At 47.6% G+C, this 288,358-nt stretch overlaps 1 protein-coding gene and 1 pseudogene across 1 annotated transcript; one reads left to right on the top strand and one right to left on the bottom strand.

Moving 5' to 3' along the window:
- Positions 1-89,726: 89,726 nt before the first annotated feature.
- Positions 89,727-264,136, top strand: PRKAR1A (protein kinase cAMP-dependent type I regulatory subunit alpha). The gene is made up of 11 exons (XM_063960728.1): positions 89,727-89,918; positions 155,131-155,314; positions 156,193-156,366; positions 156,710-156,801; positions 158,338-158,399; positions 165,029-165,075; positions 220,881-221,039; positions 221,122-221,182; positions 231,114-231,235; positions 233,208-233,289; positions 260,976-264,136. Exons 2-11 carry the CDS (start codon positions 155,141-155,143, stop codon positions 261,146-261,148), a joined length of 1,146 nt encoding a protein of 381 aa, XP_063816798.1. The 5' UTR covers positions 89,727-89,918; positions 155,131-155,140; the 3' UTR covers positions 261,149-264,136.
- On the bottom strand, positions 260,344-260,462 carry LOC134898350 (5S ribosomal RNA; annotated as a pseudogene).
- Positions 264,137-288,358: the final 24,222 nt, after the last annotated feature.

The following is a 288,358-nucleotide window of genomic DNA, read 5'->3' as shown; positions in this document are numbered from 1 at the left end:
CCTGAATGCCGAATCTGCGGCCCTCTAGGAGATGAGCACTCTGTAACCACCACAGGAGAGACACCCTTGTCCTTGGAGACAGGGTTATCCGCTGATGCATTTGAAGATGCGATCCGGACCATTTGTCTAGCAGATCCAACTGAAAAGTTCTTGCGTGGAATCTGCCGAATGGAATCGCTTCGTAAGAAGCCACCATCTTTCCCAGGACCCTTGTGCACTGATGCACTGACACCTGGCCTGGTCTTAGGAGTTTCCTGACTAGGTCGGATAACTCCCTGGCTTTCTCTTCCGGGAGAAACACCTTTTTCTGTACTGTGTCCAGAATCATCCCTAGGAACAGCAGACGTGTCGTCGGAATCAGCTGCGATTTTGGAATATTTAGAATCCATCCGTGCTGTCGTAGTACTATTTGAGATAGTGCTCCTCCGACCTCTAACTGTTCTCTGGACCGTGCCCTTATCAGGAGATCGTCCAAGTAAGGGATAATTAAGACGCCTTTTCTTCGAAGAAGAATCATCATTTCGGCCATTACCTTGGTAAAGACCCGGGGTGCCGTGGACAATCCAAACGGCAGCGTCTGAAACTGATAGTGACAGTTCTGTACCACAAACCTGAGGTACCCTTGGTGAGAAGGGCAAATTGGGACATGGAGGTAAGCATCCTTGATGTCCAGAGACACCATGTAGTCCCCTTCTTCTAGGTTCGTTATCACTGCTCTGAGTGACTCCATCTTGAACTTGAACCTTTTTATGTAAGTGTTCAAGGCTTTCAGATTTAAAATGGGTCTCACCGAGCCGTCCGGCTTCGGTACCACAAACAGCGTGGAGTAATACCCCTTTCCCTGTTGTAGGAGGGGTACCTTGATTATCACTTGCTGGGAATACAGCTTGTGAATGGCTTCCAATACCGCCTCCCTGTCGGGGGTAGACGTTGGTAAAGCAGACTTCAGGAACCGGCGAGGGGGAGACGTCTCGAATTCCAATTTGTACCCCTGAGATACTACCTGCAGGATCCAGGGGTCCACTTGCGAGTGAGCCCACTGCGCGCTGAAAATCTTGAGACGGGCCCCCACCGTGCCTGAGTCCGCTTTTAAGGCCCCAGCGTCATGCTGAGGACTTGGCAGAAGCGGGGGAGGGCTTCTGTTCGTGGGAAGAAGCTGTCTGTTGCAGTCTTTTTCCCCTTCCTCTGCCCCGGGGCAGATATGAGTGGCCTTTTGCCCGCTTGCCCTTATGGGGACGAAAGGACTGAGCCTGAAAAGACGGTATCTTTTTCTGCTGCGAGGTGACTTGGGGTAAAAAGGTGGATTTCCCAGCCATTGCCGTGGCCACCAGGTCCGATAGACCGCCCCCAAATAACTCCTCCCCTTTATACGGCAATACTTCCATATGCCGTTTGGAATCCGCATCCCCTGACCACTGTCGCGTCCATAATCCTCTTCTGGCAGAAATGGACATCGCACTTACTCTTGATGCCAGAGTGCAAATGTCTCTCTGTGCATCTCGCATATATAGGAATGCATCCTTTAAATGCTCTATAGTCAATAATATATTGTCCCTGTCCAGGGTATCAATATTTTCAGTCAGGGAATCCGACCAAGCCACCCCAGCACTGCACATCCAGGCTGAGGCGATTGCTGGTCGCAGTATAACACCAGTATGTGTGTATATACTTTTAAGGATATTTTCCAGCCTCCTATCTGCTGGCTCCTTAAGGGCGGCCGTTTCTGGAGACGGTAACGCCACTTGTTTTGATAAGCGTGTGAGCGCCTTATCTACCCTAGGGGGTGTTTCCCAACGAGCCCTAACCTCTGGTGGGAAGGGATATAGTGCCAATAATTTTTTAGAAATTAGCAGTTTTTTGTCGGGGGTAACCCACGCTTCATCACACACTTCATTCAATTCATCTGATTCAGGAAAAACTACGGGTAGTTTTTTCACACCCCACATAATACCCCTTTTTGTGGTACTTGCAGTATCAGAGATGTGCAAAACCTCCTTCATTGCCGTGATCATGTAACGTGTGGCCCTACTGGAAAATACGTTTGTTTCTTCACCGTCGACACTGGAGTCAGTGTCTGTGTCTGGGTCCGTGTCGACCCACTGAGGTAACGGGCGTTTAATAGCCCCTGACGGTGTTTGAGACGCCTGGACAGGCACTAACTGAGCTGCCGGCTGTCTCATGTCGTCAACAGTTTTCTGTAACGTGCCGACACTGTCACGTAATTCCTTAATTACGGCCATCCATTCAGGTGTCGACTCCCTAGGGGGTGACATCACCATTATAGGCAATTGCTCCGCCTCCACATCATTTTCCTCCTCATACATGTCGACACACACGTACCGACACCCAGCACACACACAGGGAATGCTCTGATAGAGGACAGGACCCACTTAGCCCCTTGGGGAGACAGAGGGAGAGTTTGCCAGCACACACCAGAGCGCTATATATGTATAGGGACAACCTTACAATAAGTGTCTATCCCTTATAGCTGCTTATATCTGTTATTTTGCCAAATAAGTGCCCCCCTCTCTTTTTTACCCTGTTTCTGTAGTGCAGGATGCAGGGGAGATTCTGGGAGCCTTCCTACCAGCGGAGCTGTGTGGGAAAAATGGCGCTGTGTGCTGAGGAGATAGGCCCCGCCCCCTTCACGGCGGGCTCTTCTCCCGCTTTTTTCTGGAAAACTGGCAGGGGTTAAATACATCCATATAGCCCAGGAGCTATATGTGATGTATTTTTTGCCAAATAAGGTAAATTCATTGCTTCCCAGGGCGCCCCCCCCCCAGCGCCCTGCACCCTCAGTGACCGAAGTGTGAAGTGTGCTGAGAGCAATGGCGCACAGCTGCAGTGCTGTGCGCTACCTTATGAAGACAGGAAAGTCTTCTGCCGCCGATTTATGGACCTCTTCTTGCTTCAGCATCTGTAAGGGGGCCGGCGGCGCGGCTCCGGGACCCATCCATGGCTGGGCCTGTGATCGTCCCTCTGGAGCTAATGTCCAGTAGCCTAAGAAGCCCAATCCACTCTGCACGCAGGTGAGTTCGCTTCTTCTCCCCTTAGTCCCTCGATGCAGTGAGCCTGTTGCCAGCAGGTCTCACTGAAAATAAAAAAACCTATTTAAACTTTTACTCTAAGCAGCTCAGGAGAGCCACCTAGATTGCACCCTTCTCGTTTGGGCACAAAATCTTAACTGAGGCTTGGAGGAGGGTCATAGGGGGAGGAGCCAGTGCACACCAGCTAGTCCTAAAGCTTTTACTTTGTGCCCAGTCTCCTGCGGAGCCGCTATTCCCCATGGTCCTTTCGGAGTCCCCAGCATCCACTAGGACGTTAGAGAAAAAGATTTACCGGTAGGTTTAAAATCTTATTTTCTCTTACGTCCTAGAGGATGCTGGGGACTCCGTAAGGACCATGGGGATTATACCAAAGCTCCAAACCGGGCGGGAGAGTGCGGATGACTCTGCAGCACCGATTGAGCAAACATGAGGTCCTCCTCAGCCAGGGTATCAAACTTGTAGAATTTTGCAAAAGTGTTTGAACCCGACCAAGTAGCTGCTCGGCAAAGCTGTAAGGCCGAGACGCCTCGGGAAGCCGCCCAAGAAGAGCCCACCTTCCTAGTGGAATGGGCCTTTAATGAATTTGGTAACGGCAATCCAGCCGTAGAATGAGCCTGCTGAATCGTGTTACAGATCCAGCGAGCAATAGTCTGCTTAGAAGCAGGAGTGCCAACCTTGGCCCTCATTCCGAGTCGTTCGCTCGTTCTTTTTTTTCGCATCGCAGTGAAAATCAGCTTAGAGCGCATGCGCAATGTTCGCACTGCGACTGCGCTAAGTAATTCTGCTATGAAGAAAGGATTTTTACTCACGGCTTTTTGTTCGCACCGGCGAACGTAGTGTGATTGACAGGAAATGGGTGTTACTGGGCGGAAACACGGCGTTTTATGGGCGTGTGGCTGAAAACGCTACCGTTTCCGGAAAAAACGCAGGAGTGGCCGGAGAAACGGGGGAGTGTCTGGGCGAACGCTGGGAGTGTTTGTGACGTCAAACCAGGAACGACAAGCACTGAACTGATCGCACAGGCAGAGTAAGTCTGGAGCTACTCTAAAACTGCTAAGTTTTTTTTGATCGCAATATTGCGTAAACTTCGTTCGCACTTTTAAGATGCTAAGATACACTCCCAGTAGGCGTAGACTAAGCGTGTGTAACTCTGCTAAATTCGCCTTGCGACCGATCAACTCGGAATGAGGGCCCTTGTTGGCTGCATACAGGACAAACAGTGCCTCTGTTTTCCTAACCCGAGCCGTCCTGGCTACGTACATTTTTAAGGCCCTGACTACATCAAGGGATTTGGAATCCTCCAAGTCTCCCGTAGCCACAGGCACCACAATAGGTTGGTTCATATGAAACGATGACACCACCTTAGGCAAAAATTGAGGACGAGTCCTCAACTCTGCTCTATCCTCATGGAAAATGAGATAGGGGCACTTATGAGATAAGGCCGCCAATTCGGACACCCGCCTTGCAGATGCCAAGGCCAACAACATGACCACCTTCCAAGTGAGAAACTTTAATTCAACTGTTTGAAGAGGTTCAAAGCAGTGAGATTTTAGGAACTGTAACACCACGTTAAGGTCCCATGGTGTCACTGGGGGCACAAAAGGAGGCTGGATGTGTAGCACTCCCTTTACAAAAGTTTGGACTTCTGGGAGAGAAGCCAATTCCTTCTGGAAGAATATAGATAGGGCCAAAATCTGTACCTTAATTGAGCCTAGCTTTAGGCCCATATCCACTCCTGTCTGTAGAAAGTGGAGAAAACGGTCCAAGTGGAAATCTTCCGTAGGAGCATTCTTGGCTTCACACCAAGATATATACTACCTCCAGATACGGTGATAATGTTTCGCTGTCACTTCCTTCCTAGTCTTTATCAGAGTAGGGATGACTTCTTCCGGAATACCCTTCCCCGCTAGGATTCGGTGTTCAACCGCCATGCCGTCAAACGTAACCGCGGTAAGTCTTGGAACACGCAGGGTCCCTGCTGCAACAGGTCCTCCCTGAGAGGAAGAGGCCACGGATCTTCTGTGAGCATCTCCTGAAGATCTGAATACCAGGCCCTTCGAGGCCAATCTGAAACAATGAGTATTGTCCGTACTCTTTTTCGTCTTATGATTCTCAATATTTTTGAGATGAGAGGAAGAGGAAGGAACACATAGACCGACTGAAACACCCATGGTGTCACCAGGGCGTCCACCGCTACTGCCTGAGGGTCCCTTGACCTGGCACAATACCTCCGAAGCTTCATTTTGAGGCGTGATGCCATCATGTCTATTTGAGGAAGTCAACAAAGACTTGTTATTTCTGCAAAGACTTCTTGATGAAGACCCCACTCTCCTGGATGGAGATCGTGTCTGCTGAGGAAGTCTGCTTCCCAGCAGACACGATAGAACCGGTAGGTCGCAAAGAAGATTCTCCGCTTCTCGTAGGCCGTTGTATATGGCCCTTAATTCCAGTATGTTGATGTGTAGACAAGCCTCCTGGCTTGACCACAGTCCCTGAAAATTCCTGCCTTGTGTGACTGCTCCCTATCCTCGGAGGTTCGCGTCCGTGGTCACCAGAACCCAGTCCTGAATGCCGAACCTGCGACCTTCTAGAAGGTGAGCACTCTGCAGCCACCACAGGAGAGACACCCTGGCCCTGGGGGACAGGGTTATTTTCTGATGTATTTGAAGGTGGGACCCGGACCACTTGTCCAGAAGGTCCCACTGAAAAGTCCTCGCATGAAACCTGCCGAAGGGGATGGCCTCGTAGGTCGCCACCATTTTCCCCAGTACTCGAGTGCATTGATGTACTGATACTCTTTTTGGTTTTAACAGGTCTCTGACCATGTTTTGGAGTTCCTGGGCTTTTTCTTTTTTTAATAAACTTTTTATTGAGACATCATTGATACCGTATTACAAAGTACAGATGTACAAATAATGTAGTATACAGTAACATACATGGATTATAGCCAGGGATCGTACAACGCAGTCCCATTTGTCAAACCATAAAAACTTTTGCATGATAATTGAGTAAACTGTCGATATACTGATGCTTCCTGGGCTTTTTCCATCGGGAGAAAAACCCTCTTTTGTTCTGTGTCCAGAATCATGCCTAAGAAAGACAACCGAGTCGTTGGAACCAACTGTGACTTTGGTAGATGTAGGATCCAGCCATGTTGCTGCAGCACTCTCAGGGAGAGCGACACGCTTTTCTGCAACTGTTCCTTTGATCTCGCTTTTATCAGGAGATCGTCCAAGTACGGGATAATTGTGACTCCTTGCCTGCGCAGGAGTACCATCATTTCCGCCATTACCTTGGTGAAAACCCTCGGGGCCGTGGAAAGCCCAAACGGCAACATCTGAAATTGGTAATGACAGTCCTGTACAGCGAATCTCAGGTACGCCTGATGAGGAGGATAAATGGGGACATGAAGGTATGCATCCTTTATGTCTAGTGACACCATAAAATCCCCCCCTTCCAGGCTGGAGACCACTGCCCTTAGCGATTCCATCTTGAACTTGAACCTTTTTAAGTACAGGTTCAGTGATTTTAAGTTTAGAATGGGTCTGACCGAGCCATCCGGTTTCGGGACCACAAATAGGGTTGAATAGTACCCTTTTCCCTGTTGTATTAAGGGGACCTTGATAATCACTTGCTGTAGAAACAGTTTTTGAATTGCAGCTAAAACTATCTCCCTCTCTGGGGGAGACGTTGGTAAAGCCGATTTGAAGAATCGGCGGGGAGGCACGTCTTCGAATTCCAGCTTGTAGCCTTGGGATACAATTTCCATCACCCAAGGATCCACGTCCGACTGAACCCAGACGTGGCTGAAGAGTCGAAGACGTGCCCCCACCGGAGCGGACTCTCCCAGTGGAGCCCCAGCGTCATGCGGTGGATTTAGTAGAAGCCGGGGAGGACTTCTGTTCCTGGGAACTGGCCGTAGCAGGCATTGTTTTCCCCTTACCCTTACCTCTGACGAGGAAGGAAGAGCCTCGACCTCTTCTGGACTTATGCGACCGAAAGGACTGCATCTGATACTGTGGCGTTTTCTTTTGCTGTGGGGGAACATAAGGCAAAAAAGTAGATTTACCCGCGGTAGCTTTGGAAACCAGGTCCGCGAGACCTTCCCCAAATAAAACCTCACCCTTGTAAGGTAAAACTTTCATATGCCTTTTTGAGTCGGCATCACCCGTCCACTGGCGGGTCCACAGTGCTCGCCTAGCAGAAATCGCCATGGCGTTGGCCCTTGAACCTAGTAGGCCGACGTCTCTCTAAGCGTCCATCATATATAAGACTGCGTCTTTGATGTGACCTAAGGTCAATAAAATGGTATCCCTATCTAGGGTATCCATATCAGCCGACAAGGTATCTGTCCAAGCTGCTACCGTGCTACAAACCCAAGCCGATGCTATTGCCAGTCTGAGCAAAGCACCCGTATGTGTATAAATTGAATTTAAAGTCGTTTCCTGTCTGCGGTCAGCAGGATCCTTGAGGGCTGCCGCGTCAGGAGACGGTAGCGCCACCTTCTTGGATAAGCGCGTCAAAGCCTTGTCTACCCTGGGCGAGGATTCCCACCGTACCATGTCCTGTGCCGGGAAAGTATACGCCATAAGAATTCTTTTGGGAATCTGCAGTTTTTTTGTCTGGAGTTTCCGAAGCTTTTTCAAATAATGCGTTCAGCTCATGAGATGGGGGAAATGTCACCTCAGGTTTCTTTTCCTTAAACATGTGTACCCTCGTGTCAGGGACAGAAGGGTCATCTGTGATATGCAAAACATCTTTTATTGCAATAATCATATAATGAATACTTTTTGCCACACTTGGGTGTAACCTTGCATCATCGTAGTCGACACTGGAGTCAGAATCCGTGTCGGTATCAGTGTCTGCCATTTGGGAAAGGGTACTTTTTTGAGACCCTGAAGGGCCCTTTGACACAGTCAAAGCCACGGATTGACTCCCTGATTTATCCCTGGACTCTGCTTTGTCCATCCTCTTATGTAATAATGCCACATTTGCATTTAAAACATTCCACATGTCCAACCAATCAGGTGTTGGCGTTGCCGACGGAGACACCACAATCATCTGCTCGACCTCCTCTTTAGAAGAGCCTTCCGCTTCAGACATGCCGACACACTCGTACCGACACCCCCACACACACAGGGATATTTATATGGAGACAGATCCCCATTAAGGCCCTTTGGAGAGACAGAGAGAGAGTATGCCAGCACACACCCAGCGCCAACTGACACTGGAAAAACCAATTCCCAGATAAATAGCGCTTTTATATAATTATGTGCATATACTACACCCACAGCGCCTTACAAGTGCCCCCCCCCCCCCCTCTTTTCAGCCCTGTGTCACCGTGTTCAGCAGAAGAGAGTCCGGGGAGCCAGCTTCTCTGCGGTGTCTGTGGAGAAAATGGCACTGGTTAGTGCTGAGGGATCAAGCTCCGCCCCCTCAGCGGCGGGCTTCGGTCCCGCTCGATTTTTAAAAATACTGGCGGGGGATTTACAATATACAGCCCACGGAGCCTATATATTCATTTTAGCCAGTCCTAGACGTTTAAAATTGCGCCCTGCACCCATCAGTGCCTGCCGTGTGTGTTGTGTGTGGGAGCAATGGCGCGTTACCTCAGAGAAGATCTGAACTCTTCTGCCGCCTTTGAAGTCTTCTTTCTTCTTATACTCACCCAGCTTCTATCTTCCGGCTCTGTGAGGAGGATGGCGGCGCGGCTCCGGGACGAACGGCGAGGGGAGACCTGCGTTCCGACTCCCTCTGGAGCTAATGGTGTCCAGTAGCCTAAGAAGCAGAGCCTATCATTTAGGTAGGTCTGCTTCTCTCTCCTCAGTCCCACGATGCAGGGAGCCTGTTGCCAGCAATGCTGCCTGAAAATAAAAAACCTAACAAAATTCTTTTTTCAGAGAAACTCAAGAGAGCTCCCCTGTAGTGCACCCAGTCTCCTCTGGGCACAGGATCTAACTGAGGTCTGGAGGAGGGGCATAGGGGGAGGAGCCAGTGCACACCCATTCTAAAGTTCTTTATAGTGCCCATGTCTCCTGCGGAGCCCATCTATACCCCATGGTCCTTACGGAGTCCCCAGAATCCTCTAGGACGTAAGAGAAATATATTTTATTTTAAATATTTTCCCCCCCAAACAACGACACATCGATCGGGAACATCGCGACCATCGGAATATCGGGAACATTGCGACCATCGCGGCTTTCATTTTGAAAGCCGGGTCAGCCTGCAGGTATGAGGGGGGGGGGGGGGGGAGTCTGGGGGTGGCTTGGGAGGGTTCATTTACTCTCCCCAGCGGCTGCCATTGTCTGCAGCTGCTGGAGGGGAAATCCTGCCATGCTGACCGATCAGCAGTGATCAGCAGCACGGCAGACACAGGGGGAGAGTGCAGGGAGGCAGAGGGACCTTCCGGTCCCTCTGACAGCAGCAGCGCAGGGAAGTTTCTCTTCCCTGCTGCTGATAACACTTTCTATCTGTCTGGTCGCATCCTGTGCGACCAGGTCAGATAGAGCACTTGCAGGCATGGTCACATCTGATGCGACCATGCCAGGCAAGTGGTTAATCTTTGTTCAGATGGCTTCCCATGCTTTGCATAGAGAAGATAATTTCAGCAAGGCTTGGCAAATATTATCGCTGGCAGTGACATGCACAGGCAGTGAATACACAGGGCAAAGCCATATCTCTGGTGAAAACACCAGCATTTACCATACATCTCTTTGTTTTGTTTTTTGCCCTATAATAAATAGACTGCTAAATACACACTATGGGGCTGATTTTGAGTCAGATGCAGCCTGGTCCATGTCTATTGGCAGTCACCCTGCAACTTTTTGCAAACGCTGCTACAAAGCCTTTCCCTGGTGTACATCTGTGTGTCGTGTGTATGAATGGGCAAGCAGTGAGGTGCCCATTCCAGTGCAGTTTCTATGCATGTCTATGGCCTCCTGCAGGCCCAGTGCTACCCGCTAAGCAAAGGGATGCAAAGCAGGGAGGCGTCAGGCTGGAGAGGCGCTCTCCCTGCACTGCAGCCCTGCTGCTGCACCTGTCTCCCCTGCTGCTGCTGCACCTTTGTCACTGACAGGCAGCGGTGCCAACAGCTTGAAGCCTCCCCTCCCCATGCCATCTGACAGCAGTTGTGTTCAGCTAAAAAGGGTTTGGAGCTACATGGCGCTGATCGGGCAGTGCTATACGGACCTAAGGGGGCAGGGCTAAACGGGACCAGCTGCTACAGATCCTGCCAGCCAAACAGATCGGTAAGTGGATGGCAAGAGTGAGTGAGAGAAAGAAAGTGTGTGTATGGGCATTATGCGTATAAGCAGCACTACTATTGGAGGCATTATGTATAAGCGGCGCCACTACTAGGGGCATTAGCGGCGCCACTACAGAGAGCATTATGTATAAGCGGCACCACTACTGGGGGAATTATTTGTATAAGCAGCGCTACTACTGGAGACATTATGTATAAGTGGCGCCACTACTGGAGGCATTATGTGTATAAGCGGCCCTACTACTGGGGGCAATATGTGTATAAGCAGCACTAGTATGTGCGGTGTAATGTGAATAAGATTGTGCTACTGTGTGGCGTAATTTGAAATGGGGGTACTATTTTTTGAGATGCGCACTGAAGACGAACACTGTCCCTTTGTAAAGTGTGGGAGGGCGCAAATTTAAAGTTTGCAGGGAGGAGCCAAACACCCTAGCACCGGCCCTGGCCTCCTGTGTGAGTGGTTGAGCATCTGTGTTACCAGCCACTTTCAGTGACACACCTGTGACACTAGCATAACATGCCCATAAGACGGGACAACTTCATGCGTGCGCTAAGCCACCTCCTTGTCACTGTCTAGGAACATCCACTACATTTTTTATACACTTCTTCAAGCGTGCATTTGAAATTGCAACTGCGACTCTATATGGACAAAATTGGGATGCATGCATGGTGCAACTTAGATGCATGCGCAGTAGCAAAATAGTGTTCCACTGTGACCACCTCCGAATTAGGCCCTAAGCCTTATGAAGGAATACACTGTAAATGTACAAATGTGTCCCTGCGTCCTTCAATAACAGTGCACAGCTACGAATTAATAGACATTGCCAAAACATTGAAACAAAAGTACAAGTGCCTCATACAACCATTAAAATTATACCGTACCTCCCAACATTATGAATCCCGAGCGGGACATCTCACACGCTGAAGGCGCGTGCTCCTGTAAAGGGTGTGTGACCTATGCAAAAGGGAGCGTGACTTCACAGCAATGCGTCTGTTCACTGCAGTGCTGCTAGTGGCAGGAGGTCTCCCAACGACATTGCGGCCCACGGGTGGGTCTAGCGGGACAGTCCCAAAAAAACTGGACTATGCCGCGAAAATCAGGACAGTTGGGAGGTATGATTATAATACATTTTATAATTATACATCATATCTGAAGCAGGTACATATCCATCATGCAATACCATCAAGGAGACATCTGATTGTCTCCAAATGTATTCTGCAGCAGGATAACGACCCCAAACATGCAGCCAATGTCATTAGAAACTATCTTCAGCTTAATGAAGAACAAGAAGTCCTGGAAGTGATGATATGGGCCCCACAGAGCCCTGATCGCAACTTTCATCGAGTTTGTCTGGGATTACATGTAGAGACAGATGGATTTATGCAAGCCTACATTCAAAGAAGACCTGTGGTTAGTTCTCCAAGATGTTTGAAACAACCTCCCTGCCGACTTCCTTCTAACTGTACAAGTGTACCTAGAAGGCAAAGAGTGATCACACCAAATATTGATTTAGATTTCTCTTCTGTTCTTTTTGCATTTTTTTAATTGATAAAATAATAGGATTTTAATTACCTACCAGTAAATCGTTTGCCTGTAGTCCATGGATGAAACTGGGGTCCATTTAGCACCATGGGGTATAGACGGGTCCACTAGGAGCCATGTGCACTTTAAGATAGTGTGTGCTGGCTCCTTTCTCTATGCCCCTCCTACCAAACTCAGTCTAGGAAACTGTGCCCGAGGAGATGGACATACTTCGAGAGAAGGATAGATAAGGATAGTGGTGAGATTACGAACTAGCACACACAACAAAAGGAAAGCCAAGCTAACCAAACTTGAAACAAGAATAGCAACAGCTGAACCAACAATACTTAACCAAGTAACAGTGCAGGAAGTACGAAGCGCTGGGCGAGTGCCCAGTATACTCGACGGACTACGAAAAAAGGATTTACCAGTAGGTAATTAAAATCCTATTTTCTCTTACGTCCTAGAGGATACTGGGGTCCATTTAGTACCATGGGGATGTACCAAAGCTCCCAAACCGGGTGGGAGAGTGCTGAGGTTCCTGCAGAGCTGACTGACCAAACTGAAGGTCCCTAAAGGCCAAAGTATCGAACTTGTAGAACTTAGCAAACGTGTTCGACCCTGACCAAGAAGCTGCTCGGCAGAGCTGTAAAGCCGAGACCCCCCCGGGCAGCTGCCCAGGAAGAACCCACCGACCTAGTAGAGTGGGCCTGTACAGATTTTGGACATGGCAAACTTGCAGTGAAATAAGCATGCTGGATAGTAAAGGGGGGTACACACGAAGAGATCCGTGCTTAAAATCTAAGCAATCTAAGCAATAAGCAATCATGCAGGCTCAATCTAGAGGGTCGCTCATTTCAGCACTGTGCGAAGTGAGCGCCCCCCGTCATGCCCCCACCTTGCTCAGCACATCGCGCTGTGCTGAGCGGGGGGGAGAGATGTGTGCTGAGCTGTCTGTGTTAAGATCGTTCAGCACACATCTCTCCCGTCAGTACTGGCCTTAAGTCTGATCCGGCATGCAATTGTCTGCTTTGAAGCAGGACATCCAATCTTATTGTTCATAAAGAACAAACAGCGAGTCCATCTTTCTGTGACGAGCTGTTCTTTTCACATACACCTTCAAAGCCCTCACAACATCCAAAGACTTTGAAGTAGCAGAGGTGTCGATGACAACCAGAACCACAATACAAAAAAAGATAGAAAGTCACAATTGCGCAAGCGTGCTGCCACTCTCAGTGAAAGAACGAAGTTCCACCAAACCTCCACAAGTTTAAACAGAAAAGAACCTCCACGAAAGTGGCGCACACAATAGATACTTATATGAATAAACTGGATCAATCTCCACACTTTTCAGTGAGCTTAAAGCTCACTGAAAAGTGTGGAGATTGGTCCAGAACCACAATAGGTTGGTTGATGTGAAACGCAGACACCACTTTAGGAAGAAATTGCTGACGAGTTCTGAGTTTAGCTCTGTCCTCATGGAAAATAAAATAGGGACCTTTGTGAGACAAAGTCCCCAGCTCCGACACACGTCTTGCTGAAGCCAAGGCCAACAGTGTGACGGTCTTCCACGTAAGATATTTTACGTCCACCTCCTGTAAAGGCTCAAACCGGTCCGACTGGGGGAACTGCAGCACCACATTGAGATCCCAAGGTGCCGTAGGAGGCACAAAGGGAGGCTGGATGTGCAGAAAACCTTTCAAGAACGTCTGGACCTCAGGGAGAGAAGCCAACTGTTTCTGAAAGAATATGGACAAGGCCGAAATCTGGACTTTTATGGAGCCCAGACACAGGCCCACATCCACGCTTGCCTGCAGAAAAAGCAGGAAACGTCGCAGATGAAATTGCACTGCAGAATAATTTCTGCTCACACACCAAGAGACGTATTTCTTCTAAATATGATGGTAATGCTTAGACATTACCCCCTTCCCGGCTTGGATCATAGTCGGGATAACCTTGTTAGGGATCCCTCTCCTGGCTAGAATCAGCCGTTCAACGTCCATGCCATCAAATGTAGCCATGGTAAGTCTTCATAGACGAACGGGCCCTGTTGCAGAAGATCCTCGCTAAGAGGTAGAGGCCACGGGTCTTCGAGGAGCTTCTCCAGAAGGTCCGCGTACAAGGCCCTTCTTGGCCAGTCCGGAGCAATGAGTATTGCTCGAACCTTTTCCCTTTTTATTCGTTTTAGAATTCTTGGGATCACAGGAAGTGGAGGAAACACGTACACCATCTGATAGACCCATGGAGTTGTCAGGGCTTCTATAGGTCTCTCGACCTGGAACAATACCGCCTGAGATTCTTGTTGAGACGAGAGGCCATCATGTCGATCTGTGGGTATCCCCATCGACTTTTCAAGCACCTGAACACTTCCGGGTGAAGGCCCCACTCCCCCGGGTGCAGGTTGTGTCTGCTGAGAAAGTCTGCTTCCCAGTTGTCTACTCCCAGAATGAAGACCGCTGACAATGCCACAGTGTTTCTTTCTGCCCGGAGGAGAATTCTTGACACCTCTGACATTGCTGCTCTGCTTTCTGTTCCACCCTGTTGGTTTATGTACGTTTCTGCCGTCACATTGTCCGACTGGACCTGAATTGCCCAATCTTGAAGAAGATGTGAGGCCTGCAGAAGGGCGTTGTATATGGCCCTGAGTTCCAGAATGTTGACTGGAAGGATGACTTCCTGACTTGACCATCTTCCCTGAAACTGCACCCCCTGAGTGACTGCTCCCCAACCTCTGAGGCTTGCGTCTGTGGTTAACAGAATCCAGTACTGAATTCCAAACCTCCGTCCTGCGAAGAGGTGAGAAGACTGTAGCCACCACAGAAGGGAGATCCTGGCCTTTGGCGACAGATGGATCCTCTGGTGCATGTGAAGATGCAATCCGGACCATTTGTCCAACAGATCGAGCTTGAAGGGTCTTGCGTGAAACCTTCCGTATTGAAGTGCCTCGTAAGAGGCCACCATTTTCCCCAGAAGGCGAATGCACAGATGCACCGACACCTGGGTTGACTTCAGGACATCCCGAACCATCGACTGGATTACCAATGCCTTTTCCAACGGAAGGAACATCTTTTTGTGACTCCGTGTCCAGTGTCATTCCTAGGAATGGGAGCCTCTGTGTTGGCTCTAGGTGAGTTTTCGGAAGGTTCAGAATCCACTCGTGATCCTGGAGGAGTCTGGTTGAGAGAGCAATGCTGACAAGCAGCCTTTCCCTGGACGGCGCTTTTATCAGGAGATTGTCCAGGTATGGAATTATGTTCACTCCCTGCTTGCGGAGTAGACACATCATCTCTGCCATCTCCTTGGTGAACACCCTCGGTGCTGTGAAGAGACCAAATGGCAGGCCCTGGAACTGGTAGTGACAGTCCTGCAGTGCAAGTAAGCCTGATGAGGCGGTCAGATCGGAATATGAAGGTACACATCCTTGATATCCAGAGACACTAGGAAATCCCCCTCCTCCAGACCTGAGATCACCGCTCTCAGAGACTCCATCTTGAATTTGAACACTCGTAAGTACGGGTTCAAAAACTTGAGGTTCAGAATTGGTCTTACCGAATCGTCCTGCTTCGGTACGATGAACAAGTTGGAGTAGTACCCCCTGTTTAGTAGATGAGGTGGAACTGGAACAATGACATGAGTCTGTACCAGTTTTTGGATGGCATGCTGTAAAGTTGTGAAACTGGCAAGCCTGATTTGAAGAATCTGTGAGGTGGGAGCTTTTGGAACTCCAGTCTGTAGCCCTGGGAAATAAGATCTATGACCCAGGGATCCTGGCACGAATTTGACCAGATCTGACTGAAGAACTGTAGTTAGGCTCCCACCTGACAGCCTTCCAGGCATTGCGGTCCACCGTCATGCTGAAGTCTTTGGGGAAGCCGAGCCTGAGCTCTGTTCCTAAGCACCTGCTGTTGCTGGTTTGCGGAGTTTACCTCTTGCGGCGCTGGAGGACGTAGAAGCACCTCTGAATTTGCCCTTGAACTTGGCCATCCAAAGGGACTGTAACTTAAAAGCCGAATAAGTATTCTTGGTACGGGGGGCTGCGGAAGGAAGATACGTAGACTTACCCGCAGTAGCTGTGGAGATCTAGTCCACTGGCGTAGCTACAAGCTCCTGCGTGCCGACACTACCATAGCGGTGGTGCGTGCGTTAAGCACACCTATTTCCTTTATGGCTTCCACCATAAAGTTTGCAGAGTTCTGTATATGCTGCAGGAGTAAGACAACATCCCCCCTAGATAAGGAATCTAACCCCTCAATTAGGTTACATGACCATTTAGCAATGGCTTTAGTGATCCACGCACATGCAATAGTGGGTCTTTGGGCCACCCCAGCAGCTGTATACAATGATTTCAGTGTAGTCTCAATTTTACGATCAGCCGTGTCTTTCAGGGAGGCTGCACAAGGAACCGGCAATACAATTTTCCGTGATAGCCTAGAGACTGATGCATCCACTATCAGTGGATTTTCCCATTTTCTCTAACGTCCTAGTGGATGCTGGGGACTCCGTAAGGACCATGGGGAATAGACGGGCTCCGCAGGAGACAGGGCACATTAAGAAAGAATTTGGAGGGGAGTGGCTTGCAGCCTGACTGAGCAGGAGTGTCCCTGGAGAGCTCCTGGAAAAAGCCTCCCATTTACTTTATTATAATCGAGCTACCTGCATTTGATCTGCCCCTGGAGCCATCTTATATTGTCCCTGAGACAGGGCAATCGGTGTGGAAGAGCTGCAGAGCCGGGGAACAGGTTTTTCCTGTTCCTGCAGGTTGCGGCCTTCCCCCTCTGTAGAAGCCGTGACCTACATTTTTGGAGCCCACTCCGGCCGGGCGACGTGGACCCGCGGGAGACGCGGATTAAAGTGACCCCAGCTGCCCACGCTCTCCCTCCCCCCGTGGACCCTTACCGACAGCCAGAGCCGGGAGCAGAGCACTAAACGGATCCCCTGGAGCCGGGAGCAGAGCACTAAATGGAGCCGCGAGGAGGCTGGGTGTGTCCGGTGCCGGCGGCCATCTTGGAGGGGGCAGAGTGAGCCGCACGGACGAAGTGCGCGTCTGAGCGGCTCGTACTAGCCGGGACTCTCCCAACACAGCTGCTGCTCGGTGGGGCTGGTGGAGTGCATCGGCCCAGGGGACTCCTGGGCTAGTTTATTCATCGCTGCAGACCTGCTGGAGCTCAATAACGGTGGCCATCTTGGAGGTGGCAGGCGAGACTCCTTTTAATACTGAATGACCATTCTATAGATGCTACATAGCCCCTGCTCTCCCCGGAGCCATAGTGCAGCCTCCAGCTTATATTACTGCACATCTGCCAGCCGCTTTGAGGGAGGAGGGTCTCTGGGGTCGTGCTGTACCCGCAGGTTCCCGACGTCGCACACTACCTGCCGACAGATCGGTCAGAGGACAAGCTCCGGTGCCACATTGCAATACACAGTTCCTGGAGACGCTCACATACAGACGACCAGGTAAGATTGTGGGACCACCTATCCTTGTCTCCCCCTCGGACGGTGCCAGGTCCTTACTCTCCCCGATTCTGGTGTCGCGCTGCTATCCATTGCTACAAGTGCCGCTCATCATTTGTCGGCTGCCCTACGAAGATAATGATGGGGTCGCTGGCCCTCATCTCCCCCTCTGTGCTGTCTGAGATGCTGGCCTAGCAACACAATTTGTCCCACCTGGACCGTGATAGTTTTCTTTATACCTTTCCCTTTTCTACTTAACATACCTCCGACAAACAACATCTGTGTCTCTTTTTACATTTGTGATACCCCGCCTACCCTCTTCACTTCCCCATGATGGCGCAGAGAAACAAGAAAAACGCGCAGGCCCCCACAAATTTCTTTGGACAAAAATCTAAGGGCCCCCCAACTCCTGCATTGATCACAGATTCTCCTTCCTCCCCCTGCTCATCGGAGACGGGTATTGACCCACAGATCCAAGCAGTTATGACCAGTTTACTTGAAGGGGTGCAGTCCGCCTTTAAGCAAGAACTTTCCACAGCTATCGCCGAGTTCAAATCTGATCTCACGGCCCTTGGTAATCGTACAGAAGCTCTTGAATCGAAGACAGACGACCTTTGCGCGCTCTCAGCAACGTCTTGATTCGGAGCTCTCCAGACTCCATGACGAGCTGGAGGACCTCAAAGAACGTCAAGAAGATCAAGAGAATCGCTCCCGTCGCAACAATCTACGCATCCGTAATGTGTCGGAATCAGTCCTTAGCTCTGCATTACCATCCTTCCTGAAAGACTTCTTTCAACACGTCGTACCTGGCCTTTCAGATGCTGATTGCCTTTGTGATAGAGCCCATAGAGCACTCAGAGCAAAACCAACCCCGACACAGCCACCTAGGGATGTTATAGTTCGGCTACACTATTTTCGCTCAAAGGAACGTATTCTGATGTCAATACGGGACTCTCCAGTGATCAACTTTAGGGATATGCAACTGCAAGTTTTTCAGGATCTGGCCCCCTCCACCATTCAAAAGAGACGGGACTTGCAGCCTGTTACTTGTATACTGCGCCAACAACAAATACGATATAGGTGGGGATTTCCTTTTATGTTGCAAGTTACAGTGAACAATTCTACTCACTCTGTCAAAACCTTAAATCAAGGTCAGGATCTGTTGGCTAAACTTGGTCTCCTCCCTGCACCATCATCTGATGGTGGGACTGCCTCTTCCTCTGGGCCACGACGCTCCCAGATCCCTACGCCTGAATGGACGAGGGTAACTCGTCACCGCAATGACACCGATGACCCTCCTTGATTTTGGCGAACTCTTCTCTGAATACATTTGAATAGCTCTCAACTCTATTGAAATGTGTCTCCTGATAAGAGGAGACTCGTGCTATCACCTTCCATCTTTTAATGTGTTTGCCATGAGCTTTGATATTGTACACCAAGGTTTAAAGTTTATCATGTGTTATGCCTAGCCTGATAATACTACGCAGGGCTTATCCCGTTTGCCTTGTCTCCCCTTGCTTCCCTTGTCTCCCCCCTACTCCTCCCCCCTTTATATTTTTCTTATTTTTTGGTAATGACACAGTACGTTTTTGTTTGTTTATTGTTTTTTATATTATGGGTTACATTATTGTATCTTCGGCTCCAGCCGACTCAACTGTTGCGGTCCAGAAGGACCAGGTTCTCCGGCATTAGTTTACTGTTCCCACTACCCCCGTGCTTCCTTTATTTGTTATTTCGAAATATGCTGTTTTATATCTGTGTAGCGGTCCTTGACTGGGACCCTATAATTCAGGGTTTTCTCCCGTATGGGCTCTCTATCTCTTTCTTTTCTTCTATATTTCTGATTCTTGTTCTTTGTTGTTCTTCTTTCCTTTTCTTTCTTCCCCGGGACGGGTTTCCACTGCTCCTCTTTTCTTCTTTGGTGTCACATGGCGCTTAAACTGTTTTCTATAAATGTTAACGGGCTTAATTCTCCCAGGAAACATACAGTGATGTTATCCGCCTGTCGGAAAGAGAAGGCTGATATAGTTTTCCTCCAAGAGACCCATTTCACCGGTACACACTCCCAACTTCATGGTAAGCAATTTACCAAGACCTTTTTTGCCTCTGCTGCCTGTAAAAAAAGGGGGGTAGCTATATTGATCCATCGCAATATCCCATTTGTCCACACTACAACCATAGCTGACCCTGACGGCCGGTACCTGATAGTGATTGGTACGATCCACACTGATATTCTAACACTTGTGTCTGTATACGCCCCTAATCAAGACCAATCCCGTTTTTTTCGCACGCTCTTTTTGCATCTCAATAGAGTAGCGCAAGGCCACATTATTCTAGGCGGGGACTTTAATACTGTGCTTGACCCCTTCTTAGATAAATCCACTCCTCCTAAAACTAAGAAGGAAGCGTCTCCGTCTGATGCGGCCCTTACATTGACATCCTCCCTCACACACCTTGATTTACAAGACACTTGGCGTCTTAAACACTCCAGTGCTAGAGACTACACCCACTTCTCTGCACCTCATCAGCACTACTCTCGAATAGATATGATACATGTCTCTCGCTCAATCTCGACGCTGATATCTGATTCAGGCATCACTCCCTGTTCCTGGACGGACCATGCAGGAGTGTATATCCTGATCGACCTCTATAGAACCCCTAATAAGTCCCGTAAATGGCGTCTTGATGATACTCTCCTTTCGCACCCCTCCACTCTTTCAGACACTAAATTGAACCTGAAATTTTTTTTTGAGGAAAACGCCTCCCCAGAAGTCTCTCCTAGCCTAGTTTGGGAAGCACACAAAGCCACTATTCGCGGCCAATTTATGTCTAAGGCCTCAGCCATACGTAAGAAAGCAGCACAGGAAGTTTCCTCATTGGAATCTCAAATTACTGCGCTTCTAGCCCAGCACAAAATTGCCCCGTGCGACTCCCTACTCTCCCAGATAAATAACCTTAGAGGTCAGTTGAACACCCTTTTATCGCGGAGAGCGGCAGCTATACTAGCGGCAGCTATACTACAGAAGCTCCGTCAAAAGTTTTATGATAAAGCGGATAAAATAGATAGCCTTTTAGCTAATAAGTTAAGAAGTAAGCGAGCTGTGGGATTGATAGATAAACTACATTCTTCTACGTTAGACGCTCTCACTTATGATCCTAAATTGATGGTGGAGGAATTTCGGAACTATTATAGCTCCTTATATAATCTCCCTGCCCCCCCTCTTCCCTCCGATGGTCCGGAGGGAGCATGTTCATATTTGTTGGGTGCCCCCTTGCCGGGTTTGACAGAGCAACAGATTTCTCTTCTTAATGCGGATATATCGCTGGAAGAGACGGTTGCCACTATCAAATCTATGCGGTCGTCAGCTGCCCCTGGTCCAGATGGCTTTACTGCTCAGTATTACAAAACATTCCATACGGAATTGGCTCCATACCTTACCTCGCTCAGTGTTTTAGAGGGAGCATCATTTGCGCCAGCGACTGTACAAGCTGACATTATTGTGATTCCGAAGCCAGAAAGGGATTCAACACATTGTTCCAACTATCGCCCAATTTCTTTGCTAAACGTAGATCTTAAGATATATGCTAAAATCTTAGCCAACCGCTTAGCTCCCCTACTTACACAACTGATACACCCGGACCAAGTGGGTTTTATTTCTGGCCGCCAGGCCTCCGATAATACCAGGAGAGCCATAGATTTGATCCACTCTATCCATAAACAGAAACTACCCTCGTTGTTGCTGGCATTGGATGCAGAGAAGGCTTTTGACAGAATTTCCTGGCCCTTTGCTTTCTCAGTACTCCGGAGCATGGGTTTTTCTGGCAGATTCCTAGAAGGTGTCTCGGCGCTTTACAGATCCCCTACTGCCACGGTTTCTGTTAATCGCCTCACCTCTTCCGCATTCAATATCAGTAACGGCACCGGACAAGGATGCCCGCTTTCCCCATTGCTATTTGCCTTGGTTATGGAACCGCTGGCAGCACGGATCCGAGCTAATATAGATATAGCTGGAGTGCGGGTCGGCCCTACTGAACATAAAATTGCGTTATACGCAGACGATGTTCTAATATCTCTGGGATCCCCATCCCATTCGTTACAGCCACTCCTTTCTGGGATAGACCTCTACTCTAAACATTCAGGTTATAAACTTAATACGAGCAAGACTGAAGTATTGAACTTTTATATCCCTGGCCCGATTAAGCTCTCTTTGGAAAACTCCTTTCCATTTCAATGGCACAAGCGAAAGATTAAATACATAGGTATTTTTCTAACGCATAGCCATCATCAACTTTACCAAGCCAATTTCCCTAGGCTTCTAGATCGAATCAAATCGGACTTGTCTTCTTGGTCTAGCCTCTTTATTTCCTGGATAGGTAGGGTAAACTCAGTGAAGATGAACGTGCTCCCTCGGATACTTTACCTGTTCCAGACCCTCCCGATATTTATCCCTCCATCTGTTTTTAAATTCCTGCAATTCCATACGTCACAATTCATATGGGCGAATAAGCGTCCCCGTGTCCGATTGAAACTTTTACAGCGCCCCACATTTAGTGGCGGACTAGGCATCCCAGATTTTAGAAGATATTATTTCGCCACACAGCTCTCACACTGTGTACAATGGTGCAACCCCGAATCTAGAAGGGTCTGGGTAGCTATAGAAGCCGCTGAGGTGGGTCTCTCTACTCTCTCTTCTCTTCTCTGGCTTTCGAAATCCTGCCGCCCCAGGACTATAGCATCCCATCCCGTAGTCTCCCGCTCACTAACGATTTGGGACTTTGCTAATAGGAAATATGGCTTAGCCCCAACCCCATCCCCTATCATCCCAATATTACACAACCCTGCATTCCCCCCTGGTACAAATAAATCACTGTTTGCTCCTTGGCAAGATAGAGGTATTTTATATCTGAACGATATTACCAGGGATACTAGTTTTCCACAGTTTTCTCAGATTCAAGAAACTATTGATATTCCCTCTAGATATTTTTATCAATTTTTACAACTCAGACATTTTCACTCCTCCATGGGCCGCGTCCTCTCTAGTAGACCCCTGACCACGTTTGAGACTATATGTTTCAGACGTCACTCGACCAAAGGCCTAATTTCCCTCTTATATACTACTCTCACTGGGGACGCACCCTCTCAGCGAAATCCTCATGAGAGAGCATGGGAAACGGACCTAGGCTCGGCTTTGGATGATAAGGAGTGGTCTGAGGCCTGGGGCAACGCGGCGTCTAGTTCCATCTGCGTTAGAATCAAAGAGAATGTCTATAAATTATTATATAGATGGTATTATGTACCATCTCGCTTGAGCAAAATGTACCCGTATACGTCGGATAGATGCTGGAGAGGATGTGGCGCAGAGGGCTCTTTCCTACACATATGGTGGTCATGTCCTAAAATAGTGCATATGTGGAGGGAAGTGATTAACTTTATATCTAGCTTGCTGCAGATTTCTATTCCTTCTGACCCCAAATACATTCTTCTCCCCCTAAACTTACCAGCACTAACTAAATTTCAAAATAAATTGTTACGTCATATAGTATCCGCAACAACATGTCAATTAGCTGCAAATTGGAAAAACCCTATCCCGCCTTCCATGCAATCTATAATTGCCCGTATTTGGTACGTTTACCGCATGGGCTACATGACTAGCATCATAAACTGCTCCCCTAAGTCATTCGAGAAAATTTGGAGTCCATGGCTGGCTACCCAGCATGCCCCTTCACCCTTTACTCTGTGATACCCTGCACCATATTTGATGAGACCCTCCCGGGGATTCTACTCTATTCTGTCCATTTCTCTTCTTTTTTCTCTTCTTCCCTGTCTTTTTTCTCTCTGACCTTCTTCTACTCTTACTTCTTAATGTTAGTCGGTTAGCTGCGCTACTGACTGGCCCTTTTTCTATTTTATACTACCCGCTTTCTGGGTAAAAATGGGTCACTGTTTTTTCCAATCATCTGTATAATCACCAAATGTTATGTTATACCTACAATGTAATTTGTTGAAACCACCATCTGTTGGTATCTGATTGTATTTGTGATCCCATGAATAAAAATTATTTAAAAAAAAGAAAGAAAGAAAGAATTTGGATACTGGTGTGCTCTGGCTCCTCCCTCTATGTCCCTCCTCCAGACCTCAGTTTGAATCTGTGCCCGGACGAGCTGGGTGCTACTTAGTGAGCTCTCCTGAGCTTGCTAAAAAGAAAGTATTTTGTTAGGTTTTTTTATTTTCAGAGAGATCTGCTGGCAACAGACTCTCTGCTACGTGGGACTGAGGGGAGAGAAGCAGCCCTACTCACTGAAGATAGGTCCTGCTTCTTAGGCTACTGGACACCATTAGCTCCAGAGGGATCGTACACAGGATCGCACCCTTGGTCGTCCGATCCCGGAGCCGCGCCGCCGTCCCCCTCGCAGAGCCGGAAGACAGAAGCCGGTGACAGAAGCAAGAAGACTTCGAAATCGGCGGCAGAAGACTCCAGTCTTCATATGAGGTAGCGCACAGCACTGCAGCTGTGCGCCATTGCTCCCACATTAAACCCACATACTCCGGTCACTGTAGGGTGCAGGGCACAGGGGAAGGGGGGGGGGGGGGGGCGCCCTGGGCAGCAATTAGAGACCTCTTGGCAAAAGTGGGCATATATACAGTTGGGCACTGTATATATGCATGGGCCCCCGCCATATTTTTACACAGAAACGCGGGACAGAAGCCCGCCGCTGAGGGGGCGGGGCTTCTTCCTCAGCACTCACCAGCGCCATTTTCTCTCAACAGCTCCGCTGAGAGGAAGCTCCCCAGGCTCTCCCCTGCAGAATCACGGTAGAAGAGGGTAAAAAGAGAGGGGGGGGGGCACATAAATTTGGCGCAAAAACAGTATATACAGCAGCTACTGGGTTAACACTAAGTTACTGTGTGATTCCTGGGACATATAGCACTGGGGTGTGTGCTGGCATACTCTCTCTCTGTCTCTCCAAAAGGCCTTGTGGGGGGAACTGTCTTCAAATAGAGCATCCCCTGTGTGTGTGGTGTGTCGGTACGCTTGTGTCGGCATGTTTGACGAGGAAGGCTATGTGGAAACAGAGCGGGAACAAATTAATGTGGGGTCGCCTCCGACGGCGCCGACAACCCCGATTGGATGGATATGTGGAAGGTTTTTAAATGATAATGTTACTTCCTTGCATAAAAGGTTGGATAATGCTGAAGCCTTGGGACAGCCGGGGTCTCAGCCCATGCCTGATCCTATGTCGCAGAGGCCGTCAGGGTCTCAGAAGCGCCCACTATCCCAAATTGTTGACACAGATATCGACACGGATTCTGACTCCAGTGTCGATGGCGATGATGCAAAGTTACAGCCTAAAATGGCTAAAGCCATCCGTTACATGATTATAGCAATGAAAGATGAGTTGCACATCACAGAGGAAACCCCAGTCCATGACAAGAGGGTTTATATGTATGGGGAAAAAAGGCAAGAGGTGACCTTTCCCCCTTCACATGAGTTAAATGAGTTATGTGAAAAGGCTTGGGAATCTCCAGATAGAAAACTGCAGATTTCCAAATGGATGCTTATGGCGTATCCTTTCCCGCCAACGAACAGGTTACGCTGGGAATCCTCCCCTAGGGTAGACAAAGCTTTAACACACTTATCCAAGAGGGTAGCCCTGCCGTCACAGGATACGGCCACTCTAAAAGGCAGCATGGACAGATACCTTATCTGAGGAACTTGATACCTTGGACAAGGATTCTATATTACTGACCCTGGGGCATATAAAAGACGCTGTCCTATATATGAGAGATGCTCAAAGAGACATTAGCCTACTGGGCTCTAGAATAAATGCAATGTCGATTTCTGCCAGAAGGGTCCTGTGGACTCGGCAATGGACAGGAGATGCCGACTCAAAAAGGCACATGGAGGTTTTACCTTACAAGGGTGAGGAGTTGTTTGGGGAGGGTCTCTCGGACCTGGTCTCCACAGCTACGGCTGGAAAGTCAAATTTTTTGCCATATGTTCCCTCACAACCTAAGAAAGCACCGTATTACCAAATGCAGTCCTTTCGATCACAAAAAGGCAAGAAAGTCCGAGGTGCATCCTTTCTTGCCAGAGGCAGGGGTAGAGGAGAGAAGTTGCACAATACAGCTAGTCCTCCCCGGCTTCCACTAAATCCACCGCATGACGCTGGGGCTCCACAGGCGGAGCTAGGCCCGGTGGGGGCGCGTCTCCGAAATTTCAGCCACAAGTGGGTTCACTCCCAGGTGGATCCCTGGGCTATAGAGATTGTGTCTCAGGGATACAAGATGGGATTCGAAGAGATGCCCCCTCACCATTACCTCAAATCGGCCCTGCCAGCTTCCCCCTTAGAGAGGGAAATAGTGTTAGCTGCAATTCACAAATTGTATCTTCAGCAGGTGGTGGTAAAGGTTCCCCTCCTTCAACAGGGAAGGGGTTACTATTCGACCATGTTTGTGGTACCGAAACCGTACGGTTCGGTCAGACCCATATTGAATTTAAAATCCCTGAACATATACCTGAAACGGTTCAAGTTCAAGATGGAATCGCTCAGAGCGGTCATCGCAAGCCTGGAAGGGGGGGATTTTATGGTGTCTCTGGACATAAAAGATACTTACCTTCATGTCCCCATTTATCCACCTCATCAGTAGTACCTCAGATTGTGGTACAAGATTGTCATTACCAATTCCAGACGTTGCCGTTTGGTCTCTCCATGGCACCGAGAATATTTACCAAGGTAATGGTGGAAATGATGGTGCTCCTGCGACGGCAAGGAGTCACAATTATCCCATACTTGGACGATCTCCTCATAAAGGCGAGGTCCAGAGAGCAGTTGCTGATCAGCGTGGCACGCTCTCGGGAAGTGTTACAACAGCACGGCTGGATTCTAAATATTCCAAAGTCGCAGTTGATTCCTACGACTCGTCTGCCCTTCCTGGGCATGATTCTGGACACAGGCCAGAAGAGGGTTTATCTCCCGATGGAGAAGGCTCAGGAGCTCATGACACTGGTCAGAGACCTATTAAAACCAAAACAGGTGCTGGGAAAGATGGTGGCATCATACGAGGCCATTCCCTTCGGCAGGTTCCATGCGAGGACCTTTCAATGGGATCTGTTTGACAAGTGGTCCGGATCACATCTACAAATGCATCGGCTGATCACCCTATCCCCCAGGGCCAGGGTGTCTCTCCTGTGGTGGCTGCAGAGTGCTCACCTTCTCGAGGGCCGCAGATTCGGCATTCAGGACTGGGTCCTGGTGACCACGAACGCAAGCCTCCGAGGGTGGGGAGCAGTCACACAGGGAAGAAATTTCCAAGGTCTGTGGTCAAGTCAGGAGACTTGCCTTCACATCAACATCCTGGAACTAAGGGCAATATACAACGCCCTACGTCAAGCGGAGACCCTGCTTCGCGACCGATCGGTGCTGATTCAGTCAGACAACATCACCGCAGTGGCTCATATAAACCGCCAAGGCGGCACAAGGAGCAGGGTAGCGATGGCGGAAGCCACCAGAATTCTTAGCTGGGCGGAGAATCACGTAAGTGCACTGTCAGCAGTGTTCATTCCTGGAGTGGACAACTGGGAAGCAGACTTCCTCAGCAGGCACGACCTCCACCCGGGAGAGTCGGGACTTCATCAAGAAGTCTTCACGCAGATTGCAAGTCGGTGGGAACTGCCACAAGTAGACATGATGGCATCCCGCCTCAACAAAAAGCTACAGAGGTATTGCGCCAGGTCAAGAGACCCTCAGGCGATAGATGTAGACGCACTAGTGACACCGTGGGTGTTCCAGTCGGTCTATGTATTTCCTCCCCTTCCTCTCATACCCAAGGTGCTGAGAATCATAAGAAGAAGAGGAGTGAGAACAATACTCATTGTTCCGGATTGGCCAAGAAGGACTTGGTATCCAGAGCTGCAAGAAATGCTCACAGATGACCCATGGCCTCTGCCTCTAAGACAGGACTTGTTGCAACAGGGGCCCTGTCTGTTCCAAGACTTACCGCGGCTGCGTTTGACGGCATGGCGGTTGAACGCCGGATCCTAGCAGAAAAAGGCATTCCGGATGAGGTTATTCTTACGCTGATAAAGGCTAGGAAGGACGTGACGGCTAAACATTATCACCGTATTTGGCGAAAATATGTTGCTTGGTGTGAGGCCAGGAATGCCCCTACGGAGGAATTCCAGCTGGGCCGTTTCCTTCACTTCCTACAGTCGGTAATGACTTTGGGCCTAAAATTGGGTTCCATTAAGGTCCAGATTTCGGCCCTATCCATTTTCTTTCAAAAAGAACTGGCTTCTCTTCCTGAAGTTCAGACGTTTGTAAAGGCAGTGCTGCATATTCAGCCCCCTTTTGTGCCTCCAGTGGCACCTTGGGATCTTAACGTGGTGTTGAGTTTCCTGAAGTCACACTGGTTTGAGCCACTTAAAACCGTGGAGTTAAAATTACTCACGTGGAAGGTGGTCATGCTATTAGCCTTGGCTTCAGCTAGGCGTGTGTCAGAATTAGCGGCTTTGTCACATAAAAGCCCCTATCTGGTTTTCCATATGGACAGGACGGAATTGCGGACCCGTCCGCAATTTCTGCCATAAGTGGTGTCATCTTTTCATATGAACCAACCTATTGTGGTGCCTGTGGCTACTCGTGACTTGGAGGATTCCAAGTTACTAGATGTGGTCAGGGCTTTGAAGGTTTATGTAGCCAGAACGGCTAGAGTCAGGAAAACTGAGTCGCTGTTTATCCTGTATGCACCCGACAAGCTGGGTACTCCTGCTTCAAAGCAAACTATTGCTATCTGTAACACGATTCAGCAGGCTCATTCTGCGGCTGGATTGCCGCTGCCAAAATCAGTAAAAGCCCATTCCACAAGGAAGGTGGGCTCTTCTTGGGCGGCTGCCCAAGGGGTCTCGGCATTACAGCTTTGCCGAGCAGCTACTTGGTCGGGTTCAAACACTTTTGCAAAGTTCTACAAGTTTGATACCCTGGCTGAGGAGGACCTTGTGTTTGCTCATTCGGTGCTGCAGAGTCATCCGCACTCTCCCGCCCGTTTGGGAGCTTTGGTATAATCCCCATGGTCCTTACGGAGTCCCCAGCATCCACTAGGACGTTAGAGAAAATAAGATTTTACTTACCGGTAAATCTATTTCTCGTAGTCCGTAGTGGATGCTGGGCGCCCGTCCCAAGTGCGGACTTCTTCTGCAATGCTTGTATATAGTTATTGCTTACATAAGGGTTATGTTATAGTTGCATCAGGGTTGATCTGATGCTCTATTGTTGTTCATACTGTTAACTGGGTAAGTTTATCACAAGTTATACGGTGTGATTGGTGTGGCTGGTATGAGTCTTGCCTTGGATTCCAAAATCCTTTCCTTGTACTGTCAGCTTTTCCGGGCACAGTTTCTTTAACTGAGGTCTGGAGGAGGGACATAGAGGGAGGAGCCAGAGCACACCAGTATCCAAATTCTTTCTTAAAGTGCCCTGTCTCCTGCGGAGCCCGTCTATTCCCCATGGTCCTTACGGAGTCCCCAGCATCCACTACGGACTACGAGAAATAGATTTACCGATATGTAAAATCTTATTTTCTCTTACGTCCTAGAGGATACTGGGATACACATTAGTACCATGGGGTATAGACGGGTCCACTAGGAGCCTTGGGCACTTTAAGAAATCAATAGTGTGCACTGGCTACTCCCTCTATGCCCCTCTTACCAGACTCAGTTTAGAAAATGTGCCCGGAGGAGCCAGTCACGCTTAGGGAAGCTCCTGAAGAGTTTTCTACATTTATTTTCTGTTGTTTTACAGGCATTGCTGGGTGGCACCAGCATGCCTGCTTAGTTGGACTTGGGGGGGGAGGGGGGACAATTCAACTTCCTAAAGAGTTAATGGTCCCATTTCTCCGCTGACAGGACACTTAGCTCATGAGGAAAACATTCGTAAGCCCCACCACGGCGAGCGTACCCTCCCACAGCACACCGCCATGCTTAACAGGCCAGAAGAAAGAAGAGTGGTGAGTAGAACGCCGGCGTCCCGGTTAGCGGGTCGCCAGCGGGAATGGCGGCAAAAGGGAAACTTGGGCTAATCCTGATAAAAAGTTTCAGATCCATAAAAGGTTAATTACATTCTTTCCCTTTGCTCTGGAGGATAGAAAGCATTGGGAAAACCTGCCGATTGTGAACGCATCGGTGTCTAGGTTGTCAAGTAAGATAGTCTTACCTGTTCCTGGGGCAGCATCCTTAAAGGACACCGCTGACCGCAAGATTGAGACCACTCTCAAGTCTTTATACACTGCTGCTGGGGTGGCCCAGAGACCCACTATTACTTGCGCATAGATCACTAAGGCCATTGATAAATGGTCAAGTAATCTAATTGACGGATTAGATTCCTTACCCAGGGGGGAGATAATTTTACTCCTACAACATATTCAGGACTCTGCTACCTTTATGGTAGAGGCCTTAAAAGAAACTGGTTTGCTTCACGCACGCACCACTGCCATGGCAGTGTCAGCACGCAGGGGCTTGGGCTACGCCAATGGACTGCGGACGCGGATTCCAGGAAAGGCGTGGAAAGCCTACCATTCACAGGTGAGGCCCTTTTTGGAGATGAACTGGATACGTGGATATCCACGGCTACGGCGAGTAAGTCTACGTACCTTCCTTCCGCAGCAACCCCAGCTAGGAAAACCCACTCTGCTCCAACTCTGCAGTCCTTTCGGACAGCGAAATTTAAAGGCAAATCCAAAGTTTCTTCTACAGCCTTCAAAGGTAATAGAGGTAAACCCAGAAAACCAGCAGCTGCAGGTTCTCAAGAACAGACCTCCGGTTCTGCTTCCTCTAAGCCTTCAGCATGACAGTGGACCGCACTGCCTGGAAGACAGGCAGGTGGGAGCCCGGTTATGTTATTTCAGTCACATTTGGGCAACAATGCACAAATATTGGAAAGCTGCTCAATCAGATGTAATATCAGTCAGGTGCTAAAAGGGAGGGGAAATTCTGTGTAAGAAAAAACAATTTGTGTTCCCTAATGCACACTGAGTGAGTAATAATACTACATAATAATCAGATAATAAGGAGATCTTAGTTGCGTATATCTGCAGATATAGGGTTAAGCTCCCAGGCCGATCAACAAGGCTTCTCCGTCACTGGTGTCCCTAATACTAGGTGTGGGTCCGGGGTGCAGGACCCCATCATGCCGGCACAGGCCGGCTACCCCAGGTCAGCACACAAGTGAAAATTAATAAGGGTTAATAAGAAGCACAGAAGTGCTATAGAAGTGAAGTGTGATTAAAATACAAAAAAAGCCAGGGGTGTCTCCAGGTAAGCTGGCTCTCAGATGCTGTAGGAGCCATTATTATGTGGCCTTACACTGGGCATTTAGACCCAGACATATATGTAATTATTTATGGGGTGGGTGTGGGGTGCGGTGGCCCCTGTGTCGGTATGGCTGGGCGGCTTCAGGTCGGCACACCCTAACACTTTATTAACACTCATGATTTTCCCTATCACTTTGTATATATTTTTGTATTTTAATCACACTTCACTTATATAGCACTTCTGTGCTTCTCATTAACCCTCATTAATTTTCACCTGTGTGCTGACCTGGGGTAGTCGGCCTGTGCCGGCATGATGGGGTCCTGCACCCCGAACCCACACCTAGTATTAGGGACCCCCAGTGACGGAGAAGCCTTGTCGATCGGACTGGGAGCTTAACCCTATATCTGCAGATATACGCAACTAAGATCTCCTTATTATCTGATTATTATGTAGTATTATTACTCACTCAGTGTGCATTAGGGAACACAAATTGTTTTTTCTTACATTTGGGCAACATCATGTCAGGATCCTTGGGTCAAAGACTTTATCGCCCAGGGATACAGACTGGGGTTTCAAGAACTCCCACCTCTCAGATTCTTCAAATTAGGCTTACCAGCTTCTCCAGAAGCAGTTAGTGAATTAAACGGTATATATACCCACTAAATTACCACAGCAGCTGGAAGAGGCTCGTCAGACCCCACAAAGAATAAACAATAATATAAAGGAGTTACCAGCGCTATGAGTTGTATCTCCAAATCAATAAAACAATTGGATCAGTTAAAAAAATAATTAATATATATATAAAAGGACCGCATAAATGGCTAAATGGGTCAATTGATACACATACAAATCTGATTAAAATAGATTAAAAACACTGGCTCTGAGATGATGGTATTTCAATCTGCTGATAGGAACCAAACCATTATTTAGTGATTCCGGACTCAAATGGATAGAAATTCCCTCCTCCTTGTAGATTGTTTGCACAGTCAGCTGGTAATAACCTGATAATACCTCACACACAGTTCCACGAGATGATAGCTAATTGCTCGTCTGCGTAGAGAGTTCAGGGGGTTTCCATATCTTGCTGGATGTGCTGAAGCCAGGAGAGGTTTATTTCCTATTTCTTGGAAATCCAAAGTATAGATGGAAAAGTCCATATCTGGATCAGGTATAGGGTTTAGGTTCCACAGCAGTGTTTTTAATCTATTTTAATCAGATTTGTATGTGTATCAATTGACCATTTAGCCATTTATGCAGTCCTTTTATATATACAGGTTGAGTATCCCATATCCAAATATTCCGAAATACGGAATATTCCGAAATACTGACTTTTTTGAGTGAGAGTGAGATAGTGAAACCTTTGTTTTTTGATGGCTCAATGTACACAAACTTTGTTTAATACACAAAGTTATTAAAAAATATTGTATTAAATGACCCCCAGGCTGTGTGTATAAGGTGTATATGAAACATAAATGAATTGTGTGAATGTACACACGCTTTGTTTAATGCACAAAGTTATAAAAAATATTGTCTAAAATGACCTTCAGGCTGTGTGTATAAGGTGTATATGTAACATAAATGCATTCTGTGCTTATATTTAGGTCCCATCACCATGATATCTCCTTATGGTATGCAATTATTCCAAAATACGGAAAAATCCGATATCCAAAATACCTCTGGTCCAAAGCATTTTGGATAAGGGATACTCAACCTGTATTAATTTTTTTTTTTAATTGATCCAATTGTTTTATTGATTTGGAGATACAACTCATAGCGCTGTTAACTCCTTTATATTATTCTCCAGAAGCAGGTCTGATTTTGCAGGCAGCCATCCAGAAGCTGGTACAATTCCACTTCAACTACAAATTAAAGGTTATTACTCCAACCTGTTTGTGGTGCCGAAACCGGACGATTCGGTAAGGCCCATTTTAAACCTCAACCTGTACCTAAGGGTGTTCAAGTTCAAGATGGAGTTTCTGAAAGCGGTGATCTCAGGTTTGGAGGAAGGAGAAATTCTGGTGTCGCTGGACTTCAAGGATTCCGAAAGTCCGCCTCATCAGGCTTACCTATGGTTTGCCCTACAGGACTGTCACTACCGGTTCCAGGCCTTGCCATTTGGCCTCTCCACGGCACCGAGGGTGTTCACCAAGGTAATGGCAGAGATGATGTTTCTCCTCCGCAGGCAGGGAGTTAACATAATACCGTACCTGGACGACCTGCTGATAAAAGCATCATCCAGGGAGAGAGAGGTTGTTGGACAGCATTGCCCTCTCAACCCGACTACTCCAAGATCACAGGTGGATTCTGAACCTGCCGAAGTCCCACCTGGAACCAACACAGAGGCTTCCGTTCCTGGGGATGATACTGGACATGGAGGCACAGTAGATATTCCTTCCGTTGGAAAAGGCTTTGGTAATCCAGTCGATGGTGTGGGATGTTCTAAAACCAGCCCGGATTTTGGTGAATCTATGCATTCGCCTTCTGGGGAAGATGGTAGCAGCTTACGAGGCTCTGCAATACGGAAGTTTTCACGCAAGGCCCTTTCAGCTGGATCTGTTGGACAAATGGTCCGGATCGCATCTTCACATGCACCAGAGGATACGTCTGTCGCCTAAAGCCAGGATTTCTCTTCTGTGGTGGCTTCAGTCTTCTCACCTGACCGAAGGTCGACGGTTCAGGATTCAAAATTGGATTCTGCTAACCACAGATGCAAGCCTCAGAGGTTGGGGAGAAGTCACCCAGGGGGAACAGTTTCAAGGAAAATGGTCAAGTCAGGAAACCACTCTTCCGATCAACGTTCTGGAGTTAAGGGCCATATACAACGCCCTTCTACAAGCTTCACATGTTCTTCAAGATCACGCCATTCACGTTCAGACGGACAATGTGACGGCAGTAACATACATAAACCGACAGGGCGGAACAAAGAGCAGAGCAGCAATGTCAGAGGTAACAAGGATTCTCCTCTGGGCAGAAAGACACGCGGTGGTGCTGTCGGCAATCTTCATTTCAGGAGTAGACAACTGGGAAGCAGACTTCCTCAGCAGACACAACCTCCACCCAGGAGAGTGGGGCCTTCACCCGCAGGTGTTCGAGTCCTTGACTCGTTGGTGGGGGATTCCACAAATAGACATGATGGCCTCTCGTCTCAACAAGAAGCTCACACGGTATTGTTCCAGGTCGAGGGACCTACAAGCAGCGGCAGTGGATGCTCTAGTGGCTCTATGGGTCTACCAGATGGTTTACGTGTTTCCACCTCTTCCATTGATCCCAAGAATTCTCAAAAGAATAAAAAGGGAAAAGGTTCAAGCAATTCTCATTGCTCTGGACTGGCCAAGAAGGGCCTGGTACGTGGATCTACTGGAGATGCTCCTAGAGGACCCGTAGCCTCTTCCTCTTCGCGAGGATCTTCTACATCAGGGGCCGTTCGTTTATCAAGACTTAACACAGCTACGTTTGACAACATGGAGGTTGAGCGCCTGATTCTATCCCGGAAGGGGATCCCAGACAAGGTTATTCCTACCCTGATCCAGGCCAGGAAAGGGGTAACGTCTAAACATTACCACCGTATTTGGGAAAAAAATGTCTTGTGGTGTGAAAACAGGAAATTTCCTACAGTGGTATTTCAACTGGGACGTTTCCTTCTTTTTCTACAGTCAGGTGTGGATGTGGGCCTACATTTGAGCTCCTTGAAAGTCCAGATTTCAGCCTTATCCATTTTATTCCAGAAACAACTGCCTTCCCTCCCTGAGGTTCAGACTTTCTTGAAGGGTGTTCTGCACATCCAACCGCCCTTTGTGCCTCCCACAGCACCTTGGGATCTCATGGTGTTGCAGTTCCTACATTCAGAATGGTTTGAGCCTTTACAGGAGGTTGACGTAAAGTTTCTTACGTGGAAGACTGTTACACTGTTGGCCTTGGCTTCCGCAAGACGTGTGTCGGAACTGGGGGCGATGTCTCACAAAAGCCCCTATTTGGTTTTTCATGAAGATAGAGCTGAACTCAGAACATGTCAGCAATTTCTTCCTAAGGTGGTGTCTGCGTTTCATATCAACCAACCTATTGTGGTTCCGGTGCTTACAGACACCTCTGCTTCCTCAAAGTCCTTGGATGTTGTGAGGGCTTTGAAGATCTATGTGAAGCGGACAGCCCATCACAGAAAGTCGGACTCGCTGTTTGTTCTCTATGATCCCAAGATAATTGGGTGTCCTGCTTGAAAGTAGTCTATTGCTCGCTGGATCAGGTGTACTATACAACAGGCTTATTCTACGGCAGGATTGCCGGTTCCTAAAGTACAGGTCCACTCTACTAGATCGGTGGGTTCTTCCTGGGCGTCTGCCAGGGAGGGTCTCGGCTATACAGCTTTGCCGAGCAGCTACTTGGTCAGGTTCGAACATGTTTGCTAAGTTCTACAAGTTCGACACTTTGGCCTCTGAGGACTTTCAGTTTGGTCAATCAGTTCTGCAGGAACCTCAGCACTCTCCCACCTGATTTGGGAGCTTTGGTATATCCCCATGGTACTAATGTGAACCCCAGTATCCTCTAGGACGTAAGAGAAAATAGGATTTTAATTACCTACTGGTAAATCCTTTTCTCGTAGTCCGTAGAGTATACTGGGCGCTTCATGTTTTCTGCACTGTTACTTTGTTAAGTATTGTGGTTGGTTCAGCTGTTGCTGTTCCTGTTCAAGTTTGGTTAGCATGGCTTTCCTCTTGTTTGTGTGTGCTGGTTCGAATCTCACCACTGTTCTGTTAAATCCTTCCTCAGGATATGTCCGTCTCCTCGGGCACAGTTTATAGACTGAGTCTGGTAGGAGGGGCATAGAGGGAGGAGCCAGTGCACACTATTGATTTCTTAAAGTGCCCAAGGCTCCTAGTGGACCTGTCTATACCCCGTGGTACTAATGTGGACCCCAGTATCCTCTACGGACTACGAGAAAAGGATTTACCGGTAGGTAAATAAAATCCTATTTTTTCCTATCCTCCAGAGGAAAAGGAAAGGATGAGAGTAACCTTTTAGGGATCTGAAACTTCTTATTAGGATTAACCCATGGTTCTTCAAACAGGGTATTCAATTCTTTTGACACATGAAAAGTAACTGAGGACTTCTTTTTTACATTAAAATAAGATTCCTCACACTCCTCTGACACCTTATCAGGAATACGCAGAACATCTCTGATAACCTCTATAAGAGCCTCTATTCCCTGTGACAAAACTGTATTCCCCCCCTGAGTCCACCTCCCCCTCCTCCATGGACCTGTCAGCATCAGAGTCAGACTGCAGGATATGGGCCAGAGATCGCTTTTGCGGACAAATGGGAGGAGATTGAGATGCTGTTTTGGGGATTGAGTCTCTGTTCAGAAACTCATCCACAGTCTGTTTTAAGTATTGCGTCTCTTTCTCATTGCGGGACAATTTTGTAGAAAGAGTTGAGAGCATTCCCTTAAGAGAATTAACCCATTCCGGTTCAACCCCGCTAGTCTGTGAACCCTGAGTACCCAGTAGTGAGCCCCCTGGTGAAGAGGAACACTCTGCGGTACAAGAGACACACTCTTTGCCTGACATAATGTAAATGTGACAGCACACACACACACACACACACGGTTAAGCACAAGTAACCCACAAAGAGCCCTTCAGGGAGACAGAGTTGTTTGGAGCCAACCCCCACAGCGCCCTTATCGCTAATGCCAAGCTTAGCCGGGTCGCAGACTAAGTACCCTGATAGGCGACCTAGTACACTAATAGTCGCTCCACCCCTACTATGCCCTGGTACCACTGAGGTAATCAGGAGTCACACTGGAGGAGCTGCGCGTCCCTGTCCTGTCAGCGTCTGTGTCCACTGCAGAGGGAAAATGGCGCTGGTGAGCTGCTGGATCCTCTCATAGTGAAGCCCCGCCCCTTCAATGGCGCGCAGTCTTCCCACTTTTTTTATACTGGCTGACGAATCTGATACTTAAAATGGAGAAAACCGTTTTAAGGCTGTTGTGCCAGTATGGGTACTGTGTACAGTGTACGGGGACGCAGTTGTGTACTGTGTCCGGAGACGTATTCTACCCCATGTAGAAGCCGTGCATTTCCATACCCTCATGCCACAATAATGGCCGGCACCCCGCTAGCTGGGACGCCGGCTCAGTATTCACCACTCTTCATTCTTCTGGCTCTGTTAGGGGTGGCGGCGTGCTGCGGGAATGTACGCTCGCCGTTGTGGGGCTTGCGAATAGTTCCCTCAGGAGATGTGTCCTGTTAGCGGGGAACCCTTCAAGAGGTTTGGCCGTTCCCGCCCCTAATTCCCACGAAGCAGGCAGGCTGATGCCAACCAGCCCTGCCTGAAAATAACAAAAATAGAAAATAAATGCAGAAAACTCTTCAGGAGCTTCCTTCAGCGTGACCGGCTCCTTCGGGCACATTTTCTAAACTGAGTCTGGTAGGAGGGGCATAGAGGGAGGAGCCAGCCCACACTATCAAATTCTTAAAGTGCCCATATCTCCTAGTGGACCAGTCTATACCCCATGGTACTAAATGGACCCTAGTATCCTCTAGGACGTAAGAGAAAAACTACTAACACTTCTATTTTTGAAAGAATTCTTACTTTGCAGCATTTTTTCCACACCTGCCTAAAACTTTTGCATATTACTGTAAGTCCCAGATGAGAAAGCGGATGGAGCTACAGCTCCAGGCCTCCACATAAAAATAGGTCCATCGTTATGCAGCATTATTATTATTATTACTACCAGTTATTTATATAGCGCACACATATACCGCAGCGCTTTACAGAGAGTATTTGGCCATTAATATCAGTCCCTGCCCCAGTGGAGCTTACAATCCATAGGCAAACGCAGGGGGGGGGGGGGTCCAGTTGCCCAGAAACCCCCCTCCTCTTGGCCAGCAGTTCAAATTATGACAGCAATAACAGTAGTATATAATACAATTATTTGAGATGCAGCCACATCATGCAGTTTAAGGGACAGAGCTGAGCTGCTGCACATGCCCAGTGGTAGCAGTTTCTTCTACCAAGTTTGCTATGTGTGTGGATCTCAGTGCTCCATCTATGCACTGGACCATAGAGTAGCTGCCAGGAAGAAGAGACAGGTGCCTTACCATGAGGTGGAAGAATGTGAGCTTAGGAGGTGCAGTTCCGTCTCCTACTGATCCTATTATGTTTGTGTATTTATTATGGGAGGTTTAACCTTTCCCTGACCACTTATTTATTTATATTAGTTAAATATGTTTGATACAACCTAAACTACAGACTATAGTGTTAAATATTAATACTGTATTACATACAGTATCCAATATATAAAAGACCAATGTGTACATTAATGTCCAGGGTCGGTACTAAGTTCCCCCACACTCCCACGCTTGCTCCAATGTTCCGCTGAGTGGGAGATTGCAGATTCAATTTGGAAACCCCTCTCTAAAAATCCTGAGTTTGCCACTGCAATCTATTTCCTACCACACTTACACGCACACACATTCACGCTAAGGTTAATTTGTAGGGAGCCAATTAACCTACCAGTATATTATGATGATGACAAGCTGCTAAGCTGGCCACACAGTAAGCTATAAATCATAAGTGTTACAATTGAATATCTAGTTTTCTCACAAAATAATGAAATGTTTTTATTTTTAGATATTGGGAGACAATGGGGCTGATAGCGTAGGGATGTAAAAGTGAGTAGTGCTTGTTGTGTAAATTAAATAAAATGCTGAAACACTAAAATTAAAAAATAAAAATTGTGAATAAAAATAAAAACACAGCTAAAGAAAACTTTTTTTAGTGTGTATATAGAATTATCCAATGTTTACAGCTCTTTTATAGAGATTGTGTGGTTTTTAATATTTTCTGGTTTTTAATATTTTTAACTACAGCCATCTTCCCCAGCAATGACGGGGAAGATCTATCCAATTTGAGGCTAGAATCCGTATCTTATGCAAAACTGTGCTATCATTGGCCTTATATAACTGAACCAATCAGGGCCTGCTTAAGTACCAGGGGGTCACAGGCCAAAAATGCTCAAGGGCCTATGGGGGTCATTCCGACTTGATCGCTCGCTAGCAGTTTTTAGCAGCCGTGCAAACGCTATGCCGCCGCCCACTGGGAGTGTATTTTACCTTAGCAGAAGTGTGAACGTTTTTATCGCAGTGCGCCTGCAAAAAATTTTTGTGTAGTTTCAGAGTAGCTCAAAACCTACTCAGTGCTTGCGATCACTTCAGACTATTCAGTTCCGGATTTGACGTCACAAACCCGCCCAGCGTTCGCCCAGCCACGCCTGCGTTTTCCCTGGCACGCCTGCATTTTTGCGAACACTCCCTGAAAACGGTCAGTTGCCACCCAGAAGCGCCCACTTCAAGTCAATCACTCTGCGGCAACCAGTGTGACTGAAATGCATCGCTAGACCCTATGCAAAACTGCATTGTTCGTTGTGCCCGTACGTCGCGGGTGCGCATTGCACCACATACGCATGCGCAGAACTGCCGGTTTTTAGCCTGAACGCTGCGCTGCGAACAAATGCAGCTAGCGATCAACTCGGAATGACCACCTATACTAAGAAGTGGAGGAACTGTGACCAATACTATATGGAAGGGAACAGTACCATGTGCGCATGTACATCCCTACGCTGGAAAGAGATGTGTATAGCTTTATGTTCTGAGCAGATCCATTATTAGCTGAAACTGTGAAAGTGGGTATTTAGAGCACTTGTGTAAATAAAATAAAATAATGAAACAATAAAAATGTAAAAGCTAAAGAAAACTTTTTTTAGTTTATATCTGGAATTATACAATGTTTACAGATTGTGTGGTTTGAATATAGTTCAAGGTGTTGGGGTACCGGTGGCATATGTCAAGGCTGAGAGTTCCACTTGCACGATTTTAAGGACCCGGGTAGGTTAACTAGCTGTCCCTAATCCTATCTTTGATCCTATGGCTGTGTGGGCGCTGTCCTCTCTTGTCTGTTTCAATCGCAGTCCGTCCCGCTCCCTGCTGGCATTTGCTGTCTGGCCGGAACTTAGGATGCCCTTTCGTGAGGTCACTTCCGGTGATTATTAGCTGCTAACCAACGCGTTTCATGCACTCATGCTCTTTGTCAAGGATGAAGGCTTGTTACATATAAAGAGTAAAAGGTTTGTGAAGAAGATGGCGCTACTGTGTCTATGAGGAAGGAAGATCGTGGGAGGAGGGACCCAAAAAAATACTTATCTTATTGAGTGAGGTCCTTTCTTCCAAAAGATACTTCTTCTCTGGATATGTTGATATACTCAGAGTTGCATGTGAAAAAATTAAATGAGAAAACATGTGTAGGAATGTTTCTAATGATATTATGCGATGAACATCCTATAATGGTGTCTTTGAGCTCACTCAATGCTATATATTAATCCAAAAACCACATTCAGTAATGTTTTTTACACGTGGCCTCTTATTTGCATACCTTACTTACTTAGTGAGGAACAAGTTGAAACACATCAAGGTATCTTTATGCGGTAAATCCTATCTTTTATAAGGAAATTTCTAGGTGATGGTATTCGACCATGGCGTACCTCACTTACTTAGTGAGAACGGGGTAAGTACATATAGCAGTTTCTTTCTCACACGTAGTAAAGGGTACCGTTACTCATGATGGAAAAGATGTGAATCCTCATGTAATGGTATCTTTACATCAACCACGCTGGCGTCATGATGTATATCCAGCAAAAGAATTTATTTACAAAAAAACACAGTAAAATTTAAAAGAAGATAAAAAGTTCCAGCATTGAGCAGGGGAGATGTACAGATCTGATAGTGGGACCCACAATTTAGAGAGCACAGTTCCGGTTCTGAGCTCTAAGTCAAATGTATAATTGTTACATATAGTTTAGACATGGGTGAAATTCTTTCGATTCATTACTTCTTTTTTTCAATTTTCCTTATTGATGAAGCTATGGGTTAGCTCCTGTTTAAGGGTTTTAGCTCTCCTATATATGATTTGAGGTTTGGATGGAATGATTGACTTCAAATCATCATCGAGTGTCAAGATGTGCCAGTGTTTCTTGATTCACTGACCAAAGTAGTGAATGATCTAGTCACTGCTAGATCAAAAGGCCATTACACACTACTTATTCTTCTAGATCTCTCTGCTGCTTTTGACACTGTTGACCACTCTCTTCTCATACAAACACTACAATCCCTAGGTCTTCAGGATACAGCCCTTTCTTGGTTCTCATCCTACCTATCTAATCGCTCTTTCAGTGTTCACTTCTCTGATTCTACCTCCTCTTTTCTACCTCTATCAGTTGGAGTACCGCAAGGCTCAGTCTTAGGTCCTCTGCTTTTCTCAATCTATACCTCCTCTCTTGGTAAACTAATCAGCTCCTTTGGATTTCAGTATCATTTGTATGCTGATGATACTCAAATCTACCTATCCTCCCCAGATTTGTCACCACCAGTATTGACTCGTGTCACTGGATGCCTGTCTGCCATTTCATCTTGGATGTCATCTCGCCACCTCAAACTCAACATTTCCAAAACCGAATTAATTATTTTCCCACCAGCTAAGAGTAGTTACCAATCTGATATCTCTATAACTGTTGACAATGCAACTATCCACCCCACCCCACAAGCTCGTTGCCTAGGTGTCACCCTTGACTCTGAACTGTCCTTTGTTCCACACATTCAATCTGTCTCTAAATCATGTTACATGCACCTTAAAAACATATCCAAAATACGCCCTTATCTTACACAAGACACTGCAAAAACTCTAATCCATGCACTCATCATCTCCCGCATTGATTATTGTAATAGTCTCCTTACTGGTCTTCCCAAACATAGGCTATCACCACTTCAATCCATTTTAAATGCAGCTGCGAGGCTAATCTTCCTCGCCAGACGTTCTTCATCTGCTGATCCGCTCTGTCAGTCCCTCCATTGGTTACCGGTATTCTACCGTGTCAAATATAAAATACTTTTACTTACATACGAGGCTATTAACCAAACTGCACCATCATACATCTCCTCACTCATCTCAAAATATCTCCCTACCAGACCTCTCCGCTCTGCACAAGATCTGCGTCTCTCATCCACATGTATTACCTGTTCCCACTCAAAATTACAGGACTTTACCCGGGCTTTACCCACTCTGTGGAATGCACTCCCACGCACAATAAGACTCTCCTCTAGTCTCCAAACCTTTAAACGTTCTCTGAAAACTCATCTCTTCAGACAAGCCTACCAAATTTCAGACCCACACACATAACTTTCACAGCTTCCCTATCAAGTTACATCCCCTCTGTACAGTCCACATAAACTCACATTTTGTCTTCCAACATTGCTGGGTGATCATATCATATACAACCCATTAAGAACCTAGCAACCTGGGGAACCATTATGTGACAAGTAGCATCTATCCTTGTGTATCAATGCCTATTTCCCTATAGATTGTAAGCTTGCGAGCAGGGCCTTCCTACCTCTGTCTGTCTGTCTGTCTTTGCCCAGTTTTGTTCTATAATTGTTGTTCTAATTGTAACGCGCAACGGAATATGCTGCGCTATATAAGAAACTGCTAATAAATAAATAAATAAATTATTGCTTCAACTTGACTATGATTGGTACTGAACTGTGTAAAGAAAGCAGGGCATGTTCTGTCAGTGTTTATTTCTTTCTTTTTGTATTGTAACATCTCGGTCCGATTTAATTTTTGGATTTTTTTTCTATATGTTTGTTGATGTTGCGTTCATTGTAGCCCTTTTTAGGAATGTTTCTTTTATTTCTTAACTTTGTTATTGGAAAGTTGTGTCACTAGTGCAATTTATTTTCATTCTTCTAATCTCTCCACCTGGGATATTGTGTATACACTGTCTGTGGTGGTTACTATTGTTTGGGGATGTAATTTCCATCAACTTCTTTCATGTGAGTTCTTGTTGTGATTTGGTTTTCTTTTATGTTAATCCCCAAGTCTAGAAAAAATATTCTTTCTTTGTTTATTGTGGTAGTAAATTCAAGGCCCATATCGTTCTTATTTATGTATTTTGTAAATTCATCCAGTTCTTCCTGTGGGCCCCTCCAAATAAAGAAAACATTGTCAATATACCTGTGCCAACAAATTATATTTTCAATGTACTTGTTGTTTTTCCAGATTCTCTCATCCTCCCACTTTGAGACAAAAAGGTTGGCATATGACGGGGCGAAAAGTGTTGCCCATCGCAGTACCTTTGGTTTGGAGATAAAATTCACCCTCATACCAGAAGTAGTTTTTATGAAGTACTGTATATACTCAATTTGTTCCATTATAAAATGTACTTGTGTGTTGGGGAGATCAGTTTGTTGTGATAGACAATGTCTTGTGTGGTCACATCCCAAATTGTGATCAATGAAGGTGTAAAGTGATCTAACATCACTAGTGCACAGTATATTGATATGGTCCCATGGTGTACACTCCAATGTGTAGAGTGTCCTTTAGATAGCTTCTTTGTTTTTGTATTAACTGTTGTAAGAAGTGATTGATGTAGCAAGAGAGATTTGAGCTTAATGATCCGAAACTTCGACAAAAAACTATTAATGGATACTGTAACCTATAAGAAACTTCCGTTTGATCCAACTAGAAAATTCCAAGAACAACTCAAAAGACAAATGAATGCGGTTTTTGCCATGGAAATTTTCTCAAAACAAGAGTATGACTACATAACACTAAATAATCAGAGAATTCTAACTTTTTAGCAGCTACCAAAGATCCATAAGAATCTGGAGGAATTACCTGACCACCCTATCATTTCGGGAATTGGATCATTAAGCTCAAATTTCTTGATCACTTCTTACTACCATTAGTAAAAAAATCTTGATATGAGGAGTCCAATATTCTGATACGTGAGTTGAGTATGCTTGAGTTTGAAAAGCAACCTATTGTAGCTGTGATTTGTGCTATTTTTGATTGAAAGATACCTTTATGTGTATTCCCAAGTCTTCTTTTATGTGAGTCTTTGATACACTCCTTTTTATACTTGGAGTGGTGGTGAGATCCTATCCCTCTAGCTATTAAGGAAAACATCACATCAGGGCTCTATTTATGGACACTCAATGGAGAACTTTTCAGTGTAAAGCAATATTACACATTGTACTTTATTTCTTTATTTTCATGTGATCTTGTAGACTTTCTGATATCGACCAGAGAATAGAAATTGGAGGACACCACACACACACACACACACACACACACACACACACACACACACACACACACACACACACACACACACACACAAGGAATCAGTCATATATTTATTTGTCCATGTTGTACATTTGTCTTTGAAAGAACTCAGTTGTTACACATGTACTGCTAACTTTAGGTGGTGCCTTTGATCAATCCCCTGTTTTCATTTGGTTTTGTGTATTATTGTACCTGTTTGGGCAGGTAATTAAGGGTATTAGATTGGGCTGACCCATTTTTTGCGCCAGAGTTCACCCATCACTTTAACTATTCATTAAAAACTCTAAAACCTTATGGATTAAACATCGACATAGAATTAAAAGTATTTTTATAACATTATAGCCATTACCTCATATACATATTCTTTCTATAATATATATAAAACATAATTTTATACAAATAGTCATTATAATACAAAATACCTTTACAGATTTTTTTTTCCAATGCTGAACACTAAAGGCAACACCATGGGCTTGCCACCTTTTTTATGTCATCAGTTCCTGGTAGGAACTTCCGTTTTAACAAGACAAACAAAGTTTTTTTTTAACTATCCCTATAAATATGGACACCCAGGAGCAAGCCTTCATCCTTGACAAAGAGAATGAGTGCAGGAAACGCATTGGTTAGTGGCTCATCATCACCGGAACTGACCTCATAAACGGGTGTGGATCATTAGATCAACAGTCACTAGGTCGACAGGGTTTCTAGGTCGACATGTTCTAGGTCGACATGAGTTTTTCATGTTGCTTTTTTGTCGTTTTCTCTGTACAGTGACCGGAAAGCCGAATTAGTGCACCGTGTCCCCTCGCATGGCTCGATTTGCTCTCCATGCTTCAGGCAAGGTGCCTCGCTCCGCTGTGCTCGGCACAGGTTACTATTCCCAATCGTAGTCCACGTGGATCGTCAAGTATGGAAAAGTTCAAAAAAAGAAAAAATAGGATTTTGATAACCTACCGGTAAATCCTTTTCTCCTAGTCCGTAGAGGATGCTGGGGACGTATAGACGGGATCCGCAGGAGACATGGGCACTCTAAAGACTTTTCATTGGGTGTGAACTGGCTCCTCCCTCTATGCCCCTCCTCCAGACCTCAGTTGTAGGAACTGTGCCCAGGGAGACTGACATTTCGAGGAAAGGAATTACTTAACTAGTGGTGAGATATCTACCAACTCACACCCTCAACCATGCCGCACACATGGCATTCAACATAACACACACACAGGCATGAACTAATTGCAGCAACATGCTGAAACCAATATAACACAACTTGTGTAACTAATAACTAAACTGCAGGTAAAGTACGCACTGAGACGGGCGCCCAGCATCCTCTACGGACTAGGAGAAAAGGATTTACCGGTAGGTTATCAAAATCCAATTTTCACATATGCCCTAGAGGATGCTGGGGACGACATCAAGACCATGGGGTCTATACCAAAGCTCCAGTACGGGCGGGAGAGTGCAGATGACCCTGCAGCACCGATTGACCGAGCTTGAGGTCCTCATCAGCCAAGGTGACAAACTTATAGAATTTTGCAAATGTGTTTGACACTGACCAAGTAGCTGCTCAGCAAAGTTGTAATGCCGAGACCCCCCGGGCAGCCGCCCAGGAGGAGCCCACCTTCCTAGTAGAATGGGCCTTCACCGATATCAGTAACGGCAATCCAGCCGTAGAATGAGCTTGCTGAATCGTACCTCTGATCCAGTGCGCAATAGTCTGCTTGGAAGCAGGACACCCAATCTTGTTGGGAGCATACAGGACAAACAAAACCTCTGTTTTCCGTATTCGAGCTGTTCTAGTGACATAAATCTTCAAAGCTCTAACCACATCTAGAGACTTTGACTCAGCGAACGTGTCAGTAGCAACTGGCACCACAATAGGCTGGTTTATGTGGAAAAAGGAAACCACCTTTGGAAGAAAATGTTGACGAGTTCTCAACTCTGCCCTATCTTCATGGAAGATCAGGTAAGGGCTCTTGTGGGACAAGGCCCCCAATTCAGACATCCACCTTGTGGATGCCAACGCCAAAAGCATCACCACTTTCCAAGTGAGAAACTTCAACTCTATTTCTTGTAGAGGCTCAAACCAACCCGATTGAAGGATGTGCAACATCACATTGAGGTCCCATGGTGCCACTGGAGGCACAAATGGAGGCTGGATGTGCAGAACCCCTTTCACGAACGTCTGAACTTCTGGAAAGGAGGCCAATTGTTTTTGATAGAAAACTGATAAGTCCGAAATCTGGACCTTGATTGACCCCAATCGGAGGCCCGCATCCACACCAGCCTGCAGAAAATGGAGAAAACGTCCCAACTCAAACTCTTCCGTAGGAGCCTTCTTGGATTCACACCAAGACACATATTTTCTCCAAATACGGTGGTAATATTTAGACGTTACTCCTTTCCTGGCCTGAATAAGAGTGGGGATGACTTCCTTGGGAATACCCTTTCGGGCTAGGATCCGACGCTCGACAGCCATGTCGTTAAATGTAGCCGCGATAAGTTTTGATACACATATGGCCCCTGCTGTAGTAGGTCCTCTCGAGGAGGAAGAGGCTGAGTTTCTTCTATGAGCAACTACTGAAGATCTGGATCCCAAGCCCTCCTTGGCCAGTCTGGGGCAATGAAGATTGCTCAAACTCTCGTTCTTCTTCTTATTTTGAGAACTTTTGGAATCAGTGGAAGTGGAGGGAAAACATATACCGACCGAAACACCCACTGGGTCACCAGTGCATCCACTGCTATTGCTTGAGGGTCTCTTGACCTGGAACAATATCTCTGAAGCTTCTTGTTTAGACGAGATGCCATCATGTCTACTTGAGGAACTCCCCAAGACTTGTCACCTCTGCGAAGACTTCTTGGTGGAGGCCTCACTCTCCTGGATGGAGATTGTGTCTGCTGAGGAAGTCTTCTTCCCAGTTGTCCACTCCCGAAATGAAAATTGCTGACAGAGCTCTAACATGTCTTTCTGCCCAGAGGAGAATCCTTGTCACCTCTGCCATTGCTGCTCTGCATTTCGTTCTGCCTTGCCTGTTTATGTACGCGACTGCTGTTACATTGTCCGACTGGATCTGCATGGGATCTTGAAGAAGATATACCGCTTGTAGAAGGCCGTTGTAAATGGCTCTCAATTCCAGAACGTTTATGTGAAGGCAGGCTTCCTGACTTGACCATTTTCCTTGGAAGCTTTCCCCCTGTGTGACAGCTCTCCAGCCTTGGAGACTTGCATCCGTGGTTATTATGACCCAGTCGTGAATCCCAAACCTGCGTGTAGCCACCACATGAGCGAAATCCTGGCTTTGGGTGACAGGATTATTTTCCGGTGTATGTGTAGGTGGGATCCGGACCACTTGTCCAACAGGTCCCACTGGAATACTCTGGCATGAAATCGGCCAAACTGTATGGCCTCGTAGGCCGCTACCATTTTCCCCAACAACCGAATGCATTGATGGATCGACACGCTTGTTGGTTTCAATATTTGTTTGACCATTTTCAGGATTTCCAGAGCCTTTTCCACTGGAAGAAATACTCTCCGTACCTCTGTGTCCAGAATCATCCCTAAAAAGGACAATCTTGTCGTCGGTTCCAACTGTGACTTTGGAAAATTCATAATCCAACCGTGTTGTTGGAGTATTGACAGGGAGAGTGCGATGTTCTGCACCAACTGTTCCCTGGATCTCGTTTTTATCAGGAGATCGTCCAGATAAGGAATTATATTCACTCCTTTTTAACGAAGGAGGACCATCATCTCCGCCATCACCTTGGTGAATACCCTCGGTGCCGTGGAGAGTCCGAATGGCAACGTCTGAAACTGGTAATGGCAATCCTGTACTACGAATCTCAGATAAGCTTGGTGAGGAGGATAAATGGGAACATGCAAGTAAGCATCTTTTATGTCTACTGACACCATGAAGTCCCCCTCTTCCAGACTGGAAATCACTACCCTCAGGGATTCCATCTTGAACTTGAACCTTTTCAGGTAGAGATTCAGATTTTTCAGGTTTAAAATCGGTCTCACCGAGCCCTCCGGCTTCGGAACTACGAAGAGGCTTGAATAAAAAACCTTCTCCTTACTGTGCCAAGGGTACCAGGACAATGACCTGATCCTGACATAATTTTTGAATTGCCGTTGTTACCGCCTCTCTTCCCGGAAGAGAAGCTGGCAAGGTCGATGGGAAAAATCGGCATGGGCGGACATCTTGAAACTGTAGTTTGTACCCATGGGACACTATTTGTAAGACCCATTGGTCCAGGCTAGATTGAATCCAGATTTGGCTGAAACGTTTCAGACATGCTCCCACCCGAGCGGACGTCCGCAAGGGAGCCCCAACGTTATGCTGCAGATTTGGCAGAAGCAGGGGTGGACTTCTTTTCTTTTCCCCTACCTGCAAAAAAAGGGGAGACCTTTGGCCTTTTTGTATTTGTTGGGCCGAAAGGACTGTATGTGAAAGTGATGTGTCTTTTTCGCCGGTGTAGGAGCATACGGCAAGAATGTCGACTTACCTGCGGTAGCTGCCGAGACTAACGCATCCAGCCCATCACCAAACAAGGCCTCACCTTTATACGGGAGAGCCTCCATATTTCTTTTGGAATCTGCATCAGCATTCCACTGGCGAATCCACAACGCCCTCCGAGCCGATACTGCCATGGTAGCGGTTCTTGATCCCAAGAAACCAATATATGTCATGGATTCTAGTACGTATGCAGCAGCGTCTTTGATATGACCTAACGTTAGGAGTATCTCGTCTCCATCTATTGTGTCGATGTCTAATGACAAGTTTTCTGACCACTTTTCAATAGCACTACTCACAGACAATGGTAGGCCTGAGTAGTGTCCCATTGGCCACATCAATAAATAACCTCACTCACTTGAGGTCTGTCGGCTCCTTTAGTGAAGCGATTCCAGGCGCAGGGAGAAACACCTTTTCTCTTTTATGACAGGGCCCTGTCTAAAATGTGGGGTGACTCCCACCTTTTTTGGAAAAAGGTAAGCTGCCTGATATCCTTTTGGGAATCAGAAATTTCTTTTCAGGTTAAATCAGACCTGAGGTGGAGGGAAAATTACATTACTTCTTTACTAAAGTAAACCCTCTCCTTGTGGTAAAAGAGGGGGCTTCGTAACTTCTAACACCTCCTTTATAGCTAAAACATATTTTGAATGCAGGAATCAGAGTCCGTGTCGGTATCAGTTTGTACTACTTGTGCCAATTTGTATGTGACCCAGAAAGGTCCCTGTGGATGAAAGGCAGAACTATTAAAAATCACATCTTCAACAGATTATTTTCATTTTCTGTATGAGATTCAGTCCAACCTCTTACTGATATGATTCACACCATCATGTAGCCTTTCACCCAGTCAGGCTCTTGGTGTCATATTACACCTCTGTGTCCCTAACATGTCTCCACAGAGTTCCCTGCCACAGACATGTCACACACATGCAGAACCACACCACAGAGACTCCGGGATTTATAGGGGACAGACCCACAGTAAAATCTGTCAGAGGGACACAGATAGGATTTTGCCAGTTTACAACCCAGCGCCAGTAACACAATGGGGTATATTTACTAAGCTCCCGATTTTGACCGAGATGCCGTTTTTTCTTCAAAGTGTCATCTCGGTTAATCTCGGTCATTTACTAAACACTAATCACGGCAGTGATGAGGGCATTCGTAATTTTTTGCTAGTTCAGGTAAAAAATTACGAATGAATACACCATCGGTCAAATTACGCCTGTTTAGATATGAATCTCGGTCATTTACTAAGAAGTGCAAAGCAAAAAAACACAAAACACTGCCGTGAAAAATTACAACTCGTAAAAAAGTCCTAAAAAAAAACAGACCTGCTTTTTTTTTCCGTGATTTGAGATGCATGCAGGGATCCATGAGATCCGTGCATGTATATCAGTGGGAAGGGGTGGGAAAGTGCTTATTTTTGCCAAAAAAATTGCGTGGGGTCCCCCCTCCTAAGCATAACCAGCCTCGGGCTCTTTGAGCCGATCCTGGTTGCAGAAATATGGGGGAAAAAATGACAGGGGTTCCCCCATATTTAAGCAACCAGCATCGGGCTCTGCGCCTGGTCCTGGTCCCAAAAATACGGGGGTCAAAAAGAGTAGGGGTCCCCCGTATTTTTAAAACCAGCACCGGGCTCCACTAGCTGGACAGATAATGCCACAGCCGGGGGTCACTTTTATACAGCGCCCTGCGGCCGTGGCATCAAAAATCCAACTAGTCACCCCTGGCCGGGGTACCCTGGGGGAGTGGGAACCCCTTCAATCAAGGGGTCCCCCCCCCCAGCCACCCAAGGGCCAGGGGTGAAGCCCGAGGCTGTCCCCCCCCATCCAATGGGCTGCGGATGGGAGGGCTGATAGCCTTTGTTGTAAAATAAAAGATATTGTTTTTAGTAGCAGTACTACTACAAGTCCCAGCAAGCCTCCCCCGCATGCTGGTACTTGGAGAACCACAAGTACCAGCATGCGGCGGAAAAACGGGCCCGCTGGTACCTGTAGTACTACCACTAAAAAAATACCCAAAAAAACACAAGACACACACACTGTGAAAGTATAATTTTATTACATACATACACACATACATACATACTTACCTTATGTTCTCACGCAGGTCGGTCCTCTTCTCCAGTAGAATCCAAGGGCTACCTGTTGAAGAAATTCTACTCACCAGATCCATGGGTCCAGGCTCCTCGGGAAATCCAGGGTTAATCCACGTACTTGAATAAATAAAAAAAACGGTGTCCCGACCACGAACTGAAAGGGGACCCATGTTTGCACATGGGTCACCTTCCCACGAATGCCAGAAACCCACTTTGACTTCTGTCTAAGTGGGTTTCTTCAGCCAATCAGGGAGTGCCACGTTGTAGCACTCTCCTGATCAGCTGTGTGCTGCTGTCCTCACTGACAGGCGGCACACGGCAGTGTTACAATGTAGCGCCTATGCGCTCCATTGTAACCAATGCTGGGAACTTTCTGCTCAGCGGTGACGTCACTTTAGGTCAACCGCAGGGCAGAAAGTTCCCATCATTGGTTACAATGTAGCGCATAGGTGCTACATTGTAACACTGCCGTGTGCTGCCTGTCAGTGAGGACAGGACCACACAGCTGATCAGGAGAGTGCTACAACGTGGCACTCCCTGATTGGCTGAAGAAACCCACTTAGACAGAAGTCAAAGTGGGTTTCTGGCATTCGTGGGAAGGTGACCCATGTGCAAACATGGGTCCCCTTTCAGTTCGTGGTCGGGACACCGTTTTTTTTTATTTATTCAAGTACGTGGATTAACCCTGGATTTGCCGAGGAGCCTGGACCCATGGATCTGGTGAGTAGAATTTCTTCAACAGGTAGCCCTTGGATTCTACTGGAGAAGAGGACCGACCTGCGTGAGAACATAAGGTAAGTATGTATGTATGTGTGTATGTATGTAATAAAATTATACTTTCACGGTGTGTGTGTCTTGTGTTTTTTTGGGTATTTTTTTAGTGGTAGTACTACAGGTACCAGCGGGCCCGTTTTTCAGCCGCATGCTGGTACTTGTGGTTCTCCAAGTACCAGCATGCGGGGGAGGCTTGCTGGGACTTGTAGTACTGCTACTAAAAACAATATCTTTTCATTATCACAAATGGCTATCAGCCTCCCCATCCGCAGCCCATTGGATGGGGGGGGACAGCCTCGGGCTTCACCCCTGGCCCTTGGGTGGCTGGGGGGGGGGGACCCCTTGATTGAAGGGGCCCCCACTCCCCCAGGGTACCCCGGCCAGGGGTGACTAGTTGGATTTTTGATGCCACGGCCGCAGGGCACTGTATAAAAGTGACCCCCGGCTGTGGCATTATCTGTCCAGCTAGTGGAGCCCGGTGCTGGTTTTAAAAATACGGGGGACCCCTACTCTTTTTGTCCCCCGTATTTTTGGAACCAGGACCAGGCGCAGAGCCCGATGCTGGTTGCTTAAATATGGGGGAACCCCTGTCAATTTTTTCCCCATATTTCTGCAACCAGGATCGGCTCAAAGAGCCCGAGGCTGGTTATGCTTAGGAGGGGGGACCCCACGCATTTTTTTTTGGGATTTTACATTGTTTAATTAAAAAAAAAAAAAATAAGAACCCCAGCACGGATCACACAGATCCGGCCGAGATTGATTGTAAAAAAAAACGGCAGTGTTTTGCTAATCACTGCCGTAAAAATAGGTAAAAAAAAACGAATGACATCGACATCGGAAGCAAAGAAAAATACGAATACGACAGCTTAGTAAATCCATCGTAATCAATTCAAAAAGTTGCAGTTTTACACTGTCGATGTCATTCGTGATTGAACTTTGACCTATTTTCGGAAATTACGAATCTTAGTAAATATACCCCAATGTCTGTGAACACAAAATGCCCACTGACATTCAGAACTTTTATAATGTTATTCACACAATTATATAGCACCAAATTCACTGTGGCCCCCCCTGTTTTGCACCCTGATACTTGTTCAGTAGTGGAGGAGGACCAGTGTTGTCTCTGCAGCCTGAGGAGAGAGAGAAAATGGCGCTGAGCAGTGTGCTGGCTGACTGAGGAGGAAGCTCCACTCTTCAATGGTGTGTTTCTCCTCAGCTTTTATGAGGTTATTTTTTATACTGGCAGGGGTAGGACTGTGCCTCAGCAACTTATGCCCCTTATTTATGCCAGTTTCCATAGGTTTCATGCTGCCCAGGGTGCCCCCCCGCGCCCTGCAGTGCCTGTGTATGTGTGGGCAACATGGCGCGCTGCGCTCCTGCCAGCCGCGCGGTACCTTTAGCCATCACTTTCTTGATTGAAGATCTGTCTTCTAACACTCACCTGTCTTCTGACTTCTGGCTCTGTGAGGGGGGTGACGGCATGCTGTGGGAGTGAGCATCTAGGTACGGCTAGCGTTCAGTTCCCTTCAGGAGCTAATGGTGTCCTGTCAGCCAGAAGCAGAGCCATGAAACTCTTTAGGAAGTTGGTTCCTACTTCTGCCCCCTCAGTCCCACGAAGCAGGGAGTCTGTTGCCAGCAGCTCTCCCTGAAAATAAAAAACCTAACATAAGTATTTTCAGAGAAGATCAGTAGAGCTCCTCAGAGTGCATCCAGTCGACCTGGGCACATTTCTAAAACTGATGTCTGGAGGAGGGGCATAGAGGGAGGAGCCAATTCACACCCAATGAAAAGTCTTTAGAGTGCCCATGTCTCCTGCGGATCCAGTCTATACCCCATGGTCTTGATGTCGTCCCCAGCATCCTCTAGGACGTATGAGAAAAATGTGAAAAACTCATGTCGACCTTTTGACTTGTCGACCTAGAACATGTCGACCTAGAAACCCTGTCAACCTTCAAACCCTGTCGACCTAGGGACTGTCGACCTATAGTGGTCGACCTAAACATTATCGACCTAGACACTGTCGATATTCAGACCGGATCCCTCATAAACAGCTTCCTGAACTCCCAGTCAGACAGCAGATGCTGGCGGGGAGTGGAACGGACCACAATTGAAACAGATAAGAGAGGACAGTGTCCACACAGCCAAAGGAACAAAGGTAGGATTAGGGACAGCTAGTTAGCCTACCCAGGTCCTTAAGATCATGCAAGTGGAACTCTCAGCCTGGACATATGCCACCGGTACCCCAACTCCCTGAACTATATTCAAAGCACACAATCTGTAAACACTGGATAATTCCAGATACAAACTAAAAAAAGCTTTCTTTAGCTTTTTAATTTTTATTGTTTCAGCATTTTATTTTATTTACACAAGTGCTCTATATACCCACTTTCACAGTTTCAGCTAATAATGGAGCTGCTCAGAAGAAGGAGATTTATGGTAAGAACTTACCTTTGTTAAATTTCTTTCTGCGAGGTACACTGGGTTCCACAGGGATAACATAGGGGTGTAGAGTAGGATCTTGATCCGAGGCACCAACAGGCTAAAAGCTTTGACTGTTCCCAGGATGCACAGCGCCGCTTCCTCTATAACCCCGCCTCCGTGCACAGGAGCTCAGTTTTGTTAACCAGTCCAATGCAATAGCAGGTAAAAGAGACGACAACCGTTAGTAGCCACATACACCACATTCTCATGACAGGAGAAAGTGTCAGCGGCTAATGCCGCACAAACCCAAAGAAGCTAAGTGCATCAGGGTGGAACCCAGTGTACCTCGCAGAAAGAGATTTAACAAAGGTAAGTTCTTACCATAAATCTCCTTTTCTGCAGCAGGGTACACTGGGGTTCCACAGAGCTAACATCGGGGATGTCCTAAAGCAGTTCCTCATGGGAGGGGACGCACTGTAGCGGGCACAAGAACCCGGCGTCCAAAGGAGGCATCCTGGGAGGCGGAAGTATCGAAGGCATAGAACCTTATGAAAGTGTTCACTGAGAACCACGTAGCCACCTTGCACAATTGTTCAAGGGTCGCAACACGGCGGGCCGCCCAAGAAGGTCCAACAGACCGAGTAGAATGGGCTTTGATGGTATCAGGAGCTGGAAGGCCAGCCTGTACATAAGCATGTGCAATCACCATTCTAATCCATCTGGCCAAGGTCTGCTTGTTTGCAGGCCAGCCACATTTGTGAAAACCAAAAAGGACAAAGAGAGAATCAGATCTCCTAAGCGAAGCCGTTCTCTTCACATAAATACGGAGAGCCCCGTACCACAGCCAAAGACCGCTCTTTGGAGGATAAACCTGGAGAGGTAAAGGCCGGAACCACAATCTCATGGTTAAGGTGAAAAGCAGACACCACCTTAGGCAAATAACCAGGATGAGTTCGGAGAACTGCCCGGTCACGGTGAAAATCAGAAAGGGTGACCGACAGGACAAGGCACCCAAGTCTGAAACCCGTCTAGCAGATGCAATAGCCAGCAGAAACAAGACCTTAAGAGTAAGCCACTTAAGGTCCACAGATTCAAGAGGTTCAAACAGAGACTCTTGTAAGGCCTCCAGAACAACCGACAAATCCCAAGGAGCCACAGGCGGGACATAGGGAGGTTGAATCCGTAAAATACCCTGAGTGAATGTATGAACATCAGGCAGAGTTGCAATTTTTCTCTGAAACCATACCAATAAGGCAGAAATATGAACCTTGAAGGAGGCCAGACGAAGGCCCAAGTCCAGGCCCTGCTGCAGAAAATCCAAAAGTTTGGGCGTTCTAGACTTGTATACGTCATGATTGTTAGACGCGCACCAAGCAAAGTAAGAATTCCAGACCCTATGATAAATCCGAGCAAAAGCCGGCTTACGGGCCTTCAACATAGTTTGAATGACTGCCTCAGAAAATCCTTTGGCATTCAGAACTGAAGCTTCAAGAGCCACGCCGTCAAAGCCAGCCGAGCCAAATCCTGGTAGACACAAGGGCCCTGAGATCTGGGCATTGCAGAACCAATGCCGTCTGGGCCACGTTGGAGCGATCAGAAGTAGGATTCCTCTTGCTTGAACTTCCTTATTACCCTGGGCAGGAGTGACACTGGAGGGAAAACGTACGGCAGCCGAAAGTTCCATGGAATAGCCAGTGCATCCACAAACGCTGCTGGAGGATCCCTTGTCCTTGCTCTCAAGACCAGAACCTTGTGATTGTGTCGAGATGCCATCAGGTCTGCGTCTGGTAGGCCCCATTTGTCCACTAGTAGTTGAAATACTTCTGGATGAAGGCTCCACTCTCCGGTGTGTATGTCCTGACGACTGAGGAAGTCCGCTTCCCAGTTGAGGACCCCCGAAATGAACACTGCCGATATGGCCGGTAGATGGCGTTCCGCCCATTGAAGAATCCTTGACACTTCCATCATTGCCATGCGGCTTCGAGTGCCGCCTTAATGATTTATGTACGCCATGGTGGCGTTGTCCGACTGTACTTGAACAGGCCTGTTCTGTATCAGATGCTGGGCCAGTTTCAGAGCATTGAAAACCGCCCACAATTCCAGAATGTTTATCGGGAGGAGAGACTCCTCCCTGGTCCACCGACCCTATAGAGAGTGTTGCTCCAACACTGCACCCCAACCCCTTAGACTGGCATCCATTGTCAGGCGGACCCAGTTGGAGATCCAGAAGGGACGTCCCCTGCTCAATCGTTGGTCCTGTAGCCACCAGCTCAGTGACAGACGAACCTCCGGAGACAAGGAGATCATGTGAAACCTGATCCGGTGAGGCAGGCCATCCCACTTGGCAAGAATCAGCTTCTGCAGAGGGCGGGAATGAAATTGAGCGTACTCTACCATGTCGAAAGCGGACACCATGAGGCCTAATACTTGCATCGCCGAGTGTATCGACACTTGCAGGCGAGAGAGGAAGCATTGTATCTTGTCCTGAAGGTTCAGGACCTTCTCCTGTGACAAGAACAACCACTGGTTGTGTGTGTCTAACAACGCCCCCAGGTGGACCATGCGCTGGGCAGGGACCAGGGATGATTTCTTCCAGTTGATGAGCCACCCGTGGGCTTGCAGAAACTGGACCGTCAGATCCATATGATGGAGGAGAACTTCTGGGGAATTCGCCAGGATCAGCAAGTTGTCCAGATACGGCAGGATACTGATAACCTGACAGCGGAGCAGGGCCATCATCACAGCCATGACCTTGGTGAAGATTTGCGGAGCCGTGTTCAGTCCAAAAGGTAAGGCCCGGAATTGATAATGGAGGTTGCCAATAGGATACCGCATGTATTGCTGATACGACATGGCAATAGGAACATGTAGGTAAGCATCCCGTTTGTCCAGGGATACCATATAGTCCCCTGGCTCCAAAGCCAGAACAATAGAGCGAAGAGTTTCCATATGAAACTTGGATACCCTCACAAACTTGTTCAAAGACTTGAGGTTGAGAATGGGCCGGGAGGAACCATTCGGTTTCGGGACTAGGAACAGCGTTGAATAGTACCCCCTGCCTTTCTGAGCCAGAGGCACTGGCACTACCACTCCTGTGTCTAGGAGGGATTGTACCACCAGACGGAGAGTTTTTGCCTTTACCTGATCTGAAGGGATGTTTGTCAGGCAAAACTTACGAGGGGGACATTTCTCAAAGGATATGGCGTATCCGTGAGTGACGACTTCCCTTACCCAGGCGTCCGAAGTGGTCCTCAACCATACCTAGGTAAACCATAGAAGTCGGCTTTCCACCCTGGGATCCCCCAGGGGAAGGCCCGCCCCGTCCTGCAGCAGGCTTGTCTGTTTTGGAAGCAGGCTGACGGGCAGACCAGGCACACTTAGGTTTGGGCTTATTGGTTTTGGAAGTGCGAGACTGTTTCGGGTACGTCTGACCCATTGCTTTATCTGAAGGTTGAAAGGAACGAAAGGAGGTACTCTTAACCTTTGGAGCCGAAGGAGCAGTACTAGGTAGACATGCAGCCTTAGTGGAAGCTAAGTCAGCAACAATCTTGTTGAGATCCTCTCCAACAGGATGTTCCCTTAAAAGGGAGCACCTCCAAGGTTTTCTTAGAGTCCAGATCTACAGACCAGGGCCGCAACCAGAGAATCCGGAGAGCCAGAATGGACTCCAGCAGCGAGGGGATAGCGAACTAGCATCTTCTTATGAGGTGTGAATTTCTTTCCTGGATTCTGCCAGGATACCTGACGTATGTTAAATAAGTGGTCAGAATGAGGCAAAACTAATTTAGTAACCTACTGATGTTTGAGCCTATCAGGTTTCTTAGAGGTATCTGCAGGTTCTGTTTCATCATCAATTTGAAGAATCAGCCTGTGTAATAGATTCCCCATCAGAAGCATCTGCATCAGTGTCTGAGGGGTCAGTATATACGCCATCTTCATTGGAAGAAGTATCCGAAACATGAGTGGATTGGGAGGAAGAAATGGCCCGCTTGGTCTTAGGCGGGCGAGGGTTAGGTTTCTGTTTAGCTAATAAATTATTCAAATGCTGTAACTGAATGGACAGGAGATCTGCCCACGGTGGATTAACTGCAGGGACGATATGTGGAGGTAAAGGCATGGGAGGTCCCATAGGGGGCACAAGTCTAGTTACCAGCGTAGTCAGTAAAGTAGAGAAGGCAGCCCAAGGCGGGTCTTGATGTGCCCCCGTTGCTGCAACCTGACTGGGGGGTAGAGAACCCCCAGAACCTGAACCCTCACCTGCTATGTTATCCTCCAATAAGTCCACGGCATCATCAACGCGTATTGCGGGATCAGCCATGGAACTATCGCCCCTTGCAGCTGACATGATATGAAAGTGTAAACCATGGGCGACACAATACAATATCAGCAGATAAAATACCTGACCAAGAACCCCCTGTGCAGTGAGACAGCGCAAACAGAGGATTCAAGAGGTATATGGTGACTGAAAATCACAGAGAAAAATACAAAATAAGTATATCCTGTGAACTACCTATATCAAACAAAAACCCTGATGCACTTAGCCCCCCTCAGGGTACAGAATATAGGGATAGCAGTATGAGTGAGACACACGGAGTAGATATCACACAGCAGCTATATGCACACACACAGTCACATGTACAATGCAGAAATTATGACAAACAATAAAACTGCACTGGACTAGCAATACTAAGTAACACCAAGTAAAGCTATATAGGCTTATAGATATATCAATGCACAGTAAGACTGGACGTATATCACAGGGTACTTGCACTAAATAACCCTGCAGTAATGCACTGTTTCTTAACTAACACTGTCTAAAGACATGTAGAATACTTAAGTGTCCTGTAAATGAACAGCGCTGATGATGCAGGCAGCTTTACAGAGGAGACATTGCCCATGCAGTCCCAGAATCAGCTCAGCATGTAGTGATGGCGCCAAACGCTGACAGGGAGTGAGGGAGAGAGAGAGAGATGCAGCTCCAGGGCGGGAACATTTCAGTAAATGGCGCCTGGGGCTGGGGGGAGAGGCTACAGGCCAGAGCCTTATCTCCTTGCTGGACTTCACCACCGGGTACTGTGGGCCTTGTAAAACGGATTAATAATGTAATCCGACCTGTGCCTTTGCCCTGGTGGTCTAGTGGGGTCCCTGTACAACCACAGTGTCCACGCCAGCGCGCGCGGCCCGTCTTCCAAAGGCCGCGCCGGATCGCGGTTTGCAGCGGGTCCCGCCTGGGGGACCCTCTTACCTTCTCTCTTGATGCGGCCACGTGATCCCGGAGAGCAGCAGCAGGTGGGCGTGGTATCTGTGAAATGGGCGTGGTCTCATCTGAAAAGACTATTTTACACCGACAGATTACGGCGAGCACAGGAAAAAAAAATAAGAATTTACTTACCGATAATTCTATTTCTCGGAGTCCGTAGTGGATGCTGGGGTTCCTGAAAGGACCATGGGGAATAGCGGCTCCGCAGGAGACAGGGCACAAAAAGTAAAGCTTTTCCAGATCAGGTGGTGTGCACTGGCTCCTCCCCCTATGACCCTCCTCCAGACTCCAGTTAGGTACTGTGCCCGGACGAGCGTACACAATAAGGGAGGATTTTGAATCCCGGGTAAGACTCATACCAGCCACACCAATCACACCGTACAACTTGTGATCTAAACCCAGTTAACAGTATGATAACAGAAGAGCCTCTGAAAGATGGCTCCCCAAACAATAACCCGAATTAGTTAACAATAACTATGTACAAGTATTGCAGATAATCCGCACTTGGGATGGGCGCCCAGCATCCACTACGGACTCCGAGAAATAGAATTATCGGTAAGTAAATTCTTATTTTCTCTATCGTCCTAGTGGATGCTGGGGTTCCTGAAAGGACCATGGGGATTATACCAAAGCTCCCAAACGGGCGGGAGAGTGCGGATGACTCTGCAGCACCGAATGAGAGAACTCCAGGTCCTCCTTTGCCAGGGTATCAAATTTGTAGAATTTTACAAACGTGTTCTCCCCTGACCACGTAGCTGCTCGGCAGAGTTGTAATGCCGAGACCCCTCGGGCAGCCGCCCAAGATGAGCCCACCTTCCTTGTGGAATGGGCCTTAACAGATTTAGGCTGTGGCAGGCCTGCCACAGAATGTGCAAGTTGAATTGTGTTACAAATCCAACGAGCAATCGACTGCTTAGAAGCAGGCGCACCCAACTTGTTGGGTGCATACAGTATAAACAGCGAGTCAGATTTTCTGACTCCAGCCGTCCTTGAAATGTATATTTTTAAAGCTCTGACAACGTCCAACAACTTGGAGTCCTCCAAGTCGCTTGTAGCCGCAGGCACTACAATAGGCTGGTTCAGGTGAAACGCTGATACCACCTTAGGGAGAAAATGCGGACGCGTCCGCAGCTCTGCCCTATCCGAATGGAAAATTAAATAAGGGCTTTTATAAGATAATGCCGCCAGTTCAGATACTCTCCTGGCGGACGCCAGGGCCAGTAACATAGTCACTTTCCATGTGAGATATTTCAAATCCACATTTTTTAGTGGTTCAAACCAATGGGATTTGAGGAAATCTAAAACTACATTTAGATCCCACGGTGCCACCGGAGGCACCACAGGAGGCTGTATATGCAGTACTCCTTTGACAAAAGTCTGGACCTCAGGAACTGAGGCCAATTCTTTTTGGAAGAATATTGACAGGGCCGAAATTTGAACCTTAATAGATCCCAATTTGAGACCCATAGACAATCCTGATTGCAGGAAATGTAGGAAACGACCCAGTTGAAATTCCTCCGTCGGAGCACTCCGATCCTCGCACCACGCAACATATTTCCGCCAAATGCGGTGATAATGCTTCGCGGTGACTTCCTTTCTTGCCTTAATCAAGGTAGGAATGACTTCTTCTGGAATGCCTTTTCCTTTTAGGATCTGGCGTTCAACCGCCATGCCGTCAAACGCAGCCGCGGTAAGTCTTGGAATAGACACGGTCCCTGCTGAAGCAGGTCCTGTCTTAGAGGTAGAGGCCACGGATCGTCCGTGACCATCTCTTGAAGTTCCGGGTACCAAGACCTTCTTGGCCAATCCGGAGCCACTAGTATCGTTCTTACTCCGCTTTGCCGTATGATTCTCAATACCTTTGGTATGAGAGGCAGAGGAGGAAACACATACACCGACTGGTACACCCAAGGTGTTACCAGCGCGTCCACAGCTATTGCCTGCGGATCTCTTGACCTGGCGCAATACCTGTCCATCATGTCCACCATTGGTCTTTCCCAACGGTTTATTAGCATGTGGAAAACTTCTGGATGAAGTCCCCACTCTCCCGGGTCCCGGGATGAACACTGCTGACAGTGCTATCACGTGATTCTCCGCCCAGCGAAGGATCCTGGCAGCTTCTGCCATTGCACTCCTGCTTCTTGTGCCGCCCTGTCTGTTTACATGGGCGACTGCCGTGATGTTGTCCGACTGGATCAACACCGGTCTTCCTTGAAGCAGAGGTTCCGCCTGGCTCAGAGCATTGTAGATTGCTCTTAGTTCCAGAATGTTTATGTGAAGAGACTTTTCCAGGCTCGACCACACTCCCTGGAAATTTCTTCCTTGTGTGACTGCTCCCCAGCCTCTCAGGCTGGCGTCCGTGGTCACCAGGATCCAATCCTGTATGCCGAATCTGCGGCCCTCCAATAGATGAGCCCTCTACAACCACCACAGAAGAGATACCCTTGTCCTTGGAGACAGGGTTATCCGCAGGTGCATCTGAAGATGCGTGCATTGATGTACAGACACCTTTCCTGGTTTTAGGAGATTCCTGACCAGGTCGGATAACTCCTTGGCTTTTTCCTCGGGAAGAAAAACCTTTTTCTGAACCGTGTCCAGAATCATCCCTAGGAACAGCAGACGAGATGTCGGCATTAATTGGGATTTTGGAATATTCAGAATCCATCCGTGCTGCTTTAGCACCTCTTGAGATATTGCTAATCCCATCTCTAGCTGTTCTCTGGACCTTGCCCTTCTTAGGAGATCGTCCAAGTATGGGATAATTAATACGCCTTTTCTTCGAAGAAGAATCATCATCTCGGCCATTACCTTTGTAAAGACCCGAGGTGCCGTGGACAAACCAAACGGCAGCGTCTGAAACTGATAGTGACAGTTTTGTACAACGAACCTGAGGTACCCCTGGTGTGAGGGGTAAATTGGAACGTGGAGATACGCATCCTTGATGTCCAAGGATACCATAAAGTCCCCTTCTTCCAGGTTCGCTATCACTGCTCTGAGTGACTCCATCTTGAACTTGAACTTCTTTATGTACAGGTTCAAGGACTTCAGATTTAGAATAGGCCTTACCGAGCCATCCGGCTTCGGTACCACAAATAGAGTGGAATAATACCCCTTCCCTTGTTGTAGAAGAGGTACCTTGACTATCACCTGCTGAGAGTACAGCTTGTGAATGGCTTCCAAAACCGTCTCCCTTTCGGAAGGGGACGTTGGTAAAGCAGACTTCAGGAAACGGCGAGGTGGATCTGTCTCTAATTCCAACCTGTACCCCTGAGATATTATCTGCAGGATCCAGGGATCTACCTGCGAGTGAGCCCACTGCGCGCTGTAATTTTTGAGACGACCTCCCACCGTCCCCGAGTCCGCTTGAGAAGCCCCAGCGTCATGCTGAGGCTTTTGTAGAAGCCGGGGAGGGCTTCTGTTCCTGGGAAGGAGCTGCCTGTTGCTGTTTCTTCCCTCGACCTCTGCCTCGTGGCAGATATGAATAGCCCTTTGCTCTCTTATTTTTAAAGGAACGAAAGGGCTGCGGTTGAAAAGTCGGTGCCTTTTTCTGTTGGGGAGTGACTTGAGGTAGAAAGGTGGATTTCCCGGCTGTAGCCGTGGCCACCAAATCTGATAGACCGACTCCAAATAACTCCTCCCCTTTATACGGCAAAACTTCCATATGCCGTTTTGAATCCGCATCGCCTGTCCACTGTCGCGTCCATAAAGCTCTTCTGGCCGAAATGGACATAGCACTTACCCGTGATGCCAGTGTGCAGATATCCCTCTGTGCATCACGCATATAAAGAAATGCATCCTTTATTTGTTCTAACGACAGTAAAATATTGTCCCTGTCCAGGGTATCAATATTTTCAATCAGGGACTCTGACCAAACTACCCCAGCACTGCACATCCAGGCAGTCGCTATAGCTGGTCGTAGTATAACACCTGCATGTGTGTATATACTTTTTTGGATATTTTCCATCCTCCTATCTGATGGATCTTTAAGTGCGGCCGTCTCAGGAGAAGGTAACGCCACTTGTTTTGATAAGCGTGTTAGCGCCTTGTCCACCCTAGGAGGTGTTTCCCAGCGCTCCCTAAGCTCTGGCGGGAAAGGGTATAATGCCAATAATTTCTTTGAAATTATCAGCTTTTTATCAGGGGCAACCCACGCTTCATCACACACGTCATTTAATTCTTCTGATTCAGGAAAAACTATAGGTAGTTTTTTCACACCCCACATAATACCCTGTTTAGTGGTACCTGTAGTATCAGCTAAATGTAACGCCTCCTTCATTGCCAAAATCATATAACGTGTGGCCCTACTGGAAAATACGGTTGATTCGTCACCGTCACCACTGGAATCAGTGCCTGTGTCTGGGTCTGTGTCGACCGACTGAGGCAAAGGGCGTTTTACAGCCCCTGACGGTGTTTGAGGCGCCTGGACAGGTACTAATTTATTGTCCGGCCGCCTCATGTCGTCAAACGACTGCTTTAGCGTGTTGACACTATCCCGTAATTCCATAAATAAAGGCATCCATTCTGGTGTCGACCCCCTAGGAGGTGACATCCCCATATTTGGCAATTGCTCCGCCTCCACACCAATATCGTCCTCATACATGTCGACACACACGTACCGACACACAGCAGACACACAGGGAATGCTCTAAACGAAGACAGGACCCACTAGCCCTTTGGGGAGACAGAGGGAGAGTCTGCCAGCACACACCAAAAAGCGCTATATATGACAGGGATAGCCTTATAATAAGTGCTCCCTTATAGCTGCTTTATATATATCAAGATATTGCCATTAAATTTGCCCCCCCTCTCTGTTTTACCCTGTTTCTGTAGTGCAGTGCAGGGGAGAGACCTGGGAGCCGTCCTGACCAGCGGAGCTCTGAGAGGAAATGGCGCCGTGTGCTGAGGAGATAGGCCCCGCCCCTTTTTCGGCGGGCTCGTCTCCCGCTATTTTGTGAATACAGGCAGGGGTTAAATATCTCCATATAGCCTCTGGGGGCTATATGTGAGGTATTTTTAGCCTTTATATAGGTTTACATTTGCCTCCCAGGGCGCCCCCCCCCCAGCGCCCTGCACCCTCAGTGACTGCGTGTGAAGTGTGCTGAGAGGAAAATGGCGCACAGCTGCAGTGCTGTGCGCTACCTTTAGAAGACTGCAGGAGTCTTCAGCCGCCGATTCTGGACCTCTTCTTACTTCAGCATCTGCAAGGGGGCCGGCGGCGCGGCTCCGGTGACCATCCAGGCTGTACCTGTGATCGTCCCTCTGGAGCTGATGTCCAGTAGCCAAGAAGCCAATCCATCCTGCACGCAGGTGAGTTCACTTCTTCTCCCCTCTGTCCCTCGTTGCAGTGATCCTGTTGCCAGCAGGAATCACTGTAAAATAAAAAACCTAAGCTAAACTTTCTCTAAGCAGCTCTTTATGAGAGCCACCTAGAATTGCACCCTTCTCGGCCGGGTACAAAAATCTAACTGGAGTCTGGAGGAGGGTCATAGGGGGAGGAGCCAGTGCACACCACCTGATCTGGAAAAGCTTTACTTTTTGTGCCCTGTCTCCTGCGGAGCCGCTATTCCCCATGGTCCTTTCAGGAACCCCAGCATCCACTAGGACGATAGAGAAATAAGATTTTACTCACCGGTAAATCTATTTCTCGTAGTCCGTAGTGGATGCTGGGACTCCGTAAGGACCATGGGGAATAGCGGCTCCGCAGGAGACTACCTGGTGTGCACTGGCTCCTCCCACTATGACCCTCCTCCAGACCTCAGTTAGGATACTGTGCCCGGAAGAGCTGACACAATAAGGAAGGATTTTGAATCCCGGGTAAGACTCATACCAGCCACACCAATCACACCGTATAACTCGTGATACTATACCCAGTTAACAGTATGAAATATAACTGAGCCTCTCAACAGATGGCTCAACAATAACCCTTTAGTTAAACAATAACTATATACAAGTATTGCAGACAATCCGCACTTGGGATGGGCGCCCAGCATCCACTACGGACTACGAGAAATAGATTTACCGGTGAGTAAAATCTTATTTTCTCTGACGTCCTAAGTGGATGCTGGGACTCCGTAAGGACCATGGGGATTATACCAAAGCTCCCAAACGGGCGGGAGAGTGTGGATGACTCTGCAGTCCCGAATGAGCAAACTCTAGGTCCTCCTCAGCCAGGGTATCAAACTTGTAGAATTTTGCAAATGTGTTTGACCCCGACCAAGTAGCTGCTCGGCAAAGTTGTAAAGCCGAGACCCCTCGGGCAGCCGCCCAAGAAGAGCCCACCTTCCTCGTGTAATGGGCTTTCACTGATCTAGGATGCGGCAGTCCAGCCGCAGAATGTGCAAGCTGAATCGTACTACAGATCCAGCGAGCAATAGTCTGCTTTGAAGCAGGAGCACCCAGCTTGTTGGGTGCATACAGGATAAATAGCGAGTCAGTTTTCCTGACACTAGCTGTCCTGGAAACATAAATTTTCAGGGCCCTGACTACGTCCAACAACTTGGAATCCTCCAAGTCTTTAGTAGCCGCAGGCACTACAATAGGTTGGTTCAAATGAAAAGCTGATACCACCTTAGGGAGAAACTGGGGACGAGTCCTCAATTCTGCCCTATCCATATGGAAAATCAGATAAGGGCTTTTACATGACAAAGCCGCCAATTCTGACACACGCCTGGCCGAAGCCAAGGCCAACAGCATGACCACTTTCCACGTGAGATATTTCAAATCCACGGTTTTAAGTGGCTCAAACCAATGCGACTTTAAGAAATCCAACACCACGTTGAGATCCCAAGGTGCCACTGGAGGCACAAAAGGGGGCTGAATATGCAGCACTCCCTTAACAAATGTCTGAACTTCAGGCAGTGAAGCCAGTTCTTTCTGGAAGAAAATCGACAGAGCCGAAATCTGGACCTTAATGGAACCCAATTTTAGGCCCATAGTCACCCCTGACTGTACGAAGTGCAGAAAACGGCCCAGCTGAAATTCCTCCGTTGGGGCCTTCCTGGCCTCACACCACGCAACATATTTTCGCCATATGCGGTGATAATGGTTTGCGGTCACTTCTTTCCTAGCTTTAATCAGCGTAGGGATGACTTCCTCCGGAATGCCCTTTTCCTTCAGGATCCGGCGTTCAACCGCCATGCCGTCAAACGCAGCCGCGGTAAGTCTTGGAACAGACAGGGCCCCTGTTGCAGCGGTCCTGTCTGAGCGGCAGAGGCCATGGGTCCTCTGAGATCAGTTCTTGAAGTTCCGGGTACCAAGCTCTTCTTGGCCAATCCGGAACAATGAGTATAGTTCTTACTCCTCTTTTTCTTATTATCCTCAGTACCTTGGGTATGAGAGGAAGAGGAGGGAACACATAAACCGACTGGTACACCCACGGTGTCACTAGAGCGTCCACAGCTATTGCCTGAGGGTCTCTCGACCTGGCGCAATATCTTTCTAGCTTTTTGTTTAGGCGGGACGCCATCATGTCCACCTGTGGCCGTTCCCAACGGTTTACAATCAGCTGGAAGACTTCTGGATGAAGTCCCCACTCTCCCGGGTGGAGGTCGTGCCTGCTGAGGAAGTCTGCTTCCCAGTTGTCCACTCCCGGAATGAACACTGCTGACAGTGCTAACACGTGATTTTCCGCCCATCGGAGAATCCTTGTGGCTTCTGCCATCGCCATTCTGCTTCTTGTGCCGCCCTGTCGGTTTACATGGGCGACTGCCGTGATGTTGTCTGACTGAATCAGTACCGGCTGGTTTTGAAGCAGGGGTCTTGCCTGACTTAGGGCATTGTAAATGGCCCTCAGTTCCAGAATATTTATGTGTAGGGAAGTCTCCTGACTTGACCATAGTCCCTGGAAGTTTCTTCCCTGTGTGACTGCCCTCCAGCCTCGAAGGCTGGCATCCGTGGTCACCAGGACCCAGTCCTGTATGCCGAATCTGCGGCCCTCTTGAAGATGAGCACTCTGCAGCCACCACAGCAGAGACACCCTGGTCCTTGGAGACAGGGTTATCAGCCAATGCATCTGAAGATGCGATCCGGACCACTTGTCCAACAGGTCCCACTGAAAGGTCCTTGCATGGAACCTGCCGAATGGAATTGCTTCGTAGGAAGCTACTATTTTTCCCAGGACTCGCATGCAGTGATGCACCGACACCTGTTTTGGTTTCAGGAGGCCTCTGACTAGAGATGACAGCTCCTTGGCTTTCTCCTCCGGGAGAAACACTTTTTTCTGTTCTGTGTCCAGAACCATCCCCAGGAACAGTAGACGTGTCGTAGGGACCAGCTGTGACTTTGGAATATTTAGAATCCAACCGTGCTGTTGTAGCACCTCCCGAGATAGTGCTACCCCGACCAACAACTGCTCCCTGGACCTCGCCTTTATCAGGAGATCGTCCAAGTACGGGATAATTAAAACTCCCTTTTTTCGAAGGAGTATCATCATTTCGGCCATTACCTTGGTAAATACCCTCGGTGCCGTGGACAGACCAAACGGCAACGTCTGGAATTGGTAATGACAATCCTGTACCACAAATCTGAGGTACTCCTGGTGAGGATGGTAAATGGGGACATGCAGGTAAGCATCCTTGATGTCCAGTGATACCATGTAATCCCCCTCGTCCAGGCTTGAAATAACCGCCCTGAGCGATTCCATCTTGAACTTGAATTTTTTTATATAAGTGTTCAAGGATTTCAAATTTAAAATGGGTCTCACCGAACCGTCCGGTTTCGGTACCACAAACATTGTGGAATAGTAACCCCGTCCTTGTTGAAGGAGGGGCACCTTGACTATCACCTGCTGGGAATACAGCTTGTGAATTGCCTCTAGCACGGCCTCCCTGTCTGAGGGAGTTGTTGGCAAGGCAGATTTGAGGAAACGGCGAGGGGGAGACGTCTCGAATTCCAGCTTGTACCCCTGAGATACCACTTGAAGAATCCAGGGATCTACCCGTGAGCGAGCCCACTGATTGCTGAAGTTCTTGAGACGGGCCCCCACCGTACCTGGCTCCGCCTGTGGAGCCCCAGCGTCATGCGGTGGACTTAGAGGAAATGGGGGAGGACTTTTGTTCCTGGGAACTGGCTGTATGCTGCAGCTTTTTCCCTCTACCTCTGCCTCTGGGCAGAAAGGACGCGCCTTTAACCCGCTTGCCTTTTTGGGGCCGAAAGGACTGTACCTGATAATACGGTGCTTTCTTTGGTTGTGAGGGAACATGGGGTAGAAAAGCTGACTTCCCAGCTGTCGCTGTGGAAACGAGGTCCGAGAGACCATCCCCAAACAACTCCTCACCTTTATAAGGCAAAACTTCCATATGCCTTTTAGAATCTGCATCCCCTGTCCACTGCCGAGTCCATAACCCTCTCCTGGCAGAAATGGACATTGCACTTATTTTAGATGCCAGCCGGCAAATATCCCTCTGTGCATCTCTCATGTATAAGACTGCGTCTTTTATATGCTCTATGGTTAGCAATACAGTGTCGCTGTCAAGGGTATCAATATTTTCCGACAGGGAATCTGACCACGCAGCTGCAGCACTGCACATCCATGCTGAAGCAATAGCCGGTCTTAAAATAATACCTGAGTGTGTATATACAGACTTCAGGATAGCCTCCTGCTTCCTATCAGCAGGCTCCTTCAGGGCGGCCGTATCCGGAGACGGTAGTGCCACCTTCTTTGACAGGCGTGTGAGCGCTTTAGCCACCCTAGGGGATGTTTCCCAACGTGACCTATCCTCTGGCGGGAAAGGGTACGCCATTAGTAACTTTTTAGAAATTACCAGTTTCTTATCGGGGGAAGCCCACGCTTCTTCACACACCTCATTTAATTCATCAGATGGGGGAAAAACCACTGGTAGTTTTTTTCTCCCCAAACATAATACCCTTTTTTGTGGTACCTGGGGTAACATCAGAAATGTGCAACACATTTTTCATTGCCTCAATCATGTAACGTGTGGCCCTATTGGAAGTTACATTAGTCTCATCGTCGTCGACACTGGATTCAGTATCCGTTTCGACATCTGTGTCTGCCATCTGAGGTAGCGGGCGTTTTAGAGCCCCTGGTGGCTTTTGAGACAGTTGGGCAGGCACGAGCTGAGAAGCCGGCTGTCCCACATCTGCTATGTCGTCAAACCTTTTATGTAAGGAGTTGACACTGTCGCGTAATTCCTTCCACATATCCATCCACTCAGGTGTCGGCCCCGCAGGGGGTGACATCACATTTATCGGCATCTGCTCCGCCTCCACATAAGCCTCCTCATCAATCATGTCGACACAACTGTACCGACACACCGCACACACACAGGGAATGCTCTGACTAAGGACAGGACCCCACAAAGCCCTTTGGGGAGACAGAGAGAGAGAGTATGCCAGCACACACCAGAGCGCTATATAACACAGGGATTAACACTATGGGCCATATTCAATTAGCAGTGATAACGGACTTTTCACGTGAAAAGTCCGGTTTTCGGGTGAAAAACCGGACTTTTCACGTGAAATGCAATTACAGCCTATTCAATTATCCTGGAAAATTTATCGGTGATCATGTTTTCACTAATTTCACTTCACCTTCTCTGAAGCAGGTGCAAAGTTGGGAAAAGTCACTATTTTAAGGTAAAAATGTTTGGATATGGTACAGAACTCCTGGGACACCCCCCCTTATGACTAATTAGGCACGTTGAAGTTTTTAATTATTTTTAATTGGCCAATAATGACATGTCATTTTTGGGGTGAAAAAGTAAAAAGTGATGGAAATTGGGGTTCAAGGTATGGGACAGGTATATTGGGGTGCTTTATGAGTGGGACAGGTGTTTTTTAGGCTTGCAGATGGGAGTAATCGGTCTGTTACCACTTTTTTTTTAAAGTACCCTAAAATGACCCAAATATATACTTATACCCATTTTCATGTACCCCAAATTTAGTGAGAGCATTTATTTTGCTCAAAAAAACTTGTTTTCTATCATTTTTTTGCATTAAAAAAAAAATGCATATAACCGCCATTTCACACAATTTAAGTCCCCAAAAACTCTCTAATGTGATCTCTAACACACTTCTCTTCTGTTTTCCTATGTTAGTTTAGCATTTTTTGGGGTACAGGCTGATTTCCCCATTTTCACCTGCACTTTTCACTGCAAGAATTTTCACGTGAAACCCGGTCGGAATTGAATAGGTCGAAAAATGGAGCGTTTTCGCGGCAATTTTCGGCCGATTGCCGCGAAAAATTTTCGGGCGAAAAATTGCAGCGAATTTGCGGATAATTGAATACCCTAGTATAACTGAGTGATTTTCCCTTATAGCTGCTTATATGTATACTACTGCGCCTAAATTTAGTGCCCCCCCTCTCTTTTTTACCCTTTGTAGTCTTGAAACTGCAGGGGAGAGCCTGGGAGCGATCCTTCCAGCGGAGCTGTGAGGGAAAAATGGCGCCAGTGTGCTGAGGGAGATAGCTCCGCCCCTTTTTTGGCGGACTTCTCCCACTTTTATATGGATATCTGGCAGGGGTATTTTTCACATATATAGCCTCTAAGACTATATTATGTGAGTTTTATGCCAGCAAGGTGTTTAATATTGCTGCTCAGGGCGCCCCCCCCCCCCCCCCCAGCGCCCTGCACCCATCAGTGACCGGAGTGTGAGGTGTGCATGAGGAGCAATGGCGCACAGCTGCAGTGCTGTGCGCTACCTTGTTGAAGACCGAAGTCTTCTGCCGCCGATTTCCAGGACCATCTTCTTGCTTCTGGCTCTGTAAGGGGGACGGTGGCGCGGCTCCGGGACCGGACGACCGAGGCTGGGCCTGTGTTCGATCCCTCTGGAGCTAATGGTGTCCAGTAGCCTAAGAAGCCCAAGCTAGCTGCAAGCAGGTAGGTTCGCTTCTTCTCCCCTTAGTCCCTCGTAGCAGTGAGTCTGTTGCCAGCAGATCTCACTGAAAATAAAAAACCTAAAAGTATACTTTCTTTTCTAGGAGCTCAGGAGAGCCCCTAGTGTGCATCCAGCTCAGCCGGGCACAAGATTCTAACTGAGGTCTGGAGGAGGGTCATAGTGGGAGGAGCCAGTGCACACCAGGTAGTCCTAAAGCTTTCTTTAGTTGTGCCCAGTCTCCTGCGGAGCTGCTATTCCCCATGGTCCTTACGGAGTCCCAGCATCCACTTAGGACGTCAGAGAAATAAAAAATATATATTATGCCATACACCGCAATGCCCTTGATACATTAAATCCCCATTTTCCACATTACGGCAGGCAAGAGTCCCCATTTTCCACATTACGGCAGTAAGAGTCCCCATTTTCCATATTACGGCAGGCAAGAGTCCCCATTTTCCACATTACGTCAGTCAAGTGTCCCCATTTTCCACATTACGTCAGTCAAGTGTCCCCATTTTCCTTATTACGTCAGTCAAGAGCCCCCATTTTCCACATTACGGCAGGCAAGAGTCCCCATTTTCCACAATATGGTGGGCAAGTGTCCCCATTTTACACAATACGGCAGGTACGTGTCCCCATTTTACACATTACGGCAGGCAAGAGTCCCCATTTTACACATTACGTCAGGCAAGAGTCCCCATTTTCCACATTACGTCAGTCAAGTGTCCCCATTTTACACATTACGGCAGGCAAGAGTCCCCATTTTCCACAATACGGCAGGCAAGTGTCCCCATTTTACACAATACAGCAGGCAAGAGACCCCATTTTCCACAATATGGCAGGCAAGAGTCCCCATTTTCCACAATACGGTAGGCTAGAGACCCCATTTTTCACAATACGGCAGGAAAGAGTCCCCAATTTACACAATACGGCAGGCAAGTGTCCCCATTTTACACAGTACGGCAGGCAAGTGTCCCCAATTTACACAGTACGGCAAGCAGGAGTCCCCATTTTACACAGTACTGCAGGCAAGTGTCCCCATTTTACACAGTACGGCAGGCAGGAGTCCCCATTTTACACAGTACGGCAGGCAAGTGTCCCCATTTTACACATTACGCAGGCAGCTGTCCCCGTTTTACACATTACGGCAGGTAAGAGTCCCCATTTTACACATTACGGCAGGCAAGAGTCCCCATTTTACACATTATGGCAGGCAAGTGTCCCCATTTTACACATTACGGCAGGCAAGTGTCCCCATTTTACACAATACGACAGGCATGAGTCCCCATTTTACACATTATGGCAGGCAAGTGTCCCCATTTTACACATTACGTCAGGAAAGAGTCCCCATTTTACACAATACGGCAGGCAAGTGTCCCCATTTTCCACATGATGGCAGGCAAGAGTCCCCATTGTACACATTCCGGCAGGTGGCGGGGGGGGGAGAGAGAGAGGGAGAGGCTGACTTATGCTTGAAGCGGTTCTTCCCGCTCTTCAGCCGCCTCTCCCTCGTCTTCGCGGCGCCAGCCGGCTTGGCTCCCCCTTCTCCCAAGTGCCCGGCTCGGGGAACGGAGTTTCGCGGAATGACGCGATTGCGTCGTGACATCACGACGCACCAGCGTCATTCCGCTAAAATCCGCCCCCCGAGCTGGGCACTCGGGAGGAGGGGGGATTCAAAAAGCTCAAGAAGTGCAGCGGCGGGGGGGTGGTCTTCAGTATGCCAGCTGTCCGGATCCCGGCGCACAGTATACCGGCGCCGGAATCCCGACAGCCGGCATACCGACACTTATTCTCCCTCGTGGGGGTCCACGACCCCCCTGGATGGAGAATAAAATAGCGTGGCTCGCCCGCAAGGGGCTCATTTGCGCTCGCCACACTGTCGGTAAGCCGGCGGTCGGGCTCCCGGCGCAGGTATGCTGGTCGCCGGGAGCCCGACCGCCGGCATACCATACCACACCCGCGGCGGGCGCCCCGTGCGGTTGCACGGTTCGCCTGCCGCAATAAACAAAAAAGATATTGCTCAGAAGGGCCCTTCTTCACATTTTTTTTTAACAGATGCAGGATTGAGAAAATTGCAATTTCTGTCTTAATAGTGATCCAAGTTAAATTAGGCCCTAAGTGCCAATTGAAGAGGCATAGGCTTCAATTGTGAAGCGATGAGTGATGTCTATTTTTCTTAAAATGGGAGTCTAGCTTTAGTCCTTTAGTTGATGGGATGTTTGAGATTTCTTGGATTTGCTGATCTCCTGGTTAAGGCCATGGGGTATATTTACTAAGGTCCCGATTTTGACCGAGATGCCGTTTATTCTTCAAAGTGTCATCTTGGTAATTTACTAAGCAAAAATCACGGCAGTGATGAGGGCATTCGTAATATTTTGGAAGACCTTGGAAAAAATCACGAATCAATACACCATCGGTCAAATACGCCTGCAATTTGGTAGAAATCGGTCATTTACTAAAAAGTGCAAAACACAAACACTGCCGACAATAGCCAAACACTGCCGTGCTAAAATACAAATCGTGAAAAAGTGCTAAAAAAAAAACAGACCTGCTTTTTTATCCCTTGTTTGTATAGGCATGCAGGGATCCATGAGATCCGTGCATGTTTATCAGTGGGAAGGGGTGGGAAATGTTATAATTTTTCAAAAAAAAAAATGCGTGGGGTCCCCCCTCCTAAACCAATCTAGCCTCGGGCTCTTTGAGCCGGCCCTGGTTGCAAAAATATGGGAAAAAAATTGACAGGGGTTCCCCCATATTTAAGCAACCAGCACCGGGCTCTGCGCCTGGTCCTGTTTCCAAAAATACGGGGGACAAAAAGCGTAGGGGTCCCCCGTATTTTTGAAACCAGCACCGGGCTCCACTAGCTGGACAGATAATGCCACAGCCGGGGGTCACTTTTATACAGTGCCTTGTGGCCGTGGCATCAAATATCCAACTAGTCACCCCTGGCCGGGGTACCCTGGGGGAGTGGGGACCCCTTCAATCAAGGGGTCCCCCCCCCCAGCCACCCAAGGGCCAGGGGTGAAGCCCGAGGCTGTCCCCCCCATCCAATGGGCTGCGGATGGGGGGCTGATAGCCTTTGTTCAAAGTAATGAATATTGTTTTTAGTATCAGTACTACAAGTCCCAGCAAGCTTCCCCCGCAAGCTGGTACTTGGAGAACCACAAGTACCAGCATGCGGCGGAAAACCGGGCCCGCTGGTACCTGTAGTACTACTACTAAAAAAATACCCCAATAAAGACAACACACACACACCTTGAAAGTATAACTTTAATACATACATACACACCACCATATACACATACTTACCTTATGTTCACACGAGGGTCGGTCCTCTTCTCCAGTAGAATCCATGGTGTACCTGTTGAAAAAATCCTACTCACCAAATCCAGTGTAGAGGGCTCCTCGGATAATCCTTTTGTAATCCACGTATTTGTAAAAATAAAAAAACGGGATACCCGACCACGAACTGAAAGGGGACCCATGTTTTCACATGGGACCCCTTTCCCCGAATGCCAGAAACCCCCTCTGACTGATGTCTAAGTGGGTTTCTTCAGCCAATCAGGGAGCGCCACGTTGTGGCACCCTCCTGATCGGCTGTGTGCTCCTGTACTGTCTGACAGGCGGCACACGGCAGTGTTACAATGTAGCGCCTATGCGCTCCATTGTAACTAATGGTGGGAACTTTCAGGTCAACGGTTGACCGAAAGTGACCTCACCGTTGACCTGAAAGTTCCCACCATTGGTTACAATGGAGCGCATAGGCACTACATTGTAACACTGCCGTGTGCCGCCTGTCAGACAGTACAGGAGCACACAGCCGATCAGGAGGGTGCCACAACGTGGCGCTCCCTGATTGGCTGAAGAAACCCACTTAGACATCAGTCAGAGGGGGTTTCTGGCATTCGGGGAAAGGGGTCCCATGTGAAAACATGGGTCCCCTTTCAGTTCGTGGTCGGGTATCCGTTTTTTTATTTTTACAAGTACGTGGATTACAAAAGGATTTACCGAGGAGCCTAACACACTGGATTATGTGAGTATAATTTTTTCTACAGGTACACCATGGATTCTACTGGAGAAGAGGACCGACCTGCGTGGGAACATAAGGTAAGTATGTGTATATGGAGGTGTGGATGGATGTATTAAAGTTATACTTTCAAGGTGTGTGTGTGTTGTCTTTATTGGGGTATTTTTTTAGTAGTAGTACTACAGGTACCAGCGGGCCCATTTTTCCGCCGCATGCTGGTACTTGTGGTACTCCAAGTACCAGCTTGCGGGGGAGGCTTGCTGGGCCTTGTAGTACTGCTACTAAAAACAATATCATTCACTTTGAACAAAGGCTATCAGCCCCCCATCCGCAGCCCATTGGATGGGGGGGACAGACTCGGGCTTCACCCCTGGCCCTTGGGTGGCTGGGGGGGACGGACCCCTTGATTGAAGGGGTCCCCACTCCCCCAGGGTACCCCGGCCAGGGGTGACTAGTTGGATATTTGATGCCACGGCCGCAAGGCACTGTATAAAAGTGACCCCCGGCTGTGGCATTATCTGTCCAGCTAGTGGAGCCCGGTGCTGGTTTCAGAAATACGGGGGACCCCTACGCTTTTTGTCCCCCGTATTTTTGGAACCAGGACCAGGCGCAGAGCCCGATGCTGGTTGTTTAAATATGGGGGAACCCCTGTCCATTTTTTCCCAATATTTCTGCAACCAGGATCGGCTCAAAGAGCCCGAGGCTGGTTTGCCTTAGGACGGGGGACCCCACGCAATTTTTTTTTTTACATTTAAACATTTTTTATTTTTTTTTACAAGGCGCACAATGAAGCCCAGCACGGATCTCTCAGATCCGGCCGAGATTCATTGTATTAAAGTCGGCAGTGTTTTACAAGTCACTCACGTAAAACACTGCCAAAAAAAAGAATGACATCGACATCGGAAAACCCGAGAATGCAGAATACGGCAGCTTAGTAAATTAGTCGTAATCAATTAAAAAAGTTGCATATTTACACTTTCGATGTCATTCGTGATTGAACTTTGACCTCAAACGGGAAAATACGATTCTAAGTAAATTTACCCCCATGATGGGTACCAGCCTTTAATGAACTGGTGGTAGTCACCATCAGATTGAGAACAATCTCGCTTTTGACCTTGTCTAGGACAATTTGAAAACCATGCCTAGAAATAATAACCATGGAAGTGAAGCTGAATTAGCAACTTACAGTAGAAGCCGTGTCTTCGATTCCTGAGGACCCCTTTGACCATCTTTCTTTTACTCTAAATGTCTTGGGAGAAAATCAGAATATTATCAAAAATGACATTGATAAGCCCCCTTTTTGGAGCCGCGTCCTGTGTTGAGCCGACCTGGCTGCTTCCTCCCTGGAGCAGCCAGGTTGAACGTAGGCAAGTATGCTCCAAAAGCACCCCCTACCCTGCAGCTATATATATATATATATATATCTATATATAGATCAATAGATGTATAGGCTTACCAAACTATCCCTTTAAACTGTGACAATAATGAATTACACAGGTTCTGTGGCTGGCTGACTTCAAGCCTGCATTTCACCTGAATTTAATCAGCCACAGAACCTGTGTAATCCATGAGCATCCAGGTATACAGGGACAGTATAATCTAATCTATCTATCTATCTATCTATCTATCTATCTATCTATCTATCTATCTATCTATCTATCTATCTATCGGGTGTGGTATGGAAGGTAGTAACTAGGTTGACAGTGTCTAGGTCGACCACTATTGGTCGACAGTAATTTGTTCGACAGGGTCTCTAAGCCGACAGGGTCTTTAGGTTGACATGGTCTAGGTCGACAGGTCAACGTGAGTTTTTTATGTTTTTTTGGTGTCGTTTCCTTCGTATAGTGACCGGGAACCCCAATTAGTGCACCGTGTCCCCTCGCATGGCGAGCGAAAGGTACCTTGCTTCGCTTGGCACAGATTACCGTTCCAATCGTAGTCCACGTGGATCGTTAAGTATGAAAACGTTCAAAAAAAGAAAAAAATTGCGAAAAACTCATGTCGACCTAGTTATTGTCGACCAATAGTGGTCGACCTAGAGACCGGATCCCCTATCTATCTGTATGTATGTATATATATCATTTTGGTTGCTTAGCATGTAATAATAAGATTTTACTTACCGATAAATCTATTTCTCGTAGTCCGTAGTGGATGATGGGGACTCCGTCAGGACCATGGGGATTAGCGGCTCCGCAGGAGACAGGGCACAAAACTAAAGCTTAAGGATCAGGTGGTGTGTACTGGCTCCTCCCCCCATGACCCTCCTCCAAGCCTCAGTTAGGATACTGTGCCCGGACGAGCGTACACAATAAGGAAGGATATTGAATCCCGGGTAAGACTCATACCAGCCACACCAATCAAACCGTATTGTCACGATCCGGGTATCTGGACGCCATTTCTTACCCATCAGATGCCTCCTAAGGCTGGCTCAGCGCTCCAGGACCGGATCCCATCTGTTATCCTGATGTGTACATTCCTGTATCCTCTCCTGTCACTCTGGGACGCTGTCACAGTAAACGCCATATTACACCTGGCATGGCGTCTCCCGTGGCCTCCGCCGCCGTCCCTGCTCTTCTGCATGCAGAGTGTCTGAGTGGCGATTACGTCAGCCGCGGCCTCCGCTGTGTCCGCGTGGTTGGATGTGCATCTGTCAGCCTGGCGCCTCCTGTCTCCGGTGGCCGGCGCCGCCATTACTGTTTTCATTACCACATGGATTACAAACCAAACTTCCCTCCAAGTGTCTGCATGGGCGCAGCCATCTTGGATTCTGTCAGCTGATCATTTCCACCAATCTGTTCTCAGTATTGATAATCTGCATAATTGCCTAGCCAATCCCTTCCTTGCTGCAGGTATAAATACACTGTGCCTGAGCAAGGAAGGCGTCAGTGCTTTGGTTGTCAAACCTAGTTCCTGTTTGTCTCTCTCCTGTGATTGTCTTCCAGGTTCCAGCTCCTGTCTCAAGACTTCCACCATAGAGACCCGCACCAGCATTCCACCTGCGGTGTAGCCTGACTCTCCAATCCATTGTGGATTCATCTGTTTCCAGCTACAACATTACCTGCTTCCAGCTCAGCTTCCAGCAGAGTACAGCTTCCCTTAAAGGGCCGGTGTCCTTTCTACACTTTACCACTCTCCACCGGTATTATTATTTCTCCGCTCTCAAGTTCTACATTTCAGTTCATATTTCATCGCTCCCAAGTTCATTTATTATTTAACTGGTTCCAGCCAGTATCCACTCCGTGCTAACAACAGTCTGGTTCCAGCCAGTATCCACAGCAGCTGTTTTATCTTCAGCAACCCAGCTTTTCCTGGAACACCAGCTGGCACAATCCTGGGTTATCTCCATTGCTACAGTCGGGCCTGGTAAGGACTTTCCATCTAGAAGATCATAAGAACTATCTCACACTACCAGTGCCCTGTGGCTCCTGCCATCCTGTAGTACCCAGGAACTGTATTTATTCTTTGCTGACTTTTACGTTTTCTTTTACTGCTGCTGTGTTGCGGAGTTGTCATAATAAACATCATTGACTTTTATCCAAGTTGTCGTGGTCACGCCTTCGGGCAGTTATTATTCATGTTACTTACATGTCCAGGGGTCTGATACAACCTCCCAGGTTCCGGTACATCTCAGCCCCTACAACTGAGGCTGCCTCCCGTCAGCTCAGGCCCTCAGTTGTGACAGTAAGCACTGACCTAATGAATCCAGCCGGAGACCAGGATCAAGCGGCCAGGCCGATGCAAGAACTGGCAGCCCGACTAGAGCATCAGGAGGCTGCACAGGGCCACATCATCCGCTGTCTCCAGGATCTCTCTACTCGGCTGGATGGGATTCAGACAACTCTCCGTGGATCAGGCGCATCTGGTGCGTCAACCACAGTGACTCCAGCTATAACCCCACCCACCTTACCCATTTCTGCTCCACGTCTTCATCTTCCAACGCCAGCAAAATTTGACGGATCTCCAAGATTCTGCAGGGGATTTCTCAACCAGTGTGAGATTCAGTTTGAGCTACAACCTGGCAATTTTCCCAGTGACCGTACAAAAATTGCCTACATTATTTCTCTTCTCAGTGGCTCAGCCCTTGATTGGGCATCACCGTTATGGGAGAGGTCCGACACCCTGCTATCTTCCTACACTGCCTTCGTGTCAACATTCAGGCGCATCTTCGACGAGCCAGGCCGGGTAACCTCAGCTTCATCCGAGATTCTCCGTTTACGCCAGGGGTCACGTACTGTAGGACAATATCTGATACAGTTCCAGATCCTGGCATCCGAACTGGCATGGAACGACGAGGCCCTGTATGCTGCATTCTGGCATGGCTTATCTGAGCGTATTAAAGATGAGTTAGCTACCAGAGACTTACCTTCTAAGTTAGATGAGCTAATCTCACTCTGCACGAAAGTTGATTTACGTTTCAGAGAGAGAGCAACTGAGCGTGGAAGATCATCTGCTCCAAAATCTTCTGCTCCTCCTCCTCGTCAACTGTCACCATTTAAAGATGAGCCCATGCAACTTGGCCGTTCCCGTTTAACTCCTGCTGAGCGCCGAAGACGTCTCTCCGAGTTTCTCTGTCTCTATTGTGCAGCTCCGTCTCACACCATTAATGCCTGTCCCAAACGTCCGGGAAACTCCAAATCCTAGCTCGCCAAGGAGAGGGCCGGCTAGGAGTAATGATCTCCTCTCCATCTCCTCAAGATTGTAATCTCCCAGTCTCGCTTCAAGTTGCTCAACGTTATCGGAACGTCATTGCCCTCCTTGATTCCGGAGCAGCTGGGAACTTTATTACCGAAGCCTATGTTAAACGGTGGTCCCTACCCACCGAGAGACTTCCTTCGTCCATTTCTTTAACTGCCGTGGATGGCAGCAAAATTTTTGATGCAGTTATTTCTTTAAGGACTCTACCAGTTCGTCTGAGAGTGGGAGTTCTTCATTCCGAACTTATTTCTTTTTTAGTGATTCCAAGAGCCACACATCCTGTGGTCCTGGGCCTTCCATGGCTCCGTCTTCACAATCCTACAATTGATTGGACGACTACGCAAATCCTGGCATGGGGTTCCTCCTGTGCTGAGACATGTTTGTTTAAAGTATTGCCTGTCTGTTCTTCCTCCCCCAGGTCGTCTGATGTTCCACCTCCTCCATATCAAGATTTCACGGATGTGTTCAGTAAAGCTTCTGCTGATATCCTTCCTCCTCATAGAGAATGGGACTGTCCGATTGATCTCGTTCCAGGGAAGGTTCCACCTCGAGGCCGAACTTATCCGTTGTCTCTGCCTGAGACGCATTCTATGGAGGAATATATTAAAGAGAACCTAGCAAAGGGGTTCATTCGACCTTCTTCTTCTCCAGCCGGCGCAGGCTTCTTTTTTGTAAAAAAGAAAGATGGTGGTCTGCGGCCGTGCATCGACTACAGAGGTTTGAACGACATTACCATCAAGAACCGTTACCCTTTACCCCTGATTACTGAGCTCTTTGACAGAGTTAGCGGAGCTACCATCTTTACAAAGCTGGACTTGCGAGGTGCATACAATCTCATCCGGATCCGTGAGGGTGACGAGTGGAAGACCGCCTTTAACACCCGTGACGGACATTATGAGTACCTCGTCATGCCCTTCGGATTGAGCAATGCCCCAGCTGTCTTCCAGCATTTTGTCAATGAGATCTTCAGAGACATTCTATACCGTCATGTCGTGGTCTATCTAGACCAGGCCTGGCCAACCTGTGGCTCTCCAGCTGTTGTAAAACTACAAGTCCCATCATGCTTTGCCACAGTTTTGCTATTAGGGAAGGCTAAAACTGTGGGAGGGCATGCTGGGATGTGTAGTTTCACAACATCTGGAGAGCCACAGGTTGGCCAGGCCTGATCTAGACGATATCCTCATTTTTGCCAACGATTTAGAGGAACATCGTTTTTGGGTTAAAGAGGTTCTGTCCCATCTCCGTGTCAATCATCTCTATTGCAAATTAGAAAAATGCGTCTTTGAAGTCAAGTCCATTCCGTTTCTAGGGTACATTGTGTCCGGTTCCGGACTAGAGATGGATCCTGAGAAACTACAAGCAATCCAAAATTGGCCGGTACCCTTAACCCTCAAAGGGGTCCAGAGGTTCTTAGGGTTCGCCAACTATTACCGAAAGTTTATACGAGACTTTTCCACCATTGTGGCGCCTATTACTGCTTTCACTAAGAAGGGTGCTAACCCGTCCAAGTGGTCTGAAGAAGCCATGCAAGCATTTCATCTTTTAAAACAAAGGTTCATCTCTGCGCCTGTTCTGAAACAGCCTGACATCGACTCTCCTTTCATCTTAGAGGTGGATGCCTCCTCCGTTGGAGTAGGAGCGGTGTTATCTCAGAGGGCTAAAGATGGCCATTTACACCCTTGCAGTTTCTTCTCCCGGAAGTTCTCCCCAGCTGAACGCAACTATGCCATTGGCGACCAGGAGTTGCTAGCCATCAAGCTCGCTCTAGAAGAGTGGAGGTATCTGTTGGAGGGAGCTTCTCATTCAATCACCATACTTACAGACCACAAGAACCTTTTATACCTGAAGGGCGCACAATGTCTCAACCCTCGTCAGGCCAGATGGGCACTTTTCTTTTCCAGGTTCGACTTTAAACTCCAGTTCTGTCCGGGCTCTCAGAATCGCAAGGCCGATGCCCTTTCCCGCTCATGGGAGCAAGAAAATGAGTCAGAGTCTTCAGACAAGCATCCTATTATAAATCCGTTGGCATTCTCCACGGTAGGGATGGACTCTACGCCCCCATCAGGGAAAAGTTTTGTGAAGCCGATGCTAAGGAAGAAGCTCATGCATTGGGCCCATGCTTCCCGTTTTGCCGGACATACAGGTATCCAAAAAACCCTGGAGTTTATCTCTAGGTCCTATTGGTGGCCAACTCTGAAAAAGGACGTCTTGGAGTTTATTGCATCTTGCCCAAAGTGTGCCCAACATAAAGTATCCCGCCAGTCGCCTGCGGGGCAACTGGTTCCACTATCCGTTCCCCGTCGACCATGGACCCACTTGTCGATGGATTTCATTACAGACTTACCCATGTGCAACAAGTTCAATACCATCTGGGTGGTAGTTGACCGGTTCACCAAGATGGCACACTTCATTCCTCTCACCGGTCTTCCGTCAGCTTCCAAGTTGGCTCAAGTATTCATACAAGAGATCTTCCGACTCCACGGTCTTCCTGAAGAAATTATCTCAGATCGAGGAGTTCAATTCACAGCCAAATTCTGGCGAAGTTTATGTCAAGTCCTCCAAGTCAAGCTAAAGTTTTCCACGGCTTACCATCCTCAGACCAATGGTCAAACCGAGAGGGTGAATCAGGACTTGGAGGCCTTCCTCCGCATCTATGTGTCCTCCTCTCAAGATGACTGGGTTCAATTACTTCCCTGGGCCGAGTTCTGTCATAACAACCAGTATCATTCTTCATCTGCTTCAACACCATTCTTCACTAACTTTGGATTCCACCCTAAAGTCCCTGAGTTCCAACCGCTTCCAGCAACTTCTGTTCCCGCAGTGGATATCACCTTGCATCAGTTTGCCAATATCTGGAAGAGCGTACGATCAGCTCTGCTCAAGGCATCGTTCAGGTACAAGAAGTTTGCGGATAAGAAGCGTCGAGCAGTTCCTGCTCTCAAGGTGGGTGATCGGGTATGGTTATCCACGAAGAATTTGAGGTTAAGAGTTCCCAGTATGAAGTTTGCACCTCGCTATATCGGTCCTTTCAAGATTGAACAAGTCATCAATCCTGTTGCTTACAGACTCCAGTTGCATCCCTTCTTAAAAATACCCAGGACATTCCATGTTTCCCTGTTGAAACCGCTGATCTTGAATCGGTTTCATTCCTCACTTCCTCCAACTCCGAAAGTCCAAACTCAACGAGGCGTTGAGTATGAAGTGGCCAAGATCCTGGACTCACGTCACCGTTACGGTCAACTACAATATCTTATTGACTGGAAGGGTTATGGTCCTGAGGAACGTTCATGGACCAATGCTTCTGATGTCCATGCTCCTGCCTTGGTCCGGAGATTCCATTCCAAGTTTCCTCAAAAGCCAAAGAAGTGTCCTGGGGCCACTCCTAAAGGGGGGGGTGCTGTCACGATCCGGGTATCTGGACGCCATTTCTTACCCATCAGATGCCTCCTAAGGCTGGCTCAGCGCTCCAGGACCGGATCCCATCTGTTATCCTGATGTGTACATTCCTGTATCCTCTCCTGTCACTCTGGGACGCTGTCACAGTAAACGCCATATTACACCTGGCATGGCGTCTCCCGCGGCCTCCGCCGCCGTCCCTGCTCTTCTGCATGCAGAGTGTCTGAGTGGCGATTACGTCAGCCGCGGCCTCCGCTGTGTCCGCGTGGTTGGATGTGCATCTGTCAGCCTGGCGCCTCCTGTCTCCGGTGGCCGGCGCCGCCATTACTGTTTTCATTACCACATGGATTACAAACCAAACTTCCCTCCAAGTGTCTGCATGGGCGCAGCCATCTTGGATTCTGTCAGCTGATCATTTCCACCAATCTGTTCTCAGTATTGATAATCTGCATAATTGCCTAGCCAATCCCTTCCTTGCTGCAGGTATAAATACACTGTGCCTGAGCAAGGAAGGCGTCAGTGCTTTGGTTGTCAAACCTAGTTCCTGTTTGTCTCTCTCCTTTGATTGTCTTCCAGGTTCCAGCTCCTGTCTCAAGACTTCCACCATAGAGACCCGCACCAGCATTCCACCTGCGGTGTAGCCTGACTCTCCAATCCATTGTGGATTCATCTGTTTCCAGCTACAACATTACCTGCTTCCAGCTCAGCTTCCAGCAGAGTACAGCTTCCCTTAAAGGGCCGGTGTCCTTTCTACACTTTACCACTCTCCACCGGTATTATTATTTCTCCGCTCTCAAGTTCTACATTTCAGTTCATATTTCATCGCTCCCAAGTTCATTTATTATTTAACTGGTTCCAGCCAGTATCCACTCCGTGCTAACAACAGTCTGGTTCCAGCCAGTATCCACAGCAGCTGTTTTATCTTCAGCAACCCAGCTTTTCCTGGAACACCAGCTGGCACAATCCTGGGTTATCTCCATTGCTACAGTCGGGCCTGGTAAGGACTTTCCATCTAGAAGATCATAAGAACTATCTCACACTACCAGTGCCCTGTGGCTCCTGCCATCCTGTAGTACCCAGGAACTGTATTTATTCTTTGCTGACTTTTACGTTTTCTTTTACTGCTGCTGTGTTGCGGAGTTGTCATAATAAACATCATTGACTTTTATCCAAGTTGTCGTGGTCACGCCTTCGGGCAGTTATTATTCATGTTACTTACATGTCCAGGGGTCTGATACAACCTCCCAGGTTCCGGTACATCTCAGCCCCTACAACTGAGGCTGCCTCCCGTCAGCTCAGGCCCTCAGTTGTGACACGTATAACTTGTGATCTGAACCCAGTTAACAGTATGACAAACGTAGGAGCCTCTGAACAGACGGCTCACAACAATAACAACCCGATTTTTTTGTAACAACAACTATGTACAAGTATTGCAGACAATCCGCACTTGGGATGGGCGCCCAGCATCCACTACGGACTACGAGAAATAGATTTATCGGTAAGTAAAATCTTATTTTCTCTGACGTCCTAAGTGGATGCTGGGGACTCCGTCAGGACCATGGGGATTATACCAAAGCTCCCAAACGGGCGGGAGAGTGCGGATGACTCTGCAGCACCGAGTGAGAGAACTCCAGGTCCTCCTCAGCCAGGGTATCAAATTTGTAGAATTTTACAAACGTATTTGCTCCTGACCAAGTAGCAGCTCGGCAAAGTTGTAAAGCCGAGACCCCTCGGGCAGTCGCCCAAGATGAGCCCACCTTCCTTGTGGAATGGGCATTTATATATTTTGGCTGTGGCAGTCCTGCCACAGAATGTGCAAGCTGAATTGTACTACACATTCAACTAGCAATCGTCTGCTTAGAAGCAAGAGCATCCAGTTTTTTGGGTGCATACAGGATAACAGCAAGTCCGTTTTCCTGACTCCAGCCGTCCTGGAAATCTATATTTTCAGGGCCCTGACAACATCTAGCAACTTGGAGTCCTCCAAGTCTCTAATAGCCGCAGGTACCACAATAAGCTGGTTCAGATGAAACGCTGACACCAACTTAGGGAGAAACTGGGGACGAGTCCGCAGCTCTGCCCTGTCCGAATGGACAATCAGATATGGGCTTTTGTGAGACAAAGCCGCCAATTCTGACACTCGCCTGGCCGAGGCCAGGGCCAACATCATGGTCACTTTCCATGTGAGATATTTCAAATCCACAGATTTGAGCGGTTTAAACCAACGTGATTTGAGGAATCCCAGGACTACGTTGAGATCCCACAGTGCCACTGGAGGCACAAAAGGGGGTTGTATATGCAGTACTCCCTTGTCAAATTTCTGGACTTCAGGAACTGAAGCCAATTCTTTCTGGAAGAAAATCGACAGGGCCGAAATTTGAACCTTAATGGACCCCAATTTGAGGCCCATAGACACTCCTGTTTTGCAGGAAATGCAGGAATCGACCGAGTTGAAATTTCTTCGTGGGGCCTTCCTGGCCTCACACCACGCAACATATTTTCGCCACATGTGGTGATAATGTTGTGCGGTCACCTCCTTCCTGGCTTTGACCAGGGTAGGAGTGACCTCTTCCGGAATGCCTTTTTCCCTTAGGATCCGGCGTTCAACCGCCATGCCGTCAAACGCAGCCGCGGTAAGTCTTGGAACAGACATGGTACTTGCTGAAACAAGTCCCTTCTTATCGGCAGAGGCCCTCAGTCCTCTGTGAGCATCTCTTGAAGTTCCGGGTACCAAGTCCTTCCTGGCCCATCCGGAGCCACGAGTATAGTTCTTACTCCTCTACGTCTTATAATTCTCAGTACCTTTGGTATGAGAAGCAGAGGAGGGAACACATACACCGACTGGTACACCCCTGGTGTTACCAGAACGTCCACAGCTATTGCCTGAGGGTCTCTTGACCTGGCGCAATACCTGTCCAGTTTTTTGTTCAGGCGGGACGCCATCATGTCCACCTTTGGTCTTTCCCAACGGTGCACAATCATGTGGAAAAAACTTCTCGATGAAGTCCCCACTCTCCCGGGTGGAGGTCGTGCTGAGGAAGTCTGCTTCCCAGTTGTCCACTCCCGGAATGAAAACTGCTGACAGTGCTATCACATGATTTTCCGCCCCGCGAAGAATCCTTGCAGTTTCTGCCATTGTCCTCCTGCTTCTTGTGCCGTCCTGTTTGTTTACGTGGGCGACAGCCGTGATGTTGTCCCACTGGATCAATACCGGCTGACCTTGAAGCAGAGGTCTTGCTAAGCTTAGAGCATTGTAAATTGCTCTTAGCTCCAGTATATTTATGCGGAGAGAAGTCCCCAGACTTGATCACACTCCCTGGAAATTTTTTCCCTGTGTGACTGTTCCCCAGCCTTTCAAGCTGGAATCCATGGTCACCAGGACCCAGTCCTGAATGCATAACTGTGGCCCTTTAGTAGATGAGCACTCTGCAGCCACCACAGAAGAGACACCCTTGTCCTTGGAGACAGGGTTATCCGCTGATGCATCTGAAGATGCGATCCGGACCATTTGTCCAGCAGATTCCACTGAAAAGTTCTTGCGTGAAATCTGCCGAATGGAATCGCTTCGTAAGAAGCCACCAATTTTCCCAGGACCCTTGTGCAATGATGCACTGACACTTTTCCTGGTTTTTTGGAGGTTCCTGACTAGCTCGGATAACTCCCTGGCTTTCTCCTCCGGGAGAAACACCTTTTTCTGGACTGTGTCCAGAATCATCCCTAGGGACAGCAGACGTGTCGTCGGAGACAGCTGCGATTTTGGAATATTTAGAATCCACCCGTGCTGTCGTAGAACTACTTGAGATAGTGCTACTCCGACCTCCAACTGTTCTCTGGACCTTGCCCTTATCAGGAGATCGTTCAAGTAAGGGATAATTAAGACGCCTTTTCTTTGAAGAAGAATCATCATTTCGGCCATTACCTTGGTAAAGACCCGGGGTGCCGTGGACAATCCAAACGGCAGCGTCTGAAACTGATAGCGACAGTTTTGTACCACGAACCTGAGGTACCCTTTGTGAGAAGGACAAATTTGGACATGGAGGTAAGCATCCTTGATGTCCAGGGACACCATATAGTCCCCTTCTTCCTGGTTCGCTATCACTGCTCTGAGTGACTCCATTTAGAATAGGTCTCACCGAGCCGTCTGGCTTCAGTACCACAATATAGTGTGGAATAATACCCCTTTACTTGTTGTAGGAGGGGTACTTTGATTATCACCTGCTGGGAATACAGCTTGTGAGTTGTTTCCAATACTGCCTCCCTGTCGGAGGTAGACGTTGGTAAAGCAAACTTCAGGAACGTGCGAGGGGGAGACGTCTCGAATTTCCAATCTGTACCCCTGGGATACTACTTGTAGGATCCAGGGGTCCACTTGCGAGTGAGCCCACTGCGTGCTGAAACTCTTGAGACGACCCCCCACCGCACCTGTTTTTACGGCCCCAGCGTCATGCTGAGGACTTGGCAGAAGCGGTGGAAGGCTTCTGTTCCTGGGAATGGGCTGCCTGCTGCAGTCTTCTTCCCTTACCTCTATCCCTGGGCAGATATTATGGGGACGAAAGGACTGAGGCTGAAAAGACTATGTCTTTTTCTGCTGAGATGTGACTTGGGGTAAAAAAGGTGGATTTTCTAGCTGTTGCCGTGGCCACCAGGTCCGATGGACCGACCCCAAATAACTCCTCCCCTTTATACGGCAATACTTCCATGTGCCGTTTGGAATCTGCATCACCTGACCACTGTCGTGTCCATAAACATCGTCTGGCAGATATGGACATCGCACTTACTCTTGATGCCAGAGTTTCGCATATATAGAAATGCATCTTTTAAATGCTCTATAGTCAATAAAATACTGTCCCTGTCAAGGGTATCAATATTTCCAGTCAGGGAATCCGACCAAGCCACCCCAGCGCTGCCCATCCAGGCTGAGGCGATCGCTGGTCGCAGTATAACACCAGTATGTGTGTATATACTTTTAGGATATTTTCCAACCTCCTATCAGTTGGCTCCTTGAGGGCGTCCGTATCTGGAGACGGTAACGCCACTTGTTTTTATAAGCGTGTGAGCGCCTTATCCACCCTAAGGTGTGTTTCCCAACGCGCCATAACTTCTGGCGGGAAAGGGTATACCGCCAATAATTTTCTATCGGGGGAAACCCACGCATCATCCCACACTTCATTTCATTTTTCTGATTCAGGAAAAACCACATGTAGTTTTTTCACACTCCACATAATACCCTTTTTTGTGGTACTTGTAGTATCAGAAATATGTAACATCTCCTTCATTGCCCTTAACAAGTAACGTGTGGCCCTAAAGGAAAATACGTTTGTTTCTTCACCGTCGACACTGGAGTCAGTGTCCGTGTCTGTGTCGACCGACTGAGGTAAAAAGGACGTTTTAACGCCCCTGACGGTGTTTTAGACGCCTGGACAGGTACTAATTGGTTTGCCGGCCGTCTCATGTCGTCAACCGACCTTGCAGCGTGTTGACATTATCACGTAATCCTTAAATAAGCCATCCATTCCGGTGTCGACTCCCTAGAGAATGACATCACCATTACCGGCAATTGCTCCGCCTCCTCACCAACATCGTCCTCATACATGTCGACACACAAGTACCGACACACAGCACACACACAGGGAATGCTCTGATAGAGGACAGGACCCCACTAGCCCTTTGGGGAGACAGAGGGAGAGTTTGCCAGCACACACCAAAAACGCTATATTATACAGGGACAACCTTTATATAAGTGTTTTTCCCTTATAGCATTTTAATATATATATACATATCGCCAAATAAGTGCCCCCCCTCTCTGTTTTAACCCTGTTTCTGTAGTGCAGTGCAGGGGAGAGCCTGGGAGCCTTCCCACCAGCATTTCTGTGAGGGAAAATGGCGCTGTGTGCTGAGGAGAATAGGCCCCGCCCCCTTTTCGGCAGGCTTCTTCTCCCGTTTTTCTGAGACCTGGCAGGGGTTAAATACATCCATATAGCCTCCAGGGGCTATATGTGATGTATTTTTAGCCAGAATAAGGTATTATACATTGCTGCCCAGGGCGCCCCCAGCAACGCCCTGCACCCTCCGTGACCGTTGGTGTGAAGTGTGTGACAACAATGGCGCACAGCTGCAGTGCTGTGCGCTACCTTCATGAAGACTGAAAAGCCTTCTGCCGCCGGTTTCTGGACCTTCAATCTTCAGCATCTGCAAGGGGGGTCGGCGGCGCGGCTCCGGGACGAACCCCAGGGTGAGACCTGTGTTCCGACTCCCTCTGGAGCTAATGGTGTCCAGTAGCCTAAGAAGCTAATCCATCCTGCACGCAGGTGAGTTGAACTTCTCTCCCCTAAGTCCCTCGATGCAGTGAGCCTGTTGCCAGCAGGACTCACTGAAAATAAGAAACCTAAAAACTTTTTCTAAGCAGCTCCTTAAGAGAGCCACCTAGATTGCACCCTGCTCGGACGGGCACAAAAACCTAACTGAGGCTTGGAGGAGGGTCATGGGGGGAGGAGCCAGTACACACCACCTGATCCTAAAGCTTTAGTTTTGTGCCGTCTCCTGCGGAGCCGCTAATCCCTATGGTCCTGACGGAGTCCCCAGCATCCACTTAGGACGTCAGAGAAAGAGGATAAAATACATCTTTTGGGCTTTCTTATACCTTCTTCTGTCATGTGTACAGTGCTTACATCCCAACATGACCCTCTCCAGGAGGGACACAATGCTCTGCTCCTGGACTTTCTCTTAATATATGATTGCCGGCACCTGTTTTGAACAGGTTAATGGATAAGAAACTTTGTTATAGCACAGGTGATGGCAATCATACATTAAGAGAAGTCCAGGAGCAGAGCATTCTGTCCCTCATGTTGGCAGGTATGCACTGTGTTATGTGGCCGCGGTGCATTCCGGGTAGTGGTGAAGTCGGACAAGGCAGCAGTGAGTGGAGAGGCGCGAGCAGGAGGGAGGAGGGATGGGGAAGGGGGGGTTGTTGCTAGGTAACCGTTTCCTGTCAGACCGAGGCCCATTGACGTCACTTGTGGGCTGTGATTGGCTGACGCGGCGGTTTCCGGTGAGTGCGAGGAATAGACACCCGGAGGTGGAGGCCCAGGACACCCGGATCACCGGGAGAGCGGTCTCCGAACACTCGAGCTACACCGAGCACAGCGCTTTCAGGTAACAATGGCTAGAGGCAACGTGGGTGACACTGGTGTGAGCGAGCTGAGGACCGTGGATGCCAGAGCGGAGGCCAGACTCTGATAGCTTTTATTATCGTGGGAACGCAAAGGGCCTGTATTATCTCACTGTCATGTGGGGATCACTTACTGAGGACGGGGAGGGCTGTTATTAGTGGGGGACAAAGGTTACTGACAGCAGACAGTAGCGGGGTCGTGTTATTGTTTGGGCGCATAGTGTTATTGACAGCAGGCAGTATTGGGGCTGTGTTATTGGGGAGACACAGTGTTACTGACAGCAGATAGTATTGGGGAGACACAGTGACAGCAGACAGTATTGGGGCTGTTATTATCGGGGAGACAGTGTTACTGACAGCAGATAGTATTGGGTTCTGTGTTATTGTTTGGGCGCATAGTGTTACTGACAGCAGGCAGTATTGGGGCTGTTATTGGGGAGACACAGTGTTACTGACAGACGGTATTGGGGCTGTGTTATCGTTAGGGCGCATAGTGTTACTGACTGCAGATGGTAGTGGGGTTTTGTTATTGTTTGGGTGTATAGTGTTACTGACAGTAGACAGTATTGGGGCTGTGTAATTATTATGTGGACACAGTATTGTGGACTGGCGTAATAATAATAATAATAATAATGTAATAATAATAGATTGTCCTTAAGGCTGGGTTACTGAGAAGAGATGATCTTTAAGGCTGTGCTATTACTGGTAACGGGAGAAAGTTTTGGAGCGCTTCACTTACAAATGTTATTAGTAGAACGACCGGTACTGCTGGTTCTTATTTGGGGATTGTAGAGCTGTAGTAGTGAGATGGGTCAGTACTATTTCTATTCTACTCTATTCTATTTCTCTTTTAAATTTCTATTTTTTAAAACATATTTTTATTAATGCATCATTTCACATAACAATACTTGGCATCAGAAGGAAAAAGGAGTTACATAAAATTAGTGTTCACTCTAGGCTGTTTTAGCAGGGCGCCGCGCCCTGCCCGTTTTTTAGCAGGCAAAACCCGCCCTGCCCCTTTTGCGGCGCCCTGCTAGAACAGCCGCCCGCTTCCTGCCCTCCCGGCGTGTATAGATGCCGTGCGCATGTGCGTGGCATCCATTCACGCATTGGGAGAGGGTTGGGGGAAGCCCAGCACCGACGGAGGTGCTGGGCACGCCCCCAACAGTGACGTCGCCGGCCACAGACGCTCTCTATAGTAGCGTCTGTGGGCCGCACCGCCCCCTAAAATGACGTAGGCGTGGTCACGCCCCCTAATTTGCGTGGCTGCACCCCCATTTTGGACGCGCACGCGGCTTCGCTGTCTAATTTTTCAATCCAACACATTTTTCTCTATCGTCCTAAGTGGATGCTGGGGTTCCTGAAAGGACCATGGGGAATAGCGGCTCCGCAGGAGACAGGGCACAAAAGTAAAGCTTTTACAGGTCAGGTGGTGTGTACTGGCTCCTCCCCCCATGACCCTCCTCCAGACTCCAGTTAGATTTTTGTGCCCGGCCGAGAAGGGTGCAATTCTAGGTGGCTCTCATAAAGAGCTGCTTAGAGAGTTTAGCTTAGGTTTTTATTTTACAGTGATTCCTGCTGGCAACAGGATCACTGCAACGAGGGACAGAGGGGAGAAGAAGTGAACTCACCTGCGTGCAGGATGGATTGGCTTCTTGGCTACTGGACATGAAGCTCCAGAGGGACGATCACAGGTACAGCCTGGATGGTCACCGGAGCCACGCCGCCGGCCCCCTCACAGATGCTGAAGCAAGAAGAGGTCCAGAATCGGCGGCTGAAGACTCCTGCAGTCTTCTTAAGGTAGCGCACAGCACTGCAGCTGTGCGCCATTTTCCTCTCAGCACACTTCACACGGCAGTCACTGAGGGTGCAGGGCGCTGGGAGGGGGGCGCCCTGGGAGGCAAATGAAAACCTTTAAAAAGGCTAAAAATACCTCACATATAGCCCCAGAGGCTATATGGAGATATTTACCCCTGCCTAAATGTACTAAATAGCGGGAGACGAGCCCGCCGGAAAAGGGGCGGGGCCTATCTCCTCAGCACACGGCGCCATTTTCTGTCACAGCTCCGCTGGTCAGGAAGGCTCCCAGGTCTCTCCCCTGCACTGCACTACAGAAACAGGGTATAACAGAGAGGGGGGGCAAAATAAATGGCAATATATCAATATAAAAGCAGCTATAAGGGAGCACTTAATCATAAGGCTATCCCTGTCATATATAGCGCTTTTTGGTGTGTGCTGGCAGACTCTCCCTCTGTCTCCCCAAAGGGCTAGTGGGTCCTGTCTTCGTATAGAGCATTCCCTGTGTGTCTGCTGTGTGTCGGTACGTGTGTGTCGACATGTATGAGGACGTTATTGGTGTGGAGGCGGAGCAATTGCCAAATATGAGGATGTCACCTCCTAGGGGGTCGACACCAGAATGGATGCCTTTATTTGTGGAATTACGGGATAGCGTCAACTCGCTTAAGCAGTCGTTTGCCGACATGAGGCGGCCGGACACTCAATTAGTGCCTGTCCAGGCGCCTCAAACACCGTCAGGGGCTGTAAAACGCCCCTTGCCTCAGTCGGTCGACACAGACCCAGACACAGGCACTGATTCCGGTGGTGAAGGTGACGAATCAACCGTATTTTCCAGTAGGGCCACACGTTATATGATTTTGGCAATAAAGGAGATGTTATATTTAGCTGATACTACAGGTACCACTAAACAGGGTATTATGTGGGGTGTGAAAAAACTACCAGTAGTTTTTACCGAATCAGAAGAATTAAATGACGTGTGTGATGAAGCGTGGGGTGCCCCGATAAAAAACTGCTAATTTCAAAGAAGTTATTGGCTTTATACCCTTTCCCGCCAGAGGTTAGGGAGCGCTGGGAAACACCTCCTAGGGTGGACAAAGCGCTAACACGCTTATCAAAACAAGTGGCGTTACCCTCTCCTGAGACGGCCGCACTTAAAGATCCATCAGATAGGAGGATGGAAAATATCCAAAAAGGTATATACACACATGCAGGTGTTATACTACGACCAGCTATTGCGACTGCCTGGATGTGCAGTGCTGGGGTAGTTTGGTCAGAGTCCCTGATCAAAAATATTGATACCCTGGACGGGGACAATATTTTACTGTCGTTAGAACAAATAAAGGATGCATTTCTTTATATGCGTGATGCACAGAGAGATATCTGCACACTGGCATCACGGGTAAGTGCTATGTCCATTTCGGCCAGAAGAGCTTTATGGACACGACAGTGGACAGGCGATGCGTAGAGGAGTTATTTGGGGTCGGTCTATCGGATTTGGTGGCCACGGCTACGGCCGGGAAATCCACCTTTCTACCTCAAGTCACTCCCCAACAGAAAAAGGCACCGACTTTTCAACCGCAGCCTTTTCGTTCCTTTAAAAATAAGAGAGCAAAGGGCTATTCATATCTGCCACGAGGCAGAGGACGAGGGAAGAGACAGCAACAGGCAGCTCCTTCCCAGGAACAGAAGCCCTCCCCGGCTTCTACAAAAGCCTCAGCATGACGCTGGGGCTTCGCAAGCGGACTTGGGGGCGGTAGGCGGTCGTCTCAAAAATTACAGCGCGCAGTGGGCTCACTCGCAGGTAAATCCCTGGATCCTGCAGATAATATCTCAGGGGTACAGGTTGAAATTAGAGACAGAGCCACCTCGCCGTTTCCTGAAGTCGGCTTTACCAACGTCCCCCTCAGAAAGGGAGACGGTTTTGGAAGCCATTCACAAGCTGTATTCTCAGCAGGTGATAGTCAAGGTACCTCTTCTACAACAAGGGAAGGGGTATTATTCCACTCTTTTTGTGGTACCGAAGCCGGATGGCTCGGTAAGGCCTATTCTAAATCTGAAGTCCTTGAACCTGTACATAAAGAAGTTCAAGTTCAAGATGGAGTCACTCAGAGCAGTGATAGCGAACCTGGAAGAAGGGGACTTTATGGTATCCTTGGACATCAAGGATGCGTATCTCCACGTTCCAATTACCCCTCACACCAGGGGTACCTCAGGTTCGTTGTACAAAACTGTCACTATCAGTTTCAGACGCTGCCGTTTGGTTTGTCCACGGCACCTCGGGTCTTTACAAAGGTAATGGCCGAGATAATATTTCTTCTTCGAAGAAAAGGCGTATTAATTATCCCATATTTGGACGATCTCCTAATAAGGACAAGGTCCAGAGAACAGCTAGAGATGGGTTTAGCACTATCTCAAGAGGTGCTAAAGCAGCACGGATGGATTCTGAATATTCCAAAATCCCAATTAATGCCGACAACTCGTCTGCTGTTCCTGGGGATGATTCTGGACACAGTTCAGAAAAAGGTTTTTCTTCCCGAAGAAAAAGCCAAGGAGTTATCTGACCTGGTCAGGAACCTCCTAAAACCAGGAAAGGTGTCTGTACATCAATGCACAAGAGTCCTGGGAAAAAATGGTAGCTTCTTACGAAGCAATCCCTTTCGGCAGATTCCATGCAAAAGGATCTGTTGGACAAATGGTCAGGGTCGCATCTTCAGATGCACCTGCGGATAACCCTGTCGCCGAGGACAAGGGTATCCCTTCTGTGGTGGTTGCAGGAGGCTCATCTATTGGAGGGCCGCAGATTCGGCATGCAGGATTGGATCCTGGTGACCACGGATGCCAGCCTGAGAGGCTGGGGAGCAGTCACACAGGGAAGAAATTTCCAGGGAGTGTGGTCGAGCCTGAAAAAGTCTCTTCACATAAGCATTCTGGAACTAAGAGCAATCTACAATGCTCTAAGCCAGGCGGAACCTCTGCTTCAAGGAAGACCGGTGTTGATCCAGTCGGACAACATCACGGCAGTCGCCCATGTAAACAGACAGGGCGGCACAAGAAACAGAATGGCAGAAGCTGCCAGGATCCTTCGCTGGGCGGAGAATCACGTGATAGCACTGTCAGCAGTATTCATCCCGGGCGTGGACAACTGGGAAGCAGACTTCCTCAGCAGACACGAACTTCACCCGGGAGAGTGGGTACTTCATCCAGAAGTTTTCCACATGCTATTAAACCGTTGGGTAAAACCAATGGTGGACATGATGGCGTCTCGCCTCAACAAGACACTGGACAGTTATTGCGCCAGGTCAAGAGATCCGCAGGCAATAGCTGTGGACGCGTTGGTAACACCTTGGGTGTACCAGTCCGTATATGTGTTTCCTCCTCTGCCTCTCATACCAAAGGTATTGAGGATTATACGGCAAAGAGGAGTAAGACTAGTGGCTCCGGATTGGCCAAGAAGGACTTGGTACCCGGAACTTCAAGAGATGGTCACGGACGATCCGTGGCCTCTACTTCTGAGAAGGGACCTGCTTCAGCAGGGTCCTTGTCTTTTTCAAGACTTACCGCGGCTGCGTTTGACGGCATGGCGTTTGAATGCCAGATCCTAAAAGGAAAAGGCATTCCAGAAGAAGTCATTCCTACCTTGATAAAGGCAAGGAAGGAAGTCACCGCGAAGCATTATCGCCGTATTTGGCGAAAATATGTTGCGTGGTGCGAGCAGCGGAGTGCTCCGATGGAGGAATTTCAACTGGGTCGTTTTCCTACATTTCCTGCAATCAGGATTGTCTATGGGTCTCAAATTGGGATCTATTAAGGTTCAAATTTCGGCCCTATCAATATTCTTCCAAAAAGAATTGGCCTCAGTCCCTGAGGTCCAGATTTTTATCAAAGGAGTACTGCATATACAGCCTCCTGTGGTGCCTAAGGTGGCACCGTGGGATCTAAATGTAGTTTTAGATTTCCTCAAATCCAATTGGTTTGAACCACTAAAGAATGTGGATTTGAAATATCTCACATGGAAAGTGACTATGTTACTGGCCCTGGCTTCGGCCGGGAGAGTATCTGAACTGGCGGCTTTGTTTTATAAAAGCCCTTATTTAATTTTCCATTCGACATAGGGCAGAGCTGCGGACGCGTCCGCATTTTCTCCCTAAGGTGGTATCAGCGTTTCACCTGAACCAGCCTATTGTAGTGCCTGCGGCTACAGACGACTTGAAGGACTCCAAGTTGTTGGACGTTGTCAGAGCCTTAAAAATATACATTTAAAGGACGGCTGGAGTCAGAAAATCTGACTCGCTGTTTATACTGTATGCACCCAACAAGTTGGGTGCACCTGCTTCTAAGCAGTCGATTGCTCGTTGGATTTGTAACAAAATTCAACTTGTACATTCTGTGGCAGGCCTGCCACAGCCTAAATCTGTTAAGGCCCATTCCGCAAGGAAGGTGGGCTCATCTTGGGCGGCTGCCCGAGGGGTCTCGGCATTACAACTCTGCCGAGCAGCTACGTGGTCAGGGGAGAACACGTTTGTAAATTTTTACAAATTTGATACCCTGGCAAAGGAGGACCTGGAGTTCTCTCATTCGGTGCTGCAGAGTCATCCGCACTCTCCCGCCCGTTTGGGAGCTTTGGTATAATCCCCATGGTCCTTTCAGGAACCCCAGCATCCACTTAGGACGATAGAGAAAATAAGAATTTACTTACCGATAATTCTATTTCTCGGAGTCCGTAGTGGATGCTGGGCGCCCATCCCAAGTGCGGATTATCTGCAATACTTGTACATAGTTATTGTTAACTAATTCGGGTTATTGTTTAGGAAGCCATCTTTCAGAGGCTCCTCTGTTATCATACTGTTAACTGGGTTTAGATCACAAGTTGTACGGTGTGATTGGTGTGGCTGGTATGAGTCTTACCCGGGATTCAAAATCCTCCCTTATTGTGTACGCTCGTCCGGGCACAGTACCTAACTGGAGTCTGGAGGAGGGTCATGGGGGGAGGAGCCAGTACACACCACCTGACCTGTAAAAGCTTTACTTTTGTGCCCTGTCTCCTGCGGAGCCGCTATTCCCCATGGTCCTTTCAGGAACCCCAGCATCCACTACGGACTCCGAGAAATAGAATTATCGGTAAGTAAATTCTTATTATATTCCCACTGGCTAGTTTAGCAAGTGGTTTGTCCCTCTCCCTTCTTGGTTGTTTCAGCTAACATATCTTGCTGCAATAGAGGATTTCATCTGAAGGAGGACAGCATGCACCTGACTAGAGTTTAAAGAGGACGCCAATCAAATCTTATCGTATAGTACATGATTACACAACTAGGACAGCGATGTGTTTTGTGCCGCAGTGCACCGCAAACAACATTGCAGCGGGGCAGTTATGTCAGAGAATGCTGGTTCTCCCTACAAAACGGCAGGTTGCGAGAACCGGCATTCTCTGATTTATGGAGCGCTAAATTGACTAGCTGCGGGAGCCCCCTACTTGCACTATTCAATCCGTGCTGAAACTGAATCTACCCCTTCAAAAAACATTTTACTTAATTTAATATTATTTTCAGAATTTTTAAATAAACTTTTGGACTTGCGGTGCTGTGAAAAAAATTCTGAGACTCAGGTGGTGATACAAAAAAGTTTGGAAAACCACTGCACTACACTACTAAATAAAATAAAAAAACACTTTACTACTGCTTCTACTCTACACCGCTCACCCTGCACACACTACAGTACTGCTGCTAATCTCTACTCCCGGCCCCACCTACAGTACACTACAGCCCCATACACACAGGGAGATTTCCCCAGAGATGTGTGCTGAGTGAGGAGGAGGGGGTCGCTCATGTCACCCAGCGATGAACTGAGTGATGTGCTAGATTGAGCCTGCATGCAGGCTCAATCTAGCACCAGCGATAGTGCAGCGCGGGGCCGCACATTGCTATCGCTGTGGGGGTACACACGGAGAGATCCGTGCTTAACTTCTAAGCAATCTAGTCAGATTGCTTAGAATTTAAGCACTGATCTCTGTGTGTACCCCCATTACCTCTCACCCAATACACTACTTCACTCCCTTCCCTGCATAATCCGTCACTACCCTGCACTGCACCCCCCTCCCCGCACACACTATCTTGCACCCCCATCCCCACAAACACTGTACTACAGCCACTACCCTGCACTCCACTCCCCACACCTAGTACACTAGGCCGGACAATCGGTTGATCGGCAGTTCATGCTACCATATTAGTAACCTACTCTTAGTGTACATAGACCCCTGAATATTTACTATACGAGAACATAAGACATTTGCACAGGGGCAATTGCCAAAGTGAAAATGGCAAACACATATGCATGGACAAATGTACTGCAGGTCAGTATTTTTGTAACTTTGGAAGTAATTTGGACTTGGGTACATACCCATTTGCATAGTGAAATATCCACATTTGACCTGTGCATGCCTACATCTCAACCAACACTCGGGTGTGGAATGACTGACCGGTGGTAAGCATACCGGCAGCGGAATCCCGGCGGGGGTGAGTGCAGCGAGCCCCTTGCGGGCTCTCAGCGCTGAGGGCTCGGTAGTGCCCTGCGCTCGCCACGGCTTCTATTCCCACTCTATGGGTGTCGTGGACACCCATGAATGGGAATAGTCCCTGTTGGTTGGCATGCTGACCGTCGGGATAGTGATGGTGCGGGATGTAGGGGGAGGTCATGTGATTGTCCGTCTCCTGACCGCCGGTCACATGAATACATATCCCCAACACTCCCTTCCCCACACACAGTACACTACCTATTACCCTGCATACCCCTCCCCGCAAACACTACTGCAGCTACCTTGCACCCTCTCAATGCACACACTACACTACTTCTCACTGTACACACCCTCCCCTGCATACTACCGCCGAACAAGTGGATACCTTTAAAATACCTGGGTTCAACTATCAACAGTTAACAGATAGCCGCTACAAGTGACATCACGAGTGCCACAGCTGCCTTTGCAACTCTGAAAAAAGGCCTCTGGGACCAAAAGGACATTACCATTGCCACAAAAATTAGGGTATTCAGCATATCCGTTAGAACAAATTTACTTTATGGTTCAGAATAATGGCAATACTTAAAAACGACCTAACAAAGCTGGAATGTTTCCAAATGAGGTGCTTTCGAAATATACTTAAAAAAAAAACGAATGGACCGGAGAAATTAAAACATCCAAAAACTATTCAAAGACCAACCCACAGTTGAATCCTATATTAAAAGACAGCGTTTAAAGTGGTTTGGACATGTCTGCAGAATGGAGCCAAAAAGAATACCATACCAGTGCCTAAATACTGTAACACATTCCGGAGGAATGGAAAATAGTAAGTGATACGCCAAAGAAAACATGGCTAAAGTCGATTGCCCAAGATCTTCAACCATTACACTTCCATATTGATGATGCCAAGCAAGCCGCCCTAAACCAATCCCAGTTACGTGTGATTATTAGAGATTCCCTGCCTTTGGCTGTCACAGTGCCAGCAAGATTACCCTACTGGTGCCAACGACAATTAAGTCACATTATAAAGCGATGATTGATGTTTTTCCACACTTCCACAGAACAATATACTGCTTCCCACTGCTGCTACCATTCCTTTCATGTCAGTACCAAAATGGTTGTGGCTTCTACTCCAAAGTCTTGCCTTAACATTACATTCCTGTGAGTAAAAGGAGGGAAAATAAGTCTTCTCCCTTTCCCTTCTCCCGACTTGCATATTTAAGTCAGACTAAATACAATATCCCTCCCTGAAGTGAATTTCAGACTAAAAAAAAACAAAAAAAAACCCAAAAACCACATTCCTGACAATTGAATTCCCGGGAGTTTGCAAATTCCCGACAATCTTATTTAAGTCAGACTAATTACAATATCTCTCTCTGAATTGAATTGCCGACTAAAAAACACATTCCTGACAATTACATTCCCGTGATGCACGGGAGTTTGTAAAGTCAGGAATTTGAAGACAAACTGTCACTGAATTGAATTGACCCCATAGAGATATTCATTTACATTGAAGGGTTGCGAAAATAGTATACAATGTTCATAGCAAGACCCCCCACTGTTCTGTATTACTGGGGAATTTTATTAGTAGGAGGCCCAGCACTTTTATCAGAAAGAGAGGAAAGCACTACTGGCTGTACTGTCTGGATAAAACTGACATTGTATTAGACAGTTGGCTGTAATGGCTACACTATTGTAAGCACAAAAATTGTATTAATGAGTGGGGACTATGGTTCCAGTATGAATGGTCGACGGTCATTAGGTTGACCACTATTGGTCGACATTGGCATGGTCGACACGTGAAAATTGTCGACACATATTTTTGAACCGGTTTTTGGTGTCATTTTTTCCGTAACATGACCAGGAACCCCAATTAGTGTACCGCGTCCCCTCCGCTACCGCTGCGCTCGGCACAGGTTACTATTCCCAATCGTAGTCCACATGGATGGTAAAGTATGAAAAAGTAAAAAAAGCTATATAAAAAAAAAAGCTGTGTGGACCTTAACATTGTCGACCATCTGAACCCTCTGTTATGGTGGGGTGGGGGTGCGTTGTACTGCTGTTAGTGATAGGGAAAAATCTAACAACAATCCTGTCAGAGACTGGTTTCATTGAGTAGAGCAGTGATTCCAAAACTTTCTTCAATCACGATGCCCTAGAGTATCAGCATTTGTGTCAAATACCCCTAGGATATAACAATTTTTTTTTTTTTTTTATTGATAAAGTTGGAAAAAATATTGATTTAAGTAAAAATTTTCTACTTGTCATTATTAGAGTCAGTTATGTGGTGGTGTACAGTTTTACTTCTGATTGTCCACATGTTTTATGATAGGCAAAACCAGTGCTGGTGACTGCCAATCACTGTGACCGTAAATAATTTGGTTTGGTCCTGGTCCACCAACTCGAGTCAAGACCTTTTTGGCACCCCGTGGTGTCTAGGCACATAGTGGGTGATTCAGACCTGATCGTAGCTGTGCTAAATTTAGCACAGCTACGATCATCCCCACTGACATGCGGGGGGACGCCCAGCACAGGGCTAGTCCGCCCCGCATGTCAGACCCGGCCCCACCACACAAGTACAAAAGCATCCCAAAGCCGTGATGCTTTTGTACTTGAGGAGTATTTCCCAGCCAGCGCAGCTCCTGCATGTTGGCCGGGAGTTACTCGTTGTTGTGATGATGGCAGCAGCTGCGTGTGATGTCACGGAGATGCTGCAGCCTGCCCCTCGCACTGTCCGGCCATGCCTGCATTGGCCAGACCGCACCCACAAAACGGCAGCCAAACGCTGCCATGCCGCCCCCTCCCGCCCAGCGGCCGCCTCTGCCTGTCAGTCAGGCAGAGGCCATCTCTGGGCTACGACAACTGTCGGCTGTCGGCCATGCGCCGGCGCATGTGTACTTCTAACCTGATTGCTGCGATGAGCGGCAGCGTGCGATCAGGTCAGAATGTCATAGTTTGAGAACTACTGAAGTAGAGGAAAGTACTGGGTGGCTTTGGTTTGCTCAGGGGACTCTACCTGCATTTATTTTTGGACAGTTATGAGTGCAGCACTGTTATTATAATTGGAATAACCTGAACATCTGTCATACCCTTTTCAGATAGAAAAGTCTGAAAGTCCCGGCAATTACCCGGCATTTCAGTGCAGGGTTGTTTTGCCGGGACCTACCTGACCCCCCTTTTCACACAGACATGCAAATTACCGGGTCGAAAATTTCGACCCGGTAATTTGCAGATCAACACGGGTATTTTGTCTGTGTGAACGGGTCAACCCGTGTCATAATTCCCGTGTCTCCGACCCTGGTAAATTCCTGGATCGAAGTCCCGGGAATTACAACGCGGGTTGACCCTTTCACACAGAAAAGGACCCGCGTGTTTCATGAAATGACCGGGTGGAACTGCTTCACCCGGTAATGTCATGTTCTGTCTGAAAGGGGTATCAATGAGAGTTTTGCACTGGGTGACCAGTATTTGTTAGTAGGAACTGTACTGATGCTATTGGTGACATGGGACAGTGCTGTTAACTCTGTATTGGTTACCATTGGGATATGGAGCTCTGCGTAGGAATACCCTGTCCATGTAAGGGTGAAGGAATTCTGACCTTGACCCTATGCATTTAGTGTATCGGATAAGACACAAACAGACCTGGTCACTGCTCTATGTAATATGATCTGGCAGTCTGTGGTTGGATAAACATTTCTGCAACACATTGGATGCATCCTGTTATTCAGTCACTTTGTTCTGTGTAACATATTTAGCTCTAATAGACACTTTTTTCTTTTGACTTTTGCCATAGACTGATATAGCTTAATTATTTTGATATTGACATTTTAAGAAGTAATATAAAAACAGAGCTACAGGAGGGGTGATATAAAGTACATTATTTGGACTATTTCCTCTGATCGCAGACTATATTAATTTGCTGGATTTCAGATTTTCTGCACACTGTTTGCTGGGAGATGGAACGTCCCCTAGATGAACATACTTAGAATATCCAAAAGTTTGAACTTGATGGACCTGTGTCTTCTCAGTCTCCCAAACTATGTAACTGAATACTTCCCCGAGTCTCTAATTACATGGATCCCTGACTAGCGGATATCCTTAGACTCCTTCAGGAAAAACATCCTTCCTGTTACTCCACGGTTTTCTAGAAATGTTTCAATACACTCAGTCCTAATACTACAGAGTATTGATACATATAACAGTCTTATATATTTATTAGCAGGCACAGCTATTCTCTTTGTAGCAGTCTAGGTATTCTGCATACTTTTGTTTAACTATTTTGCTAATGTTGACCCCTTAGCAGGGAAGGGGTTAACCACTTTGTTCCTAACGCTTAACAGATATCCTTTAAAGCCTGATACCATCTCTGCCTGGTAAGGTTTATTAAGTAAACAATTTACAGGTCAGCATTGCTTTTAAGACATTTCTGTGTTCCCTCATTAAACTGCTAACAGTTATTGTAGTGTGTTGGTCAGGGAGAATGCAGTTGAAATACCCACTGTCGTGATCCCGGTGTACAGGAGACTGATGCCGGAATCCCGACACTCTGTAATATACCGCCAAATGGAATCCCTACCACTGCAGGTTATTCCCACTGGGTTGATGGCTCCACACCACCAACACAGTGGGAATATAACCTGTGGTGAATGAAGCAAGCCACCGGACCCGAATTGTGGCAAGGGGACTCGCTGCCGGGATTCCCACAGACGGGTGGCCACTGTTTATACTGACAGCCGGCATCATTTGATCATCCGTAGACACAACAATATGTAGACAACATATCTGTGTGGTACGGGTGTAGTATGGTATGCCGGCGGTCGGGCTCCCAGCGACCAGCATACCGGCGCCAGGAGCCCGACCGCTGGCATACCGACAGTGTGGCGAGCGCAAATGAGCCCCTTGCGGGCTTGTTGCGCTCGCCACGCTGCGGGCATGGTGGCGCGCTATGTGCGCCACGCTATTTTATTCTCCCTCCAGGGGGGTCGTGGACCCCCAAGAGGGAGAATAAGTGTTGGTATGCCGGCTGTCGGGATCCCGGCGCCGGTATACTGTGCGCCGGGATCCCGACAGCCGGCATACTGAAGACCACCCGTGTGGTACATCGCATCTGACATGCCGTGGCGAGACTTGGTACCGGCGAGCATCTTTACGTGCAAATTTTTCCATTATAATGCATCTTATTCACACATAAATTCAAATAGAACGCACAAGCAGCTTATGGTGATTAAAATGGTATGCAGCATGTCTATATTCTGTGTGCGACCGTGGCTGTATCTGCATACGAAATGCACGCTACAGTGTCTGGCTGTTTTCCTAAAAAACACTGTAAACGTACCATTTTGTATGCAGTTCGGGCCGCAGGCGCATGCAGAATATAGGGATGCCGCATATAATTTTAATTAGCAGAGTCTGCATGTGTGTCTTATTCACACAGCGATGTGAATAAGACACATTTTCGTCAAAAAAACAAAACGCTAATGGAGTTGCACGGGACCTGTCAGCTGACTCACGCCATCTCCTGCTACATGGCATATTGAGGCAAGATTGGGCAGTATGGATGGTGTAATGGTTAGCATTACTGCCTCACAGCACTGAGGTCATGGATTAAATTCCCACCATTGCCCTAACTGTGCATAGTTTGTATATTCTCCCCGTACTTGCGTGGGTTTCCTCCCACAATCCAAAAATTTACTGGTAGGTTAATTGGCTCCCAACAAAATTAACCGTAGTGTGAATGTGTGTGCGTGTGCATGTGGTAGGGAATAAAGATTGTAAACTCCACTGGGGCAGGGACTGATGTGAATGGGCAAATATTCTCTGTACAGCGTTACAGAAATAACTGGTAATCTATAAATCTGTTGCGCACTAGTTGCAGAGAATTCAGATTGTATTTTATTTACAACTTCTGTGAAATGTAAATTTTCTTTTCTTTTTTTGGTTAGGAAAATAATTCCTGCCAAATACTCGGTCTCAGGAGTGAATGTTTAATTTTCTTTTTATAGTTTGAATATTTTCTCTTTTCCATTTTACTACAGATAGACCCTTAGGGGCCGACTCAATTGTGACGCATGCCACCTGCTGACCATCTAAAGGAATGGGCGTCTCAGAGCTATTTAGTTATTTCTCTGACAGATGCCCATTAGCTGCGGCAGTCACATTTTTGTGTTCAAAAGTCTGTAATTTGGGTGCCCAAACCTGGACTTTAGATGCCCATTAAAGCGTTTTAGACACCACAGGAGAGAGCAACACCCCAGGCAGGAAAGAGGAACTGCATGGATTTTGAAAGGTGCAGGATGCTAGAATGAACACTACAAATCTATTCACTAGCATGCGTGTAGTGTTCACGCTAGGCAGTTATAGCAGGGTGCCGCGCCCTGCACGATTTTTTTTCAGGGCAAAACCCGCCCTGCCTGCGACGCCCTGCTAAAACTGCTGCCCGCTTCCTGCCCTCACAGCATGTAAAGATGGCGCGCGCATGCCCCCTTATCTTACATCTGCGGGCTAAACCGCCCACTTTTATTACCCGGAATGACCCCGCCCCCCTATTTTGCATGGCTGTGTGCGCGCGCTAGTGCCCCTCTAGGTCCGGCGCCCTGCCCAGATTCTAGAGTGAACACTAGCATGTGTATGAAAGGGATGCGGTGAAGATGCCAGCTGTCGGGATCCCAGCAGCCAAAAGACGGCACTGGGATCCCGACACCCATCAGAATCTGGAGATAGGGTCAGGACCCCGACGCCGGAATCCCGACAGCCGACATCCCGGCCGTAAGTATACCCGCACTTTTAAGTCTAGTGCCGGGCTGGTTTTTTTCTTTCTTTCTCTGGTTAGGCATCAGGTAGGGAGGTTATGGTTAGGCTGTATGGTGGGCTGGTTAGGGTTTTGCATCCCTGTGGGGGGGTTAGGCTGCGGAAGCGGGAAGGTTGGGTTTAGGCAACGGGGACGGGGTTAGGGACTAAGGGGGTGGTTAGGCTATGGGAAGTGAGGGTTAGGGGGGTGGGGAGAGTGGAGAATACCCCTTACTAACCCCTGTCTTCTCATCAGCGGGAGCCCGGAGTCGGTATTACCCGACCGCCGGGATATTATACTGATTAACGTAGGCTACATAGTTACTAATACCACTTTTCCACCAAAATCCCGGGTCTGTCTTGGGATTTTTTACCTGCATTTTGCCGGGACATACCTTGCTCAGACCCTGTTTTCAGTACACCCTCATCACATGTTTTTCCCAGGTTGCCTCTGTTTCCACTGAACCCAGGTAAGCCCAGCAAAACCTGTGGTTGTTATTAAAAATGGCCTTTGATCAGGCTCAAAGTTGAGGTCTCAGTGAACAAAAGGGAGGAGTGGGGACTCAAGCAGAACAAGTGTAAAAAAATAAATAACCTGAAAATATGTTGTTATAAAGAAAATAAGAACAAAACACGTCTAAACTGCACCATGTTACTGTTTCTTTTAACAAATAGTAGCAGTTGTAAATTACCGGGTGAAGTTAACTTTTTAACTGCCTCGTTGTCGTTGATCTGAATCTAAAGTTATTTTGGATATATTTTTTATTATATATTAAATTCCAAGTGTAGACACTCCTAAATTCTCTGCCAGTCATTTCATTATAGCAGCATCATCTGTTTGAAAATGAAGCAATTCCCTCATGTAATTATTTGGAGGATTTTAGGTTCATTAACCTTGCCAAGGCAGAGAATCAGATGTACAAGTGCAGTACTGTGCTCCGTAGCCTGAAATTTCACTTTCCTTTTCTGCCCTGGAAGGACCAATCGGCAGCTTATGCAATTACTTGGGTCAAAAAACCCGGGTAAGAGTTGTTTCCACTGCAGTGTTCCTGGGTTTTACCCACTAAAAACCCTGCTCAATACCCGGGAAGAAATCCTGGGTCAGTAGTCCTGGGATTTTTTCATAGGAGCCATTTCCACTGTGCCGCATCCTTACCTGGGTTTTTTAGGCAGTGGAAAATGAGTATAATACCCCTTTTCCACTGATTTGAAAATCCCGGGATTTTGGTCAGTGTAAACGTAAAATACTCGGGACAAAGTCCAGGGTCCCCGACTCTGCTCCCGACCAGGGTCATGGAGCTCAGACCCGGAAAATTGTCAGGTTGATTAGACCTGGCAATTTCTCAGGTTACAGTGGAAAAGGAGTATAGATAGATGGACATGTAAAAAGTAACTGTAGTGTTTATAATTACAGTAATATAATAATAATCTTATGTTCATCATGCGTTTTTCTTTGGTTTTGTTTTTTAACCCTACACAGCAAGCTGCCATGTTAGGAGGGAAGTGCTTCGCAGTGCTGGCAGTGTTTGAGTTAGCATTTTACAAACTTTCCAGGATTGCAATGGTTAGGGGATTCATACTGTAGGTTAGGTACGAAACACTTATTAACAGAGCTGCTGTATAATGTTCGGGTAGAACTGAACAATATCTTTTTTATTTGCTTGATCTTTAATGTTTATTTTATCCTTATAGGTTATATTATGGATGTTTTATGTAGTCTACAGTTTTTGCACATCAATGATTACATCCCATCTTCTACAGCAGTGGTTCTCAAACACTGTCCTCAGGACCCCAAACAGACCACATTTTCCAGGTCACACAGCAGGTGCACAGGTGTATTCATAACTTACTGACCCATTTTAAGAGATCCACAGGTGGAGCTAATTATTTCACTTGTGTTTCTCTAACGTCCTAGTGGTTGCTGGGAACTCCGTAAGGACCCTGGGAACTCCGTAAGGACCATGGGGAATAGCGGGCTCCGAAGGAGGCTGGGCACTCTAGAAAGATTTATGACTACCTGGTGTGCACTGGCTCCTCCCACTATGACCCTCCTCCAAGCCTCAGTTAGATTTCGTGCCCGGCCGAGGTTGGATGCACACTAGGGGCTCTCCTGAGCCCTTAGAAAGAAAGTATAGTTTTAGGTTTTTTTATTTTCAGTGAGACCTGCTGGCAACAGGCTCACTGCAGCGAGGGACTAAGGGGAGAAGAAGCGAACTCGCCTGCTTGCAGCCGGATTGGGCTTCTTAGGCTACTGGACACCATTAGCTCCAGAGGGATCGACCGCAGGCCCAGTCCTTGGTGTTCGGTCCCGGAGCCGCGCCGCCGTCCCCCTTACAGAGCCAGAAGCAAGAAGAGGTCCGGAAAAACGGCGGCAGAAGACATCAGTCTTCACCAAGGTAGCGCACAGCACTGCAGTTGTGCGCCATTGCTCCTCATGCACACTTCACACTCCGGTCACTGAGGGTGCAGGGCGCTTGGGGGGGGCGCCCTGAGCAGCAATAAAAACACCTTGGCTGGCAAAAATACCACAATATATAGCCCCAGAGGCTATATATGTGGTAAATACCCCTGCCAGAATCCAGAAAAAAGCGGGAGAATAGGCCGCGGAAAAGGGGCGGAGCTATCTCCCTCAGACACACTGGCGCCATTTCTCCTTCACAGATCCGCTGGAAGGAAGCTCCCTGGCTCTCCCCTGCAGTCTACACTACAGAACAGGGTAAAAACAGAGAGGGGGGGCACTAAATTTGGGCGCAATATATATATAATATAAAAAGCAGCTATAGGGGACATAACTCAGTTAGTCCCTGCAATATATAGCGCTCTGGTGTGTGCTGGCATACTCTCACTCTGTCCCCCCAAAGGGCTTTTGTGGGTCCTGTCCTCATTCGGAGCATTCCTTGTGTGTGTGCGGTGTGTCGGTACGGCTGTGTCGACATGTTTGATGAGGATAATGATGTGGAGGCGGAGCAGATGCCTTTAGAAGGGATGTCACCCCCTGCGGGGCAGACACCTGAATGGATGGGCTTATGGAAAGTAATGAGTGCACGTATAGACTCCTTATATAAGAAAATCGATGACATGCCAAATGCGTCGCAGGGGTCGTCAGGGGCTCTAAAACGCCCGCTACCTCAAGCAGACCCAGATGTCGACACTGATACTGACACCAGTGTCGACGACGATGAGTCAAACCTGATGCCCACTAAGGCCATTCACTGCATGATTGAGGCAATGAAAGAGGTGTTACACATTTCTGATATAGCTACAGGTACCACTAAAAAGGGTATTCTGTTTGGAGAGAAAAAACTACCCGTAGTTTTTCCCCCATCAGATGAATTAAATGAAGTGTGTGAAGAAGCGTGGGCTTTCCCTGATAAAAAATTGGTAATTCCTAAGAAGGTATTAATGGCGTTCCCTTTCCCGCCAGAGGATAGGTCACGTTGGGAAACACCCCCTAGAGTGGATAAAGCGCTCACACGTTTGTCTAAAAAGGTGGCACTACCGTCTCCGGATACGGCCGCCCTCAAGGAACCTGCTGATAGAAAGCAGGAGGCGATCCTGAAGTCTGTATATACACACACAGGCATTATACTTAGGCCAGCTATTGCGTCAGCTTGGATGTGCAGTGCTGCCGCTGCATGGTCAGATAAACTGTCAGAAAATATTGACACATTAGACAGAGACACGATCCTGTTAACCATAGACCATATAAAAGACTCAGTCTTATATATGAGAGATGCACAGAGGGAAATCTGCCGACTGGCATCTAAAGTAAGTGCATTGTCCATTTCTGCTAGGAGAGGCTTATGGACTCGCCAGTGGACAGGAGATGCAGATTCAAAAAAGCACATGGAAGTGTTACCATATAAGGGTGAGGAATTATTTGGGGATGGTCTTTCGGACCTAGTTTCCACAGCAACGTCTGGGAAGTCAGCATTTTTACCCCATGTCCCCTCACAGCCTAAGAAGGCGCCGTTTTATCAGGTTCAGTCCTTTCGGACCCAGAAAAACAGGCGTGGAAAAGGCGGGTCTTTTCTGTCCAGAGGCAGAGGTAGGGGAAAAAGGCTGCAACAAACAGCAGGTTCCCAGGAGCAAAAGTCCTCCCCCGCTTCTTCTTCCAAGTCCGCCGCATGACGGTGGGGCTCCACAGGCGGAGCCAGGTACGGTGGGGGGTCGCCTGAAAAATTTCAGCGATCAGTGGGTTCGCTCACAGGTGGATCCCTGGATCCTGCAAATAGTATCTCAGGGGTACAAGCTGGAATTCGAGGCGTCCCCACCCCACCGGTTCCTAAAATCTGCCTTGCCGATTGCTCCCTCAGACAGGGAGGCGGTGCTAGCGGCAATTCACAAGCTGTATTCCCAGCAGGTGATAATCAAGGTACCCCTACTTCAACAAGGCCGGGGTTATTATTCCACACTATTTGTGGTACCGAAACCGGACGGTTCGGTGAGACCCATTCTAAATTTGAAATCCTTGAACACATACATAAAGAAATTCAAGTTCAAGATGGAATCGCTCAGGGCGGTTATTGCAAGCCTGGACGAGGGGGATTACATGGTATCCCTGGACATCAAGGATGCTTACTTGCATGTCCCCATTTACCATCCTCACCAGGAGTACCTCAGATTTGTGGTACAGGATTGCCATTACCAATTCCAGACGCTGCCGTTTGGACTGTCCACGGCACCGAGAGTATTTACCAAGGTTATGGCGGAAATGATGATACTCCTTCGAAGAAAGGGAGTTTTAATTATCCCGTACTTGGACGATCTCCTAATAAAAGCGAGGTCCAAGGAACAGTTGTTGGTGGGAGTAGCACTATCTCAGGAAGTGCTGCACCAGCACGGCTGGATTCTGAATATCCCAAAGTCACCGCTGGTTCCGACGACACTGCTACTGTTCCTGGGTATGATTCTGGATACAGTCCAGAGAAAAGTGTTTCTCCCGGAGGAGAAAGCCAGGGAGTTGTCATCTCTAGTCAGAGACCTCCTGAAACCAAAACAGGTATCAGTGCATCACTGCACGCGGGTCCTGGGAAAGATGGTGGCTTCTTACGAAGCAATTCCCTTCGGCAGGTTCCATGCCAGAATCTTTCAGTGGGACCTGTTGGACCAGTGGTCCGAATCGCATCTTCAGATGCATCGCTTAATAACCCTGTCTCCAAGAACCAGGGTGTCTCTACTGTGGTGGCTGCAGAATGCCCATCTTCTAGAGGGCCGCAGGTTCGGCATACAGGACTGGGTCCTGGTGACCACGGATGCCAGCCTTCGAGGCTGGGGGGCAGTCACACAGGGAAGAAACTTCCAAGGACTATGGTCGAGTCAGGAGACTTCCCTTCACATAAATATTCTGGAACTAAGGGCCATCTACAATGCCCTAAGTCAAGCAAAATCCCTGCTCCTACACCAGCCGGTGCTGATCCAGTCAGACAACATCACGGCAGTCGCCCATGTAAATCGACAGGGCGGCACAAGAAGCAGGATGGCGATGGCAGAAGCCACAAGAATTCTCCGATGGGCGGAGAATCATGTACTAGCACTGTCAGCAGTGTTCATTCCGGGAGTGGACAACTGGGAAGCAGACTTCCTCAGCAGACACGACCTCCACCCGGGAGAGTGGGGACTTCATCCAGAAGTCTTCCAGATGCTGGTAAACCGTTGGGAACGGCCACAGGTGGACATGATGGCGTCCCGCCTCAACAAAAAGTTAAAAAGATATTGCGCCAGGTCAAGGGACCCTCAGGCGATAGCTGTGGACGCTCTAGTGACACCGTGGGTGTACCAGTCTGTTTGTGTTCCCTCCTCTGCCTCTCATACCAAAGGTATTGAGAATAATAAGAAAGCGAGGAGTAAACACAATTCTCGTGGTTCCGGATTGGCCAAGACGAGCGTGGTACCCGGAACTTCAAGAGATGCTCTCAGAGGACCCGTGGCCTCTACCGCTCAGACAGGACCTGCTACAGCAGGGGCCCTGTCTGTTCCAAGACTTACCGCGGCTGCGTTTGACGGCATGGCGGTTGAACACCGGATCCTGAAGGAAAAGGGTATTCCGGAAGAAGTCATTCCTACGCTTATTAAGGCCAGGAAAGATGTTACGGCAACGCATTATCACCGTATATGGCGAAAATATGTTGCATGGTGCGAGGCCAATAAGGCCCCAACAGAGGAATTTCAACTAGGTCGATTTCTGCATTTCCTGCAAGCAGGAGTGGATATGGGCCTAAAACTTGGCTCCATTAAAGTACAGATCTCGGCTCTGTCGATTTTTCTTTCAAAAAGAACTAGCTTCAGTACCTGAAGTTCAGACTTTTGTGAAAGGAGTGCTGCATATTCAGCCCCCGTTTGTGCCTCCAGTGGCACCTTGGGATCTCAACGTGATGTTGAGTTTCTAAAAATCGCATTGGTTTGAGCCACTTAAAACCGTGGATCTGAAATATCTCACGTGGAAAGTGGTCATGTTATTAGCCTTGGCTTCAGCTAGGCGAGTGTCAGAATTGGCGGCTTTATCATGTGAAAAGCCCTTATCTGATTTTCCATATGGATAGGGCAGAGTTGAGGACTCGTCCCCAATTTCTCCCTAAGGTGGTGTCAGCGTTTCACCTGAACCAGCCTATTGTGGTGCCGGCGGCTACTAGTGAATTGGAGGACTCCAAGTTGCTAGACGTTGTCAGGGCCCTGAAAATATGTTTCCAGGACGGCTGGAGTCAGAAAATCTGACTCGCTGTTTATCCTGTATGCACCCAACAAACTGGGTGCTCCTGCTTCTAAGCAGTCTATTGCTCGCTGGATTTGTAGTACAATTCAGCTTGCACATTCTGTGGCAGGCATACCACAGCCAAAATCTGTAAAGGCCCATTCCACAAGGAAGGTGGGCTCATCTTGGGCGGCTGCCCGAGGGGTCTCGGCTTTACAACTTTGCCGAGCAGCTACTTGGTCAGGGGCAAATACGTTTGCAAAATTCTACAAATTTGATACCCTGGCTGAGGAGGACCTGGAGTTCTCTCATTCGGTGCTACAGAGTCATCCGCACTCTCCCGCCCGTTTGGGAGCTTTGGTATAATCCCCATGGTCCTTACGGAGTTCCCAGCATCCACTAGGACGTTAGAGAAAGTAAGAATTTACTCACCGGTAATTCTATTTCTCGTAGTCCGTAGTGGATGCTGGGCGCCCATCCCAAGTGCGGATTGTCTGCAATACTTGTAAATAGTTATTGTTAACTAAAGGGTTATTGTTGAGCCATCTGTTGAGAGGCTCAGTTGTTGTCATACTGTCAAACTGGATATAGTATCACGAGTTGTACGGTGTGATTGGTGTGGCTGGTAAGAGTCTTACCCGGGATTCTAAATCCTTCCTTATTATGTCTGCTCGTCCGGGCACGGTGTCCTAACTGAGGCTTGGAGGAGGGTCATAGTGGGAGGAGCCAGTGCACACCAGGTAGTCATAAATCTTTCTAGAGTGCCCAGCCTCCTTCGGAGCCCGCTATTCCCCCATGGTCCTTACGGAGTTCCCAGGGTCCTTACGGAGTTCCCAGCATCCACTACGGACTACGAGAAATAGAATTACCGGTGAGTAAATTCTTATTTTCTTTGAGGAGACCTGCAAAACATGAACCGTTTGGTGTCCTGTGGACCGACTTTGAGAACCTTTCTTCTAAAGACATGTTCAGTCCCCTTGATATGTGTGCTCCATCACTCTGTTTTTGTTTCTGTGTATTTTCGTCTTCTCTGGTCCCTATCCTCTACACAATTAGATGAAGTGAATCGTGTCGTGTGTCTGGTCTCTCCTTCTGCAAGCACCTTTATTCCTTTTTTTTTTTTGGAAGAGAAGTATTAAGATCAGATTACATGACGTGTACAGTAAAATGTGCTGTATGTAGCAATTAGGATATTATGTTGGGGATAAGACTGCTCCTACATTTGCGTTCAGATCAATAAATGGTGATTGTATAGGTATTGTCTCTACAATATCATACAAGGATTTCTCAAATGGGTATTGTTAGTGGATGGAAGAAATTGTCAGAAATGGTACTTTGTTTCTTGTTTGCAGAAGTGGCTTAATAATGTTCTTGAATTATAGTAGAGAGAGAGATGAATAACTTGCCACGTCAGCAGACTATTGTGTATTGTGGTGACGATAAAACAGCCACACAACTTGTTCGTAGTAGGACTTTGCATTTTGACTTGTTTGTGACTGACTGACTGAATGAATGCATCCATTGATAGTGTCTTAACTGGATTTAGTAATCTTCTGTTCTGTGCCACTGGCGCCCACTTCGGGTTACCACACACTTATATGGCATTGTGCCAGCTGACTTGTATTTCAGGTTCAGTGAGTCCAAAAAGCTATGAAATGTGTGTATGGAATATTAATGGGAATACATATGATATTCCGGTGTATGGGATACCAGCAGCCTCAACCTAACCCTATCCCTCCCTGGGGATGCCTGACCTTAACCCCCCCCCCCCCCCCCCTCCTCTACAGCCTAACCCTAACCCTCTAAAAGGCTGCCTATCCCAAACCCTGCAGCCTGTGTTTGAAAAATGACAGTTTGGAGCTCATTGGCTGGTCATTTATTACTCTTTATCCATCTCCACTTTATTACTTTCTAAGGCTTAATACATTTGGTCCCATGTTGGGATGCTGGGCGCCGGCATTCTCAGCAATGTCGGGATTCCGGCGTCAGCATTCCCGAATCCCCAGATACCGAACGCCAGTATCCTGAACGGATCATTCCTAATCAGCACAGTCCTGGGAAATACGAACTATGGAACCTGAAATGTTTTCCATAATGCTTGTACTTTTATTGGAGAGAAAAATCATATTGTGCCCTGTATGCTTATGTATTGTGTGCTGCATTGAGCCCAGGGTGCTAGGAAAGCAGTTCCTGGGGCTCAGTATAGTGCATAAAGCACACAGTCACTGCATTAGCACACACATTGATATTTTAGTTCACTTATACCCCTTTTCCACTAGTTCTAAAAACACGGGTAAATGCGCGGGGGCACGCATTTACCCGTGTTTTTTTTTTTTTTTTCTAGTGGAAACGGCCCCCCCTGCAAATTCCCGGATCAAGTGATCCGGGAATCCTACCCGGGTAGCTTGCCGGGTTGAACACGTGTTCAACCCGGTAAACTGTGTAGTGTAAATGGAAGCTGTGTCGATGCGACACGGCTCCTGTTCAGTGTATGGAAGGGCGGCGCTGGGAGATCATGTGATTTTCCAGCGCCGCCCCTGCCGCGTCGGCAGCCGCGTCACCAACCCGGCAATATGCCGGGTTGGTGAGCTCCGTGTAGAAGGGGGCTCTAGCACAGGTCGCAGCTGTGACCCGTGCTAGCAAGTGGAAAAGGGGTATTGTATAGAGCGTTACAGTCTATGTAAAACAGCTGTTAAGCTATACATGACAGGCTCCTTTTAAATATTTAAGAGTATGCAGAGTACAGGACAAAGTATATAGATAGGATAGAGCTGCATCACTGCTGTGCATATTTGATTGAGAGGTTCAAATGTAACCTAACGTCTTTATGTGAACATCCTGTATCACAAGCTGCTGACATCAGGCAGTTGCTAGAGAACAGGTTGGTGAGAAACACTAGGGTAAATTTCGTTAATATTTGCCAACATTCCCCACATTACACTGACCTATCATCAAACATAACCTCTTTTTGTTTTTGACTTTTTATTTTATTTTATTTTTAAACATATACAGTGTAGAAGTCCTAAAACTAAATTGAGATGTTCGGAGATAACTGGTTTGTCATAGAGGAAAGTGCGAACTTTACCATATTGTCAATTTGACCGCTGATTTGTTCCCACACTATTATCTGTTGAAAGCATCATGAACACCACTCGGTTTATCCTTAATGAAGGCTTGTTGAAATAAGAATAAGGGGGCATTGGGACTGTCTCTTTTCAATGTGGCACTGCAGTGCCTAATTATGCCTTCCACATGGGAATGTGCAATAAACCCAAGAGTTATCAGCACTTTTAACAAACAGAAACAAAAAAAATGATCACGCCTTACCTTCCTTTTTGTGTAACTGAGAGAACAAGAAGTAAAAAAAATAAATAAAAATGTTCCATTGGTGCTGGTGGCATTAACAGACTAATTGCAAATTTGTTTTTTGTTTTTTTAAATAAAAGATATGGGTAGTTCAACTATTTTGAAGTCAGTGGGCACGATTCAATTCGATGACCGTTAAATAGCGCCGGGAACTAGTTCCTGGGGCAGTTCAATACAGCGCACCCAACGATGGGATTTCTTTTCGCAACCCGGGAGGGATGCAAGCAGAAATCCGACAAAAGTGCCGGCGCAATGCTGATTTCTGCCCTTAGCGTGGCGGAAATAACGTTGCGCCATTCACTTAAGTCTGAGAATGCCCGTGTTTAGCCCGACAGAATGGGCATTCTCTGACTTACCACTGCACTGTATTGAATAGTGCCGGGAGCTAATTCCCAGAAGCTATTAAACGGTCATCTAATTAAAGCGCTATGTTTGCGAAGAAAATGTGGTATTGCGAATATAAAAGTACTTCTTTTGTAATATACTGCAACAAAAGACTGTAGTTATATGGCCATGACGAAGTTAGCTATTTTATAATGCTGTTTTTGTTCCTCTTTATCAGGATTGACCGTTTTAGAGCATACAATGTTAGACATTTTATGTTATAAATCTCTATGGTTTATGAGCAAAGTTATAAATCAGGAAAAGATTTCACAGACATAAATGCTGTTTTATATTTAATTTCTGCTGCGGGGTACACTGGGCTCCACAGGGAATGACATTGGGGTGTAGAGTAGGATCTTGATCCGAGGCACCAACAGGCTCAAAGCTTTGACTTCCCAAGATGCACAGCGCCGCCTCCTCTATAACCTGGCCTCCGTGCACAGGAGCTCAGTTTTGTAGTTGGTGCCATGCAGTGCAGGCATACAACAGGGGGGCTGCTCCAGCAGCCCTGACAAGAGCTTTTAAAGTGAAAAATGAAGACTTCAAGGGCTGCAGACATCTCCTGCTGCAGCTCCATCACCTCCCCCAGCGGCGCTGTACACTCCCGCGCCTTGGTTGCCGGTACCTGCAGCGGAGGCTCCGGTTTCTCCCAAGTTAGTCACACACACCACCGCTGCTCTCCAGGATCGCGTGGCCGCACTCAGGGAGGAGGTAAGTGGGTCCCTCAGGCGGGACCCGCTGCAAATCGCAATCCTGCGCGGCCGGTGGGAGGCGGGCCGTGCGCGCTGGTGTGTACAGTGTGGCAGTACAGGGACCCCACTAGACCACCAGGGCAAGGGCACAGGTCGGTTTTGATGGAAAAAATGTTTATTAGATAGCCCACAGTACCCGGTGGTGAAGTCCAGCAGGGGGATGAGGCTTTGACCTGTAGCCCCTCCCCCAGCCCCAGGGCGCCATTTAGAGTAAATGTTCCCGCCCTGGAGCTGCATCTCCCTCTCTCCCTCACTCCCTGTCAGCTTTTAGGCACCACTAGGTCAAGCTGTGCTGATCCTGGGACTGTTTGGGCAAATCCTCCTCTGTAAAGCCGCCTGCATGTCAGCACTGTGCATTTTACAGGACACTGCGATGCAAGTGCTAGGTCTCATGGTGTCGGCTTTCGACATGGTGGAGTACGCTCAATTCCATTCCCGCCCATTGCAGAAGCTGATTCTTGCCAAATGGGACGGCCTGCCTCACCGGATCAGGTCTCAAATGATCTCATAGTCTCCGGAGGTCCGTCTGTCACTGAGCTGGTGGCTTCAGGACCAACGATTGAGCAGTGGTCGTCCCTTCTGGATCTCCAACTGGGTCCTTCTGGCGACGGATGCCAGTCTGAGAGGTTGAGGTGCGGTGTTGGAGCAACACTCCCTTCATGGTCGGTGGACCAGGGAGGAGTCTCTCCTCCCGACAAACATTCTGCAATTGCGGGTGGTTTTCAACTCATTGAACTTGGCCCAGCATTTAATACAGAACAGACCTGTTCAAGTACAGTCGGACAACGCCACCACGGTGGCTTACATCAATCATCAAGGCGGCACTCGAAGCCGCATGGCGATGAGGGAAGTATCACGGATTCTTCAGTGGGCGGAACACCATCTGCCAGCCATATCGGCAGTATTCATTCCGGGGGTCCTAAACTGGGAAGCGGACTTTATCAGTCGTCAGGACGCACACGCCGGAGAGTGGAGCCTCCATCCAGAGGTGTTTCAACTCCTCGTGGACAGGTGGGGCCTTCCAGATGTGGACCTGATGGCGTCTCGACACAATCACAAGGTTCCGGTCTTCAGAGTAAGGACAAGGGATCCTCAAGCAGCGTTCTTGGACGCACTGGCAATTCCGTGGAACTTTCAGCTGCCATACGTGTTCCTTCCGGTGTCACTCCTGCCCAGAGTAAAAAGGAAGTTCAAGCAAGAAGGAGGAATCCTACTTCTGATCGCTCCTGCGTGGCCCAGACTGCATTGGTTCTCAGACCTTCAGGGTCTCTCTATAGAACGTCCCCTTCTACTTCCACAGCGCTCAGATCTTCTCGTTTAGGGCCCCTGTGTATATCGGGATTTAGCCCGGTTGGCTTTGAAGCCGTGGCTCTTGAAGCTTCCGTCTTGAGGGCCAAAGGATTTTCTGAGACGGTAATTCAAACCATGTTGAAGGCCCGGAAACCGGCTTCTGCTTGGATTTACCATAGGGTCTGGAATTCTTACTTTGCTTGGTGCGCATCTAACAATCATGACGCTTACAAGTTTAGTACGGCCAAACTTTTGGCCTTTCTACAACAGGGCCTGGACTTGGGCCTTCGTCTGGCCTCCATCAAGGTTCATATTTCTGCCTTGTCTGTTTGGTTCCAGAGAAAAATTTCGACTTTACCTGATGTACATACGTTTACTCAGGGTGTGTTGCGAATTCAACCTCCCTACATCCCGCCTGTGGCCCCTTGGGATTCGTCAGTGGTTTTGGAGGTGTTGCAAGAGTCTCTGTTTGAGCCTCTTGACTCTGCGGACCTTAAGTGGTTTCTGTTTAAGGTATTGTTTCTGCTGGCTATTGCCTCTGCTAGACGGGTGTCTGATTTGGGTGCCTTGTCTTGTAGGCCACCATATCTGATTTTTCACCGTGATCGGGCGGTTCTTAGAATACGTCCCGGGTATTTACCTAAGGTGGTCTCTTCTTTCCACCTTAATCAGGGGATTGTGGTTCTGGCCTTTGCCTCTCCTGATTTGTCTTCCAAAGAGTGGCCTTTGGATGTGGTACGGGCTCCGTATCTACGTGAAGATAACTGCCTCCATCAGGAAGTCTGATTCTCTTTGTTCTGTTTGGTTTTCACAAACGTGGCTAGCCTGCTCACAAGCAGACCCTGGCCATATGGATTAGAATGGTGATTGCACATGCTTATGTACAGGCTGGCCTTCCAGCTCCTGCTACCATCAAGGCCCATTCTACTCAGTCGGTTGGACCTTCTTGGGCGGCCCGCCGTGGTGCGACCCTTGAACAATTGTGCAAGGCGGCTACGTGGTCCTCGGTGAACACGTTAATAAGGTTCTATGCCTTCGATACTTCTGCCTCCCAGGATGCTTCCTTTGGACGCCGGGTTCTTGTGCCCGCGCTACAGTGCGTCCCCTCCCATAAGGAACTGCGTTAGGACCTCCCCAATGTCATTCCCTGTGGAGCCCAGTGTACCCCACAACAGAAAACAAGATTTATGGTAAGAACTTACCGTTGTTAAATCTTTCTGCGAGGTACACTGTGCTCCACAGCTTCTTTGGTTGGTATGGCAATAGCCGCTGACGCTTTCTTCTGTCGTGAGACTGTGGTGTATGTGGCTACTAACAGTTGTCGTCTCTCTTGCCTGCTACTGCATTGGACTGGTTAACAAAAACTGAGCTCCTGTGCACGGAGGCGGGGTTATAGAGGAGGCGGCGCTATGCATTCTGGGAACAGTCAAAGCTTTTAGCCTGTTGGTGCCTCGGATCAAGATCCTACTCTACACCCCAATGTCATTCCCTGTGGAGCCCAGTGTACCTCGCAGAAAGAGATTTAACAATGGTAAGTTCTGACCATAAATCTATTTTCTCTAACGTCCTAAGTGGATGCTGGGGACTCCGTAAGGACCATGGGGAATAGCGGCTCCGCAGGAGACTGGGCACAAAAGTAAAGCTTTAGAACTACCTGGTGTGCACTGGCTCCTCCCCCTATGACCCTCCTCCAAGCCTCAGTTAGATTTTTGTGCCCGAACGAGAAGGGTGCACACTAGGTGGCTCTCCTGAGCTGCTTAGTGAAAAGTTTAGTTTTAGGTTTTTTATGTTCAGTGAGACCTGCTGGCAACAGGCTCACTGCATCGAGGGACTAAGGGGAGAAGAAGCGAACTCACCTGCGTGCAGAGTGGATTGGGCTTCTTAGGCTACTGGACATTAGCTCCAGAGGGACCGATCACAGGCCCAGCCATGGATAGGTCCCAGAGCCGCGCCGCCGGCCCCCTTACAGAGCCAGAAGACAGAAGAGGTCCGGAAAATCGGCGGCAGAAGACGTCCGGTCTTCAACAAGGTAGCGCACAGCACTGCAGCTGTGCGCCATTGCTCTCGGCACACTTCACACTCCGGTCACTGAGGGTGCAGGGCGCTGGGGGGGGGCGCCCTGAGACGCAATAAAAACACCTTGGATGGCAAAAAAAAAATGCATCACATATAGCTCCTGGGCTATATGGATGAATTTAACCCCTGCCAGAATACACAGAAAAACGGGAGATAGGCTCCGCCCCCTTCTCGGCGGCCTTATCTCCTCAGCATACTGGCGCCATTTTCCCTCACAGCTCCGTTGGAGGGAAGCTCCCTGGCTCTCCCCTGCAGTCACTACATTACAGAAAGGGTTAAAAAAGAGAGGGGGGCACTAATTCCGCGCAGTATTAAAAATACAGCAGCTATAAGGGGAAAAACACTTATATAAGGTTATCCCTGTATATATATAGCGCTCTGGTGTGTGCTGGCAAACTCTCCCTCTGTCTCCCCAAAGGGCTAGTGGGGTCCTGTCCTCTATCAGAGCATTCCCTGTGTGTGTGCGGTGTGTCGGTACGTTTGTGTCGACATGTATGAGGAGAAAAATGATGTGGAGACGGAGCAGATTGCCTGTAATAGTGATGTCACCCCCTAGGGGGTCGACACCTGAGTGGATGAACTGTTGGAAGGAATTACGTGACAGTGTCAGCTCTGTATAAAAGACAGTGGTTGACATGAGACAGCCGGCTACTCAGCTTGTGCCTGTCCAGACGTCTCATAGGCCGTCAGGGGCTCTAAAGCGCCCGTTACCTCAGATGGCAGATATAGACGCCGACACGGATACTGACTCCAGTGTCGACGGTGAAGAGACAAATGTGACTTCCAGTAGGGCCACACGTTACATGATTGAGGCAATGAAAAATGTTTTTCACATTTCTGATAATACGAGTACCACCAAAAAGGGGTATTATGTTCGGTGAGGAAAAACTACCTGTAGTTTTCCTGAATCTGAGAAATTAAATGAGGTGTGTGATGATGCGTGGTTTTCCCCCGATAACAACTGATAATTTCTAAAATGTTATTGGCATTATATCCTTTCCCGCCAGAGGTTAGGGTGCGTTGGGAAACACCCCCTAGGGTGGATAAAGCGCTCACACGCTTGTAAGAACAAGGGCTCTACCCTCTCCTGAGATGGCCGCCCTTAAGGATCCTGCTGATAGAAAGCAGGAGGGTATCCTAAAATGTATTTACACACATACTGGTGTTACACTGCGACCAGCAATCGCCTCAGCCTGGATGTGCAGTGCTGGGTTGGCGTGGTCGGATTTACAAGCGGACTCAGGCACGGTGGGGGCCCGTCTCAATGAATTTCAGTGCGCAGTGGGCTCACTCGCAAGTAGACCCCTGGATCCTTCAGGTGATATCTCAGGGGTACAAATTGGAATTCGAGACGTCTCCCCCTCGCCGTTTCCTAAAGTCGGCTTTACCGATGTCTCCTTCTGACAGGGAGGCAGTTTTGGAAGCCATTCACAAGCTGTATTCCCAGCAGGTGATAATCAAGGTACCCCTCCAGGGAGATCCAGGGAGCAGTTGGAGGTCGGTGTAGCACTATCTCAGGTAGTGTTGCGGCAGCACGATTGGATTCTCAATATTCCAAAATCGCAGCTGATTCCGACGACTCGTCTTCTGTTCCTAGGGATGATCCTGGACACAGTCCAGAAAAAGGTGTTTCTCCCGGAGGAGAAAGTCAGGGAGTTATCCGAGCTAGTCGGGAACCTCCTATAACCGAGCCAAGTCTCAGTACATCAATGAAATGGTTCTGGGAAAAATGGTGGCTTCCTACGAAACAATCCCATTCGGCAGATTCCACGCGAGAACTTTCCAGTGGGACCTGCTGGACAAATGGTCCGGGTCGCATCTTCAGATGCATCAGCGGATAACCCTGTCACCAAGCACAAGGGTGTCTCTCCTGTGGTGGTTGCAGAGTGCTCATCTTCTAGAGGGCCGCACATTCAGGACTGGGTCCTGGTGACCACGGATGCCAGCCTGCGAGGCTGGGGAGCAGTCACACAGGGAAGGAATTTCCAGAGCTTATGGTCAAGCCTGGAGACATCACTTCACATAAATATCCTGAAGCTAAGGGCCATTTACAATGCTCTAAGCTCAGCAAGACCTCTGCTTCAAGGTCACCCGGAGTTTATCCATTCGGACAACATCACGGCAGTCACCCACGTAAATAGACAGGGTGACACAAGAAGCAGGAGGGCAATGGCAGAAGCTGCAAGGATTCTTCGCTGGGCGGAAAATCATGTGATAGCACTGTCAGCAGTATTCATTCCGGGAGTGGACAACTGGGAAGCAGACTTCCTCAGCAGACACGACCTCCACCCGGGAGAGTGGGGACTTCACCCAGAAGTCTTCCACATGTTTATAAAACTCGACAAGTATTGCGCCAGGTCAAGGGACCCTCAGGCAATAGCTGTGGACGCTCTGGTAACACAGTGGGTGTACCAGTCAGTGTATGTGTTCCCTCCTCTGCCTCTCATACCCAAGGTACTGAGAATTATAAGATGGAGAGGAGTAAGCACTATATTCGTGGCTCCGGATTGGCCAAGAAGGACTTGGTAACCGGAACTTCAAGAGATGCTCACGGAGGATCCGTGGCCTCTACCTCTAAGAAGGGACCTGCTCCAGCAAGGACCCTGTCTGTTCCAAGACTTACCGCGGCTGCGTTTGACGGCATGGCGGTTGAACGCCGGATCCTGAAGGAGAAAGGCATTCCGGATGAAGTCATTCCTATCCTGATCAAAGCCAGGAAAGAGATAACCGCAAAACATTATCACCGCATTTGGCGAAAATATGTTGCGTGGTGCGAGGCCAGTAAGGCCCCGACGGAGGAATTTTCAACTAGGTCGATTCCTACATTTCCTGCAAACAGGAGTGTCTATGGGCCTGAAATGGGGGTCCATTAAGGTTCAAATTTCGGCCCTGTCAATTTTCTTCCAAAAAGAACTAGCTTCAGTCTCTGAAGTTCAGACGTTTGTGAAAGGGGTACTGTATATACAGCCTCCTTTTGTGCCTCCAGTGGCACCTTGGGATCTAAATGTAGTTTTTGGGTTCCAAAAGTCACATTGGTTTGAACCACTTAAATATGTGGAGTTAAAATATCTCACATGGAAAGTGGTCATGCTGTTGGCCCTGGCCTGGGCCAGGTGCGTGTCAGAATTGGCGGCTTTATCCTGTAAAAGCCCTCATCTGATTTTCCATTCGGACAGGGCGGAATTGAGGACTTGTCCTCAGTTTCTCCCTAAGGTGTTTTTCAGCGTTTCACCTGAATCAACCTATTGTGGTGCCTGTGGCTACTAGGGACTTGGAGCACTCCAAGTTGCTAGACGTTGTCAGAGCCCTGGAAATATAGGTTTCCAGGACGGCTGGAGTCAGAAAATCTGACTCGTTGTTTATTCTGTATGCACCCAACAAGCTGGGTGCTCCTGCTTCTAAGCAGACTATTGCTCGTTGGATTTGTAGTACAATTCAGCTTGCACATTCTGTGGCAGGCCTGCCACAGCCAAAATCTGTAAAAGCCCATTCCACAAGGAAGGTGGGCTCATCTTGGGCGGCTGCCCGAGGGGTCTCGGCTTTACAACTTTGCCGAGCAGCTACTTGGTCAGGAGCAAATACGTTTGTAAAATTCTACAAATTTGATACCCTGGCTGAGGAGGACCTGGAGTTCTCTCATTTAGTGCTGCAGAGTCATCCGCACTCTCCCGCCCGTTTGGGAGCTTTGGTATAATCCCCATGGTCCTTACGGAGTCCCCAGCATCCACTTAGGACGTTAGAGAAAATAAGAATTTACTTACCGATAATTCTATTTCTCGTAGTCCGTAGTGGATGCTGGGCGCCCATCCCAAGTGCGGATTGTCTGCAATACTGGTACATAGTTATTGTTACCAAAAAATCGGGTTATTGCTGTAGTGAGCCATCTTTTCTAGAGGCTCCTCTGTTATCATGCTGTTAACTGGGTTTAGATCACAAGTTATATGGTGTGATTGGTGTGGCTGGTATGAGTCTTACCCGGGATTCAAAATCCTTCCTTATTGTGTACGCTCGTCCGGGCACAGTATCCTAACTGAGGCTTGGAGGAGGGTCATAGGGGGAGGAGCCAGTGCACACCAGGTAGTTCTAAAGCTTTACTTTTGTGCCCAGTCTCCTGCGGAGCCGCTATTCCCCATGGTCCTTACGGAGTCCCCAGCATCCACTACGGACTACGAGAAATAGAATTATCGGTAAGTAAATTCTTTTATTTTTTTTTTCTGACATTTGCTGGTGTTGTAATGACTGCTGTCTGACCCAAACCCCCACCATTAGGCCACTCCCCAGAGCTGGGAGGCATTTGATGTGCTGACTGTCGGCATCTCGGCGCTCACCATACTGATGCGCTAGTGTTCACTCTAGGATTTTTTTAGGGCAGGGTGCTGATCATTGAGGAGGGCACATTTTTATTTTGAAGGGCACATTTTTGATGTGACGCTTTGCGCACAAAGCATAGCGCAAATGTTTATAGTTTTTATACATACATACATACATACATACATACATGACACCAATGTAACACCCAACATCTGTACTGAGCAACATACTGTATATGTCCAGTCTTCTTGAAAGATTGGCTTTAGCATATACATAAGTAGATAATTATAAATGTCTCCTCCAGTGCTGAAGTGGTTATAATCCCTATGTGTTATAAAACAGAAAAGTTAACTAGATGGTTAAAATATATAGGTAAAAAAAAGTCTGTTCTACTGGGGAAATACTGTAAGCAGTACCTGCTTACTGCTTACCCTGTCCTTTCCCTCTTTATCAGAGTGCAGTGTTTTGCAGGCAGCCACATCAGTGATGTCATTTACAGTCCCTCATCTGCCATCCAGTTTGCTAAGGATAGAAATTGTGCTCCAATTTCAGAGATGGGCAAGGAACAGACAATGACATTGTAATATACACTCTGACTGTTGCATTCTGTATACAAGTGGTGATTTATGGTCCTGCAGGGTGCACTGAAAAAGGGCAGGGTGCTTTTTCACATTTCAAAAATGGGCAGGGTGCAGCACCCTGCTGAAACAGCCTTGAAGGAACACTGGATGCCGGCATCCCGACAGCCGGCATACCGACAACTATTCTCCCTCTTGGGGTGTCCACGACACCCCTGGATGGAGAATAAATAGCGTGGCGTGCCACCGTACCGTGCCGCAGCGTGGCAAGCGCAGCGAGCCCGCAAGGTGCGCTCTTGCACTCACCCCGTTGCCTGCATGTCACTGGTCGGGATCCCAAGTGTCGGCATAACATAATACACCCATATGTATCACCGGTATTCTCGTACCCCAGTTACACCAACAGAAGGAATAGAATGGGCAAGAGGAGATGATAATGTAACTTTTAAGTGAAGGCCACTTCAATAAAAGTTCCTTCAATCACAGAACTGCTGTAAAGAGTAGTTTTTTTTTTCTTTACATAGAATGCAGTGTATTCCCCTTTTTGCAATTGTCTATTAGAAAATCTTTCACTTGATTAAACAATCTACTATATAAAAGCGAAACTTTGTCCTACTGTCTTTCTATACAAACCCACATTTCTCTAACGTCCTAGTGGATGCTGGGAACTCCGTAAGGACCATGGGGAATAGCGGGCTCCGAAGGAGGCTGGGCACTCTAGAAAGATCTTAGACTACCTGGTGTGCACTGGCTCCTCCCACTATGACCCTCCTCCAAGCCTCAGTTAGATTTCGTGCCCGGCCGAGGTTGGATGCACACTAGGGGCTCTCCTGAGCTCTTAGAAAGTTATAGTCTTAGAATTTATTTTCAGTGAGACCTGCTGGCAACAGGCTCACTGCAGCGAGGGACTAAGGGGAGAAGAAGCGAACTCGCCTGCTTGCAGCCGGATTGGGCTTCTTAGGCTACTGGACACCATTAGCTCTAGAGGGATCGACCGCAGGCCCAGCCTTGATGTTCGGTCCCGGAGCCGCGCCGCTGTCCCCCTTACAGAGCCAGAAGCAAGAAGATGGTCCGGAAAATCGGCGGCATGAAGACTCTGTCTTCACCAAGGTAGCGCACAGCACTGCAGCTGTGCGCCATTGCTCCTCTCACACACTTCACACTCCGGTCACTGAGGGTGCAGGGCGCTGGGGGGGGCGCCCTGAGGCAGCAATAAAAACACCTTGGCTGGCTAAAATACCTCAATATATGGCCCCAGGGGCTATATATGAGGTAAATACCCCTGCCAGAATTCCATAAAAAACGGGAGAATAGGCCGCGAAAAAGGGGCGGAGCCTATCTCCTCAGCACACTGGCGCCATGTTTCCCTCACAGCTCGGCTGGAGGGAAGCTCCCTGGCTCTTCCCTGCACAGTAAGAGGGAAAAGAGAGGGGGGGGCATTAAAATTGGCACTGTATACAGTATATTATATAAAAGCTATTAGGGACATAACTCAGTTAGTCCCTGTATATATATATATATATAGCGCTCTGGTGTGTGCTGGCATACTCTTACTCTGTCCCCCCAAAGGGCTTTTGTGGGTCCTGTCCTCGTTTAGAGCATTCCCTGTGTGTCTGCGGTGTGTCGGTACGGCTGTGTCGACATGTTGAATGAGGAGGCTTATATGGTGACAGAACAGAGGCAGATATATGTGATGTCGCCCCCTGTGGGGCCGACACCAAAGTGGATGGATAGGTGAAAGGTATTAACCGACAGTGTCAACTCCTTACATAAAAGGGTGGATGACGTAACAGCTGTGGGACAGCCGGCTTCGCAGCCCGCGCCTGCCCAGGCGTCTCAAAGGCCATCAGGGGCTCAAAAACGCCCGCTCTCTCAGATGGCAGACACAGATGTCGACACGGAGTCTGACTCCAGTGTCGACAAGGTGGAGACATATACTCAATCCACTAGGAACATCCGTGACGTGATCCCGGCAATAAAAAATGTGTTATACATTTCTGACTTTAACCCAAGCACCTCTAAAAATGGGTTTTAGGTCTGGGGAGAAAAAACAGGCAGTGTTTTGTTCCCCCATCAGATGAATAAATGAAGTGTGTGAAAGCGTGGGTTCCCCCGTTAAGAAACTGGTAATTTATAAAAAGTTACTGATGGCGTACCCTTTCCCGCCAGGTGGATAAGTTACGCTGGGAGATATCCCCTAGGGTGGATAAGGCGCTCACACGTTTGTCAAAAAAGGTGGCACTGCCGTCTTAGGATACGGCCACTTTAATAGGTACCTGTTGATAAAAAACAGGAGGCTATCCTGAAGTCTGTATTTACACACTCAGGTACTAGACTGAGACCTGCAGATAGTGCTGCTGCAGCGTGGTCGGTGACCCTGTCAAACAGGGATACTAGTTGGCAAACATAAAAACATATTAAAGACGTCGTCTTATATATGGGGGATGCACAGAGGGATATTTTGCCGGCTGGCATCCAAAATAAATGTAATGTCCATTCTGTCAGGAGGGTATTAGAGACCTGTCACTGGACAGGTGATGCTGACTTAAAAAGCGCATAGAGAGCCTTATAAGGGTGAGGAATTATTTGGGGATGGTCTCTGGGACCTCGTATCCACAGCAACTGCTGGGAAGAAATAATTTTACCTCAGGTTTCCTCACAGACAAAGGTACAGTCCTTTCGGCTTCAGAAAAGCAAGCGGGTCAAATGGCGCTTCCTTTCTGTACAGAGACAAGGGTAGAGGGAAAAAAGCTGCACCAGTCAGCCTGTTCCCAGAATCAAGATTCTTCCCCCGCCTCCTGTGAGGCCACACCATGACGCGGCAGCTCCACAGGTGTAGCCAGGTACGGTGGGGGGCCGTCTCAAAAAATTTCAGCAATTAGTGGGCTCGCTCACAGGTGGATCCCTGTTTCTTTCAAGTAGTATTTCAGGGGTACAAGCTGGAATTCGAGATGTCTCCCCCCAGCCGTTTCCTAAAATATGCCTTGCTGACAACTCCCTCAGGCATGGAGGCTGTGCTAGAGGCAATTAATAAGCGGTATTCCCAGCAGGTAATACTCAAGGTGCCCCTACTTCAACAAGGACGGGGTTACTATTCCACACGGGTTGGGGTACCGAAACCGCATGGTTCGGTGTGACCCATTTTATATTTAAAATCCTTGAACACAAAAATTCAAGTTCAAGATGGAATCGCTCAGGGCGGTTATTCCAAGCCTGGACGAGGGGGATTACATGGTATCCTGGGACATCAAGGATGCTTACCTGCATGTCCCCATTTACCATCCTCGCCAGGAGTACCTCAGATTTGTGGTACAGGATTACCATTACCAAGTCCAGACACTGCCATTGGACTGTACATGGCACCGAGGGTGTTTTATCAAGGTAATGGCTGAAATGTTGATACTCCTTCAAAAAAAAGGGAGTTGTAATTATCCCGTACTTGGACAATCTCGTTATAAGGGCGAAGTCCAAGGAGCAGTTGGTAGTCGGGGTAGCACTATTTTGGAAAGTGCTACAACAGCATGGTTGGATTCTAAACAGTCCAAAGTCACAGCTGGTTCCTATGACACGTCTACTGTTCCTGGGGATGGTTCTGGACATAAACCAGAAATAGTGTTTCTCCCGGAGGAGAAAGCCAAGGAGTTGTCATCTCTAGTCAGAGACCTCCTGAAGCCAAAATAGGTAGCGGTGCATCATTGCACGCGAGTCCTGGGAAAAATGGTAGCTTCCTACGAAGCAATCCCATTAGGCAGGTTCCATACAAGAACTTTTCAGAGGGACCTGTTGGACAAGTGGTCCGGATCGCATCTTCCGATGCATAGGCTGATAACCCTGTCTCCAAGGACCAGGGTATCTCTACTGTGGTGGCTGCAGAGTGCCCATCTTCAAGAGGGCCGCAGGTTCGGCATACAGGACTAGGTCCTAGTGACCATGGATTCCAGCCTTTGAGGCTGGGAGGCAGTCACACAGGGAAGAAATTTCCAGGGACTTTGGTCAAGTCAGGTTATTTCCCTACACATAAATATTCTGGACCTGAGGGCCATTTACAATGCCCTGAGGCCGGCAAGGCCTCTGCTTCAAAACCAGCCGGTACTGATCCAATCAGACAACATCACGGCAGTCGCCCATGTAAACCAACAGGGCGGCACAAGAAGCAGGATGGCGATGGCAGAAGCCACAAGGATTCTCCGATAGGCGGAAAATCATGTGTTAGCACTGTCAGCAGTGTTCATTCCCGGAGTGGACAACTGGGAAGCAGATCTTCTCAACAGACACGACCTCCACCCGGGAGAATGGGGACTTCCTCCAGAAGTCTTCCAATAGGATTGTACACCATTGGGAAAGGCCACAGGTGGACATGATGGCGTCCCGCCTCAACAAAAAGCTATAAAAGATATTGCACCGGGTCAAGGGACCCTCAGGCGATAGCTATGGACGCTCTGGTAACACCGTGGGTGTACCAGTCGGTTTATGTGTTCTCCCCTCTGCCTCTCATACCAAAGGTACTGAGAATAATAAGAAGGCGAGGAGTAAGAACGATACTCGTGGATGGCCAAGAAGAGCTTGGTACCCAGAACTTCAAGAATTTATATCAGAGGACCCATGGCCTCTGCCACTCAGACAGGACCTGCGGCAGCAGGGGCCCTGTCTGTTCCAAGACTTACCGCAGCTGCGTTTGTCGGCATGGCGGTTGAACGCCGGATCCTGAAGGAAAAGGGCATTCCGGAGGAAGTCATTCCTACGCTTACTAAAGCCAGGAAAGAGGTTACAGCAACTCATTATCACCGCATATGGCGAAAATATGTTGCATGGTGTGAGGCCGAAAGGGCCCCAACAGAGGAATTTCAACTAGGTCGATTTCTGCATTTCCTGCAAGCAGGAGTGACTATGGGCCTTAAATTGGGTTCCATTAAGGTACAGATCTCTGCTCTGTCGATTTTCTTTCAAAAAGAACTAGCTTCAGTACCTGAAGTTCAGACATTTATAAAAGGAGTGCTGCAGAGTCAGCCCCCGTTTGTGCCTCCTGTGGCACCTTGGGATCTCAACGTGGTGTTGAGTTTCTTAAAATCACATTGGTTTGAACCACTAAAAACCGTGGATCTGAAATATCTCACGTGGAAGGTGGTTATGTTATTGGCCTTGGCTTCTGCCAGGCGAGTATCAAAGTTGGCGGCTTTGTCTTGTAAAAGCCCTTATTTGATTTTCCATATGGATAGGGCAGAATTGAGGACTCGTCCCCAGTTTCTCCCAAAGGTGGTGTCAGCGTTTCACCTGAACCAGCCTATTGTGGTGCCTAGGCTACTAGGGACTTGGAGGACTCCAAGTTGCTAGACGTTGTCAGGGCACTGAAAATATATGTTTCCAGAACGGCTAGAGTCAGAAAATCTGACTCGCTGTTTATCCTATATGCACCTAACAAGCTGGGTGCTCCTGCTTCTAAGCAGACTATTGCTCGTTGGATTTGTAGTACAATTCAGCTTGCACATACTGTGGCAGGCCTGCCACAGCCAAAATCTGTCAATGCCCATTCCACAAGGAAGGTGGGCTCATCTTGGGCGGCTGCCCGAGAGGTCTCGGCTTTACAACTTTGCCGAGCAGCTACTTGGTCAGGGGCAAACACGTTTGCAAAAATTCTACAAATTTGATACCCTGGCTGAGGAGGACCTGGAGTTCTCTCATTCAGTGCTGCAGAGTCATCCGCACTCTCCCGCCCGTTTGGGAGCTTTGGTATAATCCCCATGGTTCTTACGGAGTTCCCAGCATCCACTAGGACGTTAGAGAAAATAAGAAGTTACTCACCGGTAATTCTATTTCTCGTAAACCGTAGTGGATGCTGGGCGCCCATCCCAAGTGCGGTTTATCTGCAATACTTGTACATAGTTATGGTTAACTAAATCGGGTTATTGTTGAGCCATCTGTTGAGAGGCTCTATTGTTTCATACTGTTAACTGTGTTTCATATCACGAGTTGTACGGTGTGATTGGTGTGGCTGGTATGAGTCTTACCCGGGATTCAAAATCCTTCCTTATTGTGTACGCTCGTCCGGGCACAGTACCTAACTGAGGCTTGGAGGAGGGTCATAGTGGGAGGAGCCAGTGCACACCAGGTAGTCTAAGATCTTTCTAGAGTGCCCAGCCTCCTTCGGAGCCCGCTATTCCCCATGGTCCTTACGGAGTTCCCAGCATCCACTACGGACTACGAGAAATAGAATTACCGGTGAGTAAATTCTTATTTTTTCAAGCTATGATCATGATGTTTTACATACGAGCGTATTAAAATACTGCGGAGGCAACTAAAACAATTAGAAATCCCTAGCACCCCTAGGGGGGGAGACTGCAGCACAGAGTATATCAGGAGACAGCATAACTCCGGAATTGCTGGAGCAATGTACTGAAAAATTGGTACACATATGCCTTACAATCTGGAAATAAACCTAGGGGTGAGGCAGCAGCACTGACTATTTCAGCAGACGGCGTAACTCCCGAATGCCTGGACCAATTTACAGCAAACTTGGTACACATATGGCTTACACTCTGGGAACAAACACTGTGGGGGTAAGACACCCCTAGGGGTGGGCCAGCAGCACACACACTATATCAGGACATGAATGATATGTCAGTAATGACCGGGCTGCATGTGACAGGGCCAGTGACATGATGTCAGGAGGGGAATGCAGGTAGTACAAACCCACACACAGAATTATATAGTGGATGTAGCACCGTCCCCCAGCAGCACAGAGTATTTCAGGAGATGCATAATGTGCTGGGCTATATAAGAACTGTAAAAAAATCTATAATTTCACAGGGGCACTGACATGATGTGAGGAGGGGAATGGAGGCAGCAGGAAGACACAGACTGAGGGGTTTATTTACTAAGCCTTTGATGGAGATAAAGTCGACGGAGATAAAGTACCTGTCATTCGGCTCCTAACTACCATGTTATAGGCTGGGTTTGAAATGTCAGTTTGGAGTTGGTTGGCTGGTACTTTATCTCCGTCCAAGTCTTAGTAAATAGACCCCTAAGAGTTGTATAGTCGGAAGAGCAGGATCCCTTGGGGGACCAAAAAGGGGTCCGGCCACTACACAAAATTGCGTCAGGGAAGCAAGATATGCCTATGTATTATATCTCCAACCAACGTAAATTAACGAACAACTATCATTCTAATTTACCATCCTCATCCTGTAGCAAAGCACGGATATTCAGCTATCTACAATGTTATTTATACTGTGTGTTTAATATTTACATTTATTTTTGTAAACAGACATCTCTCTAACGTCCTAGAGGATGCTGGGGACTCCATAAGGACCATGGGGAATAGACGGGCTCCGCAGGAGATAGGGCACTTTAAGAAAGCTTTGGATTCTGGGTGTGCACTGGCTCCTCCCTCTATGTCCCTCCTCCAGACCTCAGTTTTACACTGTGCCCAGAGGAAGATGGGCGCACTGCAGGGAGCTTTCCTGAGTTCTTTGCATTAGAAAGCATTTTTGTTTGGATTTTTCTATTTTTTACAGGGAGCACTGCTGGCAACAGGCTCCCTGCATCGAGGGACTGGGGAGAGAGGAGCAGACCTACTTAAATGATAGGATCTGCTTCCTCGGCTACTGGACACCATTATCTCCAGAGGGGATGAACACAGGTTCGTCCTGGGCGTCCACCCCCGGAGCCACGCCGCCGTTCTCCTCACAGAGCCAGAAGAACAGAAGCAAGAAGATGTCTCAGGCGGCAGAAGCCTTCAGCGGCTTCACTGAGGTAACGCACAGCAGCGCAGCTGTGCGTCATTGCTCCACACACCTCACACACTCCGGTCACTGTATGGGTGCAGGGCGCAGGGGGGGCGCCCTGGGCAGCAATAATAACACCTCAAAACATGGCAAAAAGATATATACATGTACAGCTGGGCACTGTACATGTATATAAAAGAGCCCCCGCCATTTTTACACAAATTTGAGCGGGACCGAAGCCCGCCGCCGAGAGGGCGGGGCTTCTCCCTCAGCACTCACCAGCGCCATTTTTCTCTCCACAGCGCTGAGAGGAAGCTCCCCGGACTCTCCCCTGCTTACACACGGTGAAGGGGTGTTTAAAAGAGAGGGGGGGGGGGCACATAATTGGCGGATAAGATATTATACAGCGCTGCTGGGGAAAAACATTTTGTGTTGGTCTCCAGGGTCATTGCGCTGGGGTGTGTGCTGGCATACTCTCTCTCTGTCTCTCCAAAGGGCCTTAAAGGGGATACTGTCTTCAGAAAAGAGTTTCCCTGTGTGTATGAAGTGTGTCGCTACGTGTGTGTTGACATGTTTGACGAGGAAGGCTCGCTTAATGTGGAGGGGGAGTGTTTGAATGTCAGGTCGCCTTCGGCAACGCCGACACCGGACTGGGTGGATATGCTGAATGTCTTAAATGCAAATGTGAATCTCCTGCATAAAAGGTTAGACAAGGCTGAGGCTAGGGATCAGTCAGGTAGCCAGACCGTGCCTGTCCTTGTGGCGCCAGGACCTTCAGGGTCTCAAAAGCGCCCCATATTCCAGGTCGCTGATACAGATACCGACACAGATACTGACTCTAGTGTCGACTATGAGGATGCAAAATTACAGCCGAAGGTGGCAAAGGGTATTCGATACATGATTATTGCCATAAAAGAGGTTTTGCATATCCCTGAGGAACCCACTGTCCCTGACACGAGGGTTCACATGTATAAAGGGAAAAAGCCTGAGGTCACGTTTCCGTCCTTATTTGAGCTAAGCGAATTGTGCGAAAAGGCTTGGGAGTCTCCGGATAGGAGACTACATGTTCCCAAAAGGATTCTTATGGCGTATCCTTTTCCACAGAAGGATAGGATACGATGGGAATCTTCGCCTAAAGAAGACAAGGCACTGACACGCTTATCCAAGAAGGGGGCACTGCCTTCTCCGGATACTGCTTCCCTCAAGGATCCTGCTGATCGCAAGCAGGAAATTACCATGAAGCACATTTACACACATTCAGGAACTATCGTTAGACCGGCCATGGCGTCGGCTTGGGTTTGTAGTGCTGTCGTGGCATGGGCAGACTCCTTATCTACGGAATTTGACACCTTAGATAGGGATACCATTCTAATGACCATTGAGCATATCAGAGATGCTGCCTTGTATATGAGGGATGCTCAGAGAGACATTTGTTTACTAAGCTCCAGAATAAACGCTATGTCTATTTCTGCTAGGCGACTCTTGTGGACCCGTAGTGGACGGGAGACGCCGACTCAAAGCGGCATATGGAGTCATTGCCTTACAAGCGGGAGGAGTTGTTTGGAGAAGGCCTCTCGGACCTTGTCTCTACTGCTACGGCCGGTAAATCGAATTTCTCTATCGTCCTAGTGGATGCTGGGGTTCCTGAAAGGACCATGGGGAATAGCGGCTCCGCAGGAGACAGGGCACAAAAGTAAAGCTTTCCGATCAGGTGGTGTGCACTGGCTCCTCCCCCTATGACCCTCCTCCAAGCCAGTTAGATTTTTGTGCCCGGCCGAGAAGGGTGCAATCTAGGTGGCTCTCCTAAAGAGCTGCTTAGAGAAAGTTTAGCTTAGGTTTTTTATTTTACAGTGAGTCCTGCTGGCAACAGGATCACTGCAACGAGGGACTTAGGGGAGAAGAAGTGAACTCACCTGCGTGCAGGATGGATTGGCTTCTTGGTTACTGGACATCAGCTCCAGAGGGACGATCACAGGTACAGCCTGGATGGTCACCGGAGCCTCGCCGCCGGCCCCCTTGCAGATGCTGAAACATGAAGAGGTCCAGAATCGGCGGCAGAAGACTCCTCAGTCTTCTAAAGGTAGCGCACAGCACTGCAGCTGTGCGCCATTTTCCTCTCAGCACACTTCACACGGCAGTCACTGAGGGTGCAGGGCGCTGGGAGGGGAGCGCCCTGGGAGGCAAATGAAAACCTATTTGGCTAAAAAATACCTCACATATAGCCTCCGGGGCTATATGGAGATATTTAACCCCTGCCAGAATACACTAAAGAGCGGGAGACGAGCCCGCCGGAAAAGGGGCGGGGCCTATCTCCTCAGCACACAGCGCCATTTTCCTTACACAGCTCCGCTGGTCAGGACGGCTCCCAGGTCTCTCCCCTGCACTGCACTACAGAAACAGGGTAAAACAAGAGAGGGAGGGCAAAATAGTGGCAAAAATTATATTATAAAAGCAGCTATACAGGGAGCACTTATTATAAGGCTATCCCTGTCATATATAGCGCTTTTGGTGTGTGCTGGCAAACTCTCCCTCTGTCTCCCCAAAGGGCTAGTGGGGTCCTGTCTTCGTTAAGAGCATTCCCTGTGTGTCTGCTGTGTGTCGGTACGTGTGTGTCGACATGTATGAGGACGATATTGGTGTGGAGGCGGAGCAATTGCCAAATATGGGGATGTCACCTCCTAGGGGGTCGACACCAGAATGGATGCCTTTATTTATGGAATTACGGGATAGTGTCAACACGCTAAAGCAGTCGTTTGTCGACATGAGACGGCCGGACAATCAGTTAGTGCCTGTCCAGGCGCCTCAAACACCGTCAGGGGCTGTAAAACGCCCTTTGCCTCAGTCGGTCGACACAGACCCAGACACAGGCACTGATTCCAGTGGCGACGGTGACGAATCAACCGTATTTTCCAGTAGGGCCACACGTTATATGATTTTGGCAATGAAGGAGGCGTTACATTTAGCTGATACTACTGGTACCACTAAACAGGGTATTATGTGGGGTGTGAAAAAACTACCTATAGTTTTTCCTGAATCAGAAGAACTAAATGATGTATGTGATGAAGCGTGGGTTGCCCCCGATTAAAAAGATGCTAATTTCAAAGAAGTTATTAGCTTTATACCCTTTCCCGTCAGAGGTTAGGGCGCGCTGGGAAACACCTCCTAGGGTGGATAAGGCGCTCACACGCTTATCTAAACAAGTGGCGTTACCCTCTCCTGAGACGGCCGCACTTAAAGATCCAACAGATAGGAGGATGGAAAATATCCAAAAAAGTATATACACACATACAGGTGTTATACTACGACCAGCTATAGCGTCAGCCTGGATGTGCAGTGCTGGAGTAGTTTGGTCAGAGTCCCTGATTGAAAATATTGATACCCTGGATAGGGACAATGTTTTACTGTCTTTAGAGCAAATAAAGGATGCATTTCTTTATATGCGTGATGCACAGAGGGATATCTGCACACTGGCATCACGGGTAAGTGCTATGTCCATTTCGGCCAGAAGAAGTTTATGGACGCGACAGTGGTCAGGCGATGCGGACTCAAAACGGCATATGGAAGTTTTGCCGTATAAAGGGGAGGAGTTATTTGGAGTCGGTCTATCAGATTTGGTGGCCACGGCTACAGCCGGGAAATCCACCTTTTTACCTCAAGCTACTCCCCAACAGAAAAAGACACCGACTTTTCAACCGCAGTCCTTTCGTTCCTTTAAAAACAAGAGAGCAAAGGGATATTCATATCTGCCACGAGGCAGAGGAAGGGGGAAGAGACACCAACAGGCAGCTCCTTCCCAGGAACAGAAGCCCTCCCCCGCTTCTACAAAAGCCTCAGCATGACGCTGGGGCTTCTCAAGCGGACTCGGGGGCGGTGGGCGGTCGTCTCAAGCATTTCAGCGCGCAGTGGGCTCACTCGCAGGTAGATCCCTGGATCCTGCAGATAATATCTCAGGGGTACAGGTTGGAACTAGAGACAGATCCGCCTCGCCGTTTCCTGAAGTCTGCTTTACCAACGTCCCCCTCCGAAAGGGAGACGGTTTTGGAAGCCATTCACAAGCTGTACTCTCAGCAGGTGATAGTCAAGGTACCTCTTCTACAACAGGGAAAGGGGTATTATTCCACTCTATTTGTGGTACCGAAGCCGGACGGCTCGGTAAGACCTATTCTAAATCTGAAGTCCTTGAACCTGTACATAAACAAGTTCAAGTTCAAAATGGAGTCACTCAGAGCAGTGATAGCGAACCTGGAAGAAGGGGACTTTATGGTGTCCTTGGACATCAAGGATGCGTACCTCCACGTTCCAATTTACCCCTCACACCAGGGGTACCTCAGGTTCGTTGTACAAAACTGTCACTATCAGTTTCAGACGCTGCCGTTCGGATTGTCCACGGCACCTCGGGTCTTTACAAAGGTAATGGCCGAGATGATGATTCTTCTTCGAAGAAAAGGCGTATTAATTATCCCATACTTGGACGATCTCCTAATAAGGGCAAGGTCCAGAGAACAGCTAGAGAGGGGATTAGCACTGTCTCAAGAAGTGCTAAAACAACACGGCTGGATTCTGAATATTCCAAAATCCCAGTTAATGCCGACAACTCGTCTGCTGTTCCTAGGGATGATTCTGGACACGGTTCAGAAAAAGGTTTTTCTCCCGGAGGAAAAAGCCAAGGAGTTGTCCGAGCTTGTCAGGAACCTCCTAAAACCAGGAAAGGTGTCTGTACATCAATGCACAAGAGTCCTGGGAAAAATGGTGGCTTCTTACGAAGCAATTCCATTCGGCAGATTCCATGCACGAATTTTCCAGAGGGATCTGTTAGACAAATGGTCAGGGTCGCATCTTCAGATGCACCAGCGGATAACCCTGTCTCCAAGGACAAGGGTATCTCTTCTGTGGTGGTTGCAGAGTGCTCATCTATTGGAGGGCCGCAGATTCGGCATACAGGATTGGATCCTGGTGACCACGGACGCCAGCCTGAGAGGCTGGGGAGCAGTCACACAAGGAAGAAACTTCCAGGGAGTGTGGACGAGCCTGGAAACGTCTCTTCACATAAACATTCTGGAACTAAGAGCAATCTACAATGCTCTAAGCCAGGCAGAACCTCTGCTTCAAGGAAAACCGGTGTTGATCCAGTCGGACAACATCACGGCAGTCGCCCATGTGAACAGACAGGGCGGCACAAGAAGCAGGAGTGCAATGGCAGAAGCTGCAAGGATTCTTCGCTGGGCAGAGAATCATGTGATAGCACTGTCAGCAGTGTTCATCCCGGGAGTGGACAACTGGGAAGCAGACTTCCTCAGCAGACACGACCTTCACCCGGGAGAGTGGGGACTTCATCCGGAAGTCTTCCACATGCTGGTAACCCGTTGGGAAAGACCAATGGTGGACATGATGGCGTCTCGCCTCAACAAAAAACTGGACAGGTATTGCGCCAGGTCAAGAGATCCGCAGGCAATAGCTGTGGACGCGCTGGTAACGCCTTGGGTGTACCAGTCGGTGTATGTGTTTCCTCCTCTGCCTCTCATACCAAAAGTATTGAGAATTATACGGCAAAGAGGCGTAAGAACGATACTAGTGGTTCCGGATTGGCCAAGAAGGACTTGGTACCCGGAACTTCAAGAGATGATCACGGAAGATCCGTGGCCTCTACCTCTAAGGAGGGACTTGCTTCAGCAGGGTCCCTGTCTGTTTCAAGACTTACTGCGGCTGCGTTTGACGGCATGGCGGTTGAACGCCGGATCCTAAAGGAAAAAGGCATGCCGGAAGAAGTCATTCCTACTTTGATTAAAGCAAGGAAGGAAGTAACCGTGCAACACTATCACCGCATTTGGCGAAGATATGTTGCGTGGTGCGAGGATCGGAGTGCTCCGACGGAGGAATTTCAACTGGGTCGATTCCTACATTTCCTGCAATCAGGATTGTCTATGGGTCTCAAATTGGGATCTATTAAGGTTCAAATTTCGGCCCTGTCGATTTTCTTTCAAAAAGAATTGGCTTCAGTTCCTGAAGTCCAGACTTTTGTTAAGGGAGTGCTGCATATACAGCCTCCTGTGGTGCCTCCAGTGGCACCGTGGGATCTCAATGTGGTTTTGGAATTTCTAAAATCTCATTGGTTTGAACCACTAAAAAAGGTGGATTTAAAATATCTCACATGGAAAGTGACCATGTTACTAGCCCTGGCTTCGGCCAGGAGAGTGTCAGAACTGGCAGCTTTATCTTACAAAAGCCCATATCTGATTTTCCATTCGGACAGGGCAGAACTGCGGACTCGTCCGCATTTTCTCCCTAAGGTGGTGTCAGCATTTCATCTGAACCAGCCTATTGTAGTGCCTGCGGCTACAAGTGACTTGGAGGACTCCAAGTTACTGGACGTTGTCAGAGCATTAAAAATATATATTGCAAGGACAGCTGGAGTCAGAAAATCTGACTCGTTGTTTATATTGTATGCACCCAACAAGATGGGTGCTCCTGCGTCTAAGCAGACGATTGCTCGTTGGATCTGTAGCACAATCCAACTTGCACATTCTGTGGCAGGCCTGCCACAGCCTAAATCTGTAAAGGCCCACTCCACAAGGAAGGTGGGCTCATCTTGGGCGGCTGCCCGAGGGGTCTCGGCATTACAACTTTGCCGAGCAGCTACGTGGTCAGGGGAGAACACGTTTGTAAAATTTTACAAATTTGATACTCTGGCTAAGGAGGACCTGGAGTTCTCTCATTCGGTGCTGCAGAGTCATCCGCACTCTCCCGCCCGTTTGGGAGCTTTGGTATAATCCCCATGGTCCTTTCAGGAACCCCAGCATCCACTAGGACGATAGAGAAAATAAGAATTTACTTACCGATAATTCTATTTCTCGGAGTCCGTAGTGGATGCTGGGCGCCCATCCCAAGTGCGGATTATCTGCAATAATTGTACATAGTTATTGTTAACTAATTCGGGTTATTGTTAAGAAGCCATCTTTCAGAGGCTCCTCTGTTATCATACTGTTAACTGGTTTTGATCACAAGTTGTACGGTGTGATTGGTGTGGCTGGTATGAGTCTTACCCGGGATTCAAAATTCCTCCCTTATTGTGTACGCTCGTCCGGGCACAGTACCTAACTGGCTTGGAGGAGGGTCATAGGGGGAGGAGCCAGTGCACACCACCTGATCGGAAAGCTTTACTTTTGTGCCCTGTCTCCTGCGGAGCCGCTATTCCCCATGGTCCTTTCAGGAACCCCAGCATCCACTACGGACTCCGAGAAATAGAATTATCGGTAAGTAAATTCTTATTTTCTCTGACGTCCTAAGTGGATGCTGGGACTCCGTAAGGACCATGGGGAATAGCGGCTCCGCAGGAGACTGGGCACAACTAAAGAAAGCTTTAGGACTACCTGGTGTGCACTGGCTCCTCCCACTATGACCCTCCTCCAGACCTCAGTTGGAATCTTGTGCCCGGCTGAGCTGGATGCACACTAGGGGCTCTCCTGAGCTCCTAGAAAGAAAGTATATTTAGGTTTTTTATTTTACAGTGAGATCTGCTGGCAACAGACTCACTGCAGCGAGGGAGCAAGGGGAGAAGAAGCGAACCTACCTAACTGGTGGTAGCTTGGGCTTCTTAGGCTACTGGACACCATTAGCTCCAGAGGGATCGACCACAGCACCCGACCTCGATGTTCGGTCCCGGAGCCGCGCCGCCGGCCCCCTTACAGAGCCAGAAGCAAGAAGTGTTCCGGAAAATCGGCGGCAGAAGACTTCTGTCTTCAACAAGGTAGCGCACAGCACTGCAGCTGTGCGCCATTGCTCCTCATGCACACCTCACACTCCGGTCACTGATGGGTGCAGGGCGCTGGGGGGGGGCGCCCTGAGGGCAATATAATACACCTTGGCTGGCAAATCATCACAATATATAGTCCCAGGGCTATATATGTGATAAATTACCCCTGCCAGAATCCATAAAAAAAGCGGGAGAAAAGTCAGCCGAAAAAGGGGCGGGGCTATCTCCCTCAGCACACTGGCGCCATTTTTTCTTCACAGTGCAGCTGGAAGACAGCTCCCCAGGCTCTCCCCTGTAGTTTTCAGGCTCAAAGGGTTAAAAAGAGAGGGGGGGCACTAAATTTAGGCGCAATATGTGTATACAAGCAGCTATTGGGGGAAAAATCACTCAGTTATAGTGTTAATCCCTGCATTATATAGCGCTCTGGTATGTGCTGGCATACTCTCTCTCTGTCTCCCCAAAGGACTTTGTGGGGTCCTGTCCTCAGTCAGAGCATTCCCTGTGTGTGTGCGGTGTGTCGGTACGGCTGTGTCGACATGTTGGATGAGGAAGGTTACGTGGAGGCGGAGCAGAGGCCGATAAATGGGATGTCGCCCCCTGTGGGGCCGACACCAGAGTGGATGGATAGGTGGAAGGTATTAACCGACAATGTCAACTCCTTACATAAAAGGCTGGATGACGTAACAGCTGTGGGACAGCCGGCTTTTCAGCCCGCGCCTGCCCCGGCGTCTCAAAGGCCATCGGGGGCTCAAAAAACGCCCGTTACCTCAGATGGCAGACACAGATGTCGGCACGGAGTCTGACTCCAGTGTCGACGAGGTTGAGACATGTACACAATCCACTAGGAACATCCCTTGCATGATCTCGGCAATGAAAAATGTGTTACACATTTCTGACATGAACCCATGTACCACATAAAAGGGGTTTTATGTTTGGGGAGAAAAAGCAGCCAGTGTTTTATTCCCCCATCAGATGAGTGAATGAAGTGTGTAAAGAGCGTGGGTTCCCCCGATAAGAAAATGGTAATTTCTAAAAAGTTACTGCTGACGTACCCTTTCCCGCCAGAGGATAGGTCACGTTGGGAGATATCCCCTAGGGTGGATAAGGCGCTCACACGTTTGTCAAAAAAGGTGGCACTGCCATCTTAGGATACGGCCACTTTGAAGGAGCCTGCTGATAAAAAGCAGGAGGCTATCCTGAAGTCTGTATATACACACTCGGGTACTATACTGAGACCTGCATTTGCCTCAGCATAAATAGTGCTGCTGCAGCGTGGTCTGATACCCTGTCAGATAATATTAATACCCTAGACAGGGATAATATTTTGCTAACATAGAGCATATTAAAGACGTCGTCTTATATATGAAGGATGCACAGAGGGATATTTGCCGGCTGGCATCCAGAATTAATGCAATGTCCATTCTGCCAGGAGGGTATTAGAGACCCGGCAGTGGACAGGTGATGCTGACTTTAAAAGGCACATGGAGATTTTGCCTTAATAAGGGTGAGGAATTGTTTGGGGATGGTCTCTGGGACCTCGTATCCACAGCAACAGCTGGGAAGAAAAAAATGTTACCTCAGGTTTCCTCACAGCCTAAGAAAGCACCGTATTTTCAGGTACAGTCCTTTCGGCTTCAGAAAAGCAAGCGGGTCAAAGGCGCTTCCTTTCTGCACAGAGACAAGGGAAGAAGGAAAAAGCTGCACCAGACAGCCAGTTCCCAGGATCAAAAATCTTCCCCCGCTTCCTCTGAGTCCACCGCATGATGCTGGGGCTCCACAGGTGGAGACAGGTGCGGTGGGGGCGCGTCTCGGGAACTGCAGGGATCAGTGGGCTTGCCCACAGGTGGATCCCTAGGTTCTGCAAGTAGTATCACAGGGATACAGGCTGGAGTTCGAGACGACTCCCCCTCGCCGTTGCCTCACATCAGCCTTGCCTGCTGCCCTCGGAGAAAGGTAGTACTGGCGGCAATTCACAAGCTGTACTTCCAGCAGGTGAAATCAAGGTACCCCTCTTTCAACAAGGCCGGGGTTACTATTCCAAAATGTTGTGGTACCGAAACCAGACGGTTCGGTGAGACCCATTCTAAAATTGAAATCCTTGAACACTTATATACGAAGGTTCAAGTTCAAAATGGAATCGCTCAGGGCGATTATTGCAAGCCTGGAGAATTTCATGGTATCACTGGACATCAAGGATGCTTACCTGCATGTCCCTATTTACCCTCTTCACCAGGAGTACCTCAAAATTGTGGTACAGGATTGTCATTACCAATTCCAGACGTTGCCGTTGGTCTGTCCCCGGCACCGAGGGTATTTACCAAGGTAATGGCCGAAATAATTATCCCGTACTTGGACGATCTCCTTATAAAGGCGAGGTCCAGGGAGCATTTGTTCGTCGGAGTAGCACTATCTCGGGAATTGCTACAACAGCACGGCTGGATTCTGAATATTCCAAAGTCGCAGCTGGTTCCTACGACGCGTCTACTGTTCCTGGGTATGGTTCTGGACACAGAACAGGATAAAAAGGGTTTCTCCCGGAGGAGAAGTCCAAGGAGTTGTCGTCTCTAGACATAGACCTCCTAATACAAATACAGGTGTCTGTGCATCAATGCACGCGAGCCCTGGGAAAGATGGTAGCTTCTTACGAAGAAATTCCATTCGCCAGGTCCCATGCAAGGATCTTCCAGTGGGATCTGTTGGACAAGTGGTCCGGGTCGCATCTTCAGAAGCATCAGCGGATAACCCTGTCTCCAAGGGCCAGGGTGTCGCTGTTGTGGTGGCTGCAGAGTGCTCATCTTCTAGGGGGCCGCAGATTCGGCATACAGGACTGGGTCCTGGTGGCCACGGATGCCAGCCTTCGAGGCTGGGGGGGCAGTCACACAGGGAAGAAACTTCCAAGGACTATGGAAAAGTCAGGAGACTTCCCTACACATAAATATTCTGGAACTAAGGGCCATTTACAATGCCCTAGGTCAGGCTAGACCTCTGCTTCAACACCGTCCGGTGCTGATCCAGTCAGACAACATCACGGCGGTCGCTCATGTAAACCGACAGGGTGGCACAAGAAGCAGGATGGCGATGGCAGAAGCCACAAGGATTCTCCGATGGGCGGAAAATCATGTGTTAGCACTGTCAGCAGTGTTCATTCCCGGAGTGGACAACTGAGAAGCAGACTTTCTCAGCAGACACGACCTCCACCCGGGAGAGTGGGGACTTCATCCAGAAGTCTTCCAAATGATTGTACACCGTTGGGAAAGGCCACAGGTGGACATGATGGCGTCCCGCCTCAACAAAAAGCTACAAAGATATTGCGCCAGGTCAAGGGACCCTCAGGCGATAGCTGTGGACGCTCTGGTAACACCGTGGGTGTACCAGTCGGTGTATGTGTTCCCTTCTCTGCCTCTCTTACCCAGGGTAATGAGAATAATAATAAGGAGAGGAGTAAGAACTATACTCATTGTTCCGGATTGGCCAAGAAGAGCTTGGTACCCAGAACTCCAAGAAATGATCTCAGAGGACCCATGGCCTCTGCCGCTCAGACAGGACCTGCTGCAGCAGGGGGCCTCTCTGTTCCAAGACGTACCGCGGCTGCGTTTGACGGCATGGCAGTTGAACGCCGGATCCTGAAGGAAAAGGGCATTCCGGAGGAAGTTATCCCTAAGCTAATTAAAGCTAGGAAAGAAGTGAACGCAAACCATTATCACCGCATATGGCGGAAATATGTTGTGTGCTGTGAGGCCAGGAAGGCCCCAAAGGAGGAATTTCAGCTAGGTCGATTTCTGCACTTCCTACAGTCTGGGTGACTATGGGCCTAAAACTGGGTTCCATTAAGGTCCAGATTTCGGCTCGATCGATTTTCTTCCAAAATAGAACTGGCTTCACTGCCTGAAGTTCAGACTTTTGTTAAGGGAGTGCTGCATAGTCAGCCCCCGTTTGTGCCTCCAGTGGCACCGCGGGATCTCAACGTGGTGTTGGATTTCCTGAAGTCGCATTGGGTTGAGCTACTTAAATCCGTGGAGCTACAATACCTCACGTGGAAAGTGGTCATGCTGTTGGCCTTGGCGTCGGCCAGGCGTGTATCAGAATTGGCGGCTTTGTCATGCAAAAGCCCTTATCTGATTTTTTAATATGGATAAGGCGGAATTGAGGACTGGTTCCCAATTCCTTCCTAAGGTGGTATCAGTTTTTCATGTGAACCAACCTATTGTGGTGCCTGCGGCTACTGGGGACTTGGAGGATTCCAAGTTACTGGACGTAGTCAGGGACCTGAAGTATATGTTTCCAGGACGGCTGGAGTCAGGAAAACTGACTCTCTATTTATCCTGTATGCACCCAAGAAGCTGGGTGCTCCTGCTTCTAAGCAGACTATTGCTCGCTGGATCTGTAGCACGATTCAACTTGCACATTCTGCGGCTGGACTGCCGCACCCTAAATCTGTAAAAGCCCATTCCACGAGGAAAGTGGGCTCTTCTTGGGCGGCTTCCCGAGGGGTCTCGGCTTTACAAATTTGCCGAGCTGTTACTTGGTCGGGTTCAAACATTTTTGCAAGAGTCTACAAGTTTGATAACCTGGCTGAGGAGGACCTAGAGTTGCTCATTCGGTGCTGCAGTCATCCGCACTCTCCCGCCCGTTTGGGAGCTTTGGTATAATCCCCATGGTCCTTACGGAGTCCCAGCATCCACTTAGGACGTCAGAGAAAATAAGATTTTACTCACCGGTAAATCTATTTCTCGTAGTCCGTAGTGGATGCTGGGCGCCCATCCAAAGTGCGGATTGTCTGCAATACTTGTTTAATAGTTATTGCCTAACTAAAGGGTTATTGTTGAGCCATCTGTTGAGAGGCTCAGTTATATTTCATACTGTTAACTGGGTATAGTATCACGAGTTATACGGTGTGATTGGTGTGGCTGGTATGAGTCTTACCCGGGATTCAAAATCCTTCCTTATTGTGTCAGCTCTTCCGGGCACAGTATCCTAACTGAGGTCTGGAGGAGGGTCGTAGTGGGAGGAGCCAGTGCACACCAGGTAGTCCTAAAGCTTTCTTTAGTTGTGCCCAGTCTCCTGCGGAGCCGCTATTCCCCATGGTCCTTACGGAGTCCCAGCATCCACTACGGACTATGAGAAATAGATTTACCGGTGAGTAAAATCTTATTTTTTTTTACCTTTATGTTCCCCCGCAGCATGCTAAGAAGGTACCGCATTATCAAATGCAGTCCTTTCGTTCCAATAAAAGCAAGAAGGTACGAGGATCGTCCTTTGTTGCCAGAGGTAAAGGCAAGGGAAAAAAGCTGCACTCGGCTAGTTCCCAAGAGCTGAAGTCCTCTCCTACTTCCGCAAAGTCCACCGCATGACGCTGGGGCTTTCAGGGGGGGGGGGGGGTCAGATCAAGTGGGGGCACGTCTTCGTCTGTTCAGCCACGTCTGGGTTCTCTCACAGGTGGATCCCTGGGCAATAGAGATTGTTCCCAGGGATACAGACTGGAATTCGAAGACATGCCTCCTTGCCGGTTTTTCAAATCTGCTCTGCCGGCTTCCCCGTCGGAGAGGGAGCTGGTGTTAGCTGCAATTCACAAATTGTACATTCAACAGGTGATAGTCAACCCTCTCCTTGCTGGAGATGAGGAACTTTATTATTCATCCCTGTTTGTGGTACCGAAACCGGACGGTTCGGTCAGACCCATTTTAAATCTGAAATCCCTGAACCTGTACTTGAAGAGGTTCAAGTTCAAAATGGAGTCGCTCAGAGCGGTCATCGCCAGCCTGGAGGGAGGGGATTGGATGGTGTCCCTGGACATAAAGGATGCGTACCTTCATGTTCCGATTTTCCCTCCTCACCAGGCGTTCCTGAGATTTGCAGTACAGGACTGTCCCTACCAATTTCAGACGTTGCCGTTTGGTCTTTCCACGGCCCCGAGAATTTTCACCAAGGTAATGGCGGAAATGATGGTGCTCCTGCGCAGGCAGGGCGTCACAATTATCCCGTACTTGGACGATCTCCTCATAAAGGCGATATCTCGGGAGAAGTTGCTGGACAGCTTGTCTCTGTCCGTGAAGACGTTGCAGAGGCACGGCTGGATTCTCAATTTACCGAAATCCCAGCTAGTCCCTGCAACGCGTCTGCCCTTTTTGGGCCTGATTCTAGACACAGACCAAAAAAGAGTTTTTCTTCCAGTGGAGAAGGCTCAGGAGCTCGTAGCTCTGGTCAGGAACCTATTGAAGCCAAAAAGGTTTCAGTGCATCATTGCACGAGGGTTCTGGGGAAGATGGTGGCTTCATACGAGGCCATCCCCTTCGGCAAGTTCCATGCAAGGACCTATCAATGGGACCTATTGGACAAATGGTCCGGGTTCCATCTACACATGCAAAAACGGATCACCCTGTCTCCCAGGGCCAGGGTGTCTCTCCTGTGGTGGCTGCGCAGTGCTCACCTCCTGGAGGGTCTCAGGTTCGGCATTCAGGACTGGGTCCTGGTGACCACGGACGCGAGCCTCCAAGGTTGGGGAGCTGTCGCACTAGGAAGAAATTTCCAGGGTCTCTGGTCAAGCCTAGAGACTGGTCTCCACATCAATGTCCTGGAGTTGAGGGCCATATACAACGCCCTACGCCAAGCGGAGGAATGGCTTCGGAACAAACCGGTTCTGATTCAGTCAGACAATGTCAAGGCAGTGGCTCATGTAAACCGCCAAGGCGGCACAAGGAGCAGAGTGGCCATGGCAGAGGCGACCAGGATTCTACGCTGGGCATAAGGCCATGTACGCGCACTATCAGCAGTGTTCATCCCGGGGGTGGACAACTGGGAGGCGGACTTTCTCAGCAGGCACGACCTGCATCCGGGAGAGTGGGGACTTCATCAAGAAGTCTTCACACAGATCACGGATCGGTGGGGACTGCCTCAGATAGACATGATGGCGTCCCGCCTCAACAAAAAGCTAAAGAGGTATTGCGCCAGGTCAAGAGACTCTCTCAGGCGGTTAAGGTAGACGCTCTGGTGACACCTTGGGTGTTAAGATCGGTCTATGTGTTTCCTCCTCTACCTCTCATACCCAAGGTGTTGAGGATAATAAGAATAAGAAGGGTCAGAACAATCCTCATTGTTCCAGATTGGCCAAGGAGGACTTGGTATCCGGATCTGCAAGAGTTGCTCACAGAAGATCCGTGGCCTCTTCCTCTAAGGCAGGACCTGCTGCAGCAGGGGCCCTGTCTGTTCCAAGACTTACCGCGGCTGCGTTTGACGGCATGGCGGTTGAACGCCGGATCCTAGCGGAAAAAGGGATTCCGGAGGAGGTCATTCCTACCCTGATCAAGGCTAGGAAGGACGTGACGTCGAAACATTATCACCGTATATGACGAAAATATGTTTCTTGGTGTGAGGCCAGAACTGCTCCTACGGAGGAGTTCCAGTTGGGCCGTCTGCTTCACTTCCTTCAAACGGGAGTGAATTTGGGCCTAAAATTAAGGTCCATAAAGGTTCAAATTTTCGGCCTTATCCATTTTCTTTCAAAGAGAATTGGCTTCTCTTCCTGAAGTACAGACTTTTGTGAAGGGCGTGCTGCATATTCAGCCTCCCTTTGTACCTCCGGTGGCACCTTGGGATCTTAACGTGGTATTAAGTTTCCTCAAGTCACCTTGGTTTGAACCACTCAAAACAGTAGAGTTGAAATACCTCACTTGGAAAGTGGTCATGTTGTTGGCCTTAGCTGCTGCAAGGCGGGTTTCGGAATTGGCGGCTTTATCATATAAAAGCCCATACCTGATTTTTCACGTGGATAGGGCAGAGTTGAGGACTCGTCCTCAATTTCTGCCCAAGGTGGTCTCATCTTTTCATATGAACCAACCTATTGTCGTGCCTGTGGCTACACGGGACTTGGAGGATTCAGAGTCCCTGGATGTGGTCAGGGCTTTGAAGATTTATGTGACCAGAACGGCTGGGATCAGGAAGACCGAAGCTCTGTTTGTTCTGTATGCGGCCAACAAGGTTGGCGCTCCTGCTTCAAAGCAGACTATTGCTCGCTGGATCTGTAACACGATTCAGCAGGCGCATTCTTCGGCAGGATTGCCATTGCCTAAATCGGTTAAGGCCCATTCCACTAGGAAGGTGGTCTCTTCTTGGGCGGCTGCCCGAGGGGTCTCGGCACTACAACTGTGCCGAGCTGCTACTTGGTCGGGGTCAAACACCTTTGCAAAGTTCTATAAGTTTGATACCCTGGCTGAGGAGGACCTCCTGTTTGCTCGATCGGTGCTGCAGAGTCATCCGCTCTCTCCCGCCCGTTTGGGAGCTTTGGTATAATCCCCATGGTCCTTGCGGAGTCCCCAGCATCCTCTAGGACGTTGGAGAAAATAAGATTTTACATACCGGTAAATCTATTTCTCGTAGTCCGTAGAGGATGCTGGGCGCCCGTCCCAAGTGCGGACTTCTTCTGCAAGACTTGTATATAGTTATTGCTTACATAAGGGTTATGTTATAGTTGATCAGGTTTGAACCGAGGCTATGTTATTGTTCATACTGTTAACTGGGTAGTTTATCACAAGTTATACGGTGTGATTGGTGTGGCTGGTATGAATCTTGCCCTTAGATTTACAAAAATCCTTTCCTCGTACTGTTCATCTCCTCTGGGCACAGTTTCTCTAACTGGGGTCTGGAGGAGGGACATAGAGGGAGGAGCCAGTGCACACCCAGAATCCAAAGCTTTCTTAGAGTGCCCTATCTCCTGCAGAGCCCGTCTATTCCCCATGGTCCTTACGGAGTTCCCAGCATCCTCTACGGACTACGAGAAATAGATTTACCGGTAAGAAAAATCTTATTTTTTTTAAATCCCAGGCAACGCCGGGTACTCCAGCTAGTTTTTTTTTTATAAAATATTGTTAAATGCACGTCATTTGTTTTAAATACTCAGCGGTCCACCCACAAGTAGTCCAACCAGCACAGCATCTGAAAGGACGCATCCATTACTGTTCAGTTACCTGGTCCAGCAGAAGTGTTCATTTCAGCACATCCGGTGCAGCTGCAGCACTTTTACTGTGTACTAGAACATTGGACATCAGACTTCATCCATTCAGTGGCGTCTAGTGCTGTGTTTGTATGTTGTCCTTATTGTTCTTGAAGAGCAGTAGTTGAGTGGAGCTGCTCCCGTCCAGAGCACAAGAATAAACATCTTGTCTTCTAATTAATATTGAAAGTCGCATCACATTGTACAGCCGCATGTTTAGCGACACAAGACTACGTAGTTTTAAATTGTTTTCCTGAGTAGATTGGTAATGGGTAGTAAACAGGCCAGAAGTTATATACTTCTGCATAAGTGTGTCTGTATGACTTTCTTCTGCCTCAGCCCTTAAGGTCCATACACACGGTGAGATTTGGGCTATGCCTGATTCTCACTATGCAACATGGACTGTGGTTGGTATCGCAAGCAAAGATGACTGTGCTTGTGATACCGATTTTTGCTAAGTGACAGTTTTTTGACTATCTTTTACACGAGATAATCAAAATTGACTTGCCTGCAGTCTATTTTTGCTTGTGATGCCGATCCCGCGGGACTGCGCATCGGCATCACAAGCTGTGTACACACGGTGCAATATGCACGAACTTTCCTTACCATTTTGACTATATAGTCAAAATCATAAGAAAAGTTAAGTGCATATCGCATCGTGTGTACACAGCTTTAGTGTTGGGTGAAGAATTCATTGCTGTTTCACACACTGGTAGTATTGGTATTGCTGTGTGTATGTTATGGAGTGGGAAGATTTGTGTTTAGCTCCCAAAGCTTGGTGAGTTTGACAGAATATTGTAGACCGTTTCTTCTGCTCAGTAGAACTTCCTATGTAATTTTCTAAATTGTATATCCATAAAAGCAGGGTGTTGCTGTGTTTGATGACCCACGAGATCTGACCCCATGACGGGGAGCTTGTTTTGCCACACTGAAGGTCACACTTTGGTCACGCCATGTGCCTTGGTTTTTGCCTCATTTTGTGGAACTATATGGTGCTGTATTCACAATGCATGTTAAAAGCACTTTAAAAGTTTCACATGCAAAATTACCATATGCATTCAAGACCATCCTGATGTCTCCTCAGTCTAATTATGTAAGGCATATTGTACATGATGCTAAGACAAAGAGAATTTTAGAAGAAAAATAGAGAATTTGTGTCCTGAATTCTATGGCTTTAAAGTGGTAAATGAGATTGGATTTAATGTGGCATTCATGTTTCTTACAGGATGCCTCGTGGGACGTTTTGGTCTCCACAGATCTAGGTGCACTTGTAATATTCAGGGGTCTTCAGAAAACACAGACTAGGGTCGTCTTGGCAGGAGACCATCCTGGTAGAAAACCAAGGAGCTTTGCACTGCTCATCAAGGGTGCCTCATAAATTAGACCATGTATTGTCAGTACTTTCTGTAAAGAGTCTGTAACACAGCAGGTTGTGTTTGCAAACAGACCATGTGAAATTGCCTGTGCAAACAGCTCTTGTCTTCTGTACATATTCTGCTTGTCCTCACTGAAGGCTTGCCTTACTAAAGCTGGTCATACATGTGTAAATAAAATGCCTGTCAGACCAACAGGCATTTTATCTGGAAGCCTGACACCCTGCTGTTATTGTGGCCATACACTCTGCTATGCGGCAGACTTTTAATTTAGAAAACATTGCATCAGGCAGACATTCGGAAGTGATCCGTCATGCCTGACCGATCGATATTTTCAAATCAGTCGCCTGCATACACTGTACAATTATCTGGGGGATCTGTTGATATCAGACAGATATTTGTAGCGTGTATAACCAGCAGGGCCGGTTCTTGGGATTGTGGCGCCCCGGGCGAAGTATAGGGGCGTGGCTTCAAATGGGGGCGTGGTCAGTTACGCCCCCATTTATGCCCCTGTAGCGACGCTGAAAGATAAAATAAAATAAAAAAGTATACTTACCATCCCCGTTCCTGATCCAGACTGCTGCAGACCTCCTCCGCCGGCGCCGCTCTTCTTCTCTCCTTTCCTCGATCTATGGGAGAGACGTTATTATGTCTCTCCCATAGAACAGCATAGACACTAGAGGTCAATTATGACCCCTAGTGTCTGTGCCACTATGCTGTGCGGTGCGCGATGACGTCATCGCGCACCGCACAGCAAAGGTCCTCTACATGAAGGGAAACTAGACAGTAGCGTCTAGTTTCCCTTCATGGAGAGGACCTTTGCTGTGCAGTGCGCGATGACGTCATCGCGCACCGCACAACTAAGGTCCTCTCAATGAAGGGAAACTAGACGCTACGCGTCTGGTTCCCTTCAAAGCGGGGGGCACAGCGGGGCACTGCGGGGGGCACAGTGGCGGTTCTTGCCCTGGTGCGGCGCCCCGGGCAAAAGTACCGCTTGCCCGTGGCAAGAACCGCCACTGATAACCAGCATTAGTCAACTGTTATATTGGTTTATAGCCATCCTGAAAATCTAGAGGTGAGTTCAAGTAAAACTGTCCACACAGCAGAGCAACTTTCCTCCAACCGTCCAACTTGTCTTTCCAACTAAAACAGTGCTCCACACACCTAACCATAAGAACAATAGGAGCCAGGTGCCGAATGGAGCCAAATAAGTTGATGGGGTGTCTGTTACCTGGCAACTAGAGGCTCATGTCCACTAATGACTGTCCCTCTATTATGGCCCAGGCACCCTGGAAGTTAGCACAGTGACAATAATAAGAAATGCATACAACAGAATAGTATTAATAAGACCATCTAAACGGGTGTCTATAATATATATGCATATATTAAGGGATCCCGGATTGAATATCACAAATGTGTGCTGTGACAATTTTCCCCTTAATAAATAATACAGAAGAAGACATAATCACAGAATATAACAGGGATATTGCATGGACCAGAGGTACCTGAACTCTGCCCTCAAGGCCCCCTAATGGTCCACGTTTTAAGTATATCCATGCTTGGCCACAGGTGACTTAATTAGTACCTCAGTCAATTTGTTTTAACCATCTGCGCTGAGCAATGAATATCATTAAAACCTGGACTGCTAGGGTGCTTTGAGGATCTAGATTGGGAACCATTGGCCTAAGCAAAAGATTAGATCGAAGCATTCCAAGCAATTTTGGCATTAAGACCTTGAGGATGAACAGTAGCTAATAAATCCACATAGGTCAAGTTTGTATAGTGTTTTTTCGCTGTATCTCCACCCTTTTCGTTGGGGTGGTTATGGTTGATTATTTCAAAGTGGACAACTGGGACCTTGTGTCTTTTAAAGCATCGTAGTACCCTTATATGCTATATCCAAACCCAGATGTCTTACTTGTGCTTTTATATATTAACCTGATTTCTGATGCACACAGTTGTATTTATTGCCACTTGCTCCTCTGTTCCAGGTAAAATAAGACACACCTTTAACTCTTATTCCGCTCCAAACAACGCCCCGGTTCCCATGACTATATATAGATAGACCCAAAAATGTGGGATTTTGTATAAGGGACACTCAACATGTATGTGTCTGTATATGTGTGTGTATGTATGTATGTATGTGTGTGTATGTATGTATGTATGTGTGTGTGTATATATATATATATATATATATATATATATATATATATATATATATATATATCCAAGAATAGATCCGGCACTCAAATAGTCAAAGAACAATCACCTGTGTGCCATTGCAAAAATCCACACATCTGCTAAAGTTCCGAATGATGCACATTTAGAACAGGCAAGGCACTACAGGACTTTTTCAATGAGATAATTTAATGAAAACATGAAAATCGGTACATCACCATGAGCACTTAATCATCAGAACGATGCTGCATTTCGGGCCCCGCAGGGTCCCTTCTTCAGGTAGGTGAAAGTGCTGTAAAAAGAGGACATGTACATGTTTGTCCTCTTTTTACAGCACTTTCACCTACCTGAAGAAGGGACCCTGCGGGGCCCGAAATGCAGCATCGTTCTGATGATTAAGTGCTCATGGTGATGTACCGATTTTCATGTTTTCATTAAATTATCTCATTGAAAAAGTCCTGTAGTGCCTTGCCTGTTCTAAATGTGCATCATTCGGAACTTTAGCAGATATATATATATATATATATATATATATATATATATATATATATATATATATATATATATATATATATATATATATATATATATATATATATATATATATATATATATATATATATATATATATATATATATATATATATATATATATATATATATATATATATATATACACACACTAACACACACACACACACACACACACACACACACACACACACACACACACACACACACACACACACACACACACACACACACACAGAGAATTCAGCACTCACCATAGCAAGCTCACTTGTCCTCACAACATCAATAAATAAATGATGGGGGTTTAGTTAGTGAATTGGCCAATGCACGGAAGCCTGCATACCGCTCCACGGTACCCCACCTTCATGCAGGTCCTAAACTATCACAAAGCCTTAAGAATTAAAACCTGGCAACTGTATCACATATAATATAACTGCAAATATGTCCACTAAGTTTAATGTATGTCTGCCACATATCTAGTGGCTTTTAAAGGCATACTAGTCACCTGACACAGCCGATAAATTACTAAGGAGCAGCTGACACAGGTTTAGAACAATTGAGATTACACAGGGGTGCATGAAAAGGCCTGTGACCATGGTTAATAAGAGTTGACCAAAGATTAACCCCATTGGCCAATTCACTAACTAAACCCCCATCATTTATTTATTGATGTTGTGAGGACAAGTGAGCTTACTATGGTGTGTGCTGAATTCTCTATTTGTATGTATTTGGGTAGGTGGCCATGGGCTGCATGCACCCCACCCTATGAGTGGTGAGTGCAGACACTGCACCCCGCTTCTGGGGTGGCGAGTGCTGTGGTTTTCTATATTTGTTTGTGTATATATATGTGTGTGTGTGTATATGTATGTATGTGTGTGTATGTATATATGTGTATATATGTGTATATATATATATATATATATATATATATATATATATATATATATATATATATATATATATATATATATATATATATATATATATATATATTACAAAAGCAGCGGCACTCAGAGAACTTAAGTAAGTCAAAGATGTATTATAGAAGCATCAATACATGACACCAACGTTTAGGGGCCACACGCCCCTTTGTCCAGGTGAGCAAAAGGTTGCTCACCTGGACAAAGGGGCGTGTGGCCCCGAAACGTTGGTGTCATGTATTGATGCTGTTATAATACATCTTCATTGCTATTGGCCAGTGTGTACAATCTTCTTTGTCCCTTGTTCCATCCGCTTAGCAAGGCGGGGGCTTATCTAATCTGGTCACTACAAGTGTTGCAAAATTGGATGTTTCTACTGTATCAGTCTGTATGTGATCATCATAAACGTAAAGAAAAAAAAATTACCACAATAGTGTTTCCTAATTCCAGTCCTCGGGGAAACCTAACAGTGCATGTTTTCCATACTTTATGATTCAGCACAGGTTTATTTATTGCTGACTGGCACATTTTAAAAGATCAACAGGTAGAGCTAATTACTTCACTTATGATTCTGTGAGGAGACCTGGAAAACATGCACTGTTAGTGTTTCCTGAGGTCTGGACGTGGGAATCACTGCCATAGCGGAACACTTAATAAAATCTGTCCCATGTGTGGTTTTAGCAGCTCCAATAGAAGCAACGAAAGTATCCCATCATGCATGACAAACTTATTATAATGTTGTTCCTGGTCCTGACTGTTGGTATTTGTATACATCCTTATGTCATTTAGTGCTTTATAGCTACAAAGGGAAGTAGTCTAATTTTCATTTATGTATTTTAATCTGCCATATCCAGTTTTGAGATTGTAGCTTTTGATTTTTGGTGCTTTTCAGCAATACTTGTTCTGTGTTTGGTTTATTAATGAGTGCCCCCAGGTGTATAGTTTTAAAATAGATGCTCATTTGTCGATTATAAATGCTGGATTCTGATAGAGTCTGTATTTATTTAGTCACTTAGTGATGATGATGTTAAATGGCGACACCGTAATGTAGTCACTGCTGGAGATGTTTTGTAGAAGAGCATGAGATCTGTCTCAGAAGGTCTTATACATGGTAGTACTATGCATCGATGTCTGCTCGTACTCGGGACAGCTTGCTCCTGTTTCCTATAAATAGCTGTCTGTCTTTTCTTTGTTTAAGCTCCTGCGCCATGGCATCGTGCAGTACTAGCAGCGAGGAGGATCGTAGCCTTCGGGAGTGTGAGCACTATGTACAGAAACACAACATTCAGCAGCTTCTCAAAGACTGCATTGTACAGCTATGCACGGCCCGGCCTGACAAACCCATGGCCTTTCTCCGAGAGTACTTTGAGCGTCTGGAAAAGGTAGGCCTCTTCATCCCTTTACTGACACTTTATTCTCCTTTCAGTTATCTCATAACTTCTATCCTAAAGGATCTACTCCCCCCGGTTCTTTTCTTCATTTGTAAACAAATGTGGGTTCCAGGTCAGAGCTCTCATTGGGGGGATTTCAATTGTTATCGCCGGTACCCCGACAGCTATTTAAATGTTTCTTCCGGCAGGTGCAAGAACTTAATTACAGCTCGCTACCCTGGGGCGTGGCAAGCTGGAATGCACTCATAATGACCTGCTTGGGTGCCCAAACTGGATTTTTTTGCGTCCAATCGTTTAGTTGGGTTTTGCCGCTTTACGAGGCTAAACCTGACTGATATGGACACGATCAGCGCATTAACGGGGGACAATTGCATATTGATCCGTGATCTCCCGTTACTTTAGACAGGAGATCGGGCACAAGCAAACTATTGAATTCCTCCCTATGTGTGCCAGTTGTCAGTGCTGACTGGTCTTTAGTTAGCTATAAAGTAAGGCTGAGGAAGGTGTTTGCCTTATGTCGTCTAATCTTCTGAAATTTCAATTTAAATAAAGAAGTTTTTGTGAAGACCATTTTTATACTCCTAACCCCATTCAATTGTTCATTTGCTTAAAATTAGCATAGTCCGTCTCACTATGCCATAATTAAAAAGCATGCTGCATAACCCATTATATTTTTCCTATATTTTTCTTATCTTCTCTTCCCTTTTGCACCAAGTTCCCTTTTGCCCGCAAAATAGTGAGTCAAGACGTATCTGCGGAGTATGCAGTAACAATCAATTTCTCACTATCCAGCTGCAGTGTATCCTCTTCCATCAAAGCTAACAGCAGGCAGGTTATAATTAACACCACTCCTCCTATCTCTTGGACAGGAGGAAGCTAAACAGTCCATAAACCAGCAGAAATCAGGCTCCCGCTCGGACTCTCGGGAGGATGAGATCTCCCCTCCCCCACCCATGAACCCAGTGGTAAAGGGTCGGAGACGCCGCGGGGCCATCAGTGCTGAAGTATACACTGAGGAAGATGCTGCATCATATGTACGCAAGGTAAACAGACTAAAAACAAGTGTGTCAGCCTCCAGGATACTCCAGTGTCAGACGGATACAGCTGTGGGATAATATTGCGTATTGAATTTATTATATTTTACTAAGCGCTACTAGTTTACATCTAGTACTAGTCTAACCATGGATCATCCAGGTAGAATACTCTCAAGCCATGCTAAGTAGCTATGTAAAAAAGCTGGATGTATCTGTGCCAATATAGTTTGATATTTTGGCCATAAAATGATTGTAATTTCACTACGGTGTGTGACATTCCTGTGTTACAGCTCTAGTATGTTCAGTCATTATGAAAGTGTTTGTTTGATCCATGTTATGTGGCTCCTTTCAGGTGATACCCAAAGATTACAAAACTATGGCTGCTCTGGCTAAGGCCATAGAGAAGAATGTTTTGTTTGCTCATTTGGACGACAATGAGAGGAGGTAAGATCACTAATTAGTTTGCAGAATCAAAGCTAATTAATGTTTGCCCCTATATATAGGATTCATTTTCCCAATAGTAGATTTCTTCTCTCTCCAAAGATTTTCAATTGGCTTGAAATCAGCACTCGTTGCCTGCCATTGTTAAACAGTCCATTTTTTCCTTTTCAAATCTTTTGTACTTTTGTTATGTGTTTTGGCTTTTTATGATGCTAGAGGTTTCACAATCTTCCACCCAAACCTAATTTTTTTACACTAAGTAGCACATTTTGCTTAAATGCCTTGGTAATCCTCTGATTTCAACACATCAACTTCAAGAGCTAACTGTTTTTGCTTCCCCGTTGTAATGAGATGATCCATGTCCATTTCATCTGTCGGTGGTTTTAATGTTATGGGTGATCTGTGTGTGTGTATTGTGAGGAGATCAAGGTGGGGGTGCCCTCTTCTGGGGTAGATGGGCACTTCTAAACACACAGCAGCCAAGAAGCAGCACACCAGTCCAGGGTTTTTGTGCAGTCCTAGCATAAACATAAAAATAAATCCATGCCGGTCAGGCTTCAAACTAACAAAATGGTTCTCTCCCTAATGTCCCTACCACAGAACATATACATAGGTGCAGTACTAACAGCCAGTAATCGTGATGTCTCTCAACAGGGCTGCTGCCTGTTCCCCCAGGTAGTAAGACACTGAGTAAAGCCCTGACACATTTTTTATTAGCCTCTACAGGTGCAAGCACTAATTAGCTTGTTCTCAGAAATGGGCTTAATGGATGGAGCCCACCCTCACTCTCCATCCATAGCCCCAGAAACCCTTAACCGGCTAAAGCCCAAAAGTCCTACCAGGGGCTGGATGTAATGAAGTCTGAGTTATCTGGAGGTGTGGGTTCCTTGGCCAACGCCAGACTTTTTTTTTTTTTTTAAAGAGGCAATCATTTACAAGGCATGGTTTTGCCTTGTACATGATTTACTTTTTTTTTAAAAACGGCAGAGTTCAGCTTTGGATCCCACACCTGCGTTCACCCTGGACTTCATTACGGCTGGCCCCAAATCTGTTTTGTTTTCACAGACACTTTCCTGGGGTTTTAAAACATGTCAGAAACCTGGGGCATCTCCCATGTACAACTATACCAGTGCTTGTCTGTCTGTCTGTCTGTCTGTCTGTCTGTCTGTCTGTCATAAAACTAATGTCTACATACTTTACTTGTGTCTATCAACCGTTTGTACCCAGGATGCATTTCATTAGAAAAGTAACTAATACATATATATATTTTCTAGTAGGGATTCTTTGTTTTGTAGACTACAATCCATTAATTTGTTGGATAAACTCACTTTTTTTGTGTGTGTACTGTGGTCTAGATATGAAACTGAGAAACAATTTCTATCCTACCATATTGTAGGTAACTAAAGAGATTTGTCTTATGGAAACAGGCAGCAATTTCTCTTGTAAACCTTAACTGATTGCACATAGAGTGCTCTAAATGAAATGGCCGCATTGCCATATAATTATTCAAATTTGGACATTGTTTTCTTGTTCTTACAGCGACATCTTTGACGCCATGTTTTCTGTGACCTATATTGCCGGAGAAACTGTGATACAGCAGGGTAAGAGGTTATTCCTTCAGAGTGCGTTTGGCAGGCTAAGGGCCTAATTAGCACATCTACGATCCAGTACACTGACATGTGGGGGGACGCCCAGCATAGGGCAAGTCTGCCCCACATCCCGGGCCTGCTTTCACATGTCTAGGGTAACCCTCTGCCACCGCCCCCGCTTAATGCCGCCGTGACGTCTCTAAAACAGAGTCGACGCCCCCCTGTCGCACCTCACTGTGTGCACACACGCAGTGCGGCTACTGCACATGCGCACACTTTACAGGGCTTCAGCATGCAAACGCAATCCTACATGCGTTCCATGCTGCATTAGGTTCTAAGTCTGTTTGTGAAGTGATTAAACCAGGTAAAAAGCGGGACTCTGGCTGAGGTGCTATACCGCAGGTTAGGAAGCAAGGATTTATGCAGAAGGCTTATACCACAGTGTAAGAAGCGGTGGATCTAGCAGAGTACTTATTCTGCAGGGTAAGAAGTGGGGTCTATAGCAGAGGGGTTATACCGCAGGGTACGAAGTTAGGAGTCCTAAAGAGGTGTTATATAGATGGGTATGAAGTGAGGGCTCTGACAGAGGAATGATGTTGCTGGGGTTGACATGATTTAGGGTTTCATGCAAATCCATAGATGGATCTTCTGATTTTACATTCTGTACATGCTCTATAGGTTAGCATACACAACTTTGAGCAACTTTGAATCATTCAGACTTATAGGCATCTCAGCAGCAACTCCACTGGGGGCTTTCTGGGTGTACTCGAGTGGCAACTGGCCATTCACACGTAAGTTAAGTGATCTGTGGGTGAGCAAGTAGAATTGTGGGTTATACAGAGAGCAGTCTAATTTCAAACAGATCTCTAGCACCAGTCAGAACTGGTGCAATTGTTCTGGTTGTGATGAAAACTATATTAACTAGCTGGTGGATGGGGGCTCTGTGGCTGCGTAGATGTGTCCACTTCTGAATACGTGCAAAGATCTACATCCCTAAATTAGACTTTCCTTCTTCTGTCAGCTTGTTCCCTGTTTTCTCTAACGTCCTAGTGGATGCTGGGGACTCCGTCAGGACCATGGGGAATAGCGGCTCCGCAGGAGACAGGGCACAAAAGCAAGCTTTTAGGATCACATGGTGTGTACTGGCTCCTCCCCCTATGACCCTCCTCCAAGCCTCAGTTAGGTTTTTGTGCCCGTCCGAGCAGGGTGCAATCTAGGTGGCTCTCTTAAAGAGTTGCTTAGAAAAAGTTTTTAGGTTCTTTATTTTCAGTGAGTCCTGCTGGCAACAGGCTCACTGCATCGAGGGACTTAGGGGAGAGAAGTGAACTCACCTGCGTGCAGGATGGATTGGCTTCTTAGGCTACTGGACACCATTAGCTCCAGAGGGAGTCGGAACACAGGTCTCGCCCTGGGGTTCGTCCCGGAGCCGCGCCGCCGACCCCCCTTGCAGATGCTGAAGATTGAAGAGGTCCGGAACCAGGCGGCAGAAGACTTTCAGTCTTCATCAGGTAGCGCACAGCACTGCAGCTGTGCGCCATTGTTGTCAGCACACTTCACACAGCGGTCACGGAGGGTGCAGGGCGCGGGGGGGGGGCGCCCTGGGCAGCAATGTATAATACCTGTATGGCGAAAAATACATCGCATATAGCCCTTGAGGCTATATGGATGTATTTAACCCCTGCCAGATATCACAAACTCCGGAGAAGAAGCCCGCCGAAAAGGGGGCGGGGCCTATTCTCCTCAGCACACAGCACCATTTTCCCTCACAGAAATGCTGGTGGGAAGGCTCCCATGCTCTCCCCTGCACTGCACTACAGAAACAGGGTTAAAACAGAGAGGGGGGGCACTGATTTGGCGATATGAATATATATTAAATGCTATAAGGGAGGAACACTTATATAAAGGTTGTCCCTATATAATTATAGCGTTTTGGTGTGTGCTGGCAAACTCTCCCTCTGTCTCCCCAAAGGGCTAGTGGGTCCTGTCCTCTATCAGAGCATTCCCTATGTGTGTGCTGTATGTCGGTACGTGTGTGTCGACATGTATGAGGAAAATGTTGGTGAGGAGGCGGAGCAAATTGCCTGTAATGGTGATGTCACTCTCTAGGGAGTCGACACCGGAATGGATGGCTTATTTATGGAATTACGTGATAATGTCAACACGCTGCAAGCCGGTTGACGACATGAGACGGCCGGCGAACAAATTAGTACCTGCCCAGGCGTCTCAAACACTGTCAGGGGCTGTAAAACGCCCATTTACCTCAGTCGGTCGACACAGACCCAGACACGGACACTGATTTCAGTGTCGACGGTGAAGAAACAAACGTATTTTCCTTTAGGGCCACACGTTAAGGGCAATGAAGGAGGTGTTACATATTTCTGATACTACAAGTACCACAAAAAAGGGTATTATGTGGGATGTGAAAAAACTACCTGTAGTTTTTCCTGAATCAGATAAATTAAATGAAGTGTGTGATGATGCGTGGGTTTCCCCCGATAGAAAATTATTGGCGGTATACCCTTTCCCGCCAGAAGTTAGGGCGCGTTGGGAAACACCCCTTAGGGTGGATAAGGCGCTCACATGCTTATCAGAACAAGTGGCGGTACCATCTACAGATAGGGCCGTACTTAAGGAGCCAGCTGATAGGAGCCTGGAAAATATCCTAAAAAGTATACACACACATGCTGGTGTTATACTGCGACCAGCGATCGCCTCAGCCTGGATGTGCAGAGCTGAGGTGGCTTGGTCGGATTCCTTGACTAAAAATATTGATACCCTTGACAGGGACAGTATTTTATTGACTATAGAGCATTTAAAGGATGCATTTCTCTATATGCGAGATGCGCAGAGGGATATTTGCACTCTGGCATCAAGAGTAAATGCGATGTCCATATCTGCAAGAAGATGTTTATGGACACGACAGTGGTCAGGTGATGCAGATTCCAAACGGCACAAAGATGTATTGCCGTATAAAGGGGAGGAGTTATTTGGGGTCGGTCCATGGGACCTGGTGGTCACGGCAACTGCTGGAAAATCCACCGTTTTTTACCCTAAGTCACATCTCTGCAGAAAAAGACACCGTCTTTTCAGCCTCAGTCCTTTCGTCCCTATAAGAGTCATATCTGCCCAGGGATAGAGGAAAGGGAAGAAGACTGCAGCAGGCAGCCCATTCCCAGGAACAGAAGCCCTCCAACGCTTCTACCAAGTTCTCAGCATGACGCTGGGACCGTACAGGACCCCTGGATCCTCCAAGTAGTATCCAAGGGGTACAGATTGGAATGTCGAGACGTTTCCCCCTCGCAGGTTCCTGTAGTCTGCTGTACCAATGTCTCCCTCCGACAGGGAGGCAGTATTGAAAACAATTCACAAGCTGTATTCCCAGCAGGTGATAATCAAAGTACCCCTCCTACAACAAGGAAAGGGGTATTATTCCACACTATATGGTGGTACTGAAGCCAGAAGGCTAGGTGAGACCTATTCTAAATCTGAAATATTTGAACACTTACAAAAGTTCAAATCCAGATGGAGTCACTCAGAGCAGTGATAGCGAACCGGGAAGAAGGGGACTATATGGTGTCCCGGGACATCAGGGATGCTTACCTCCATGTCCCAAAAATTTGCCTTTCTCACCGAGGGTACCTCAGGTTCGTGGTACAGAACTGTCACTATCAGTTTCAGACGATGCCGTTGGATTGTCCAAGGCACCCCGGGTCCTTACCAAGGTAATGACCGAAATGAGGATTCGTCTTCAAAGAAAATGGACGACTTCCTGATAAGAACAAGGTCCAGAGAACAGTTGGAGGTCGGAGTAGCACTATCTCAAGTAGTTCTACGACAACACGGGTGGATTCTAAATATTCCAAAACCGCAGTTGTTCCGACGACACGTCTGCTGGTCCTAGGGATGATTCTGGACACAGTCCAGAAAAAGGTGTTTCTCCCAGAGGAGAAAGCCAGGGAGTTATCCGAGCTAATCGGGATCCTCCTAAAACCAGGAAAAGTGTCAGTGCATCATTGCACAAGAGTCCTGGTAAAAATGGTGGCTTATTACGAAGCGATTCCATTCGGCAGATTTCACGCAAAAACTCTTCAGTGGGATCTGCTGGACAAATGGTCCGGATCGCATCTTCAGATGCATCAGCGGATAACCCTATATCCAAGGACAAGGGTGTCTCTCCTGTGGTGATTACAGAGTGCTCATCTTCTAGAGGGCCGCAGATTCGGCATTCAGGATTGGGTGCTGGTGACCACGGAGGCCAGCCTGAGAGGCTGGAGAGCAGTCACACAGGGAAAAAATTTCCAGGGAGTGTGATCAAGTCTGGAGAATTCTCTCCACATAAATATACTGGAGCTAAGAGCAAATTTTATAATGCTCTAAACTTAGCAAGACCTCTGCTTCAAGGTCAGCCGGTATTGATCCAGTGGGATAACATCACGGCAGTCGCCCACGTAAACAGAAAGGGCGGCACAAGAAGCAGGAGGGCAGTGGCAAGGATTTTTCGCTAGGCGGAAAATCATGTGATAGCACTGTCAGCAGTGTTCATTCCGGGAGTGGACGACTGGGAAGCAGACTTCCTCAGCAGGCACGACCTCCACCCGGGAGAGTGGGAACTTCATCGGGAAGTTTTCCGCATGATTGTGAACCGTTGGGAAAGACCAAAGGTGGACATGATGGCATCCCGCCCGAACAAAAAACGGGACAGGTATTGCGCCAGGTCACGAGACCTTCAGGCGATAGCTGTGGATGTCCTGGTAACATCGCGGGTGTAACAGTCAGTGTATGTGTTCCCTCCTCTGCTTCTCATAACCAAGGTATTGAGAATTATAAGACGTAGAGGAGTAAGAACTATACTCGTGGCTCCGGATTGGCCATGAGGGACTTGGTACCCGGAACTTCAAGAGATGCTCACAGAGGACTAATGGCCTCGGGAGCTAAGAAGGGACTTGCTTCAGCAAGTACCATGTCTGTTCCAAGACTTACCGCGGCTGCGTTTGACGGCATGGCGGTTGAACGCCGGATCCTAAGGGAAAAGGCATTCCGGAAGAAGTCATACCTACCCTGGTCAAAGCCAGGAAGGAGGTGACCGCACAACGTTATCACCACATGTGGTGAAAATATGTTGCGTGGGTGAGGCCAGGAAGGCCCCACGAAGAAATTTCAACTAGGTCGATTTCTGCACTTCCTGCAAACAGGAGTGTCTATGAGCCTCAAATTGGGGTCCATTAAGGTTCAAGTTTCGGCCCTGTAGATTTTCTTCCAGAAAGAATTGGCTTCAGTTCCTGAAGTCCAGACATTGTCAAGGGAGTATTGCATATACAGCCCCTTTTGTGCCTCCAGTGGCACCGTGGGATCTCAACGTAGTGTTGGGATTCCTCAAGTCATATTGGTTTGAACCGCTCAAATCTGTGGATTTGAAATATCTCACATGGAAAGTGACCATGCTGTTGGCCCTGGCCTCGGCCAGGCGAGTGTTAGAATTGGCGGCTTTGTCTTACAAAAGCCCATATTTGATTTTCCATTCGGACAGGGCAGAACTGCGGACTCGTCCCCAGTTTCTTCCTAAGGTGGTGTCAGCGTTTCACCTGAAACAACCTATTGTGGTGCCTGCGGCTACTAGGGACTTGGAGGACTCCAAGTTGCTAGACGTTGTCAGGGCCCTGAAAATATATATATATATATATATATATATATATATATATAAATTCCAGGACGGCTGGAGTCAGAAAGTCTGACTTGCTGTTTATATTGTATGCACCCAAAAAGCTGGGTGCTCCTGCTTCTAAGCAGACTATTGCTCGTTGGATTTGTAGTACAATTCAGCTTGCACATTCTGTGGCAGGCCTGCCACAGCCAAAATCTGTAAATGCCCATTCCACAAGGAAGGTGGGCTCATCTTGGGCGGCTGCCCGAGGGGTCTCGGCTTTACAACTTTGCCGAGCAGCTACGTGGTCAGGGGGGAACACGTTTGTAAAATTCTACAAATTTGATACCCTGGCTGAGGAGGACCTGGAGTTCTCTCATTCGGTGCTGCAGAGTCATCCGCACTCTCCCGCCCGTTTGGGAGCTTTGGTATAATCCCCATGGTCCTGACGGAGTCCCCAGCATCCACTAGGACGTTAGAGAAAATAAGATTTTACTTACCGATAAATCTATTTCTCATAGTCCGTAGTGGATGCTGGGCGCCCATCCCAAGTGCGGATTGTCTGCATTACTTGTACATAGTTATTGTTACAAAAATCGGGTTATTGTTGTGAGCCATCTTTTTTTAGAGGCTACTTCTTTGTTATCATACTGTTAACTGGGTTCAGATCACAAGTTGTACGGTGTGATTGGTGTGGCTGGTATGAGTCTTACTCGGGATTCAAGATCCTTCCTTATTGTGTACGCTCGTCCGGGCACAGTACCTAACTGAGGCTTGGAGGAGGGTCATAGGGGGAGGAGCCAGTACACACCATGTGATCCTAAAAGCTTGCTTTTGTGCCCTGTCTCCTGCGGAGCCGCTATTCCCCATGGTCCTGACGGAGTCCCCAGCATCCACTACGGACTATGAGAAATAGATTTATCGGTAAGTAAAATCTTATTTTCTCATTTTCCATGTTAATGCTTTTGTTTCTCCTACTTCCTATTTTGTCCTCTTGTAGGAGATGAAGGAGATAATTTTTATGTTGTCGACCAAGGTGAAATGGATGTAAGTATGTGTATTTATATCTGGACATTAAGGATGTGTGTAGCATGGTCACAGAGCGCAATACAGCACAAATCAAACGCATTTCCATGACATTCTAGTGTATCCGTTATCCAAGTGTTTCTTTATGACTCCTAGCATGCACTCACAGTGCACAGATGCCAGATATATCCTGGCATGTTAAATTGCTTGCTTTTATAATTATGGATAGAATTTACTTCAAACTTTGTGAATGTGCTTTTATTAATTGTATTTAGTAATGGGTCTCATTCTTGTTTTTTTCTTTGAGTAGACAGTTCTATGCCTATCTGCGGGTGTTAGTTTTATCAGGAGGGGTCCAGACCTTGGCCAGCACAGATGGTGTAATGGTTAGCATTACTGCCTCACAGCACTGAGGTCATGGGTGCGATTCCTGCCATGGCCCTAACCGTGTGGAGTTTGTATATTCTCCCCTTGCTTGCGTGGGTTTCCTCCAACAATCCAGAAATATACTGTCTGGTTAAATGGCTTCTAACTAAATTAACCGTAGCATGAATTTGTGTACTTGTACATGTGGTAGGGAGTATAGAGTGTAAGCTCCACTTGGGCAGGGACTGATGTGAATGCCCAAATATTCTCTGTAAGCTCTGCAGAATACATTTGCGCTATATAAATAGGTGGTAATAATAAATAATAATAATTCGATTTCTAACTATATATCTTCTTCAGGGTCCATAGTCTCCCTAGGGAAAGACATTGGGGTGTAGGTGGTAGGATAGGACCAGGCACCAAACAGTTAAAGCTTTTAGAGCTCCCAGGATGCTCTGGTCCCGTCTCCCCCCTCCTCCCTCCTCCCCAGCCCTATACCCCGCCCTTAGCCTACAGTATGCTATCCAGTTTATAGCGGAAGTAGTGCCTATATTCAAAAAGGGAAGTAAAGCTGAACTGGGTAATTATAGACCAGTTAGTTTTACATCTATAGTGGGGAAAGTACTGGAAGGTATTCTAAGGGATAGTATTCAGAAGTTCCTTAAAGCCAATAAGGTCATTAAGAGGAATCAACATGGATTTGTGAAGGACAGATCCTGTCAAACCAACTTACTTGGCTTTTATGAAACAGTAAGTGCAAACCTCGATCAGGGTAAAGAGGTGGATGTAATCTTTTTAGACTTTGCCAAAGCTTTCGACACAGTACCACACATGCGAATTATCTGCAAGCTACAAGAAACAGGGCTAGGTAGCACAATATGCACTTGGGTCAAAAATTGGTTAGATAATAGGGAGCAGCGCGTTGTGGTCAATGGATCTTTTTCAAATTGGACTGAAGTGTTAAGTGGTGTGCCGCAAGGCTCAGTATTAGGACCGCTATTGTTCAACACATTCATTAACGACCTAACAGAAGGTCTAGAGAGCATGGTGTCAATTTTTGCAGATGATACCAAATTGTGTAAGGCTATAAATACAGAGGAGGATGCTTAGTCTCTTCAGAATGACTTAGTTAAATTAGAAGCATGGGCAGCCAAATGGAGAATGCGCTTCAATACAGACAAGTGTAAGGTAATGCACTGTGGTAGCAAGAACAAAAATAACACCTACATACTGAATGGGGTAAAATTAGGGGATACTGTACTGGAAAAGGACTTAGGTGTTCTCATAGATCGCAAACTAAGCAGCAGTACCCAAAGTAGGATTGCAGCAAAGAAGGCTAATAAGATATTAGCATGCATAAAATGGGGAGTTGATGCAAGGGACGAGGGTGTTATACTCCCGTTATACAAATCACTAGTGAAGCCACACCTTGAATACTGTGTACAATTCTGGGCACCATACTACAAAAAGGATATCCTGGAGCTAGAAAAGGTTCATAGGCGGGCGACCTAACTAATTAAGGGCATGGCGACGCTGGAATACGAGGAAAGGCTTGCAAGACTTGGCATGTTTACACTGGAAAAGAGGAGACTAAGAGGGGACATGATCAACATCTACAAATATATAAAGGGACAATACACGAGCTTGTGCAGGACCTGTTTTTGGTTAGATCAATACAGAGGACTCATGGACACTCGCTCAGGTTAGAGAAGAGTGGATTCTGCACAATATGGCGTAAAAGTTTTTTCACGGTAAGGACAATACGTGTTTGGAATTCCCTGTCTGAGGTGAGTTGCAATGGGATAGATAAATTCTTAATGGATATGGTGCATAGTCATGCACTATAGTTACTATAAAAAGAGGGATAAAACGCAACGGCTGACATCAGCATCAGTAAAAATTTTAGACCAAATAATCCTGCATAGGAGACCACAAATAGGTTGAACTCGATAGACAATTGTCTTTTTTCAACCTTAGATACTATGTTACTATGTTACTATGTTTTGTTTTGGTGCTGGCAGGAATTGAATGCTCCTTTTAACAGTGGGGCTGCTTCTAAGCAGCCCTAAGCTTTTATTTCTCTGACGTCCTAGTGGATGCTGGGAACTCCGTAAGGACCATGGGGAATAGCGGCTCCGCAGGAGACTGGGCACATCTAAAGAAAGCTTTAGGACTAGCTGGTGTGCACTGGCTCCTCCCCCTATGACCCTCCTCCAAGCCTCAGTTAGATTTCTGTGCCCGACGAGAAGGGTGCACACTAGGGGCTCTCCTGAGCTCTTTGTGAAAGTTTTAGTTTAGGTTTATTATTTTCAGTGAGACCTGCTGGCAACAGGCTCACTGCATCGTGGGACTAAGGGGAGAAGAAACGGACTCACCTGCGTGCAGAGTGGATCGAGTTTCTTAGGCTACTGGACATTAGCTCCAGAGGGACGATCACAGGTTCAGCCTGGATGGGTCCCGGAGCCGCGCCGCCGGCCCCCTTACAGAGCCAGAAGAGCGAAGAGGTCCGGTGAAATCGGCGGCAGAAGACGATCCTGTCTTCAGATAAGGTAGCGCACAGCACCGCAGCTGTGCGCCATTGCTCTCAGCACACTTCACACTCCGGTCACTGAGGGTGCAGGGCGCTGGGGGGCAGCGCCCTGAGACGCAATAAATCGATAAAACCTTATATGGCTAAAATAAATGCATCACATATAACTCCTGGGCTATATGGATGCATTTAACCCCTGCCAAAACATATAGAAAAACGGATGATAGGCTCCGCCCCTTTCTCTGCGTCCTTATCTCCTCAGCACACTGGCGCCATTTTCCCTCACAGCTCAGTTGGAGGGAAGCTCCCTGGCTCTCCCCTGCAGTCACTACACTACAGAAAGGGGTTAAAAAAGAGAGGGGGGCACAAATTAGGCGCAGTATAAACAATACAGCAGCTATAAAGGGAAAAACACTTATATAAGGTTATCCCTGTATATATATATAGCGCTCTGGTGTGTGCTGGCAAACTCTCCCTCTGTCTCCCCAAAGGGCTAGTGGGTCCTGTCCTCTATCAGAGCATTCCCTGTGTGTGTGCTGTGTGTCGGTACTTTTGTGTCGACATGTATGAGGAGAAAAATGATGTGGAGACGGAGTAGAGTGTCTGTAATAGTGTTGTCACCCCCTAGGGGGTCGACACCTGAGTGGATGTACTGTTGAAATTGCGTGACAGTGTCAGCTTTGTATAAAAGACAGTGGTTGACATGAGACAGCCGGCTACTCAGCTTGTGCATGTCCAGATGTCTCATACAGGGGCTCTAAAGCGCCCGTTACCTCAGATACAGACGCCGACACGGATACTGGCTCCTGTGTCGACGTGAAGAGACAACCGTGATTTCCAATAGGGCCACACATTGCATGATTGAGGCAATGGAAAATGTTTACACTTTTCTGATAATATGAATACCACCAAAAAAGGGGTATTATGTTTGGTGAGGAAAAACTTCCTATAGTTTTCCTGAATCTGAAAAATAAAATGAGGTGTGTGATGATGCGTGGGTTTTCCTCCGATAACAATTGATAATTCTAAAAAGTTATTGGCAGTATACCTTTTCCCGCCAGTGGTTAGGGTGCGTTGGGAAACACCCCCTAGGGGGGATAAGGCGCTCACACGATTGTAAGAACAAGGGCTCTACCCTCTCTTGAGATGGCCGCCCTTAAGGATCCTGCTGATAAAAAGCAGGAGGGTATCCTAAAATGTATTTACACACATACTGGTGTTATACTGCGACCAGCAATCGCCTCAGCCTGGATGTGCAGTGCTGGGTGGCGTGGTCGGATTCCCTGACTGGAAATATTGATATCCTAGATAAGGACAGTATATTATTGCCTATAGAGCAATTAAAAGATGCTTTTCTATATATGCATGATGCACAGCGGAATATTTGCCGACTGGCATCAAGTATAAGTGCTTTGTATCTACCAGAAAAGTGGTCAGGGATTCCAAACGGCATTTGGAATTGCCTTAAAAAAGGGGATGTACCCTAGGTCGCCTCTCAAAATAAGACGCCGTATTATCAGGCGCAGTCCTGGTTGGCAAGCGGACAAAAGGGTTCCTCTTTTCTGCTCGTGACAGAGGGAGAGGAAAATGGCTGCAGAGATCAGCCAGTTCCCAGGAACAGAAACCCTTTTCCGCCGCTGCCAAGCCCTCAGTATGACGCTAGGGCTTTACAAGTTCAGGCACGGTGGGGGCCCGTTCTCAGTGAATTTCAGTGCGCAGTGGGCTCACTCGCAAGTAGACCCCTGGATCCTTCAGGTAATATTTCAGGGGTACAAATTGGAATTCGAGACGTATTCCCCTCGCCGTTTCCAAAAAGTCTGTTTTACCGACGTCTCCCGCTGTCAGGGAGGCAGTTTTGGAAACCATTCACAAGCTGTATTCCCAGCAGGTGATAATTAAGGTACCCCTCCTGCAACAGGGAACGGGGTATTATTCCACACTATTGTGGTACCGAAGCCAGACGGCTCGGTGAGACCGATTTTAAAATCTAAAATCTTTGAACACTTACATACAGAGGTTCAAATTCAAAATTGAGTCACTCAGAGCAGTGATTGCAAACCTGGAAGAAGGGGACTACATGATGTCTCGGGACATCAAGGATGCTTACCTTCATGTCAAAATTTACCCTTCTCACCAAAGGTATCTCAGGTTATGGTACAGAACTGTCACTATCAGTTCAGACGCTGCCGTAGGGATGGTCCACGGCACCCCGGGTCTTTACTGAAGTAATGACCGAAATGATGATATTCCTTCGAAGGAAGGGAATTTTAGTTATCCTTTACTTGGACGATTCCCTGATAAGGGTAAGATCCAGAGAACAGTTGGAGGTCGGTGTAGCACTATCGCAGGTAGTGTTGCGGCAGCACGAGTGGATTCTCAATATTCCAAAATCGCAGCTGGTTCCGACGACTTGTCTTCTGTTCCTAGGGATGATCCTGGACACAGTCCAGAAAGAAGGTGTTTCTCCCGGAGGAGAAAGCCAGGGAGTTATCCGAGCTAGTCAGGAACCTCCTAAAACCGAACCAAGTTTCAGTGCATCAATGCACAAGGGTTCTGGGTAAAAATGGTGGCTTCCTACGAAGCAATCCCATTCGGCAGATTCCACACAAGAACTTTCCAGTGGAACCTACTGGACAAATGGTCCGGGTCGCATCTTCAGATGCATCAGCGGATAACCCTGTCACCAAGGACAAGGGTGTCCCTCCTGTGGTGGTTGCAGAGTGCTCATCTTCTAGAGGGCCGCAGATTCGGCATTCAGGACTGGGTCCTGGTGACCACGGATGCCAGCCTGCGAGGCTGGGGAGCAGTCACACAGGGAAGAAATATCCAGGGCTTATGGTCAAGCCTGGAGACAAAAATATCCTGGAACTAAGGGCCATTTACAATGCCCTAAGTCAAGCAAAACCTCTGCTTCAGGGTCAACCGGTATTGATCCAGTCGGACAACATCACGGCTGTCGCCCACGTAAACAGACAGGGCGGCACAAGAAGCAGGAGGGCAATGGCAGAAGCTGCAAGGATTCTCTGCTGGGCGGAAAATCATGTGATAGCACTGTCAGCAGTATTCATTCCGGGAGTGGACAACTGGGAAGCAGACTTCCTCAGCAGACACGACCTCCACCCGGGGGAGTGGGGACTTCACCCAGAAGTCTTCCAACTGATTGTAAACCGTTGGGAAAAACCAAAGGTGGACATGATGGCGTCCCGTCTTAACAAGAAACTGGACAGATATTGCGCAAGGTCAAGGGACCCTCAGGCAATAGCGGTGGACGCTCTGGTGACACCGTGGGTGTACCAGTCAGTGTATGTGTTCCCTCCTCTGCCTCTCATACCAAAAATACTGAGAATCATAAGAAGGAGAGGAGTAAGAACGATACTCGTGGTTCCGGATTGGCCAAGAAGGACTTGGTACCCGGAACTTCAAGAGATGCTCACGGAAGACCCGTGGCCTCTACCTCTAAGAAAGGACCTGCTCCAGCAGGGGCCTTGTCTGTTCCAAGACTTGCTGCGTTTGACGGCATGGCGGTTGAGCGCCGGATCCTGAAGGAAAAGGGCATTCCAGATGAAGTCATCCCTACCCTGGTCAAAGCCAGGAAGGATGTAAGCGCAAAACATTATCACCGCATTTGGCGAAAATATGTTGCGTGATGTGAGGCCAAGAAGGCCCCTACAGAGGAATTTCAACTAGGTCGTTTCCTCCATTTCCTGCAGACAGGACTATCTATGGGCCTAAAATTAGGGTCCATTAAGGTTCAAATTTCGGCCCTGTCGATTTTCTTCCAGAAAGAACTGGCTTCAGTACCTGAAGTTCAGACATTTGTAAAAGGGGTACTGCATATACAACCTCCTTTTGTGCCTCCAGTGGCACCTTGGGATCTCAATGTTGTTTTGAGGTTCCTTAAGTCACATTGGTTGAACCACTCACCACTGTGGACTTAAAATATCATCTCACATGGAAGGTGACGATGCTGTTAGCCCTGGCTTCAACCAGGCGTGTGTCAGAATTGGCGGCTTTTATCATATAAAAGCCCTTACTTAATTTTTCATTCTGACAGGGCAGAATTGAGGACTCGTCCTCAATTTCTCCCTAAGGTGGTTTCTGCTTTTCACATGAACCAACCTGTTGTGGTGCCTGCGGCTACTGGGGACTTGGAGGACTCCAAGTTACTTGACGTTGTCAGGGCCCTGAAAATATGTTTCCAGGACGGCTGGAGTCAGAAAATCTGACTCTCTGTTTATCCTGTATGCACCCAGCAAGCTGGGTGCTCCTGCTTCTAAGCAGACTATTGCTCGTTGGATTTGTAGTACAATTCAGCTTGCACATTCTGTGGCAGGCCTGCCACAGCCAAAATCTGTAAAAGCCCATTCCACAAGGAAAGTGGGCTCATCTTGGGCGGCTGCCCGAGGGGTCTCGGCTTTACAACTTTGCCGAGCAGCTATTTGGTCAGGGGCAAACACGTTTGCTAAATTCTACAAATTTGATACCCTGGCTGAGGAGGACCTGGAGTTCTCTCATTCGGTGCTGCAGAGTCATCCGCACTCTCCCGCCCGTTTGGGAGCTTTGGTATAATCCCCATGGTCCTTACGGAGTTCCCAGCATCCACTAGGACGTCAGAGAAAATAAGATTTTACTTACCGATAAATCTATTTCTCGTAGTCCGTAGTGGATGCTGGGCGCCCATCCCAAGTGCGGATTGTCTGCAATACTTGTACATAGTTATTGTTAACTAAATCGGGTTATTGTTGTTGTGAGCCATCTTTTCAGAGGCTCCTTCATTGTTATCATACTGTTAACTGGGTTCAGATCACAAGTTGTACGGTGTGATTGGTGTGGCTGGTATGAGTCTTACCCGGGATTCAATATCCTTCCTTATTATGTACGCTCGTCCGGGCACAGTATCCTAACTGAGGCTTGGAGGAGGGTCATAGGGGGAGGAGCCAGTGCACACCAGCTAGTCCTAAAGCTTTCTTTAGATGTGCCCAGTCTCCTGCGGAGCCGCTATTCCCCATGGTCCTTACGGAGTTCCCAGCATCCACTACGGACTACGAGAAATAGATTTATCGGTAAGTAAAATCTTATTTTTTATGTGTTTATTTATTTTTCATTTTACTCCACTTGAGCAAGCAAGTACTAAGTACGCCAGCATTACTGCTCCTTCAACTCTCCAGTAACTGGTCTGGTGATTTTGGCGGGCGCCTGGGAGCTCTGCTAGCTGGCATCCCAGGGACAGTCCAGACTGCAGCCAGAGCACAGGGGAACAGGTAAGGCGTGTCCCCGCTTGCGGGAACGTTCGTTTTTTGTGTTGTCTCACCTCCAGTCTTGGAGTTGGACCGGTAGCGCTGATGTGGGCCCCGTGTTGTCCTGGACCCCACTAGTTCACCAGGGCATTTAAAATACTTGCGCTGGGGTTTGCTGAGGTCACTGGCACCTGGAGGTTAACGTCCGCATAGGGGAGGACAGATCTCTCCCAGCAGCACCTCCCCAGCTTCCCATCTCTGAGCTGCTCCTCCTCCACGCCACCAAAGACTCTCAGCGGCCATTTTAGCATACAGGGCTGAAGCTGCAGGTCTCCAGGAACGCTGGGTCCAGTCTCCCTGTATACCTCTCCCAAAGGCCAGGATATACAGCGCTGAAACCTACCAGCCACTGCAGTTCGAGTAGTTGATTTTAGTGCCCATTGCAGAGAGAGAGAGTGTGTGTGTGTGTGTGTGTGTGTATGTATATATATATATATATATATATATATATATATAATATATATATATATATATATATATATATATATATTTCTCTGACGTCCTAAGTGGATGCTGGGGACTCCGTCAGGGCCATGGGGATTAGCGGCTCCGCAGGAGACAGGGCACAAAAGTAAAAGCTTTAGGATCAGGTGGTGTGCACTGGCTCCTCCCCCTATGACCCTCCTCCAAGCCTCAGTTAGATTTTTGTGCCCGGCCGAGAAGGGTGCAATCTAGGTGGCTCTCCTAAAGAGCTGCTTAGAGTAAAAGTTTTGTTAGGTTTTTTATTTTCAGTGAGTCCTGCTGGCAACAGGCTCACTGCTACGAGGGACTTAGGGGAGAAGAAGTGAACTCACCTGCGTGCAGGATGGATTGGCTTCTTAGGCTACTGGACACCATTAGCTCCAGAGGGATCGAACACAGGCCCAGCCATGGAGTCCGGTCCCAGAGCCGCACCGCCGACCCCCTTGCAGATGCCGAAGAGTGAAGAGGTCCAGAAACCGGCGGCAGAAGACTTTTCAGTCTTCATGAGGTAGCGCACAGCACTGCAGCTGTGCGCCATTGTTGTCAGCACACTTCACACCAGCGGTCACTGAGGGTGCAGGGCGCTGGGGGGGGCGCCCTGGGCAGCAATGAAATACCTATACTGGCTAAAAGATACATCACATATAGCCCCTGGGGCTATATGGATGTATTTAACCCCTGCCAGGTCTCAGAAAAACGGGAGAAGAAGCCCGCCGAAAAGGGGGCGGGGCCTATTCTCCTCAGCACACAGCGCCATTTTCCCTCACAGAAATGCTGGTGGGAAGGCTCCCAGGCTCTCCCCTGCACTGCACTACAGAAACAGGGTTAAAACAGAGAGGGGGGGCACTTATTTGGCGATATGATTATATATATTAAGATGCTATAAGGGAAAAACACTTATATTAAGGTTGTCCCTGTATAATTATAGCGTTTTGGTGTGTGCTGGCAAACTCTCCCTCTGTCTCCCCAAAGGGCTAGTGGGGTCCTGTCCTCTATCAGAGCATTCCCTGTGTGTGTGCTGTGTGTCGGTACGTGTGTGTCGACATGTATGAGGACGATGTTGGTGAGGAGGCGGAGCAATTGCCTGTAATGGTGATGTCACTCTCTAGGGAGTCGACACCGGAATGGATGGCTTATTTAGGGAATTACGTGATAATGTCAACACGCTGCAAGGTCGGTTGACGACATGAGACGGCCGGCAAACCAATTAGTACCTGTCCAGGCGTCTCAAACACCGTCAGGGGCTTTAAAACGCCCATTTACCTCAGTCGGTCGACACAGACACGGACACTGACTCCAGTGTCGACGGTGAAGAAACAAACGTATTTTCCATTTGGGCCACACGTTACATGTTAAGGGCAATGAAGGAGGTGTTACATATTTCTGATACTACAAGTACCACAAAGAGGGTATTATGTGGGGTGTGAAAAAACTACCTGTAGTTTTTCCTGAATCAGATAAATTAAATGAAGTGTGTGATGATGCGTGGGTTTTCCCCGATAGAAAATTATTGGCGTTATACCCTTTCCCGCCAGAAGTTAGGGCGCGTTGGGAAACACCCCTTAGGGTGGATAAGGCGCTCACACGCTTATCAAAACAAGTGGCGTTACCGTCTCCAGATACGGCCGCCCTCAAGGAGCCAGCTGATAGGAGGCTGGAAAATATCCTAAAAAGTATATACACACATACTGGTGTTATACTGCGACCAGCGATCGCCTCAGCCTGGATGTGCAGCGCTGGGGTGGCTTGGTCGGATTCCCTGACTGAAAATATTGATACCCTTGACAGGGACAGTATTTTATTGACTATAGAGCATTTAAAGGATGCATTTCTATATATGCGAGATGCACAGAGGGATATTTGCACTCTGGCATCAAGAGTAAGTGCGATGTCCATATCTGCCAGAAGATGTTTATGGACACGACAGTGGTCAGGTGATGCAGATTCCAAACGGCACATGGAAGTATTGCCGTATAAAGGGGAGGAGTTATTTGGGGTCGGTCCATCGGACCTGGTGGCCACGGCAACAGCTGGAAAATCCACCTTTTTTACCCCAAGTCACATCTCAGCAGAAAAAGACACCGTCTTTTCAGCCTCAGTCCTTTCGTTCCCATAAGGGCAAGCAGGCAAAAGGCCAGTCATATCTGCCCAGGGATAGAGGAAAGGGAAGAAGACTGCAGCAGGCAGCCCATTCCCAGGAACAGAAGCCCTCCACCGCTTTTGCCAAGTCCTCAGCATGACGCTGGGGCCGTACAAGCGGACTCAGGTGCGGTGGGGGGTCGTCTCAAGAGTTTCAGCGCGCAGTGGGCTCACTCGCAAGTGGACCCCTGGATCCTACAAGTAGTATCCCAGGGGTACAGATTGGAAATTCGAGACGTCTCCCCCTCGCAGGTTCCTGAAGTCTGCTTTACCAACGTCTCCCTCCGACAGGGAGGCAGTATTGGAAACAATTCACAAGCTGTATTCCCAGCAGGTGATAATCAAAGTACCCCTCCTACAACAAGGAAAGGGGTATTATTCCACACTATATTGTGGTACTGAAGCCAGACGGCTCGGTGAGACCTATTCTAAGTCTGAAATATTTGAACACTTACATACAAAGGTTCAAATCAAGATGGAGTCACTCAGAGCAGTGATAGCGAACCAGGAAGAAGGGGACTATATGGTGTCCCTGGACATCAAGGATGCTTATCTCCATGTCCCAATTTGCCCTTCTCACCAAGGGTACCTCAGGTTCGTGGTACAAAACTGTCACTATCAGTTTCAGACGCTGCCGTTTGGATTGTCCACGGCACCCCGGGTCTTTACCAAGGTAATGGCCGAAATGATGATTCTTCTTCAAAGAAAAGGCGTCTTAATTATCCCTTACTTGGACGATCTCCTGATAAGGGCAAGGTCCAGAGAACAGTTGGAGGTCGGAGTAGCACTATCTCAAGTAGTTCTACGACAGCACGGGTGGATTCTAAATATTCCAAAATCGCAGCTGTCTCCGACGACACGTCTGCTGTTCCTAGGGATGATTCTGGACACAGTCCAGAAAAAGGTGTTTCTCCCGGAGGAGAAAGCCAGGGGGTTATCCGAGCTAGTCAGGAACCTCCTAAAACCAGGAAAAGTGTCAGTGCATCATTGCACAAGGGTCCTGGGAAAAATGGTGGCTTCTTACGAAGCGATTCCATTCGGCAGATTTCACGTAAGAACTTTTCAGTGGGATCTGCTGGAAAAATGGTCCGGATTGCATCTTCAGATGCATCAGCGGATAACCCTGTCTCCAAGGACAAGGGTGTCTCTTCTGTGGTGGCTGCAGAGTGCTCATCTACTAAAGGGCCACAGATTTGGCATTCAGGACTGGGTCCTGGTGACCACGGATGCCAGCCTGAAAAGCTGGGGAGCAGTCACACAAGGAAAAAATTTCCAGGGAGTGTGATCAAGTCTGGAGACTTCTCTCCACATAAATATACTGGAGCTAAGAGCAATTTACAATGCTCTAAGCTTAGCAAGACCTCTGCTTCAAGGTCAGCCGGTATTGATCCAGTGGGACAACATTACGGCAGTCGCCCACGTAAACAGACAGGGCGGCACAAGAAGCAGGAGGGCAATGGCAGAAACTGCAAGGATTCTTCGCTGGGCGGAAAATCATGTGATAGCACTGTCAGCAGTGTTCATTCCGGGAGTGGACAACTGGGAAGCAGACTTCCTCAGCACGACCTCCACCCGGGAGAGTGGGGACTTCATCGGGAAGTCTTCCACATGATTGTGAACCGTTGGGAAAGACCAAAGGTGGACATGATGGCGTCCCGCCTGAACAAAAAACTGGACAGGTATTGCGCCAGGTCAAGAGACCCTTAGGCAATAGCTGTGGACGTTCTGGTAACACCGTGGGTGTACCAGTCGGTGTATGTGTTCCCTCCTCTGCTTCTCATACCTAAGGTACTGAGAATTATAAGACGTAGAGGAGTAAGAACTATACTCGTGGCTCCGGATTGGCCAAGAAGGACTTGGTACCCGGAACTTCAAGAGATGCTCACAGAGGACTCATGGCCTCTGCCGCTAAGAAGGGACTTGCTTCAGCAAGTACCATGTCTGTTCCAAGACTTATCGCGGCTGCGTTTGACGGCATGGCGGTTGAACGCCGGATCCTAAGGGAAAAAGGCATTCCAGAAGAGGTCATTCCTACCCTGGTCAAAGCCAGGAAGGAGGTGACCGCACAACATTATCACCACATGTGGCGAAAATATGTTGCGTGGTGTGAGGCCAGGAAGGCCCCACGAAGAAATTTCAACTCGGTCGATTCCTGCATTTCCTGCAAACAGGAGTGTCTATGGGCCTCAAATTGGGGTCCATTAAGGTTCAAATTTTGGCCCTGTCGATTTTCTTCCAGAAAGAATTGGCTTCAGTTCCTGAAGTCCAGAAGTTTGTCAAGGGAGTACTGCATATACAACCCCCTTTTTGTGCCTCCAGTGGCACTGTGGGATCTCAACGTAGTTCTGGGATTCCTCAAATCACATTGGTTTAAACCGCTCAAATCTGTGGATTTGAAATATCTCACATGGAAAGTGACCATGATGTTGGCCCTGGCCTCGGCCAGGCGAGTGTCAGAATTGGCGGCTTTGTCTCACAAAAGCCCATATCTGATTGTCCATTCGGACAGGGCAGAGCTGCGGACTCGTCCCCAGTTTCTCCCTAAGGTGGTGTCAGCGTTTCACCTGAACCAGCTTATTGTGGTACCTGCGGCTACTAGGGACTTGGAGGACTCCAAGTTGCTAGATGTTGTCAGGGCCCTGAAAATATAGGTTTCCAGGACGGCTGGAGTCAGGAAAACTGACTTGCTGTTATCCTGTATGCACCCAAAAAACTGGGTGCTCTTGCTTCTAAGCAGACGATTGCTAGTTGGATGTGTAGTACAATTCAGCTTGCACATTCTGTGGCAGGCCTGCCACAGCCAAAATATGTAAATGCCCATTCCACAAGGAAGGTGGGCTCATCTTGGGCGGCTGCCCGAGGGGTCTCGGCTTTACAACTTTGCCGAGCTGCTACTTGGTCAGGGGCACACCCTGGCTGAGGAGGACCTGGAGTTCTCTCACTCGGTGCTGCAGAGTCATCCGCACTCTCCCGCCCGTTTGGGAGCTTTGGTATAATCCCCATGGTCCTGACGGAGTCCCCAGCATCCACTTAGGACGTCAGAGAAAATAAGAATTTACTTACCGATAATTCTATTTCTCGTAGTCCGTAGTGGATGCTGGGCGCCCATCCCAAGTGCGGATTGTCTGCAATACTTGTACATAGTTATTGTTACAAAAATCGGGTTATTATTGTTGTGAGCCATCTTTTCAGAGGCTCCACTGTTATCATGCTGGTGTTAACCGGGTTCAGATCACAGGTTGTACAGTGTGGCTGGTATGAGTCTTACCCGGGATTCAAAATCCTTCCTTATTGTGTACGCTCGTCCGGGCACAGTATCCTAACTGAGGCTTGGAGGAGGGTCATAGGGGGAGGAGCCAGTGCACACCACCTGATCCTAAAGCTTTTACTTTTGTGCCCTGTCTCCTGCGGAGCCGCTAATCCCCATGGTCCTGACGGAGTCCCCAGCATCCACTACGGACTACGAGAAATAGAATTATCGGTAAGTAAATTCTTAATATATATATATATATATATATATATATATATATATATATATATATATATATACACACACACACACACGATTATGACAGGAAAGGCTCTGCCTCACTTCACATCACTGATTATATATACTGTGTGTGTGTGTGTGTGTGTGTGTATACACACACACAAACATATACATCTGTTCTGCATTGTGTGACTTGTGCTAGCTTTGCTGTCTGACTTTCTTTGTCAGCTTATACCTATTCCTTTTTCTCTGACGTCCTAGTGGATGCTGGGAACTCCGTAAGGACCATGGGGAATAGACGGCTCCGCAGGAGACTGGGCACATCTAAAGAAAGATTTAGGACTATCTGGTGTGCACTGGCTTCTCCCCCTATGACCCTCCTCCAAGCCTCAGTTAGATTTCTGTGCCCGACTGAGCTGGATGCACACTAGGGGCTCTCCTGAGCTCCTAGAAAGAAAGTATAATTTAGGTTTTTTATTTTACAGTGAGACCTGCTGGCAACAGGCTCACTGCACCGAGGGACTAAGGGGAGAAGAAGCGAACCTACCTAAGTGGTGGTAGCTTGGGCTTCTTAGGCTACTGGACACCATTCGCTCCAGAGGGATCGCACACAGGACCCGACCTCGTCGTTCGTTCCCGGAGCCGAGCCGCCGTCCCCCTTACAGAGCCAGAAGCAAGAAGGTCCGGAAAATCGGCGGCTGAAGACTTCTGTCTTCTCCAAGGTAGCGCACAGCACTGCAGCTGTGCGCCATTGCTCCTCATGCACACCACACACTTCGGTCACTGATGGGTGCAGGGCGCTGGGGGGGGGGGGGGGGCGCACTGAGCAGCAATAAATAACACCTTGGCTGGCAAACTGACACCATATATAGCCCCAGAGGCTATATAGGTGTATATTAACCCCTGCCAGAAATATTAAAATAGCGGGAGAAAGCCCGACGAAAAAGGGGCGGAGCCACCTCCCTCAGCACACTGGCGCCATTTTCCCTCACAGCTTCGCTGGAAGGATCGCTCCCTGGCTCTCCCCTGCAGTCCTGCACTACAGAAAGGGTAAAAAAAGAGAGGGGGGGCACAAATTTAGGCACAGTATAATATATATATGCAGCTATATGGGGAAAACACTCTTTATAGGTGATATCCCTGTGGTATATAGCGCTCTGGTGTGTGCTGGCATACTCTCCCTCTGTCTCCCCAAAGGGCTTTGTGGGGTCCTGTCCTCTGTCAGAGCATTCCCTGTGTGTGTGCTGTGTGTCGGTACCGCTGTGTCGACATGTATGATGAGGAAAATGATGTGGAGGCAGAGCAAATGCCTGTAAATGTGTTGTCACCCCCTGAGGGGTCGACACCTGTGTGGATGGACTTATGGAAGGAATTAAGTGACAGTGTCAGCTCCTTACATAAAAGGTTTGACGACATAGGACAGCCGGCTACTCAGCTTGTGACTGTTCCAGCGTCTCAAATGTCATCAGGGGCTTTAAAACGCCCGCTACCTCAGATGACAGACACAGATGTCGACACTGATACCGACTCCAGTGTTGACGACGATGAGACTAGTGTACCCTCCAATAGGTCCACCCGTTACATGATTGAGGCAATGAAAAAATGTATTACACATTTCTGATAGTACCCCAGGTACCACAAAAAAGGGTATTATGTTCGGTGAGAAAAAACTACCAGTAGTTTCTCGAACGTCCTAAGTGGATGCTGGGGACTCCGTAAGGACCATGGGGAATAGCGGCTCCGCAGGAGACTGGGCACATCTAAAGAAAGCTTTAGGACTATCTGGTGTGCACTGGCTCCTCCCCCTATGACCCTCCTCCAAGCCTCAGTTAGATCTCTGTGCCCGAACGAGAAGGGTGCACACTAGGGGCTCTCCTGAGCTTCTTAGTGAAAGTTTTAGTTTAGGTTTTTTATTTTCAGTGAGACCTGCTGGCAACAGGCTCACTGCATCGAGGGACTAAGGGGAGAAGAAGCGAACTCACCTGCGTGCAGAGTGGATTGGGCTTCTTAGGCTACTGGACATTAGCTCCAGAGGGACGATCACAGGCCCAGCCATGGATGGGTCCCAGAGCCGCGCCGCCGGCCCCCTTACAGAGCCAGAAGACAGAAGAGGTCCGGAAAATCGGCAGCAGAAGACATCCTGTCTTCACCAAGGTAGCGCACAGCACTGCAGCTGTGCGCCATTGCTCCTCAGCACACTTCACACTTCGGTCACTGAGGGTGCAGGGCGCTAGGGGGGGGCGCCCTGAGCAGCAATAAAAACACCTTGGCTGGCGAAAATACATCACATATAGCCCCCAGGGCTATATGGATGAATTTTAACCCCTGCCAGAATCCATAAAAAAGCAGGAGAAAAGTCCGCGAAAAAGGGGCGGAGCCTATCTCCTCAGCACACTGGCGCCATTTTCCCTCACAGCTCAGTTGGAGGGAAGCTCCCCTGGCTCTCCCCTGCAGTCACTACACTACAGAAAGGGTTAAAAAAAGAGAGGGGGGCACTAATTAGGCGCAGTATTAACAATACAGCAGCTATAAGGGGAAAAACACTTATATAAGGTTATCCCTGTATATATATAGCGCTTTGGTGTGTGCTGGCAAACTCTCCCTCTGTCTCCCCAAAGGGCTAGTGGGGTCCTGTCCTCTATCAGAGCATTCCCTGTGTGTGTGCTGTATGTCGGTACGTTTGTGTCGACATGTATGAGGAGAAAAATGATGTGGAGACGGAGCAGATTGCCTGTAATAGTGATGTCACCCCCTAGGGGGTCGACACCTGAGTGGATGAACTGTTGGAAGGAATTACGTGACAGTGTCAGCTCTGTATAAAAGACAGTGGTTGACATGAGACAGCCGGCTACTCAGCTTGTGCCTGTCCAGACGTCTCATAGGCCGTCAGGGGCTCTAAAGCGCCCGTTACCTCAGATGGCAGATATAGACGCCGACACGGATACTGACTCCAGTGTCGACGGTGAAGAGACAAATGTGACTTCCAGTAGGGCCACACGTTACATGATTGAGGCAATGAAAAATGTTTTACACATTTCTGATAATACGAGTACCACCAAAAAGGGGTATTATGTTCGGTGAGGAAAAACTACCTGTAGTTTTCCTGAATCTGAGAAATTAAATGAGGTGTGTGATGATGCGTGGTTTTCCCCCGATAACAACTGATAATTTCTAAAATGTTATTGGCATTATATCCTTTCCCGCCAGAGGTTAGGGTGCGTTGGGAAACACCCCCTAGGGTGGATAAAGCGCTCACACGCTTGTAAGGGCTCTACCCTCTCCTGAGATGGCCGCCCTTAAGGATCCTGCTGATAGAAAGCAGGAGGGTGTCCTAAAATGTATTTACACACATACTGGTGTTATACTGCGACCAGCAATCGCCTCAGCCTGGATGTGCAGTGCTGGGTTGGCGTGGTCGGATTCCCTGACTGAAAATATTGATACCCTAGATAGGGACAGTATATTTTTGCCTATAGAGCATTTAAAAGATGCATTTCTATATATGCGTGATGCACAGCGGAATATTTGCCGACTGGCATCAAGTCTAAGTGCGTTGTCCATTTCTACCAGTAGAGGGTTATGGACACGTCAGTGGTCAGGTGATGCGTATTCCAAACGGCATTTGGAAGTATTGCCTTAATAAGGGGAGGAGTTATTTGGGGTCGGTCTTTCAGACCTGGTGACCACGGCAACAGCTGGGAAATCCACGTTTGTACCCCAGGTCGCCTCTCAACATGAGAAGACGCCGTATTATCAGGCGCAGTCTTTTCGTGGACAAGCGGGCAAAATGTTCCTCATTTCTGCCCCGTGACAGAGGGAGAGAAAAAAGGCTGCAGAAATCAGCCAGTTCCCAGGAACAGAAACCCTCTCCCGCCTCTGCCAAGCCCTCAGTATGACGCTGGGGCTTTACAAGCAGAATCAGGCACGGTGGGGGGCCCGTCTCAATGATTTTCAGTGCGCAGTGGGCTCACTCGCAAGTAGACCCCTGGATCCTTCAGGTGATATCTCAGGGGTACAAATTAGAATTCGAGACGTCTCCCCCTCGCCGTTTTCCTAAAGTCGGCTTTACCGATGTCTCCTTCTGACAGGGAGACAGTTTTGGAAGCCATTCACAAGCTGTACTCCCAGCAGGTGATAATCAAGGTACCCCTCCTGCAACAGGGAACGGGGTATTATTCCACACTGTTGTGGTACCGAAGCCGGACGGCTCGGTGAGACCGATTCTAAATCTAAAATCTTTGAACACTTACATACAGAGGTTCAAATTCAAGATTGAGTCACTCAGAGCAGTGATTGCGAACCTGGAAGAAGGGGACTACATGATGTCTCGGGACATCAAGGATGCTTACCTTCATGTCAAAATTTACCCTTCTCACCAAGGGTACCTCAGGTTTATGGTACAGAACTGTCACTATCCGTTCAGACGCTGCCGTATGGATGGTCCACGGCACCCCGGGTCTTTACCAAGGTAATTGCCGAAATGATGATATTCCTTCGAAGGAAGGGAATTTTAGTTATCCCTTACTTGGACGATTCCCTGATAAGGGTAAGATCCAGGGAACAGTTGGAGGTCGGTGTAGCACTATCTCAGGTAGTGTTGCGGCAGCACGATTGGATTCTCAATATTCCAAAATCGCAGCTGGTTCCGACGACTTGTCTTCTGTTCCTAGGGATGATCCTGGACACAGTCCAGAAAAAGGTGTTTCTCCCGGAGGGGAAAGACAGGGAGTTATCCGAGCTAGTCAGGAACCTCCTAAAACCGAGCCAAGTCTCAGTGCATCAATGCACAAGGGTTCTGGGTAAAATGGTGGCTTCCTACGAAGCAATCCCATTCGGCAGATTCCACGCAAGAACTTTCCAGTGGGACCTGCTGGACAAATGGTCCGGGTCGCATCTTCAGATGCATCAGCGGATAACCCTGTCACCAAGGACAAGGGTGTCCCTCCTGTGGTGGTTGCAGAGTGCTCATCTTCTAGAGGGCCGCAGATTCGGCATTCAGGACTGGGTCCTGGTGACCACGGATGCCAGCCTGCGAGGCTGGGGAGCAGTCACACAGGGAAGGAATATCCAGGGCTTATGGTCAAGCCTGGAGACATCACTTCACATAAATATCCTGAAGCTAAGGGCCATTTACAATGCTCTAAGCTTAGCAAGACCTCTGCTTCAAGGTCAGCCGGTGTTGATCCAGTCGGACAACATCACGGCAGTCACCCACGTAAACAGACAGGGTGGCACAAGAAGCAGGAGGGCAATGGCAGAAGCTGCAAGGATTCTTCGCTGGGCGGAAAATCATGTGATAGCACTGTCAGCAGTATTCATTCCGGGAGTGGACAACTGGGAAGCAGACTTCCTCAGCACGACCTCCACCCGGGAGAGTGGGGACTTCACCCAGAAGTCTTCCACATGATTATAAACCGTTGGGAAAAACTCGACCGGTATTGCGCCAGGTCAAGGGACCCTCAGGCAATAGCTGTAGACGCTCTGGTAACACCGTGGGTGTACCAGTCAGTGTATGTGTTCCCTCCTCTGCCTCTCATACCCAAGGTACTGAGATTGATAAGATGGAGAGGAGTAAGCACTATATTCGTGGCTCCGGATTGGCCAAGAAGGACTTGGTAACCGGAACTTCAAGAGATGCTCACGGAGGATCCTTGGCCTCTACCTCTAAGAAGGGACCTGCTCCAACAAGGACCCTGTCTGTTCCAAGACTTACCGCGGCTGCGTTTGACGGCATGGCGGTTGAACGCCGGATCCTGAAGGAAAAAAGGCATTCCGGATGAAGTCATCCCTATCCTGATCAAAGCCAGGAAGGATGTAACCGCAAAACATTATCACCGCATTTGGCGAAAATATGTTGCGTGGTGCGAGGCCAGTAAGGCCCGACGGAGGAAATTCAACTGGGTCGATTCCTACATTTCCTGCAAACAGGAGTGTCTATGGGCCTGAAATTGGGGTCCATTAAGGTTCAAATTTCGGCCCTGTCAATTTTCTTCCAAAAAGAACTAGCTTCAGTCCCTGAAGTTCAGACGTTTGTAAAAGGGGTACTGCATATACAGCCTCCTTTTGTGCCTCCAGTGGCACTTTGGGATCTCAATGTAGTTTTTTGGGTTCCAAAAGTCACATTGGTTTGAACCACTTAAATCTGTTGAGTTAAAATATCTCACATGGAAAGTGGTCATGCTGTTGGCCCTGGCCTGGGCCAGGCGCGTGTCAGAATTGGCGGCTTTATCCTGTAAAAGCCCTTATCTGATTTTCCATTCGGACAGGGCGGAATTGAGGACTCGTCCTCAGTTTCTCCTTAAGGTGGTTTCAGCGTTTCACCTGAACCAACCTATTGTGGTGCCTGCGGCTACTAGGGACTTGGAGGACTCCAAGTTGCTAAACGTTGTCAGGGCCCTGAAAATATGTTTCCAGGACGGCTGGAGTCAGAAAATCTGACTCGCTGTTTATCCTGTATGCACCCAACAAGCTGGGTGCTCCTGCTTCTAAGCAGACTATTGCTCGTTGGATTTGTAGTACAATTCAGCTTGCACATTCTGTGGCAGGCCTGCCACAGCCAAAAATCTGTAAATGCCCACTCCACAAGGAAGGTGGGCTCATCTTGGGCGGCTGCCCGAGGGGTCTCGGCTTTACAACTTTGCCGAGCAGCTACTTGGTCAGGAGCAAATACGTTTGTAAAATTCTACAAAATTGATACCCTGGCTGAGGAGGACCTGGAGTTCTCTCAATTGGTGCTGCAGAGTCATCCGCACTCTCCCGCCCGTTTGGGAGCTTTGGTATAATCCCCATGGTCCTTACGGAGTCCCCAGCATCCACTTAGGACGTTAGAGAAAATAAGAATTTACTTACCGATAAATCTATTTCTCGTAGTCCGTAGTGGATGCTGGGCGCCCATCCCAAGTGCGGATTGTCTGCAATACTGGTACATAGCTATTGTTACCAAAAAAATCGGGTTATTGCTGTAGTGAGCCATCTTTTCTAGAGGCTCCTCTGTTATCATGCTGTTAACTGGGTTCAGATCACAAGTTGTACAGTGTGATTGGTGTGGCTGGTATGAGTCTTACCCGGGATTCAAAATCCTTCCTTATTGTGTACGCTCGTCCGGGCACAGTATCCTAACTGAGGCTTGGAGGAGGGTCATAGGGGGAGGAGCCAGTGCACACCAGATAGTCCTAAAGCTTTCTTTAGATGTGCCCAGTCTCCTGCGGAGCCGCTATTCCCCATGGTCCTTACGGAGTCCCCAGCATCCACTACGGACTACGAGAAATAGAATTATCGGTAAGTAAATTCTTATTTTTTCCTGCATCTGAGGAATTAAATGAGGTGTGTGAGGAAGCCTGGACTTCCCCCGATAAGAAATTGATAATTTCTAAACTGTTATTGGCAGCGTACCCTTTCCCGCCAGAGGATACGTTGGGAAATCATCCCCTAGGGTAGATAAAGCGCTTACACGTTTATCAAATCAGGTGGCACTACCATCTCCGGATACGGCCGCCCTAAAGGATCCTGCTGATAGAAGGCCGGAAGCTACCCTAAAAGCTATATATACACACACGGGCATTATATTGCGACCAGCGATTGCATCAGCATGGATGTGCAGTGCTGCTGCTGCGTGGTCAGATTCCCTGTCGGATAATATTGATACCCTGGATAGGGACAATATTTTGCTGAGGGGTGGAACTGTTGGGGATGGTCTTTCAGACCTCGTTTCCACAGCTACGGCTGGGAAATCGACATTTTGCCACAGGCTACCCCACAGCAAAAGAAAGCACCGTATTATCAAGTACTGTCCTTTCGGCCCCATAAACACAAGAGGGCTCGAGGCGCATCCTTTCTGCCGAGAGGCAAAGGTAGAGGGAAAAAGCTGCAGCATACAGCCAGTTCCCAAGAGCAGAAGTCCTCCCCCGCGTCCGGTAAGTCCACAGCATGACGCTGGGGCTTCACAGGCGGACCCGGGTACGGTGGGGGCCCGTCTCAGAAATTTCAGCACACAGTGGGCTCTCTCACAGGTGGATCCCTGGACCCTTCAAGTAGTATCTCAGGGGTACAGTCTGGAATTCGAGACGTTCCCCCCCCCCCCCCCTCCCCTCTCCTGATAAAGGCGAGGTCCAAGGAACAGTTGGTAGTGGGGGTAGCACTTTCTCGGGAAGTGCTACAACAGCACGGCTGGATTCTCAATATTCCAAAGTCACAGCTGGTTCCGACGACACGTCTTCTGTTCCTGGGAATGATTCTGGACACAGACCAGAAAAAAGTGTTTCTTCCAGTGGAAAAAGCAGAGGAGTTGTCATCTCTAGTCAGAGACCTCCTAAAACCGGGACAGGTGTCGGTACATCAATGCACACGAGTCCTGGGAAAAATAGTAGCTTCGTACGAAGCAATTCCATTCGGAAGGTTCCACGCAAGGACTTTCCAGTGGGACCTGTTGGACAAATGGTCCGGGTCCCATCTCCAGATGCAACAGCGGATAACCCTGTCGGCAAGCACCAGGGTGTCGCTGCTGTGGTGGCTGCAGAGGGCTCATCTACTAGAGGGCCGCAGATTCGGAATACAGGACTGGGTCCTGGTGACCACGGATTCCAGCCTTCGGGGCTGGGGGGCAGTCACACAGGGAAGAAATTTCCAAGGACTGTGGTCAAATCAGGAGATTTCGCTTCACATAAATATTCTGGAGCTAAGGGCCATTTACAATGCCCTAAGCCACGCAAGGCCCCTGCTTCAGAACCAGCCGGTACTGATCCAATCAGACAACATCACGGCGGTCGCCCATGTAAACAGACAGGGCGGCACAAGAAGCAGGAGGGCAATGGCAGAAGCCACAAGGATTCTCCGATGGGCGGAAAATCATGTGTTGGCACTGACAGCAGTGTTCATTCCGGGAGTGGACAACTGGGAAGCAGACTTCCTCAGCAGGCACGACCTCCACCCGGGAGAATGGGGACTTCATCCAGAAGTCTTCCAAATACTGGTAAACTGGTGGGAAAGACCACAGGTGGAATTGCGCCAGGTCAAGGGACCCTCAGGCGATCGCTGTGGACGCTCTAGTAACACCGTGGGTGTACCAGTCTGTTTGTGTTTCCTTCTCTGCCTCTCATTCCCAAGGTAATACGAAGGCGAGGAGTGAAAACTATACTCGTGGTTCCGGATTGGCCAAGAAGAGCTTGGTACCCGGAACTTCAAGAGATGCTTTCAGAGGACCCTTGGCCTCTGCCGCTCAGACAGGACCTGCTGCAGCAGGGGCCCTCTCTGTTCCAAGACTTACAGCAGCTGCGTTTGACGGCATGGCGGTTGAACACCGGATCCTGAAGGAAAAGGGCATTCCGGAGGAAGTCATCCCTACCCTGATCAAAGCAAGGAAGAATGTCACCGCAAAACATTATCACCGCATTGGCGAAAATATGTTGCTTGGTGTGAGGCCAGGAAGGCCTCAACGGAGGAATTTCAACGGGGGCGATTCCTGCATTTCCTACAAGCAGGGGTTGTGACGTTGGGCCTCAAATTGGGGTCCATTAAGGTCCAGATTTCGGCCCTGTAGATTTTCTTCCAGAAAGAACTGGCTTCCCTGCCTGAAGTTCAGACTTTTGTCAAGGGAGTTCTGCATATTCAGCCTCCTTTTGTGCCCCCAGTGGCACCTTGGGATCTCAATGTGGTTTTGGAGTTCCTGAAATCACATTGGTTTGAACCACTTAAGACTGTGGATGTGAAATATCTCACGTGGAAAGTGGTCATGCTGTTGGCCCTGGCTTCGGCCAGGCGTGTGTCAGAATCGGCGGCTTTGTCCTATAAAAGCCCTTATCTGATTTTCCATATTGATAGGGCAGAATTGAGGACTCATCCTCAGTTTCTCCCGAAGGTGGTATCAGCGTTTCACTTGAACCAGCCTATTGTGGTGCCTGCGGCTGCTGGGAACTTGGAGGGTTCCAAGTTACTGGACGTAGTCAGGGCCCTGAAAATTTGTTTCCAAGACGGCTGGAGTCAGGAAAACTGACTCGCTGTTTATCCTGTATGCACCCAACAAACTGGGTGCTCCTGCTTCTAAGCAGACTATCGCGCGCTGGATTTGTAGCACTATTCAGCTGGCGCATTCTGCGGTGGGATTACCGCAGCCTAAATCTGTAAAAGCCCATTCCACAAGGAAGGTGGGCTCATCTTGGGCGGCTGCCCGAGGGGTCTCGGCTTTACAACTTTGCCGAGCTGCTACTTGGTCAGGGGCAAACACGTTTGCAAAATTCTACAAATTTGATACCCTGGCTGAGGAGGACCTGGAGTTCTCTCATTCGGTGTTGCAGAGTCGTCCGCACTCTCCCGCCCGTTTGGGAGCTTTGGTATAATCCCTATGGTCCTTATGGAGTTCCCAGCATCCACTAGGACGTCAGAGAAAATAAGAATTTACTCACCGATAATTCTATTTCTCGTAGTCCGTAGTGGATGCTGGGCGCCCATCCCAAGTGCGGATTGTCTGCAATACTTGTAAATAGTTATTGTTACACAAATCGGGTTATTATTGCGAGCCATCTGTTCAGAGGCTCCTTTTGTTATCATACTGTTAACCGGGGTTCCTATCACGAGTTATACGTGTGATTGGTGTGGCTGGTATGAGTCTTACCCGGGATTCAAAATCCTTCCTTATTGTGTCAGCTCTTCCGGGCACAGTGTCCTAACTGAGGCTTGGAGGAGGGTCATAGGGGGAGGAGCCAGTGCACACCAGATAGTCCTAAATCTTTCTTTAGATGTGCCCAGTCTCCTGCGGAGCCGTCTATTCCCCATGGTCCTTACGGAGTTCCCAGCATCCACTACGGACTACGAGAAATAGAATTACCGGTGAGTAAATTCTTATTTTTTTTCTTATAACCTTAAGATACCGGTATATAGGGGTTCACTGTACTTCACATCTGCCAGTATTTGTGAAGGCTGTCTCATTGCTATACTTGTTACACACTCATTCTTGTGTTATAGTGTGCTGTACTGTTACTGCTGTTATTATTTATATGGCGCCACATGGGATCTGCAGCGCCCAATTACAGAGTAAGCAAAACATGAAGAATGAAGACCGTGACTTACAGTTTAACCTTCCTAGAATGTTTGGGTCTTTTTTGACCCATATCAAATTACACCTTGGGTGTATGCTCCATTGCAACACCCTAGGAAGGTTAATACAATATAGGACAAGTACAGGGTATGTAATCATAGCTGCGTCAGTAAACAGCACTAAAATAAGTATCAGGGTGGCAGAAAACCAAAGATTATGGTGCCATCAAAGGTAGTATTGAAAAGAAGATAGGTTAAATGAGGGACGAGGACCCTGCTCGTGAGAGCTTACATTCTAAAGGGGACAGTGGTGACACAGATGGGCTAGAAAGTGAGTGTGGGCCACAGAAGGCTTAGGATGAGAGATGGCTGGGTTTGGTGAAGAAGTGGGTCTTGAGGGCCCGTTTGAAGTTATGTAGACAGGTGTAGAGTCTGAGGGGGAAAGGTAGAGAATTCCAGGAAAAGGGAGCAGCACGTGCAAAATCTTGGAGGTAGGAGTGGGAGGAAGTAATCAGTAGGCATTAGCAGAGTGAAAGAGGACGGGCTGGAGTTTAAAGGGAGATGAGGTCAGAGATGTAACTGGTAGAGGAGTAGGTGAGGGCTTTGTAAGTGAGTGTGAGAAGCTTGAAATGGTTTCTGAAGGGGAAGGGGAGCCTGTGAAGGGCTAGTAAGAGAGTGCCTGATGAGAGGGAGAGATTGGTGGGTGGTATAGTGCAGGCCTGGCCAACCTGTGGCTCTCCAGCTGTTGTGAAACTACATGTCCCAGTTTTGCTATTAGGGAATGCAAGAACTGTGGCAGGGCATGCTGTGGGATGTGTAGTTTTAAAACAGCTGGAGAGCCACAGGTTGGCCAGGCCTGGTGTAGTGCATTTGGTAAGAAAGATGATCTGGGCAGCAGCATTGATAGATTGGAGTGGAGAGAGGTATGTGTTAGGAATGCCAGTCAGGAGGATATTACCGTAATCCAGTCTGGAGATGACCAGTGAGTGGATAAGGGTCTTGGTGGCATCCTGGGTGAGAGAGGGTCTGATCCTGGAAATATTTTTTAGATGAAAATTACAGGTTTGTGTGAGGTGCTGAATGTGTGGTTTGAAGTAGAGGGAGGAGTCAAGGATTACTCCAAGACAGTGCACTTGGGGGCTAGAGGAGATAGTAGTTCCATCTATAGATAATGAAATTGTGGGAGGTGAGGTTGTGTGGGAAGATGATCAGTTCAGTCTTAGACACGTCGAGTTTAGGAAAGCGCTCGGACATCCAAGAAGAGAGAGCAGAGAGACTGTTGGATACACGAGTGAGGAGAGCAGAAGAGAGGTCAGGGGAGCAAATTTAGATTTGATTATCATCAACATAGAGATGATATTGTATGTCAAAAGAGCTAATGAGTTATCCTAAAGAGTATGTATAAAGAGAGAAAAGGAGAGGACCAAGAACAGAGCCTTGGGGGACACCTACAGTTAGTGGAAGTGGGGGGAAGGTGTAGCCATGAGAGGGGACACAGATGGAACGGTCAGAGAGGTAGGAGGACAGCCAGGAGAGGGCAGTATCACACAGAGCAAGGGAGTGAAGGATTTGCAGAAGGAGATGGTGGTCCACAGTGTCAAAAGCAGCAGAGAGGTCAAGGAGAATAAGCAACGAGTAGTGACCCTTGGGTTTAGCAGATAGGTGATAATTGCAGACTTTTGTGAGGGCAGTTTCATTGGAGAGGAGAGGACGGAAGCCAGACTGGAATGGGTCAAGTAGTGAGTGCGAGGAAAGAAAGGCCGTTATAGACAATGCGCTCAATGAGTTTGGAGGCAAAAGGAAGGAGAGAGATGGGTCTGTAGTTAGAGAGTGTGTGAATCAAGGGTAGGTTTTTTAAGAATAGTGGAGACGAGTGCATGCTTGAAGGTAGAGGGGACAGTGCCTGATGAGAGGGAGAGATTGAGGAGGTGGGCAATATGGGAGCAGGTAGAGAGAGGTAGCAGAGGAAGCGGGTGGGGATAGGGTCAAGAGGATGCATACCTTCATGTCCCCATTTATCCACCTCATCAGGCGTACCTCAGATTTGTGGTACAAGATTGTCATTACCAATTCCAGACGTTGCTTTTTGGTCTCTCCACGGCACCGAGAATATTTACCAAGGTAATGGCGGAAATGATGGTGCTCCTGCAAAAGCAAGGGGTCACAATTATCCCATACTTGGACGATCTCCTCATAAAGGCGAGGTCCAGAGAGCAGTTGCTGATCAGCGTAGCACGCTCTCGGGAAATGTTACAACAGCACGGCTGGATTCTAAATATTCCAAAGTCGCAGTTGGTTCCTATGACTCGTCTGCCCTTCCTGGGCATGATTCTGGACACAGACCAGAAGAGGGTTTATCTCCCGATGGAGAAGGCTCAGGAGCTCATGACACTGGTCAGAGACCTATTAAAACCAAAACAGGTGTCGGTGCATCACTGCACGCGAGTCCTGGGAAAGATGGTGGCATCATACGAGGCCATTCCCTTCGGCAGGTTCCATGCGAGGACCTTTCAAAGGGATCTGTTGGACAAGTGGTCCGGATCACATCTACAGATGCATCGGCTGATCACCCTATCCCCCAGGGCCAGGGTGTCTCTCCTGTGGTGGCTGCAGAGTGCTCACCTTCTAGAGGGCCGCAGATTCGGCATTCAGGACTGGGTCCTGGTGACCACGGATGCAAGCCTCCAAAGGTGGGGGGCAATCACACAGGGAAGAAATTTCCAAGGTCTGTGGTCAAGTCAGGATACTTGCCTTCACATCAATATCCTGGAACTAAGGGCCATATACAACACCCTAAGTCAAGCGGAGACCCTGCTTTGCGACCGGTGCTGATTCAGTCAGACAACATCACCGCAGTGGCTCATGTAAACCGCCAAGGCGGCACAAGGAGCAGGGTGGCGATGGCGGAAGCCACCAGAATTCTTCGCTGGGCGGAGAATCACGTAAGAGCACTGTCAGCAGTGTTTATTCCGGGAGTGGAAAACTGGGAAGCAGACTTCCTCAGCAGGCACGACCTCCACCCGGGAGAGTGGGGACTTCATCAAGAAGTCTTCATGCAGATTGCAAGGCAGTGGGAACTGCCACAGGTGGACATGATGGCATCCTGCCTCAACAAAAAGCTACAGAGATATTGCGCCAGGTCAAGAGACCCTGAGGCGATAGCTGTAGACGCACTAGTGACACCGTGGGTGTTCCAGTCGGTTTATGTATTTCCTCCTTCCTCTCATACCAAAGGTGCTGAGAATCATAAGAAAAAGAGGAGTGAGAACAATACTCATTGTTCCGGATTGGCCAAGAAGGACTCGGTATCCGGATCTGCAAGAAATGCTCACAGAGGACCCATGGCCTCTGCCTCTAAGACAGGACTTGTTGCAACAGGGGCCCTGTCTGTTCCAAGACTTACCGCGGCTGCGTTTGACGGCATGGCGGTTGAACGCCGGATCCTAGCAGAAAAAGGCATTCCGGATGAGGTTATTCCTACGCTGATAAAGGCTAGGAAGGACGTGACTGCTAAACATTATCACCGTATATGGCGGAAATATGTTGCTTGGTGTGAGGCCAGGAATGCCCCTACGGAGGAATTCCAGCTGGGCCGTTTCCTTCACTTCCTACAGTTGGGAGTGACTTTGGGCCTGAAATTGGGTTCCATTAAGGTCCAGATTTCGGCTCTATCCATTTTCTTTAAAAAAGAACTGGCTTCTCTTCCTGAAGTCCAGACGTTTGTAAAGGGAGTGCTGCATATTCAACCCCCTTTTGTGCCTCCAGTGGCACCTTGGGATCTTAACGTGGTGTTGAGTTTCCTGAAGTCACACTGGTTTGAGCCACTCAAAACCGTGGAGTTAAAATTTCTCACGTGGAAGGTGGTCATGCTATTAGCCTTGGCTTCAGCTAGGCGTGTGTCAGAATTAGCGGCTTTGTCACATAAAAGCCCCTATCTGGTTTTCCATATGGACAGGGCAGAATTGCGGACCCGTCCACAATTTCTGCCAAAAGTGGTGTCATCCTTTTCATATGAACCAACCTATTGTGGTGCCTGTGGCTACTCGTGACTTGGAGGATTCCGAGTTACTAGATGTGGTCAGGGCTTTGAAGGTTTATGTAGCCAGAATGGCTAGAGTCAGGAAAACTGAGTCGCTGTTTATCCTGTATGCATCCAACAAGCTGGGTGCTCCTGCTTCGAAGCAGACTATTGCTCGCTGGATCTGTAACACGATTCAGCAGGCTCATTCTGCGGCTGGATTGCCGCTGCCAAAATCAGTTAAGGCTCATTCCACTAGGAAGGTGGGCTCTTCTTGGGCGGCTGCCCGAGGGGTCTCGGCATTACAGCTGTGCCGAGCGGCTACTTGGTTAGGTTCAAACACTTTTGCAAAGTTCTACAAGTTTGATACCCTGGCTGAGGAGGACCTTGTGTTTGCTCATTTGGTGCTGCAGAGTCATCCGCACTCTCCCGCCCGTTTGGGAGCTTTGGTATAATCCCCATGGTCCTTACGGAGTCCCCAGCATCCACTAGGACGTTAGAGAAAATAAGATTTTACTTACCGGTAAATCTATTTCTCGTAGTCCGTAGTGGATGCCGGGCGCCCGTCCCAAGTGCGGACTTCTGCAATACTTGTATATAGTTATTGCTTAAATAAGGGTTATGTATGGTTGCATCAGGGTTTATCTGATGCTCCGTTGTTGTTCATACTGTTAACTGGGTAAGTTTATCACGAGTTATACGGTGTGATTGGTGTGACTGGTATGAGTCTTGCCCTGGATTCCAAAATCCTTTCCTTGTACTGTCAGCTCTTCCGGGCACAGTTTCTTTAACTGAGGTCTGGAGGAGGGACATAGAGGGAGGAGCCAGAGCACACCAGTATCCAAATTCTTTCTTAAAGTGCCCTGTCTCCTGCGGAGCCCGTCTATTCCCCATGGTCCTTACGGAGTCCCCAGCATCCACTACGGACTAGGAGAAATTGATTTACCGGTAAGTAAAATCTTATTATTTTCCCCATTTAGGGTGTAGGATGCAAATGTGTTTTTTTTTTCTTTTTTTTTTTTTCTTTAATATCCCAAAACGCATAACTTTGCATTTCTCTGTGTTGAACTCCATTCTCCATTTAGACACACAGGTTTCAAGTTTAAATAAGTCATTTTGTAGAGAATTCACATCATTTTCTCTAACGTCCTAAGTGGATGCTGGGGACTCCGTCAGGACCATGGGGAATAGCGGCTCCGCAGGAGACAGGGCACAAAAATAAAGCTTTAGGATTAGGTGGTGTGTACTGGCTCCTCCCCCTATGACCCTCCTCCAAGCCTCAGTTAGGTTTTTGTGCCCGTCCGAGCAGGGTGCAATCTAGGTGGCTCTCCTAAAGAGCTGCTTAGAAAAAGTTTTTAGGTTTTTTATTTTCAGTGAGTCCTGCTGGCAACAGGCTCACTGCATCGAGGGACTTAGGGGAGAGAATTTCAACTCACTTGCGTGCAGGATGGATTGGATTCTTAGGCTACTGGACACCATTAGCTCCAGAGGGAGTCGGAACACAGGTCTCACCCTGGGGTTCGTCCCGGAGCCGCGCCGCCGACCCCCCTTACAGATGCTGAAGATTGAAGGTCCGGAAACAGGCGGCAGAAGGCTCTTCAGTCTTCATGAAGGTAGCGCACAGCACTGCAGCTGTGCGCCATTGTTGTCACACACTTCACACCAAGCGGTCACGGAGGGTGCAGGGCGCTGCTGGGGGCGCCCTGGGCAGCAATATTTAATACCTTTATGGCAAAAGAATACATCACATATAGCCATTGAGGCTATATGTATGTTTCTCTAACGTCCTAGTGGATGCTGGGAACTCCGTAAGGACCATGGGGAATAGCGGGCTCCGAAGGAGGCTGAGCACTCTAGAAAGATCTTAGACTACCTGGTGTGCACTGGCTCCTCCCACTATGACCCTCCTCCAAGCCTCAGTTAGATTTCGTGCCCGGCCGAGGTTGGATGCACACTAGGGGCTCTCCTGAGCTCTTAGAAAGTTATAGTCTTAGAATTTGTTCTTTTCAGTGAGACCTGCTGGCAACAGGCTCACTGCAGCGAGGGACTAAGGGGAGAAGAAGCGAACTCGCCTGCTTGCAGCCGGATTGGGCTTCTTAGGCTACTGGACACCATTAGCTCCAGAGGGATCGACCGCAGGCCCAGCCTTGATGTTCGGTCCCGGAGCCGCGCCGCCGTCCCCCTTACAGAGCCAGAAGCAAGAAGATGGTCCGGAAAATCGGCGGCATGAAGACTCAGTCTTCACCAAGGTAGCGCACAGCACTGCAGCTGTGCGCCATTGCTCCTCATACACACTTCACACTCCGGTCACTGAGGGTGCAGAGCGCTGGGGGGGGGGGGCGCTCTGTGGCAGCAATAAAAACACCTTGGCTGGCAAAAATACCTCAATATATAGCCCCAGGGGCTATATATGAGGTAAATACCCCTGCCAGAAGTCCATAAAAAACGGGAGAATAGGCCGCGAAAAAGGGGCGGAGCCTATCTCCTCAGCACACTGGCGCCGTTTTCCCTCACAGCTCCGTTGGAGGGAAGCTCCCTGGCTCTCCCCTGCAGTCTACAAGGGTTAAAAAAAGAGAGAGGGGGCACTAAATTTAGGCGCAGTATACATTATATATATATATATATACAACTGGAGGATATGAAGAATAGATTTATGGCGAGGGGATATGGTGTCCAGACTATCATGAACTGTCTTGATAAGGCCAAAAAAATCCATGCGGGACACTCACTGAAGAGAATATCTGAGAAAAATCCATTTGTGGTGTCAACCACTTTCGACACGGCAGGATCTGCTATACGAAAGGCAGTGAATAAACACTGGCCATTGGTCAAAACAGACCCGACACTAATGAAGAGGTTGCCAAACAAACCTCTGGTAAGCTTCAGACGGGCACGAAATCTGAAGGACATCTTAATGCAGCCTGATAGACCCACTGAAGTCGGCTCAATGATGTGGCTGACACCTAAAAAAATGGGATGTTACAGATGTATTAACTGTACAACCTGTCGGAGCATGACAAGTGGGGAATATTTTCATCACCCACACACTGGTGCCAAAATATTTATCCGACATAGATTGACCTGTACATCAGACTTCGTTGTCTATATCCTGACATGTCCTTGCTCCCTCGTCTATGTGGGCAAAACAATTCGCCCCTTTCGCGAAAGGATGGCAAACCATCGTCTGTCTGTGAGAGAGGCTTTGACGAATGGTAACTCTGACAAACCAGTGGCAAGACATTTTTATGAGGCTCATCACCCCCTGGCGACTTTGAAGAGTATGGTGATTGACAGGGTAGCACCATTGAAGAGAGGAGGGGATCGGGCAAAACTGTTGTTGAAACGGGAAGCGGCCTGGATACACCGCCTAGACACCATAAAACCTCGTGGGCTTAATGATAATATTCATTATGGCATTTTCTTGGATTAAATCTGGACTATCTATTTTCTTTTGCATTTCTAATTTTTTATTTATTTTTGATTTTTATTTTTACTTTTTCATTTTTATATATATTTTTTCTTGTTCCTGTGATGGTGGCTCATATATATGTGTATATATATTTTTTCTTTTTTCTTTATTCCTGAATTTGGTCCTTTCAATGGTTTAAATAGAAATGTTCACCTAATCAGGTGATTATTTCTATTTTTGATGGATACCATAATATTATGCTTTATTTAGTTGTATTGCTTGTCCACATGTATACAGGACTATATATCTATATCCTGTTGTACATGTGGTATACTTGCTATAGGGTTCTCCTACAGCTCCGCCCTACCTACCCAGTCCGGTTCAAGCTATTCATTACATTGCTAAATTGCTATATACCAACTTCGTTGGATATATCTAATATAGAATGCATACTTAACTATGATTCTTTAATGTCCACAATACAACATAGGACTTTGGGACCACTTGCGGGTGTCTGATCCCGGATATACTGTGTGTAAATTCTATTATCCGGTTTGTTGTTTAGTTTCTATGGCAGCGCCCGACATCCGGTCAGGTGATGCGTTCCACTGGCAGGAAGTGAGGAGGCCGCTGGAACGCACGCCGGAGCGCTCGCCTCACTGATGTAATATCAAACACACACAGCTCTGTGATCTCTTCTTTGGACCTGACTGGATCTAGGTAGGATGGTGTTTGGTACTCTATGTACCTATTCATTTATTGTCTTGTATAAACAATAGGTACGTTTTTACAATTGTTGTTGTTATATTTATATGGGGTGTGGGGGCGTTGCTTTTGATTAACTAGTGGGTGGGTCTCTATGGGGGTATATAAGGGCACTCTGTTCAGTCTGTAATTATCTTGACAAAGGTCTACATGCAGACCGAAACGTCGATGATTTGATTCCTGCACTAATGATCTGAATAAAAACCAATTTTACTACTTTGAAGACTGGTGAGTGCTCCTGCCTTTTTTGTTGGATTTATATTGGAGTGGGACTTTGATCCCAATTATCTGGAAGTCACCCCAGCAATGTTTTCTGAAGACGTGAGTGTGGACAATACTCTTTCTATATATATATATATATATATATATATATATATATATAGATATAAAGCTATAGGGGACATAACTCAGTTAGTCCCTGCAGTATATAGCGCTCTGGTGTGTGCTGGCATACTCTCACTCTGTCCCCCCAAAGGGCTTTTGTGGGTCCTGTCCTCGTTTAGAGCATTCCCTGTGTGTCTGCGGTGTGTCGGTACGGCTGTGTCGACATGTTGAATGAGGAGGCTTATATGGTGACGGAACAGAGGCCGATATATGTGATGTCGCCCCCTGTGGGGCCGACACCAGAGTGGATAGAGAGGTAAAAGGTATTAACCGACAGTGTCAACTCCTTACATAAAAGGGTGGATGACGTAACAGCTGTGGGACAGCCGGCTTCGCAGCCCGCGCCTGCCCAGGCGTCTCAAAGGCCATCAGGGGCTCAACGCCCGCTCTCTCAGATGGCAGACACAGATGTCGACACGGAGTCTGACTCCAGTGTCGACAAGGTGGAGACATATACACAATCCAATCCGTGACTTGATCCCGGCAATAAAAAATGTGTTATACATTTCTGACTTTAACCTCTATAAATGGGTTTTAGGTTTGGGGAGAAAAAACAGGCAGTGTTTTGTTCCCCCATCAGATGAATAAATGAAGTGTGTGAAAACCGTGGGTTCCCCCGTTAAGAAACTGGTAATTTATAAAAAGTTACTGATGGCGTACCCTTTCCCGCCAGGAGGAGAAGTTACGCTGGGAGATATCCCCTAGGGTGGATAAGGCGCTCACACGTTTGTCAAAAAAGGTGGCACTGCCGTCTTAGGATACGGCCACTTTAATAGGTACCTGTTGATAAAAAACAGGAGGCTATCCTGAAGTCTGTATTTACACACTCAGGTACTAGACTGAGACCTGCAGATAGTGCTGCTGCAGCGTGGTTGGTGACCCTGTCAAACAGGGATAATAGTTGGCAAACATAAAAACATATTAAAGACGTTGTCTTATATATGGGGGATGCACAGAGGGATATTTTGCCGGCTGGCATCCAAAATAAATGTAATGTCCATTCTGTCAGGAGGGTATTAGAGACCTGTCACTGGACAGGTGATGCTGACTTAAAAAGCGCATAGAGAGCCTTATAAGGGTGAGGAATTATTTGGGGATGGTCTCTGGGACCTCGTATCCACAGCAACTGCTGGGAAGAAATAATTTTACCTCAGGTTTCCTCACAGAAAAAGGTACAGTCCTTTCGGCTTCAGAAAAGCAAGCGGGTCAAATGGCGCTTCCTTTCTGTACAGAGACAAGGGTAGAGGGAAAAAGCTGCACCAGTCAGCCTGTTCCCAGAATCAAGATTCTTCCCCCGCCTCCTGTGAGTACACACCATGACGCGGGTGCTCCACAGGTGTAGCCAGGTACGGTGGGGGGCCGCCTCAAAAATTTCAGCAATTAGTGGGCTCGCTCACAGGTGGATCCCTGTTTCTTCCAAGTAGTATTTCAGGGGTACAAGCTGGAATTATAGATGTCTCCCCCCAGCCGTTTCCTAAAATATGCCTTGCTGACAACTCCCTCAGGCAGGGAGGCTGTGCTAGAGGCAATTAATAAGCGGTATTCCCAGCAGGTAATACTCAAGGTGCCCCTACTTCAACAAGGACGGGGTTACTATTCCACACGGGTTGGGGTACCGAAACCGCATGGTTCGGTGTGACCCATTTTATATTAAAATCCTTGAACATAAAAAAATTAAAGTTCAAGATGGAATCGCTCAGGGCGGTTATTGCAAGCCTGGACGAGGGGGATTACATGGTATCCCGGGACATCAAGGATGCTTACCTGCATGTCCCCATTTACCATCCTCGCCAGGAGTACCTCAGATTTGTGGTACAGGATTACCATTACCAAGTCCAGACACTGCCGTTTGGACTGTACATGGCACCGAGGGTGTTTTATCAAGGTAATGGCCGAAATGATGATACTCCTTCAAAAAAAAGGGAGTTGTAATTATCCCGTATTTGGACAATCTCGTTATAAGGGCGAGGTCCAAGGAGCAGTTGGTAGTCAGGGTAGCACTATTTTGGAAAGTGCTACAACAGCATAGGTGGATTCTAAACAGTCCAAAGTCACAGCTGGTTCCTATGACACGTCTACTGTTCCTGGGGATGGTTCTGGACATAAACCAGAAATAGTGTTTCTCCCGGAGGAGAAAGCCAAGGAGTTGTCATCTCTAGTCAGAGACCTCCTGAAACCAAAATAGGTAGCGGTGCATCATTGCACGCGAGTCCTGGGAAAAATGGTAGCTTCTTACGAAGCAATCCCTTTAGGCAGGTTCCATACAAGAACTTTTCAGAGGGACCTGTTGGACAAGTGGTCCGGATCGCATCTTCCGATGCATAGGCTGATAACCCTGTCTTCAAGGACCAGGGTATCTCTACTGTGGTGGCTGCAGAGTGCCCATCTTCAAGAGGGCCGCAGGTTCGGCATACAGGACTAGGTCCTAGTGACCATGGATTCCAGCCTTTGAGGCTGGGGGGCAGTCACATAGGGAAGAAACTTCCAGGGACTTTGGTCAAGTCAGGTTATTTCCCTACACATAAATATTCTGGATCTGAGGGCCATTTAAAATGCCCTGAGGCCAGCAAGGCCTCTGCTTCAAAACCAGCCGGTACTGATCCAATCAGACAACATCACGGCAGTCGCCCATGTAATCAACAGGGCGGCACAAAAAGCAGGATGGCGATGGCAGAAGCCACAAGGATTCTCCGATAGGCGGAAAATCATGTGTTAGCACTGTCAGCAGTGTTCATTCCCGGAGTGGACAACTGGGAAGCAGATCTTCTCAACAGACACGACCTCCACCCGGGAGAATGGGGACTTCCTCCAGAAGTCTTCCAATAGGATTGTACACCATTGGGAAAGGCCACAGGTGGACATGATGGCGTCCCGCCTTAACAAAAAGCTATAAAAGATATTGCTCCAGGTCAAGGGACCCTCAGGCGATAGCTATGGACGCTCTGGTAACACCGTGGGTGTACCAGTTGGTTTAGGTGTTCTCCCCTCTGCCTCTCATACCAAAGGTACTGAGAATAATAAGAAGGCGAGGAGTAAGAACGATACTCGTGGATGGCCAAGAAGAGCTTGGTACCCAGAACTTCAAGAATTTATATCAGAGGACCCATGGCCTCTGCCACTCAGTCAGGACCTGCGGCAGCAGGGGCCCTGTCTGTTCCAAGACTTACCGCGGCTGCGTTTGACGGCATGGCGGTTGAACGCCGGATCCTGAAGGAAAAGGGCATTCCGGAGGAAGTAATTCCTACGCTTACTAAAGCCAGGAAAGAGGTTACAGCAACTCATTATCACCGCATATGGCGAAAATATGTTGCATGGTGTGAGGCCGAAAGGGCCCCAACAGAGGAATTTCAACTAGGTCGATTTCTGCATTTCCTGCAAGCAGGAGTGACTATGGGCCTTAAATTGGGTTCCATTAAGGTACAGATCTCGGCTCTGTCGATTTTCTTTCAAAAAAGAACTCGCTTCAGTACCTGAAGTTCAGACATTTATAAAAGGAGTGCTGCATAGTCAGCCCCCGTTTGTGCCTCCTGTGGCACCTTGGGATCTCAACGTGGTGTTGAGTTTTCTTAAAATCACATTGGTTTGAACCACTAAAAACCGTGGATCTGAAATATCTCACATGGAAGGTGGTTATGTTATTGGCCTTGGCTTCTGCCAGGCGAGTATCAGAATTGGCGGCTTTGTCTTGTAAAAGCCCTTATTTGATTTTCTATATGGATAGGGCAGAATTGAGGACTCGTCCCCAGTTTCTCCCTAAGGTGGTGTCAGCGTTTCACCTGAACCAGCCTATTTGGTGCCTGCGGCTACTAAGGATTTGGAGGACTCCAAGTTGCTAGACGTTGTCAGGGCCCTGAAAATATATGTTTCCAGGACGGCTGGAGTCAGAAAATCTGACTCGCTGTTTATCCTATATGCACCCAACAAGCTGGGTGCTCCTGCTTCTAAGCAGACTATTGCTCGTTGGATTTGTAGTACAATTCAGCTTGCACATACTGTGGCAGGCGTGCCACAGCCAAAATCTGTCAATGCCCATTCCACAAGGAAGGTGGGCTCATCTTGGGCGGCTGCCCGAGGGGTCTCGGCTTTACAACTTTGCCGAGCAGCTACTTGGTCAGGGGCAAACACGTTTGCAAAATTCTACAAATTTGATACCCTGGCTGAGGAGGACCTGGAGTTCTCTCATTCGGTGCTGCAGAGTTATCCGCACTCTCCCGCCCGTTTGGGAGCTTTGGTATAATCCCCATGGTCCTTACGGAGTTCCCAGCATCCACTAGGACGTTAGAGAAAATAAGAATTTACTCACCGGTAATTCTATTTCTCGTAGTCCGTAGTGGATGCTGGGCGCCCATCCCAAGTGCGGTTTATCTGCATTACTTGTACATAGTTATTGTTAACTAAATCGGGTTATTGTTGAGAGGCTCTATTGTTTCATACTGTTAACTGTGTTTCATATCACGAGTTGTACGGTGTGATTGGTGTGGCTGGTATGAGTCTTACCCGGGATTCAAAATCCTTCCTTATTGTGTACGCTCGTCCGGGCACAGTACCTAACTGAGGCTTGGAGGAGGGTCATAGTGGGAGGAGCCAGTGCACACCAGGTAGTCTAAGATCTTTCTAGAGTGCCCAGCCTCCTTCGGAGCCCGCTATTCCCCATGGTCCTTACGGAGTTCCCAGCATCCACTACGGACTACGAGAAATAGAATTACCGGTGAGTAAATTCTTATTATTTAACCCATGCCAGATATCTAAAACTCCGGGAGAAAAGCCCGCCGAAATAGGGGGCGGGGCTTATTCTCCTCAGCACACAGCGCCATTTTCCTGCTCAGCTCCGCTGTGAGGAAGGCTCCCAGGACTCTCCCCTGCACTGCACTACAGAAACAGGGTAAAACAGAGAGGGGGGGGGGGCATTTTTTGGCGATATTTTGATATATTTAAGCTGCTATAAGGAACAACACTTATATAAGGTTGTTCCCATATATATTATAGCGCTTGGGTGTGTGCTGGCAAACTCTCCCTCTGTCTCCCCAAAGGGCTAGTGGGGTCCTGTCTTCGATAAGAGCATTCCCTGTGTGTCTGCTGTGTGTCGGTACGTGTGTGTCGACATGTATGAGGACGATGTTGGTGTGGAGGCAGAGCAATTGCCGATAATGGTGATGTCACCCCCCAGGGAGTCGACACCAGAATGGATGGCTTTGTTTATGGAATTACGTGATAATGTCAGCACATTACAAAAATCAGTTGACGACATGAGACGGCCGGCAAACCAGTTAGTACCTGCCCAGGCGTCTCAGACACCGTCAGGGGCTGTAAAGCGCCCTTTACCTCAGTCGGTCGACACAGACCCAGACACAGACACTGAATCTAGTGTCGACGGTGAGGAAACAAACGTATTTTCAAGTAGGGCCACACGTTATATGATCACGGCAATGAAGGAGGCTTTGCATATCTCTGATACTGCAAGTACCACAAAAAGGGGTATTATGTGGGGGGTGAAAAAACTACCTGTAGTTTTTCCTGAATCAGAGGAATTAAATGATGTATGTGATGAAGCGTGGGTTAACCCAGATAGAAAAGTGCTAATTTCAAAAAAGTTATTAGCATTATACCCTTTCCCGCCAGAGGTTAGGGCGCGCTGGGAAACACCCCCTAGGGTGGATAAGGCGCTCACACGCTTATCAAAACAAGTGGCGTTACCGTCTCCTGATACGGCCGCCCTCAGGGATCCAGCTGATAGGAGACTGGAAACTACCCTAAAAAGTATATACACACATACTGGTGTTATACTGCGACCAGCCATCGCCTCAGCCTGGATGTGCAGTGCTGGGGTCGTCTGGTTGGATTCCCTGACTGAAAATATTGATACCCTGGATAGGGACAGTATTTTATTGACTATAGAGCAATCAAAGGATGCTTTCCTTTATATGCGAGATGCTCAGAGAGATATTTGCACTCTGGCATCGAGAGTAAATGCGATGTCCATATCTGCCAGAAGGAGTTTATGGACGCGACAGTGGTCAGGTGATGCGGATTCCAAACGACATATGGAAGTATTGCCGTATAAAGGGGAGGAATTATTTGGCGTCGGTCTATCGGATCTGGTGGCCACGGCAACTGCCGGAAAATCCACCTTTTTACCTCAGACCCCCTCCCAACAGAAAAAGACACCGTCTTTTCAGCCGCAGTCCTTTCGGTCCTATAAGAACAAGCGGACAAAAGGACAGTCATATCTGCCTCGGGGCAGAGGAAGGGGTAAGAGAGGGCAGCAAGCAGCCCCTGCCCAGGAACAGAAGCCCTCTCAGGGTTCTGCAAAGCCCTCAGCATGACGCTGGGGCCTTACAAGCGGACTCAGGAGCGGTGGGGGGTCGACTCAAGAATTTCAGCGCACAGTGGGCTTGCTCACAGGTGGACCCCTGGATCCTGCAGGTAGTATCTCAGGGTTACAGGTTGGAATTCGAGAAGTCTCCCCCTCGCAGGTTCCTAAAGTCTGCTTTGCCAACATCTCCCTCAGACAGGGCGACGGTATTGGAAGCCATTCACAAGCTGTTTTCTCAGCAGGTGATAGTCAAGGTACCCCTCCTACAACAGGGAAAGGGGTATTACTCCACGCTATTTGTGGTACCGAAGCCGGACGGCTCGGTAAGACCTATTCTAAATCTGAAATCTTTGAACCTGTACATACAAAAATTCAAGTTCAAGATGGAGTCACTCAGAGCAGTGATAGCGAATCTGGAAGAAGGGGACTTTATGGTGTCCCTGGACATAAAGGATGCTTACCTGCATGTCCCAATTTGCCCTTCACATCAAGGGTACCTCAGGTTCGTGGTGCAAAACTGTCATTATCAGTTTCAGACGCTGCCGTTTGGATTGTCCACGGCACCTCGGGTCTTTACCAAGGTAATGGCCGAAATGATGATTCTTCTGCGAAGAAGAGGCGTATTAATTATCCCTTACTTGGACGATCTCCTGATAAGGGCAAGGTCCAGAGAACAGCTGGAGGACGGAGTAGCACTAACCCGACTAGTGCTGCAACAACACGGGTGGATTCTGAATTTTCCAAAATCTCAGTTGACCCCGACGACACGTCTGCTGTTCCTGGGAATGATTCTGGACACGGTTCAGAAAAAGGTGTTTCTTCCGGAGGAGAAAGCCAGGGAGTTATCCGAACTTGTCAGGAACCTCCTAAAACCAGGGAAAGTGTCTGTGCATCAATGCACAAGAGTCCTGGGAAAGATGGTGGCTTCTTACGAAGCGATTCCATTCGGCAGATTCCACGCACGAACTTTTCAGTGGGATCTGCTGGACAAATGGTCCGGATCACATCTGCAGATGCATCAGCGGATAACCTTATCGCCACGGACAAGGGTGTCTCTTCTGTGGTGGTTGCAGAGTGCTCATCTGTTAGAGGGCCGCAGATTCGGCATACAGGACTGGGTCCTGGTGACCACGGATGCCAGTCTGAGAGGCTGGGGAGCGGTCACACAGGGAAGAAACTTCCAGGGAGTATGGTCAAGCCTGGAGATGTCTCTTCACATAAATATACTGGAGCTAAGAGCGATTTACAATGCTCTAAGTCTGGCAAAACCCCTGCTTCAGGGTCAGCCGGTGTTGATCCAGTCGGACAACATCACGGCAGTCGCCCACGTAAACAGACAGGGCGGCACAAGAAGCAGGACAGCAATGGCAGAAGCTGCAAGGATTCTTCGCTGGGCGGAAGATCATGTGATAGCACTGTCAGCAGTATTCATTCCGGGAGTGGACAACTGGGAAGCAGACTTCCTCAGCAGACACGATCTACACCCGGGAGAGTGGGGACTTCATCCAGAAGTCTTCCACATGATTGTGAACCGTTGGGAAAAACCAATGGTGGATATGATGGCGTCCCGCCTCAACAAAAAACTGGACAGGTATTGCGCCAGGTCAAGAGACCCTCAGGCAATAGCTGTGGACGCTCTGGTAACACCGTGGGTGTTCCAGTCAGTGTATGTGTTCCCTCCTCTGCCTCTCATACCAAAAGTACTGAGAATTTTATACGGCAAAAGGGAGTAAGAACGATACTAGTGGCTCCGGATTGGCCAAGAAGAACTTGGTACCCGGAACTTCAAGAGATGCTCACGGAGGATCCGTGGCCTCTACCTCTAAGACGGGACCTGCTTCAGCAGGGACCGTGTCTATTCCAAGACTTACCGCGGCTGCGTTTGACGGCATGGCGGTTGAACGCCGAATTCTAAGGGAAAAAGGCATTCCGGAAGAGGTCATTCCTACACTGGTAAAAGCCAGGAAGGAGGTGACTGCACAACATTATCACCGCATTTGGAGGAAATATGTTGCGTGGTGTGAGGCCAGGAAGGCCCCCACGGAGGAATTTCAACTGGGTCGATTCCTACATTTCCTGCAAACAGGATTGTCTATGGGCCTCAAATTGGGGTCCATTAAGGTTCAAATTTCGGCCCTGTCGATTTTCTTCCAGAAAGAATTGGCTTCAGTTCCTGAAGTCCAGACTTTTGTAAAAGGAGTACTACATATACAGCCCCCGGTTGTGCCCCCAGTGGCACCGTGGGATCTTAATGTAGTCTTGGATTTTCTCAAATCCCATTGGTTTGAGCCGCTCAAATCGGTGGAGTTGAAGTATCTTACATGGAAAGTAACCATGCTACTGGCCCTGGCTTCAGCCAGGAGAGTATCAGAATTGGCGGCTTTATCATATAAGAGCCCATATCTGATTTTCCATACGGACAGGGCAGAACTGCGGACGCGTCCTCATTTTCTGCCTAAGGTGGTGTCAGCGTTTCACCTGAACCAGCCTATTGTGGTGCCTGCGGCTACTAACGATTTGGAGGATTCCAAGTTGTTGGACGTGGTCCGGGCATTGAAAATATATATTCAAGAACGGCGGGAGTCAGAAAGTCTGACTCACTGTTTATATTGTATGCACCCAACAAGATGGGTGCTCCTGCTTCTAAGCAGACGATTGCTCGTTGGATTTGTAGCACAATTCAACTTGCACATTCTGTGGCAGGCTTGCCACAACCTAAATCTGTCAAGGCCCATTCCACAAGGAAAGTGGGCTCATCCTGGGCGGCTGCCCGGGGGGTCTCGGCATTACAACTCTGCCGAGCTGCTACTTGGTCAGGGGCAAACACGTTTGCAAAATTCTACAAATTTGATACCCTGGCTGAGGAGGACCTGGAGTTCTCTCATTCGGTGCTGCAGAGTCATCCGCACTCTCCCGCCCGTTTGGGAGCTTTGGTATAATCCCCATGGTCCTGACGGAGTCCCCAGCATCCACTTAGGACGTTAGAGAAAATAAGAATTTACTTACCGATAATTCTATTTCTCGTAGTCCGTAGTGGATGCTGGGCGCCCATCCCAAGTGCGGATTGTCTGCAATACTTGTACATAGTTATTGTTACAAACAAATTCGGGTTGTTATTGTTGTGAGCCGTCTGTTCAGAGGCTCCTACGTTTGTCATACTGTTAACTGGGTTCAGATCACAAGTTATACGGTGTGATTGGTGTGGCTGGTATGAGTCTTACCCGGGATTCAATATCCTTCCTTATTGTGTACGCTCGTCCGGGCACAGTATCCTAACTGAGGCTTGGAGGAGGGTCATAGGGGGAGGAGCCAGTACACACCACCTAATCCTAAAGCTTTATTTTTGTGCCCTGTCTCCTGCGGAGCCGCTATTCCCCATGGTCCTGACGGAGTCCCCAGCATCCACTACGGACTACGAGAAATAGAATTATCGGTAAGTAAATTCTTATTTTCTGAATTAATTACCTTACACAGTTTAGTATCATCTGCATAGATTGACACTGTGCTTTCCAGGCCTATTCCTAGATCATTGATAAATATATTGAACAGTAGTGGGCCAAGTACGGACCCTTGCGGTATTCCGTTGACTACTCGTGCCCAGCTAGAGAACATTCCATTGACCACTACTCGTTGTACTCTGTTATCCAGCCAATTACTTATCCATGTACAAATAATATATCCTAGACCAAGTTCCCTTAATTTGATGATCAGTCTCCCGTGAGACACTATCGAATTTGCAAAATATAAACCCCACATCCACTGCTTTTCCCTGGTCAAGATTCTCGCTAACTTCCTTTGCCATTGCCGGCTGATCTTGCGCTCCCCCCTACTCCTCCCCCAAATTGATCACTACCCCCATCTTTACTGTTCTCACTGTTTGACCCATAGCTTATAGCTAAACCCTTTGCCCAAGCTCCTAGTTTAACAGCTCCTCCAACCTTCTAACCATCCTGCCCCCCAGCACCGCAGCCCCTTCCTCATTCAGGTGCAATCCATTGCGACAAAAAAGATGGCGCATGACTGAGAAGTCCGCCCAGTGTTCCAAGAAAACAAACCCCTCCTTCCTACACCAGTTTCTAAACCACACATCTACCTCCCTAATCTCCCTCTGCCTCCCTGGGCTAGCGCGTGGCACTGGTAATATTTCGGAGAATATTACTCTAGATGTCCTTGCCTTAAGTTTCTTGCCTAATTCCCTATAGTCTTTCTAAAGGACATCCCACCTACCACTAACTTTGTCATTGTTGCCAACATGCACCAAGACCGCCGGATCTTTACCATCCCCTCCCAACAATCTATCTACCCGGTTCGCGATGTGCCGTACCCAAGCACCCGGTACACAACAGACTATACGGCGATCACGGTCCCAGTAGCAGATTGCCCTATCTGTCCTCCTGATAATAGAATCCCCTACCACCACAATCTGACTAGGTGCATCATTATCTTTTTTTCCCATCTGCACCGGGCGGACCGCTCCTCTGGTTGCTAGAGGGAACAGTCTCCTCTGGTTTCGTCATTTCCTCACTGTCCTCCCCAAAATCTTCGTCCAATCGGGCGAATTTGTTTGCGTTTGGCAGATCGGAGATGTCCTGTCTCCCACTCTTTCTTCTAACCGTGACCCAGCTGTCTACATGATCCTCCTCATCTATCAGTGTTTTCCCCTACAACTCCTCCTCCACCGTTCTATCTAAACTTTGCTTGAGACTGTGAATACTCCTCAGTCGCGTAACGGTCTGCTCTAGATCAATTACCTGGGCTTCCAGGGCAGCCGTTCGCTCACATCTCGCACAGATGTACCCGCATTCGGACTGTTCCAGGTGCACAGACATCATGCATGACACGCACTGAGTGAGCTCCTCAATCTCGGCACAACCCATTTTTAACAAGCACTAACTCCCTTATACCTTAAAAAAAACAAGAGAGGGACAATATATAGGGATAATATAAAAGAGATAATAAAGGACAATAAATAAGTACAAATAAGGAATAAGTTAAATACAAATTAAGTAAGGACAATATATAAGGGACAATAAAGTATAATAAATAAAGGACAGAAAGAGGGTTAATTAAGTACAAATTAAGCACAATACAATACCCTAATAGACAAAGGGAGATAATCGATTATACAACAAAAAGGGAAAGGTTAATACTTATCTGCCTGCTGCTCCTCCGATCAGTGTTCAGGTGCTATGGCTCAGGCAGTGGCTCAGTCTACGGCTGAGACACACACACACGCGCGCACACACTCACACTTTGATCAGCAGCAACAGCACTCTCTCCTTGCTCAGCCCTCTGTTCTCACAGAAACACACACACTTCTCTCACAGTTCACACACACTCCTCTTGTGCACCTGCTCCCGGTCTCTGCGCTCTGCTCCGCTGAGCTCCCTCCTGCTTCTTCTGTGCCCCCTGCTCCTGGCTCACTCACCCCCCGCACCGGCTCATGGCACCCGTCCCGCTAGAGCCTCACAGCTGCCGTGCGCGCCCTCCGTTACTCCGTCACTTCCGGCTTCCGGTTACTCCTTCACAGCAGTTCTGCCCTCACCATTTAAGTCCTGTTAAGTGGAATTATTCCCTCAGAACATTGTACAGGATGGTTTGTATGCAGCTCGCTATCTTTTATGACTGTAAAATGTAATTATTTAGTGAAATATTTCAAGACTTTTATGTCCACTACACAACCAAAAATATATGGATACTTCTTAGTGTGTTTATACGTAAAATCAAGCATACAGTCATGCAATCTCTTTGGTCAAATATTACTAGTAAAATGGGTTGTACTGAAGAGCTCTGTGACTTTCAGTGTTCACCCGTCATAAGATGCCACATTTACAACAAGTCAGCTGAGAAAATTCCTCTCCTGCTACGATGCTTTGAGTGTTCTTGTAAAGTGGAGCAGCAACAGCTTAGCCATGCAGCAGTAGGCTATACAAGCTCACTGAACCGGTCCACCGAAGCGTATGAAAGTTGTCTGTCCTAGGTTGCAGCTCTCACTATTGAGTTCCAAACTACCAGTTGAAGCAACTCTCTGAAAATAATTGTTTGTTGGAAGCTTCATGATTGGGTTTTTGTGTCCAAACAGTTACACACAAACCTTGGATGTCAAATCCAAACAGCGGCTGGTGATGTGAATCATACTGCCATTGGACTGTGGCGTAGTGGCAGTCTCTGGAGTAATGAATCATGATTTATTATCTTACAGTTTGACTGACTAATCTGGGTTACGCAGGAAAACTGTTCCTACCTAAATGTGTACTGCCATCTATTAATTTATTAAGTTTCTCTGACGTCCTAGTGGATGCTGGGAACTCCGTAAGGACCATGGGGAATAGACGGGCTCCGCAGGAGACTGGGCTCTCTAAGAAAGAATTAGGACTACTGGTGTGCACTGGCTCCTCCCTCTATGCCCCTCCTCCAGACCTCAGTTAGAATCTGTGCCCGGCTCGAGCTGGTTGCACACTAGGGGCTCTCTTGAGCTCCTAGTAAAGAAAGTATTTATTATGTTTATTTTCAGTGAGATCTGCTGGCAACAGACTCACTGCTACGAGGCACTTAGGGGAGAGAAGCGAACCTACCTGCTTGCAGCTAGCTTGGGCTTCTAGGCTACTGGACACCATTAGCTCCAGAGGGATCGAACACAGGCCCAGCCTCGGTCGTCCGGTCCCGGAGCCGCGCCACCGTCCCCCTTGCAGAGCCAGAAGACGGAAGATTCCGAGGAGAAAATCGGCGGCTGAAGACTCCGGTCTTCATTAAGGTAGTGCACAGCACTGCAGCTGTGCGCCATTGCTCCCCATGCACACCACATACTCCGGTCACTGATGGGTGCAGGGCGCTGGGGGGGGGAGCGCCCTGGGCTGCAATTAGATTACCTTAAAAATGGCAAAAAACACATAATATAGTATAATAAACTATATATGTGTAAAAATCCCCTGCCATAATATTAATAAAAGAGCGGGAGAAGTCCGCCGTGAAAGGGGCGGGGCTATCTCCCTCAGCACACTGGCGCCATTTTCTCTTCACAGTTCCGCTGGAAGACAGCTCCCCAGGCTCTCCCCTGCAGTTTCCAGGCTCAATAGGGTAAAAAAGAGAGGGGGGGCACTAAATTTAGGCGCAATACTGTGTATTATAGCTGCTATAGGGAAAATCACTGTGTAGTGTAAATCCCTGTGTTATATATCGCTGTGGTGTGTGCTGGCATACTCTCTCTGTCTCCCCAAAGTACTTTGTGGGGTCCTGTCCTCAGTCGGAGCATTCCCTGTGTGTGTGCGGTGTGTCGGTACGGCTGTGTCGACATGTTTGATGAGGAGGCTTATGTGGAGGCGGAGCAGGTGCCGATAAATGTGATGTCACCCCCTGCGGGGTCGACACCAGAGTGGATGGATATGTGGCAGGTATTAACCGACAGTGTCAACTCCTTACATAAAAGGTTCGATGACATAACAGCTGTGGGACAGCCGGCTTCTCAGCCAGTGCCTGCCCAGGCGTCTCAAAGGCCATCAGGGGCTCAAAGACGCCCGCTACGTCAGATGGCAGACACAGATGTCGACACTGAGTCTGACTCCAGTGTCGACGACGACGAGACTAATGTACATTCCACTAAGGCTATCCGTTGCATGATTACGGCAATGAAAAATGTGTTGCACATTTCTGACATTAACCCAGGTACCACTAAAAAGGGTATTATGTTTGGGGAGAAAAAGCAACCAGTGGTTTTTCCCCCTTCAGATGAGTTAAAAGAAGCGTGGGCATCCCCTGATAAAAAATTAGTGATTTCTAAAAAGTTACTAATGGCGTACCCTTTCCCGCCAGAGGACAGGGTACGTTGGGAGACATCCCCGAGGGTGGATAAAGCGCTCACACGCTTGTCAAAAAAGGTGGCACTACCGTCTCAGGATACGGCCGCCTTAAAGGAGCCTGCGGATAGAAAGCAGGAGGCTATCCTGAAGTCTGTATATACACACTCGGGTACTATACTGAGACCTGCTATTGCTTCAGCTTGGATGTGCAGTGCTGCAGCAGCGTGGTCTGATTCCCTGTCTGATAATATTGATTCCCTTAACAGGGACACTATATTGCTAACCATAGAGCATATTAAAGACGTAGTCTTATACATGAGAGATGCACAGAGGGATATTTGCCGGCTGGCATCTAGAATAAATGCAATGTCCATTTCTGCCAGGAGAGTATTATGGACTCTGCAGTGGACAGGTGATGCGGATTCTAAAAGGCACATGGAGGTTTTGCCTTACAAGGGTGAGGAATTGTTTGGGGATGGTCTCTCGGACCTCGTTTCCACAGCGACAGCTGGGAAGTCGACATTTTTACCCCAGGTTCCCTCACAGCCAAAGAAAGCACCGTATTATCAGGTACAGTCCTTTCGGCCCCAGAAAGGCAAGCAGGTTAAAGGCACGTCCTTTCTGCCCAGAGGCAGGGGTAGAGGGAAAAAGCTGCACCATACAGCCAGTTCCCAAGAACAGAAATCCTCCCCTGCTTCCACTAAATCCACCGCATGACGCTGGGGCTCCACTGGTGGAGCCAGGTGCGGTGGGGGCCCGTCTCCGGAACTTCAGCGACCGGTGGGTTCGCTCACAGGTGGATCCCTGGGTTCTCCAAGTGGTATCTCAGGGATACAAGCTGGAATTCGAGACGTCTCCCCCTTGCCGTTACCTCAAATCAGCCTTGCCAGCTACTCCCCCGGACAGGGAGGTGGTGCTGGCGGCAATTCACAAGCTGTTCCTCCAGCAGGTGATAATAAAAGTTCCCCTCCTTCAACAGGGACGGGGTTACTATTCCACAATGTTTGTGGTACCGAAACCAGACGGTTCGGTGAGACCCATTCTAAATTTAAAATCCTTGAACACTTATATAAGAAGGTTCAAGTTCAAAATGGAATCGCTCAGGGCGGTTATTGCAAGCCTGGAAGAAGGGGATTACATGGTATCACTGGACATCAAGGATGCGTACCTGCATGTCCCCATTTACCCACCTCACCAGGTGTACCTCCGATTTGTGGTACAAGACTGCCATTACCAATTCCAGACGTTGCCGTTTGGTCTGTCCACGGCACCGAGGGTATTTACCAAGGTAATGGCCGAAATGATGATACTCCTTCGAAAGAAGGGAGTTCTAATTATCCCATACTTGGACGATCTCCTTATAAAGGCGAGGTCCAGGGAGCAGTTGTTGGTCGGAGTAGCACTATCTCAGGAAGTGCTACAACAGCACGACTGGATTCTGAATATTCCAAAGTCGCAGCTGGTTCCTACGACGCGTCTGCTGTTCCTCGGTATGATTCTGGACACAGAACAGAAGAAGGTGTTTCTCCTGGAGGAGAAGGCCAAGGAGTTGTCATCTCTGGTCAGAGACCTCCTGAAACCAACACAGGTGTCGGTGCATCACTGCACGCGAGTCCTGGGAAAGATGGTAGCTTCTTACGAGGCAATTCCATTCGGCAGGTTCCATGCAAGGATCTTTCAGTGGGATCTGTTAGACAAGTGGTCCGGATCGCATCTTCAGATGCATCGGCTGATCACCCTGTCCCCGAGGGCCAGGGTGTTTCTGCTGTGGTGGCTGCAGAGTGCTCATCTTCTAGAGGGCCGCAGATTCGGCATACAGGACTGGGTCCTGGTGACCACGGATGCAAGTCTCCGAGGTTGGGGGGCAGTCACGCAGGGAAGAAACTTCCAAGGACAATGGTCGAGTCAGGAGGCTTCCCTACACATAAATATTCTGGAACTAAGGGCCATTTACAATGCCCTAAGTCAGGCAAGACCCCTGCTTCAAAACCAGCCGGTGCTGATTCAGTCAGACAACATCACGGCGGTCGCCCATGTAAACCGACAGGGCGGCACAAGAAGCAGGATGGCGATGGCAGAAGCCACAAGGATTCTCCGATGGGCGGAAAATCACGTGCTAGCACTGTCAGCAGTGTTCATTCCGGGAGTGGACAACTGGGAAGCAGACTTCCTCAGCAGGCACGACCTCCACCCGGGAGAGTGGGGACTTCATCCAGAAGTCTTCCAACTGATTGTAAACCGTTGGGAAAGGCCACAGGTGGACATGATGGCGTCCTGCATAAACAAAAAGCTAAAAAGATATTGCGCCAGGTCAAGGGACCCTCAGGCGATAGCTGTGGACGCTCTAGTGACACCGTGGGTGTACCAGTCGGTTTATGTGTTCCCTCCTCTTCCTCTCATACCAAAGGTACTGAGGATAATAAGAAAGAGAGGAGTAAGAACTATACTCATCGTTCCGGATTGGCCAAGAAGGACTTGGTACCCGGAACTACAAGAAATGATCTCAGAGGACCCTTGGCCTCTGCCTCTCAGACTGGACCTGCTACAGCAGGGGCCCTGTCTGTTCCAAGACTTACCGCGGCTGCGTTTGACGGCATGGCGGTTGAACGCCGGATCCTGATGGAAAAGGGCATTCCGGATGAAGTCATTCCTACGCTGATAAAAGCTAGGAAAGATGTGACAGTAAAGCATTATCACCGCATATGGCGAAAATATGTTGCTTGGTGTGAGGCTATGAAGGCCCCAACAGAGGAATTTCAGCTGGGTCGATTTCTGCACTTCCTACAGTCAGGAGTGACTATGGGCCTAAAATTGGGATCCATTAAAGTCCAGATTTCGGCCCTGTCGATTTTCTTTCAAAAAGAACTGGCTTCACTGCCTGAAGTTCAGACGTTTGTTAAGGGAGTGCTGCATATTCAGCCCCCTTTTGTGCCTCCAGTGGCACCTTGGGATCTCAACGTTGTGTTGGATTTCCTAAAATCACTTTGGTTTGAGCCACTTCAGACCGTGGAATTAAAATATCTCACGTGGAAAGTGGTCATGCTTTTGGCCTTGGCTTCGGCTAGGCGGGTGTCAGAATTAGCGGCTTTGTCCTGTAAAAGCCCCTATCTGATTTTCCAGACGCGTCCCCAATTCCTCCCTAAGGTGGTATCAGCGTTTCATTTGAACCAACCTATTGTGGTGCCTGCGGCTACTCGGGACTTGGAGGCCTCCAAGTTGCTGGACGTGGTCCGGGCCCTGAAAATATGTTTCCAGGACGGCTAGAGTCAGAAAGACTGACTCACTGTTTATCCTGCATACACCCAACAAGCTGGGTGCTCCTGCTTCTAAGCAGACTATTGCTCGCTGGATCTGCTCCACGATTCAACTTGCACATTCTGCGGCTGGACTGCCGCATCCTAAATCAGTCAAAGCCCATTCCACGAGGAAGGTGGGCTCTTCTTGGGCGGCTGCCCGAGGGGTCTCGGCTTTACATCTACAAGTTTGATACCCTGGCTGAGGAGGACCTGGAGTTCTCTCATTCGGTGCTGCAGAGTCATCCGCACTCTCCCGCCTGTTTGGGAGCTTTGGTATAATCCCCATGGTCCTTACGGAGTTCCCAGCATCCACTAGGACGTCAGAGAAAATAAGAATTTACTCACCGGTAATTCTATTTCTCGTAGTCCGTAGTGGATGCTGAGCGCCCATCCCAAGTGTGGATTGTCTGCAATACTTGTATATATTTATTGCCTAACTAAAGGGTTATTGTTATGAGCCATCTGTTCGTGAGGCTCAGTTATTATTCATACTGTTAACTGGGTATAGTATCACGAGTTGTACGGTGTGATTGGTGTGGCTGGTATGAGTCTTACCTGGGATTCCAAATCCTTTCCTTATTGTGTCAGCTCTTCCGGGCACAGTTTCCCTAACTGAGGTCTGGAGGAGGGGCATAGAGGGAGGAGCCAGTGCACACTAGTAGTCCTAATTCTTTCTTAGAGTGCCCAGTCTCCTGCGGAGCCCGTCTATTCCCCATGGTCCTTACGGAGTTCCCAGCATCCACTACGGACTACGAGAAATAGAATTACCGGTGAGTAAATTCTTATTTTCTTAGCACAGCAAATTCCATTGCGCTTTACAATTATAAACAGTGATAACATAAAACAATTGCAAACAATAGTGAAAAAACAAGATTGGGTAATAAGAGACAGTCATAGAGGTAGGAAGGCCCTGCTCGCAAGCTGACAATCTATAGGGCTGTAGGCATTGATGCACCAAGGATAGGTGTTAACTACTGCATAAAGGTCCACCAGATTGAAAAGTTTCTTGGTGGGCTGTATGATATGGTCATATCATGTGTCATGTATGATGGGGTCAGGAGGAAAGGAAAGTGAAGAACGAGAAAATATGTGAGGATATGTGTGGACTGTACAGTGGGGATATAATTGGATAGGTGATTTTATGAAGATTATGTGGGCGGTTCCAGAATTTGATAAGCTTGCCTGAAGAAGTGAGTTTTCATTGAACGCTTATAGGTTTGCAGACTAGAGAAGAGTCTTATTTTGCATTGGAGAGCATTCCACAGAATGGGTTCATCCCAAGAAAGTCCTGCGAATGTGAGGAAATGAGTGTGGATGAGAGACGTAGGTCTTGTGAAGAGCAAAGAGGTCAGGTTGGGAGATGTTTTGTGAAGAGATGTACGTTGGTGTAGTGTGGTAATGGCCTTGTTGTGTGAGTACAAGTATTTTATATTGAATATGGTACAATACAGGTAACCAATGGAGGGATTGACAGAATGGCTCCACAGAACATCTGGCAAGGAAGATTAGTCTTGCTACAGCATTTAGAATGGATTGTAGTGGTTAGAGTCTATTTGGTAAGACCAGTCAGAAGACTACTGCAATAATCAATGCAGGAGATAATGGGGTATATTCAGTTGCGGTCGAATTCCGGCGTGAATTCGACCGTTTTTGGATTCGACACAATTCGACAGGCGAAACCCTCCTGCCGGGACCCGAATTCGACATATTCAATAAATAACGGGTTCGACAGTCCCGCTGTCGAAAAACGGACCAATTGACGAATAGTGGGCAGCCTGGATTCGACTTCATGGACCTCACAAAAGTGTTCAATAAATCCTGAAAAAAATTGCGTGGGGTCCCCTCTCCTAAGCATAACCAGCCTCGGGCTCTTTGAGCCGGTCCTGGTTGTAAAAATACAGGGAAAAAATTGACAGGGGTTCCCCCATATTTTAACAACCAGCACCGGGCTCCACTAGTCAGAGAGATAATGCCACAGCCGTGGGACACTTTTTTTATATAGGTCCCTGCGGCCGTGGCATTAAATCACCAACTAGTCACCCCTGGCCGGGGTACCCTGGAGGAGTGGGGACCCCTTAAATCAAGGGGTCCCCCCCTCCAGCCACCCAAGGGCCAGGGGTGAAGGGCCATCAGGCGCGCACAGCCAATCAGAAGAGTGCCATGACGTGGCGCTCCCTGATTGGCTGAAGGGACCCTCTTTGACAGCAGTCACAGAGGGTCCCGCCAGTCGGGGAAAGGGGTCCCATGTGTAAACATGGGACCCCTTTCAGTGCGTGGATTCGGGTACTTCGTTTTTGTTTTTTTTTTACCAAGTACGTGGATTACAAGAAGAGGACCGATCTACACTGGATTGTTGTGAGTATAATTTTATTTACAGGTACCCCGTGGATTCTACGTAGAGAAGGGGACCGACTCTTCGTGTCAACATAGGTAAGTATGTATGTATGTTGGTGTGCATGTATGTAATAAAGTTGTACTATCACGGTGTGTGCGTTGTGTTTTTTTGGGGGTATGTTTTTTGTAGTAGAACTACAGGTACCAGTGGGCCCGTTTTTCACCTGCATGCTGGTACTTGTGGTTCTCCAAGTATCAGCTTGCGGGGGAGGCTTGCTGGGACTTGTGGTTCTGCTGCAAAAAACAATATATTTTTTTCTTCACAAAAGGCTATCAGCCCCCCATTCGCTGCCCTTGGATGGTGGGGGGACAGCCTTGGGCTTCACCCCTGGCCCTTGGGTGGCTGGTGGGGGGGACCCCTTGATTTAAGGGGTCCCCACTCCTCCAGGGTACCCCGGCCAGGGGTGACTAGTTGGGGATTTAATGCCACGGCCGCAGGGACCTATATAAGTGTCCCCCGGCTGTGGCATTATCTCTCTGACTAGTAGAGCCCGGTGCTGGTGTTAAAAATACGGGGGACCCCTACGTCTTTTGTCCCCCGTATTTTTTGCACCAGGACCAGGCGCAGAGCCCGGTGCTGGTTGTTAAAATATGGGGGAACCCCTGTCAATTTCCCCTCCGTATTTTTACAACCAGGACCGTCTCAAAGAGCCCGAGGCTGGTTATGCTTAGGAGGGGGGACCCCACGCATTTTTTTCAGGAATTTTAACACTTTCAACACCCCTTCCAACTGAAAAACATGCACTGATCTCTCCATATTATTGTAGTTAGTAAAAAAAAATATATATATTCTTTTAAATTTTTTTATTAAATAATACTTGTGGCTCCTAAATAGACAAACCAAGTAGATAATCCCTTCTAATATAAATAGATATGCTATTGGCAATCAATAAAGCTTAAAAAAATACATGTTTTTAAACATTTTTATTAGATCACGACAGAAAAATGAGGCGGAATGAAATTGACGAAATGACTGTCGAAAAGCACTTTTGTCGAATTGACATTCTTCAATTGAATATACTTTTGTCGAAAAGCCGCATTTTAACATTGCAGACACGTCCAATTGAAAAAATGTTGAATTGCAAAAAGTCGAAAATGAAACAACAGGTTTTTTGTGTCGAAAATGACCCGTTTTTCGACCATTTCGGCAATTCGACCTCCAATTGAATATACCCCAATGAAAGCAGGGATTCGAGTTTTTACAGTGTCTAAAGTTTTGGTGAAGGATTAATGGTCCTGTCCTTGACCCCCTTGCTTCCATCAAAGGGAAATCTGAATGCTACAGCATACAGTGAAATGTGTGCAACTCTATGGAATAAATTTGGTGAAGAACCTTTCCTGTTTCAGGATGCAAGTGGCCATATGCATAAGTGCAGCCTATGAAAAAATAGTTTGCAGAGTTTGATGTGGAAGAACTTTTCTTGACTTGCTTCAACGCTAGGCCAGATCATTGACCAACCTAAGGCCAGGTACACAGTATCCAGTGACGGAGCGATGCAATATAACGATACATCATGCTGCCGTACAGACTGCACAGTGTGGTGGATGACTGCACAATGTGTAGTTGCCAATCACAATTAAAATGCATGCTGTCGTTTCATGTGGAAAACAATCTACCTGTATACACTGAGTGATGTGGCCGATATATATTTCCGTGTCGGAACGATATAGCGTCCGATTAATCTCCTAGGGTTTCCAGGCCTTATTCATGTTTCAGCTGAATGAATGCAAAATTCTGCAAACTCTAGTGGAAAGTGAGGCGTGAAGGCTATTATAGCAGCAAAGGGGGTGCCAACCCCATATTAATATCTATGGTATTTGAATGAAAAGCTTAACAAGCTCACATGGGTTTGATGTTCATGCATGTGTCGCCATGTTGTGTGTATGTATATAGAAATGGGCAGAACTCGCTTAGATCTGAAATCTGATGGTAAAACTTTCCAGTTTCTGCTATGGATCGTGACGTTTGTGGTCTTATTCTAGCAATGAAAGCTGCAGAATATAGGGAGAAATAAACCCAAATGCTTGCAGCTCTGCATAACCTTTTCTTTTCTAACGTGTTAGATTTCCTGCATCCTAAAAATTCTTGCTCTTTGTAAAATGTAAAGATTCATGAGAGATCCTACAAATGTTTTCCAGGTGTACGTCAGCAATGAGTGGATGACCAGTATTGGGGAAGGCGGCAGCTTTGGAGAACTGGCTTTGATTTATGGAACTCCTAGAGCCGCCACAGTGAAAGCTAAAACCAATGTTAAGTTGTGGGGAATAGACAGAGATAGTTACAGACGAATCCTTATGGTATGTCTGCTCACATTTTCGTTATCTGCATTGTGGTAATAACTCACGTCATATGCATATTAATGTATTTTTTTCGTTTCAGGGGAGTACCTTGCGGAAACGAAAGATGTATGAGGAATTTCTGAGCAAAGTGTCTATTCTAGGTAATTTAATAGATCCTTCATTCCTGTGTTACCGATTTATGTAGCTTTTCAGAGCAATGAGCTGATAAAAAGTGACCCATTATCCGTTAATCATTAGCCCATGTGCTGAGTGGAGAAGCCAATTTGAGACCTACCGTATCCTGTACTGTCAAACATTCTTCCTCTTTACACCTGATATACATTTTTGTATATGTTTGCAGAATAACTAATCACACTTAGATACATATATTTCTCTCTTTATTTTAGTACTTTGTGTAGAGCAGTGTTTCTCAAACCCAGTTCTTCTGGAACAATGACTGCATGTTTTCCAGATAAGCTAACTGAAGCACAGGTTATTAACGCAATAGATCTACAGATTATACTAATTTATTCCTGAGGATATCTTGAAAAATACACTGTCAGGGTACCATGAGGACATAGTTGGAGAAACACTGGTGTAGAGTAATCGTTTTTCCATAGTTTCCACCAGTACATAAACATGCATATAAACTGACAGGATTTATATATTGCTCTTTAATTACTCTGTGCAATATCACCTCCATCACCTGGTAGTAAGAAGTACAGAAGTTATTATTTACATTTATTAGCAGTTTGACTACTTTTAAGGAATTGTTTCTTGTATATCTCCTTGCCGGGAGTGTGGCTTGTAGTGAATTATAGACTCCTGCTCAGCCAGACCACCGGGCAAGCATCATAACTCAACTCTGGTCCATTTAATTGAAAATTCTGACCTTCCGTCTCAGGAGGAAGGTGGGGTTCCTGATGATTTAGACATATAGGAATCTTTGTATTTTTGGTTAGTATTCCTCTAAAAAACTAAGGCATGATAACCTTGGAGGTCTGTGTGTCGCACTGTCAATGTTCAGTACACAGGTCTTCTTTGTTCATGAAAAAAAAGAATCTGTACTCCTGATCTGATCCTTATTTCTTGTAATCAAGCATGTTTACATTTCTATACTTGTTTCTACCACTTTGATGGAAGGCTATTCCACTTGTCCACTATCCTTTATGTCCGGGGTGGGGAACCTCCGGCCCGCGGGCCGTATAAGGCCCGCGAAGCCGTTTGCTCCGGCCCACCCACTTCTCCCAGTGAGACACGCCGCCGCTCAGTCCGGCGGCAGCGTATCTCAGCTGTCAGTGTCAGGACAGGGAGGAGAGCGCGGCGGCGGCGTGTAGAACTTGAAACCAGCCGCCGGTTCGTGAGCCAATCAGGAGCCGCGGCTGCCGGTCCGCGAGCTCTGATTGGCTCTCGAACCGGCGGCTGGATTCAAGTCCTACACGCCGCCACCCAACATAGCCGCGCTCTCCTCCGTGTCCCGCCGAAAGGAGCGGTAAGTTGCACGGAAGGGGGGGGGGGGGGGGCGTCTGTATACCTGGCACTGTGGGGGGCATTTGTATACCTGGCACTGTGTGGGGGGCATCTGTATACCTGGCACTGTCGGGGCATTTGTATACCTGGCACTGTGGGGGCATCTGTATACCTGGCACTGTGGGGGGCATCTGCATACCTGGCACTGTGGGGGGCATTTGTATACCTGGCACTGTGGGGGCATTTGTATACCTGGCACTGTGGGGGCATCTGTATAACTGGCACTGTGGGGGCATCTGTATAACTGGCACTGTGGGGGCATCTGTATAACTGGCACTGGGGGCATCTGTATAACTGGCACTGTGAGGGGCATCTGTATACCTGGCACTGTGGGGTCATCTGTATACCTGGCACTGTGAGGGGCATTTGTATACCTGGCACTGTGAGGGGCATTTGTATACCTGGCACTGTGAGGGGCATTTGTATACCTGGCACTGTGGGGGGCATTTGTATACCTGGCACTGAGGGGCATTTGTATACCTGGCACTGTGAGGGGCATTTGTATACCTGGCACTGTGAGGGGCATTTGTATACCTGGCACTGTGAGGGGCATTTGTATACTTGGCACTGTGAGGGGCATTTGTATACTTGGCACTGTGGTGGCATTTGTATACCTGGCACTGTGAGGGGCATTTGTATACCTGGCACTGTGGGGGCAATTGTGGATCTGGCACTGCACTATTGGGGGCATATGTGTATCACGTCCCATTTTAACTGGCCACACCCATTTTTTGGCCGCGCGCGCCTCCGGCGCGCACACACAGTACCTCTATGGGGCAGACCTGCTGGGGGGCAGGTTAATTTTTTAAGTTGAGAATTTTTGTATGGCCCCCGAAGGATTTTATAAATATCCAAATGGCCCTCGGTAGAAAAAAGGTTCCCCACCCCTGCTTTATGTGAAGTAATTTTTCCTCAAGTTTCCTTTGAACTTAAATCTCTCCAGTTTCAGCATGTGTCCTTTTGTTCTAATACTCCTGTTCCTTTGAAGAATATTTCTCTCTTCTCTCCTGTACCTAGTTAAAGCCCATATATATCGCATTATACATATATATATATATATATATATATATATATATATATATATATATATATATATAATTAGTTTTGCTTTTTTCTCGTATATATTTGATGTGATACAATTACTGCGCTTATGGATGCTTGTTACTTATATATTTATTGTCTTTTCTGTCAGCCTAACGGGTCCTAACCAAACCCTTATTACGTGCTGCTGAGGTGGATTAATGCACTCTTAGAGTGTTAATATCTGTTTACATCTATATTTGTAAAATTATTTAACACAGCGCCAGGAGTGTTAGTGTTGGGGCTGTCTTTTCTGAAATACATAGTGAAAAATGACAGGAGCTGGTTGGTTGGTCATTTAGCACTAAATCTCTTACATCCTAGAGGATACTGGGGTCCATTTAGTACCATGGGGTATAGATGGGTCCACTAGGAGCCATGGGCACTTTAAGAATTTGATAGTGTGGGCTGGCTCCTCCCTCCATGCCCCTCCTACCAGACTCCGTTTAGAAAATGTGCCCGTAGGAGCCGGTCACGCTGAAGGAAGCTCCTGAAGAGTTTTCTGCATTTATTTTCTATGTTTGTTTTTCTCTTATGTCCTAGAGGATGCTGGGGACTCCGTAAGGACCATGGGGTATAGACGGGCTCCGCAGGAGACATGGGCACTATAAAGAACTTTAGAATGGGTGTGCACTGGCTCCTCCCTCTATGCCTCTTCTCCAGACCTCAGTTAGATCCTGTGCCCAGAGGAGATTGGGTGCACTACAGGGGAGCTCTCCTGAGTTTCTCTGAAATAATTTTGTTAGGTTTTTCATTTTCAGGGAGCACTGCTGGCAACAGGCTCCCTGCATTGTGGGACCGAGGAGGGAGAAGCAGACCTACTTAAGTGATAGGCTCTGCTTCTTAGGCTACTGGACACCATTAGCTCCAGAGGGAGTCGGAACGCAGGTCTCCCCCCGCCGTTCGTCCCAGAGCCGTGCCGCCGTCCTCCTCACAGAGCCGGAAGATTGAAGCCGGGTGAGTATAAGAAGAAAAGAAGACTTCAAGGCGGCAGAAGACTTCAGATCTTCACTGAGGTAAGCGCGCAGCGGTAACACTGCGCGCCATTGCTCCCACACACTACACACACTAGCGGGCACTGATGGGCGCAGGGGGGGACGCCCTGGGCAGCAATAATAACCTCTAGAACTGGCATTATAAAAGGCAATGCGGAGGCAGTTATTCTTTAAATCCCCCGCCAGTTTTGAGATTGAGCGGGACCGAAGCCCGCCGCTGGAGGGGGCGGAGCTTGGTCCCTCAGCACTAACCAGCGCCATTTCGCAGTGAGTGTATTAACACAGTGATTAATATAAAAAGCGCTATTATCTGGGAGTTTATTTTCCAGTGTCAGTTGGCGCTGGGTGTGTGCTGGCATACTCTCTCTCTGTCTCTCCAAAGGGCCTTATTGGGGAACTGCCTCCTTATAACTATATCCCTGTGGGGGTGTCGGTACGAGTGTGTCGGCATGTCTGATGCGGAAGGCTCAGCTAAGGAGGAGGTGAAGCAGATGATTGTGGTGTCTCCGTCGGCAATGCCGACTCATGATTGGATGGACATGTGGAATGTTTTAAATGCAAATGTGACCTTATTACATAAGAGATTGGACAAAGCAGAGTCCAGGGAAAAAGCAGGGAGTCAATCCATGGCTTCGGCTGGGTCACCGGGCCCTTCTGGGTCTCAGAAACGTCCCCTATCCCAAATAGCAGTCATTTATACCGACACGGATTCTGACTCCAGTGTCGACTACGATGAGGCGAGGTTACACCCAAGGGTGGCCAAAAGTATTCATTATATGATTGTTGCAATAAAAGATGTTTTGCATATCACAGATGACCCCTCGGTCCCTGACACGAGGGTGCTCATGTATAAGGAAAAGAAACCTGAGGTAACCTTTCCCCTATCCCATGAGCTTACTGAGTTATTTGAAAAAGCTTGGGAAACTCCAGATAAAAAACTGCAGATTCCCAAGAGGATTCTTATGGCGTATCCTTTCCCTGCACAGGACAGGGTACGTTGGGAATCCTCACCCAGGGTGGACAAGACTTTAACACGCCTGTCCAAGAAAGTGGCGCTACCGTCTCCGGACACGGCAGCCCTCAAGGATCCTGCGGGTCGCAGACAGGAAACTACTTTAAAGTCTATTTATGCGCATACTGGTGCTTTGCTCAGACCGGCAATAGCATCGGCATGGGTGTGTAGTGCAGTTGCAGCTTGGACAGATACCTTGTCAGCTGACCTTGGTACCCTAGATAGGGATACCATTTTATTGACCTTAGGACACATTAAAGACGCAGTCTTGTATATGAGGGACGCTCAAAGAGACGTTGGGCTGCTGGGTTCGAGAGCCAACGCCATGGCGATTTCTGCTAGGCGAGCCCTGTGGACCCACCAATGGACGGGTGATGCCGACTCAAAGAAGCATATGGAGGTTTCGACATACAAAGGTGAGGTTTTATTTGAGGAAGGTCTCGCGGACCTGGTTGCCACAGCTACCGCTGGTAAATCTACCTTTTTGCCTTTTGTTCCCCCGCAGCAAAAAACTCCACAATATCAGATGCAGTCCTTTCGGTCGCGTAAGTCCAGAAGAGGTCGGGGCTCATCTTTCCTCGCCAGGGGTAAGGGTAGAGGAAAGAGAGCACCTTCTCCGGCTAGTTCCCAGGAGCAGAAGTCCTCCCCGGCTTCTACTAAATCCACTGCATGACGCTGGGGCTCCACTGAGGGAGTCCGCATCGGTGGGGCACGTCTTCGACTCTTCAGCCAGGTCTGGGTTCTGTCAGACGTGGATCCTTGGGCGATGGATATTATATCCCAAGGCTACAAACTGGAATTCGAAGAGGTGCCCCCTCGCCGATTTTTCAAGTCTGCCTTGCCAGCTTCTCCCCCAGAGAGGGAAGTAGTGTTCGCTGCAATTCAAAAGCTGTATCAACAGCAAGTGATTGTCAAGGTTCCCCTATTCCAACAGGGGAAAGGGTACTATTCGACCCTGTTCGTGGTCCTGAAGCCGGATGGTTCGGTCAGACCCATTTTAAATCTAAAATCCCTAAACCTGTACTTGAGAAAGTTCAAATTCAAGATGGAATCGCTCCGGGCTGTGATCTCCAGCCTGGAAGGGGGGGATTTTATGGTGTCACTCAACATAAAGGATGCATACCTTCATGTCCCCATATATCCTCCTCATCAGGCGTACCTGAGATTCGCTGTACAGGACTGTCCTTACCAGTTTTAGACGTTGCCGTTTGGGCCCCGAGGATTTTCACCAAGGTGATGGCGGAGATGATGGTGCTCCTGCGCAGGCACTGAGTCACAATTATCCCATACTTGGACGATCTCCTGATAAAAGCAAGATCGAGAGATCAATTGCAGAAGAGCGTGTCGCTCTCCCTGAGAGTGCTACAACAACACGGTTGGATTCTCAATCTGCCAAAGTTACAATTGTTTCAACGACTCGACTATCATTCCTAGGCATGATTCTGGACACGGAACAGAAGAGGGTTTTTCTCCCGATGGAAAAAGCTCAGGACCTCCAGAACATGGTCAGAGACTTGCTAAAACCAAAAAGTGTCTGTTCATCAATGCACTCGAGTTCTGGGGAAAATGGTGGCAGCCTACGAGGCCATCCCCTTCGGCAGGTTTCATGCAAGGACGTTTCAGTGGGACCTCCTGGACAAGTGGTCCGGGTCCCATCTACTAATACAACATTAGAAGATAAGCCTGTCCCCCCCAGGCCAGGGTGTCTCTCCTGTGGTGGCTGCAAAGTGCTCACCTTCTAGACTGTCGCAGGTTCGGCATTCTGGACTGGGTTCTGGTGACCACAGACGCGAGCCTCCGAGGATGGGGAGCAGTCACACAAGGAAGACATTTTCAGGGGCTATGGTCAAGCCAGCAGGCTTGTCTACACATCAACGTACTGGAATTGAGGGCCATATACAACAGCCTACGACAAGCTGAGGATCTTCTTCGCGACCTACCGGTTCTGATTCAATCAGACAACGTCACAGCCGTGGCTCATGTAAACCGCCAAGGCGGGACAAGGAGCAGAGTGGCAACGGCGGAAGCCACCAGGATTCTTTGCTGGGCAGAAAATCACGTAAGCGCTCTGTCAGCGGTCATTCCGGGAGTGGACAACTGGGATGCGGACTTCCTCAGCAGACACTATCTCCATCCAGGAGAGTGGGGACTTCATCAAGAAGTTTTTACAAAGATAACAAGTCTTTGGGGAATTCCTCACATAGACATGATGGCGTCACGCCTCAACAAGAAGCTTCGGAGGTATTGTGCCAGGTCAAGGGACCCTCAGGCAGTAGCGGTGGACGCCCTGGTGACACCTTGGGTGTTTCAGTCGGTCTATGTGTTCCCCCCTCTTCCTCTCATCTCAAAAATATTGAGAATCATAAGACAAAAGAGTGAAAACAATACTCATTGTTCCAGATTGGCCTCGAAGGGCCTGGTATTCAGATCTTCAGGAAATGCTCACAGAAGATCCGTGGCCTCTTCCTCTCAGGGAGTACCTGTTACAACAGGGGCCCTGCGTGTTCCAAGACTTACCGCGGTTACGTTTGACGGCATGGCGGTTGAACGCCGAATCCTAGCTGGGAAAGGTATTCCGGAGGAAGTCATCCCTACTCTGATAAAGGCTAGGAAGGAGGTGACGGCAAAACATTATCACCGTATCTGGAGGAAGTATGTTTCTTGGTGTGAAGCCAAGAATGCTCCTACGGAAGATTTCCATCTGGGCTGTTTTCTCCACTTTCTACAGACAGGAGCGGATATGGGCCTAAAATTAGGCTCCATTAAGGTACAGATTTCGGCCCTGTCTATTTTCTTTCAGAAGGAATTGGCTTCTCTCCCAGAAGTCCAGACTTTTGTAAAGGGAGTGCTGCACATACAGCCTCTTTTTGTGTCTCCAGTGGCAACATGGGATCTTAACGTGGTGTTACAGTTCCTAAAATCTCACTGGTTTGAACCTCTTCAAAAGGTTGAATTAAAATTTCTCACTTGGAAGGTGGTCATGTTGTTGGCCTTGGCATCTGCAAGGCGTGTGTCTGAATTGGCGGCTTTGTCTCACAAAAGCCCCTATCTGATTTTCCATGTGGATAGAGCAGAATTAAGGACTCGTCCTCAATTTTTGCCTAAGGTCGTTTCATTGTTTCATATGAACCAACCTATTGTGGTACCTGTGGCTACGAATGACTTGGAGGATTCTAAGTCCCTTGATGTAGTCAGGGCCTTAAAAATTTATGTAGCCAGGACGGCTCGGGTTAGGAAAACAGAGGCACTGTTTGTCCTGTATGCAGCCAACAAGGTTGGCGCTCCTGCTTCTAAGCAGACTATTGCTCGCTGGATCTGTAACACGATTCAGCAGGCTCATTCTACGGCTGGATTGCCGTTACCAAATTCGGTAAAGGCCCATTCCACTAGGAAGGTGGGCTCTTCTTGGGCGGCTGCCCGAGGCGTCTCGGCATTACAGCTTTGCCGAGCAGCGACTTGGTTGGGTTCAAACACTTTTGCTAAATTCTACAAGTTTGATACCTTGACTGAGAAGGACCTCATGTTTGCTCAATCGGTGCTGCAGAGTCATCCGCACTCTCCTGCACGGTCTGGAGCTTTGGTATAATCCCCATGGTCCTTACGGAGTCCCCAACATCCTCTAGGACAGGCCTGGCCAACCTGTGGCTCTCCAGATGTAGTGAAACTACACATCCCAACATGCCCTGCCACAGTTTTAGCATTCCCTAATAACAAAACTGTGGCAAGGCATGATGGGACTTGTAGTTTTACAACAGCTGGAGAGCCACAGGTTGGCCAGGCCTGCTCTAGGACGTAAGAGAAAATAAGATTTTAAACCTACCGGTAAATCTTTTTCTCCTAGTCCGTAGAGGATGCTGGGCGCCCATCCCAGTGCGGACATATTTCTGCAAGGCTTGTATATAGTTATTGCTTACATAGGGGTTATGTTACAGTTAAGATCAGTCTTTGGCTGATACTTTTTTTTGTTCATACTGTTAACTGATTGCGTATATTCCATGTTATACGTTGTGGATGGTGTGGGCTGGTATGAATCTTGCCCTTAGATTAACAAAAATCCTTTCCTCGTACTGTCCGTCTCCTCTGGGCACAGTTTCTCTAACTGAGGTCTGGAGGAGGGGCGTAGAGGGAGGAGCCAGTGCACACCCATTCTAAAGTTCTTTATAGTGCCCATGTCTCCTACGGAGCCCGTCTATACCCCATGGTCCTTACGGAGTCCCCAGCATCTTCTACGGACTAGGAGAAAAAGATTTACCGGTAGGTTAAAAATCTTATTTTTTGGATTGTGGGAGGAAACCCACTTAAGCACGGAGAGAATATACAGACTCCACATATTTGGAGCCATGGTGGGAATGGAATCCATGGCCTCAGTGCTGTGAGGCAGTAATGCTAACCATTGCACCGTCTGTGCTGCCCAATCTTGCCTCAATACTCCATGTAACAGGAGATGCCTGGCATGAGTGAGCTGACGAGTCCTGTGCAACTCCGTTAGCACCGTGTATCCTAAATATTTTTTTTTTGCTGAAAATGTCTTATTCACATCGCTATGCGAATAGTACGCACATGCAGACTCTGCTGAGTAAAATGATATGCGGCATGTCTATATTATGTATGTGTCTGTGGCTGTAACTGCATACAAAATGGTACGTTACAGTGTTTTCTAGGAAAACAGCCACTGACACTGCATTTCGTATGCAGCCATGTTCGCGCACAGAATATAGTCATGCTGCTCTCATTTTAATCAGCATAAGCTGCTTGTGCGTTCTGTTTGCATCATTTTGTGAATAAGACTGATTTTTAATGGAAAAAGTCACACGTAAAGATGCTTTTCACTACGGCTTAACCACTTCAGCCGATATTGGCTATCCCGGAAGATTTCCAGGGCATGTCCAGCCAATCCGACAGGTAGTGCTGTTTCTAGTGGTGGGCAAGCCGTACGATCTCACGGGGCACCCGCCGTGGCACTTTGTGGATACATTCTGCGCCACCTCCTCCCTTTTCCCTAGTACTCTGCTCGGGAAGGGGGGCGGGGGGGGGGGGGGGGTTTGTGAAATGGCGTGACGGTTGCGCCATTATGTCACGACACAACTGCGTTATTCCACAAATCTCCGCCCCCCCAGAGCGGAGCGCATGGGAGGAGGGGGAGAGGGATTTCAATGCTGGCGGCTGCCAGTGAATATAAGGGCATAGTGGAAACATGAACTTTTGACACAGAAAATCTCTACTGTGAACATGGAGTAGGTACAAATTTATTAAATGGAAATATGTAGTAGAGGATTCTGATAACAGCTACATACATCTAGCCTCCCTGCACATTAACCCCTTCAGTGGTGTCTTTATTATTACTATGTCATACCTCCCAGGGTGGGTTCTTAAATGAATTGCCTGCTCGTTGCGCTGGGTGTCATGCTCGTTGCCATGGGTTTCGAGCGCTGGGTGTCATGCTCGTTGACAATGAGATGTATTGCTTTCCCCCAGAATCACTGGACAAGTGGGAACGGCTGACCGTAGCAGATGCTTTAGAACCTGTACAGTTTGAGGATGGGCAGAAAATTGTGATGCAAGGCGAGCCTGGGGATGAGTTCTTCATTATCCTGGAGGTGAGTCACGGAGAACCCTGCCTCGGTCTTTGTTTCAGAAGTACACTGCAATGATTTAAGCTGCGCTACCACCTAAAGCTGTGAGCATAACATTTCCATTGCAATATGGCAGTAAAACAGACTCTGGGGAGAGGGACAAATCAAGAGCCGCATTGTGTGAGACTTCTCCTTCTCTTTAGCGATAAAAAAACTTAAGTGTGTAGGGAAAAAAAGTATCCGTGGACAGAGTAGCTGAACATTGTCCTCTGTCTTATCCTATTTTTGTCTTAACCGCTTCACTGCTGAGGGGTTTTCATCCTTGTGCTGAGGCATTTTTCGTACATTAGCGCTCGTCACCTTCATTATCAATATTACTAATTTTGTTAATGCAGTACCCAGACAAATATATATATATATATATATATATATATATATATAAAAAGATTTTTTTTATTATTTTTTTCAGAAGACTTTGTATATTCAAGAAATATCATTGTATTAGTTTTTTTTACACATTTTACTACGTCAAACCCCAAAAGGAGCAAAAGTGGTGTTCTATTGCTATTTCAAGAAATGGAACTAAAGGCCTAATTCAGCATGAGTTGTACTTTTGTGAAAATTCGTAAAACTACAACTCCTCCCACTATCATGCAGTGGCAAGGCAACCCCACATGCCAGATCTTTCCCCCCTGCTAAAATGCAGGCGCTCGCTAAAAAGCGAAGTGCCCGCATCTTTAGGGTTTCCCCCTGTGTGAAGGTTGTTGGGCCAATATGTTTTGGGTCGCAGCGGCTGCGTATGATGTTTAGCAAACGGTCCGGACACGCCTCTGGACTGCATTCCCAACGCTGCTGCGCCGCCCAAAATATGCTGCAGTGCCGCCCTGTCACCGCCTGGTGCCGGCACTTAGACGGTGATCGCAATCTATGTCCAAACGCATGCGCACAGCAGTGTGGGAATCATCGATTAGCGATTTCCACACGTCATCAATCCAAACGCCCACTTCATGCCAATCACTCTGCGGCAACCAGTGCGACTGAAATGAATCGCTAGACCCTGTGCAAACTGCATTGTTCATTGTGCCTGTACGTCGTGCGTGCGCATTGCACCGCATACGCAGAACTGACGTGTTTTTTTTTAGCCTGAACGCTGCGCTGCGAACAATTGCTGCTAGCGATCATCTCGGAAGGACCCCCATGGTTTTATCCATTAGAGAGAAATTTTGCTGCTGTGATCAGGTCTGAATTAGGCCCATTGTCGGGTGAGCACCAGACAATAACTAGTAGTGGACAACATAATTTTAAAGAGTGGAACTCCCCTTTTTTTCAAATATGGGTGTCCACAAAGTTGCCAATGTCATTATGGGGGTAAGAGGGCATGCAATGCCCACCCCCATATTCGGGATACATTGCTGCCCTGGGACCAGCCCCACTGCTCGTGACTCCCCAAGAGTGATTTGTGCTGGTGGGGAGAAGTTAATTTTTTCTTTGGGCTCTTTGCTGTAGATAACAAGTGGGACTTGATATCCGCAGTTTTAAGCTATATGCGGAGCACGCGCCCTACACTTCCTTTGCAATGAAGGGTTTAATAGTGTGTTGTGCTTTAGAAGCTTGAAATATTCTACAGTTCACTTTTGTGCAGAAAAGTGTCTGATTTAGGCCATTACCCCTCGGGCTGTACATTTGCTTGTGCCTCTATAGGGGATTCATTAGTAAATGTGAGATTGTGTATCATCTTGTGATGAAATCTAGTAATACACCTTAAGAAAAGCCATTCATTGACTTGTAAGTTGCTGTTTTCTATATGCCAGTATATTTATCTGGTTATATGCTATATACACCCTCATATTGTGCTGTGTTAATAACGTTCATAGCAGTAACTTCAAAAGTAGAAACGTCTCAAAGTGTATCTGAATTAATATAAAATATTAATATAAAAAAAATAATCAAATGTTTGCTTAGACCTCCCTTTCAGTGTGTTTGATGTTCTTCATAGGGTACTGCAGCTGTGCTCCAGCGTCGCTCTGAGAACGAGGAGTTTGTGGAGGTGGGCCGACTGGGTCCTTCGGATTATTTTGGTGAGTTACATCTTTGTGTTGAGCTGCTGTAATCCAGAGATGATGATTATAAATGTTCCTGGCTGCAGAGTGTTTGGCATCCAGCAAAGTTTAAAGTTTTGCTAATGTTATAGTCTTAACAAGCACATAAAGGTGCTGCCACTCCCTACAAGAACACCAGGTAACTTTGTTTGCGGACACACCACATTGCAATACAAGGGTTGCACATATATTTATTGTTTTTGCATGTAGGGTAAATACTTGCTGCTTTTAGATGTAGCTCACAAATGCTGGGCAGCTTTATTTTTCTCTGACGTCCTAGTGGATGCTGGGAACTCCGAAAGGACCATGGGGGGTAGCGGCTCCGCAGGAGACTGGGCACAAAAGTAAAAGCTTTAGGACTACCTGGTGTGCACTGGCTCCTCCCCCTATGACCCTCCTCCAAGCCTCAGTTAGATTTTTGTGCCCAAACGAGAAGGGTGCACACTAGGTGGCTCTCCTGAGCTGCTTAGTGAAAAAGTTTAAGTATAGGTTTTTTATTTTCAGTGAATCCTGCTGGCAACAGGTTCACTGCACCGAGGGACTAAGGGGAGAAGAAGCGAACTCGCCTGCGTGCAGAGTGGATTGGGCTTCTTAGGCTACTGGACATTAGCTCCAGAGGGACGATCACAGGCCCAGCCATGGATGGGTCCCAGAGCCGCGCCGCCGGCCCCCTTACAGAGCCAGAAGACAGAAGAGGTCCTGGAAATCGGCGGCAGAAGGCGTCCTGTCTTCAATAAGGTAGCGCACAGCACCGCAGCTGTGCGCCATTGCTTTCAGCACACTTCACACTCCGGTCACTGAGGGTGCAGGGCGCTGGGGGGGGGGGGCGCCCTGAGACGCAATAAAAACACCTTAGATGGCAAAAAATACATCACATATAGCTCCTGGGCTATATGGATGCATTTAACCCCTGCCAGTTTATCCTTAAAAAAGCGGGAGAAAGGCCGCCGAGAAGGGGGCGGAGCCTATCTCCTCAGCACACTGGCGCCATTTTCCCTCACAGCTCCGTTGGAGGGAAGCTCCCTGACTCTCCCCTGCAGTCCTGCACTACAGAAACAGGGTAAAACAAGAGAGGGGGGGCACTAATTTGGCAGATAAATCAATACAGCAGCTATATAAGGGAAAAACACTTATATAAGGTTATCCCTGTATATATATAGCGCTCTGGTGTGTGCTGGCAAACTCTCCCTCTGTCTCCCCAAAGGGCTAGTGGGGTCCTGTCCTCAGAGCATTCCCTGTGTGTGTGCTGTGTGTCGGTACGTTGTGTCGACATGTATGAGGAGGAAAATGGTATGGAGGCGGAGCAATTGCCTGTAATAGTGATGTCACCCCCTAGGGAGTCGACACCTGACTGGATGGTCTTATGGAAGGAATTACGTGATAGCGTCAGCACTTTACAAAAGACTGTTGACGACATGAGACAGCCGGCAAATCAGTTATTACCTGTACAGGCGTCTCCAACACCGTCAGGGGCTCTAAAGCGCCCGTTACCTCAGATGGTCGACACAGACCCAGACACGGACACTGACTCCAGTGTCGACGGTGAGGAAACAAATGTATTTTCCAGTAGGGCCACACGTTACATGATCACGGCAATGAAGGAGGTTTTGAACATTTCTGATACTACAAGTACCACAAAAAGGGTATTATGTGGGGTGTGAAAAAACTACCCGTAGTTTTTCCTGAATCAGATGAATTAAATGAGGTGTGTGATGAAGCGTGGGTTTCCCCCGATAAAAAACTGCTGATTTCTAAAAAATTATTGGCATTATACCCTTTCCCGCCAGAGGTTAGGGCGCGTTGGGAAACACCCCCTAGGGTAGATAAGGCGCTCACACGCTTATCAAAACAAGTGGCGTTACTGTCTCCTGATACGGCCGCCCTCAAGGAACCAGCTGATAGGAAGCTGGAAAATATCCTAAAAAGTATATACACACATACTGGTATTATACTGCGACCAGCAATCGCCTCAGCCTGGATGTGCAGTGCTGGGGTGGCTTGGTCGGATTCCCTGACTGAAAATATTGATACCCTGGACAGGGACAGTATATTATTGACTATAGAGCATTTAAAGGATGCATTTCTATATATGCGAGATGCACAGAGGGATATTTGCACTCTGGCATCAAGAGTAAGTGCGCTGTCCATTTCTGCCAGAAGAGGGTTATGGACGCGACAGTGGTCAGGTGATGCGGATTCCAAACGGCATATGGAAGTATTGCCGTATAAAGGGGAGGAGTTATTTGGGGTCGGTCTATCGGACCTGGTGGCCACGGCAACGGCTGGGAAATCCACCTTTTTACCCCAGGTCACCTCTCAGCAGAAAAAGACACCGTCTTTTCAGGCTCAGTCCTTTCGTCCCCATAAGGGCAAGCGGGCAAAAGGCCACTCATATCTGCCCCGGGGCAGAGGAAGGGGAAAAAGACTGCAGCAGGCAGCCTCTTCCCAGGAACAGAAGCCCTCCCCCGCTTCTGCCAAGTCCTCAGCATGACGCTGGGGCCTTACAAGCGGACTCAGGCACGGTGGGGGCCCGTCTCAAGAATTTCAGCGCGCAGTGGGCTCACTCGCAAGTGGACCCCTGGATCCTGCAGGTAGTATCTCAGGCGTACAAATTGGAATTCGAGACGTCTCCCCCTCGCCGGTTCCTGAAGTCTGCTTTACCAACGTCTCCCTCCGACAGGGAGGCGGTATTGGAAGCCATTCACAAGCTGTATTCCCAGCAGGTGATAATCAAGGTACCCCTCCTACAACAGGGAAAGGGGTATTATTCCACGCTGTTTGTGGTACCGAAGCCGGACGGCTCGGTGAGACCTATTTTAAATCTGAAATCCTTGAACACTTACATACAAAGGTTCAAATTCAAGATGGAGCCACTCAGAGCAGTGATAGCGAACCTGGAAGAAGGGGACTATATGGTGTCTCTGGACATCAAGGATGCTTACCTCCATGTCCCAATTTGCCCTTCTCACCAAGGGTACCTCAGGTTTGTGGTACAGAACTGTCACTATCAGTTTCAGACGCTGCCGTTTGGATTGTCCACGGCACCCCGGGTCTTTACCAAGGTAATGGCCGAAATGATGATTCTTCTTAGAAGAAAAGGCGTCTTAATTATCCCTTACTTGGACGATCTCCTGATAAGGGCAAGGTCCAGGGAACAGTTAGAGGTCGGAGTAGCACTATCTCAAGTAGTACTACGACAGCACGGGTGGATTCTAAATATTCCAAAATCGCAGCTGATTCCGACGACACGTCTGCTGTTCCTAGGGATGATTCTGGACACAGTCCAGAAAAAGGTGTTTCTCCCGGAGGAGAAAGCCAGGGAGTTATCCGAGCTAGTCAGGAACCTCCTAAAACCAGGCCAAGTGTCAGTGCATCAATGCACAAGGGTCCTGGGAAAAATGGTGGCTTCTTACGAAGCGATTCCATTCGGCAGATTCCACGCGAGAACTTTTCAGTGGGATCTGCTGGACAAATGGTCCGGATCGCATCTTCAGATGCATCAGCGGATAACCCTGTCTCCAAGGACAAGGGTGTCTCTCCTGTGGTGGTTGCAGAGTGCTCATCTTCTAGAGGGCCGCAGATTCAGCATTCAGGACTGGGTCCTGGTGACCACGGATGCCAGCCTGAGAGGCTGGGGAGCAGTCACACAGGGAAGAAATTTCCAGGGCTTGTGGTCAAGCATGGAAACGTCATTTCACATAAATATCCTGGAACGAAGGGCCATTTACAATGCCCTAAGTCAAGCAAGGCCTCTGCTTCAGGGTCAGCCGGTGTTGATCCAGTCGGACAACATCACGGCAGTCGCCCACGTAAACAGACAGGGCGGCACAAGAAGCAGGAGGGCAATGACGGAAGTTGCAAGGATTCTTCGCTGGGCGGAAAATCATGTGATAGCACTGTCAGCAGTGTTCATTCCGGGAGTGGACAACTGGGAAGCAGACTTCCTCAGCAGACACGACCTCCACCCGGGGGAGTGGGGACTTCACCCAGAAGTCTTCCACATGATTGTAAACCGTTGGGAAAAACCAAAGGTGGACATGATGGCGTCCCGCCTCAACAAAAAACTAGACAGATATTGCGCCAGGTCAAGGGACCCTCAGGCAATAGCTGTGGACGCTCTGGTAACACCGTGGGTGTGCCAGTCAGTGTATGTGTTCCCTCCTCTGCCTCTCATACCCAAGGTACTGAGAATCATAAGAAGGAGAGGAGTAAGGACTATACTCGTGGCTCCGGATTGGCCAAGAAGGACTTGGTACCCGGAACTTCAAGAGATGCTCACGGAGGACCCGTGGCCTCTACCTCTAAGAAAGGACCTGCTCCAGCAGGGACCCTGTCTGTTCCAAGACTTACCGCGGCTGCGTTTGACGGCATGGCGGTTGAACGCCGGATCCTGAAGGAAAAAGGCATTCCGGATGAAGTCATCCCTACCCTGATCAAAGCCAGGAAGGATGTAACTGTGCAACATTATCACCGTATTTGGCGTAAATATGTTGCGTGGTGTGAGGCCAGGAAGGCCCCTACAGAGGAATTTCAACTGGGTCGTTTCCTGCATTTCCTGCAAACAGGACTGTCTATGGGCCTCAAATTAGGGTCCATTAAGGTTCAAATTTCGGCCCTGTCGATATTCTTCCAAAAAGAACTAGCTTCTGTTCCTGAAGTTCAGACGTTTGTCAAGGGAGTACTGCATATACAGCCTCCTTTTGTACCTCCAGTGGCACCTTGGGATCTCAATGTAGTGTTGGGATTCCTAAAATCACATTGGTTTGAACCACTCACCACTGTGGACTTAAAATATCTCACATGGAAAGTGGTAATGCTGTTAGCCCTGGCTTCAGCCAGGCGTGTCTCAGAATTGGCGGCTTTATCCTATAAAAGCCCTTACCTAATTTTTCATACGGACAGGGCAGAATTGAGGACTCGTCCTCAATTTCTCCCTAAGGTGGTTTCAGCGTTTCACTTAAACCAGCCTATTGTGGTACCTGCGGCTACTAGGGACTTGGAGGATTCCAAGTTGCTGGACGTAGTCAGGGCCCTGAAAATATATGTTTCCAGGACGGCTGGAGTCAGAAAATCTGACTCGCTGTTTATCCTGTATGCACCCAACAAGCTGGGTGCTCCTGCTTCTAAGCAGACTATTGCTCGTTGGATTTGTAGTACAATTCAGCTTGCACATTCTGTGGCAGGCCTGCCACAGCCAAAATCTGTAAAAGCCCATTCCACAAGGAAAGTGGGCTCATCTTGGGCGGCTGCCCGAGGGGTCTCGGCTTTACAACTTTGCCGAGCAGCTACTTGGTCAGGGGCAAACACGTTTGCTAAATTCTACAAATTTGATACCCTGGCTGAGGAGGACCTGGAGTTCTCTCATTCGGTGCTGCAGAGTCATCCGCACTCTCCCGCCCGTTTGGGAGCTTTGGTATAATCCCCATGGTCTTTTCGGAGTTCCCAGCATCCACTAGGACGTCAGAGAAAATAAGAATTTACTTACCGATAATTCTATTTCTCATAGTCCGTAGTGGATGCTGGGCGCCCATCCCAAGTGCGGATTGTCTGCAATACTTGTACATAGTTATTGTTACAAAAATCGGGTTAATATTGTTGTGAGCCATCTTTTCAGAGGCTCCTCTGTTATCATGCTGTTAACTGGGTTCAGATCACAAGTTGTACGGTGTGATTGGTGTGGCTGGTATGAGTCTTACCCGGGATTCAAAATCCTTCCTTATTGTGTACGCTCGTCCGGGCACAGTATCCTAACTGAGGCTTGGAGGAGGGTCATAGGGGGAGGAGCCAGTGCACACCAGGTAGTCCTAAAGCTTTTACTTTTGTGCCCAGTCTCCTGCGGAGCCGCTACCCCCCATGGTCCTTTCGGAGTTCCCAGCATCCACTACGGACTATGAGAAATAGAATTATCGGTAAGTAAATTCTTATTTTAAGTGCACACGTTTTAAATTCAAACATTACTTTTATTAAAACATTTTTCATACTACCTCCCTGCCTCACTCCTGCAGTCTCCCTTCCTAGCCAAGTACTCCGCACCATCATTACACCCTCTATATCCCTTCCTTCCAAATTAATTTTACCTCAACGCTACAGCAATCCTGATAATCTCATTCACATCTCTCCCACAAACTCCTACCCCCCCTATCCTGTGCCCTCTGGAATACCAGATCTGTTTGCAACAAACTGGTCCCTACTCATGACCTTTTTATTTCCAACTCCCTGCATCTCCTGACCATTACAGAAACCTGGATTACTCCCTATGGCACCACTTCTCCTCCTGCTGCTCTCTCTGCTGGGGGCCTCACATTCTCACATACACCCCGACCCGGGGGTCGCCATGATGGTGGTGGTGAGATCCTTGTACCCTCTAGCTACACATACCAACTTATACCTTCAGAACCGTCCTTTACATTCTCTATATTTGAGGTCCATGCGATATGCCTCTACCAATTTACTAATCTGCGAGTTACTGTCATTTACCGTCCACCTGTAATTTCCTTCAAATTCCTCGACAACTTTGATTCCTGGCTACCTCCCTTCCTCTCTTCTGACATTCCCTCCATTAGCCTAGGTGATTTCAACATCCTGCATCGCCTGCATCTAGACTCCTTAACCTCACCTCTTCACTTGGTCTCTCCCAGTGGACCACCTCACCCTCCCATATGAACGGGTGCTCACTGGATCATCGCTGCGATATTTCTGATTTCTCCAATCCCCTTTTCTCTAACGTCCTAGAGGATGCTGGGGACTCCGTAAGGACCATGGGTAATAGACGGGCTCCGCAGGAGACATGGGCACTTTAAGAGACTTTGGGTGTGCACTGGCTCCTCCCTCTATGCCCCTCCTCCAGACCTCAGTTTGAGACTGTGCCCAGAGGAGATGGGTGCACTGCAGGGAGCTCTCCTGAGTTTCCTGCTAAGAAAGTATATTTGTTAGTTTTTTTATTTTCAGGGAGCACTGCTGGCAACAGACTCCCTGCATCGAGGGACTGAGGGGAGAGAAGCAGACCTACTTAAATGATAGGTTCTGCTTCTTAGGCTACTTGACACCATTTGCTCCAGAGGGAGTCTGAACACATGTTCGCCCTTGACGTTCGTCCCAGTTCCGCGCCGCCGTCGTCCTCACAGAGCCAGAAGAAAGAAGCCGGGTGAGTATGAGAAGAAAGAAGGCTTCAAATGGCGGCAGAAGACTTCATTGATCTTCACTGAGGTAGCGCACAGCACTGCAGCTGTGCGCCATTGCTCCCATACACCTCACAAACGGCAGTCACTGTAAGGGTGCAGGGCGCAGGGGGGGCGCCCTGGGCAGCAATATAAACCTCTTATTTGGCAAAAGAGAGCATATATACAGCTGGACACTGTATATATGCATGAGCCCCCGCCAATTTTACACTTTTAGCGGGACTGAAGCCCGCCGCCGAGGGGGCGGGGCTTCTCCCTCAGCACTCACCAGCGCCATGTTTTTCTCCACAGCACCGCTGAGAGGAAGCTCCCCAGACTCTCCCCTGCTTATACCACGGTAGAAGAGAGGGTTTTAAAGAAGAGGGGGGGCACATAATTCGGCGCAGATAATAATAACAGCGCTACGGGGTAAACATTAAATTGCTGTGTTTTTCCTGGGTCCTATTGCGCTGGGGTGTGTGCTGGCATACTCTCTCTCTCTGTCTCTCCAAAGGGCCTTGTGGGGGAATTGTCTTCAGAAGAGCATTCCTTGAGTGTGTGGTGTGTCGGTACGTGTGTGTCGACATGTCTGAGGTAAAAGGCTCTCCTAGGGAGGAGATGGAGCAAATGTGTGTGGTGTCTCCGTCGACAACGCCGACGCCTGATTGGATATGTGAAATTAAGTGCTAAGATGAATTTATTGCACAAAAGATTAGAGAACAGACAGGGAATCTACCCATGTCTGTCCCTATGTCACAGAGACCTTCAGAGTCTCACAACGCTCACTATCCAAAATAATAGACACTGATATCGACACGGAGTCTGACTCCAGTGTCGACTACGATAATGCAAAGTACTGCCAAAACTGGCAGTAAAGTATTCAATATATGATTATTGTAATAAAAGATGTTTTGCATATCACTGATGACTCATCTGTTCCTGACACGAGGGTACACATGTTTAAGGGGAAGAAAGCTGAGGTAAATTTCCCTCCTCTCATGAAGAAAAAGAACGGGAATCTCCAGACAAGAAGCTGCAGCTTCCCAAAAAGAATTCTCAGGGAGTATCCTTTCCCTAAATGGGGCCAGGATACGATGGGAATCTTCCCCTAGGGTGTACAAGGCATTGACACGTTTACCCAAAAAGGTAGCACTGACTTTACAGCTATCCTCAGGGATCCTGCAGATAGCATGCAGTAAAAGTACTTTGAAGTCCATTTACACACATTCTGGTACACTACTCAGACTGGCGATTGTGTCGGCATGGGTTTATAGCGCTGTAGCAGCGTAGACTGATACCTTATCAGCGGAGATTGAAACCCTAGATAAGGATACCATGTTATTGTCCCTAGTATACGTGTGTGTATGTGTATGTGTATATATATATATATATATATATATATATATATATATATATATACACAAACAAAAATGAGGCGGCACTTGGAGACTGACGTAGATGGTGAAAAGTTGTATTAAACAGACAGGTTAACGTTTCGGGGACGTGCTCCCCTTCCTCAGAGCACGTCCCCGAAACGTTAACCTGTCTGTTTAATACAACTTTTCACCATCTACGTCAGTCTCCAAGTGCCGCCTCATTTTTGTTTGTATGAGTATTGTGGGTTAGTCCCCAGGGAGGAAGGCACAGGAGCAAGGTTTTTATTTGCCACTTGTGGAGTGCCGGAGGTTCTACGTTGTGTGTGTGTGTGTGTATGTATGTATATATATATATATCCTATGTGTAAATACTTGCACACTCTATTATTTAAATATGTGGTGCTCCTTAAGTTCTGTTCCATTACAGTCCAGATAAATGTAAGAATTTGTAGCAAAGGGCACTCAATCCAGCTTTGAAAAAAATTCTTTTAATATCACCCCACCATGGGCATTAAAAAGTGAACAGCAAATCGCGGTGGCTCAGCATGAAATAACTTGAAATGTCATCCGCAAAACACTTGGCGTATCGACGCCTACATATCATATCCAAAAAGGTGTGTTTCATAGTCATAGGGGTACAAATGGTAACTTAGCTGTCCGTCGACCTCGGTCACTAAATGACCGTTCAAGACCATAACATCATGTCACTGCCACCTCGCCATAGTGTAGAGCCATCTGTATGTGAACACCACCAAATCAAACTTAATATACCCCAAAAAATGAGAAACAACTTACAGGTGTGCTAGCCGCAGGTTCACTACTCCCGGCGTGCGTTCCACCCATCTGCGCATGCGTCACCATGTATGCCAGTTTTGCTCACAGGGAGTGAAAACCTCTGCGTTCCACCGAATCCTTTACTTCCTTAGTGTGCGTTCCAAATGCCGCTACGTCACTTCCGGTGACGAGCGGTAGGCGCAACACTAACAGAAGGATTACCTCAGTCAACATGGTAACAGGGCGTCATGAGAGACAGGCTACCGCCCGCACGTCACCGCCCCGTCATCCAAACCGTGACTACACAACATACCCCGCTCGGGTCATCTTTACCCTCTATGAGCAAACTGGACAAATCAAAACTTGCTCACCCTGTGTGTGAGCACTGGGAAATTACTCCGCGGTAATAGTTTCTACCAGCGGGTAGTGCGCAGAATGGGGGTCAGTGCAATCGAGAACTTGCCAGGGATCGACTAGACACACACCAATTATAGTTGCTACTATCTAATAGGTGCCTAATATACCCAAACGCATACTCAATGATAACATGTGGTGTTCAAACAAAGATGCCTCCACAAAAGCAGTCCACCATCAAATGCCCGGTACAATTTTGACAAACATACAAAAAATTACAATAACACACTTACATATAACACATCAAAAGATGAAAAAGAAAGGCCACGTGCAACTAGTGTTACGGGCCAAACCTATATACACATTAATACACTGATTAAATCAATAATGAAATCCATACTTAGTTCATGGTCAGTGAAAAACCTAATTAATATTAGAAAATATTAAAGAAAGCATTTCATGTTAATGTTCTCATTCAAACCCCGAGGGGCCTTAGTGTCCAACCTGAAAATCCACCTGGACTCACTTTGAAGGAGTTTTTTCCCCCGATCACCACCCCTCGGTAGGTTAGGTACATGATCTATGATCATACATTTAAGCGTTGCCAGTTGGTGTCCATTAGTCAAAAAATGCCGAGCCACCGGTTTATCACTTTGTTGATCATCGCTTGTCTAATCGAAAGACGATGGTTAGCCATTCTTTCTCTGAAGGTGGTAATTGTCTTCCCCACATAATACAGCCCACAGGGGCACATTAAAACATAAATCACGTGATCCGTGGTGCAAGTGACATGATGTTTGATAGAAATTTTCCTACCAGTGTGGGGATGGGAGAAGACTTTACCAGAGAGCATACTGTTGCAGGTAGTACATCCCATGCAGCGGAAACAACCATGTTTTTTTGAACGTAACCACGTCTCTTTAGTTTTAGTAGTAAAGTTCTTCATTGGCTGCATAAGGAGCTGTTTTAGGTTTGGTCCACGTGCAAATGACACTAATGGTTTCTTAGTTATATTCTTAAATGTAGTGTCCGAGGCAATTATTGGCCAATGTTTTCTAACCGAACTGGCGAATACAGGGGCATTGACATCAAAATGAGTTGTAATCACCATCCTATCAGCTATCCGTGGTTTAGATTTACTCCTCCCACCAGAAAAGATGTGTCGTGCCCGTTTCAACGCCTTTTTCACCAAACTGGTACCATATCCCCTCTCTTCAAATCTTGTCGTCATCTCAGACAATTGTTGCTCCCTCAAATCATCCTGTGAATTGTTTCGCATTACACGTAAAAACTGTGAAATCGGGAGTCCATTTTTGAGGGCCCGGGGGTGGTGACTAGTGGAATGCAGGAACGTATTCCTATCCGTATTTTTTCGAAATAAAGTGGTCCCTATTGAATCCTCCTTCTTAAAAATGCGTACATCTAAAAACTCTATTTGGTCGGTCTGAATGTTGTGCGTGAAGCGAATCGGGCTATCAAGGCCATTCAATTCCGTTACCATCTGTAGAAAACTCTCACGGGAATCACCCCACAGGATGAAAACATCATCTATATACCTATAATAGTGCAGAATGCTGGGACCATATTTGGGGTAGATATTAACACTCTCATATTCCGTCATATAGATGTTGGCATATACCGGCGCCAAATTTGATCCCATCGCGGTCCCAGCATTCTGCACATAATAGGCCTCTGCATATTGAAAATGATTTTGAGTTAGAATGACCTCAATCATCTCGCATACATAATCAATTGGTGGTCCTATAAATTCAGAATTGGACAAAGCCAACCTGACCGCTGAAATGCCACTATCATGGGGAATCACAGTGTATAATGATGAAACATCTATCGTTGCAAACAAAAAATCTTTTGGAAGTGTATCGATAGAGGTGAGTTTATTTAAAAAGTCACCAGTATCCTGTATATAGCTCTTGCTGCATCGTACCAATGGCTGCAGCAGGAAATCTATATATTTGGCTAGGGGTTGCAGAACCGATTTCTCTGCCGACACAATCGGGCGACCAGGGGGTCTGTCAGGGGACTTATGGATCTTAGGTATACAGTATAATATTGGACATACTGGATGGTCCACTGTCAGAATTTTTACCAGCCGTTCATCCAACCAGCCACCCATTAAGCCCTGTTCCAATAGGCGGTCAACCTTAACCTTAATTTCATGCATTGGGTTATAAGTTTTCTTGGTATACGTGGCTCTATCATTCAACTGGGATCTAACATCCTCATCATAATAGCGTGAATCTAGTATCACAACACCCCCACCTTTGTCCGCCATGCGAGTAACAATATCACTGTTGTTCTGAAGTGACTTGATGGCGTCTCTTTGTTCATGAGTAATATTCTGATAATATCCAGATTTTTTAGAAGACCTTTTGAGATCATCGTCAACCATCCTCAAAAAGGTTCTAATACTTGGATTGGTGGACGGGGGGTCAAAATCACTAGATTTTTTAATCGAGAACGTATTATCGTCAACCTTGGTATCCGTAGAATCCTTGAAGAATTCACGCAACCGTAACTTTCAACCTAATTTGTACATATCTAGTTGTACATCAAACTCCTCACGTACATAAGTGGGTATAAAAGACAATCCAAGGGACAATACTGAATGTTCAGCCGGTGTCAACAGATGTTTAGATAAATTAAAAATATTTTCAGTACTCACTTCCTTCTTCTTCCCCTTCTTCCCCTGGCCCCTCCGCGTACGACCCTTCTTTCTAAATTGCCACCTATCCCTCTGGGGTCCAGCTGGGTCCCTAAAAAATTCTGGCCACTAGGGGGTAGTGTATCATTGTTTTCTGCTTCAGAAGAGGAGTATGAAGAATCAACAGAGTAAGGTACCCTATGTCTATTATCAAAAAATCTTTGTCTCGGGAATCTTGATGTCTCGCCCGTTAGCCACCTATATACCGTGTGATTCCTATAGTCGCTCTGAACCGTTTCTAATTTATTTTTCTTAAAAGTTATGAGCTCCTTTTTATATCGATCTATCTGTGTAGTTAATTTTTCAATCCATTTTTCAGATTTATCCTCAATCAATTTAGGTTGCAGTTGTACCCGGAACTCCTCCAGGTCAGCCCTTGTCTGTTATAGCTCAGTTCCAACCTCCTCGACCACCAATAAAATGAGGTCAAGGGAACATTTATTTAAAACACCGCACCATTTGCTACAAAAACTGGGGTTGGTGCGTCCTATTGTGGGAATATTATGGATCCTAAAACCCCTTGGGATTTTTTTCTGTCGATAATAATCAGACAAGAACTGACCATGGAGTACCAGGTCAATCTCACGTTTACTTAGCCTCAACAATTTGTAATAGAGGTCAACCGCATTATCAGCCGGTAGCTGATTAAATTCCTCTTGTTCGAATAATACCTAATCCGCATCCTCATCTGTGAGGCTAACCTGGGTATTTTCCGCTAGGTTCAACAAATTTTCATCAAGTAACCTGGCCCCTTGTGACATAATTCAACCTATGCCTAATGGGCAATAAAATTATTAGTTGAACTCTTTACAACCCAAACAAATCCTAGTGAAAGAGACAAAACTGCAAATGGGGAAAGTCACAGATCAAACAATATATACACCAGAGAAAATGTACACAAATGGAGAAAATACTAATACAGACATATATATGGGTAACGGAATCAAAGCTAACCTAGTCTTCAGTTTACTGTATATCGATTCAATCTGTGCTCAGTCTAGCTCTTATGCAAACAACACGCACAACACAGACCGACCAAATGAGTACCATTTATCAGAATATTACTCATGAACAAAGAGACGCCATCAAGTCACTTCAGAACAACAGTGATATTGTTATTCGCATGGCGGACAAAGGTGGGGGTGTTGTGATACTAGATTCACGCTATTATGATGAGGATGTTAGATCCCAGTTGAATGATAGAGCCACGTATACCAAGAAAACTTATAACCCAATGCATGAAATTAAGGTTAAGGTTGACCGCCTATTGGAACAGGGCTTAATGGGTGGCTGGTTGGATGAACGGCTGGTAAAAATTCTGACAGTGGACCATCCAGTATGTCCAATATTATACTGTATACCTAAGATCCATAAGTCCCCTGACAGACCCCCTGGTCGCCCGATTGTGTCGGCAGAGAAATCGGTTCTGCAACCCCTAGCCAAATATATAGATTTCCTGCTGCAGCCATTGGTACGATGCAGCAAGAGCTATATACAGGATACTGGTGACTTTTTAAATAAACTCACCTCTATCGATACACTTCCAAAAGATTTTTTGTTTGCAACGATAGATGTTTCATCATTATACACTGTGATTCCCCATGATAGTGGCATTTCAGCGGTCAGGTTGGCTTTGTCCAATTCTGAATTTATAGGACCACCAATTGATTATGTATGCGAGATGATTGAGGTCATTCTAACTCAAAATCATTTTCAATATGCAGAGGCCTATTATGTGCAGAATGCTGGGACCGCGATGGGATCAAATTTGGCGCCGGTATATGCCAACATCTATATGACGGAATATGAGAGTGTTAATATCTACCCCAAATATGGTCCCAGCATTCTGCACTATTATAGGTATATAGATGATGTTTTCATCCTGTGGGGTGATTCCCGTGAGAGTTTTCTACAGATGGTAACGGAATTGAATGGCCTTGATAGCCCGATTCGCTTCACGCACAACATTCAGACCGACCAAATAGAGTTTTTAGATGTACGCATTTTTAAGAAGGAGGATTCAATAGGGACCACTTTATTTCGAAAAAATACGGATAGGAATACGTTCCTGCATTCCACTAGTCACCACCCCCGGGCCCTCAAAAATGGACTCCCGATTTCACAGTTTTTACGTGTAATGCGAAACAATTCACAGGATGATTTGAGGGAGCAACAATTGTCTGAGATGACGACAAGATTTGAAGAGAGGGGATATGGTACCAGTTTGGTGAAAAAGGCGTTGAAACGGGCACGACACATCTTTTCTGGTGGGAGGAGTAAATCTAAACCACGGATAGCTGATAGGATGGTGATTACAACTCATTTTGATGTCAATGCCCCTGTATTCGCCAGTTCGGTTAGAAAACATTGGCCAATAATTGCCTCGGACACTACATTTAAGAATATAACGAAGAAACCATTAGTGTCATTTGCACGTGGACCAAACCTAAAACAGCTCCTTATGCAGCCAATGAAGAACTTTACTACTAAAACTAAAGAGACGTGGTTACGTTCAAAAAAACATGGTTGTTTCCGCTGCATGGGATGTACTACCTGCAACAGTATGCTCTCTGGTAAAGTCTTCTCCCATCCCCACACTGGTAGGAAAATTTCTATCAAACATCATGTCACTTGCACCACGGATCACGTGATTTATGTTTTAATGTGCCCCTGTGGGCTGTATTATGTGGGGAAGACAATTACCACCTTCAGAGAAAGAATGGCTAACCATCGTCTTTCGATTAGACAAGCGATGATCAACAAACAAAGTGATAAACCGGTGGCTCTGCATTTTTTGACTAATGGACACCAACTGGCAACGCTTAAATGTATGATCATAGATCATGTACCTAACCTACCGAGGGGTGGTGATCGGGGGAAAAAACTCCTTCAAAGTGAGTCCAGGTGGATTTTCAGGTTGGACACTAAGGCCCCTCGGGGTTTGAATGAGAACATTAACATGAAATGCTTTCTTTAATATTTTCTAATATTAATTAGGTTTTTCACTGACCATGAACTAAGTATGGATTTCATTATTGATTTAATCAGTGTATTAATGTGTATATAGGTTTGGCCCGTAACACTAGTTGCACGTGGCCTTTCTTTTTCATCTTTTGATGTGTTATATGTAAGTGTGTTATTGTCATTTTTTGTATGTTTGTCAAAATTGTACCGGGCATTTGATGGTGGACTGCTTTTGTGGAGGCATCTTTGTTTGAACACCACATGTTATCATTGAGTATGCGTTTGGGTATATTAGGCACCTATTAGATAGTAGCAACTATAATTGGTGTGTGTCTAGTCGATCCCTGGCAAGTTCTCGATTGCACTGACCCCCATTCTGCGCACTACCCGCTGGTAGAAACTATTACCGCGGAGTAATTTCCCAGTGCTCACACACAGGGTGAGCAAGTTTTGATTTGTCCAGTTTGCTCATAGAGGGTAAAGATGACCCGAGCGGGGTATGTTGTGTAGTCACGGTTTGGATGACGGGGCGGTGACGTGCGGGCGGTAGCCTGTCTCTCATGACGCCCTGTTACCATGTTGACTGAGGTAATCCTTCTGTTAGTGTTGCGCCTACCGCTCGTCACCGGAAGTGACGTAGCGGCATTTGGAACGCACACTAAGGAAGTAAAGGATTCGGTGGAACGCAGAGGTTTTCACTCCCTGTGAGCAAAACTGGCATACATGGTGACGCATGCGCAGATGGGTGGAACGCACGCCGGGAGTAGTGAACCTGCGGCTAGCACACCTGTAAGTTGTTTCTCATTTTTTGGGGTATATTAAGTTTGATTTGGTGGTGTTCACATACAGATGGCTCTACACTATGGCGGGGTGGCAGTGACATGATGTTATGGTCTTGAACGGTCATTTAGTGACCGAGGTCGACGGACAGCTAAGTTACCATTTGTACCCCTATGACTATGAAACACACCTTTTTGGATATGATATGTAGGCGTCGATACGCCAAGTGTTTTGCGGATGATATTTCAAGTTATTTCATGCTGAGCCACCGCGATTTGCTGTTCACTTTTTAATGCCCATGGTGGGGTGATATTAAAAGAATTTTTTTCAAAGCTGGATTGAGTGCCCTTTGCTACAAATTCTTATATATATATATAATATGTATATGTAAAAGATGTTATATATATATATATATATATATATATATATATATATATATATATATATATAAAAGACATCAAAAAAATGTGAAGAGGGGGCGCTTCATAGTGTAAAACCGTTTTATTCAAAAAACTCTCAGACACAGACAGTACTTTGAGATATCAAGACTCGTACCGCAAATAAACCAGGGTGGGCTGGTTACCACATGATACATTCAATATAACTCCCGGCATACCCCGAACCTCGTCTCGTGGATCCCTGGACTCCTATCTCCCACGTCTGGCCGCCAACAGAGGTGACCGCGGGTCAGATCACTGGACCGCTTGCTTCGGGACGGAGACAACCGGAGAGTGATGACGTCTGACAACTCTCCGGTTGTCTCCGTCCCGAAGCAAGCGGTCCAGTGATCCGACCCGCGGTCACCGCTATTGGCAGCCAGACGTGGGAGATAGGAGTCCAGGGATCCACGAGACGAGGTTCGGGGTATGCCGGGAGTTATATTGAATGTATCATGTGGTAACCAGCCCACCCTGGTTTATTTGCGGTACGAGTCTTGATATCTCAAAGTACTGTCTGTGTCTGAGAGTTTTTTGAATAAAACGGTTTTACACTATGAAGCGCCCCCTCTTCACATTTTTTTGCTAGATCCATTCACCCGAGGAGTTCCGGGGACACAGAACGAGGGAGAGCTGCAGTCCAGGAAAATTTGAGTACTTTTAGTGATCAGCATATTAGGAGAAAATATTTTATACCTATTGTGGCCACAGATGTGGATCTAATTCATTTAATCAATTACAAGTGAACGAGCGCTGAGTCCACATTTTATCTGTATGTATGTATATATATGCGTGTGTGGTGTGTGTGTGTGTGTGTGTGTGTGTGTGTGTGTATGTATACACCCAAAGAAAATATATATATATATATATATATATATATATATATATATATATATATATATATATATATATATATATATATATATATATATATATATATACCCATACCCAAAGAGACGTTAGTCTTCTGGGTTCTAGAGTCAACGCTATGTCGATTTCTGCTAGACGTGTCCTGTGGAACATGCAATGGACAGGTGATGCCGACTAAAAGAGGCATATGGAGTTGTTGCCTTACAAGGGTGAGGAATTGTTCGGAGGGGGCCTCTCTGATCTAGTCTCCACGGCTACGGCAGGTAAATAAATTTTTTTGCCATATATTCCCTCACAATCTAAGAAAGCGCCTCATTATCAAATGCAGTCCTTTCGTTCCAATAAAAGCAAGAGAGCACGTGGATCGTCCTTTCTTGCCAGAGGTAAGGGCAGAGGGAAAAAGCTGCACAATACAGCTAGTTCCCAGGAACAGAAGTCCTCCCTGGCCTCTGCTAAATCCACCGCATGACGCCGGGGCCCCCCTGAGGGAGTCAGCTCCTGTGGGGGCATGTCTTTGACTGTTCAGCCATGTTTGGGTTCACTCACAGGTGGATCCATGGGCAATAGAAATTGTTTCCCAGGGTTACAGGCTGGAATTCGAAGAAGTGCCTCCTCGACGGTTTCAAATCGGCCCTACCGAAACAACCCCTGGAAAGGGAGATAGTGTTACATGCGATTCACAGATTGTGTCGGCAACAAGTGGTGGTAGAGGGTTCCCCTGCTTCAAAGAGGGCAGGGGTACTACTCAACTCTGTTTGTCGTTCTGAAACCTGACGGTTCGGTCAGACCCATTTTAAAATTAAAACCCCTAAACCTTTACTTAAAACGGTTCAAGATTGAATCACTCAGGGCGGTCATCGCCAGCCTAGAAGGGGGGGATTTTTTTGTATCTCTGGACATAAAGGATGCATACCTACATGTCCCCATATATCCTCCTCATCAGGCGTACCTGAGATTTGAGGTACAGGATTGTCATTACCAATTTCAGACGTTGCCGTTTGGGCTTTCCACGGCCCCGAGAATTTTCACCAAGGTAATGTCGTAAATGATGGTGCTCCGGCGCAGGCAGGGTGTCCCAATTATCCCGTGCTTGGACGATCTCCTCATAAAAGTGAGATCACGGGAGAAGTTGCTGAGCAGCGTATCACTTTCACTGAATGTGTTACAGCGACACTGCTCTATTCTCAATATTCCAAAGTCGCAGCTGAATCCTACAACTCGTCTGCCCTTCTTGGGCATGATTCTGGACACAGACCAGAAAAGGTTTTTTCTTCCGAAGGGAAAAGCGCAGGAACTCACGACTTTAGTCATGAACTTGTTGAAACCACAACAAGTGTCAGTACATCATTGCACTCAAGTTCTGGGAAAGATGGTGGCAACATATACGAAGCCATTCCATACGGCAAATTCCATGCATGGGCCTTCCAATGGGACCTATTGAACAAATGGTCCAGGTCGTATCTGCAATTGCGTCAGCGGATCGCCCTGTCCCCCAGGGCCAGAGTATCTCTCCTGTGGTGGCTGAACAGTGCTCACCTTCTAGTGGGCCGCAGGTTCGGCATCCAGGACTGGATCCTGGTGACCACGGACGCGAGCTTCCGAGGTTGGGGAGCGGTTGCACAGGGAAGAAATTTCCAAGTACTTTGGTCAAGTCAAGAGACTTGTCTTCACATCAACATCCTGGAACTAAGGGCCATATACAACGCCCTACGTCAAGCGGAGATCTTACTTCACAATCGACCAGTTCTGATCCAGTCAGACAACATCACTGCAGTAGCTCATGTAAACCGCCAGGGCGGCACATGGAGCAGAGTGGCAATGGCGGAAGCCACCAGAGTTCTTCGCTGGGCGGGGAATCATGTAAGCGCTCTGTCAGCAGTGTTCATTCCGGGAATGGACGACTGGGAAGCAGACTTCCTCAGCAGACACGATCTGCATCTGGGAGAGTGGGGACTTCATCAGGAAGTCTTCGCGCTGATTGCAAGTCGGTGGAGACTACCCCAAATAGACATGATGGCATCCCATCTCAACAAAAAGCTACAAAGATATTGCGCCAGGTCAAGAGACCCTCAGGCGGTAGCTGTAGACGCCCTAGTGACACCGTGGGTGTTCCAGTCGGTCTATGTGTTTACTCCTCTTCCTCTCATACCCAAGGTGTTGAGGATAATAAGAAAAAGAGGAGTGAGAGCAATTCTCATTGTTCCAGATTGGCTACGGAGGACCTGGTATCCGGATCTGCAAGAAATGCTCACAGAAGATCTGTGGCCTCTTCCTCTAAGGCTGGACTTGTTACAACAAGGTCCCTGTCTGTTCCAAGACTTACCGCGGCTGCGTTTGACGGCATGGCGGTTGAACGCCGGATCCTAGCGGAAAAAGGTATTCCAGATGAGGTCATTCCTACGCAAATAAAGGCTAGGAAGGACGTGACATCTAAACATTATCACCGAATAAGGCGAAAATATGTTTCTTGGTGTGAGGCCAGGAATGCTCCTACGGAAGAATTCCACTTGGGCCGTTTTCTTCGTTTCCTACAAACTGGAGTGAATTTGGGCCTAAAATTAGGTTCCATTAAAAGTTCAGATTTCGGCCTTATCCATTTTCTTGTACCTCCGGTGGCGCCTTGGGACCTTAACGTGGTGTTAAGTTTCCTTAAGTCACATTGGTTTGAACCACTTAAGACAGTGGAGTTGAAATATCTCACCTGGATGGTGGTCATGTTGTTAGCCTTGGTTTCGGCTAGGCGAGTTCCGAAATTGGCGGCTTTATCACATAAAAGCCCCTATCTGGTTTTCCATATGGATAGAGCGGAATTGCGGACCCGTCCTCAATTCCTACCTAAGGTGGTCTCATCCTTTCATATGAACCAACCTATTGTCGTGCCTGTGGCTACACGTGACTTGGAGGATTCCGAGTCCCTTAATGTGGTCAGGGCTTTGAAAATTTACGTGACCAGAACGGCTAGGATCAGGAAAACAGAAGCACTGTTTGTCCTGTATGCAGCCATCAAAGTTGGCAGCCCTGCTTCAAAGCAGTCTATTGCTCGCTGGATCTGTAACTCGATTCAGCAGGCGCATTCTACTGCAGGATTGCCGTTACCAAAATCAGTTAAGGCCCATCCACTAGGAAGGTGGGCTCTTCTTGGGCGGCTGCCCGAGGGGTCTCGGCACTACAGTTGTGCCGGGCTGCTGTTTGGTCGGGGTCAAACACCTTTGCAAAGTTCTATAAGTTTGATACCCTGGCTGTGGAGGACCTCCTGTTTGCTCAATCGGTGCTGCAGAGTCATCCGCACTCTCCCGCCGTTTGGGAGCTTTGGTATAATTTTCATGGTCCTTACAGAGTCCCCAGCATCCTCTAGGACGTTAGAGAAAATAAGATTTTAAACCTACCGGTAAATCTATTTCTCGTAGTCCGTAGAGGATGCTGGGCGCCTGTCCCAAGTGCGGACTACTTCTGCAAGACTTGTATATAGTTATTGCTTACATAAGGGTTATGTTATGGTTTCATCGTTCTTGGACTGATGCTATGTTGTTGTTTTCATACTGTTAACTGGGTAGTTTATCACGAGTTATACGGTGTGATTGGTGTGGCTGGTATGAATCTTGCCCTTGGATTAACAAAAATCCTTTCCTCGTACTGTCCATCTCCTCTGGGCACAGTTTCTCTAACTGAGGTCTGGAGGAGGGGCATAGAGGGAGGAGCCAGTGCACACCCAAAGTCTTTCTTAAAGTGCCCATGTCTCCTGCGGAGCCCGTCTATTCCCCATGGTCCTTACGGAGTCCCCAGCATCCTCTACGGACTACGAGAAATAGATTTACCGGTAGGTTTAAAATCTTATTTTCCCCTCTCTGACCACCACCTGCTCTCTTTCAACTTATCGATCTCTGCTTCTCCATCTCTCCCTCCTAAGGCTACCATCACTAAGCGTAACATAGAGGCTATTGACACCTCATCCGTATCCTTCCTGTTTGACTCACTTCTCTCTCCTCTTCTCTCTCTCTCTCTCTCACACATGCCCTGAGCAAGCCACATCCCTATACAATGCATCTCTTACTTCTGCTCTTGACCCTGTTGCTCCACCAACCACTATTCACCCTCGCAGATCAACACCTCAACCCTGACACACTAAATGCACCAGATATCTACAAAAATGCTCACGTACTGCCGAGCGACAGTGGAGGAAATTACGCTCTAAGGCAGACGTCCTCCATTTTAAATTTATGCTCTCATCCTTCAGTGCTGCCCTTTCCCTCGCTAAACAATCATACTTCAAAATTCTCATCTCTACCCAGTCTTCCAACCCCCAGCACCCCTTTGCCACTTTTAACTCCCTCATCTGCCCACCACCACCTCCTCTCCCTTCCTCATTGTCTGCTCTTGACTTTGCCACTTATTTCACATCCAAGATTAACTCCATACGTCAGGACATCACATCCCACCAGACCAGCAACCAGCCACCATCCATCCCTTGCCACCCCTCCCCTCTCACCAACTCTGACATCGTTCTCCCATGTATCTGGTGAGGAAGTCATGGCCCTCATCTGTTCCTCCACCTCCCCACTTAACCCCATACCCTCCCACCTCCTCCGCTACCACTCTCCTTCTGCCTGTTCCCATCTTGCCCACTTTCTCAATCTCTCCCTCTCATCAGGAACTGTCCCCTCTGCCTTCAAGCATGCTCTTGTCTCCCCTATTCTTAAAAACACCTACCCTTGATTCAAACACACACACTCCAACTATCGACCCATTTCTCTCCTCCCTTTTGCCTCCAAACTCCTTGAGCGTATTGTCTATAATCGCATCACTGCCTTTCTTTACTCTCACTCACTGCTTGACCCATTCCTGCTCTCACAAAAGTCTGCAATGACCTCCATGCAGCCAAATCTAAGGGCCACTACTCTCTGCTTATTCTTCTTGACCTTTCTGCTGCTTTTGACACTGTGGGCCACCCACTCCTGCAAATCTTTAACTTGGTCTGCATGATACTGCCCTCTCCTGGCTGTCCTCTTACCTCTCTGACCGTTCCTTCTCTGTCTCCTCTCATGACACTACACCCCCCCCCTACTTCCACTAACTGTTGGTGTCCCCCAAGGCTCTGTTCTTGGTCCTTTCCTTTTCTCTGTCTATACGTCCTCTTTAGGTGAACTCATTAGTTCTTTTAACTTCCAATATCACCTCTATGCTGATGATACTCAAATCTTCCTTCCTGTTTTGATTATGTGCATATGTACTCTGTAATTGGGCGCTGCGGAACCCTTGTGGCACCATATAAATAAAGGATAATAATAACTTTTAATAAATTTATTAAAACTTTCGACACACTGGACGGCTCAGCAACAGTGAAAAATAGAGGTTAAAACAATGAAAAAAAAATAAAGCAAAAGCCCTGAGAAAGCAGTAAGTGAAATGTGCACAGTTGCGTTATGCCTGTTCAGATGTTAATAATTTTTAATTTATAACAATGATTAATGTGTTTGCCCAATATTTGGGGTCAGCAGGTCAGAAACGGACAAATGGGAATACCCGCTTATCATATAAATGCTATGGCGGCTTTTCCGTTCTTACCACATGTATATACAGTGAACATTGGGCCTAATTCAGGGTTGATCGCAAAATCAAAATCTTTCTCTAATGGGCAAAACCATGTGCACTGCAGATGGGACAGATGTAACGTGCAGAGAGAGTAAGATTTGGGTGGGGTGCATTCAAATTGAAATCTAAATTACAGTGCAATAATAAACCAGCCAGTATTAACCCTGCACAGAAACAAAATAACCCACCCAAATCTAGCTCTCTCTTCACATGTTATATCTGCCCCACCTGCAGTGCACATGGTTTTGCCCATTAGGGAAAGATTTTGGTTTTGTGATCCACTGATGATCCACTGGTGATGCACTGCAGCAGCGTGTGTAGTTCTACTGTGTATAACATATGTATCTTTTCTAGCATGACCCAGTGAAATCCTCTCAATAGCACAATTCATTCATATATATTGAAGAATGTGTGAAACCATGTAGAGCAGTGGTTCTCAAACTCGGTCCTCAGGACCCCCACACAGTGCATGTTTTGCAGGTAACCCAGCAGGTGCACAGGTGTATTAATTACTCACTGACACATTTTAAAAGGTCCACAGGTGGAGCAAATGATTTCACTTGTGATTCTGTGAGGAGACCTGCAAAACATGCACTGTGTGGGGTCCTGAGGACCGAGTTTGAGAACCTGTGATATAGAGGAAAGGCTGATGGAATCATTTCACATAATTGTTTGATACAGGCCCTGGGGTACACCCGCCGTCTGCACACATATCTAGCAATACGGTATTATTAAATGCCCGTCGTGACAGACTTGTTGCTACCTAATGAGGGGAGTAATGTTGCTCACCCACATAAATTAATCACACAATGCACCAATACTATAGGATTTCCCAGCATATAATCAGTACTAAGTGAATGTATATGGTCCACTGATATTAAATTGAGTGGTTCTAAGAATCTTTATCATTGAGGATAATTATATATACATCCATTTGGTTATGAGAAGACTGTGTGGCTCCTAAAATTTATTGGTACAGTGTTAATTGTGAGCAACAATTATAAATGACATATCATTAGACAACTGACATTAGAGCAAGTGGTCACATGATTTATTCCCACTGGACATAACTACATATATCTATTTAACATTGAGAGCAATGTGTGGCTCTCACATTCAAATTACTAGGTGTAGCTTGCAAGTGTATTGTAATTCACAATCAGCCACCAGCTGAATATACAGGGTAAGCTGAAAGAGTAAGTTCATTTAGTCACTGGACAGGTCACAATTTAACCTAACAACAATATCTAAATCTAATATAATAACATTAAGACTACCCTTATTGATCAGTTATTTCTACCCCAGGGATTTATATTACAGGCCGATGAGTCTAGTAGTGTCGTATTAGGGCAACATTTTTATTGACGTAACAGTTTAATTATTTATCCAATTGTTGTATCCTGACAATTGACTAATTACAATAAGGGAATAAAAATGTCAGGGAATTAGATGTGTATACAGACTCCAAAGGAGCAAAGGGCACACATAGGATGATCAATGTGGTACATGAGAAATTACATCCGTATATATAAAGGACAAATTGAACAGACATTTTTCTTTGTTTTCATCTTTACTATGATTTTTACTTATCTTCATTTCAAACACAATTATTAAAAAATTTTAAAATTGTTATAACATCTATTTTTCTCTGTTGCTGAGCCATCCAGTGTGGCAGAAGTTTTAATACATTTATTAAAAGTGATATATTAATAAAAAAAAGTGTGCACCTTACTGATACAACCCCTTTTACATTTTGTCCTTCAGTATATAAATGGTTGTCTTAGGTAGCACCCCCCTTAAATAACTACGACAGAGGTTCCCAAACTGTGTGCCGTGGCTCCCTGGGGTGCCTCGGGACACTTTCAGGGGTGCCCTGGGTTGGTGGTCCAGGACCAATTCAAATTATTCATGGTCAATATAATAGGCAAAATATTTTGCTGCCAGTCATAAAATATGTGGCCAAACAGAAGCAAATCTTGTCCCTCACCACACATCTGACCCTAAGGATGACATATAAACGCGATCTACTTAATGTAATATTTCTTTCTAAATTTCTCAATAAGAAATTTTTGGCCTAGGGGTGCCGTGAAAAAAATTCTGATATTCTAGGGTGCCGTGATTCAAAACAGTTTGGAAACCACTGAACTACGATATATCAATAATACACAGGGTAGCTTGTTTTTGTTTGGTTCTTCGTATCCTTAAACTCATTTTATATAATAGTGTGAAGATAATTTTTCTTTCTCAACTTTATTTTTACACTGCAAGTTTGATTTGAGTTTGAACACATCCCTCTCACATCTGTCTCTCTGCACGTGTTATATCTTCCCCACCCGCAGTGCTGCATGGTTTTCCAAGGTGCAAAGTTACATGGTCTGTTTATGCTTTGCCCCCAGCCCACTATTGGACTCAAAATGTGACTAAACACCACCATTGCTTTGTGCTTTACAAACATCATGCAAGAGTTTTGTGCAGACAAACCAAAAAATCTCTTAGGGGCCTATTTATCACGCTCTGCAGTTTTGCCCTGGACTGTACATGTGCCAGAATTACTTGCCACCAAGTGATCCCTTCCCAAAAGTTGCAGTGTTCACATCTATCTTTTTTTTTTTTTTTACACAACTGTAATGGCTGCTGGATGTCTCCCACTTCTTATGTACATAGAATGCTACTGTGCTACCCTATAACCATCCCATCCCCTGCTGGATGTCTCCTACCTCTTATGTACATAGAATGCTACTGTGCTACCCTATAACCATCCCATCCCCTGCTGGATGTCTCCTACCTCTTATGTACATAGAATGCTACTGTGCTACCCTATAACCATCCCATCCCCTGCTGGATGTCTCCTACCTCTTATGTACATACAAGGATGATTCAGTAAACTAGACAGCAAGACCTCTCGTGTCTGGTGTTCTCCATTTCATTCTAATTTCCCGTCAGAGCAGGGTATGGAAACTGGTTTGGTGCACTGACTTTGATAACTGCAGGAGAAACGTTTAAGGTGAGCAGACATCAGGCAGCTCTCGCAGGCATGGACCAAACCTCTTTCCGTGAGATGACGTGATCACTGTACACCTTGCCAAGTTGGGAATGAATTTCAGCTGCTGGTGTGCCCTTTATATGCAGAAATCTGTTCACACTATGCACCTTAAGGTTTGACCATGTTTCCACCAACTTCACCATCTTACAACTGGTGTTGTGATAATAAGACTGATATGAGGTGCAACCTTATGGCTATGAAGGGAAACTGTGGTCTACCTGCGCTGGGCTGGTGGAAAATTAGAATGAAATAGAGAAAATTACACGCGTGTGAGGTCTTGTTACCTTACTTATTGAGCCACTCTCATAGTACACTACTGTGATAGCCTATGACAATAACATGGAACATTACAAGAATACCCTATAACCGTACCATTCCCTACTGCATGTCACCTACCTCTAATGTACGTAGAATACCATGCCATCCTGCCAATCCTGCTGACTTTAAACGGTTCAAGAAAAGACTACTTTTATGGGCACACCCTTATTTGCTCATTAGAAAAGAATATAGGTTTGTAAAATTTAAGACATAACTTTTAATTCATTATTAAAATATAATTTGTATCCAGCAGCAGAAAGAACATTCATTATACAAAATGAGAGAAGTGGTTGAAAAAGAGTATATGTTCTGGTCCATCCATATGTATTCTGGTTTGAAATAGGACTGTGGACATGTTTAGTACCACATCCCTATCATTTAGACCAGTACAGAGGATTTTGTATTAATGAGGCCACAATGGGCCAATCAGAATTCGAGGAACGTCCAAACACCGGACTTTGGTTGCCCTGAAATGACTGCTCACAAGTTAACTGCATATGTATTCAGGATACCTGAGTGGTTATTCAATCGTTGTTGGCTATATAAGCTGGTAAGCAGTGCACAGAATCAAGATTTGCAGTTACAGAATGAAGGAAGAAAAACTGGTGATCCTGCTATTAGCATTGTGTCAGGGTTGCTGGTTTATAACGTCCTACAACACCTGGTATTCCCTGGAGGTCACCCTTCCAGGTACTGACCCGGCCCAGCACCGTTTGACTTCCAAGATCAGACGAGCTTGGGCATCTGTGGTGACGTACGGTAGTAGAGAGTTCCTCAATGCCCCTGACTTGCTGATGAGAGTGCTCCTAAATGAAGCTCAGAATGCGTGACACTGAGGCTGAGATTCACCAATCCTGCTGGCCTTATAAACATTTCCTTCTAGCGCTTTGGGCACCCCCTTTGCTTTCTCTTGCTATAGGTTGTGCTTTTTTGTGCCCTGATGGATTTTACAGATCAGAAACAGATGTAAAGCTGTTTATTTCATAGCCTCAAACAATCTGCTAATTCCTTTAATCTAACATTCATCTAGTTGCTTTTCATGTGAGGACGCTTTGATAACTGCACGAGAAACGTTCCTGGCCCCTCCTCCTTTTATTGTATTGTATTGATTTTTCAGTGGTTATAACGATCTAATTCTCTTTGTACCCTGTTTACCTTCTCCCGCCCCCACTTTATTTTTTTACATTACAAAATTCTGAATAAACAGTTTCAAAATAAAAAAAATGTTCCTAAAACCGTGTTGTCTACAGTAAATTCCATTTTGTTGCCTCTTTCTTCCAGGTGAAATTGCCCTGCTGATGAACAGACCCAGAGCAGCCACTGTGGTGGCTCGTGGGCCATTGAAATGTGTGAAGCTGGACCGCCCGCGCTTTGAACGTGTCCTGGGGCCCTGCTCCGATATCTTGAAGAGAAACATCCAGCAGTACAACAGCTTTGTGTCACTGTCTGTCTGAATCCCCCTTCTGCCCACACCCTACACTTCTGCAGATAGCTTGTGCACCACGTCACCATTGCACCGCTTTACCTCCACGACGCGTCACCACCGCACCCGCCACCTCCGCAGATTGCTTGTGTGCCATGGCACCTCCAATCCTGTCTGTCTCAAGATGAGGACAAGCTGGAAATCCTCAGCCCTTTAATTTACAAGTCCTTTTCTATTTCCTCTTAACACTTGAGCTGCCAGTCTCTTCTGGTTGTGGAGGCAAGTACTGGTGCTGCCCATTTTAGATCTACAGTGAGCTGCGAGGAAGTTTGGTTAGTCAGCGACATATATGACTCCGTAGCTGTTTTAAGTACAGCAAACCACTGCCTGTAGAAAATATTGTCAGACTGTTTGTGTCATTGTGTAGCAGTGGTTTTCAGATTAGAGTAGCCTCAACCATTAAGACTAAGGTACAACACAAACAAAGCGATGTCCATCTTGCATTAGTGTTATCATCGCAGTATAACCCTGCAGGTCCTGTAGCCCTGGCTGACACCACATTTCTGCACGCATGGAAATCTGTGACCGCTTTTCTGTGTGAAACGCCAGTGCGCTGTGTTTCTGTAATGAGGGCAGAGCTTCAATGTGTACCTGGCACGAAAAACTACTTGTTGCGTGGGGGCTGGCAGCTTTTACCAGTGAAGCTTTTTATTTTTCCCTACCTTTTTAAGAAAAAAAAAAAATATGATTTGTATTTCTCAGTGCGTTTTTACTCTTTGGTCACATACACAATGATATTCTGTCTGTCTTGTTTCACATTTCACATATGTAGGGACTGTCTTTGTGGAGTTCATTACTTCATTTCTTCTTGAAGTCTGGGTATCAATTGGATCTGAATTAAAATAAGTTTGTGACTTGATTAAATATGATTTTAGTGGCAGTTCGGAGAGGCGGTTATGCTTCTCTTTGGTAATTATCAATGAACATAAACATAATAAATGAGCATGCTTACCACACACCCCCCAAACCACCAGCACCACTTCCATACTCTTGTTGAGGTTATCCAGTAAGGTGGTTTTGTAAACTTTAGGGTTCGGCCAGTAGTCTACTGCAGTCATTGCTAATGAGAACTCATGAAAATGTTATGTATGGAAGGAGATTTGTTCTGAGCTGGTTTCCTTGTGTCACTCTTCTGCAATTTGATTCATTTAGCAATTTAATTCCTTAGGTGACTGGGGAGAAGTTTCTATAATTTTTGTTAATGTGACAAGTTGGGGGGGGGGGGGGGGGAGTAAAGCTGGGTCTCCAGACACCAGCAGTGCACCTGTTATATAGACTGGTAGGTCCCAGTCCTTCAGCCAGATCAGTGTAGCAAAGCTGAGTTAATGACCTCTTTAATGCAACGCAACTGTCCTTCCGTTTAGTTTTTGGTAAGCATTTGTGAGTCCATTCTACCTTCTGTGAGTTCTATCCAACATCCTTTCCAGTGAGTCCGAAGAATTTTTTTTATTTTTAAAAAAATGCTAATTAATAAAGATGTATTTTAAATTGACTCAATGCATAGGAAAGTTCAAGCATCTTGAATACAGCAAAGCTGGTTAAAATATATTTGATGATTTATAGATTTGCAGTTTTTTTTCTGGCAGGGTGCTCTTTATCAGGTGTAGCTGGGTATTTACTGCTCGTTCATACAGGATCTTATATATAATATATAATATATATATATATATATATATATATATATATATATATATTAATTGTCACTCCGACTCTCTACATGTGTCTGCGTTATGCATCTTGTCCCGTATCACAACACGGCCGGACTTTTAGCTTTGTAGAAATATCTGATTTAAAACAGCCCAGCGTGAAGTGAATTATTAATAGCGCACTTTGTTTTGTTTCCATTGTGTGTGCTATCCACACCTATCTGAGACACAAGTTGTGTACAATTCTGTCTTAGCTGGCACATCTAGGCTCTGAGATTGGTGTCCAAGAGAGGTACCGTCTAGTCACATAAAGAGGACCATTTTTGTATTGTTACCTGATTATATAAATCTCATTTACTGTATGTGCTAAAAAATATATATATATTCCTTTTGTTATAGATTTCTCCTACAAGCAGGTTCAGCAATAAAAATGATTTTAATTCTTAAATTGTCTTTTATCCAACTAAGAGTTCATGCCAAATTGATTTCTGTCTTTCGTTTATACACTTGTACGCATTTTGCTGAATCTATTGGAACAAATGTAACACTGTAATTTCACGTACTGAGAAAATGATTGATATGCTACTGCTTTTCATAGGCTTCATTTTTTATCTCTCATGAATACCCAAAGGCTGTTTGTATTATTTTTTTGGTTGGAGCAATCCCTGATTAGCTGCCACAGTCAGATATGTAGTCTTGTAGAGTCTGTGTGTACATAAGATTTCCAGATCTACTGTGTCCTCTACTTGTTGCTGAAAGCAGCCCCAACACTGCACCATCTGCCTGACTTACTATGAAGCCTGTCCAGTTGCATCCTATTAATGAGTCTTTTGGGGAGACACCGCCTTCAACACAACTTACTTTCTGTGTCTGGTCAGGCTGGTGTTGCTTATGGGAGTTGGTAGAAGATTCTCACTTCTTGTGGTGTCACGCTGCTGCCTGCTGGTACTGGGTGAGACTGCATCTGGCTTTCTGTACTGACTGTGCAGTGCGGTGTCATTTCTCTTTCTGGGAAGTGGATTTGAAACTAGATCTATGCAGCAGGACAGGAACTGGATGTAGATTCCATGCCAGCAATTCTCTGTGAGACGTGTGGTGCTGACCTGTGATGTGCACTCAGGTGGGAATGCAGTGGACTCTGTATGCTTGGCCAGTTGCTATTCAAGATACTACCACATGGTGGTAGCAGCAGCAGAATAGATGAACAATTGATCATGAAAGAATGAGGACCTCATTTACAAAATGCCTTGACACAGTCCATCCTCTATAAGACCACCCCTTAAAGTAAATAAAGTATATGATTTCTCTTAAAATACTGTTTGTTTGTTTGTTTGTTTTTCTAATTTTATGGCATAAGCAGTGCTGAGGTGGACTCTTTATTACACAGTCACTGTTGTATGCTTTTTGTTTTTATTTTAATATATATTTTTTCACTTTGGGCTAAGTGCACCTATAAATGCACTTTCAGGAAGTTGCAAATTGTAGGACAGTATTCAGCTGCTGCTAGCTTACGTCCTTCTGCAGAGTGGTAATGGCTGTGCTCCCTCTCCCCACAGCACAGAATGCCCCTTCAGCCATTTCAGTCATCTCACTCTGCCTGACTCCTCCCACTGACTGGTGCACACTTGTTACACTCTGCCATCTTGTTCCATAATACAGGTTGAGTATCCCATATCCAAATATTCCGAAATACGGAATTTTTTGAGTGAGATAGTGAAACCTTTGTTTTTTGATGGCTCAATGAACACAAACTTTGTTTAATACACAAAGTTGTTAAAAATATTGTATTAAATGACCTGCAGGCTGTGTGTATAAGGTGTATATGAAACATAAATGAATTGTGTGAATGTACACACACTTTGTTTAATGCACAAATTTATAAAAAATATTAGCTAAAATGACCTTCAGGCTGTGTGTATAAGGTGTATATGTGACATAAATGCATTCTGTGCTTAGACTTGGGTCCCATCACCATGATATCTCATTATGGTATGCAATTATTCCAAAATACGGAAAAATCCCATATCCAAAATACCTCTGGTCCCAAGCATTTTGGATAAGGGAGACTTAACCTGTATATGCCTCTAGGTGGGAGTCTTGTTGCACAGCTCCTCCGATGAGGATTTTGAGCTTTGTAAATTAGTAACAAAGGGGCTGACGAGTGTTGAAGGCAAGTTAGTTTTACAAGCGAATCTATTGACTGCACTGTGCACGCTTTGTAGTCAAGCACCCAAATCTAAAGGCAATGAATGCCAGGCTGTAGCTGGGCTGTACAGGGGATTTTGCATGTAAGCAAAGGTTAGCAAGGGCATGTCCATGGTATTTCCGGCTAAGCAGAGTTGTGGTGACATGGATGTGTACAATTCAGCACATGGGTGAATATTTATTTAATTAATTTGTGCTTGCAATGAGTGTGATTAGGTCCAATTTTCCATCCGTTCCCAAGTGTTTCCAGCTCTATACCTATATAACTGCTTTTGTTTTGCTTAGAGGTATAATATCTTTCTGGCTAGTGCGCAGTGGACATGATAGGAATAAAATAATCCAATAGCTGGAGCTACAGAAAGATGCTGCTGCCTGGGAGTGAAGTCAAAAATTAAATCTGGGTCAGGGTTGGGATGAAGTTTTGTAGAGTACTTACATGGAACATATGGATAATTTATAGGTAGGATGAGCTACAATTTTCTACTGTGCCTCTAATGCTAAACAGAATAACTAATGAACTAATGTATTCACAGAAAGCTATAATGTATGGATCATTCACAATTCGGGCACGCAGATGAGATTTGACAAAAAACAGTTGCAGCCTTTTATATATTTTCTCTATCGTCCTAGTGGATGCTGGGGTTCCTGAAAGGACCATGGGGAATAGCGGCTCCGCAGGAGACAGGGCACAAAAAGTAAAGCTTTTCCAGATCAGGTGGTGTGCACTGGCTCCTCCCCCTATGACCCTCCTCCAGACTCCAGTTAGATTTTTGTGCCCGGCCGAGAAGGGTGCAATTCTAGGTGGCTCTCATAAAGAGCTGCTTAGAGAAAGTTTAGCTTAGGTTTTTTATTTTACAGTGATTCCTGCTGGCAACAGGATCACTGCAACGAGGGACAGAGGGGAGAAGAAGTGAACTCACCTGCGTGCAGGATGGATTGGCTTCTTGGCTACTGGACATCAGCTCCAGAGGGACGATCACAGGTACAGCCTGGATGGTCACCGGAGCCGCGCCGCCGGCCCCCTTGCAGATGCTGAAGTAAGAAGAGGTCCAGAATCGGCGGCTGAAGACTCCTGCAGTCTTCTAAAGGTAGCGCACAGCACTGCAGCTGTGCGCCATTTTCCTCTCAGCACACTTCACACGCAGTCACTGAGGGTGCAGGGCGCTGGGGGGGGGCGCCCTGGGAGGCAAATGTAAACCTATATAAAGGCTAAAAATACGTCACATATAGCCCCCAGAGGCTATATGGAGATATTTAACCCCTGCCTGTATTCACAAAATAGCGGGAGACGAGCCCGCCGAAAAAGGGGCGGGGCCTATCTCCTCCGCACACGGCGCCATTTCCTCTCACAGCTCCGCTGGTCAGGACGGCTCCCAGGTCTCTCCCCTGCACTGCACTACAGAAACAGGGTAAAACAGAGAGGGGGGGCAAATTTAATGGCAATATCTTGATATATATATAAAGCAGCTATAAGGGAGCACTTATTATAAGGCTATCCCTGTCATATATAGCGCTTTTTGGTGTGTGCTGGCAGACTCTCCCTCTGTCTCCCCAAAGGGCTAGTGGGTCCTGTCTTCGTTTAGAGCATTCCCTGTGTGTCTGCTGTGTCGGTACGTGTGTGTCGACATGTATGAGGACGATATTGGTGTGGAGGCGGAGCAATTGCCAAATATGGGGATGTCACCTCCTAGGGGGTCGACACCAGAATGGATGCCTTTATTTATGGAATTACGGGATAGTGTCAACACGCTAAAGCAGTCGTTTGACGACATGAGGCGGCCGGACAATCAATTAGTGCCTGTCCAGGCGCCTCAAACACCGTCAGGGGCTGTAAAACGCCCTTTGCCTCAGTCGGTCGACACAGACCCAGACACAGGCACTGATTCCAGTGGTGACGAATCAACCGTATTTTCCAGTAGGGCCACACGTTATATGATTTTGGCAATGAAGGAGGCGTTACATTTAGCTGATACTACAGGTACCACTAAACAGGGTATTATGTGGGGTGTGAAAAAACTACCTATAGTTTTTCCTGAATCAGAAGAATTAAATGACGTGTGTGATGAAGCGTGGGTTGCCCCTGATAAAAAGCTGATAATTTCAAAGAAATTATTGGCATTATACCCTTTCCCGCCAGAGGTTAGGGAGCGCTGGGAAATCACCTCCTAGGGTGGACAAGGCGCTAACACGCTTATCAAAACAAGTGGCGTTACCTTCTCCTGAGACGGCCGCACTTAAAGATCCATCAGATAGGAGGATGGAAAATATCCAAAAAAGTATATACACACATGCAGGTGTTATACTACGACCAGCTATAGCGACTGCCTGGATGTGCAGTGCTGGGGTAGTTTGGTCAGAGTCCCTGATTGAAAATATTGATACCCTGGACAGGGACAATATTTTACTGTCGTTAGAACAAATAAAGGATGCATTTCTTTATATGCGTGATGCACAGAGGGATATCTGCACACTGGCATCACGGGTAAGTGCTATGTCCATTTCGGCCAGAAGAGCTTTATGGACGCGACAGTGGACAGGCGATGCGGATTCAAAACGGCATATGGAAGTTTTGCCGTATAAAGGGGAGGAGTTATTTGGAGTCGGTCTATCAGATTTGGTGGCCACGGCTACAGCCGGGAAATCCACCTTTCTGCCTCAAGTCACTCCCCAACAGAAAAAGGCACCGACTTTTCAACCGCAGCCCTTTCGTTCCTTTAAAAATAAGAGAGCAAAGGGCTATTCTTATCTGCCACGAGGCAGAGGTCGAGGGAAGGAACAGCAACAGGCAGCTCCTTCCCAGGAACAGAAGCCCTCCCCGGCTTCTACAAAAGCCTCAGCATGACGCTGGGGCTTCTCAAGCGGACTCGGGGACGGTGGGAGGTCGTCTCAAAAAATTACAGCGCGCAGTGGGCTCACTCGCAGGTAGATCCCTGGATCCTGCAGATAATATCTCAGGGGTACAGGTTGGAATTAGAGACAGATCCACCTCGCCGTTTCCTGAAGTCTGCTTTACCAACGTCCCCTTCCGAAAGGGAGACGGTTTTGGAAGCCATTCACAAGCTGTACTCTCAGCAGGTGATAGTCAAGGTACCTCTTCTACAACAAGGGAAGGGGTATTATTCCACTCTATTTGTGGTACCGAAGCCGGATGGCTCGGTAAGGCCTATTCTAAATCTGAAGTCCTTGAACCTGTACATAAAGAAGTTCAAGTTCAAGATGGAGTCACTCAGAGCAGTGATAGCGAACCTGGAAGAAGGGGACTTTATGGTATCCTTGGACATCAAGGATGCGTATCTCCACGTTCCAATTTACCCCTCACACCAGGGGTACCTCAGGTTCGTTGTACAAAACTGTCACTATCAGTTTCAGACGCTGCCGTTTGGTTTGTCCACGGCACCTCGGGTCTTTACAAAGGTAATGGCCGAGATGATGATTCTTCTTCGAAGAAAAGGCGTATTAATTATCCCATACTTGGACGATCTCCTAAGAAGGGCAAGGTCCAGAGAACAGCTAGAGATGGGATTAGCAATATCTCAAGAGGTGCAAAAGCAGCACGGATGGATTCTGAATATTCCAAAATCCAAATTAATGCCGACAACTCGTCTGCTGTTCCTAGGGATGATTCTGGACACGGTTCAGAAAAAGGTTTTTCTTCCCGAGGAAAAAGCCAAGGAGTTATCCGACCTGGTCAGGAATCTCCTAAAACCAGGAAAGGTGTCTGTACATCAATGCACGCATCTTCAGATGCACCTGCGGATAACCCTGTCTCCAAGGACAAGGGTATCTCTTCTGTGGTGGTTGCAGAGGGCTCATCTATTGGAGGGCCGCAGATTCGGCATACAGGATTGGATCCTGGTGACCACGGACGCCAGCCTGAGAGGCTGGGGAGCAGTCACACAAGGAAGAAACTTCCAGGGAGTGTGGTCGAGCCTGGAAAAGTCTCTTCACATAAACATTCTGGAACTAAGAGCAATCTACAATGCTCTAAGCCAGGCGGAACCTCTGCTTCAAGGAAGACCGGTGTTGATCCAGTCGGACAACATCACGGCAGTCGCCCATGTAAACAGACAGGGCGGCACAAGAAGCAGGAGTGCAATGGCAGAAGCTGCCAGGATCCTTCGCTGGGCGGAGAATCACGTGATAGCACTGTCAGCAGTGTTCATCCCGGGAGTGGACAACTGGGAAGCAGACTTCCTCAGCAGACACGATCTTCACCCGGGAGAGTGGGGACTTCATCCAGAAGTTTTCCACATGCTAATAAACCGTTGGGAAAGACCAATGGTGGACATGATGGCGTCTCGCCTCAACAAAAAACTGGACAGGTATTGCGCCAGGTCAAGAGATCCGCAGGCAATAGCTGTGGACGCGCTGGTAACACCTTGGGTGTACCAGTCGGTGTATGTGTTTCCTCCTCTGCCTCTCATACCAAAGGTATTGAGAATCATACGGCAAAGCGGAGTAAGAACGATACTAGTGGCTCCGGATTGGCCAAGAAGGTCTTGGTACCCGGAACTTCAAGAGATGGTCACGGACGATCCGTGGCCTCTACCTCTAAGACAGGACCTGCTTCAGCAGGGACCGTGTCTATTCCAAGACTTACCGCGGCTGCGTTTGACGGCATGGCGGTTGAACGCCAGATCCTAAAAGGAAAAGGCATTCCAGAAGAAGTCATTCCTACCTTGATTAAGGCAAGAAAGGAAGTCACCGCGAAGCATTATCACCGCATTTGGCGGAAATATGTTGCGTGGTGCGAGGATCGGAGTGATCCGACGGAGGAATTTCAACTGGGTCGTTTCCTACATTTCCTGCAATCAGGATTGTCTATGGGTCTCAAATTGGGATCTATTAAGGTTCAAATTTCGGCCCTGTCAATATTCTTCCAAAAAGAATTGGCCTCAGTTCCTGAGGTCCAGACTTTTGTCAAAGGAGTACTGCATATACAGCCTCCTGTGGTGCCTCCGGTGGCACCGTGGGATCTAAATGTAGTTTTAGATTTCCTCAAATCCCATTGGTTTGAACCACTAAAAAATGTGGATTTGAAATATCTCACATGGAAAGTGACTATGTTACTGGCCCTGGCGTCCGCCAGGAGAGTATCTGAACTGGCGGCTTTATCTTATAAAAGCCCTTATTTAATTTTCCATTCGGATAGGGCAGAGCTGCGGACGCGTCCGCATTTTCTCCCTAAGGTGGTATCAGCGTTTCACCTGAACCAGCCTATTGTAGTGCCTGCGGCTACAAGCGACTTGGAGGACTCCAAGTTGTTGGACGTTGTCAGAGCTTTAAAAATATACATTTCAAGGACGGCTGGAGTCAGAAAATCTGACTCGCTGTTTATACTGTATGCACCCAACAAGTTGGGTGCGCCTGCTTCTAAGCAGTCGATTGCTCGTTGGATTTGTAACACAATTCAACTTGCACATTCTGTGGCAGGCCTGCCACAGCCTAAATCTGTTAAGGCCCATTCCACAAGGAAGGTGGGCTCATCTTGGGCGGCTGCCCGAGGGGTCTCGGCATTACAACTCTGCCGAGCAGCTACGTGGTCAGGGGAGAACACGTTTGTAAAATTCTACAAATTTGATACCCTGGCAAAGGAGGACCTGGAGTTCTCTCATTCGGTGCTGCAGAGTCATCCGCACTCTCCCGCCCGTTTGGGAGCTTTGGTATAATCCCCATGGTCCTTTCAGGAACCCCAGCATCCACTAGGACGATAGAGAAAATAAGAATTTACTTACCGATAATTCTATTTCTCGGAGTCCGTAGTGGATGCTGGGCGCCCATCCCAAGTGCGGATTATCTGCAATACTTGTACATAGTTATTGTTAACTAATTTGGGTTATTGTTTGGGGAGCCATCTTTCAGAGGCTCTTCTGTTATCATACTGTTAACTGGGTTTAGATCACAAGTTGTACGGTGTGATTGGTGTGGCTGGTATGAGTCTTACCCGGGATTCAAAATCCTCCCTTATTGTGTACGCTCGTCCGGGCACAGTACCTAACTGGAGTCTGGAGGAGGGTCATAGGGGGAGGAGCCAGTGCACACCACCTGATCTGGAAAAGCTTTACTTTTTGTGCCCTGTCTCCTGCGGAGCCGCTATTCCCCATGGTCCTTTCAGGAACCCCAGCATCCACTACGGACTCAGAGAAATAGAATTATCGGTAAGTAAATTCTTATTTTCAGGATTTCCCTCCTTATACATAGGTATTATTATATGGTTAAACCTTCAAGACCTGTTGGGGGTTTGAGACACCTGGAGTGCCTGTGCCTGACACTGTAACATTCAATTTATATGTGTGACCGCTGTCATTTGTGTATCAACTGGCACATGATTTTTTAAAAGTCCAGAAAAGTTGTGCTATCTTAAGTTTTGCACTCCCTTTTGCCATATACTGTACATGCAGTAACACACATTGGGGCAGATGTATTAAGCTTGGAGATGTGATAAAGCAGGGGTAAGTGCAAGGTGATAACGCACCAGCCAATTGGCTCCAATACATAAATTTACAGTTTGGAGCTGATTGGCTGGTGCATTATCATCTTGCACTTACCACTTCTTCAGGCTTAATACATCTGGCCCATTGTACATTACCAGGAATCAGGCATTTGTATCATAAGAAGTTATTAACAATTACTTAAATAGCGCCAGCATATTCAGTTGTGCTTTACAATTGTATTTATAGTCTTTTGTGCTATTACCCCATAACTCATGGTAAAGGTAATTGTTTCCATCAGTTTGCTTATTCAACACGTTATCTCCAGGTCCAGAACTCACAACTATGTAATATAGTTTCACCAGTAACTAAAAACTGGAGATATGATCCAATCTGGAATATGTCAGCATCCTTTTATGTAAGCATGACTGGAACATGCAGTGTATCTGGAATTCTTAAAGCACATGTTGTTTACTGGCGGCACAATGTTTGTAAATCATAGGTTCACAAACATTTCACGTCTTCCAGGTAACCCAGCAGGTGCACAGGTGTATTCATTATTCCAAACACATTTTAAAAGACGTCCAGGTGGAGCTAATTATTTCCCTTGTGATTCTGTGAGGAGGCCTGGAAAACATGAACTATTTGGTATCCTGAAGACAGAGTTTGAGAACCTAAAGGGGGGTACACACGTACATATGTGTGCCAGAGATGTGTGCTGAGCGATCTAGCACAGATCGCTCCTCACACATCTCAGGACGCTCAGCACACAGAGCAATGTGTGCTGAGCGAGGAGATTAAATTAAAAAACCCATATAATCTTGTGAATATGTAGATGAGACCCCTACCATTGCTTTAGTAGGTCCAGTTACAAAGGTCGTGAATGAAACCGACCGAACTGTAGAGCTTCGAAGGCTGTAACCATTTTCTTCAACAGGCGAATACAGAAGTGTACAGAGACTAGTTTTGTCCTGAGAACCCTGCGGACCATGAGCTTTATGCTCTGAGCCTTGTCTTCCGGTAGGAAAACCTTCTGTGCAACTGTATAGGCTCATCCCCAGAAACTGAAGATGCTGAGAAGGCAGGAGATTTGATTTGTTGAAGTTTATTATTCAACCGTGCTGTACAAATATGTTGTGTGTGAGCAACACTTTTTCCTCTAGAAGTTTCTTGGACGGCACTTTGATGAGATAGTCGTCCAGGTATGGGATAATCGTGACCCCTAATGATCTGAGATGTGCAATCATGATTGACCTTCTCTTGGTGAGCGCTGAGAACAGTCCGAATGATAAAGCTCTGAAATGGATATGATCATGGCATACTGCAAACCGCAGAAACGCTTAATACGGTTCCCATATCGGGATGTTGAGGTACGCATCCTTTATATTCATGGATATTAGAAAGTCCTTGGGTTTTAGACTCACAATGAGTGAATTGATAGTTTCCATTTTGAATCCGTAATAAGCCAAATACTAATTTAGGGACTTTAGGATTGGTTTTACTAATCCATCTGGCTTTGGAACTGTAAACAGATTCAAATAGTAGCCCTGTCCCCTCTCACTGCTTGGGACAGGCATCAAAACTGCTGAGTTCACCAGAGATTGTGTTACTGACCAACATGTTTTAATGAACCATGCTGGTGAAGAAACTTCAAAATTTAACTTGTACCCCCTGGATATTAGATTAGGAACTCGCACATCCCGGATAAGTGGACCATACCTTTTGAAACTTTTGCAGGCGGCCCCCACACGTGGATGCTCCCAGGTGGGGTGGTAGCCCGTAATGCCACAGTTTTATCAGCTGGTTTTGGTTCATAGTGACATGAAACGGCTTGCTGTCAACCACGGCCTCCACCTTTCTGAACAGTGTTTCCTCTGCCTCTACCACAAAAGACCTGTACCGTTCGAAAAGAAGGTCCCGTATAGCAACGTCTCGGGTGCGGAGCTGGCTTTGGCAGAAATGTGGACTTCCCTCCCGTAGCTTGTGAAATCCACTTATCCAATTCCTTGCCAGAGAAAACGTCTCCTGTTAAACGGAAGTGCTGCCACAGCTCTCTTGTACTCCGCTTCCGCTTGCCAAGCTTGCAGCCACAATGCCGTCCTTGCTGCAATAGCTGATGCTGACATTCTAGAATTTACCTGTCCAATGTCTAGCAGCTTCTCCTAGGTACATTGCAGCTTCATGTTCCACTAGAATAATTTAATTATTCTGTCTGCACACCCGCCTGCAAGTACTTGACAAACTTAGCGGCCCAATGTTCCACTGCTTTATTAACCCAGGAACCAATGTCGGTCTAAGCGTCACTCTTGCCGCTGTGCGTGTGTAGGTTAGGGAGGTTCGACAGAGCCGGCCCTAACCAATATGATGCCCTAGGCAAGATTTTTGGTTGGTGCCGCCTTGCACCGCCGCTAGTACCGCCTCTGTCCCTGCACCCTTTCCCAGCACCATCACCCCTCACCCATAGCAATCCTAATTTCTCTAACGTCCTAAGTGGATGCTGGGGACTCCGTAAGGACCATGGGGAATAGCGGCTCCGCAGGAGACTGGGCACATCTAAAGAAAGCTTTAGGACTATCTGGTGTGCACTGGCTCCTCCCCCTATGACCCTCCTCCAAGCCTCAGTTAGATTTCTGTGCCCGACGAGAAGGGTGCACACTAGGGGCTCTCCTGAGCTCTTTGTGAAAGTTTTAGTTTAGGTTTATTATTTTCAGTGAGACCTGCTGGCAACAGGCTCACTGCATCGAGGGACTAAGGGGAGAAGAAACGAACTCACCTGCGTGCAGAGTGGATTGGGTTTCTTAGGCTACTGGACATTAGCTCCAGAGGGACGATCACAGGTTCAGCCTGGATGGGTCCCGGAGCCGCGCCGCCGGCCCCCTTACAGAGCCAGAAGAGCGAAGAGGTCCGGAAAATCGGCGGCAGAAGACGATCCTGTCTTCAGATAAGGTAGCGCACAGCACCGCAGCTGTGCGCCATTGCTCTCAGCACACTTCACACTCCGGTCACTGAGGGTGCAGGGCGCTGGGGGGGCAGCGCCCTGAGACGCAATAAATCGATAAAAACCTTATATGGCTAAAATAAATGCATCACGTATAACTCCTGGGCTATATGGATGCATTTAACCCCTGCCAAAACATACAGAAAAACGGATGATAAGGACTCCAAGAAAGGGGCTGAGCCTATCTCCTCAGCACACTGGCGCCATTTTCCCTCACAGCTCAGTTGGAGGGAAGCTCCCTGGCTCTCCCCTGCAGTCACTACACTACAGAAAGGGGTTAAAAAAGAGAGGGGGGCACAAATTAGGCGCAGTATAAACAATACAGCAGCTATAAAGGGAAAAACACTTATATAAGGTTATCCCTGTATATATATAGCGCTCTGGTGTGTGCTGGCAAACTCTCCCTCTGTCTCCCCAAAGGGCTAGTGGGGTCCTGTCCTCTATCAGAGCATTCCCTGTGTGTGTGCTATGTGTCGGTACGTTTGTGTCGACATGTATGAGGAGAAAAATGATGTGGAGACGGAGTAGAGTGTCTGTAATAGTGTTGTCACCCCCTAGGGGGTCGACACCTGAGTGGATGTACTGTTGAAATTGCGTGACAGTGTCAACTTTGTATTAAAGACAGTGGTTGACATGAGAGAGCCGGCTACTCAGCTTGTGCATGTCCAGACGTCTCATACAGGGGCTCTAAAGCGCCCGTTACCTCAGATACAGACGCCGACACGGATACTGACTCCTGTGTCGACGGTGAAGAGACAACCGTGATTTCCAATAGGGCCACACATTGCATGATTGAGGCAATGGAAAATGTTTACACTTTTCTGATAATATGAATACCACCAAAAAAAAAGGGGTATTATGTTTGGTGAGGAAAAACTTCCTGTAGTTTTCCTGAATCTGAGAAATAAAATGAGGTGTGTGATGATGCGTGGGTTTCCCCCCGATAACAATTGATAATTTCTAAAAAGTTATTGGCAGTATACCTTTTCCCGCCAGAGGTTAGGGTGCGTTGGGAAACACCCCCTAGGGGGGATAAGGCGCTCACACGCTTGTAAGAACAAGGGCTCTATCCTCTCCTGAGATGGCCGCCCTTAAGGATCCTGCTGATAGAAAGCAGGAGGGTATCCTAAAATGTATTTACACACATACTGGTGTTATACTGCGACCAGCAATCGCCTCAGCCTGGTTGTGCAGTGCTGGGTTGGCGTGGTCGGATTCCCTGACTGGAAATATTGATATCCTAGATAAGGACGGTATATTATTGCCTATAGAGCAATTAAAAGATTCATTTCTATATATGCATGATGCACAGCGGAATGTTTGCCGACTGGCATCAAGTATAAGTGCGTTGTCCAATTCTACCAGTAAAATGGTCAGGTGATGCGGATTCCAAACGGCATTTGGAAGTATTGCCTTACAAAAAAAAGGGGGATGTACCCCTGGTCGCCTCTCAAAATAAGACGCCGTATTATCAGGCGCAGTCCTGGTTGGCAAGCGGACAAAAGGGTTCCTCTTTTCTGCACGTGACAGAGGGAGAGGAAAATGGCTGCAGAGATTAGCCAGTTCCCAGGAACAGAAACCCTTTTCTGCCTCTGCAAAGCCCTCAGTATGTCGCTAGGGCTTTACAAGTTCAGGCACGGTGGGGGCCCGTTCTCAATGAATTTCAGTGCGCAGTGGGCTCACTCGCAAGTAGACCCCTGGATCCTTCAGGTAATATTTTCAGGGGTACAAATTGGAATTCGAGACATATTCCCCTCGCCGTTTCCAAAAGTCTGTTTTACCGACGTCTCCCGCTGACAGGGAGGCAGTTTTGGAAGCCATTCACAAGCTGTATTCCCAGCAGGTGATAATTAAGGTACCCCTCCTGCAACAGGGAACGGGGTATTATTCCACACTATTGTGGTACCGAAGCCAGACGGCTCGGTGAGACCGATTTTAAAATCTAAAATCTTTGAACACTTACATACAGAGGTTCAAATTCAAAATTGAGTCACTCAGAGCAGTGATTGCAAACCTGGAACAAGGGGACTACATGAGGTCTCGGGACATCAAGGATGCTTACCTTCATGTCCAAATTTACCCTTCTCACCAAGGGTATCTCAGGTTATGGTACAGAACTGTCACTATCAGTTCAGACGCTGCCGTAGGAATGGGCCACGGCACCCCGGGTCTTTACTGAAGTAATGACCGAAATGATGATATTCCTTCGAAGGAAGGGAATTTTAGTTATCCTTTACTTGGACGATTCCCTGATAAGGGTAAGATCCAGGGAACAGCTGGAGATCGGTGTAGCACTATCTCAGGTAGTGTTGCGGCAGCACGATTGGATTCTCAATATTCCAAAATCGCAGCTGGTTCCGACGACTTGTCTTCTGTTCCTAGGTATGATCCTGGACACAGTCCAGAAAGAAGGTGTTTCTCCCGGAGGAGAAAGCCAGGGAGTTATCCGAGCTAGTCAGGAACCTCCTAAAACCGAACCAAGAGTGCATCAATGCACAAGGGTTCTGGGTAAAAATGGTGGCTTCCTACGAAGCAATCCCATTCGGCAGATTCCACGCAAGAACTTTCCAGTGGGACCTGCTGGACAAATGGTCCGGGTCGCATCTTCAGATGCATCAGCGGATAACCCTGTCACCAGGGACAAGGGTGTCCCTCCTGTGGTGGTTGCAGAGTGCTCATCTTCTAGAGGGCCGCAGATTCGGCATTCAGGACTGGGTCCTGGTGACCACGGATGCTAGCCTGCGAGGCTGAGGAGCAGTCACACAGGGAAGGAATATCCAGGACTTATGGTCAAGCCTGGAGACATCACTTCACATAAATATCCTGAAGCTAAGGGACATTTACATTGCTCTAAGCTTAGCAACCTCTGCTTCAAGGTCAGCCGGTGTTGATCCAGTCGGACAACATCACGGCAGTCACCCACGTAAACAGACAGGGTGGCACAAGAAGCAGGAGGGCAATGGCAGAAGCTGCAAGGATTCTTCGCTGGGCGGAAAATCATGTGATAGCACTGTCAGCAGTATTCATTCCGGGAGTGGACAACTGGGAAGCAGACTTCCTCAGCACGACCTCCACCCGGGAGAGTGGGGACTTCACCCAGAAGTCTTCCACATGATTATAAACCGTTGGGAAAAACTCGACAGGTATTGCGCCAGGTCCAGGGACCCTCAGGCAATAGCTGTAGACGCTCTGGTAACACCGTGGGTGTACCAGTCAGGGTATGTGTTCCCTCCTCTGCCTCTCATACCCAAGGTACTGAGATTGATAAGATGGAGAGGAGTAAGCACTATATTCGTGGCTCCGGATTGGCCAAGAAGGATTTGGTAACCGGAACTTCAAGAGATGCTCACGGAGGATCCGTGGCCTCTACCTCTAAGAAGGGACCTGCTCCAGCAAGGACCCTGTCTGTTCCAAGACTTACCGCGGCTGCGTTTGACGGCATGGCGGTTGAACGCCGGATCCTGAAGGAAAAAAGGCATTCCGGATGAAGTCATCCCTATCCTGATCAAAGCCAGAAAGGATGTAACCGCAAAAACATTATCACCGCAATTGGCGAAAATATGTTGCGTGGTGCGAGGCCAGTAAGGCCCGACGGTGGAAATTCAACTGGGTCGATTCCTACATTTCCTGCAAACAGGAGTGTCTATGGGCCTGAAATTGGGGTCCATTAAGGTTCAAATTTCGGCCCTGTCAATTTTCTTCCAAAAAGAACTAGCTTCAGTCCCTGAAGTTCAGACGTTTGTAAAAGGGGTACTGCATATACAGCCTCCTTTTGTGCCTCCAGTGGCACTTTGGGATCTCAATGTAGTTTTGGGTTCCAAAAGTCACATTGGTTTGAACCACTTAAATCTGTGGACTTAAAATATCTCACATGGAAAGTGGTCATGCTGTTGGCCCTGGCCTGGGCCAGGCGCGTGTCAGAATTGGCGGCTTTATCCTAAAAAAGCCCTTATCTGATGTTCCATTCGGACAGGGCGGAATTGAGGACTCGTCCTCAATTTATCCCTAAGGTGGTTTCAGCATTTCACTTAAACCAACCTATTGTGGTGCCTGCGGCTACTAGGGACTTGGAGGATTCCAAGTTGCTGGACGTAGTCAGGGCCCTGAAAATATATGTTTCCAGGACGGCTGGAATCAGAAAATCTGACTCGCTGTTTATCCTGTATGCACCCAACAAGCTGGGTGCTCCTGCTTCTAAGCAGACGATTGCTCGTTGGATTTGTAGTACAATTCAGCTTACACATTCTGTGGCAGGCCTGCCACAGCCAAAATCTGTAAAAGCCCATTCCACACGGAAAGTGGGCTCATCTTGGGCGGCTGCCCGAGGGGTCTCGGCTTTACAACTTTGCCGAGCAGCTACTTGGTCAGGGGCAAACACGTTTGCTAAATTCTACAAATTTGATATCCTGGCTGAGGAGGACCTGGAGTTCTCTCATTTGGTGCTGCAGAGTCATCCGCACTCTCCCGCCCGTTTGGGAGCTTTGGTATAATCCCCATGGTCCTTACGGAGTCCCCAGCATCCACTTAGGACGTTAGAGAAAATAAGAATTTACTTACCGATAATTCTATTTCTCATAGTCCGTAGTGGATGCTGGGCGCCCATCCCAAGTGCGGATTGTCTGCAATACTTGTACATAGTTATTGTTACAAAAATCGGGTTATTATTGTTGTGAGCCATATTTCAGAGGCTCCTCTGTTATCATGCTGTTAACTGGGTTCAGATCACAGGTTATACGGTGTAATTGGTGTGGCTGGTTTGAGTCTTACCCGGGATTCAAAATCCTTCCTTATTGTGTACGCTCGTCCGGGCACAGTATCCTAACTGAGGCTTGGAGGAGGGTCATAGGGGGAGGAGCCAGTGCACACCAGATAGTCCTAAAGCTTTCTTTAGATGTGCCCAGTCTCCTGCGGAGCCGCTATTCCCCATGGTCCTTACGGAGTCCCCAGCATCCACTACGGACTATGAGAAATAGAATTATCGGTAAGTAAATTCTTATTTTTGGTTCTGCTACCCCATATACTTTTAATAGGAACAGTGCGCACATTCGGTACACAGCCCAGAAAGGGGCGTTTTCTTGCTGGGAAGTGGCATGGCTACACAATAGTATGCCTAATTTAAATTATGCCACCTAGTAGTGCAACTTTATTCTCATTATATCATGTGATAGTGTCCCTTATTCACGTTACATCACACAGTAGTACCACTTTATCTTATATACGTTACTCCTCACAGTAGTGCCCCTTATTCACATTACATCACACTGAATTGCTCTTTATTTACATTACACCACACCATATTGCTCTTTATTCACATCAGACCACACAGTAGTGCCCTTTCTATACATTACACCACACAGTACAGCACCTTATACACATAATGCCACACATTAGTAATGCCTTTTATACACATAATACCACACGGTAATGCCCCTTACACATCTGACACACATTATTAATGTCCTTATAAACTGAGGCAGCTGGCAGCTCTGCTAATGTCAAGTGCCTTTTGTCGATGTGTCTTATTTGCATTGCTCTGTGGCTAGGATCCACAAGCAACTTCTACTGATTCAAATGATATGCGGCATGCCTATATTGTGTGTGTGACTGTCACTGTATCTGCAGCCAAAATGCTACATTAAAGTGATTTCCAGGAATACACTGTAACTTAGCATTTTGTATGCAGATAGAGCTGCAGTCACACACGGAATATAGGCATGCCGCATATCATTTTAATCAGCAGAACCTGCTTGTGCCCCTAGGCATTCCAAAGGCCCTAGGCATTTGCCTAGTTTGACTATGCCTAGGGCCGACTCTGTTCTTCGATAATCTGGACACAGATGAATCCACCCTTGGAGAGTTCTTCCATTTCTCAGTCATAGACTGTAGAAAAGGGTAAATTGACAAAAACTGTTTGGGCATCTGAAAAACGTTTATCTGGGTTTTCTCTAACGTCCTAGTGGATGCTGGGGACTCCGAAAGGACCATGGGGAATAGCGGCTCCGCAGGAGACTGGGCACAAAAGTAAAAAGCTTTAGGACTACCTGGTGTGCACTGGCTCCTCCCCCTATGACCCTCCTCCAAGCCTCAGTTAGATTTTTGTGCCCGAACGAGACGGGTGCAGGCTAAGGGGCTCTCCTGAGCTGCTTAGTGTAAAAGTTTAAAGTAGGTTTTTTATTTTCAGTGAGACCTGCTGGCAACAGGCTCACTGCACCGAGGGACTAAGGGGAGAAGAAGCGAACTCACCTGCGTGCAGAGTGGATTGGGCTTCTTAGGCTACTGGACATTAGCTCCAGAGGGACGATCACAGGCCCAGCCATGGATGGGTCCCGGAGCCGCGCCGCCGGCCCCCTTACAGAGCCAGAAGAGTGAAGAGGTCCGGAAAATCGGCGGCAGAAGACGTCCTGTCTTCAATAAGGTAGCGCACAGCACCGCAGCTGTGCGCCATTGCTCTCAGCACACTTCACACTCCGGTCACTGAGGGTGCAGGGCGCTGGGGGGGGGCGCCCTGAGACGCAATAAAAAAACTTTTTTCTCCATCCACTAGGGGCCACTGGAGCGTAGTTACAATGGGGAAATAGTAGGCAGTAATTGGGAGCTGGCACTTTAAAATTCTCACACTGTGGCTAGCTCCTCCCCTACTATCTCCCCTCCAAGCCAGTCTTAGTTTAGTGCCCGAGGTAGCTGGTTCACTTGGGTTTAGCTGAAGAATTTTTTCTTTTTTCTTTATTATTTTATTTTTCTTTCACAGGCGGCCGGGGGATGCATGGGCGCTTTCCGCTTACTATACAGCGGATTTGAATTTGGCGCCGAAGCGGAGGGGGCGGAGCTAACTTCCGCTCTGTACGGCGGGCTTTCTCCGCTCCCCAGCCGCTGCAGCATGACGAGACGCCGCTCCACAGTCCCCCGCTCCCCGGGCCACTGAAAGCTCCTTTCCTCTCCTGGCTGTGCAGGGAGGATTCTTTACATGTATAAGGTATGAGGGGGGGGGTGAAGCTTATTCCCCCCGGTGGAGGCTCCCAGCTCTCATGGTCTCTAGGCAACACACCTGTCTCTGGAGTTTGTAGCTTTTCTGTGCAGTGTGCTGCAGAAATATTGTTACATCTTGCTTTGGCTACATTCCTCCTGCAGGGGAGTCCTCTGCCCCATTTCAGACATTTAGATCAGGGAATCTGCTCTATTACAGGAGCTGGGACTCAGCTCATTGATAATTAAAAATCTACTGTGCAGTATTTCTTTACCCTACAAATACACAGTATTTATCTACCCTATTAGGTGCACAGTAATTATCTACCCTATTAGGTGCACAGTAAATATCTACCCTATTAGGTGCATAGTATTTATCTGCCCTATTAGGTGCATGGGTTCACTGTGGTGGGTGTATATAGATATATATAGATATGTTTGTATATATATATTTAAGTGTGTGTGGGTATGTATATAGATATATCCATACAATACCATATATAGGGGATAAAACAAACACTTCCGCAATGTTTTCTAGAAACAGAATACCCCACCTTGCCACATAACATTTTCCCCCATCTTTTCTCACAGGCTGGTCACCATTTTGAAAAGCCAGCGGAACCTCCGAGAAACATCGGGTGCACCTTAATTAGCGGTACACTACATACAGGGCGGGGTGTTGCCTTCCCTTTATTATTCCTTGGTGTCACTAGTTACTTGAAGGGTTACCTCTTCTGTCTTTGTAAATATTACTTTTTATATGATCAATTTCCTTATAATAGTTACAGTGTAAAAGTGAATATTTCTATTTCCCTAGTGAAGGGTTAAAACATGCTATATGAACTCTTATGTGTTTGCATGGATGCGTGCTGCCCTGTGCTAGGTGCCTTTGTCTCTCATACAGATACCAGGCCTGTGTGGGTCTGGCATCCAAGGTCAGTTCCATACCAGATGAAACTCGTTCTTTCTACCCAAATATACTGTGTTACAAAAACTTTGTTAAATGTTTGAGAAACTTGTAGAAAACCCATATATGGACATCCGCCTTTTTCTGTTCTGCCTGGTAACTATTAACGAACCAATGGGAGTGTAACGACATGTCAGTTACACCCATATGCATTGTCATATATACTTTTGTTAACTTCATAATAAACAGTGTGAATTTTTACTGCTTGTGTTGTGCATGTACCTTGTGGTTAAAGTTTACACTCCAGACGTCTAAGAGGCCATCACATCGAGGGTTAAGGTATAAGGGCAAATCCTTTCATTACTAATGCTATTTGTAATTGGGGAATGTGTGTAAGGCATCAGACAAATAGCGCTGTGGCTCAGTACGCTAGTAGCGGGTATCTGAACAGGGGTTTGAATCCAAACAAAACTTTAAGGAGAGCTCCTATAGCCTAGGGCTAAGACTCCTGTCCCACAGCGCAGCGTTACTGGTTCAGGTCTCCGCTGCTCCAGAAAGTTTTATTTGAATCGTGTCGGTCACTACACATTATAGTGCAGACCTTACATAGGGCTGTGTTTATTTAACCCACCTTTTCTCCTTTCGTTTGTCTCACCTGGGATAGTCAAAGAATTCCCTCTTAGGTGTGAAGTATGCGGTGGAGCCATCTGCAGAGCCCTCCACGCACCTGCAGGACACTCCTGTTTGAACAGCTCAGATTATACAGGTAATGTCACTGGTAACCAGAGACCTTGTACGTCATTTCCCCTCTCCAGGTTTCTAAAGGAACCTTGCTAACCTTCCATGTTACAATACTGATGATGTCTGTTTTCTGTGGAGTCTGAACCTGTGTCTCAGAATATCCAGGTGCATTATACAGCAGTTCGTCTGAGACTGCAGGTAAAGGAGGCGGACACGTCAAGTCCATCAGGGTTCGACGCCGATGACGAAATGACAGCAACTGGTCCAGTTTCGGATGAGCTGGGCAGGCTCCGGTAGACGGCCGGCAGACACCCGAATACACAATTTCAGGTATCAAACAATGTTTGTTTTCCTATCCTTTCCCCGCAGACGGCAGGAAAGGGTATCAGAACCTCTCCAGGGTATACCCCTCGATGTATCGCCGGTCCAACAAGCTGCCGTTTTCCTGAGGCAACCTTGCTCAGGGATCCATCGAAGACATATACGGCAGCAGGGTTCTACCTTGTCCGGAGCAGGTAGGTTGTGGAACAATTGTCCTCTAGGTTACAGGATGTTTCGCATCCGTCAATTTATACTTTGGTACGGGTCAGAATCACGATTCTGCTTTATGTTCTTTGGAGGTCTCCACGTCTGCAGTCTCGGAACCTGCATTTTCGCTTTGGGCTGTCTTAACCCGACGACCTGTGGGGCTGCGACAGTGACAGGTGAACATGAAATCCTACGGGGCAGATGGTTCAGGGGAAGGAACTTTCTGCAGGATTTCTTGAACCATTGGAGGTAAGTCCACTTTGCTTTCTCCTACTTCTGCCCCAGCTCCAAGACAGACCTTTACCGGTCTTTCCTTTAGATTTTTACCGTGCCCTTTCAGGCTTCCGATTCCACACGGGCGATATCTCTGTCGCCAGGGGATCTCAGAAGAAAAAAGAAAAAGAAAAAAAAAGCTGAAGCAGAGGCTCAGCATCCTCGGTCCAGTCTGATTTTACATCATCCTATACACACACTAAAGGTCAGACTTTCCTACCACCTGGAGGGTCCCAGGGTAGGCGCAGGTCGGTGGAAGAAGGCTTGGGCGGTTACAGACTAGATTTGGGAGTACAACCGTCTCGGGAGTCCCTCGGCAGGGGTCGACCGATTTACGATGACAAGAGAGTCATAATGCAGGCGGCGCTCCATATGCTTCTAACCGCAAAGGGTGTTGATCCCTGTTTTTTACATATCATTTGAATCGGGACAGTTCTCAGGCCTTTGTTTTCTTTTCACGTTCCGAAGCCAGTTGGCTCGGCCAGGCCTATTCTGGCCTTAGAATCCTTTCAGTCTGTGATTGCTAGTTGAACAAGAAAGGGAGTTTTACGCGTCCCTTGTCTTCAGGGATGCCTGTTTACTGATTTCCGTTGGGTTTCCTCATCGGGCTTTACTCAGTCGCATTACAGGATTCTCATTTTCACTGTAAGTCCTTTTCTTTCGGTCTCTCTTCCGCTCCCACAGGGTTCAGGAAGATCACAGAATAACTCTTTTTCAAGGGGTTGACGTTGGTTCCCTAATGGGACAATCTACTGCTACTATCCCACTCTGTACATTACGTGGCTTCTGAAGATCCGATTTATGCTCCTCATAAACGTTTTCTCAACAGGGTCCGTCGGAGGATTTTTCCTTCCTCGGTACCAGGTACTCTATTTCTTCAGTCAAGCTGCGACGCAATGAGTGGTCGCCTACATTCCCCTCTGAGCGGGGGACAACAATCTTCTTTCCAGATCAGGCCACCAGGTCAGACTCCTGGGTGAGGGAACACTCCCCGGAGTTTTGTCAGCTGGTCTGCTGTGGGCGGAGATTTCGAATCGACCTCAGGGCGTTCTGACTGACTCTTTAACCCTTTACTACTCACCGACGTGAGCTCTGGTGGCAGTAGCCGAGGATGCCCTCAGGGCTCCTGGGAGTTTCTGGTTATTCTATCCTGCCTCCTTTTCTATTTCTACCTCACTTTCGGTAACACAGGAGGAGAATATGCGTGCTAGTCCTCTCGGTGGCTCTGGTTGGGCCACCCATGACTTGAAGATACGGCTACAACTGTTGTCGGTAGAGGAGCCTTGGCTCCTACCTCGACTGGACTGTCTACTTCAACAGGGTCCTTTTCTTTGTTCAATCTTACACTGGTTTCATTTAACCGTGTGACTGTTCACGAGCCCTCAGAAGGGAGGAGTTCCCTACTTCGGTTAGGCCTACTAGGCCCCGATTTCAGAAGTCTGTTACCTCTTCTCGCTTTTGCCACTTTTGGAAAGCTGTATGGGACATAATAAGGATAAAAGGGGGTTTTTCCCTTCTTTCAGTTACCATTCAGCCGTAATCTTTGGTTTCTCTGGGAGGTTTTGCTCCGCTGCGCTTCAAACCACATTGACCTGAATTTTCGGTCCCTGCCTTTTTCGGTTTTCTTCCAAAAGAAATTAGCCTGGCGCCCGTAAGTTCGGGCTCTCTTTCAGGGAGTACTCTATTAGCAACTCCCCCGGCTGAGCTTCGGCCTCAGCGGTCGTTTCTCCCAAAGGGCATGTCCGTTTTTCATATAAATCTGACACTAGTGTTTTTCAGTCCTCTTTGACTGTTGTCAGGGCTCGCTGACTTTCTCTACAGAGGTCTTAGGCTATTCGACGAAGGTTTTTTTTCTTCTTTATTCTGTACGATGCTCCCGTACTAAATAGCCAGGGTCCCAGCATATGCTGGGCTGTTGGATACATCTGACCATCAGACAGTCTTCTTGGCGGTTGCTCGGGAGCCTCCGTTTTCCATTTCAGCGCACTTTACGTGCGTGGTGGGACCTACGTGGGCAGCTGCCCGTGGGGTCTCCATGAATACTTTATGTTGCGCGGCTACTTGGTCAGACCGACATTTGTTTTGTCAAATTCTACAAGTTTGACACTTTTGCGGCCTCTGCATCTCACTTTGGCCGAGCGGTTTTACAGGACTCTCAGCGCTCTCCCACCCGTTTTGGGAGCTCTGGGACGTCCCCATTGTAACTACGCTCCAGTGGCCCCTAGTGGATGAAGGAGAAATCAGGATTTTGGTACTTACCGATAAATCCCTTTCTCCGATTCCACAGGGGCCACTGGACGCCCGCCCAGCGCTGTTCCTCCTTGTTTTTTGCTTAACGGTTTGCAGATCACCATATGACTGCTTGTTGAGTTCGGGCTAGCCGGTTGTTTGTTAGGTTCTGTTCCAGGGTTGGGTTGTGTTATCCTGGGTTACAGGGCGTCATTAACCTCCTCTACCTTACGGTTTGTTTATTACAGCTCTCCTCGGGCACAGTTTTACGTAGACTGGCTTGGAGGGGAGATAGTAGGGGAGGAGCTAGCCACAGTGTGAGAATTTTAAAGTGCCAGCTCCCAATTACTGCCTACTATTTCCCCATTGTAACTACGCTCCAGTGGCCCCTGTGGAATCGGAGAAAGGGATTTATCGGTAAGTACCAAAATCCTGATTTTGGCAAAAAATACATCACATATAGCTCCTGGGCTATATGGATGCATTTAACCCCTGCCAATTTTTCCATTAAAAAGCGGGAGAAAGGCCGCCGAGAAGGGGGCGGAGCCTATCTCCTCAGCACACTGGCGCCATTTTTTCCTCACAGCTCCGTTGGAGGAAGGCTCCCTGACTCTCCCCTGCAGTCCTGCACTACAGAAACAGGGTAAAACAAGAGAGGGGGGGGCACTAAATTGGCATATTAATATATACAGCAGCTATATTAGGGAAAAACACTTATATAAGGTTATCCCTGTGTATATATATAGCGCTCTGGTGTGTGCTGGCAAACTCTCCCTCTGTCTCCCCAAAGGGCTAGTGGGGTCCTGTCCTCTATCAGAGCATTCCCTGTGTGTGTGCTGTGTCGGTACGCTGTGTCGACATGTATGAGGAGGAAAATGATGTGGAGGCGGAGCAATTGCCTGTGTTAGTGATGTCACCCCCTAGGGAGTCGACACCTGACTGGATGGTCTTATGGAAAGAATTACGTGATAGTGTCAGCACTTTACAAAAGACTGTTGACGACATGAGACAGCCGGCAAATCAGTTAATACCTGTACAGGCGTCTCAAACGCCGTCAGGGGCTATAAAACGCCCGTTACCTCAGGTCGATACAGACACTGACACGGACACTGACTCCAGTGTCGACGGTGAGGAAACAAACGTATTTTCCAGTAGGGCCACACGTTACATGATCACAGCAATGAAGGAGGTTTTGAACATTTCTGATACTACAAGTACCACAAAAAAGGGTATTATGTGGGGTGTGAAAAAACTACCCGTAGTTTTTCCTGAATCAGATGAATTAAATGAGGTGTGTGATGAAGCGTGGGTTTCCCCCGATAAAAAACTGCTAATTTCTAAAAAAAATTATTGGCATTATACCCTTTCCCGCCAGAGGTTAGGGCGCGTTGGGAAACACCCCCTAGAGTGGATAAGGCGCTCACACGCTTATCAAAACAAGTGGCGTTACCGTCTCCTGATACGGCCGCCCTCAAGGAACCAGCTGATAGGAAGCTGGAAAATATCCTAAAGAGTATATACACACATACTGGTATTATACTGCGACCAGCAATCGCCTCAGCCTGGATGTGCAGTGCTGGGGTGGCTTGGTCGGATTCCCTGACTGAAAATATTGATACCCTGGACAGGGACAATATATTATTGACTATAGAGCATTTAAAGGATGCATTTCTATATATGCGTGATGCACAGAGGGATATTTGCACCCTGGCATCAAGAGTAAGTGCGATGTCCATTTCTGCCAGAAGAGGGTTATGGACGCGACAGTGGTCAGGTGATGCGGATTCCAAACGGCATATGGAAGTATTGCCGTATAAAGGGGAGGAGTTATTTGGGGTCGGTCTATCGGACCTGGTGGCCACGGCAACGGCTGGGAAATCCACCTTTTTACCCCAAGTCACCTCACAGCAGAAAAAGATACCGTCTTTTCAGGCTCAGTCCTTTCGTCTCCATAAGGGCAAGCGGGCAAAAGGCCACTCATATCTGCCCCGGGGCAGAGGAAGGGGAAAAAGACTGCAGCAGACAGCCTCTTCCCACGAACAGAAGCCCTCCCCCGCTTCTGCTAAGTCCTCAGCATGACGCTGGGGCCTTACAAGCGGACTCGGGCACGGTGGGGGCCCGTCTCAAGAATTTCAGCGCGCAGTGGGCTCACTCGCAAGTGGACCCCTGGATCCTGCAGGTAGTATCTCAGGGGTACAAATTGGAATTCGAGACGTCTCCCCCTCGCCGGTTCCTGAAGTCTGCTTTACCAACGTCTCCC

This window comes from Pseudophryne corroboree, chromosome 3 (genome assembly GCF_028390025.1).
Source record: "Pseudophryne corroboree isolate aPseCor3 chromosome 3, aPseCor3.hap2, whole genome shotgun sequence".
Taxonomy (NCBI): Eukaryota; Metazoa; Chordata; class Amphibia; order Anura; family Myobatrachidae; genus Pseudophryne; species Pseudophryne corroboree.
Note: the sequence above shows the minus strand (reverse complement) of the source record. Positions and strands in the feature narration are given on the sequence as shown.

What these genes read in the sequence shown, in the direction of transcription:
- PRKAR1A (XM_063960728.1), top strand. Translation starts at nt 155,141, where the DNA reads ATGGCATCGTGCAGTACTAGCAGCGAGGAGGATCGTAGCCTTCGGGAG. An exon ending in ACTTTGAGCGTCTGGAAAAG is followed by an intron (nt 155,315 to 156,192) that starts GTAGGCCTCTTC and finishes TCTCTTGGACAG; the next exon opens with GAGGAAGCTAAACAGTCCAT. An exon ending in GTTACAGACGAATCCTTATG is followed by an intron (nt 221,040 to 221,121) that starts GTATGTCTGCTC and finishes TTTTCGTTTCAG; the next exon opens with GGGAGTACCTTGCGGAAACG.